The 288,358-nt window shown below is 48.5% G+C and overlaps 3 protein-coding genes and 1 non-coding gene across 14 annotated transcripts; 1 reads left to right on the top strand and 3 right to left on the bottom strand.

Annotated features, from left to right (window-relative positions):
- Positions 1 to 6,249: 6,249 nt before the first annotated feature.
- Positions 6,250 to 40,614, bottom strand: LOC144175087 (uncharacterized). 7 transcript variants are annotated; one of them, XM_077704145.1, is made up of 4 exons: positions 40,484 to 40,614; positions 38,612 to 38,670; positions 36,676 to 36,969; positions 6,250 to 11,561 (listed from the first exon to the last, which is right to left on the bottom strand). In XM_077704145.1, exon 4 carries the CDS (start codon positions 11,522 to 11,524, stop codon positions 10,118 to 10,120), a length of 1,407 nt encoding a protein of 468 aa, XP_077560271.1. In that variant the 5' UTR covers positions 11,525 to 11,561; positions 36,676 to 36,969; positions 38,612 to 38,670; positions 40,484 to 40,614; the 3' UTR covers positions 6,250 to 10,117. The 7 variants fall into 7 exon arrangements, with proteins under 7 accessions (XP_077560271.1, XP_077560268.1, XP_077560273.1 ...); XM_077704142.1 differs by having other exon boundaries at positions 36,676 to 36,876; XM_077704147.1 differs by lacking the exon at positions 40,484 to 40,614 and adding an exon at positions 39,382 to 40,376.
- Positions 40,615 to 61,155: 20,541 nt separating this feature from the next.
- On the bottom strand, positions 61,156 to 61,228 carry Trnar-ucu (transfer RNA arginine (anticodon UCU)). The gene has a single exon. It is a non-coding gene; the product is annotated as a tRNA-Arg (tRNA).
- A 27,068-nt stretch (positions 61,229 to 88,296) lies between these two features.
- LOC144175084 (uncharacterized) lies at positions 88,297 to 235,991 on the top strand. Of its 5 annotated transcripts, none has more exons than XM_077704135.1 (21): positions 88,297 to 88,889; positions 164,661 to 164,782; positions 167,402 to 167,475; positions 205,447 to 205,555; positions 205,644 to 205,668; positions 206,295 to 206,364; positions 206,512 to 206,600; positions 207,474 to 207,618; positions 209,367 to 209,548; positions 210,085 to 210,324; positions 210,901 to 211,340; positions 211,961 to 212,017; positions 215,562 to 215,710; positions 216,467 to 216,733; positions 217,797 to 217,943; positions 221,047 to 221,333; positions 226,665 to 226,820; positions 227,404 to 227,434; positions 229,655 to 229,702; positions 230,853 to 231,065; positions 235,517 to 235,991. In XM_077704135.1, the coding sequence occupies exons 1-21, from the start codon at positions 88,870 to 88,872 to the stop codon at positions 235,550 to 235,552; spliced, it is 2,907 nt and encodes a 968-aa protein (XP_077560261.1). In that variant the 5' UTR covers positions 88,297 to 88,869; the 3' UTR covers positions 235,553 to 235,991. The 5 variants fall into 5 exon arrangements, with proteins under 5 accessions (XP_077560261.1, XP_077560264.1, XP_077560263.1 ...); XM_077704136.1 differs by having other exon boundaries at positions 88,306 to 88,889; positions 210,121 to 210,324; XM_077704138.1 differs by lacking the exon at positions 216,467 to 216,733 and having other exon boundaries at positions 88,305 to 88,889.
- Positions 235,864 to 281,588, bottom strand: Bcat (Branched chain amino acid transaminase). Its single transcript, XM_077704140.1, has 11 exons — positions 281,339 to 281,588; positions 280,416 to 280,487; positions 278,512 to 278,718; positions 276,870 to 276,980; positions 271,381 to 271,500; positions 265,951 to 266,111; positions 257,770 to 257,912; positions 257,165 to 257,250; positions 251,714 to 251,782; positions 240,880 to 241,026; positions 235,864 to 238,646 (listed from the first exon to the last, which is right to left on the bottom strand). The coding sequence occupies exons 1-11, from the start codon at positions 281,372 to 281,374 to the stop codon at positions 238,605 to 238,607; spliced, it is 1,194 nt and encodes a 397-aa protein (XP_077560266.1). The 5' UTR covers positions 281,375 to 281,588; the 3' UTR covers positions 235,864 to 238,604.
- Between the last annotated feature and the right edge of the window lie 6,770 nt (positions 281,589 to 288,358).

The following is a 288,358-nucleotide window of genomic DNA, read 5'->3' as shown; positions in this document are numbered from 1 at the left end:
GTGCTACGGCAGCTCTGCTCGGTGGTATCCGTCCGACAGTCACGTGGGCAGTTTCGTTTATACCAAATCCAGCCTTTCGCGGCACCCGCTGAAACCGAAACTGCGACTAGCCACATTAAAAACGCATTTAATTAAAGAACCGTCACGCGCTGCAGCAAATGAGGTTTCTACAAGTGATGAATAAGTCATTAGCTACTCATCCCAACAAAAAAATGACTCCAATCCGTGCTGTGAAGGTGATTGGAAAGCAAAGCTTTAAACGACACACAGCAATTGCCCATGCGACGTCACTTGAATTCACATACGTGGCTCTAGAAAGGCTGAAACCAGAGCTTCTGCCAGCCGTTACCTGGAATTCGCGGGGGCGGCGTCCCGAACGCAGCAGCGTCGGAGTGGTGGACGCCGCCGCTGTAGCCCGGCCGTGCGTCGGCAGAAAGAAAACGGAGGGGAGCGTCTTTTGAAGAGTGAGACAGCGGAACCTAGCCAGCCAGATATGCTAGCTCGGGGCTACACCACCGTGCGACACAAGCGCAGACACCGAAATAATTCGGCATGTGAGCTCAGTGATTCCCATTTATGCCGATTAAAAGTAGTTAGTTTGGTAAGTTTGAGAATTGCGAGAAATCTGAGGGAACTTTTATAATCGCTATTTATCATGACCAGTTGCTCCTTTCGCTTCTTGTAATACCTCTTAAAACACAACTGAATTGGTATTCACCAATTTAGAAAACGGAGTCCCATTCGTGGCAAGCAGTGCGCAAAAGGTAGCGTTCCTCTAGCGACCAGATGTCTGTATGCGGTCTCTGCATTTTTGTTTTCCCGCACTGCAAACCAATCCTTAACGTATCTTTGCCGTAAGGGCACCTAATTCCGTCGGGTGCGGGTTACCCTGGAGGCATGGGCGTCCGGAAGGGGGGGGGCAACTGCCCCTCCTTGGAGATTCGGATATTTTTATGCACTACAAAAAAGCTGCACAGCTTGGTTGGCCCATAATTAAAATAACTTTGCCCTGAAGGGCGGAAGAGAAGAGAGAATGACGCCGACGTTCTCTCCTTTGTCCCGCCCTTTAGCGCAAAGTTTTTTTAATTATGCACGTGTACCAACTTGCCCAGCAATCCATGCTACTAAAATCATTAGTACACTTAGGTCCTGCGTATCCGCATGGAACACCCTTCAGGACTGCGGTCAACATTGCACTTTAGACAATGGAACTCTTCGATTTACAGTCTCGAACTCGCCACCGACTCCCCGAGAAGCAGTCCGGCATTAGATTTTCCTATGCATACCTATGGCTTCGGGGAATCCTCGGACTACCCGCGGACTCTCCACGGTGAGTCCGAGACTGTAAATCTAAGAGCCCCACTGACTGACATGGCGGGTCATGTGACGGCAGTGAAACAGACTGCCTGTGCTGGCTATTTAAGATAGCGAACAATTCTGAAAGGCTTGACGTTTTTTTTTTTTTTTTTTTCTCTTAGCTCTAGATTTATGCACTCTTACCGCAAGAACATCAGTTTTCGGACAAATTTGCAGCTGTATCTAGCTTAAAATCTTCACCGCTACAGGGAGAGTGTAACATCCTCTCGGGCCACGGAGGAGAACCTTTTCTTTCCTCCGTGTCCCGTCCCGTCCCATCACCTTGTACACCCTTTCCTTCGAAATTGCGAAATGTCGGCACAACCCAAGCCCCGAAACAAAACCTATAAATCAGCCCATAAAAACGCTTGTACGCCTTTATTGCATTGAAAGTGAGGGAGGCCAGTAGTATCTTTATTGTGTGAGCCAGTTCAACAGACTTCATCACACATGCCATCCCGCAATTTGCCAAGAAAAACTCGATGGGTCTGCAGCTGCTATTCAAGGAACATTGACGGAGTGCAGTTGTATGTATGTGAACGTATTTTGCTGTGTGCTGGCGATCAGTTGACGTAAGTCAAGAACCCTCACGCTGCGAGGCTGGCCACTCTTCTTTACGAAGTGACAGTAACTTTTCGCATTTTCTTTATTAACTTTATTTCTTTGTTCGGTAATAAAATCCAATGTATTTTCTCCAAGTCTGGTTCTAATTCGCTGTTTGTAATTTTTGTAACCACAAATAGCGCCTTTTTGGGGCTATCCAATCGTACACCCCCTCCCCCCCCCCCCCCCCCCCCTGCTAACCGCTAATGGATGCCCCCCCCCCCCTTGCAAAAAGTTCTGCGGACGCCCTTGCCTGGAGGTGCTGTCGAACATGTTAATCAAGCCGTGCGAAGGCAACGCGCAATGGACGGGAAGCTGCGCCAACAGGCCCAAAACAACCGTCGCTAAAGCAGACAACAAAGCACCGCCGACGCGCCCGCCCGAGGCACTCTACGCCCGCCGGCGAGCAAGCGCCTCCGCGCGGGGAACGCGATAATGATGATGATGATGATGGTGGTGATGATGATGCTTAGTGGCTTCCCCTTTGCAACGGAGTGGCGTTGCACAGCGGCCTTAGTCACAACGCCACTGTACAATCACCTCGCCAAAAAAATACAAACAAAATAAATAAAAAAATATAATGTCAAATTAAAAAGAAAATACTTTTACGAAATTTTTGTGCTAGTCTGACTTCTTTGTTCGCATGTCTTCCCAGATTGTTCTCCGCTCTTTTACCACCAACATTCTAACCTTCTTTTACTGACCTCTACTGCTGTCCAATTCACCTTTCCGCTAACCTTAAAGCCAAGGGCTTCCGGAAGCTGGATGGCTCCATCACTGAGGACTGGACGGATACTTTTGCGCCCCGATCTAATAAATGCGCGAAGGCTGCAGCAGTCTCACCGATTTCGTGGCCCAGTGGTATAGCGCCCGCCTCGGAAGCGGAAGGTTGGTGGTTCGACACCCGCCGCCGGACACCCACTGGAAACAATCGGGTACAGGCCGAGCCCTCTGGCGCCGGGCCGTTTCCTCTGGAGACGAATGCCTGCCTGGGAAAGGATAATTCCCGTCGCCACAGCTGTTTGGGCAAAGGCTCTCGAGTCTTCCTCAGACAGAACAAGCCGTGCTCATGCCGCCACCCTCGGGAACACGCTGTGATGGAAGTTACTCAGTGTTCTCAAGGGTACTTGCGTGCAGCTGACGTGTAACGACGGGTGACACGTTGGTAACACCTTTCTTTTGATCTTTTTTTTTTTTCGTATGCCTTCTTAGGTTCCGGTCTTATTTTTTTCTTGGTTCATGAAGAATGCATACATTCAGGTTGCATATTCTACCCGAGCCTGTTTACTCCCACCCAGGAGCTCAATGCCTGTTCCTTTAGATCAAGGCATTGAAGCATGTATTGCTTTGATGAACCTGGTTCTGATGGTACGCGATCGGTCACGCAACCTCGAGTATCAACAATACACAAATGTGACAGCCAACTTACACTATGTATTTCTGATATAGCGTGCGTGTGTGCGCATGCGTGTGTGTGCGTGTGTTTTACTTTCAACAGTGTCGAACCGAAAAAAAATACCAATTCGGTAACGGTCCGGGTTCGGATGAATTCATTCCGTTCCGGTAAAGTTCCGGTTCCACTAAGTCACCATAGTGTACTAGAATTTCCAATTCTAGTACACTATAAAGTCACGTACCGAACCCGTTCGTGAACCGGTTCGGAAGCTTTTATCAGGTTTGCAGATCGGTTCGGTGAGTTAAATTGTCACCGAAGTGGGAAAAAAAAATATTCAGTAGTTGAATGTGGCCATAAAAACAAACAAAAAAAAAAACAAATTTTAAAATACTGCTTTTTCTAATTCGGTAGCGGTCTGGGTTCGGATGAATTCATTCCGTTCCGGTAAAGTTCTGGTTCGACTAAGTCATGTACCGAACCAGTTAGTGAACCGGAAAGACAATTTTAAACAATTGGGCTAGATGCTAGGGAAAGTAATTACGATTCACCAACTACTGCAACAAGGTGGCACGTTTGGTGTCGGGGCTCTCGCCGTTGCGAAGTGCAGCAATCATGCGGCCTGATTGCTCCCATTCAGTCGCAGTGAGGGAAGGGGAAAGTCGATTGTTGCACCTCGCCTGCAGCTAGGATAACGAAAGTGCGTCTTGCTCAGCCTTGCACTCTGCATGCGCGGTCAGCAGTAACCATGTGCACGGAAATGTTGATTTGCATACATTTCCCCGTATTACGCCGACGATTCTGTATTCATTGCCCTGAACAGGGAAAAGTACGTGAGCTAGGTTACAAATTTGATCTTGCGCGAAATAATAAATCCCCAAATGATATCCACTGAGAGTTATCAACAAAGGATGGTCGAACCGTTTCGCCGTGAACCGGTAACCCTTATTTGAGGCGTTTCTTTTTTTTTTTTTTTTTTTTCAAAATCAGCCAGATCTAGAAACCGAAACTAAGTCAGATAAAACTGCACTGACAAGAAAGACTCATGTAGCGTATCCCTGCACTGAAGCAACGAACTCATCTCATCAATGCGCGTGCACATTTTGAAAGGAGATTTTGCTTGTTACGATACTTTGTGTGCTTTTCTCAGCTAATTTGTTGTTGCTGAAGTAATTTATAAGCAGCATAAGCCAAAAAATACCATGGAAACACCTTGCGTCACGTTCAAAATGCTTGCAGCGACACACTTTGCACCGCAATGAGACGCAGGGGAAACTTGCGCCGTCGTTCTCAAGTTGTACCCGAGTACAGCTGTCGCTGGTCTACAGGATGCGAGCTGGTGCGCACAGCCTCCCACAGCTCAGTAGGGTTGAGGATCTTTGAAGCTGCTCGTATGTTTGGCGAGCATACGCGATGAAGTACAAGGAGGCATACTCATTGCATAGGGGCCATTTGTTGAGTACAATGCGGGGTGTATGGTGTATAGTAAGAATAAGTGTGGGTATAAAATTCATGTTACTTCCCTTCACATAAGTCTTATCTGGCAGAAGGTATGTTTAACGGCCGATTTGGCGGTGTCGCAAGATGGCACTGTACTGTAGAAGCACTGTATCGAATGGTGGCCCCCCATTTGCAACTGCTCAGGCTACAGCAAGCCGACTTCTGCAGAGGGACTTTCGGCTTGCTGCCCACGCAATTTGCAATAGAGGATGCCCTGCCTCTGCTATAGCTGCAGCAGGCTGTTTGAGTCCGCGAAGATGTACTATGTGAATCCTTGAGTTGGGATGTGGACAGAAAGAAGTCAGTTGTGGAACTATCTCAATGTTGTAGAGCACCAGCACCTAGCCTAAACGCAGACAGAAAGAAAATCAAGGCTGCCCAAACACAACAGTGCGTACCAAAGGCTAGCACTACCCCAGCAAGCGCCCCAGTGCCACGACAGCAAATACACACATCCTTGCTGACCTCCATTCCAGACAAATACTGCATCCGAGCACAATTTCTTTCCTCCCGAGATTGACGGGAAACCATTCTTGCAATGTCTGCTTATATAAGGTACTGCGCAAGATCAATGCAGTCTGGAAACATTTGACCCCAGCAGCGGTACTGCTGGGGTTCAGAGACATTGTAATTGCGGAGTAGCAACCCAAATCTTCATTTTTAAATGCAAGAGCCTTTTGTATAAAAGTATCCTACCCCCTCCGGCAACAGGTCATAATCTCGTAGGAGTCTTCTTTCACAAACTGTCAGCTGTCGTGCAAGTTACACATTTACTATACCTGCAACTAACTACACCCTACTAGTGTCACTAAATTTATTTAGTGACATTATTTAGTGACCTTATTAAGTGACACTACACCCTATACCGATAAGCCCCTGTAGCCTATGGGGATATGCAGAGGAAAGACGATACAAAAAGGGAGGGGAAATGCGGCCCTTTTCCCTTCTCTTCAAATCACGAGGAGCATACATCTCATATTGCGTACTTGCAGGCAGTAGTTAGTGACTCGTCATCCTATCTACGTTCCTGTTGCACGTGGAAACTTGCTGTGAAACAGCAATGACTGTTGCCATCGCATTTGAAATAAGCTGCTACAGAAGAATTCCGAAAACCAAAACTTGCTAAAAATTGCCAAATATTTAACTGATCACCTAATATGTACACTTATAATGGCTGCCTGTAACTAGAACCCTGCAGTACACAAACCAATTTGAACTCCATACACCTCAAACTATTGGTAGCTTTAAACAACACTGCGCTAAATGCATATATAAACAAGAAGAGGCAACTGTGCGACACTTGGAGAAAAAAATTTGTTAATTTCTCTTTAGCAGGTATTAGCAAGCACCCAGAATATGCAGCTCTGCATAAAACTAAAGGAAAAGACAGCACAGGATACAAATGAAGACTTTATATTTCAAAACACCGGTTACACGTTCTTGTTGACAAACAAAAAACAAAAAAAGATGAAATGCAGTTATTTTTCCAAGTTGTGCAGTTCCAGAGAAACAGTTTTAGCAGGAACCTATTCCATTCACAAAGCCCTCATTTTAGGCGATTGCATTTTGATGAAAAGAGTACAGAGGGCGCTTGAAAAAAGTATGTTGGGTGACAACACACCAGTTCTGTGAAGGCACTTCAGTGGAGGCAATAGCATGCAACAAAAAGGTGCAACTCTCGAAGGGGGTGTCTGCAAGAGACCCCCCCACCGACACAGTGTAAGGCACTGACATCACAAGCATCATATAAAGCCATTTCGGGGACTTCAAAACCAAAGTTCACAGTTAAACAAAGCCAGAACAAGAAATCGGACACTGGGCAAGGCTAGGAGGTGTCTACAGACCCCTCTCACCAAAACCAGCAGACCAAAACTCGCAACGAACATAAAAGCTACGGGCAAACAAAGAAACATGCTGCACAAAAGAAAAACAAACAAACACGCAGAAGGAATCCCAACACCGCATTATTGCACACACAGCTTTTGAGGAAAACAGAGGACTGCTATGGAACAAAACATGCTCAAACTCAAACACACACACACGCTATTATATTGCATTCTCCAAGCCACGTTCCGTGGCTTGGTCCACCGGTATAAAAGCAGGGATTACAAGGCCCCTCGGAGCAATGATCACCGCAAACACAAAAAGCAAGAGCAGTTTGTTCAACACAACATACAAATGCGAAGCTACAACTGTGTGAGTTTATTTGGGAGGGGAAAATGTGGAGGACCACAGCTTGCAGAGCCAGGCTGCGGCAAAGGCACTGTTGGTAGCAGTTCAGCTCCGAAACCCGTCAAAAACACGGGCCAAATTATGAATGTGTCCGATGAAAAACTTACACGTTGAAATTGCCACTCAATGAGGAATGTATCAACACTAGCCTGATACGGCTTGAGCCAACAACTGGTAGAGAGGCTTTGATGGCCGACTGTTGCGGCCACCGATACAAAGTCACGAGTCTGAGGATCGATGCGAACAGTTGCTCACTTAATTGACTGAAACTGTGTTCGATGAGATGCATTTAATAGATTTCACTAACATTTCGGTATAAGGTAACGAAAATGATCAACATATTCCCTCAATTCTAAGCATCCTCCCTCATTTTAGCAAAGACGAAGTTTAAAAAAAATTGAATATTTTCAGGTGGCTGTGCTTTTGAGTTGAAGCACACCCTCCATACTTTAGGCATTTATGGGCTCGATAAAAAAAAAAAAAAAAAAAAAAAAAAAACGGGTCTTTAGAATTGAGAAATTTAATACCACGCACATACGCCAAAAAGCACACCCTGTACAAACACACAGACACACACGGTACATAAAGCTTGAATTCACCTCCCTGAAGCTGATATGCAATCTCACAAAATACAACTTTGATATTAGATGTGCAACCACCTATTATTGTTGACACATTATAAAATCTAAATGCAATGCCACTCACAACAAATGCAAAACCTGCCCAAACAAATGAATAACAGGGTTCCTCAGAAGGTTTTGATAAAGTAAATAGAAAAAAACAAAAACCAAGGATAATCGAAAACTGGGAATTCCCGTCTTGCAAGCTCCACCACGAAGAAGCTTCTTCGTTTCGCACTAAAGCTTCCAAGGCGGAAAGGAAAGACCCTTGTGACCGAGAATTCTGTGAACATCCACAATTTGGAGAGTCCATTCCCTAAAACGTTTGTCACTAAACATTTTTGAGTCCCTTCTGGGACGGCTTGTACCGCCAATATGCAAACTAACCGCTGTAGATTTCACAGTGGATATAATTACGGCATGTGCAGTCAATGTGAAAATTTTCCAGCCCAATGGAATTTTTTTTTGCATGATAGAATGCAGACATTTGCTGCCACAGGAATCAACAGAGTAAAATCCCATTCCACCAAAATAACTGTTTAAAATTCTCGTTTTCCTACAGTCCCAGCTACTGTACATGCAGTCAAGAGTACTCCTGCATTAAATGAAATACCACTAGTAATGAAGTCCACTCCTTGTCACGACGACTTTATATAACGAGGGTTTACAGCTTTTTCCAGGAGGCTAAATAATTTTTCTTAATTACTAGCACGGTTTTTGACAATTAACAGGGGGTATGAAAAATACTTATATAATTCTGCTTTCATCTTGTCGGGCACTTGAGCTGGAAAATTGACACAAAGATTGCATGCACCAACCAGCAAACTAACAAGGTGCAAAATGCCCTCGGGTTAGTATCTCACTTCAAAACAGTAATCTAATGCAGCTTCAAACATCCCATTTCGGCTCAACAAGTATATAAGGCAAAAAACGTTCAATGCTTTCTTTATGCAACAGACCGCACCATCTTAGGCATTCTCCTATGGTAAGTGTTTCTCATAAACAAAAGAAAAAAAGGAAAGCATCAACAAAACAAGCGAAATTTGAGTAGCACCAGTTATTACTGCACGGCAAAAGTGAAGCGCAGGACAAACAAATCACAATAAGCTCTACAATGATAGAACAGGATAGCTCATGTGCACGGCTTCAACCGACGACATTGCACCTCATGACGGCAGGTCGATTCTGCCGTCAGATACCATTCAACAAATCCCAAGCGGGAAACCACCACCAAAGGCTGCTGCTGCTAAAAAGGAGCTATTTTTCAAACGCAAGCACACTGCACGGTGCCCACAGCCGCGTTCAAATGGCTACAGTGCTCATTAAGCCTGACATTCCCAAACAACTTGCTACTTTACATGATTGGGCCTTGCTTTCTTTATATTTACTGCAGTAAATTTAATCCTCCACCAATCGATGTGCCAGAATTTCAAATAGCTAATCTCTGTAACAATGACCCCCCTGCAATTTAAAAGCGGCGTCAGGCCGTTGTTTGTTTCAGTGCTGACACATCACCATACTGCTCAAAACAGGAGCACAGTAAATGTCACCCAAAACAGCGACACTTCGATATCAGTATCGCTGTCCCGAAGAAGTGTATATGATGCATAGTATATATTTGGGAAGGAGTAAATATACATGGTCCTGTGGCCATCAAAAGAAGGTGTTAACACTGAGATTCGCCCCAACGCAGGGAGAACAAAGTTTACCGTCGAGAATGCGACGAGGCACTTTGGTGGTGCGAACGAGAAAATGGTGCATGATTAGTTGGCATATATGACTGCTCTCCTGAACTCCCAACAACATTATGCTCTGACGGACAGTAGGCTAAGCCTAGACACGGAGAGTAAGATGAGTGTGAGTACTACAAAGGAGCCGGTCGGCTCTTGTAAACATGCGATAAAAACACGCGATTATGCTCTCTCGATAGAAATAAAGGCACACACAGAAGGCACAACTGTTCGGGGAATCCGTAAGGCAGCTTCCACACATTTTGGTTACGTTAACAACACTTCCTCAACACACACACAAAAAAAACTGTTTACTGCTTATATTTCTCATGCAGCAGCGACAGCTTGCAATGTAACCACAAACACAAAAGGATAATTACAGTCTGGTCGGTTGTAGGGAGGTTATTATGCGCTAGATAATCATCACCGGTTGATCGCTGTTTCCAGACTTATATCTCACGCCAGTAGCCATGTCACGTGCCACAAGAAGGCGCCCCTTCGGTTACAAAAATTACGGCCAATAAACACGACAGCGGGTGTCGCGGTCGCAACATCCCCCGCAAGCCGACAGGCCGAAAAAAAGAAGAAAAAAAAAGAAGACGGGTGTTTCACTGTCTCACGGGCACGTCACACGTCGTCTTCAGTGCTGTCACGCCACAGAGACGACCAACCGGCGCGCGTTGTCAGATGTGTGGGTGAGCGACGAGGTGGCTGGCAAAGTCGTAGCGGTGCTTGCACTGGTGGCCGCACAGGTTGCACCGCCACGGCTTGCGGAACGAGTGGGCCCCGCGGTGCAGCAGGTACAGGGTGCGGTCATAGAACACCACGTCGCAGTACTGGCAGGCCAGGGGGCTCGGGTAGCGCATGTCGACGCCACTGTCCCCGTCCGCCGTCGACGTTTCGGGCGTGCTGCGCATCTGCTTCTCCTCGCCCTTGTCGGCGACCGTGGCCGATCCGTACGCTCCGGTCGGGGGCGGAGAGATCACGATGCCGAGATCGTGGTTGCCGTGCACGGATGTGGCGCTCCACTGGCCGCCAGCTCCCAACGAGCTGTGCTCTTGCGACGAAGAAGATGACGGCATGGTCCAGTTGCCAGTGTCGGACGTGATAAAACCATGGTCCTCTGTGGCCGACTGGGTGCCTCGAGGAGAGTCCCTGGTGTCGTCGACTCGCACTACTCCCGTGCTGGTGGAAGTTGTGTTGCTGCTGTTGTTGTTGTTGTTGCTGGTGCTTGTGTTATTGTTGCTGTCGCCATTGTCCGCGACGAGCAAGTCAGAAACAGAGTCGTGCAGCTCCGACTTGATCACCACGAGGCCCTCGTCGTCATCATCCTCGCCCGTCTTGTTGGCAGAGTCACGCTGCGATGTCACGCTCGTGATGCGCGGTGAAATCTCCGAGTAGTCACCCTCGATGTGGTGGACCTCGATGCCGTTGACGCCGTCGTCGGAGGACTCGTTGCGGTAGATGTCCATCGCGCCCATGGAGTTGCCCCCGAGGGTGCAGACGTCGCTGTTTGCATTCTGGTACGTCGACGAGAGCAGCGAGGCCAGGCCCGGGGACGACTCGGAGGTCGGGGAGGACGAGCGCAGCGCCCGCCGGACGTGGTATGTCATGTAGTGGATCTTGGCGCCGCCGGGCGAGGTGGCGACGAAGCCGCAGATGTTGCAGATGTTGCTGCGGGGGCTGTAGCCAGAGGAGTGGGCGTTGGACAGGTGGCACTTGAGCATGGGCACCGAGGGGAAGGTCTTGGCGCAGAAAGGGCAGCGCAGGGGCCGCTGCTTCGAGTGCTTCCGCACAGTGTGCTCCACCAGGTGGTCCTTGCGGAAGAAGCGGCGCAGGCACAGCCGGCACTCGAAGGGCCGGATGCCCGAGTGGCTCAGCTTGTGCCGCCGCATGTTGGCGAACTGGGTAAAGCGCATGAAGCACACATCGCACTCGTATGAGCGGTTGTCGCGCGCCGGCGGCTGCTGGTCACCATCGCGGCCGCTGCCCTTGTTGCTGCCCGCTACGGCGACCGGCTTGCTGATCTCCACGACTGCCACGGGCAGGCTCTCGCTGCGGGCCGTCGTCACCTCCGCCTCGACTTCCATCTTGCAGTTGCGTCACACGTTCACGTTACCTGGAAATCTGAGCAAAACACAAACGTGTCACATGTGCAGAATCAAGCAAAGCATGGTATTTCTAAATGGGACGCTTTAAGATATGACAGTGGATGGAGGAAAAGATTGTCAAAACACACTAACCTTTGGGTAAATTTTATCTATGGGCCAAAGCTCTATCAGAGACACTGTAATGGAGGGCTGTCAAACCCTTCTTTTTAAATGCGGAGCATTTCTTAGTCGCACGATGTCCCGCTTCGGCGTCAGCGCCGTCCACACGCTCACTGCACATGCGCGTCGCGTCGAGGCGCAGGTGCGCGTCTCTCCCCCGTACCCTCCTCCTCGCTCTCAACAACAGGTGCGGCGGTGCGGGAGGAGCGCGTGTACCCCGTGCGCTCCGTCGCTCTCAACAACAGCTGCAGCGGTGCGGGGGGAGCGCGTCTGTGCGCGCATGCGTCGTAGCTACCCGTGCGCTGCGTCGCGCTCAACAGTAACGGCGGCAGGGCGTGTACACGTGATAACGTCGTGGTAAAGCGGCGGAGCGCGCGTTCGCAATTCGGTCAAGGGCGTCTTTGCTTGGCTTTCGCTTGACTTGACGCTTTGCTTGGCTCGAGTAGATGCGATGGAAGCAACGTCTTCACCAGCTACGCAATCGCACGACCGCTCCTCAAAGACCCCTTGACAGTGCACTTTAGCGACCACAAAGCAGTCATCCTCTCCGTCCAATACAACGACAGCACCAAGCAATAAAGACAGACTTTAACCTTACACTCCTTGCCTTCGCTTCTCCTTCATTCAATAAATAAGAATAATAAAGACGAAATAACAATTAAGCATTCCCAAACCATACCCAATTACGCAACATTCACGCGATACCCCCACCACTCTGCGACGCATTTACTCGAGTTCCCCCCGTGGGAAGGTGCGGGCGGGTTTTTATTCTGTGACCTTTCCTCAAATTCATGTACTCCCTGGATCACAAAGCAGTCAATTTCCCCGAAGTGACCACCGCGAACCATGCTGGAAATCAGAAGCAACATCCTAAGCTGTACCCATTGCTGGAGGCATGCAGTCACCTCGCCGAAATGGGAAAAAGCTTGCTTTTTTCTTTGCTTGACTGATCATGAGTTTTAACGTGTCGACGCTACAAAGGCGATGAGGTGTGCTGTCATGGAGGGCTCCGGGTTAATTTTGACCACCTGGAGATCTTTAATGTGCGCCGAAATCTCGAACACAATGCTGTTCTCACTTTTCGCCTCCATCAGAAAAGCGGCCGCCATGGCTGGGAATCGAACCCATGCCCATGGTCAGCAGTACATACCTCGGACCCTGAGCCGCCACGGCAGGTGCTTTTTTGTCTGCTACCCATGAATTGGGCAACATATGCATGCTTCTTAAAGGACCCCTGCAACGCTTTTCTTACAGGTACTTTTCGGGCCCGTCTGTTCTTCGTGTACTTCACACACAGATGCAAAATTAATTACCAGATAATAAAGTTTTTCAATTTTTATGTCCATGAATACAAGCACATGTGGCCCTGACTATGTCACAACCAAAGCCTCTGGATATGACGACACAATGCGGGGAGACCCACACACCCTACGATAGGCTGAGCTTGCAATATTTTGTCTATGTCATTTAATTGACTGAACGAGCCTAAATAATGCTTTAGGCCGTATTTTTCCCTTAAAGAAAGCATAAAAACATAACTGCAGATAGTAACAGAGGGCAGACACTGCTGCCCACTTCGGGCCGCTTGTGTACCCTTTCAAGCCGTGTTACGATGAACCACTCTCGGCATTGCCCGGCGCCTGCGCGATTCGCTAAAATGTATGCCAAATTGTCCATCTGCGTTCCATATAATGATGTCTACCCTCGACAGATACTAGCATTGATACCAGAAGTGGTGTAGTAAGCAAGCATCGCAAAGCGGACGGCCGCTTAAGGAAAAGTCCATCTTGAGTGTTTCGCCGTTTGGGGACGTGCTTTCACAATCGGCTGCCATGAGACTAATTCAACAACGCTATATTTGTTGGAAAGCTGTTACTGAAGACAACTGTAATCTAGTAAGTGTTTCTTTCATGACTAACTTGGCGTGCGTCAGGGAAATCGCGACTGTACAATAGTTTTTTTTTTTTTTTATGAGTTATACGAGGGAGCTCTGGCCAAATTTCTTGTAGCATTAGCATGACGGGTCTAATCTGCAAGATCAGCACATGATAAACCAATGTTATCACTACCAGAATTTCTGAAAAACAACAAAAGCTACACACACACAGATATTCGTTGATGCCCAGGCATTGTATGTCGAATTCTTGCCCTTCGCCACGTTGCTGGAATGGCCAAATGGTTAACACAAGACTTCTTTTTGAAGGTCGGCAGTTTGACCCTGCGGAGGCTTTCTTTTTTTTTTTTTTTTTTTTTTGTGAGCATCACACAAGTTTTTTTTTTTTTAAACCAGAATATACGACTGTTTCTCGCATTTCTGTGAACCCACAAGTGGAGTTGCCTCAGTAGCAAGGCAGCGCACACTTCACATTAGGACTAAAGAAGCACTCAGGGCATAACTTAAAGGTAGGTCTTCTTATGAACAGCCACCCTGTTAAACGAAAGCAGCATAATGATTATGGTAGAATTCAGAAAAATAAGCCTAGCAACACACATCAACACAGCGATGGGCAGGTAACTTCAGCGGTCTCTGCCTTCTCCCACTTGCAGGCGCTGTATTGGTGTGGTTGGCGTGGCGCCGTTGAACGACGCCCCCCAGAAGCACAGAAAGGAGTTTCCCACATCAGAAAACTGTGGGGTTAGAACTTCCAGAATTCAGCATTTTTCGGTGCCCTCCTTGGTCCCGCGATGCGACTTCATCGGGGAGAGTGGGAAGTGAGCAGCAGTCCTTCAGTTCTTGGGGAGAGAGCAGCGTTCAATTTGCTTGTATTTATAAATTTAAAAATTGAATAACTCTTTCATTTCTGGATGGATCATTGTTAATTCCTTTTGCATCTATCGCTGCACGACACAAAGAACAGACATAAAGCCCAAAAAGTACTTGAAAGAAAAGTGCTGCAGAGGTCCTTTAAAGGAGCACTGACACCAATTTTCGGCGTTAATATTATTGCACAGTTCGCTTCCTTCACTCAACAGAATACCCTGGCTGAAATATGAGCGGCCTGCGACGTGAAGAACATAGTTTAATTGGATCTCGTTTATCGCGCCGACGGAGCAGCGCGCGGAGCGGCACTCAGCAAATGGACATCAGCGTGACATCATCCAGTGAAAGCCAAAAGAAGTGACGCAACAGCGCTCGTCAAAAACTCGTGACGTCACTTCATGCGCGCAGCCCCACGAGCGGCGAGCGGGCGCAACACCCTCTCAAGCGGGTGCCGGTGACGTCCGCACAAAGTGGTGAGGTCAGTCAGTCAGGGATTCTGTCATATGCGCCGTTCGGGATGAAAGCGAGGGAATTTGAAACAAACGATTTTCAGGCCGTTCAGTGTAATTAACTATCGCGCACTGAAGTATTTGAAGTGCTGTTTCAGGTTCGCCAGGCGATTAAGCATCGATAAAAGCAATAGAAGTGTAACATAAAATTTTCGTGTCAGTGCTCCTTTAAGTTATGAACAGGGCACTATACCTTATGGCCTCATGGCCCGAGGAAGGTTGATGGCTGAACATTGCGATGGGCAAATTGCTTCAGGTCTTCCCCAAAAATTGAAAGGACTCTCAAAAATGACAAGTTTCAGAGAATGAAAAAAAAAAAAAAAAAACGCAGGCACCAGACTACTATCCCGCCATGTTAACTGCACAAGTGCGCTACTACTTTGCCATATGCCATTCAAATCAACAGACACTTACACAATGTGCAGAAAGCACCCAAACAAGTCATGACGTAGTTAAGGCATCCAAGATTGCTGGACGAAGTGCTTGTTGTGTGAGTGCAGCATTGTTCCCGGAGGAAAAAAAGAACCTGCATTTCGTAACACACGCAGCTGCTCCCTAAAACAATCCCGCACTTTGTCCTTTTCACCTTGTCCAGTCATTCTGCCCATTACAAAAAGCTAAATACAGTCGAACACGGATATATCGAACTCCGAAGGGATCGCGAAATGGTTCGATATATGAAAAATTCGATATAAAAAATATGGGCTCTGAGACCTCACCTGTGGCGGGACGACCACTTACCGATCGGCGCATTCAAGAATGACAACTAATTCCACACTAACGACGCAACAGGATGCTTTATTTGCGTGAAAATAAATCGCTGATCTTGGCCTGCTTCTTCGTCCTGTACATGGAATTAAAGACGCTGGTCTCGATATTCTCGAGGTTATCCAGGTGTGACAGCCCAGTTCTTCCCATGTCGCCGCAACTGCGTAGAATCAAGCGGAACGCAGCCGCCAGTTAACCGGCGGAGTACGATCGTGTAGCCGCGTCCTCGTCCGGACGATCTTCGCCACTCGAGCTATAAGCCTGGGTTCCTGCAACCGCAGCTACGATATCCTCGTCACCGACGCTCGCAACAGCCTAAACATTGCCGTCAGCGTTCACGAAGTCGCCGGCAGACAGTCCGGCTGGAACAGCAGCCGGGAAAAGGGACGACAGCTCGCGAAACGTGTCGTCCATGCCCTATTCGTCGTCGTCGCCGTCTTCGCAAGCTTCCGAATGTTCGGCCGTTACGAAGCCTGCCTTCCGGAAGCAGTTGGCCACGCTCTGCTTTACGCTTTTCCAGGCACCCGTAATCATGTGTATGGCCCCCAGCTGCTCAACTTTAAGCTCGGTGCCCACGCGGAGGTTCATCAAAAGCCTATCGAGGAGTCGCCTCCTGTACCCAACCTTGAACGACTTAGTCGAGCGGTCGAGCGGCTGCAGCCTGGCTGTTCTGTTCGGAGGCAGGAACTTGAGCTCGATGTTGTCGAGCTTGCAGGTGGTTTGGTTGGCCGAGCAGTTATCCATGAGAAGGCAAGCGTGACGCTCCGACACCCCGGCTTCTGTCCCTGTTGGGTTTCGGCGAAGGCACTAAGCGACCGCGGAAATCGGGGGTGCAGCGACCGCCGAAGAGCACCTTCCAGCTCGGGCGGTGTTCGATATACCAAATGTCGGGAAAAATACCGTTCGATATAAACGTACGAATTCCTATACTTTTACACAGAATTTTCAAGGGGATAATTCATGAGTTCGATATAGACAATAATTCGATATACCCGTGTTCGATATATCCGTGTTCGACTGTAGCTACGCTTTGTCTTGTCTTTGCTGTCACAGTTGTTTACAGCAATGTCTTCTTGAAGGGTCATTGACACACTCTTTGAACATCTGAAACTACTGTTGAAATGTGGTAAACAAAATACTTTTGTCCCGAGTCAGCTAGTACGGCCCTAACGCCATCAGATAACGCCGAAACTGGCCCAAAAGCATCGCTCCCCCTTCCCCGCGCTTTAGAGGCGAAAGGAACGCAAACTGGCCGCAGCAAATCGCCGGCACATGCTCACACACAAGCAGGTCCCAGCATTCAAAGAGACGAGAGCCCAGCAACCACCCGTCAACATATGCACTGGCTTCAGCAGCCACACATACACTGGCGGTTGTTCTGCCCCCTGTTTGAACACCCCACGCCAGGAGGCAAACTAGCAGAAACAACAAGAAGAGCTTTTCTCCTGCTTCAAGCATTAAGACATGAGCACAACAGGACAGGGATGTAAAGAAGGTATGTCCTGATAAGTCAGGGTTCATATCCTCTTATGCTCAATACCAACTAGCTAGCCCAACTTTCTGCACTGTTCTACTCTTTTTTTTTTTCAGCAGCAATAAAATACCACACGCACCCAGACATGTCCCTGGTGCACACTGAAGAATTGTTGCCAGTCCATCAGGGTACAAAGTAAAGACATGCCTCCCCTCTCTTCCAAGCTGTTGTGGCAGCGATTGTGTTGGCATTCGCGCAACTGCTGTCTGGCTGCACATGCCTAACTGGTCATTTTTTATTACGATCGCATTTGAAGATGCCAGTGTGTGCCTTTAGAAATAAAAGGTTGGTAGCCACATTCTGAATGGCCTCCTGATGCTACCCAAGCCAGGTGCGCCACTACGTCCAGTAAAGGGCCACTCTACCCAGTAAAGCTTTGTGTGTTGCAAAGCAGAAGCCCACTTAAACATCAGTAAGTGTACCGTGATGACATCTTGACATGTCGACCGCACAAGGTAGCAAGTTTTAGCCCAGACAGCCGGCAATGGTACATGTTTCAACACGCTTAGCATACCTGCCAACCTGGTGACTTGGAAATTCGTAAAACCCACAGACCAGGGGGAGGGTGGGCAGCACAATTATTTTTTTTTATGTCAAAAGGATTAACATTCTGTGTTCAACTAAAAAAATTGGCTGGCGATTACGATACTCTCTAATGCAATATTTGGGTGCAGCAGCAGTGCACTGAAGCAGCACTTACTCTTGAGTTCTCTCGACGGCAGCTATGGTGAGCCTGTGCGTCGGCGACGCAAAGTGCATCTCAGGAAGGGACTACACACTGCGTCTTAGGAAGCGAACGCACATCATAGTGATGCGCACACCCCCTCATGTATTTTCCAAGCGTTGCGCTGTCAAGCGCCTCGTGAAGGCACAGCATACTGCCCCCTCCCCACCCCCACCGCACACTTTCGGAGAGCGCTGTCTCGCGCCGCCATGGCGAACCGCCCTCACCTCTGAATTTCGCAACACTCTCCTCCTTTGCTTTCTTTTATTCATTGGTCTCCCCATCGTTCGCTTTCTTTCACTCAGTGGTCTTCGCATCGTTCGCTCGGTCAGGACGACACCCACGCGGCTGAGCCCAGGGACGAATGCCAAAGGGCTGCGCCCTAAAACGCTGTGCACGAATCTCACTGAAGTCGCTATCGCTGCGCACAAAACCTGTCAGGCTTGACTGGTTGCCTGCGGCTCGCACGTATCCCTGGTGCTTTTTCAAAGGGATGTGGACCTTGATGTCAGACTTTCCACCAAGAGAAAGGTTCACATCACAGGTGCACGTGGTGCAAAATCCAAACTTCTCTCCTTTCTTCGACAGCACGAAGCATGGCAATTCTGACGTGTACGATTTCAAAGACACTTGGTAGTACTGTCGCAGCTTCGAGCCCACCGTTGCACTATGAACGCAAACACGGAGTCCTAACTGGCCCACGAACAACATGCTATGGATGCATAGCCCACCCCGAGAAGATGACAGAAGTCGCAGTTCCTGCCAGTGATGATAACAAGGGTAAGGTACTAGTGCGTTTTATTAGATGCCCCCCCCCCCCCCCCTTTTTTTCAGGCAAGACTCGTAAAATCGTAAAATGGGTGGAAATTCATACATTTTACGGATAATTCGGGAAGAGTTGGCAGGTATGTGCTTAGACACAAGAACCAAGAAACCTTTACTGCCGTTATATAAAGACCCATGCGTTTCCCAGGTATCATCATTCCGTCCGTACATTGCCTGTTCCGTCGCTTTGTTGTTCCTCTCACCAGGTATTAAACACTTCGGGGACACCAAAGCAAGCTTTACTCAATGTATATACAGTGGAACCCCAGTTATGGGTCCCCGGGTTATACGACGAACTTGCTGAGTCCTGGCAGAGTCCCATAGAAGCTATGCATTGAAAGCCTCGGTTATCCAACGCAATTTCATGCCCGACCCACGTTATCCTACGACCCATGCGATGACCGACCAGCGGAAGAAATGAAAGTGATGCAGGCCTGTTCCACAGACCGTAAGCCTGCTCAATCACTTCTCTCCAGCATAGCTTTCTCCTCCATCTCATCTTTTGTTTCTTTCCCCTGCAGCAGCGGCCTGCTCCTTTGCACAATCGCTTTCCCCCTCTCCTCGCTGGCATTTCCTCCTGTTCTGAAGTGGTCGCGAGGACAGTGCGCAGGTGTTCATTCCTCCCACTTAGCAGTGATTAGCCAACGAGGTTACGTTGACAGGCTTAGGCTTCCATATGTGTTTGTCGTGACAGTGTGTGCCATGATTCGCACTGGCTGGCAGGAATCACAACAGTGGACTGTGGTACAATGTTTTAATACAGCGTGATAGGCTCCTGCAATGCATTATTCTTTTAAAATTTACTTTTTTTTGTGTGTGATTTGGATTTCTGAACCCTGCAAGCATTAGTTTGTAGTCTACACTGAAGTTTCTTGCAAATCTGTCACGTGATACTGTATTTATAAGCGTAATTGTTGTTCAGATTTTACGGCACCCGCATTTTACGACGATTTTTCACGGTCCAGAGAAAGTCGTAAATTGGGGTTCTACTGCAATTACTTCACCACATTAGTAAAGCCCAGAACCTGCAAGCCATGTTCATAGTTTTCTCAGCCCATTTGTTACTCAGACTTAATGAGGAAAGCGTGTCCCAAGGTGTAGTTTCCCTCGCAACATCCTCACCGCCACTTTGTGGACGTAGGATATGTAACCCATTGGCAAGTCTGCGGGGCTAAATTTTGTGCACTGCTAGCACGTTTTACCTGGACAACCCGTGCGTGAGCAAACATCAACTTGTTTATAACCATGAAGTGGGCAAAAATCACAATCTTGAAGGCTGAGGCAGCACAAAAAAATGCCTTGAAAACCAGTGTAACACAGTAAACAACGTGGCAGGTGCAAACAGTACAAAGTGTCTCTTGTGGCACCCACTACAGATAAAACTAAGGCACTAGACTTCAAATAGTCAAATCAATAGTTACTGTACAATGCAGCCAAAAAATAATGCAAATGCGATTCAGTGTCTTTTAAGTTCGCCTCTGGCTCTTCACTGTTTGTCGGGGCAACCGTACGCTGAATGCAGCACTACCTCCCAGATGGCTTCGCAAGTGGCCTTCCCAGCAGGACATTACGAACTGTGTGGAAAGATGATGCAGGGACCCCGTGATTGCACGTTGCATAAGCACAACTATGGAAACAGTGACATAGCATTGCAAAGTGCCTATGAACTCCATCACAGCGCATGTTTTTGTAGCATTGAAAGCACAACTGGTGGTAGACAAGCCACCGTAGGGGTGCATGTCTTCTAGTTGCATCCACGCACCATTTGAAGGGGAAATGTACGACAATTACATCAGATGTTGATTCTGAAGTGTCACTATAGTGAGCCTTGCTGTGTGGACAGTGGGGAAAGCGACCTGGGGGAAAAGGAGTGCTAAAAACGAAACACAACTAGCAACAGGAAGACATACAGTGCAGCGTGCGCCAGTTTCTTCCCTCCACCTTGTTTAGTGCTGTAAACTTAGCGTTTATGACCTGAAAAGCAGGAGATCCCTAACGAACATATCAGAGGCCTTCCACTACAAAGCGATTCTAGGTTCACAGGTCCTAGGTCGCACTGCTGAATGAAGCACAACGGTTTTGCCAGTTCCAACAGCTCTGATCAGCGACTTTAACAGATGAGAGTGCAAATGATGGACTAGGATCTGAAATAAATAGTAGTAGCAGCACGCCTCATCCGTCATAGCGGAGGTGGAGAGGGTAGAGCCAGGCGCAGCATCAAGGCGAATGCTTGACTCGGCAGCGGGAAGTGTCGCCGATGCTGACCGCGGCATTTTCGTGGTGCAGAAGTCACTGCAAGCAGGAGGTGGTGAACGGGAAAACCACGATGGATCCAGCTCCTTCGCCTCGGGCACTCACAGTGTCGGAGCAGGCAGATAACGTGGAATTCTTGCTGCCAGGCCAGCGCAGATGACCACCTTCGTAGCCAGCGCTTGCGAACTCGACGGCGGTGTCCAGGTTTCAGTAGGTCGTACGGGATGGTAGCAGCTCGTTGGAGGACAGGCTCTCATCGTGATTGGGAATGAGTGACAAAATGTGCGTACCGTGGGTGTAATGCGGCAACTGCAGTGGAGCTGAAGAGGACGCGCCTGGCACATCATACATGATCGAAATGCGGGTCGTAGCTGTGTCTTCGACACGTGTCTCCGGGTGTTGAAAAAGAACTCCATCTGGCAAAGCCATACCTCGGGGTTCTTGGGGTAGAACGGCAGGAGGGGTGGCAAGGCCGCTGTAATAAGTGGAGTAATGGAATACCCAGGAATCGAGTGACTGGGTGCAGCTAGCTTGGAGTGGGCGAAGGTAGGATAACTTTCAGCGAAGCAGGGTGGTGGTGCAACGTTGCTAAGCTCTCGCATCGGAAATTCGTAAGGGCACGAGGGATGCTGCAAGCTGGTGCTGTGCCACAGCGCCCAGCCCAAATTCGCCACACCAGGCAACGTGCCGACAGCGGGGCTGATTCGCGCCTCAGCCAAACCGCCCGCGGCAGACATGCCCGAACTTGCAGGATCCGGAGAGTCGCCTCTCCTTTTCTCTTCTCAATGGCTGGGCCTTATACTGCCTCGGACGAAGGGCCCACGGCGGACACAGCTATATGCCTGGAGGTGGCGGCTTCAGCTGACACAATCGCTTCGCCTCCATTCGTCGGATTCAAACTTTGACCACCGAGAGCCCTGATTGGAGCAATTCCAACCACTCACGGCTGCAATGGACCCCCGGGGGTATAAAACCAGCCGGGAAGCACAGCAAGAGCTTCGAAGGCACCAAGTGGCAAGGTGCTGTCGCCTTTGTGCAAGCCATGTAACGCTTTTGTTACCCTTGTACATGCTGCATATAAATGTTGCTTCAACTCTTTGTCAGCTCGAGAACTTCATCACTCTGCTCTGTGCCGCGTCGTTAGCGGATGGAGCGGGGCAGCGTCACTACACCGGTGACTGCACTCGGATGGCCAGTCGCAACAGTGGGTGGCTGTGGTGAGACAACCAAGTCCCAACAAAGGATTATGCAGTTCCATCTCCATCGTGCGTTGTGGCGGGCGAGGAATCACTGGTAGGGGGCAATGATGTGTCATTGTGTCGGAAAGGAGTCGTGCTGAGGTGCACCATCACGTAGGCCTGCAGGGTGTTGTAGGGCCGCTCACCGCGTCTTAGGAGCTCACAGCGTAGGTCAGCAGGAAGCAGGGCGGTGGTGATGCTGTAGCGCTCGGTCTGTCAGTCGATGGAGCGTATGATGAAGTGCACATCCATTTTGAGGAATCAGGCTCAGGGGTAGCGTCGCTCGAAGGATGGGAAGTGGGCAGTGGGTAGGTGAAACTGGTCTCCATGCTGCCGACGTCTGGGTGCCCAATTAATGTAGGCGCCACTGTGTTTGTGCGGGAGGGCGTACATAACTTCACAAATGAGGAGACTCAGTGGCAGCAGGAACCCACAACTCAAGGAGCACCCGCAGATTGTGGCTGGGCAGTGCAGAAAGAAGCCTGGGTGTTCTCTCCTAGCGTGTGGCTTGGCCTGCGTGCCGAAGCCACGCACTGATGCCAATTGGAGGCAGTGGCTAATGATGATGATGGTAGGTGTTTGCGGTTGACGAAGTGGCCGCTACAAAACAATGTTTGCACTGCGCTTTTCTACGGAATGTCTTTTGTCAGCTCTTTTTCCTTATTCAAAGGGCCAAATTATGGTACGGCTTACATTGTAGATGATAATACACCCCCGTCACCTTTGACGGAGAGTTTGTATGGAGCATATCACGTTAACTGCCACCCATCACGCAGCAATCTTCACTAGCTTAATCTCGGGCAAAATAATAAAACGACGGTGCCACAAAAACAGTGGCCAGCACACATCTGACGGGCAATGAGTGATGGTCCAGACTTTTCCCTGCGCTGGCCTCATGGTGCACAGACGGATGCTCAAGAACAAAATTGATTCGTCACAATGCTTGCGCCTGTTGCTTGAACAAGAGCAGCACAATAAACAACAACCAGATGAAACACGAGGCTTGGAGTGCGACCAGTGGAATGAACTTCCATCTGTCCCTGCATGCCCAAAGCATAAGGCAACTAGTTTCTACACAAGGAAAGAACAGGAGGTAAGCTATGTCCCAGTGTGACATGTCATACAGGAGACAATAGTAGCCAGATAGCACTGCTTGGCCAAGCATTTGGCCAAATATCCCCTTTTCCAACTACCTGATTTTCATCATAGATAACCTTCCTACCGGTGCAGCTTGCACCATGGTTAGTGAGACATTTTCCTCTGAAAGGCCAAGAGTCCCACCTCTGAGGCCGAACGACATCTACCTCCACACCTGGTCAGGTCAGCAAAGCGAAGTCGCCGAAACAGCAACAGTAACAGTCTGTCACAGGAACTCAACTAGCCAACTACCACTTCTCGTTGGCCGGGACAGACACCGGACAAAGCTTGCTCAGACGCAGTTAGTTTGACAAGCTGGGCATCAAGCTTTGCAACGTTCACGAGACAACAAAGGTGGCCGGCCACGCACAGCTGGTACGGAAGCAGGAAGATATTTTGTGAGGACACTACGCAACACACAGGCCCACCAGTAAACCTGGAATTAAAGCATATGGTAAGCCCACAGTGTTTCAAGACACGACCCCTTCGCCTTACACGCATCATTGGAGGCACCGACTTCTGGGAAGAGGGACAGGTTTTCATCAAAACATTCTAATGCGGATTGCTGCAGTACAGTGAATGTGTCACAGCCAGGCTGGACTCCGAAGGGTGAGCAAGTTACAAAAAATCCCAGACCACCTCACTAACGGGAAACCTGGGGAGGGGTGAAGCATGCAGTGTGTAAGTGCATTCTTGGTACCTGGGAATTTTTGCCCACGGAGATGAAACCTGGGGAGGGACAAAGTATGCAGTGTATAAGTGTATTCTTGGTGCCTTGGCGTTTTTGCCCACGGAGATGATACCGTTGGGGGGTAGAGGTATACAGCTTTGCTGTAAAAGTCTCTTGTCTTTGAAGCACGAAGCATTCTAGCCCGAGGTGTTGGAAAACGGGTGTCTTGGTGTTTTAAGTGTCGTGGCTACATGCTGCTACGACGACATGAGACACCGACAGACCGGGCCCTTAAGGGGCTTCGCCCCTGAAAATTGAACCCAAGGAACATCTGGCATCAGGTCTCCGGTGGCTGGCTCTGGCAAACCTTCGACGGTGCAAATCCAGGTGTCAGTTCGGTGTGGCCAACTATTTTTCTGGGCCACAAGACTGACCCAACAGGTATGCAAACATCCGAGGACAACAGACAAGCCATCGTGAAGTATCCAGCACGATGAGTAAGCAGACAAATAGTCTTTTTCTTTGGGCACGCTAGCCTTATACGACCACTTTCTGGAATGCCATGATACAGTGGCATCAACCCTGCCTTAACTTTTGCAGAAGTACAATACTTAAAAATGGGAGCAACAGCATCAAAAGGCTGTGCTTGACGAAAGTTGCCCCGTGACACTACAATAAAAGCAAGCCCGCAATTCATTTCAAGTGATGCTTCACCTAACGATGTAGGTGCCATGCTCACACAGCAGGACGGTCAAGGCAGGAAGGTACCAACTGCATTTGCATCCCAGACATTGCGTGCCGTTGAGTGTAATTACACGCAACTCAAACGTGAAGGATTCACTGTAGTTTTTGCTACCACCCACCTTCACAAGTACATTGTGGGCCGAGATGAGTGTTCTCGGACAATGGAAGCATTTACCTTAGAAACACTTTTGCCCTGGATGAAAAGGTGGTATTAAACTCACAGCGTACTGCTACGACCTACAGTAATGCACTCGTAGTCGCCATCAGAATGTGGATACGCTTAGCAGACAGCAGGAATGCACAGAAGAACCTCCCCAACGTGGAAGCATTCCCACATTTGAATTCTTGCGACCACAGTTGACAGCTGAAATTGCAGTTACACCCACACAAGAAGGCCCAATGCCCACGGAGGTCTTCTAGGTGGCACAGAATGGCACCGTGCCGTGAATGCAGGGAGACAGTTTCCCACAATACTGCAGGTGGGCGCCACTGAACTTGCTATCCATCAAAGGATACATCAGCTGAGGCTCAAGGGTCATCATACCTGCAGCCACACGAGAACAGGATATAACTGGGTAGAACAGAGCCACAAGCAAGGAAAAATTGTTGCCATGAAGGCTTGCTAGTGTGGCCTGGACACCAAGACAGAAACAACTGTCAAGTCATGCAGGCGGTGTGAGATAACTCAGGATGATCTGCAGAAGGCTGCAGTTCCAACTTGGACACAGCCAATGTTGTGGTCCTTATCAACGCTTTCCCCAAGTAGTTGGAAATGTGACCAACGAAGAGCTTCACATCGACAGTGGTCATCAGTGTGCGGCGCTCTCTGCTGGCTATGTTTGGTGTACCATACAAGACCGTACAAGAGAACAGGGCCATATTTGTGTCACCCCAAAATTCAGTACTTCCACTAAAAAATTCTCACTTGAGACATATTGCAACCTCCATATACCCCTTTGCCATGAATGGACAAGCAAAATGATGTCGGCAAACTGAAGAGGGCGCTGGCCAGGGAGCCGTCAGGTTCTCACAGTGTTCGTTTGTTGCGTTTTCTGTATGGCAGAATAAACACTGCACATCAGTTGACAGGAATAACACCACCTAAAGCCAAGCTTGGAACAGAGCTTCCAGGACAGCTGGACGTAACGCATCTGAAGGGCTGGTGACGACAGAAGGTGGGTGGCCTATGAAGGCGTCGTTAACTAATCAAGAAATTCATCGTGCCAGAGAACATCACACACGACAAAGCTATAGGAAGAATAAAACCTACACTAGCAGCTCAACTCGTTTTGTGCCAAAAGAAACTAGAAAACACTCATATACGCCCATGGAATGAAAAAAGGATGCGATACATAAATGGAGAAACATACGTTCATTCAAACAAAACATTGTGTTCTTCACACTTGCCCTTATTCCACTCCGCAAGCGAAAACACAAGCACAGTGAGGGCCTGCATCACAGGACATTCCCTTTGGAGATTTGTACTCGGCAACCGGCAACCATGTGCATCAGCAACCCCCTCTTCAAAAGGTTGCTTTCTTTTGCTGAAAGCGGCTAAGACGGTGTGCTGACACAACTTCCCCTTCCCTGTTTACCATGAGGCCCCAAAGACCTCCCTATCTGTGTGATTATGATTATAATGTTTAACGCGCCGCAGAAGCTAAACCTGGGCTATGAGGCACGCCCTAGTGGAGGGCTCAGGATTAATTTTGACCAAATGGTGGTCCCAATGTCATGACTGTCTTTTTGTGCCATCCTTTACGCATGCACTACTGCTGGGCAAAAGTGTTGTGCATGCAAAAAAATGGCTGATGATTACCATAATCCCTAATGTGAAGTTTGTGTGCAGCGCGAACTGCTGTCCTTTTTCACGGTGCATAGCTGCTCAGAAAGTGATCACGTGATTTGCGAACGCACGGCAGTGTGCGCTACCCTGACGTTACCTCACAGCGCGCTGACGCCGCAAAGCATGCGTTAAAATCATGTTTGAACCACCCGCGCAAATGTCACGTGGTTCGGATGAGCCATGCAACAAGGAGAATGCCTCACGGCCTCCCCTTGTGGGAAGCGCCTTGGCACGATACCTTCTGGGCTAGAGGGTGTTGCTCGGAGCCCCTCGCCTTGAGCTCCCTTCCCTCGCCCTCCTCGCCTGCCGTGCGGCCACCGGGCCGCAAGACTTGGAGACGTTGGCGCCCGAGGGATGGCACTGGTGGACACGGAGAGCGGTGCGGGGTGATGCCGTGCGGAGGCATGCGCGCGGGACTCGGGTTCTGGACTGCAGGGAGTTTTGGTGTGTGTGTGCGTGCTTGTGTATGTCCGGACCGAGCGACAACGAGGTGGACGATGTGAGTAAAGAGTTTGCTTACACACAACCGCAGTGTGCCTCATTCCTAGGCATGCCGTAGAGAGCAGGCTCACATCTGGCGCCCGAATGTGGGGCTGATGTCAAGCCCACCCGTGGACATTTGCTCTTTGCGGCTGCCGGAAAGGGGCCCACTGCGGTTTGGGACGGCATTCCTTTGTTCCGAGAAGGAAGTGCTATTTTGGCAGCAGGATACCCGGGGCTTTGAGCCATATAGATGCATGTTTTGTAAATTAGTTTTGAGGCCGGTATATTAGTTTGCTTATGTTTACGATGGCTGTGGAAGCCTGAAGTTTTTCTTTAGTTTTTTTTTTTTTCTGTTGATTCGGCAACGGTTTAAGTGTTAACATTGCGAGTGTATGTAACGTTTGTAGGGATATTTGTCGCTTGTGTATTTTGACGTGCCCCTACTGCAGTTTTTTTTGTATTTTAATGTGGCTGTAGTTCAGCCCCATTGGTCGTATGTATTGTCTTAACGTTCCTTTTTTTGCTTCCATTGTAGATTTGCGTGTGGGGGTTTGTCGCGTTCTGTATGTAGTTAGCGCGGTTTGCTGTGTAGCAGCGCGTGTACAGTTTGGCGTGGTTGAGCCAGCTTTTTGTTGGCTGGTTCGCTGGGAATGGCTCCTACCACACAGAGAGAGACAGGAGAGAAAGAGGAGCCACAGGGCTCGGGGGGAGTCAGTGGCGGACGCCGTTGCGCAGGAGGCTGCTGATCAGTTGCAGCCCGCAGATCTCGCCTCAATGACGAGGCAGATGACCGTGATGTTCGCGGAGATGACCCGAATGCTCTGTTCGGTGCCAGCGGCCCCCACCACGGGTCCTGTAGTGCCATCCTCGAAGCCGCGTTTGAATATTGAGGTTCCCTCCTATTCCGGCTACGGAGACGTGAAATCCGTTTACAAATACCTGCAGCAACTGGATTCGTACCAGACTGCGGTAGGCGCATCGGATGATGACGTGCTGAGGCAGGTCCTGCCCGTGGCACTAGTTGGAAGCGCTGCGCGTTGGAGGCGCTGCCAACCGGCTTTCGAGTCGATGGCAGCTTTTAAGGATCGCTTCCGCGCTGAATTCCTGCCACCTTTTTAAGAACACCGTATGAGGGACGAGCTTGCCCTTCGCACGCAGCACCCTGAGGAGAGCCTCCTCGAGTATGTGCGTGCGATGCAGGAGCTGTACGAACGGGCTGACCCCGAGGCAGCCGACGCGGTCAAGGTAGCGCGCGTGTGCAGACAATGCCACCCACGTTTCAGACCGTACTTGCGGGGCCAGAGTGTCCGCAACCTTGAGGCCCTCGCACAAGAAGCACACGTAATTCAGGCGGATTTACTCGCCGAGCTTCCCTACAGGTTGCCGCCGAGACCCGAGGAATCGCTTGAACTGGGTTGCGCCTGGTCGGGAGGGGGAGAGGATAACGGCCCCACAAACTCCTCGATCGAAAGCAACGCAAACGACGGAAGAGGGAGGCAGGACGAAACGACCCGTTTGTGCTGGTTTTGTCGCAAGCCTGGCCACTTTTCCCGTCAATGCCCCGAGAAAATGCGCAGTACGCAGGGAAACGCGGATCGCCGGCAGCCGGCAGAAAGCGAGAAGGGGGGCCCACTCGGAGGGGGTGCGGGGGAGCCGCCACACAACCCCGACGCTCGCACCGGCGGGCAGCTGGCCCCCTCCGCATGTAGGGCACACAGGGACCCATCCTCGTTGGCCCCGTTCATGCGAGTGCAACTGGTCGATCGCGAACTTTTTGCACTGGTCGACACAGGCTCGACGAAGTCTCTAATAGGAGACGAAATGTTTGAGGCCTGCTGGAGAAGGAGAATCCGGGTTAGGCCCACCGAGACACCCTTGAGCTTAGCAGCGGGTTCGGCAAATGCAGAGGGAGCTGTGAGACTCACGCTCGTTTTTAAAGGCAGAAAGCGCAGACAGCGTTTTGTTTGCTTGCCTGGTTTGTCTGTTCCAATCATACTGGGGAGAGATTTCCTTTCGAGGGAGGGTGTTGTGCTCGACATGGGGAGGAACGGCTATCAGTACGGGCCGCAACCCCCTTTCTTTCCTTTCGCGAACGCGCCGATGCACGGTTTACAACCGCGCGGGGCACATAAACTCTACTGCACTGCAGAAGGCCAGGGAGAGGCGTCAGGAAAGACGAGCACTGATGTAGAAGCGATCGTCCCATCTTTTTTCAAGATACGATGATCAGCGCCGAATGTTGGCGGAAAGTTTGCTTCCCTTATCAGAAGGGGGTGGCGAAAGTGCGCACGCTGAGTTTAGCGGTTAAATTGGCGGCGCGTGACGCCCCGAGAGGGGGAGGAAAGGGCCGGACAGAGAAGTTGGGGCCGGCCGCAAAGAGAGAGAGAAGCGGCATATCAAAGCGGCGATTTCTCGCCCCCCGAGAACAGAGGCAGAAAGGAATCTGTCTTGGAGGGAGGTAGTGAGTTAGGAAGAGCTCATTGAGGCCCAGAAAGCAGACGGTCTGTGCCAGCGGGTGCTGAAAAGGCTAGCAAGCGGCGTAGCTTGCACAGGTAACACTGAGGGGTTTGACGCGTATCTGAGGGGTTTGACGCGTATCGCGACGATGGCTTATTACTTCGCTACATTCCCCAACTGGACAACGAAGAGGCGGTTTCATCCCCCTTTCGAGTCGCTGTCCCAAAGAGGTTGCGGAAACGGTTCATGCGGTACTTTCATGACTCAGCGCTGGCAGGACATGGCAGCAGCAGTAAGACTTGCGACAAGTTATGCCGTGTCGCGAACTGGCCAGGCATGAGGAGAGATGTGTCGAGCTATTCCCGAACTTGCCCTCTTTGTCAGGTAGCGAAGTTGCGTGCTGGGAAACCTGTGGGTTTCATTAAGCCGGTGGAAAGCAGCTACCCGTGGCAGATTGTAGCGTGTGACATAATGGGACCCCTCCCAAGATCCGTGCAAGGAAACCAGTTCATTCTGGTTATAGCGGACCACTTTTCCAAGTGGGTGGAGTTGTTTCCCCTTAGAGAGCAAGCGTCGGAGCGGATCGTAGAGAAGCTGTTGGAGACATTCACTCGTTTCGGCTTACCCTCCGACCTGATCATTGACAATGCTTCGTATTTCACAAGCAAAGTCTTTTCAGACTGTTGTCGAGCGTTGCACATTCGGCACAGGAAAACAAGTCCCTATCATGCTCTAAACAACATCACTGAAAGGGTGAACTGGAACCTGAAGTGCATGCTGGTTGCGACAAGCAAGGTGCATAAGGACTGGGACGCGCATTTGCCTGAGCTGGCTTTCGCGACTAGGACTACCATAAATAGGGGAACGGGTTTGACACCAGGTTACCTAAACTTCGGTAAAGAGATCGCTCTCCCAATGGAAAATGCACTGCTATATGCGGCGGCGGGTAACGCCCCTTCTCTGTCGCAGTACACAGCTAGGCTCCGGGAACACCTTTGGGCAGCGCAACGCACAGCTCGGGAGAACCTCGACGTGGCGCGCATGGAGCAAGCCGAGCAGTACAACAAAGGCCGTTGTCACTTTGTGTACAACATCGGTGACCTAGTGCTCAGGAGAATGCACCCACTTAGCAATGCTGCGCGCGGATTCACCACAGCACTTGCACACAAATGGCAAGGGCCATACCAAATAATGGCGCAGACAACTCTGCTCACGTATGAGTAGCAGTCGCTTGAAAGCGACGAGCTGGTGGGTCCTGTGCATGTTAGCGATCTCCCTATCACATTCGCACAGCCGAGGATGAACAGGCGATAGTGGAACCAGAAGGTGGGAGTCCCGCTTCTAATGACAGAACGGCCGGCGATAGGGTTCGCACCCATCACTACGACCTGAGGGTGCGGTAGTGTCTACTCCCCACGGGTACGGGTTTAACGTGGTTCCGCCACGGAGCAACCTGCAGCTCTGCGCAGTCATCGCTTCCGAGTTTCATCGAGCCACCGGCCTGGTGGTGCGAGGCGTGGTTTCGTGCCTGGGCGTTGCGAGTTCGGCCAAGGCCTGCCGAGCAGCGGGCCTTTCTGGTTCGATTCGGGAGCTGTTGCCACGGTCCGGCAGTCCTGTTGCCCTTTGGAGATGCGAGGCGGCTGCGGTTCGCCTCCTTGTCGACGGCGGAGTCCTGTTCATGGGTTGGAGGCCTGTTCAGCTCCTCGCAGAGCTGTAACCCTGGCGTGGAGGCGCCGGTGGGCGCAGAGCCTACAGCTCGCTCTCGGGCTTCGAGCCTCTACGAGCGCGCGTCAACCGGGTTTACCCCGGGCTCATCACGGAGTCTCCGGTTCCGGCGCCGAGCAGCGGAGATCCGGGACCGGGGCGATATCGAGAGAAACCTGGCTGTCCCGGGGAATCCTGCACCGGGCCGCCGAGAAGGTGCTCCTGCAGACGCCTACGTGGTGGCAATCGCAACAGAGCAGCATGCTGCCACACTTTGGCGGGTGCCGTCCAACCCACAGCCGCACAGGGTGGCCCCGGGTGCCGACCAGCGGTTCCACGTGCACTAGGACCCCGAGGACAATCTTCATTGATGGACCCGTACCCCGTGTTTGAGGGGGGGGAGAGATGTGGGAAGTGCCTTGGCACGATACCTTCTGGGCTAGAGGGCGTTGCTTGGAGCCCCTCGCCTTGAGCTCCCTTCCCTCGCCCTCCTTGCCTGCCGTGCGGCCACCGGGCCGCAAGACTTAGAGACGTCGGCGCCCAAGGGATCGCTGGTGGACACGGAGAGCGGTGGGGGGTGATGCCGTGCGGAGGCACGCGCACGGGACTCGGGTTCTGGACTGCAGGGAGTTTTGGTGTGTGTGTGTGTATGTCCGGACGGGCAACAACGAGGTGGACGATGTGAGTAAAGAGTTTGCTTGTACACAACCGCAGTGTGCCTCATTCCTTGGCATGCCGTAGAGAGCAGGCCCACACCCTTCACACTTTTGCCAAGGGTTGCCGCCGACAGGCATCCCGTGCGGGCTCAGCAAACTGCCCTCCCCCTCACGCTCCCACCCGACTTCCCTCCGCTGTTTTCTTTCTGTCTTCGTTCGCTCAGTTATGACGCCGTCACCAAACCACAGTAGCGGCCATCACAGTGCTGCCACTAAAAAGAAACGTGCCAGGCTCTTTGCGAAATGTTGCACCAGAGTGGTGCACGAGATCCCACTGTCTAGCAGGATGGCCTACATTGGTCAGGCTGCATAAACAACTAAAATCAGGATTATGAATTGTCACCAGGCAATAGAAAAACTGTATGGCCTGCTATTGTGACACATGGCTGAGAGAGGTTTACAATTCAGGGTAGAAGCCACGATGCAAATGCACGCAAGTTATATTGCATCCCCCTGGGAGAGATTTCTTACTTTTTTTATGGCGGTAGCCATGAGATTAGAAGCGTATTGCACCGAGAAATGTAGCAGTGGTTATGTTATACGCCTCGAGCTTCGCGATCGCTGCGCCGCCTGCCGCCGCTTCTCCGCGGCGTTGACGGGATTTGCGCTGCGTGGCTGATAGGGCCGCGTGCAGTGTTTAGGTTCTGTTTCCCTTCTTTTCACCTTTCCGCGCCCTGTAAAAAACTTGTTATGGTGACGTCTATAGGCAAAGAGTACGTTTAGGTCACTTATAAAGCAGCCGCGTCTTCGTAGAGTACGCGATCGCCTGCAAGAGCTACCCGGGGACGCGGTTCTGCGTGCTTCGTCGCCGCTCTTCCGGGCGTCGGCGACGGTAGCAGCATATCACCCCTGTCACCTCCAAAACATCAGGCACAAATGAATTTTACTGTCGCCTCGTTTAGACCTGATACTGGCACAATGAGAGGTTGGCTTCATTTTGCAGCATCGACAATGAATGCGGCTTCGTTTCGAATATATACGTCGCAGAAAAATACGGTATGTTTCGGGGATGTGATTACCAAATCCCGGACAATAACTTATGCCTGTTATAAGCATATAAACCATGCGAAAATGTTAAGTATATTCCAAGCCTAGCTATGCGTCGTTAAATATGCGCCCACAAACCAAGGCAAGTTAATGAAACCACGGAAAAATAAATGCTGTGCAAGTGCGGAATTAAGAAACATAATTCTCTAACGGAAATAAAGAAAACAGTGCAGCTTCTGACATGCTAAAGACGTTCGTCGAAACTTAAGCCAGGTAGGGTTCACTAGACGAACTATACGCGAAATGCACTGCTATTTCGCAAGACATCGTTGATCATTGGGGGGGGGGAGGGAGGAGGGGGACGCTGTGTACAAATGCGGAGCGGAATCAGGCAATGAACGTTTTAGTAATCACACACACACACACACACACACACAAATATCGCGTTTACTTTCCTTTTCTTTTTCTACTTCAACGAACAGCTGATCATACGGCGGCCGCATTTTTGGAAGTATACAGGGTAGGCTGTTCAACAAGCGATGAAAGGTGTCGTTGGAAGAGAGTGGTTGTGATAAGGCCCTCTGATTTCAGTTTCTGCTTTATTCTGCTGGCTCCCTGTGCCATGTGACGATATTTCGAAGAAGCATTAGTCGCGGACGCGGATGATATTCTAAGCCCGTCTCCGCGCTGCTCGCAGAGGAGCAGATGAATGTTTGCGGGCGCTCACCTTACGACAAGAAGACTTTGTCATGTGCTGATCCCCGAGTATAATTACGTATGCATTGTCCGCCGTACTTTTGTTGAATATTCCCGAAATTAACACAGACTGGCTCGTAAATGGTGGTGATCAATATCAAAGTTATAATATTGGCAAACGTAACTGGCGTGCTGTCAGGTATAAGAGCCCCGCTGATTATGTAAGCGCACAAAACCAATTTAAATCGTAGTGTATAGCCGTAGAATGAACATCTGAGGAACCGGTGGTTACGGAGACACTGCTAGTAAATTCAGGTCAGTGTAACTACAATCGGCTCCATCACACGCCGGTTCCGCGACGCTGGCCTGTGACACACACCTGGCGCTTATACAGATCGAATATACAACACTAAGATCGCGTCAGAAATATTTACACTCTCGAAAACACACCTCATTTGCGAACAGAAAGACTGCTCCACATAAACATGGATTTCAAACGCCCGCACACGGTAAATCTCAGTCGTGGACGTGACGCAAAAGCAGCGGCGGCACTGGGGAGCGGGACGCCGACTCCCGCGCCTGCTTTCGAAACGGGCCGCTAGGGGGATTTCAGTGGCGCCCCTACAGGCCGCGCTCGAGGCGTATACATCAGTGGCCCCCTTTTTGTCACAGTTCAAATTTTTGTCAAGGTTGATGTAGGGCAAACGTCGTCATTAAGCTAGTAGTATATATTCAGCACATATATCGCATGCTCAGCTTGTTCATATTTATTCAGTGCGGCTCTGAAGTAAAATCAGGTCACATCCGTCTCCATTGGTGTGTACTGTCTGTCAGGTGGAAGCTTGCTGTGTACAACTCAAAGCATTCAGTTTGTAAGAATTAAAATAATATAGCTGCTCTCAAATTACTCAATTTGCCCCTTTAAGCCCATAAAACTTTGGTCCTTAAAAGGCTTGAGAAGGAAGACGCAGTAAGCTCCCTAAACAATATATGATCACTAGTTACATGCTAATGCATGATCAGTGGTTGAAGTTAGACAAGTGGTAGCTCAGGGAAGACATGTATTAATGGTGACGAGGCAGCGATGACACCACTTTACTTTGCTAGCAATGCTTTCTCCGTTCCTCCAGCTTAACAGCAGCACCCCTCAGCTTTTCTTGAAGATGCTACCCATACGCTTGGCAAACCTTTTTATGCAACATGCGAGGTCATCGTACAGCTGGCATTTGAAGTGCTTGGTCTTGCATATGTGCATATTTCCTTTGATGTTGCTCAACCATGGCCTTACTTTGCTTGATTTGAGCTTGCTACTTTTACTGGACAGAAAAGGCTGATTGGCCGTTCCAAGTACAGGCTACACCTGAAAGCTCAGCCATCTGTTGGCTTCCTTGACGATGCTTCACGGAGTACTTATCAATAGCTGCATCCCCATTCGCAGTAATGGCGCACAATGTTTTAACGGCACCGATCAGGAGTGGATATCAACGTGGATATCCTCATTCTCACAAGCTTCAGTGGCAGTGCCCTCACATAGATCAATTCACTAGCCTCGCAGGTCATTAATTTTAGATTCAATCTTGGTTGTTGCAAGAAGAATCAGACTCGTGTAACTTTGTCCTTTAAAGGTTGTATACCAATTCCCTATCTGCGACTAACCTCTAAATATCTTAGCCATTCGCACATACGAATTTTTTTTTTACGAAGGAATGAGAGAGTACTCCTAATTTAATAGATGGCGAAGAACTTTTTCCAGGAAATTAACGCGGCAGACTACGTACTTGATGCTTTTCCTGATGGTGTACTGTCAAATTGAAAGCAAAAAGAAATAATCGGTATGGTACCACTTGGTTTCCAGTTTCTCCATGTCCTGCCCTCAGATGGGAAACGTGCAGTCGTAGGGATGGGCTCTTGCTGCGGAAGTCTTGTGGCGCGTGGAAATCTCCATGTCCGACATCACACGTGCGGTTTGGTTGCCTCTTGGTGTTTGGATGATTGTCATGGTAAACGTCTCCTCAGCTCTTCCAGGAAAATAAAATCAGTAGGAGCTGTGTCTGAGCTTAACAGCCTTTAAGTCGGAGCGCTGCCTGGCATGGAGCTCTAAATCTTGTGTCGGTGACGCCCCAGTCAAGAGAGCCTTACAAAAAAAAAAAAAAAAAAGAAAGAAAAACAGCAGCATCAACTGCTCTCTTGCATTCACTAGTCATCCTTTTCTGGTCTAACCTCACCAGAAAATGTTCCAGAAGGAATCTTGCAGGACTGCTTGTCCACGGCTCACAACGAAGGAGCAGTCACTTCACGTTTTCCACTTTGCCCGCGGAGCTCCTGGTAATGGTCGGTGGCAATGCTTCGTCTGCATTGTTTTATGTTGAGATGCCCATCTTAACAGCTCTTGCAGTGTTGCATCGTCCTCCCGTCATCAGTTGATTAAATAGTAATTTAAGTATCCATCTTTTAGTTTCTTTAGGCTAGCAGTTACGCAGCAATAATCGCACGCCGATGTAGTTTCGTCTCTTGGTATCATAGCCTCCTAAAATTTAAGTTTTAGAAGATTCTCTGTACAGGTGTGTTGCCATCAGTGAAGGTGTTTTCGACAATTCATGAGCACAAATACGCCCTTGGCTTCTCGAGGATTACAGCTAATTCGGCAAAAGACCCGGCACCAATTGCACATTGCTTTTTCTTAGGGTGTGGCAGCTGGTGGTTCCACAATCACTCTGCGCGAAAAAGCAGTGGGTGTACACGTCTCCTCCCTCAACCTCTATATCTTCCTTGATCAGGTCTATAATGATGGAGTCCAATTCGATTAGCACCTTCTCCCTTTGTAGAGGATGTGGGAAAGCTTTCAGTTAGGAATGTATGGAGGTGGCGAGGTTACAGTTTGATCTCTCTCGGAAAAACACTCTTGAATTCTGCTCTTACCTCGTTCCACAATGTGCACAGCGCGTCCAGCTTATCAGCGTGGCTGTCAGGAGTGGTACGGTCAGCGCCAAGCACAGAGAACTGGGCACGGAGTCGCACGTTTGCGTCGTGGTGTGGGTTGCAGTCAGTTGGCGAGGCCGAGGTGGCACCGGTGACGGCAGCAACGCATGGTGTCACTAATGTCAGGGTGGGCAGGCAATCCTGGAGGTAGTCAGTAAAGACGACGGTGATGGTGTCAGGAACATCGGATCAGTCTGTCGTCGAGTTGTGGCCAGCTAGGTCAGGGCAAGGCCGCTGTAAACAGTAGCGGGTTCCACAAGCCTGCAGCCACCGTCATAGTTGCTGGTCTCCTGTTCAGTTCCATGGTCAACCTTCACTGGTTTCGGCACCAGAAAATATTGCACACGGAGATGCAACAGACTCGCGTTCACAACTGCATGCTACGAGGATACCATCTTCAATGAAATGGCCCATATATTTACGTGCAACGATGATTGCTGTACTGGCTGCTTCTCTACTTTCCCCCATATTTATGACACTCTACTAAGGCTCTCATCCTTCTGGATCCACTCCTGAGAAAATAGTTACAACCAAGCGATTACCAGTTGACGAGTGAAGTATTTAACTGTTGCATGTTTTTATACGTGTCTGTGTTGCTGTCTTTGACAGCAGTTGCAAGTCTGCATAGGCATTGTGTGTATGTTGCTCCTTGACTCTAGCACTTTTCTAGGAGATGTTTCGAACAGCAGTAAACATTACATAAAGCGAAAGGGTTGGTTGCTCAAATCCTCAAGCATGAATGTCCCAAGGCCTGGCCGCAAAAAAGCACTAGCTGCGTCACCCATTGTGGCATCCTCTTCGAGGAAAGCTGGACAGCACAAATCTCTCAGTGAGCACCGACACTGCAAAGAACCCTTTCCAGCAGAAATACAATTTCAATTTATATGAGAATTTTTGTACACGAGAATTCACAGAAAAAAATCTGCAGCTAAATGCAACTTTTTCCAGACTTCACTAACGTCACAGACCATTCGTTTCCCATCATCGAGAAGATTGCATCTACCATGGTGTATCAGGACTGGGATGCACCTGCTTTTATGGAGGAAAGCCGAACAGTGTTGGACACCCATCGGTCCCTGAACAGTATCAACCACAACCCAAAAACTATGAAGAGTGCATCATCAGAAGCAGTTGTGCAGTGCATTCAACGGGCAAGGGTTAATTTCCCCGTAGAACGCTCTTCATTACATGTTTGAAGTGGGAGGGTACGCACTGCATGAAGTATGAGAGGCTACGATGTTCGTCCCACTGCAAGAGGAGTTTGTTAATATGAAAGAGACCGGTCAGATCGCAACCACCAATGCCTTCTGTGGCTGGACACAGCTTTGGCTGCCAGATCCTAAAGCTAAACAGGTGCATGTAAGTATTACCTGTATCAGACTACCTCATTGACCGCTCACTATTTTTGTGGCTGGTCGTGGAGCTTTAATTCAATCCCACGAGCACTTATAAAACCGAAACAGTTGAGGCGCTTGCAACCGCACACAACTCGGCCGCGCTTTCCAATACTTGGCCGCCCCACCCTTATAGCTACCTGTGCTTTATAACCCCACCTTTATAGCCACACTCTTTTCATTACCAAAGCATCGTGAATGAGGCAAGGATCAAACCAAATGAAGCACCTCGTATTGTTTAGCTCAATAAACAACCCTTTTGCATTATGGCATAACAATAAACATGCACATTTGCACGTAAAATTCACACTCAATATAAAATCCGTGAATGCCTTCCGCTTAACTAATAACCGCTTTAGATGTCCACTAAAAATGAATTACAACTTGCTAAAACAGACATCTGTAGACACAATGGCATTTGACTACAGCATCTCCCAATAAGACACCATTCCATTCATCAACTCCAAATCTGGTAAACTTACAGTTGCTTGCATTTGTTCACTTGGCCACAGGGGGGGAAGGGTCGTCATCCAAAGTGGCCCTGCACAAGCATCAACGGTTTGCATGCACACAGCAAATTATTAATCTGCAACAAAGTAGGGGAGATAAAACCATTGAAGGTCTCAGCTTTTCAATACAACTTGAGACCACAACCCCGACATCATCATCAGCCGATTTATGTTCAAAGCAGGACGAGAAGCCTCGTCCCTAAAACTAATACCCCCCATCTATCCTTTGCTATCGAGTCCATTTTTTGTAATTTTCTCTAATTCCTCACTGCAGTTCTAGTGCCATCTGTTGGTAGCCGTTCTGTCACTCAGATGGTCCAGCTATTGGCTGTCAGCTTTAGACACCCGGCCCAACTCTCCATGAGTCTATTAAGTTGAACCACGATGCTTCCTCCCCGATTCATGTTATGGTAAAGCAAACAAGCTACAGGCGCAACAAGTGAAGCATTCAGTGTTTCCACTGCGCCAGAACGTTTCAGATTCTGGCTCGAGGGCTATGAAAATTATTGTTATCGGGTGAATTCAAGTTCACTGCACTGCAAAAAATAGCCAAAACGGCCAGAACGGATTAACAACTGTTAAGACAAAAGGTAACACAAATACACTGGAAAACATGAAAAAGCGAAAATGACTGCACGTGGGAACTGCACCCCTTTTAGAGCTCCCTACTACGAGACTGCGAATACTGCAGCATCATAAGAAATAATAAAACGGCAGAATGACTGGCGCTCGCCTGAACTTACCGCGATATGCAAAGCAGGCCGGCAGCACAAGCAAAAAGACAGTGCGCGCAAATTTCCTACACAATTATGCACAAGGGGTCTCAAACTAGCAGAAAGGTCAGCTCCGGGCTGCAGTATGTCGGTTTTTTCTTCCTTCGCAGCCACCACGTGACGCGAACCCAGCAACCAAAAAGGACACGCTATCCCGTCAAGAGCGATAAAAACCGGCGAAGGGGGCTAACTAGGCGGGCGACAATCGTCTCAAAAGCAGACTACAAACTCCTCGAGGCCGAACGGAGCGCTTATCTGCGACCACGCGCCACCACGACAAAGGGAACTTCCCATGTGATAGGGACTCGCGTGGAAGGAAGCCTAGCACCTGTCGCCTCACGTTCGGAAAAGCGGGCGAAATAAAAACGAGCGAAAGGAAAAAAAAGAAAATACCGCAACCGTTTCCCCGCGCACAAAAGGAAAAAACAAAAAGGCGGTTTTCAAAAGCAACAACCCCGCCCTCTCCCTTCCGCGACAGTCCACAGAACCGGCTCGGGACAACAATAGGTCTACGTTCCACGTCCCAAGAACGAGAAGGCGTCGTCCAGCGAACGGGATTTAGGTCACGCTGCGAAAAAACTGAAACACCGGATTAAAAACTGCTACAACTGACTCGATTCGCCGTGCCTGTTGCGAACATATCCGTTAATTTCAATACACGTCGAAGAAAGGAGCCATTTCGCCCACGAAGCGTTCGAAAACGAGTCTTCTTCCCACTTTCCCGTGCGAAGCGCAGACATGCATTCCTCCATGATTGGTGGGAGCCGAAGCGGGATCGGCCGCACACGCAGCGATAACAAAGCCGCGACGTGCAGCGCACTGTTTCAATCGATTCCTTCGCGCCTAGCTAGATCGGTCATAAAACTAGCTTTTCGAAACGCGGGGAGCAACGCGTGCGAGCACGAAGTTAGCAATCAGGTTGCAATGAGTCCCCCCTCCTGTTCGGGGATGTCACTCGGTGTCACTGGCCGTACACAAAGCACCTGCCATCGCGGGACACTTTCGCAGCTCGCTGCGCTTAGCTTCAGATACTAGGTGGTACGCGTGAAGTCAGAAATAAACGTGGACTTACCAGCAAGTTGGTAAAATGCCTCATTAGTCTTCCCTCAGCTACCTCAGCGTCCCGAACAGTTTACATTTCCTTGTTTACGTTTTAATTGAGCCAGTTTCGTACCTTAAGGATATTGTCAATAATGTTGACAACCTCGCAAAAAAATACAACTTTCAAGTTGAATTATTTAATTTTGGAGTTAAATTTTTATATTCGTGTATATAATCAACTGATATTTGTTAAACTAGTTGTAAAAGGGGCATAAATTTAATGCGAAAGTGAGCGTAAAACGTGAAGGCTCAATTTACTGGATGTGCTTTTCCTTTTTGACGCAAGGTGCCGTTAGTAGTCTCGCGGTTTGTGAAGAGTCGCTCGTGGCGGAACGAAATTTGAAACTTCATCAGACCAATTTGATCATACTAATCGCTCAGGATATTGGGGACCACAATAAAGGCATCGATACCTGTACTTTCGTGTTACCATGCGTGTTACTAAGCAAGCTTTATTTTTGGATGACGTTTTTATTTGCTGTGATTGGTTTCTCGGGGACGGGACGGAGGCTGAAAGTTCTTTTCGTCTGCGTCAGAGCTCCAATTAACTTTTCGCTTAAAATTTCGCGAGTAGTTATGACCAACGTTACTAGCTTATTCTAGTAACGTTGGTTTTGACGGCAGGTCTTGCTGTGTGAACCATACATTGTTATTGTAAGTATTGTATTGTTATACATGGCGAGAATATTGCCAAGCTATTCACGGGATTATGAACAAATCCGAAATACGCATACGCTGTCTTCAACCATAATAAAAAATTCAAAGGTTTACCCGCCATGTTAAAAAAAACGTTGCCCCAAATTGTTTTTAACAGCTGTGTAAGCTTTTAGTTCCGCCGTATAGCGCTACCCAAAAAAAAAGAAAAAAAAAAAAAAGACCGCGAGCACACGCGAGCGTGCGCCTCGTAAGGAGCGCCCAGCGTCGGCCAGCTCGACCTTCGGGAACCCTCTGCCCAGCGTTCGTGGCGTGATATCGCGTGCTCTTCTACTCGCCTGTTCACGTGCGTTCGCGCTTGAAGTGGGGAGCATAGACGCCGAGTTCACGCTACAGCGCTGAGTTCGCAAACCCGGTTGGCGCGGGTTCTAGCGCGTGCTAACGCAATCCACTTTAGGAAAGATGTGAAATCCAGCGGACAAAACGCTCCGGACCTGCCAGTCATGGGTAACTTTTTTAGCGGCAAGTTCGAATGAGGTGCAACAGCCGCGTCTCCAACGAAGGGAGAGGGGCCGCCAGCTCTGCTGTTTCTCCAGCCTTGCACCACTGTGCAAGCTGCTGCAATATTTTTGCTTTAATAAAAATAAAAACGGAACAAAAGAGATGGAGAAATGGTGAAAATTGCTACGTGGATCCTGTGGCAGCTTCGAAAAGCGAGAGAGCCTTCTTTTCAATTTTTTTGTATGCTTCCCAAAAAATCTGGTGTGGTTTCCCGCGTAAAAGCTACTAGCAGCTTGGCAGATCTGCGGGAATAACAAGTAGTTAACAGTGAGCCAGTGGCATTTAGTGGCAGTTAAGTAATTTGTTCTAGTTCACTTAGTTTCGGAGAGAAGAAAATAAAGCGGATCCAAGTTTTAAAAGAAATTTTTAATAATCTGAACAAATTTTAAAACTCAAGCGCCTTCGGCATGTTTAGCGCCTGTACACACACAAATTCTTCCGATTGTTCTCTTAATTTTAATTTTTCTGCGGATACTGGTGGCGTGTCGCAGTGGCGAAGCCACGGTTAAAGTACCGCGTATTTTTAAAAAATGCTCACCAGTTGTTTCCGTTCAATGACAGGTGGTCGCTACAATTTTTTGCGAACCAGGAAGGAGGGGGTACAGCATTGACGGAGTCGTTGACGCTTCCAATTCCGCCTTCCCCCTACAACTGCAATTTTGTTTGTTTGTTTCTTTGTTTTTGTGAAGGAAGGGGGGGGGGGGGGAGTTGAAAATTAAAACGACTACCTCTGCCTATACCCTCGCACAACCCCCGGCGTATGACAGTACAGTGAGCGTTATAAGGCTCGAATAAAATATTCAGTTAACGAAGTTAATACAATATAATTAATTCACAAAGAAGTATTAAACGTAAGGTGTAGTAATTTCCAAAATGTACGACAAAAATATCGCATGAATTCTGTGGTACACATAAAATTAAAAAAATGATAATATTTTCAGGCATTCACGAAGGAATGCGCATCATATTATTCTGCGAAAGCTTAGCGAGGGCCTCGGTTCTGGCAGCCTTGATGCCAAGGTAGCATAAGTGGGTTTCGCGCCAGTTACCCGCTTATGACAGGCTGTAGACGTTCGAGTCACGCCCCGGGGGTTGTAAAGAAGGTCCCCTTCTCCCCGTGTAGTGTGAGTGGCGTGGCTACCACCCTCAAGCGTCAGATACACTTCTAGTAAATAGAAATAGCCCAGAAAGTGAAGGAGAACACAGTCGCCCAGATAGCCGAATTGGTAAGGCATTCGAGATCAAATCGAAAGGCGTGGCTTCGGTCCCCACTCTGGACGCGTGTTTTCCTTGCGTTCTTTCTTTCTCTTTTTCTTTCTCACTTGCCTGCGCAAGTTTGCGCATCTTTTCTGTAACTTTGAATCTATATGCTCACTCCTGTAATAATCCCCCTTGGGGATTGACATTATTGTGTAAATAAAAAAATAAAAATAAATTGCAAAAAGAATGTAACTTCACTAACGGTAAAAAAAGCCTAACCATTCCCTTATGCCTCCTTTGGCGTTGTAGACTGCCGGAATTTCTCATCATAACGATACCGTTTATAACAATATATCAACAGCTATGGCACCGTCAACTCTTGTATTCTTTCTATGGTAAAATAAACCGCTTATAATGCTCCAGTGCCACGATATCGGATATAACGATTGAATCCAGTTATATTGTGCACCAAAAGTGCAACACTGATGACTCTAACGACGCGATTGCGCAGCCTACTCAGGTAGTGTCTTCGTAGGAGTCCCAGGGCATGACACAGTCCCTCGGGGACTTTGTTTCCGCCAGGGACATTTACCTCAGCTAGGTGAAGCACCTATAGATGCTCTTGGAAAAGATTTGCGCTAGCTTCACACGCGGCAAACAAAGGTGACCGACTGTGGCTTCTTTTCCGCAAATTAGTAGTAGTACGACCTTGGTATATGGCATGCGAATAAAATGCTTTGAGCTCTGTTTGTTCCGTATTTTTATTTCGCTACCCACTTATAACAATTATTGGTTATAACGATGGGATTTCCTTGGCACTTGGATATTGTTATAAGTGGACTATATATATATATGTAGCGAATCAGAAAATGGGAAATGAGGGGCTCGGTGAAAATAAGACAGAAAATAAGGTTTGGCAGTCAAGAAAACCTCGGAAAGCAAAGGGGAGGCTGTGGTGGGTCATAGAAACAGATGAATAATTTTTTGAGAAAGAAAGTAAGTGGTGAAAAAATGCCCGCCGGGTGGGATCCGAACCCATGACCTCCAGAATACCGGTCTGGTGCGATAACCACTGCGCTACCGGCGGGGCTATTTCCCCACCACTTTCTCGGGTATTTATTTTAAGGTATTTTTGTTTCCTGCATTTTTCTTTCCTGCATTTCCTATTTTTGTTTCCTGCATTTAAATATAATGTACATACAATCTAAGATAGAATTGAAGCATATACAACTTGCAAAAAAATGAAGGGAGCTCACACTAACGCGTAAGACTTCAAGGTATAGCGAAGCTGTACTCAACCTTCACGACCATAACGACGGTTTAAGCCCACGATTGCAGCCGATTTGTTTCTTCTTCTCTGGCCCACTAGCCTCCAGTTTCTTCGCCTGTATTGTTAATGCGAGTCAGTGGAGGCAAAGGAGGCAAGCATTAGCCACAACACGAAACCCGTCTTAGTGTCGATTTTGACATTTAGGAAACACTGCTATGGAACTCGCTTTTCGTTTGCATAGCTTAGCATAGTGTGGGTTCGGGCTAATTGGTGTGTCGGTAAACCATAGTCGGTGACACCAACTAAACCCACCCAATTAATTACCGACACACTGCTGATCTATATTTTGGTTTACATTCGCCTTCTTTGGCGGAGGAGGGGGGGGGGTGAGGGGGGGGGGGTATGTACCATCATGTGCGTCTACACAAGGGAGTTGTGTCGTGGAAATGCTCTGGCTCGGTGTTGCACGTAGTCACCGTGTTTACCGGGACGCGTCTGGGCATTTCTGCATTCGTCGCGGTAGGGTGGATTAGTTTCGCGGGCCGGCCCCCGCCATGTCCGTGCATTCGTCACGGTGGGGTGAGCCTCCTCGCCCTTCCCGCGCGCGCAGGCGCAGTCGGGTCCAGGTCAACACGGTAACTACGTACAACCAGGAGCGTACGGAGTGCTAAAGCTTTTAGCAGTCCGTCTGTTCCGTCGTTTACGTAGTTACCGTGATTACCGGGACCCGACCGCGCCTGCGCGCGCAGAGGGGCGAGGAGGAAAGGCGAGGAGGCGCACCCCACCGTGACGAATGCACGAGCATGGCGAGGTCCTGTCCGCGGAACAAATCCCCCTGCCGCGTCGAATGCGCAAGTGCCCACACGGGTCCCGGTCACGTTGTCAACACGGTAACAACGTAAACACGGAACATACGGACTGCTAAAACTCTCTATTATGAGATCGCTTGCAGTGATGTATCATTTACAGGGCATTTTGACATCGAACGACAGATGTAGCAAAACAGTGGTAGCAACTTTCGCCGCAAATAATGATAACGAAAAGGACACCACTTGTGCACAAAATCTCGCGCAGAGGTGTTCATTATAGCCGAGGGTGTCGCTTCGGGGCTTTAAACAAAACTCTTTAGTTCGAATTTCACTTTGAATGCGTATAAACAGCGCGGTGTGTGTCAGTACTGGCAGGACCGTTTATTTTTGGCTCCGCGCGGTACATTACTTTCCTGCTTCAGTGTGGCCCGGCGTTCACTTATGCGCACTGCTGAAGCGTTGACGGAAGACGCGCGCGCTGCTTAATTTGCCTCAGATCATGGCCCGTTTCGCTCCGGGTGCCCTCCCTGACTTTCCTCGATAAACTTTATTTTTGCCGGATGGCGCTGCAAACACTGCGCGCACTTCGCTGGCGGCAATAAGTGGCATATAAATGCATACATATGAAACGCACGTATTTGCGTGCGGAGCGCGCATCAACCTGCAGGGGCATTCGCGTATGACGTGGACGAGTATATCCACTCGGAATGGCGGGATATTTAGGCCTAAAAAGGCATCCATGCCCAGTCACTTTGACAGGCTGCTGCTGCGGTAGTGTACGAAATAGTTCCTGGAGCGAATGAACTCGGCAGATGCTTTTTCCTCGCCTTCTCTTCCGACTCAGCCACTTTACGTTTGCGTGACAGCTGTCCCGCAAACGTAAAGGTTGTTAAATCAGAAAAAAAAAAGCATCGACAGCAGTGCGAAACCACGGTGCGCGCTTCCATTTTTAAATGCTAGAAGTATGTTGTATGCGTACCCGCGTTCTTCAGCTTCTTGCGTTATTTGGAATCATGAAAGGAGGGACGTTGATACCAAGCTTCATGCGTCGTCACGATGGATATGAGCGAGATTAGACGCCAATGTTTTTTTTTTTTTTTTTTTTTTACTTTTAAAGGACATCTCTAATTCCTTTCCATGCACCGTTTTAACGCTCCCGCAGTTGCTAGTCTTTTTGCTTTGAGAGATGCGAAGGCCCGCCGCTGTTTGTACGTATGTCTATAGTAAGTAAGTAAGTAAGTAAGTATTGTTGAATAAGGCGGACTTAGCCTTGCATAGCTGCCGGCAATTGCTCCGCCTAATCGTCCCCAATACCATATCAAAACTCTCAAAGTCATCACACTTCACTTAGTCCTAAAATAACAGACACACAATGTCACCACACCTCACTTAGTCCTGTGGACTGCAAGAATCCGAGTAGGAGTTGATCTTCTACAAGGACGGTGCAAACGCGGTGCGATTTCCAACGCATACAGAAACAGACCGTTCGCGAGCACTTTAGGCAGCTGTGACGACCAGTACATCAACCAGTCGTGACGAAAGGCCTGAAAAGAGCCGAAGTCTGCCTGCTCCACCGAGTAAGAACAGACTCAGCCCGTACACTAGCTTGGCTACATAAAATCAACATTGTTTCATCACCTTTGTGCCCCTCGTGCAGTGTGGCTGGTGACATTGATCACTTCATTATGAACTGCTCCAAAACCAACCCTGAGCGTACGAACTTTTTTCGTGGTCTCCAGAAGTTAGGAGTGCCCCATGCTACATCGGAGGACATTATTTTTCCTAGGGACCACTGGATTGTGCGAAGAGAGGTGTGTCTATAGTGTCGGCAACACATCCCTTTTAGTCTGCAATGCTAAGGCGTTGCGCTACGGAACGCGAAGTCGCGGGTTCCAGTACCGGCTTCGGCAGCTGTTTGTCTCATGGAGAGAGAGAGAGAGAGAGAGAGAGAGAGAGAGAGAGAGAGAGAGAGAGAGAGAGAGAGAGAGAGAGAGAGAGAGAGAGAGAGAGAGAGAGAGAGAGAGAGAGAGAGAGCACTTTATTTAACCAAGGGTTAGCGCAGCTTGGTGGCCGAAGACCGTAGAGCTTCGGCGACTGTGGCTGCCCGACCCGTGAGTGACTTCTGGATGTCCAGGCTTGAGCATCCCAGCGCTGCTTCCCACTGGTCGAGGGAGGTGATGAGAGGGAAGGGGTCAGATTTGCAGATCCACGTATGGTAATGTAATGTGGCCCGTTCTCTGCAGTGCTGGCGGGGTGTTGTGGGAAACAGTAGATTGAAAGAGAAAGCATCCACGTGTCCAAGATCTCGGCGGGGAAATTACCCTCCCCCTACGTCGAAGATTTATCTTCCCTCTCCCAGCTGTGTGGTCTAACTTCGCCGATTCCCGCGAGCAGAGGGCAGAGGGAGAGTGAGCAGGGGGAAAAGGCGATGTCCAGCTCCGGTCTCGATTCCCAGCTTGGGCTGGTGGAAAGGGCCGTGACAGCAAGGGTCTACATTGGAATCCTGGACTGAGGTCCCCACACCCCATTAGGATGCTCTTAATAAAGTTCTCTCTCTCTCTCTCTCTCTCTCTCTCTCTCTCTCTCTCTCTCTCTCTCTCTCTCTCTCTCTCTCTCTCTCTCTCTCTCTCTCTCTCTCTCTCTCTCTCTCTCTCTCTCTCTCTCTCGCTCTCTCGCTCTCTCGCTTTTGCCGAATCCCAGGATGGACACATGGGCTTCCATGTAAAAATGAAAGGGGCTGCCATGCGTTTCTCGTACACAGGATTCGCGCAGCTGCAGCCTTCGCTTGGGCCACGGCACAACCGCCGATGATAACCGCGGTGCACCATTCGGCGGTTTCCGTCACCACAGGCCCGGTCGAGTCAGCCCGGCTATAGCTGTTCTCTCCTTGCCTGTGCGTTTTGTTCACTTCGTTGTGCTGCTGAGCCCAAGGACGCGCACTCGATCCTGTCCCCGGTGGCAGCATTCCAGGTGCATGCGAAATGAGAAAACGCCCGTGCGTCCGGATTTCGGCGTGCGTTAAAGATCCCCAGGTTGTCGAAGTTCATCTAGCCGAAGACCTCCACTACGGCGTGTGTGCCTCATAGCTTTGGCACGCTGAGCCCCAACTTTTTTTTCTCCCTCTGAGGGTGACTTGAAGCTAGTGGGAATAAACTTTTACTCATCACATCATACAAACTATCTTTACCGAACGAGACAAACGGCTACCCATGGCGGTTATCTCTACTTAATCGAGTAAATGTGTGCCTCATGCATCTCCCAGCCTTTTGAGGCGCCTTTTACAATTTTAGGCTGTGACCATGCAACCTCTTGAAATTTTTGCGCGTGCGTCAGTGGGCGGGAAAAATAAAAATGAAGGTGTCAGCACTGGGGATCGAACCCCAAAACCCAGTGCTTCAATGTGAAAATCATAAGCACATGGCCACCATTTCCCCCTTCATTATGCACTCGCCCACGTATGTGACTACTTTACCGTTATGTGGGTACGACTGCGGTTCATTCGGTGTGAAGAAAATATACCTTATCCAGGACCATAGCCGCATATCGCGCATACACGTTCAGAGGGTTCGCCAAGAATGTAAATGGCAATCGACTGCTAAACATATCCAGGGGGTCGTACGGTGTCAAAGGGAAAAGAAACTCCGCCAAGTTCTCATATCAACGTAACAACGCGAAGCAACCCCCCCGCCCCTCCCACGCGTAAAGATTGACCGAGTATGAATTAAAGCTGGACACACATGTCGCGGTTGTCCACACGCTTAGCTGGAACATCAGATTTGAATTTAGCGCAGAATATCTCCAATTTTTTTTCGAAACAACTATTCATACGAATGTGAGGACTTAGGTGTCCCTTAAACGTCGGAGAAACGCAGCTGTTGTGACTAAACTATCTCACGCCAAGGCAGATGGAGACGCCTGGGTAAAACGTTGCTCCTATGCTTGCAGTGCTGCCTTTTTTCTTTTTTTTCTTTCTTGCTTGCTGACCTGGTCGGCCATAAGGTTCATTTTTGCAATTCATGAACTCGACGACGACATTCTTGGGGAAAGGTCGGTCGCTGCCATTTTTACAAGCAGTTGCCTCAACCTAGATGCAGAGGATCCGTTTTTTTTCTTCTCGCTCTACAAGCCATGCACGCGTCTTCCTGAGGTGCCCGGCGTGATTATTTCGCTCGGCGATGATCCCTTTCTCGCGCCCTCGTGGAAAGGCTGTTTCCATTGGCCGCGCGCCGCTATAGGCGAACGGAATTCAGCGCGCGTATAGACACCGTGCGTGACTGAGACGCCTACCCAGTTCACGCGCTGCGCGTTGCTTGCGGATGCGCGAAAATGCGAGCGCTGCTGCCTATTCCCCCCTTTGCATTCTTCCTGCCCGTCCTTTTGAATGCTGCGGACCTGGCGCGTTTCGCCTCGCGATTATGTGGGATAATTGGCGGTGAAACCCTCTCCCGGTGCGTGCGAAATATCGAGGTGCGAATGGCGCATGCGCGACCCCTGGAAACTACGAGCTGATACTTGGAAACCCTGAACGCAGGCCGTCATTCTGGTGCCTTTTTGCTGATATCGGTCAGTATCCTGTTTTAACTAAACAAGTCGAATAGTTCAAAGATTGAACTGGTTGGTAAGACATCGCAACAGACAGGGACGACACTATTCAGAAAGAACACGGCGCTAAATTCACTCCACTAGAAACAGAGTGATGAGCGCCGGCGACAAGATAGCGGTATACAAACGGCTGTGTCACACTCCGGCAAAAATAACCAAGAAGTAGTTCTAAAAATTCTCGCGACATTGTATCCCACAAACTTTCTTAAAATGACTCTGTCATAAGAAGGCCGGGTAGACATGGCTCAAACTGGAGCCACGGAGGATCCAATTCGTACGCCTTTCTTTTCTGCCTCGCGCCCTCCGGCGACCAGTGTCGTGGTAGAGTGTACTAGAACACTCTAGTCGTGGTGTCGTTCGTTCCCGCGGCGCTGATAACAGCAACTTGGTGGTCGGCCTAGGGCGTTTCTAGCCAATTACTTGCAGGTTGTAGGGCAGTAAAGACCAGTCAGATCACCTTCTCGTCCATTTGGCGGTTGCGTGGAGGATATCTCGTTTCTCCGAAGCTTTAGTGGACCTTATACACAGTGACAACTCCCGCTCTTATTGGCGTCTCCTGTCGTCGTAGTAATCATCGTCTCATGTTGTGATGGCACTAAAACAGCGGGAAACTCGTTTAAACCTCGCGCTAGAATGTAACACGTACTAAAAAAACACCGGGGCACTGGTTTAAGCCTCGCAAGCTCTTCGTAACACGTACTTTATAAAAAACACCGGGTCCCTCGGTCATGCCTCGCGCAAAAGCGCTTCGTGCTTAGAAGACACGAGACTTGCATGCAAAGCTGTATACCTCTATCCCCAGTGGTTTCATCTCCGTGGGCGAAAACGCCAAGGCGCCAAGAATTCACTTATACACTGCATGCTTCGCCCCTCCCCAGGTTTCACGTTAGTGGAGATGGCCCGGGATTTTTTCTCTTGGGCTCTTAAAAAAAAAGGAAACACTGTCTTGCGCGATGATGCAGGCCGACATCTGCCAACTCCCTGGGTCACCGTCTCAGTGTGACGAATCGATATTCAATTGAGGGCTGTGTTTTGTTGTCGAATCATCTTGGTCTAGTTAGAATTTTTCACGGCTTTCTCTGATCGCAAAATAGACGGTTGACGGCCCTTTTTACACCAACCCCATCCTATTACACAAATGTAGCTACACTGTGTGAAACGCCATTTTATATATACGTTACAGAACGAACCTCACTGCAGACATCCATAAATCTTCTGGACTTCTATCCTTCACACTTACCTAACTTTGAGGTTAAATTCCGTTGTTGGAGAGGGCGTGCCAAGGCTTTAGCTAAGAGGATGTCTTGCGTCCACGATCAACTCCTTAGACACTGTTTTCAGACCAGTTCGGGCTAGTTTGTCTCTGCATATTATGCAAGCACATTTAGTTGGCCTCCAATTAAACGTATCCCACCCAAACAAAAATGGGTCCCGTGTTTTTTTTTTTTTGCTTGTTTTATTTCTGATTTAGGCGTCCCAACCTGAACGTGTTTAGTAATTTCTTCTAGAGAGAGAGATAAACAACTCCAGGTGAGGTGGGAGGTGTATTTGCGGCCGGGAAAATCTTGAAGGTTTATTGAGGTTCTTGAAGTGAGACTGGTGTGGCCCTCGGGAAGGCGGGATGTATAGAAGGTATGTGATATAGAAAGCGTGTCATATTTGGCTCGCGGAAATTTAATGTTAGTATGCGATGCAAGCCACACGCCCAACTAGCGCTGTGCTATTCGGTAGAACTCGTGGTGACTCTTTCACTCCGATTGTCCTCCTGCCACGTTTATTCGCAGAAACCAACGAAGATGGGACAATTTTAAACGGCGCCATCAATTCGCGCGGTGCGTGCAGGTGTGTTGCCGATTCCCGCCCACACGCACGAGGAAGAACGCGATGTTGCGCTCGTCCGTCGTGCCTATATGTATGCAGAAGAGCGGGCGTTTCTGCGACGCGTGGCGTACGAATACGTACGTGCGCCCATATATTTCGTACGCCCCCGATCACGCCTTTCCGTCTCGGGCAAACTTATCTCTCTCCTCCGCGATGCACTGCCCTGGGCCCCACTCGGCCGGTGACGACAGCGAAAAGAAATTCTGGCTGAATCACCCGCACTGCCTCTTCTCCGTTGAACATAGGGTTTCCTGTATAGTTAGTACTACTGCCGTATTGGCGGGTTAAAAGTCCCCAGCAATGCCAGAAGTACCCGGGCCACAAATAATTGAAGCAGAGGCTTAACTCTACAGTGCAATCAGAATATTTTTGCTGTAATAATAACGAATACCGCCTTCGCCGCCCTTATGATGTAACACACTTTGTTTGATTTAGATAGTTAAGTTCCTGCTTTGAATGATATGCGGCCCGAAAACTTCTGAAATAGCCTGCAGACTTTTGGCAAACAGTGTACTACATAGCACGACCATGAAGCGAAGGGAAGGTATAGGCTCTCCAGGCTTGAGAGCACTATTGCAATGAAACCCGTTTTTACGAACTCAATTGGACCACCATCTTACAAACGGGGATGAGAGTTCTCAAATCTGTTGCCATCAATTAAGCTGCACTCTCGTTTTGTAGGCAGCATTTTTTTTTTCTTTTGCTTCTTCCAGGAGCATTCTATAAACTTATACGACACGAACTGGGGAAAAAAGAATGTGGGAAGAGATGCTTCCGAGGGTTGCGCAGTGAATGAGAAGTTCAAATTTCTAACTCGATCGCGAAAAGACACTAGCGGCAACGGATCGTTTGTCTGGCTTAAGAAATTAGAAGCCATTTCACTCCGTGAAGGTGGATGACCAGCGAAGCTTTTTAGCACAGAGGCGACGCAGAAACCAAGCGAAAGGTATGAGAAAATTTTATTTCTCCTGATACGATGCGTACCTGCAGCCATAGCCATAAATCCTGCCGTGGTTGAATGCGGTTAAACTAAGTTTGTCGAGCGAAATCTTGTTTTTTGGAGCACGCCTTTAGTGACCGCGCACACAATTGCACGTCAAGAAGAAACACAGACGCTACTCGGCCCAGGTACTACTGTCGGAGCTATAGCGTGCAGCAAACTTTGATGCAGCATGCACCCCCTAGTAACATTTTCTGCTGGCACGCGGCCTTAAAGGGACCCTTCAAAACTTTGTTCAGCTTTTTTTTTTTTTTGAAATCTTAAATGCTTGCAGAACGTAATCACCCAACACACCCAGCACTTAGATTAGGGGGTCGCAAAGTACCTCAACCAAAAATTATATATGCCCATCAGATAACTTGTAAACTCGCTCGAAAGATTTTTCTCTCTTTCCCGGTCTTAGCGTTCCTCGACTGCTCGAATTACGTCACTAAGGCCATGTAGCGGCTGTTGGCCGGTTTTCCTTGAGTTGCAGCAATGAACACTTTTCGATAGCAACTTTTAAAATAACGCCACAAAAACAAAGCAGAAACGGAAGGCGTATCTGGTGCAACGATCAAATCACGCATTTCCGCCCCGTGCTGGCGATAACTGTAGCTTTCGCAGTGGTTTTAGTGTTGCAGAGTCCCTTTAATTTTTCCCGCTATCCCCCTCTCCACGCCCCTCCCCTCAAAACGAACAAACGATTAGACACTTGCACTCCGGAAACGCAAGAAGCGCTGGCTTGACCTTGGCTGGGCTTGCCCGTACTATTTCCCCGACCCCGTCTCCGCACCCCTCGCTTGGAACGAACGAGCCATTCCAATACATCATCAAAGCTTCCAGCATAAAAGAAGAACCGCGTTATATTTTCCGGACACAGTTACGGAACAGCATAAATGGCGAAAAGGCGTTTTTGACTCGCTAAACTTGTAACGGTCTTTTTTTTTTTTTTTTTTGCCACCGTAAATTTCAAAGGTCTCTTCGCGGTAACAGTGAGTGACATTTAGCGAGCGTAATGAAATGTAATGTAGACGTGCCTAAATCTCTCCTCGTTGTTATATTTCCGTTCCTGCGCAATTAAATCTCGCGAGCTCCGCTGCCGGCTTATTCTGAGGCGCTCACTCGAAACGTCCGGCAGCTGCCAACTGGGTGAGATTGATATACGTATACACACAATTCTCAAAATGAGGTCGTTGACTGTAATGGTACAGGCGGGTGCTATTTTGCGGAACTATCGGGAAGCAAGCTGTGATGTTAGATGAAGCCTGGATGGGAGCAAGCGGGTGAAGTTGGAGGAAATCCGAAACACAACGTGGGGGAAATCGCCCGCCACGATGACCAATGAAAAGTCCTGCGACTATTCAAATCCTGCCGAAGCCACACCTGGTCTGCGAGGTGCACCGTAGTGGAGGGCTCCGTATTAATTTTGACCATCTGGGGAACTTTAACGTACGCTTAGATCTCGACAAACGGGCGTTTATGGTTTCCGCTTTTTCCATCTCAAAAGCGGCCGCCGCGGCCGGAAATCGAACCCGCGTCTCTTGAACTAACGAAAAGTTTCGCAACTCCTCAACAATATCGTTATTACCGTTGAGTTAAGGTGTCACCTGGCCGATAGTGCACCGATCGTGCTTGCGAACTGAGTAAGGGGCTAAGTCGGCGCGACACATAACGCGACCAGGATCTGAACATGCGCGCATGCACATGCCAGATGCAAACTGGCGCTTGCTAATCGCGGTTGCCGAGCTGTCGCGTGCGGGAAACCCAGTGGTGGAAAGTTGGAACAAGCGTAAGCGTATCCACGGCGTATACATCTGGGTGTACACACAGGCGTTCTATGTTTACGCCTCTTTTCTTTATTTCTCTGCGTCTTGCTTTGGTTTCTCTCCCCGACCTTTTTTCGGCTTGAAGTATACATTATACGGCTTCGCAACGCGTTACGTATACATGCGTGCCCCGTTCGACCTTTCACGCCGTTCCCGTTCTCTGCATGCGGAGGTGTGCGGAAACAGCGAAACGCGCTTCGGAGCGCATATCTTAGCGCTTCGTGGTATCTTTGTTTTGGTGTTCTGTATGGTTTTTTTTACTAGTTCGCATACGCCGAACCAAATTCGGCGCATGCACCACGCGGTTACCTGCCCGTCCTATGACTTCAAAAACGGGACAGGATGCGGAAGGTGCACGAGAGGCAGCTTTCTCGCTCTTTTCCTTGGCGGTTCGGTAAGTGCTCTACGATGTGGGTGTGGTACACTGCGGAACAGGAACAACGAGGGCCCGCTGCAAGCGCAGTGAGCTCGGGGCCATATCCGCCATCAATCTGGAAGAACGCTCTTTTCGTCGGCAGCACGGCACGGTGTGACCCGGGTACGCGCGACCTGGTGACTTAGTACGTTCACTACTTTGCGCTCCCTGGAAGCTGAGAAAGCCACCGGAGGTTTGAGAGCAACACCCGACTGTTGGTATTTAGCGGCGAAAAGGTTTTGTAGGAAACTAGATGCTTAGGACGCTCGTCTCTCTCTCTCTCTCTCTCTCTCTCTCTCTCTCTCTCTCTCTCTCTCTCTCTCTCTCTCTCTCTCTCTCTCTCTCTCTCTCTCTCTCTCTCTCTCTCGAAGATCAATCAATCGCTTGCTCATGGTGGTTGTGAAAACATGTATTGCACTCACAAAGTGGTAGAAGAGCAGCTTCTATGAGTAGGGTCTTCAGTCCAGGACTCGATGGCATGGCGGACGCTATCCGGCGGGCCCTCTCAATCAGCCGTTGCTGGTCTTGTGGGGCTGTGCTGGACAGAGCAGCTTCCAAAGAGCAGAGGGTGGAGATGTGTATAGAGGTGAGCCCGTCTGGTGGTCGTGGGCACTACCATACAGAATGGTAGAGGGTGGGAGTGGGGCTATAATCCGGGCCGAACAGGCAGCGCAAAAGGACGGGGCAAAACAAGCGCCGTGTCGTCGTTAATTCTTCTTTTGTCCCGTCCTTTTGCGCTGCCTGTTATTCGATATGGTCACTACGAGCCAACCAGCCCAACTTGCCATCCGTTGCTAGGATATTGGGTGGGAAAGAAGATGTGCTTGTGGTGTAAGTTTGGAAAATTGTGTGTCTGGAGCTGCCGCCATGACGTGGCGTTGGCACGGGATAAAAAGTGGTGGGCCAGAGGTAGTGTTTTTCTTTGTGTGCTGTAGTAGGCGAGTGGGAGTGTATAGCTGAGAGCTTCGTAGGATGAGATGATAAAAGCTGGTGTTTGGGGTCACCCTGGGTCTGTCCCTCCACTTCTGCTGACGCCAGTGGGTCATTTCTCAGGCGAGCGCGTGTGCGCGCTCATTACCAGGAAAGGAGGCATGGTCACGAGTCAAGACGATACGAATGAGGGGAGGCGTGGATGGCTCGCAGTGTCGGAGAACGTTGTATAGCTCGGACGGAGAGGAGTTCTCAGAAGGGTATGCACGGCACGTGGCTTGTGTGTCCATTATGATTGTCTAGGTGTCGCCGTGGTCAGCTTCCGCGGACAGGGCGGGGGTGATGTTGGATGAAATTGAACAGCGCAAGGACAGGACTAAGAGTAGAGGCTACAAACACGGGCGCTGCGACAAACATGCGATAAACAGCGCCCGTGTTTGTCGCCTCTACTCTTAGTCCCGTCCCTGCGCTGTTCAATTTCATGCAATGAACCAACTAGCCCAGTTGCAAACCCCCCTACAGTGATGTTGGACACAACCAAGGCTATGTCCGTTGCTGGAGTCTGTGCGTACAGGGCACGTTGTGTGCGCAGTTCCAGCCGCTGTAGTAGCCACTGCCACTTTGGCGTGGGGTTGGCTGGGCTAGTGGCAGCGTCTGTGTAGAGCACACCTGGGCCATGGAGGAGTTATTTTAATGTTGGTGTTGCTGTCGTCGTCATTTTTGTTGTCGTTGTGGTTGTCGTTTTGTTGTTGTTTTTGTTTGGCCGATAAGTCCGAACCCCATCAATAATGACCGATGCTGTGGTGTCGGAAAGGGACAAAAGAAAATAATAACTGCCAGAAGGGTGCGTTGAGGCTGTGGAACAAGCAACACCGAAGACAAGAAAATGAGCCTTTCCCGAGCTCATTTTCCCGCTTTGACGACCCTGTTTCAGCGTTTGCTGCTCTGCATACCACCGAGTGAGGCAAATGCACCACACCACACCGAAACCCGGCAGTTCCTACATCGGGGCAGTTCCGGGTGCGATTGGTCTCGCCTCGTCTGGGTGAATACAGTTCCCGCCTTTGTATACGCGGACTATGGAAGACCCCCTCCTGGTGTTCGACGCCTCCAGCCGCGATTGTCGGGGGGATGCAGATCGAGACCGGCGACGCTCGCGATGATTGTGGCGCGGGATGCGCGTGGCCCTCCAGCGTGATCTCAACCGTCCGACAGTTCCCGCCGAGGCTACTTAAGCGACGCCCCCCACAGCCACCACTCCACACGCTCTGCGTTGCACGACGTCATTACCCGCTGCGGAAGCTTCCGTCCTGCAGCGTTCAAACACGTTCCCCTCATCCGCACCATTCCGATTCTCCGGTGTACGCGATGCGGCGTAGGAGGCGGCAGAATTAGGTCGCGCCGTCGTGATTCCAACGCCACTGCGTGGAAAGGAGGCCTTATCTTCATCAGGACACTTCTGGTGTCATTAAGCGAATTTTTAAAAATGGTTTGGCAAAAATATTTGGCTTGTCTTTGTCTACGGCAGGGTGCCTGCAGCGTCGGCTATAGTTGGCCTCCTTCAACGAGTCGGTGGTGCCTTCGGCCTGTCTTCGAAGGGCTGGTATGACGTCCTGCTTGAGTATGCCGCGTTTCACTTTGTTTGGTTGCCCAAGATGACGAGTGTGGATGCGCTTTGGAACATGCATTAGCCGCGGCGATTGTTTTTTGTCGGCGATAGAGCACTTTGTTAATCGGTAGGCGTACCACCGCACGACGCAACCGCAGTGCATCGGGGGCGAATTTGGCACTAATGAGTAGTCGTGAGCACCATTATAATCGAGCGCTTCCGGAACGTAACTTTGATTTATGACGGCGCTGTGATTTGTTTTTCTTCTTCTGCTATAGGGGGGCTTTCTTATGTGTTAGTAAATAGTTTGTTCCGGCGCTGAAGCGCGGTTAACGCCTGGCGTTCCAGTAGCGAGCTACGTGGGTGGCCTAAGCTACAAGATTTCTTCTGTGGTTTTTTTTTTTTCTTCGAGCTCGTGCCGATACTAACTTGCAATTTAGTTTTAATATAAATAAACGCACCGAAGAAAAAGAAAAAAAAAAGGTGGCAGCGTTTTGAGCCTGCATAGAAAGGAAAGTACAGTGGGGAATACCTATGGGCGTGGAAAACATGCATGGGCGTGGCGGGGGCAAATGTAAGCGCCAAGCTATTAATATTGCAGAAGCACTTCCAAGTCAAGGGCTTTAAGAGGGTTTTACGCTGCCAAAGTGAAAGAAAAAATAGAAATGAAGTCGCGTAGTTACTCGGAATTTGATACTTTCTATTTTGTAAGCGAAGCTTCGTGCGACTAGGCGAAAGAAAATCTGGAGGTCTCGTGTACGCAAGAAGTTCCTCCGGCGCAACCTTATGCGCATGCGCAAAAAAAAAAAAAAAAAGAAGATCAGGTTGAAGAGAAGACAGAAGCAAGAGGGGAGAGATTGGATGGGTTTGTAGATGACGTAGCTACACTTTCGCATCTATCGAAGTAGGAGCGGCGCATCGGAGGGAGCAAAAAAGACTCTCGCAGTAGAGCGCGCACGCAACGAGCTACTGCGTGTACCACAGTTCAGGCGTCAAGGGTGGGTAGGAATGGTGGCAGTTCGGGTGGCGCCGCACGTCACAGCTCCGCTGCATGGTTGATCACCTGTACGGAGTGCATGGTAGTTACTCGTCCCGAGACCTCGCTTTTACATCTGCGCTTCGGCGCAAGTTCGCTTGCTGAATTTAGAGGAACAAGTGGTCCAAGTGGACGTAGGGCCATGCATATGCATAGACGATTACTTTCGCGCTCGGCACCGGGAAAAACGTTCGAAAATCAAAGCTTGCATCTCAGCACCATACAAATATCACCAATCAATCAAACTTTATTCCAGTTTCACAAGGGTAAACTCAGGGCAGCAAAAAAAAAAAAAAAGGGGGGGGGGGGCGACGTTTACCAACCCTCCCCCCCCCCCCCCCCTTACCCTGCCTCTACCCCACCCCACTTCCCTCCCACACACACCCCGCATGTCGGAAGCAGTAACACAAATTGATTGGTCTAAATGCAACGTAGGTCTTCGTTAGTCAATACACAATACGCAAGTGGCAATGCAAATAGATTGGCACATCATTCAGTACGCGATCATGTCAGTTATATAAATGCTACAACTTACATGTGCATTCCACCACATTAGTAACGAAGCGAAAGCAAAAATACAGTGGGCAGCCTAAAAAAACAAAAGATCCGCTGTTCCTTTCTTTGTTGAGGTTATTATAAGACTTCGTGCTTTAAAATATGAAGCGGTGTATTTTAGGTTACAGTATAAGGCCGACATTTGTCCTGAATAGAGAAAACATAAGCTTATCCCTTTTTCAGTATTAACTTGTCCCTTTTTGTACGGCGCCCTATAATGTGTAAGGATTACAAAGCCGGATAAAAAGTTCTGCCCATTACTTTTTTATATAAAAGCGTACAAATTTGTAGCAAAAATTGTTTAAGGGAACGCTATTTAATTCAGTGTAGTTTAGTCTACGTGGAGAATCGTGGCGATACATAAACAGCAGCACATTTCTTCGTAAAGTTGGTAATTTTTAAATATTTGGCACCGTGAGCTCAGTTCACCAGCAGACCTGCCCCGCAAACGGAACACTGCTAATCGCATTACATGTATTCATCGGAGATGGGTATACCGCCTAATGCGCATTATAGCCACATCTGGCTGCTGCGCCAATAAAATTCAAATTTATTCATTTATGCCACCAAATATTGTCTATATTTCCCATTTAACTACGTCCTTTTATATTTTCTGTTTGTTCTAGCGGTATCACTGTCATCAAATTTTTCATTTTATGTTTTCTTTCCCGCGTGGAATCGGTTTCATCGCACGCTCGGTGAGGACAAGCAGTGACCAAGCAGCTGGCACAAAAACATTCATCAGCTATTTTTCACGTCAGCAGCGTGATTGATGCGGACCTTGTTGTCGGCTCTGCGTACGGAAAACGAAATGGGACGGCTTTCGCGACGCCGCTCGGAGAATCTTACGTACGGCAGAGTGAAAGCTTTTTAAGAGACCTTGTTTACTTCTCTTTTCATTTTTATTTCCGTTTCTTTCCATTCCTTTCCATTTCCTTTTTTTTTCTTTTCTACGGTTTTCTTTTCTTTCGGCTGCAACAAACGTTACTCAACAACAACAAATCTAGCACTCTGTTCATTTCCTCCCTGTTTCCCCTTTATTTAAGGCCTTTGTTCACTCGCACCTGCTCTATATCCCGCATGTCGTTCGTGTCGTTCGTGTCGCAATTTTCGAATACCTCACGTTTCGTTGCCCTTTGACCCGTTACTCAAGCACCTACAGCAAGAATAGCTTCTCCTACACTATATTTTTGGTTTAATATCCACACAACCAAGAGAGCTAGTTCACGTAAAATTCATTTCTTGGTAAATAGGGAGCGCGGAATAGCAATGAAAAAATTGCTCTTTAAAAATAGCTGTTGGGCTTTAGTCATGCTTCCTAGCATATTTGTGCTATAAAAGAACTTACTGCCGACAAACCACATCCCCATTTCACTGTAGCACCGCATTTGACGAGGTTTTTGAGGCTAGTCTATGCACGGGATGGTGTTTCTTTTTGTACCAGATTTGAAAACGTTTTTGTTACCTAATTAGGTGAAACTGGGACTGGTGGGTGGACCTAACAGCCCGCTGCTTCTGTCGCGTTCTATCTTTTATTTATTTATTTTTTGTTTTGTTTTGCATTTCGCAGCATCTTGAATCAATATGAAATCCAGTTGTTATGTTCATGTCATCTGTTCTTCGAATTCTAAAAATGTCCGACCAGTTTGATTCTGAATCACGAGACGATCACGGCAATCAGTAAATGATCTCTTTCTTTTTTTTCTCGATCAACGGCTTGCTCGAAGTGCTTCATAAAGCTCGCGAATTTCCGATCAACGCATTCCAGCCGCCGCTATTTTAGTCTTACGCAAGCCCGCTCACGAAAAAAAAAAAAAAAAAAAAAAAAAAAAAAAGCTCATATCGCGGATTTAGTCGCAATCGCAGAAAGCAAAAAGCCCGTCAGAAAAATCATGCAGTGGGGCACAAGTAATCTACCCGTCATCAGGGACTCCGATTACGACTGTACGCAGCAGTGAACTGTTAACAATAAGCATACTTGACGCGTCAGTAAGCTAAGTCATACGAGCAGTTGCTCCCGTTACGTGCTCTTCGTACTTCTCACTAAATGATTTTGCTATCAGTAACAACGTAAAGTGCGCCTAAATTACAGCTGCCAATTTCGTTTAAAGAAAAGAGGATTAGAGGCGCTGGGGCGCCCTTGAAATTGCGAAAAGCTTGGTCGGTCGCAAGCGATGAGAGCGACATGTTGCACTGGTGGTTCATTTGCTCTGTAACAAGCAAAAAAAACCGACGAGCGTTTGGAGAATCGCTTGCGTGTCGGAGGGCCTCCCTAGCATAAGAGAAAAAAAAAAAATTCACCACAGCGGAATGCATCCCTGCCGGGATTCGAACCCGGGACCTTTGGATTAGAAGTCCAACGCGCTATCCACTGCGCTACAGGGACGGGGCCGGAGGGGGCGGTCGTATGAGAACATACCATTCACGGACCCCCTTTTTAACGGGTAAATGCTGCCCGCGCTTTGTTCTGAACGGCGCGGCGCAGCTTTCTTCGGCGCATTTTTTTGCCTCTCCGCTCTCGAATGCTGCCGCCGCAAGCGCGTCGCCATCGCCTTGCCGGCGTAATGGCCGCGTTGCCTGAGGTACGGGTCGCGGCGTTCGCTCGATACGGCGTAGTTTCTGCGCGCACGCCATGGTGTTTCTGTCGTAGTGCCTGCAATGAAGCCGTATTCGCTCCGTTACGCTGCTCAAGGACACCGCTGGTTGCCCGGTGCGGTCGGAAAAAACGCGGGCGCCGAGCATCGCGTACGGCGCTCCGGGCGTCTCGCGCTCGGCTATGGTATGGGGGTCGCCCGATAAGCCTCGGTTTGCCTTCACCGCGGCCAGGCCGATCTTTGCGTGCTGGGTTCCGTACGGCGTTCTCATTTCCCTTGGCTCTGCCCGGCGGAAGGCTTCTGGTTTATTTTGTTCGCTCTCTCATTTTCGTTTGCCTTTCGACGTGGCGGGCGCGTGACTGACTGAAAAGCATTTATTTGCAGAAGTTTGTACACGGAGGGTTGCTGCCCCGAATTAAACGTTTTGCGCTTGTCGGAATCTCCGCTCAAATTTGATTTTAAGATTTAAGGGGGCAGGGAGCTGTGCTTGGTGAGTTATTTGGTTTCAGTTATTATTATAATAATAATCTATTTAGTTTTACTCATAATTCACCAGGTTGTATCATTTGTATGTGAAAATGAATGTCCGACAATATTTGTGTTTGAGCTGTGCAAGTCGGTACCTATTGCTGTCGTATTGTAGTGCCTGATACTATTTTTGTTTTTGAAGTATCCCGACACCACTTCATTTTTTTTCTACCACAACGTTCATTCACGGGTTTTCATTGCTTGCTTATAAAATATGTTTTTTTTTAACGCTTTGGGACATTTCTTTTTTTTCCATTTTTTCTATTCAGGACCGATTGCGCGACCCTGAAGAAGCAAGCCTGTTCCTATCAGCGTGGGTGAAAATAAACTTCTATTTCGAATACCGTAGGCACGTGGGGGATCTCGTTAAGGCCAAATATTACGCCTCGACGACACCCAAGCGCACACTGCAGAAGCCAGCCAGCCGAGTCTACTGCCATTTCGGGATGCGTCGGAGCGTAAAGCCGAGAAAACATTGCCTTTTTCTCGAGTCCGCATCGGTTTAATCCACGCTTGCCGACTAGCAAATTTCGGATTATGCTTCCACGCGACGGCCTTAGGTACAGAGATAAAGGGAGGTTCAGGCGCGCCCTCCGCGGCCCAAAATCAATGAAATCGTAAACCGCTTCGTCTCTCCTGTAATGATTTAAGCGCCTGTTTACTATTGTTCATACCACAAGCTAGGTGCAGCACTGTGGAGGCTACATTGTTGCCAACAGTGCGCCCACTGAGGGCGCCTAACTCGCCGTGAAGGGGGTCCTGAAAGGACATTCCCTTCTCCCCTCTCGGCAAGTGGCACCGCAAGGCCCCGGCGCCTTTTGTCGTTTCCTTTCCGGTGAGGCGCCCTGAGGGGGCGGGCTGTTGACAACACTGTAGCCTCCACAGTGCTGCACCTAGCTTGTGGAATGCACTATAGAAGAAGTGGGGCGATATCATCGTCATCAAGATTAAGCCAACAGTGAGGCGTGTTCTGTCGTCCAAATGACGATGGGCGCCATGGTCAGAATGATGGACATTCCAATGTGAATATATAAAGTTGACCTAACTGGATGCATAAGGGGTACATTCCCCGTCTTAGTTGACGACCCTCTCTCAATGCTCCTCCATGCTACAACGTTTTGGGCACCCTGCACATTCTTTCAGGTGTGAACCAGAGTCGTTGAAAAGGTTATCCGTAAACCATTTCACGCAGTCCATGGCTCGTCCGCAATCAGATCAGATCATAGAAACTTTATTGTTGCCTAGGGTGGGACTTTTCAGGTCGATTTCAGTGTGCTTCGGGCGACGGAGGAATTCATTTAGGTTCCCTCTGCGTCTTCGGCCACCTGGGCTAGTGAGGCCTGGGTCAAAGGGCCTGTGCTGAGCAGCGCGGCCTTTCACTGCTCCATTCGTAAGATTGAATAAAATGGGGCGCTTTTTAAAGGGGCCCTGAAAGGCATTTTGAGCACACTAAATGAAGTAGCGCAATCGTTAGATTGGGTCGTCAAGGTCATCTGGGCCAAGTATTACTCTTTTACGCGCAGCGGAAAGCTCACACTTTTGTTGCAAAGTTTGTCGCTTTTTTCTCACCCTTTCCTTCGTGTTTTTGGACGCCGCCATCTTCACATGTCTACATCATCGATTCCCAGATGTTCGTCATGAGCTAGACACCCTGCTATTGGGCGGCTTTTTCACGCACTTCCGGCAAAGAGATGAGTCGTCTGCTCAGCGTCGACTCGCCGGCTGATCTGCCAGGGGAGTGTCGGAGTGCTTGAACATTTTACGACAAACGAAACAAGTGTAAACAAACGCTTAACCGTTCCTATTGAATGCAACACGGCCATAACACGACATGGATATTCTCTTACCGGAGTACGTTCCATAAAGAAAGCGTTGAAGCCCCGTGGCACTTCTTTCGTGCAATCGCAGAGAACGCCCTGAGCCGAATGCCCGGGTTTGACGGATACGTTTTTTTCCACTTCAAAACAATCCAGAGATGCGTTTCGAACGAACACAACGTCATAACATGCGTTGCAAGTCTGAACCGCGATTGACAGACGATGGGTTGCCTCCTCCTGCCCGTCGTAAATTCGGCACTCACCTCGCGCGCGGTTTGCGGGGACGAACAGCAAGTCACTTAACTCTGGCGCGCAAGCCGAGATGGCTTTTAGCCACGCACACTGCACATACCCCATGCGAGGTTGAGTCGTACGTCGCTCGAGAAAGATAATCCAGACCATGGGAAGCACTATCCACCCGCAGAAGCACAACGTCGCATTTCATCGCGAAACAAAGGCGTCCACAACACACACACCATCGCCTCCTGTAATGCCAAACGCATCTCACACTTCCTAATGAGAGTGAGTGGTACACCTGCAGTGCCCACATGTCGCGAGGTGGGGCCCCGAGCTGAACCGGGATCACGCAACCGTAACTGATTTCTGGGGCGGTTTGTGCCTTGTTGCCAAGGCAACCGATGTTTGAGATCGTCAAAGAAAGGCGCTCGCTCCAGCGCTAGAAAGCTCAGAGCCTTGCCGGAGCATGTTTTGCCAACGTTGCCGCTCTCCACCACGCGTCGCCCCAAGCTGAACTGGTCACATGATTGAAGCGTTTTGTGCACGGGTTCTGTATCGGTTTAAAATGTCTTTTTCGCATGGCGCCGGCAGGAATTACCACCACCGCAAAATAAGACCCGGCACCAGCGGGGCCACATCTGATACGGCGCTTTTTGGATAAACAGTGCGCGGTGCATGAAAGGGACCGAGCGCAAGATCCTCCCCAGCGGCTGCGAGTTCGCCGCCGATTAAAAGTCACGTGCTGCACTGCAGCAACGCAGACCGCGAAAGGGCAAGGCCAGGCCACCGCACACATGCGGCCAGATTTTTCGTTCGCTTATCCATCCTTGAGCGGAGTGCGGAATTCATGGTGTCAACAAAACTTGCCCGTAGCAGACGGCAGTCGGAGGAGCGTAATGCGGAAGTACGTCACCGCTGACTAGCGCAGCATCATGGGAGGGAGTGCTCGCGCGCCGTCAACAGTTGAAAAGAGGAGGAAACGCGGCGCGACGATAATGCGCGGTTTTTGATTTACGATTTCTCAGCTAATACTCATCGCTTTAACAAAATTCTTGCGGGAGGAGATTGCTTATACATTGTCTTATTTGGTTACATGTACATCCATGCATCGGCGGAAGGTATTTCAGGACCCCTTTAACAGTTTGCATGGGCTTCTCCTCTCAAGACCAAATGGCATGTGGTAGGTCTGCGTACTGATGACATAGAGGACATTAGTCAGAGTGCAGTTAAGGGAACTTAAGTGATAGGATGAAACATTTTGCCGGAGATGGGAGCTATTGCGGATGATTGAAGAATATCGTTTGCCTAAAGATGTTGAATGCACCGCCGAATTAATAAGCTAGCCATTCACACTATACGTTGCAAGGTGCAAGCTTGAGACAAGGACCGCTTAAAGTGTCAGGGTGACACCAGGATGCCATTTAATGAGAACAAAGTCCCTTCATCGGCTTTGTCGATGAAGGGAATTTAAGTGTGTGTGTGCGTGTGTGTGTGTGCGTGTGTGTGCGTGTGTGTGTGTGTGTGTGCGTGTGCGTGTGCGTGTGCGTGTGTGTGTGTGTGCGTGTGTGTGTGTGTGTGAGAGAGAGAGAGAGAGAGAGAGAGAGAGAGAGGGGGGGGGGGAGGGAGAGGGGGGGTCTTTAAGGTTAACTGGAGAGGTAAGCCCTGCTACACTCTTAATCTGGTTCCATATAAGTTCCAGTTAAAAAGGGTGATCCACATATTTTATGTGGATCCGAACGAAAGACTAACTGGAACGAGGCATATAAGTGGATCTTATCTGGAACCGTCAGCTTGTTTTCTTTATGTTCGTGGTTTTTATCTGGAACCGAAGAAATGGGGTCATGCGATGTCGGCGGTTCCGGTTACTGTTCCACTTATGTCCCAGTAAACGGTTGGGGAGAGTGCGTTTGTATATTTTTTGCTCGTGTCTTGTTCCACATAACTCGTGCACGGCAGTCAAGTATGCACTCTTTCATGCATCAACTGGAACAATGAACCGCATATATATTAGGTGCTTCTTGACCCAAGATGCACGTGCGCGTTTAATATACACGCGCACACCACACATAAAATTTAATGAACTTCGCCGACATCTATGAAACTGCCTTGCAGCAGTTAACTTTCTAATACGGCTAAGCTGTAGTTTTAGTGATGCCCTTTGACAGAAAACGAAATCCCACTTTTTTGTCAACGCCGTACAAAGCATTACAAATGTCGAGAGGAGGATATTTTAGGCAAAAGAAGAAATTGCAGGAACCCATTTCCAGGTGTTCTGCGGCACCCAAACCGCTTTCGTGAACATCGTATTTTTCTAATTTGAGGCGTCAAGTACAAAATCACCAGTGACTTCAATTTGAGAAGGACTAAACGTCTTCCCTTTCCCCATATGCCGTTCGGGCAAAGCCATAGCTGCTATAGCGCTGAAGAATTCGTGGTGCTTTTGTGAACATCTTCATTACGAAATACTTGTTGAGGCCATTACATTTTATGCATTTGGCTTACAAAGCTTCGCAGAAATGGCAGTTTTTGTTCAACACTCGGTCATCATCTCGCTGTGGTGTAGTACGCGCTCAATGGTACTTAGTCCACGTTACTTATGTTGTGATGGGGTACATACATAATGGTAACCGACTGCGTCACATTTTACACCACACACATCATGCTACGCATGTAGTTATATGCATAGAAGTCAGTTTTTGTATTTTGTCTCGTCCCGGTTAGTAATTTTCACAAGCAAAAACGAAAGACTCTTTGCAGGAGGAGAATGACACAAAACCCGGAGAACTAAATCTGCCCCGCAGCATCTGCCTTACATTCTATATATTTATACTGAAATGGCATTCTTATTTCAAATTATGCATTGCAGTATCGCGAAAATTCGCAGTGTTATCCTAATGTTGTTACTTGCCGTAGTAATTCAAGTTCACCGAATGACCTGCCTTCTCCTGCTGGTCCCCCCGTTGCTGTTTTCCTGCACTAATTGGTGGTGTTCATGAAGAAAAACTGCTGGAAAAAGGGCAGATGTATTATTACTCACTAATTAGCGAGTAATCACACTGGATTCACTATGCAGAAGTAGTTTTCTATAACGTGGGTACCAAAGAGCGTCGCAGTATATATTATTGGTATTGGAAAGACTTGTCAAGAGAAGGCAGTCAATAAAGAAGCGTCGTTTTGTTTTCACTGCAAAGAACGAAATAAAGCTGTCATTAAAGTTTATGCACACATACCGCACGCGCTCACGGACCGCGGAGAGAAACAACTTTAGCCCAACTAACGTGTTAAATTGGCTAATATCTGAGCTCATTGTTCCAGCGTCAGAGCCGCGTAGACGTCCGCTTAGAGGCCTACTCCAATTTTCCGAAGCAAATATAAGCGATCAAGGGTGCCGAGCTTGTGATCTCTTCCGCGGACTGGTCACTGGCCACGGCGTGCATCGCCAAAGGCACGGAGGAAGAAAACGTTGGCCGAAACGATTACGAAACTACCGCAGTGCGGCATGGCGTGCGCATGCGTTGACAGCATGGAGGAGAGAATACAAGGCAGCGCCGCTTGCGTTGATGCATAGTATAGTGGGACGGCAACGGGTACAACGACGATGAGGGAAAAACGGGACTGCGTGAACACTTTTAACGACAGCAGCGCCCCTACGTCTCAACGTTTACGGAAGCTAGTTTTTGTTCGTCCGCATGCAGCGCCACCAGTGGCCTTCTATAGCGGTTTTTCTCGATTGCTCGCGTTATGCGCCTGATGTACTAAATGAACTGTCGGTCAGACTGGCGGGAACGGTTACCATTTTGGTTGTGGCGTGAAACTGCGGATTTCTTCATGTCCTGGGGCTGTATTTACTGTTCGACGAAGTGAAGTTTTGCCGGGAGGCGCAAGAAAGGTCAGTGCTGCCTATTTATGTTCTGGTAACGGTTGTTGTCCTTTGACTTGTTCATCACTGCGTCCGATAAACGTGCCGCTCCGCTGCCTGTTCGATGCGAGAAACGTTTGCGTCCGTTATTCACTTAAGCTTGTGTGTTTGTGGGTCGGAGTCGGCTTGGCATTTCTGACTGCGTACGTTAGCTAGTGCTATTTAGAAAGTGGCTGGTGCGCGCATTTCTCGAGTCTGCATGTCCCCTTATGGTGTGGTGTTGCTTAGTTGTATATTGACGGTTGCTGTACCTGTCAGCGGTACTGAATCTTCTCGGGTTAGTCGCACGCTATTGTCTCACGCGCACACACTGCACAACATGTTTGTCGGAGCGTCTTTCGTGTTAATTGCGTTGTGTTGGTCTTCTGAGAGCCATAAATTTACTGTGCTAATCACGCTATTCCGCGTAATGTTGATGTGCGTTCAAGGAGTTGGCGGCAGCACTGCTTACGTTTATCTGTGCTGTGTGTGTAGTTGTTCCTTGTTTCTTCCAATGCCTTCGATGAATTCAGATGGTCTATTTACAGTAGTCAACGTTAGTAGGCTCCCTGACGTGTAGTGAAATGCAAGGGAAAGTGGTTGTCTGAGCAGTAGCGTAGTAACAAAACGTTCCTTTTGTGGAGGGGAAGGCAGGTGGAAACACGCAGAAAGTGTGGTGCCGTTTCTATGCTATCAATGTCAGTGGTAACCTGAGACCTCAGAATAATTACCCATAAAACTCACGTGTGGACTATTAGAAGTTTTAACGTCACAAAGTAAGTTTAAAAATAATCCATTCCTGCCATTTTATGCTATCAATGTCAGTGGCAGCTCGAGAGTTAGAATAATCTTCAAAACGCTCGGGTGCAAAGTTGTTGCATCATGATGTGTACCAAACATTAATCCATTTCTATTCTCCTTTGAACGTAGAAATTATACTGCAAAAGCAGATTGCTACATTCTGTATTCATACTCTATCACCTGTTCAGAAAGAGTATATGGCTGACTGTGGAGACATTTGGCCCTCCAGTGATAGGTTGTGACAAATGTTTTTGTTCCGCTGCAAAAAAAAAATGAAAACAAATTATTTCCTTTCTTTACATGCTCCTGCGAAGTCATGCCTGTGGCATTCACTGGCTGAAGGCATCTTTGGCATGCTGAAGGGTCGTCGGGGAGAGTGTGGCGGATTATGAATGCCCTGTGGAGCTCATAAGCCACAAAAGAGTACTTTTTGAGTTGTGCATATTGTGAAGATATTCACCAGTTCGCATAGACCAAGGATAGGTGAGCTGAAAGTATGTTCAAATATTTTCATATCTCGAATTGTTTAGCAAGAAAAGATTACCAGGGCTTCCGCTGTAAAAAAAGACATTATACTTTCGTGGAACGAATCAGACATTGTTCAATATTTTCTCGTGCTCCCTGGTTGAAGCAAGGCATAAATTTATTCTCTGATATTTTTGTACTGTTTATTTTCTAGGCAATAGGGCGAAGATAGACCTAAAACAGTGGTACAAGGAATGCATATGGCCATTTTAATTGTATTGGGACCCCTTCTTGGAAGTGTATCATCAGAAGGCAACACATTAAAGCTCTTGCACGGGATGAAATCATCGCATTCTACAAGTAAGTACGCACTGCCATTTTTGGGTCTTTCATGGCGCGTTTTTAGGTAGTTTCTTTATAACAAATGGTTTGAAACTTCTTTTCAGTGACAGCTTGGCCTGTGGCTCAAGGTGACAGTAGGAGCTTTTCGGAACACGTTAGCGAAACTTTCCTGGAAGTGCACTTTGAGACGGCCCTGGCAGAAACACTTGGGTCTTAATTTTGGTTGGGTAAGCTGGCATTTTGTTTTTGCGAGACTCAATTTCTGGGTCTGTTCGTCCTAATAAAATCGCAGAGTTAAGAAGTTATCGTGAATGCCAATATTGGCAATATGTGATGGCGGTACGTCGTGTTCACATTACGCCTATTACGGATGCTCCAACAGTGGCAAAAAAAAACACTATTTTGTATTTTAGTTTTGTAAATATTTAGCTTTTACACCTTGAGAGTTGTTGTCGTGATTTGCCAGCACCACGGACACGCCCAACGTGATTGCTGCTACAACAATACGGTGGCAACTGACGATTTAAATTTCCCGCTTTTAATACGCCCGTAGCACCAATAATACTCCCAAATACAGGCGTAGCATGAGTAATGCTTGCATTGGATTTTGACAGGTGGTTAAATAAGGGGTAATTTTTTAAAGGGAATTGTTTAGACCACAGAAAGTGACGTCTGCAAGAAAATGTGCTATAGTTGCGATTTATAAGAAAATTGTGCAACAGCCTAGTTCAGCATTAGTCAGCTCAACTTCTGCCTCTTACCACTACAAACCATGGAGGTAATACATATCGAGAGGGAAATATTTCAGGTGGAACTAATTCCACAAAAAAATTTTACCACAGTGCGACATTTATGATTTCCTATGACTGGCCGTTTATTTCTTTGTGGTAGAAACATCGTTTAGCTGTAAGTTATAATAAGCCAGTTATCTACAGCATTCTAGGGAGCACATTATACAGTACAGAGAACATTTTTCGCAGAGAGAAGGTGTGTAAAATATAATGCCGAAAGGTGATTATAGTAATTATTATTTGATTAATAAACGAAACCTCTCAGGGATAAAAAAAACCTTATATTCAGAATACCGAGGCAGCAAAGTTGGATACTTTCCAGAATCAGGGCAGTTTCATTGATTGATTGTGGTGATATTGTTTAGCGCACTTTCACCTGTAGCAGCACTCCCAGAAAAAACCCAAGAAATTACTGATTTTAAATCAATTACTGTGTTATGAAAGGGACTAAGCAACTCACTCATTTAAAAAAAACCATGTAACAAAATTTTCTTGTTTCCTTGAAGGTACATGAGGTGAGCAGTAAGTCTTCTCGAGGCCCGGTTATTCTGAGAGAAGGTACTGGCGGCATCAATATTGCCCGCAAGAAACACATCACGGATTCGCCGCTGGCATTGTCACTTCAGGATGTGGTCAGCCTCCTCGCCGCATATGTCATCTTTTTCATCGTGTCATCATGTTCATATGGTTGTGTGCCTTTGGAGAGTTCTTGGGACTTTTGCAGGGAGTTCTTGGAAAGCATGAGAAGTTTTACAGTGGCCTGGTGTCATTTAAGTTGGAGTCTCTGTTGAAATACTTGAAGTGTTCAGCTCTACTTGGGATTTTAAATTATTGGTAGAGGTTAAAGTATCTCTTGAAAGGCATGAAGTAGTTCAGATGAAAGGCATGAAGGGGGTGAAATCAGATGAAGAGGTTTAAGTTACTGGCACATGCAAGTTTCATGTCAACTGAACACTGAAGTCGTGCCTTATTTTTCATCATTGGCACAATATGCAGGCTGCCTTTGAATCTATAGTGGGTGTTATTGTAGTTCATGACACCGCATTGTAACGTCCTTATTGTTCAAGTGTAGCTCATGAGATTTTTTTTCATGGCAGTGCTGCTGCTGATGCAAAAGTAACTGATTATTTACGCAGATGGCTTCCGCCTTCATTGATAAATTTTAGTACCGGATGTGAGCTGACACCCATGACCTAGAAGAATTGAAAATGTGCGTATTTGGCTTGAACAAGTTTTCTTTGAACAAAGCTGCATTTCTTGTTTGGCAGAAGCAGGGCTTTGGTCACAATTACACTGATAGCAAGACGGGAGGGTTTTTATCGCACGAAACTGTTAATTTCACCTAAAGTAAAATGTTGAGGCTGGAAAAAGTGCTTTCAAGTCTGCTTTGTAAAACTGGTCACCTGTATGATTCAATGCTGGCTTGTTTGCTTCTTAAGGATGTCTGACTTGTTCCCGCTTGAATTGATGACGTATATAATTAGTCTGCTTGTTAAATTTTAATACGTGTAACATGCTTCCAGCTACCTGGTTTGCAAAATTATATAAGATTCACGCTGGCGTTTGTGAGATTTCTCGGAATGAATTATTTTAAACAACTACAAATTGTTTGGGCAAGTAACGTGCCTTAAGTCAGGCCTTTTCAGGACGCTCATAAAGTCTATTTTGCCTATAAATAGCTTGATGTTACACTTACGTCTGGTGTGAGGAAACTACTATCGTTAATAATCATGTTTTAATGGTGGCATACTGCCACATGTGACCTCGTGTCAAAATGTTTTATCGTAATCTTGGCTGTAGCGTTGTTTTCCTAAACTCTTGCACTGCACTGTTGTAGGTTTGTGATAATACAACCGTGTATGGCTTGTTTTTAGGCCTTTCCCTACAATTTAATAGCAAACTGCATTTTCCCAAACAGTTATGCGTAAACATAGTATGACAAGCGCAATGAGTCGTTACGCCTTTGAATTACCTTGGTTTATCTGATAAGACAACATATTTGATGCTCACTGTTGTATAATGTCTGTGTCAGTGCCGCGTAGACGCACACGTCTATTTATTTGTGAAGCAGTTGCCCCTAATACCGTCTTTATTAACCATGTTTTTGAGTAAAGGTGAATATGTGAAAATGCCACTTGAAGCCTAGTGTTTTCGTTATGGTATTTATTCCTTGTACGTTGGTCATTTTCTGTGCAATTTAATATAGGCAGCTATTCAAATCTGAAATGAATCATACTAACACCCAATAAAGTTGTATAGTATGTTGAAAAGCAGTGTCTGAGTCATAATAGTTGGTTTCGTGCGCATTTTAATGCAAGTATATTGTTTCTTTTACATGCAGCTGGAACCCAGAACAGGATTCTGCGGGTGACGCCAAAGACTGTGTGCCGCTCTAGGTGCCTCAGACCAACTTTTATATAGAACTGTGCTCCGATAGGCAACTGTTGGGAACTGTCAGGGACCACACTGCTGCGGTGGTTTCTGCTTTCCAATTGTTGGTATCAGTGCGGGTCATATACGCCTCGAGCTTCGCGATCGCTGCGCCGCCTGCCGCCGCTTCTCCGCGGCGTTGACGGGATTTGCGCTGCGTGACTGATAGGGGCTCGTGCAGTGTTTTGGTCTCCGTGGTTTTGGTTCTATTTCGCTTCTTTTCGCCTTTCCGCGCCCTAAAAAAAACTTGTTATGGTGACGACTACAGGAAAAGAGTACGTTTAGGTCACTTAAGTAGCAGCTGCGTCTTCGTAGAGTACGCGATCGCCTGCAAGAGCTACCCGGGGACGCGGTTCTGCGCGCTTCGTCGCCGCTCTTCCGGGCGTCGGGGACGGCAGCAACATATCACCCATGTCACCTCCAAAACATCAGGCACAAATGAATTCTACTGATGCCTCGTTTAGACCTGATACTGGCACAATGAGAGGTTGGCTTCATTTTGCAGCGTGGACAGCTAGCGAATGCGGCTTCGCTTCGCATATATACGCCGCAGAAAAATATGTTTCGGGGATGTGATTACCCAATCCCGGACAATAACTTATGCCTTTTATAAGAATATAAACCATGCGAAAATGTAAAGTATATTCCAAGCCTGTGCGTCGTTAAAGATGTGCCCACACACACCATATAGCAAGAACCAAGGAAATGAAACCACAGAAAAATAAATGCTGTGCCAATGCGGAATTTAGAAACAAATAGCTCTAACGGAAATGAAAAAAAAAAAAAAAACAGTGCAGCTTCTGGCATGCTAAAGACGTTCGTCTAAACTTAGGTAGGTTTCACTAGACCAACTATACGCGAAATGCACTGCTATTTCGGGAGAAATCGGGGGGGGGGGGGGGCGGGGAGGGGGACGCCGTGTACAAATGGGGAGCGGAATCAAGCAATGAACGTTATAGTAATCAGACACATAAATCTCGCGTTCACTTTCCTTTTGTTTTTCGCCTCTCAGAGATATTGTAGTTAAGGCCCGTCCGGCTGAACTTTAACACATACACCGTATCGGTATAGGCATCTTCTATACATAGCCCTTCATTTATTTCTCCGCCATCTTCATCTCTCTCGTCCTCTATCCACACTCTTTCCTCCACTTCCCCTTCCCACACACAGAATAGCTGGCCAGATATACTACCGTCAGGCCGACCTTTCTGTGTTTATTTCATTTCAATAAAATTCCTCTCTCTCTCTACTTCAACGAACAGCTGATCGTACGGCGGACGCATTTTTGGAAGTATACAGGGTAGGCTGTTCAACAAGCGATGAAATGTGTCGTTGGAAGAGTGTGGTATGTGATAAGGCCCTCTGATTTCAGTTTCTGGTTTATTCTGCAGGCTCCCTGTGCCATATGACGATATTTGGAAGCATTTAGTCGCGGACGCGGATTATATTGTAAGCCCGTCTCCGCGCTGCTCGCAGAGGATATATGTAGCAAATGAAGGTCTGCGGGCGCGCACCTCACGACAAGACGACTCTGTCGTGTGCTGATCCCCGAGTATAACTATGCATTGTCCATCGTACTTTCGTTGAATATTCCCGCAATTAACACAGACTGGCTTGTAAATGGTGGTGATCAATATCTGAGGTATATTATTGACAAAAGTAAATGGCGTGCTGTCAGGTATGAGTGTTCCGCTGAATATGTAAGCGTACAAAACTGATTTATATCGCAGTGTATACCCGTAGCGTGAACATCTCAGGAACCGGTGGTTACGGAGGCACTGCTAAAATTTCAGGGCATTGTAACTATAATCAGGTCCATGCATACGCCGGTTCCGCGATGCTGGCCTGTGACACACACCTGGCGCTTATACAGACCGAAAATACCACACTAAGATCGCGTCGGAAACATTTACACTCTCGTAAACACACCCCATTTGCGAACAGAGTGACTGCTCCACACAAACATGAATTTCAAACGCCCACAAACGGTAAATCTCAGTCGTGAACGTGCCGCAAAAGCAGCGGCGGCACTGGGGAGCGGGGCGCGGACTCCCGCGCCTGCTTTCGAAACGGGCCGCTAGGGGGATTTCAGTGGCGCCCCTACAGGCCGCGCTCGAGGCGTATAGCAAGGCTGTGTTAAAATGGTGCTTGCGGTTTCCTGCTGATACCAATGCATCCGCCAGCCTGGCATATGACCTCGGTGTATACCGACAGGAAAGCAGAAATATTGGAAAAGTGGAGTCCCATAGACAGCTTCCCAATGTCTATAGGAACACCGTTTTATATAAACAGCTGGTCTGAATGTACCTGGAACGGCGCACCGGATAAATTCCATAACCATTTTACATGGATCACTGTTCCAGTAACTTAAACTACCCTTTTATTTGGAACAGTGTTCCGCATACTTTTATTTGGAACGCCGATCCACATAATTTAGCTGCAAAAATATGTGGGGCACTGTTCCACTTAATTTTCAGGATATGTGGAACACGGTTCCAAATATATAACTGGAACTTTTTTGCAAAAAAGTTCCAGTTACTAAGTGGATCTTACGTGGAACCAGATTAAGAGTGTAGTGACAGTGCTTGCTACGCCAGATGGGGATGATTTGTTCAGTGAAGTGGGTTGAATGTGGGATATAGTGGAGACAACAATCAGACAGAAAGCAAGACTAAAATATATAAACGACACGCAATAAAATGCAGCAAAACTCTAACGAGAAAGATGAATAAAAACTCGGAGTAAACGGGGCAGGGGAAGCAAAGCACGGCGAACCAACACTGCTCTCAACACTGCTCACAACACTGCTCAATTGCCCTAACAATTCAGATTGCATTATTTGCGCTGAAAATACGACGATATTTGCTGACAACAACGACGCGACTTAACAAGAACCCTAGCATTGCGTCTTGGTCTGCTGCACATGAACGTTTCTAAGACATGCTTCGTGGTTTTAAGCCCTCGAAGAGCTGCGCAAGCCCTTCACCGATCATCAAACAGTGCACCGAATCCAACATATGACCGCCATTCTGGCGCGTAATGGGATCACTACCCGTTTGGCATGGGTGCCGGGTCACACGGATACGGATGGGGACAACCAGGCTGCACATGATGCAGCACGGGAGCGTCTTGATAGTACATCTCCCCTGGTTGACAAGGCGTCGCCTTCCTCCCCCTGCCCTCGCCTTCAACTTGATCACGCACGCCAGGCACGGAAGTGCCGTCTTTCTTCTGTTACCCCTCCTGGCTACCTGGCTCTGGCTCCCCCGATGCCTCGCTCTGCGGAAGTATTCGTTAACAAAGCTAGGGCCAACGCAGCTCTCACACCCCACTTCACTAGAAAATGAATTTACCCAACGGGGTCTCCACCTCCTTACTATCCCCACTGCCGGATGACCGTATTCGCCACCCTTGACCACCTAATCTGGCGTTGCTCCGCGTTTTCACTGTACCGACCTATCCTCACCAATGCTATGCCTCCCGATGCCTCAGAAGATGACCCTCCATTTGAAGATCCAAATTTTATCAGAGCCCTTGGGCTGTTCGGCGTAGAGAGTGGTCTGTCAAGATTAGTGTAGACCGGGGCCTACTCCGGTCGTGAAAATCCCATAATGATAGATCTTAACCTTAGCCTGGCCTCCGCGGTCTGAAGGCAAACCCTGTGCGGTCTTCATGGACGCATCTCTTTAACTGGGCTACTCCTCCCTTCCCCTCCTTCCCCTACCCCTACTTTGGCCGCATGGCCTTCCCTCCATCAATAAAGGACTACAACAACAACAATACGCATCGTAAGCAAACGTTTTCAGTTCCGATAATTAATCTAGATAACCACATTATTTATCCATCAACTACAGTCACAATTCTAGGCGGTATGTTTGACTCTCATTTGAAATCTAACAAACGTGCTATTTCCTTTGTTAAAAGAATGGTTTTGGTTTGCGTGTATTGACCAAATCTCGTCATTACTTTCAGCAGCATGTTTTACTGTCAGTGTATTACTCCTTCATAAACAGTCACTTGGCATATTTTATTGTTTTATTATTTATTTAGTTTATTTTTTAGCTTCTGCAGTTGATTTACGAGAACGGGATATATAAACTATTATCCGAAAGTGTAAGCGAATACAATATCTGGAAACCAAAACGAAGGGCGTTACCCATAAGGACGAGTTACGGCCAGCAAAGCATTAATTTTCAATCAAATAAAGTGCTAAATACGCAAGAACTAAGTGTCAATTTTCATGACGTTCCATCCCCTCTTAAAAAAGGTGTAGGACGCTTTTAGTGATTGCAGTTATTTCTTTCATAATTCGGTAACCTGTGTCTTTATACAATGTACTGCGGGTGTTTTGTGGACTCGGAAAAAAAAAGCATAAAACAAGTTTGAAATGCTTTGATATTTTCATAAACGCATCGATAGAATGCACATGAGTACAAATTCTATCTTTGTGGTTGTGTATGTGTGTAGTGTTCTTTTTTTCTGCTTTTGCGTTTAGCTATGTGTAAATAGGTGTAAACTGATAAATGCTCGTGTTCATGTTTTTATCTTCATTTTCAGAAATTTTCTGTGTTCTACCTTGTTTAAGCTGATAAGTGCTCATGTACACATTCAATGTTTACCTTCAGAAACATACTATGATTTACTGTGATCGAAGTCTTGAAGGTGTTGATGTATGTACGTGTGAAGGGGGCCGGGACCCCACATGCGATTTTTCGTCTTTGGCCTTGGTCTCCACTTAGACATGTACACTGCCTAGGAGATAAATGAATAAATATTGCTTACGTTCCTGGGGAAACACGCACGAAACGCACATGTGATACCTTCAACACATGCAAAACCATGTAGTACGCCCGATTACATTCACTACTGAGTCACCAGACATCTGCCCTTTCAATGTACCAGAATCTAAGAATCCTTCCGTTGACATATTCATCACAGCTAAAGCTTGGTCTTCTCATTTATCGCTCCCGAAATAAGATACTGTCATTAATATCTGCCTTCCAATTACTGAATACTAATAATACAAGATTCTCGGAACAAAGTAATATGTTGTTATCTAAAGAACGCAAAAATTACGGCAAACGGACAGCACTCTTTTCAGTAATAGTGCTCTGGAATTCGTTGCCCACAAACATATAATACATCCATTAGGAACACTTATTTCATAAATCATTAAGAATCACTTGTGGTCAACTGTCTGTCAGCAAGGGTTTATCCAGAATATCAACTTTTTTTTGGGGGGTGGGGGGGGGGAGGTGTTGAAATTCTCCTGGGGGGGGGGATTTGTTGGGGGGATGTTGGGGGTGGGTGTATAAATCCCTGGGTGGGGTGCTCGTTGTTGTGGAATCCTTTTTTTTGGGGGGGGGGGGATGTCGATATCCTCCTGAGGGGGTTTTGGAAGGTTGTTACGGGGGTGTATAAATCCCTGTCTATCATTAATCAATCAATTACGTGCATTTACTATTAACCTTGCTTTGCCTTTGACATCGTTTATTATGCATCACCGCAAATGCCTAACTCGTTCTGTACATATATCTCTGTTGATTTATGTTCTAGTGATAATGTGTATTTTGGTTGTTTCATTTATATTTGACATTATTGCTTCACTGGGCTGTAACGCTGCTGCCTGCCTCTGTGTATTGTTTTTGTGCTTAGCACAGGAGGTCACCTCGGCTGTGTAAACTCTGGGTCCTCCTTCTGTACTAATAATTACTGTATCACTTTATTGCATACAAATATCCTTCAATAAAAACTTGAAACCTAAAACCTGAATTTACATTCAGCTGCATACCGTGTCGGGAAAAAGAAATGCATTCTTACAGGGCGTACGAAAAGGCCTACTTGAAATCATCTTAGTGCAACTAACTTCTCGTCTTTTGCCAAGTGATGTGTGAGAGCGTGGTAGTGTCTTACTTGTAGTCCCGTTATGCTGGGCAATTTCTTGGTAAGGAAAGGTGGAGGGACTGCCGGAAACTCAGTGACTGTGTGTGTGAGGGGGGGGGGGGGAGGCAGATGTCGAGCCTGTTACCCTTCAATGAGGAGTAAGCATGGGTCCAGGCGAAGTTGACTTGGTGTCTGGCTTATATCTATGGCGCTCCCGAAACGTCGTGTACTACATATCCCGACAGGAAACTCGGATAACCTGCTTGGAAGTCTACGATTACAGCCTTTGTAGAGCATCTGGTCATCAGTGCCAGGCCAAGGCGATGGCCAGCGCAATGGCCAGTTCTGCGTCCCTAGAGGAGGACGTCCGGAGTGACGCGAGTGAGGATCAGGGTATTTTTGTAAGTTGCCCAGCCACCGGGGACTGGTTGTTCATTCATGGGCTCGGCTTCGCCTTTCCACCTTGTTAAAGGTTCCGAATGCATGCTTTTCGGAAGAGGCCGAATTGAAATTTGCTGGCACCAGGCATTGGGTATTAACAATAGGTGGTTCTGTTCTGTGCACGGCCACTTTATGTGGTGGAGCACTGTACGTGCAGCTTGCATTTATGCTAGGCGAAGTCGTTTACCCGAGAGGTGTCTTTTGTCCAAAATATAAATAAAAAGGAGTGGGAAAAACGCTGCTCGCAGGAAGTGACACAAGGACAACCAATGTACCTACAACAGTTGTTAATTTGATGAACTCCCTTAAATGGTCTCCACCTCAAAGCGAGGTATGCGCGCAGATGGGACTCCCCCTTCCCCCTCTTACTCTCAGCACAGACGCCGCAGAAGCATCCGTGCGTAAGAGCACCAGCCATTCTTCTTCTTCTATATTGAGCGGAAGAAAGGAGAGGTTTTTCGCTGGCTTTTTAATATTTTCGACAGCTGTGAACCATCTAGCCCAGCTCTCCACTTTAGAATTAGTCTTGTTGGGCCGAGTGCCTGCTTGATGGGTTTGCGTATGAGACGCTGTCGTGGCTAAGACGATGTAGGGGGCGACGTATACGTCAGTCGGGATGCAACGAACGCTTGAACTAGGCGTACCGTATTCTTCTCTTTCATGCCTCGATTCCTATTGGTGATGCGACGAATCATCTGTGTTTCGTGATCTGTGGCTTTGCGGAGGTTGCGGATTGTAATGAGCTTGAATGGTCAGTCCGAGAATTTAGAGTGGAGAGCTGTGGTGAATCGTGTATCACCCAGGATTACCGAAAGGCCTTCTTTCTCTTCATTTGATTTTCCTTTCTGGCTACCAAGAGTTCGAACTTCTGGGAAGAGCCGCATGCTTGGGCACACTAGGCGAATGTTTCTGCCGCGATCTGCAGTGTCTCTTGGATACCCCTACTGAGTTTGTGCCTGTCCATGTCATCTGGGTATAGGACATGTCGCAGGTTGGGTATCACCTTACCTTTTCTGGCAGACCCAAGAAGGCGATGTTCAATAAAACAGGGGATAATACCGAACCTTTAGGCGTACCCCGGCTGCCAAGTCTACTTGGTTTTGATTTGAGGTCGCCGAGTTTGAAGGATTGCCTGTTGGCCCATGAGAAAGTCAGCGACGTAGACGTATGCCCATTTCACAGAGCCAGTCTGGTTGAGGTTTCTGGGATTCACTGCATGCGCCAAGTTCCCAAAGGCCCCTTCGAGGTCAAGCGCGAGAATGGCTCGTGGGGCGTGCCAGGTGGGAGGTTCAGTAAGCTCCTCCTTTATTTGTGGGAGGACGACTGTATGTTCATGTTTTCGCGAGAGCCGAACTTGTGTCTGGCATTTGGTGGGTATCTTCTAGGTGTTGCTGCAGCTTTTCGAGTATGGTTCATTTTATTATCTGAAACCCGACTAGAGGCTAACAGCCACTTTGTAAAACGATCAGAGCACATCGAACGCCAACGCCAGCAGCTTTTTCGAACTTGCAGTGCAGAACCCAACTACTAGCTAGTCAGAACAGTCAACTAGCGTCCCGTTTAGACGAACTAGAAGGCTGTTCTCGCCGCAGTAACTTGACGTTTTCCGGCAAGCCAGATACAAAGAAAACGGGACAGGAAGCAGAAAACAATACTATCATAGTTTTGTTTTCGTTTAACAAAATTGAATAGGCACACAGATTGGACACTCCTTCAGATAACAAAACCAGGCCAATCATTGTTAAATTTACCAACTTCACAACAAAAGACGAAGTTCTTGCCTCACGAAGCAAACTCAAAGAAAAGACCCCACCGTAAAGAAGGCTACTTACTCCCTACCACCCTAGTACACACACACACACACACACACACACACACACACACACACACACACACACACACACACACACACACACACACACACACACACACACACACACACACACACACGCACATTCACGCACGCACATAAACCTGAAGTCAGAAAATGAAAACCTGGGCCACCAAAAGCTAGCTACTGTATATGCTAGATTTACGATCCGTTCTCCAATTCGGTCCGGGAACGCACACTCAGCAAGTTATGTCCTCTATCGGTCAGTCAACTCCAGCCCATAACATAGGAAAGCGAGAGGGGTAGTGGCGGGTCACTATCACGTACGTGTTAATTTGTTGTATCCGTTCTATTAGGTAATGTTAGAAGCACACTTAACAAGCGCCATAGAAAACTGCAGCGCACAATTATCGTCTTGACCGAAACTTGACTATCAGCAAACATCTACAACTCTGAAGTCTTTTGGACTACATCTAACTGTTCCATTCATTAATGCACAAAAAGACAACACTGGCCGAGGTAGTGGCGTAATGTTAGCGGTAGTAGAAGATCTCCATCAGCACGCGTACGTATTAACAGCAACCTTGAGTTAGTAGGGGCTCCGCTCTTTCTCCACTCGTAAAAAGGAAATAATTGGTGTCTGCTACAGGCGCCTTTCTACACCGCCTACTTAATGACCTACCTGACGTAATTATCATCGTTCGAAAGCGTTTTCCCTCATGTTGTTGTTGTTGCTGTAGAAACATTTATCGAAGCCGGTAAAAAATCAATTGAAAGAAAGGTGGGTGGCCCCTTTTATTCGTGTCCCTGTTTTTTATTCTGGGATTTTAGTTTTCCTAACACATTTGGCCCACATAACGGACTCACTTAACCTCGTTTTCGCAAGATTCCGGCGACTTCCTTGACGTGTATTAAGTGTTCTCCTTAACACAATTATTCTCCAACCCTCTATAATAATGCCGAACTGGGCACATGTTTTTGACCTAATTTTTAATTAAGCGCCCTGAGATTCTCATGTCACGTACTTGCCTGAAATAAGCGACCATTACCTGCTCGCGCTCGATATTCCCTCGCCGATTCCGAAAATAAAACGAGTTTGAAAAGTTGTACGCAATTTTAACAGAGCTGGTTTCATTGCCATCTACAACGCCGTCGCTATCCATTTAGATCTTGTTTCAAATTTTATGACGATCGTTCTGTAGACTATAACTGGGAGATATTTTTTGCGTAAAATTTAACTAAAAATGCATTGCAAATCGTACCCTGCTCACCAGCACGCATGCGCTTCGGTACAGTGAAGAAAATTACAAGGAATGATCGCCACTTTGAGAGAGAGAGAGAGAGAGAGAGAGAGAGAGAGAGAGAGAGAGAGAGAGAGAGAGAGAGAGAGAGAGAGAGAGAGAGAGAGAGAGAGAGAGAGAGAGAGACTTCATTGTGCAAAAATAAAAAGAGCACGTGGCCGGACTTATAGGGATTGAAGGCGAAAGTCTAGTTGGACTTCTGTTGAATTGTTGTTGAACGTTCTTTTGACCTTTGCGGCCGCGACCGCCACCATTTGCAGCCCCCGGTCAGGCCCCTTTCCCAGCGCTCGCCCCGGCTCGCGCTCTTATTTTTGAGGCGAGAAGAGAGAAAACGCATTTTATTGAGCATTTGGCCGCAGGCATGAGCCGAGGGGCGACGTCGGTAACTCGAGTGACCAGGGTGGTTGGCGAAGATCTTCGATCTTTGTGTTTCATGGAACGCGTTGTGGGGTATAGAGAATCATGAGGTACAGAGCGTCTTCATCGCATGCACTGCTGAACACAATACAACTTGCATGCGCTTGTCCACCTACACAAATGCGTACAAAGCTTATAATGCTGCTCTAAAATTTTCACGTTATAGTAGATGCGACCTGCATCTCATTCACTCGCCTTGTCCCTCCATACGGCGTTGTCCGTCCACACCCCTCCCCCTACACTATAAAAAAAATAATAGTTAGCGGCGCCCGGTTTCGATCGCACGACCGTGTGGGCGGAACGCGAGGTACATGGTGCTCTTCCCACTGCGCCACAAAACCGAGACAGAATGAAATGCTACGAACGCGCCTTATATCCTGGACTCATTCAGACTACGTCAAGAAGCTACTGATACAACGCATGATGGGGCAATTATTAACACTTGCAACAAAAGAAAAGAAGCTCCCACTTACAGCAACAATGATGGAGTAAAGGTCGTTGCGACAGCGAAGCCCCAAGCATACCACTTGGAGAGATTGACCAAGATTGGCCAATAAAACATAATAATAATAATTAAACGGCGCGTTCACGACACGTTTCACGGATTTCAGAATCAATCCAATGGAAACACCAAATGAACCCCACGATGCGTCGCATCTACACAGGGTTCCCCTCGCGGTGAGGTGGGCGCAATTTTTTTCTAACACGCTACCAGCCATAATTACACATAATCCTAGTCAATTCTGGAGAGTGAGTAATCAACTTATTTTGAAATACTATACCTTGGTAGACTCGTCAAGGAACACACTGCATAAAAAATAAGAGAGCTGCAGTTCTTCAAGAAGCATTTGTGCACGTTTTTTTTTTCTGGTGCCACACAAAACGATCTATCGTTGATAAATTACTATGCACTGTCGTGCCTCAAACGGGTTTCGACTCAGCTGGTGTCATAAAAGTAATCAATGGTTTTTAAATGCAGAGCATTTCTTTAACTCACGATGTTATGCGTCCGTAACTCGGCGTCCGCACCACGGCAGCTGCGCCCTCTCCCCCACTCCTCCTCGCTCTCAACAACAGGTGCGGGCGCGCATGCGCGTGCTCCGGCGCTGAAAGAGGCGTTGCAGCAGCAGGTGCTACCTCCTCTCCCTCTACTGTGCGCGCTACGAATATACTCGTTGCCCGAGCGAAGGATCCGCGGCCCGACGTTGACGTTTGGCCGCGGCTTCTCGTGCACGAAGTTCGGCGTCGGCAGCGCGCTTCAGACGCTTGCGTTCGGCGTCGGCAGCGCGCCGTCTCGCCGCCTTGTCTTCTGCCGCCGTCGATGAAGAGGATGGCACGATGTCTTGAACTGGTACTGCAACGCTGACGTTGGCTCGCGTCGCGGTACTGGTTGAAGGTGTTGCTTCCATCGCTTATGAACTTCCACGATGGCGCACTGCCCTCCCGAGAGGGATAATAAGAAAGAAAAGAAAAGAAAGAAAAGAATAATAATAAAGATACAACCGATTGCCCCGCAGAGAGGGTGGGGTACGTGCAAACGATGGCAATAAATAACACGTTACGTACTTACGTCTCTCGTCTCTCTCTCTCTCTCTCTCTCTCTCTCTCTCTCTCTCTCTCTCTCTCTCTCTCTCTCTCTCTCTCTCGTCTCGCAATCCAACTACCCAACCCCTACGACAACAACAACTACAACTACAACCGCCAACTACCACAACCTACGCCACGCGACCACCCCCAATGCTCTGCATTTACTCGTGTCCCTCGCGCGGGGGCATGCGACGGAGGATTTTCTATTCATGGTTACCCTGGTTACGACAACCAGAGCAAGTAACTCTGACGACAACATCACGGCGTTCACTTATACAGCCATATACTACAGGAGGAAACAAAAGTTTCATCGAGCAAAAAAAGAAAAAAAAGTGGCGAGCGTTCTCAGTTCAGCAGGTAGCCGCGCGCTTTGCAGCCCGGGTGTCCCGGTTGATCAGACGTCGCTCCTCCGGGTGTGAGCTCAGGGATACGGAGGAGGTAGGATGGGGATGTGGCGGGCAGAACCATACAGGAAGTGCTGTTGCGTCGGGGAGATTACAGGAGTGGCAGAGGGAGGAGAAGGTGGTGGGATAGATGCTCCGAGAGTATCATCGTCATCTTCATCATCATCAACAACAGCTTACTAGGTCCACTGCAGGACGAAGGCCTCTCCAGGACGAAGGAGCGGTTGGACCTGCAACCGCTCCTGTCAGCTGCTCCGCTCGAGTCCATATACACCTCCGAATTTCCTTATTTCTTTCGTCCGTCGAGTTGTCGGCCTTCCCTTAATTCCAGACCCATCCCTCGGTATCCACTCTGTTACCCTTATGGTCCACTGGTTGTCATTTCGTCTACTACGAGGCCAGCCCAATTCTCTTTTTTTATTAGTTTTTGAAGCTGAAATACTCCCAGGTGTGTAATCTGCGTCGCGTTAGGGCCTCTGTAGTAGTACGCGACGGGTGGGGAAGGTGGTAGTGGGAGTAAATGCGGCTGTAGTGGACAAAGAGGTCAATATCTGAGCGGATGCGGGTGGAGGGGCGCTGCGGATACAACAAGCAAACATTTATCATCGATCGCTTGATATGTACGTTCCTCAATTAAAAGAAGGTCCCAATTCACAATTCTGGTAAGAAAACTGTCCGGCTATAACTGTCGCCCCATTTCAATTACCACCCTTACTTAGGTTTAACTAGAACGCGCTATACATATCGAATGTAGTAAAATTCCTCGGATCGAAGTCTTTTTCATCGCGGGTGCAGCATAGATTCCGAAAATCGTACTCTAGCGAAGATGGGGTTTCCCTATTCTATTCTAGATTGCTCATCCCCCGCAGTCTATGTTTTTCTCAATTTTTCTGAGGCATTATAGATAAGTTGTCACATAGCCCCCTACTTCATAAGCTCGAACAATTAAACACAGACCGTAATGTCCTCAGGTGGATCGAGTATATTACCGGCTTCCTTCGATGGTGATGTTACAAACTAATCGGACACAGTTCGTTTCAGCTAACGCTCACGCTCTCCATTAGGTAATGTTGACCTTGGTGTGCCGCAAGATCCGTCCTTACGCCCCTTATAGAGCCACTAGACGAGCCACGCTTTTATTTATTCACAGAGCCTTTTTGCGGTTCCAATCTACTTTTATTTCTCATCTATATTAAGGACCCTTAACGCTATAATCTGATACTTGAACCTCTTCGCCAATGGCTGCGTTATCTTTCATGAAAATCGCTTCAAACGGGCATTTCCGCCGTCTCTAGCTGGTGTAATCCGTGGCTAACGGGTATACCGAGTGTTTGGTTATCAAACATGGATTTAATAAAATAACGAATGTAAAGTTACGCATGTTTCCACGATCAACGTCACTAGATGTTCCTATAGCATATCTAAATAAGATATGCTTATAATATGTAGCTTCCTGCTAATATGTAGGTGTCCATTTTGCTTTTAGCTCATCTTGTGCTGCTCATGTAGAATACGGTATTAAGGATGCCAACTGAACACTAGGATACTGACGTCGAAATTTCTGTACCGCCCCATCTTCATTAGAAATACTACTCCACAAAACGGTGCGTTCCAAATTAGAGTATGGCTCGTCAATGCGGGACCCGAGTCATGCTATACTCATTTATCCCCTTGAAGCTGTTCAGAGAAACTCAGTTCGTTGTACCACAATTGTACAACAAGCATAACCACCAAGGATTCGAACCCTGAATTATTACCGCCTCGTCGTAACGCGTGTCACAGTGTCTAACCTTATTTCACAAAGTGTACCATTACGATGTATTACGTGATTAATTGATTTCTTGACATCGAATTGATCACGTTCAAAAAGTAGGTTTTGAAACAGGTCACACTAAAACGGTTGCTTATTATTTTTATTTCATTTAATTTCATTTATTTTTCTCACAGGGCCGTTCTGGCGTTACAGAGAGAAGTGGGGTAAGAAAAAAAAGTACACAGCAGACAATGGAGGGGGTCAATAACAATGATTGGCGAGTTCAGACTTGAATTGTTCGAGTTCATTTGTAGAAACCATGGCGGCAAGAAAGCTGTTCCAGTCCACACTGGTTTACGGACAGCACATCTCGACACCACCCGCGCATCCCGTGATTGGAATCACCTTCCTGCCGAAATTGTATCAATGAACGAAACCCGCCCTTTTTAGAGTGCTTTATGTAACATAACAAGGCGAATTTATGTTGTTTGCGTAGCCTGCTTTACTGTGTTTATATTTTGCGATTTGTAAATCTCTTCCACTCGGTAACGCAAGTTGGCCCTGAGAGTAAATAAAATATCAATGAATAAATTTTAATTAACGCGTGAGTTACGGCCCTCTTCCGCAACCATTTGCAGGCATATTGCGGGAAGCCATGAAAAGGACAAAACGAAATGAGCGTCGTTTTTGAGCGGATATTAAAGGCGTCTCCAACTTAAGAGAATCAATGAAACATCACGTACTTACCGATTTAACAATGCCCAAACGTTGTGCTGCTTATTTTAGGTTATCTGTAATTGAACAAAAAAATTACAGCCACGCTTACACTACATGTCACGCGAACACACGAAATGGACAAGCTTAATTCAGCTTCAAAAATGCGACGCCAAGAAAACAAGCGCCGCAGACCCGGGTTCGCCCAAAAGGTATACGCTTCGCACATCATAACAAAGTAGACTCTCGTTAAGACGAACTCACTCCATGGGACCATAAAAATTTGTTTGTATTATCAGAAATTCGTTTTAGGCGGAGGTTTTTTTTTTCTTTTTTGCATTGTGGACGTTGCTAGCGAGCAAGAATGTTGTTCGTTTTAACTGAGTTCGTCTTAACGGGAGTCAACTGAATTGGATACACCCCGATCAGCGGCTCTTTAAATGTAATGAATCATGGTTTACGTGTATCGCATGCAGTTCCTCTCGAAGCTGACTGAGGCGACTTATCGCTCTCGGTGTATCACCGCCTTACGCGGCCAGATCTACGTGACATAGAAGCGCTAGGAAGTTGATGCGATCCAATACTGATGCATTCATGTAAACCCCACTTGTGTCGTTGAGGCCTACTTTCTCCTAACTGGGCCTGCCACATTAATGCGATCTGCTTCCCTGTCGGGCTGCCCCCGTTTACCTAAAATGCGATGCGCTACTGCCGCGTTCTTGTGTATCGGAAGCCTCCTCGGCACAAAGGCTCTTCACCATCAGTCTAGCATCTTTTGTGGACACCACCCGAGAGCCATCGCCGGGTCAGTCGGATTGAGGTGCGCCTGCAGTACCTCCGGGCATGCGATGTGTATCAACCTGCTCGAACGACAGCAGCCTGATGCTCTTCCGTGCTGCCAGCTGCTCTGGCTGCAGAGCTTTCGGGTCAGCCATGTGCGCACACTTGTGCCTGAGCAAACACGGCGCGGCTTTTCGCTCTATGCTGTTTCCTTTCCGTTTCTTCCCCGACGGAGGGCTCGTGGCCCCCTGCGGGGCGACGCTCGAAGCTATGCATGCACCGTATGCATGCAGGTAGACAGCGTTCGCTTTTTCGCATCCACGCCCATACTCGTTCCGTGGCGGCGGCGGCGGCGCCAGGACCCCTCGCTCCTTCCCCTCACTCCCCTCGGCAGCATCGGCGGAAGTCATGTGATCTCGCCGGTCTTCTGCGGCCCCCTCTCAGCCTGCCAGCCAGCCAACCTACCTACTCGCCTTCTGGCCGCTGTGTTGGCCGGTTGCTCTCGCCGTTCCACGACGCGCAGGTGAGGGAAAGCCGGCTGCTGGCTGACCGTTCGGTCGGTCGTCCATCTCTACTCTCCGAGTGATCGTCCGTGGCACATAGCCACGCGTGTCTTCCAGATCTGCGGAGTGTGCTACCCTTGCTCGCCTTCTCTGCCAGGGATCCTCCATCTGGGCCGGCGATTCCTGGTGGGAGACAGCGATAAAGAGGCGTTGCATTCTTTCCCGGAGAACGACGCGCCGTCGGACGTGCATATCCTCCGCTGTGTCTGCGAATGCGTGCTGCTGCGTTGCCCCGTGGAGTGGAACATGTGATACTCGCGACGACGACGACTGCGCGGTCAGTGGCGCCGACCGAGTTCTGTCCGAGCAGTACCCCCGTGGGCCCCTCTTTGTCGGTTGTGGTGGACGCGACGCACGGATAACCGCCGTCATCGACCGGAATATCGCTTTGTGCCGGGTCGCGTCACCGTCACGGCTCTTCCGCGCTCAACGGGAGACGCCGCCGCCAACATGAAGCCCGGTCGGACCAGGTACGTCACGCACGGGATTTCGGGGGGAACTGTCGTTGGGGTTATTCCCCGCAAAAACGACTGCTGCTGGCAAGCTTCGAACGTTATCGTCATTCTGATAAATATGGGCGGTTTCAGTTATTATCCCCTTTATTACCCGCATTGGTCCTACCAGACAACTTTTGGATGACCCTCTGCCCAGTGGTAGTAATTCCTTACTCTGGTACATTCAAAGGTGTCAGTTGTTTATACTCCCCCAAAACATAAAACAAACAAATTTCTCATACAGGAGGAGCCCAGCATCCGATATGCGAGTAGGAAACGAAAGTACAACGGGCACTCTTGATTTAAGTCAGCTAATTATTTGGTTCGCCGAAGCGGACGTACACTGGTTCTAAGACCATTTTCTCTTCGACAGCGCTTGATCACTCTTGCTTGCCCTTACCCTAGGTAAGGGTGGGGTGGGGGGTGTCACAAGGTAACACGAAATGTTATAATACCAGCAAGCAAGCCTGGCTTAAACAAAACCACCATAAAGCTCAACAAATAAAGTTGCGAGTGATGGTTTATGGGGAAACGCGTAGAACTGCAACAGTAACGGAGAAGAAGCTAACAGTGTAGAAGTTTAGCAAGTCCGTGTTTGCAAGAACATTACTGGACGTTCAGCATCGAAAATTCAGCATTAGCATAAAGCAGCTTTGACGCAGCAGCAAATAAAACAGACGGGTGGGTGAGAAGCCTCTCTTCAAGCACCTGTACTACTATAGCGAGCCTGCAGTGCGTCGACACCCATCTTGGCCATGATCCAAAATATCTGCTCCCTGCTCCGCCTCCTAACGCCCCCCCCCCCCCCCCCCCCCTTTCCGCACAGTAAGATAACACTCTGAATTCAGCTCTTCACGGGCTCAATCAAATTATAATTAATTTGCTAATTATTTAGCCGGGTGTTAGTTTCGCGTCGGACTCTGGGAGAGCTACGGACCGGCCATCTCCCACTGAAGAGGCTGCGGCACGACGGCACGGACTACAGCTGCCTAAACAATAACGTTTCCCTCTCTCTTGCCCTCTCTTGGAAAGACCGAAGCTGCAACAACTGGCAGCAATTCGCTCTACGTTACCACCGGACACATTAAAAGTGAACCACAGATCACGGCGATTCCTCGAAGAAGATGAAAACCCATTTCTTATGGAATATGAGAATGGGTAGTTAGGGTACATCTGGATCACAATAACTACTTTATCTTTTAGAAGGACTGAGACCTGTTCGATGACTAAGTATAATAATAAAAAAAACAAGAACCGAAACAGCACAAAATCTAATCGGGACACATAACTCATATTAACACCGCATGTACGGTGGTGTCTGTTGGTGTTTGTTACCCGTCCCGTTTAGGTTTTTCGCAGTCTTTTTTACTGTAGTTTTATTACTCATGCATAGATTCTTCATTGTAGTTAATGGAGTCGACAGGATGCATATAGGGCCAGCAACAGGAGTGCGCACGGCTCTCTTGACAGCTTGCTTGGATAATGACGTCGCAAACGTCAATAGTCAATGACGTCAATAGATTTTTACTTGAACTGTCATAGAGAAGAAAATTTATGCAGACTACAGGTGAAAAAGTTTCGGATACCAACACAAAAGAGGATGACGTTTAATACGAAACAAAGAAACGGTGAAAACCGGCGTCATCATCATCATCATCCCACCTGTGTCCATGCCAGGACGAAGCTATCTCCTATAACTTCCAACCGCTCCTGTCCTTCGCTATTAGAATCCATCCTTTGCGCCCGAATTTTCTTATCTTATTCCCCCATTGCGTTACCCGACTGCCCCTACATCTATGTCCGTATAATTATAGTTATGTCCCTCTGCAGCCATTTTGTTAATCGGATAGGCCACTGGTTGTCGGACCCCCTCGTTACATACATGCCCGCCCTGACTTCACTTCTTTCTCGCAATTTGAGTCTTCTTCCCGCGCTGTCCGGATTTTTCCCGCAATCCATGACGCTCCTTCCATGTCCCGAATTCCAACTCCCATCGCACTTCCTTTCAAGACTCGTTTGGATGACCCAAGTTTTCTTTCAGATTGTGAAGTGAGTCCCCAAGTTAATGGCCGATAAGCCGTCACTGAATTTCGCGAATAATATTTCGAGCTTTCCTTTAGCTCAAGACATCCTCCACCCTTTCTATAGGACAACCGTTATTTCGTTGTCTTTTGCGGTTTTCTCTCCTTTCATTGCCTCCCGCGCTTTTTTTCAGCTCGCCTTTAGTTACTGCTGGAACCTCGCGAACCAATCCAGTCCTTTGAGCATACTGTTTACTGGTCTAATATTGCTGGCGTATACAAATTTACAAAGAACCTTTCAGCTGGCTGTTTTCATTTTCCCATCAACGTTCATCGTGCCTTCTGTCTTTGAGTGCACGCACAATACCACGGCTGAAAGCGAGCTTTTTAGTTGCCCTTCAACTTCCTTTTCTTTCAACTTTAAAAAAAAATTTAGCCATGTTCTAAGCCCGAATGTCACCTTTATTTATAAATCAATTATGAAAATCGGCTAATTCTTTTTGCTCCCTCGTTCTTCACTCTTTCGAATTCCAGCGTCTCTGAATGAAGACCACCGTTTCCTGAGATAGTCCACCGGTATCTTTTCTATATTCCGTTCCTCTTACAGAGCTACTTCTTGTTCTGTGACTATCGTAGTTAGCTTGCCATTCACTACGTGTACTCTATCTTTATCTACGCCAGCGAAGACCACGAATTTGTTTCGAAGCGTTATTTTGAACTCTTGGAGCTCGCCTCTTAATGAGTGCAAGTTTGGTTTTCTTCTTTTCTTTTAATTGCATCGTTTTTCTTCCCACATCTAGCTCAATTCGACTCCCTACAACCATGCGATCATTATATACATGACCTCGGCTAATACCTCAACATCCTGGGCAATACCCGGATTGAAACTTTAAAAGAAGTCGACTTCATTCTTAGTTTGACCGTTCGTGCTTTTCAATTATTTGCTTTTCTATTCTCTTGTTTGCGGAAGAATGTATTTATTACCCTGAAATTATCTGTATCCGCAACCGTTACCTGTGTCCTTATCGTTATCATCAGCACGTCCCTGATGTTCAGACTATTATCAGAAAATTCCCTGCTGCACGTTCTCGTATTTGCTTGTTTTCTATTTTTTCGTTAGCCCCCATCACGATTCCAGTACCGCGCTTTAACCTTATTCATTACCGATTCGACGTCCTTGTTGGAACTGCGTATATAATCACCCATGTTTACGGCACAAGCAGGTAGCAAATTGACGACTGACAATATCCCCTTCTGAATTTTAAAGAATATGTTGTGATTTCCAACTGCGCATAAATTTCACGGGACCTTATTTCTTGTTGTGCAACCGGTGTACTCGTTGCGACTCCCAAATGCATGTTGGCTGTCGGCCAGTGTTTAATTCATAGCAAGCAGACGACTAGAGAAGGAACTATTAAACTGATAGGCCCTCTTTGTCGCCGGTGGCAGAGAAACGACGTCGCTCTTTGGCAAGGAGCGTTGTTTACCAACGTGCGCGATGTCTTAACGCTTGGCCGAAAGTAAAGTGGTCAGCGTTTTCATTCCCACGTCGGTAATGTACGCTTCGCAAACGCGAGTGAAATAATGCGACAATAAAAAATAACCCTTCCTTCTTGAAGGACACGCGCACTCACAGTTGGCAGATAGAGAGAGTGGCGGTTTTGCCATGTGCGTCACACCGCTTTCCGGTGAAATGCCGTGACGCATCCCAAAAGAGGTTGTTTCAACGCACCTTAGTAGCGTGGAGTTGCTAGCTGAACAAAGGCGTATGCGGCTAGACATTTTCCCCTCTCGCTTTAAAAGCCTCTGCGTGAATGGAGCGAAAAACGGCTCGTAAAGCGCCCGCGGAATCTTGTTCTACACCGCCAGCCAGTCTTGGTATCTATGAAAGAACGTCCGCTGTCCCTTTCTACGCCTTTGCGAGCACATCTGCGATACGCGTGACACAGATTCCTCCTTCGATAGCTGTGCGCGACGTCCGCGCAGGGGGGCCGTGGAGACAAAGGAAGGCACGCGGCCTTATACACTGCGCCCGGCGTGTGCGCGATGACATTTTATCCGCGTGCGTGCATTGTATAAGTGATCCGCCTTATTAATACATATCAGGACTGGCCCCTTGGGGGACGCTATGGACCTGAAAAAAAAAAGTAGATTTGTTGTATTAATGTGTAGCCGATATAGGGGGCAAGGGGATGGTTGATTTCGAAGCAGAGTTGGGCGTGGACGAAGTGCTGGCTGTTTCGAAATGGGAGGCGAGCTGCGGATTTTTGACGAATAGTTTATTACGAGTTTTAATAAAATCACAGCGCAATGTCATAAATTTTTATTCCAGTATTCACGTTTGGGCTGTTCTTTGTTGTGTTTCTCGTAGATTAAATGTATCGAACGCTGCTTTCAATTCGATCAAGTATATATACGTATAGACGAGCCATGGCTTTGATTTCGTCTCTTTAAAATATATTTATATGGATAATAAATCTGTCTACAGCCTAATTCATAGCTACTGACCATCACTCCAGTTTTTTTCCTTAAAGGGACTCTTGCAACACTTCCTATAAACGCTTTCACTCGTTCCTCCGCGCCTGGAAGCGCTGCGAAAGCTGTAGGTACCGTCAGCACGGAGCAGCGCTACGTGATTTGCTCGAAGAAGCAGGTACGCCTTCCGTTTCTGCTTTGCTTTTGTGGCTTTCTTTTTAAAGTGGCTATCGAATGCATCAATTGCTGGAACCGAAGGTAGGCCAGCCAATAGCCGCTACACAGCTGTAATGACGTCACTGGAGCGCTCAAAGGGCGCCAAGACCGGGAAAGAGAGAAAAATCTTTTGAGCAAGTTTCTACGTTGTCTGATGGGCGTAAAGCAGTAATTTTCGCCTGAAATACCTTGCGACCTCCTAATCTAAGTACTGGATGTGTTGGTTGACTACGTTCTACAAGTGTTTAAGATGTCGGGAAGAAAGTGTTGCGGGGTCCCTTTAATCGATGCACGGGCGAGCATCGTAACCGCGCTCACTGAGGGGGTAATTCGTGATATGCACATTGCGATTTCACGCATCGGGGTGATTGCAGGCGTTGCCGCTGGAGATGTGTGGTTTCTGATCCGAACGTTAAGCGTTAAAAGGGGGAAGAAAGGTCCCTAAGCGGGAGTGGTGGGTAAATGATCCACAATTCATATTCGTATCCTTTCACAACACAGCGAGCAGCGCGGCCGACGAATTTTTCGGGGCATTTATGTTCCCGTTTTGACTTATTCCTCACGTAGAGAGAGAGAGAGAGAGAGAGAGAGACACACACACACACACACACACACACACACACACACACACACACACACACACACACACACACACACACACACACACACACACACACACACACACACACACACACACACACACACACACAAAAGCTGTGCGTACCCATGTGGCTGTCTTTTCTCTCTACATTTTTGAAACTGCGTTTTCGGGTTCATCACTCTGCAACTCTAACAGGAGCAAGATTCGTTGACCGCGGTGACCTTACACGAAACACGACGAGTAAATGGACGCCAGCCTTCTGCATTTCTTCTGGTTTTTTTCTCTTTCTTTCGTCTCTGCTTGGTGGACCACTTTCTCTTTCACTGTCCAAAGCGCGATTCAAGAACTAAACGGGGACACACCGCGAAGGCTTTCTTCCCCGTTCGCTTCATTTCTTTTGTGCTGTGTGCGTCGCGGCGCGCGATCCGAGAGGTGAAAAGAAAAGGCGGCAGAAACCGCAAAAGGGGCACGGATTTTCTCAACTACGAAGTTTCCTCGAGGCGCGAGTCTAGCGTCCTTCGAGAAAGAGCTCCGCGCGAGAGCGACTCGAGTCAATGCGACGACGACGACGCAACGCGCGCGCTTTCTCTCCTAGCAGTCGTGGGCGCACGCTGTGTGTATGGATGTGGAGCGGTCGTCAACCGCGGTCACTTTCTTTTTCGTTGCTCTTCTTACTACCCCCCCCCCCCCCCCCCCACTCCTTTCCCTTCTGGTTGTTGCCCGTATAACGACGAGTGTTGGTGCCTTACGCGTGCGTTGTAACCCATGTTTCTTCTTATGGTGTCACTCGGCTGACGACGTGCACTGGCACTTACAAGGTTTCCGACCACGCGAAAAATGGAGAGGCGAGTGTACGCTACCTAAGGGAAACGACCCCTGCTCTGGGTCAGCGATAAGGCTGTGATTTTCTATTTGCGTTTTTGTTTAACAAGGTAAAAAAAAAAGTCACTGACGATTACTATACTCCCTTATGCTAAATTTGTGCGTAGCGCGAACTGCAGTCTTCTCATAGCTGCTGCGTCACGGCGCATAGCTGCTGCGTCCCAGGAAGTGATCGCGGTATCAGCGAACGCCCGGTGTCGCGCGCAACTCTGCCGTTATCTCGCAGCGCGTCGCCGCCGCCGAGCATGTTGTTGTGAATCGTGTTTGAACCTCCCGCGCAAATGTCACGTGGTTCGGATGAGCCACGCAACGAGGAGGAGAGAGAGAATTGCTTTAATGAAAGAGAAAGGCGCAGCGAGGAGGACTCCGAAGGACGAGGAGGACGTGCATCACGCAGCGCGTGATAGGATTCCGTGGCGCCGCCTCGGCATACCCCCCCCCCCCCCCCCACCTCACACTTTCTTCCTCCGTTTTCCTTCGGTCTTCGGTGTGTGTTCCCTTCGTTCGCTCGGTTAGGAGGCCGACAAAGCCGCCAATCAACAGTAGCGGTCTCTCAAGGGCTGCGCACTAAAATAAGCTATTTAGTGACGCCAGCTCCTCTAATGTGCAATACAGAAGCAAACAAGAACGGGCTGATCTTGGGGCCGGGTTTGGAAATAAGATTTGGTGGTTTTTTATCACATCTTGCTTGTATGCGTGGTGTCGTGTGAAAGTTGTATAACATTGTAAGAAAATTTGGATAGACAGCATCTGTGTGCAGCATCCTGGAAGAAATGTGCCGCCACATGTGTGCGTTTTATTTATTTCTATTTCACTCATGCTCTCCGTATGCAATGGCGCGTCTTAGAACCACCCCCTGAAAAAAAAAAGAAAAAAACAATAATTCCACGGTTCTTCCACGGTGCACCTGAAGGACCAATCGTTGTACCCAGCAGAGCCAATTAGTCGAACAATGGGACCCGACCAGTGATCTTACCCAATAATTTTGATCCGCAATGAAAAACGTTTCACGTTTACATAGCGATGTGCCACAACTGGAACCACGTTTTGCGAACCAAATTGTCTGCTGTACCTCGCCGTTTGCTTTCTTTGTCCTTGGTACTGCTGCATTGTCGCTTGGAACCGCGGTTTCGTTGTGGTCACTACTGGTTACGCGTGCCATGAGCGCCACGCAACGTCTGGCACTGTCCGCCGAATTCTCTGCTTCTTCACTCCCATTTGCATCGGCTCCCGCTTTGGCGCTTTGCGCCACATCCGTATGACAATAGCGGCTCTCGCAAGGTCATTAGTATTCCAGCGATGGCAAACACTTAAGGAACAACCTCTTACGCCTCGGTAATTCCCTCTCCCTCATCATTATTTCGCTTATTGTGTCTGCCACAAAGGAACCTGCTCGTGAGGGGGCGTGTCCACTTGGACAATTAAAAGACAGGCCCGGTCGCGACAGCGAGGAGGAGGAGGAAAAGAGACGGGCTGCATGAATGGAAGGTGCGTTGACTTCCTCGGCTGCCTTTCCATCCAGCCTTTCAAAGCCGCGCGAGGGCGCACCGAACTCGGGTCCTCCCGCCACGAAAACAGAAGGTTTACATGCGTGGTGTAGGTCGCTTGCCACTGTTTACGAAAGTACGTGGGCAAAGAGCGGGCAGAACCTTGTCCTTCGGTTGAGCAAGGCGTGTCCCGCTTAGCGGTTGGAGCGACGTCGAGTTCGTTAGCGGCGGTATCGTCGAACACAACTCGTCATGCGCGGAGAGATCTCGCGCCGCGCTGTTTTGCCGGCTGTGTGGCCTCCGCAAGCGGTGACGAGGCGTGCGCGGGCGTCATTCACGTTGGCGCCGTCACTGAGCTGCTCTTGACGCCAACAACGCTGTGCGGCGGTTCGTTACACAAATCAACGCCCACGGCGGTGTGTGAGCGTGCCTGTCTGTATATACGCCGTCGACACAGGAGTAAACTACGAGCTATGCCAAGCGCGTGTAACAACAGACACAGCCTTTTAGACTGACGACCGGCGACGTAAAAGGTGACCGGCATTCTCGAGGACTTTGTGGGGTAGCTAACATGCGGTATGGAAGCGTATACGCAAGCTACAAAGGAAATATTAACCTAGTGGTAAATGTCCTTAACATTCGTCATGTTTTACTGCGACATCTTCATTTGCTGCAGTGAGTATCCGACTTACGCTTGCAAATGGTATACCCGTTCCGGCCCGGGCGCGTGTTTTATTATCGTTTGTAGCTGTAAATGATACACCGGCGCTTCTTATCCCCGATTAGACATATTTTCTCTTCGTTGCGGAGAAATAATAAGTAAAAGACGTGTTTACTTATTTTTTTTTCTTTCATTTGGCTGAACTAGCGCTATCTGGCAAAACACGGGATTCAGTTGTTTCTTATTAGGAAGCTTGGCACAGATTTAAGAGCTTTAACAATGTTACTAACCACCGTCAGTATCCAGCAGGCTTAGAGGAAACAAAAGTTTCGCTCGTGCTGCGTGCAACCAGATTCAGCGTCGTGTCGTCGTTATTTTAAGAGTGCATATGACTGGCCCCTTAACTGTTTTTAGGCAAACTGTGTTTTGCGACGCGCTAATTGCGTAAGCATTTTACTTTTGGTAGTGCTGCTCTAGTCGACCAATTCTGGTAGTTCGTTGATAGAACGCGATAAAAGAAATGGTATAAATCAACAAATTTCGTTTCCAAGCCCAGCTTACCGTATTCGATAGAGCCTTTAACGCTAGAGATTGTTAGTATGGCTTTTCGTACGTCTGTTTGGTACGCTTTAGGACCCGCATGCAGAACTTCCACTGGCCGTTTTCCAGTCACCGCTATTTCACGATGGTTAAAATAAATAAATAAAAGCCCATTCCTCTCATGAAATAATTGGAAAGAACAGAACGCAGGTCTAATCGCACTCACACTCACACTCACACTCCACTCCACTGTCCCTCGCAAAGTTGCAGGATCGCACATCCGTCTGTCGTCCTTTCCGAGCGCAAGGACTCGGTATGGCTGCTTTTGTGAGCATTATCTTGGTCCCGCACATCATTCGGCCTTTTCACGTTGGAGAGGAGTAGTGGTTTATTACCTCCTGTCAGTGAGGCAATGGTCATGATGATCATGACCATGATGCGTCTTGGCGTACGTATGCATACGGATATCTTTTTCTTAGAACCCCAGGCATAGCACTTCGTGTCATCATCACCATCAACAACAACAACAGCCCATCCGTGTCCCTTGCAGGACGAAGTCTTCTCCCAGAGATTTCGATCGTGCGTACGTAAAGGACCAATCGTTTCTCATTGGACCCAAAACGTACATTCTGCGATAACGAAAAAAGAAAAGAGCGATAGAGCTCTGTGAGAAGCCATAATCGATGATGAAGTCGCCTTCGCCACGCTACAGTGTGGCACACGGTAACGACTCCGTGTACGCCTCGGATAGAGCCGTTCTCAGGCTTTCTTCTTCCGCAAGACGCGACGCTCACGTTTCCTGGAGCGAGGTGCCCCGCTCTCGACTGGCTATGCAGGCCAGCAGCATCGGGCAGATGTCCGACGGGTTTGTGTGCATACGCCCGCAGCGAGGAAGGAAGGAAGGAAGAGCGGGTCACGGCAGATCAGCGGCCTGCAGGCGCGCGCTGGATTGCGTCGTGGCTGCCCGCGGCGGAATCGCAGCCTCGCCGACGCTATCGAGGCGAGGAAACCTGTTTCCCGTTGCCACTTTGCGCGGATAGCCGAGCTCGAACAGGAATTCAAGCGTTCCCCTTCTTCGTCCGCCAACCAAATAAAATGCCTCGATAAATTAAATAATTACTCTTCTTCTGTTCTCGCCAACTGATTGAACACCTCGAACACACCTTCGCTGCCACCTTTTTTGTTTAACTATCGGCCTCCTCAACGTACCGGTAGTGTGGTCGATGTCATCACAGCGATGTAGTTTACGCCCCGCAGCCTTTCTCGTCTCGGCGGTGTTCACGAGAGTCGATAAGCGCGGTTCCGCATCGGCCTTACCTATGGCAAGGTGGTTGGGAGAAACGCTGCGGGGCAACGGAGCTATCGCGGAAGCCGCAGCGTGTCAAAGTTGACGTGCATCCTTGGCTCCTATCGACAGCGGGAACGGCTAATGCGAGAGATTGAGCCGCCACGCGTAGCTGGCAGCGTAACGGCGGCTTAACGCTGTAGGAGAACGCCGCTTCCTTGCGGCAGCGTGGCCCGTTACTCGAGTGACGCAGCAGTGATGGAGCGCGCGTGAGTAACACCTATTTGTTTGTTCGCAGCGTCTGTTCTTTTCATCGTTGTGTCCTTGCGGGCTTCTTTGTATGTGCGCAGACGCTCGTTGTAATGCAATGGCTATAAAAAATATTGTTTTTGTTTTTGGATTGCTAAACATCGTGGCGAATTTTCCCTTTCATGGGTAACCGGGAGAGTTTACCCCTCCGCCTTACCCTCTTACGTCTTTCTCGCCATCCGCATGTTGCGCTTCGGCAAACACACTAGCGATCTTTTTTACACATGAAACATCGCATGCGTCCAATTGTTCGTCCGTCCGTCTGTCTGTCTGTCTGTTTAGAGGATGAGGAGAGATGGACACATCCACAAACATAAAGCGTTTTAAAGACAATAGTCTGTCTTTGCCTACTAAAACGCAGAAATTCTGGTCTGTCTGTCTGTCTGTCTGTGACTCAATTCAGCCATCCGGCCAAAGTGAAATATCATGCGCGCAATAGTCTTGTATACTCACAGCCAAATCTAAACGTCTAAGTCCGGTGTCAGTGTTCATGCTTGTCAACATTGTTGAACAAGAACAAAACAGTACGCAAATATAAGGCATAAAATCAATACATAAGTGATATTTGCAGTGTTCCTTTATTAAAAAATCCATGGATGCTTGTTTTTAGCGATAGCAAATGAAATAATACATCAACGGCAGAAAACCGTCGCCTGCTGTTGCCAGCGCTACCTCCTGGCGGCATTTAAGAAATCAAAAGGCAATTGCAAGGAAACGTTCCACTACATGGGATCCACGTTCCGCTTCGTGGCATCGAGGTAGGGTACCTCAATTCACGCGCGTCTCCGCCGTACGGCAGCGCTGGCACCGAGACACCCGACTTGGAGCAGTAGAACGCGGTAAATTTAAATTGACTTGAGCAAACCTCTAGCATGTTATCGTGGGAGGAACGAGACGGGAAAGGAACAGCATGCGAATTCAGCGGGAAAGGGGATGGAGGCCTTTACTTGGCAGGGGCGCTGCAGTCGAGTATCGTTTTTTGGCGACATTTTTTATGTTCAGCCAATACACATGGTTAAGATATTTAACGGCATTTTTCACCATCGAAAATATCGGCACGCATAGCGGCGTGCGCCTTCCATTGCCTTTCCATTGTTGAGCCCTTGCGGGGTGGGGCTACACTAACGCAAAGTGAACCGCAGCAACGAAGCTTGAGACAGCAGCTGCTGCTGGTAACAAAGGCAACTCGCGCGGTACCGCGCAATATGGCTACCCTCTGGACGTGAGGGCGGGGTAGTTGTGACTTTCTTTTCCTCCTAGAGGCCGGTGCGAAGAAACGCTTGTGTAACGCGCATATGCCCGGCGCCCGCAGCTGCTCCTCGCCGTCCTGCAGTATACGTTCCCGCGCACGGCTCAATGCGCAATTACGGCTGCTTGCGGTTCGTACACGCCAAGAACGAGAAGCCGTCTGCTTCGCTAAGCCTAAACTGTACGTCATTTCTCCACAACAGCAAAATTGAAGGAGCACGATCTCTGCCAGGGGTAAACAGGGACGGGCGTGCGACGACGGGGAGGGGTCACGTGAGGAGGCGGACGAGCAGTGCGTGAGCGACCGCTAGGCTGCTCCTCCTTTTCTGCTCCGACGTTTGAGAGCGGGCAAAAGAACAACAAGAAGAAAGCGCGACGGCCAAGTTGTATCGCTGGCCGGCTGAAGGGTGCCTGCCCCTTGCTCACAATGACCACCGCCACGGCCGGAGAGAAAACGCGGGCACGGCGGACTGGCGTTGCCGGCTCCGAGGAACCTAATGGCCGACTTCTTGCGGCTGAAGGCTCCCGTCCATTGTCGTCGTCGTCGTCGTCGCCACTGCCGAGCCAGTGAGCGCACGCACGGGGGGTCGGACCGCTGTCCGCTCTCCTCCTGGACGCCACACAAACGCGGCAGGCAAGCTCGCTCGAGCAAAGGCCACGCGTGTCCTGCTCTGCTGACCGCGCGCGGCTGTCGCAAGCGGGCCGGACGCCAGGCCAGGGGTCTTGCCGTCAGGGCCTGGGCTTATGGTCATTGTGTGGGCGCAAGTCTCGCGATTGATGGCTCGTCGTCGATACGATTGTTGACTCCGCGAGATGTTCGCGCTGCGTTTGTTATTGTCGCGCGACGGCCGCTTCCTTCGGTGCAGCGTTCGTTAGCTACGGCAGTGTGGCGGACCTTCTTACTGATGGGTGACAAGATTAGCCTTGCCGAACTACCGCCCTGTTGGCCCTCTTCGCTTTTTAAGTGTACGCCAGGAGCTAATGGATTAAGAGAATGAAGTGATCAATGTAACGTTGACAGTCGTGGCAATGCTATAATGCCCGCCTGCCGAAGTTCGTTGCTGATGCGGTACCGCGCTGGGTTTTGAACCAGGAACACATCCATGAGCCCGTATGAGGCTGGAAAGCGCCCACTATATCCAATACTGCGTCTTAAAACTTTGTTTTCGGCGTGCGAATTCCTGACCTGAGCGGTGACAGTCAGGTGTTGCGGGGCCCAAAATACGCATGCACAGCCCTTACCAGAAGTCCTGGTTTCTTTGGTGAGAGCACTACGTCATTTTGCACATGAAGTGAGTTCCCCACAAAAGACTTGCCGATTAATGTAATTTTAATATTTGGGGCTATAAAGCTGCAAAATTTGTACGTGGTCCGCTTTTTGGAGGTTAGAGTGGATTGCAAGTTAGTCAATGTTTTTTTTTTTTTTTCTATTAACATGCTAAAACAACCTTGTTGACCTTCAGTAATCACTAGCAAGAGATGAAGGCGAAGATAAGATTATTTGTATGAGTTTTCCAGTTTATTTGCAAAACATCTATCTACCCGATTTGTGGTCGAAATTGTATACCTTGGAAACACTTCCAAGATATCAGCCCGAGGCTAAATACTGATCCCGATTCTCTTTTTCCTTTCCGAATCGGCAACGGTGTGCTAGTTCATTGTATGCATCTGTCAAACTCGCAAGGACCTCGAGGCTATGTACGCTTGCGTGCAACCTGACAGCTTCAACGGTGACCGCTTTTCGTCAACCGTACCAGTTACGCTCGTCCGGCATATAAACCGGTTCACACAAGAACGAAAACCGATTGGAGGAGGAGGGGTAATGTCCGCGAAAGACTCGCCCAACCAGTCCGCCGCCAGTCGGGCCTCAAAACTGCCCCAATCGCCGCAAATCGGAACGTAATTGTTCGGCGCCGTTGCATAATCGTAACACGATTACGCTGGAAGCAGCGAGTCGTAGGGATCGAGGTTATTTGGGTGGTATGCGCACTGGCCAGTGACCGCGAGCATTCGGTAGCGCTCGGTGATCACCTAGGTAGTCGCATAGCCGCACGGCCCCCGTTGCGGGCAGTTGCATAGGCGTGCCGCGCACAAGGAGCCGGCCCTGTGCGGGCGTTCACCGCATCTCTCGCGCAACCACCGTCCTTGAGAAGCCGTCGCGCGGAGCTTTGCAGTGGCAGCGGCAGGGTTTACGACTTGCACTGTCTGGCGGCGCCTCTCTCGCGGAATGAGTTATTTCTCCATTGATGCCCCGCGTGTGCTGTGCTGCGCCGTCCCGACCGTATGGTCGGGGGAAAATGTGAGAGGATGGGGAGGGGAGAGATGGTGGATGGTGCAAGAGCACCGGGCGTTTCCTGCCGCGGCATTTCGAATTGAAACAAAGGAAGCGGGGGTGCAGGTGAATACCTGCACTCGGCGGGGCGTCGATTCGCGCTTCCGTTCGAACGAAGGTTCCTTTTCGCACGCTCAGTTGGTTGGCGCTGCGCTAAGCGGTTCGGGGATTGATAATGCTGCTGCGCTGCCCGGCTTGCGAAACAGACGAGTCTGACAACCATACTTTCGAAGCCTTGCTACAGGATGCATATCAGATTATTGGAAAAACGAGGTTATTGCGAGTGTTTGGGAATTCTTCTCGATTTGGTTAGAACGAATTAAATTTCTATTCAAGTCGTTGTGATCATATTGATTGCAATAACACGTGTTGTACGGAAAAAAATTGTGGTTGATTCCTCTGTCATAGGAATCGGTAAAACACGAAAATGAAATGTGCATCGACATTTGCAGCTGAGCGTGATTTGCGGGTCGGCGGCTGTCTTGTGGGTGTGCTTGGCAAGTGACGTTCTGCTGGCGGGTCACATCGGCAAAGGTGTTATTTCGGTCACGGATATGACGTCAGTGAAATCTTTGGGTATTGCGGCATAAAACACTTTCGTGGTAAAATATAAAACCTGAAAACGAACAACCCTAAGTATGACGTACTCTTTAGTACTAAGGGTTGCTTTCCCGGCAAGAAGACTCTGTGTGCAGGGGTGCACCCTTTACAGGCCGCTTGCTTCGTTGTACTGGCGTCACTTCTGTGACGGATATGACGACAGCGAAATCTTCGTGTATCCGGGAACAAAACACTTTCGTGTGAAAAAAAATTAGAAGACGCATGCTTGCGCGAATTACATATTACCCTAATAAGCATCGCTTTACGAAGCCGCCTGCTATTTTCGCGAAAATCTTTAAACATACCTAATTAGTTTTGCCGGAACATGAAAGTGTGTGAACAATGTGAACACGAACTTGTTAAATGCCCTGGCGCATTGGATGTAATGACGCGTTGGATGTATTGACGCGTTGGATGTAATGACTCAGATGGTTGCCTTCACTCGTTGATCGTTGTGACTCGGGCATCGCGCGACCTAGTATGTCCCGACTCTTTCGATGTAGTAGTGACCATATAAGCAGGAGTGAGGGCGGCGGCCCTGTCCTCAACCGGGCCGCAACAGAGTGCCCGCATCTTTTGAGGGTGTAACAAAACCCATTACGGCTCATCGCACCCGACGTATCACGGCGACTCATAACTCACCGTTTGTCTCGCATATTTACCGCCATGAACAGAGGATACTGCCAGCAACGACTTGCCAAGAGAGACGCATCGCAATAAAGGAGCGTCGTGTCAGTGGCCTCCCTGAATGAGCTATGCTTTGCTTGCTTTCTTCCGGTTGGTTAGGCTGGCGAAGGCGCCATTGTAGTCATGCCAAGAAAAATTACCGCCTTAACAAGCCAGGAGGCGGCGGAGGCGCCTTCTTCATCGACACAACGCTGGCACCGGGCTGCATTGCCATTACTTTTTTGTATTCTTATTATCATCGTTTTGTAGCAAACTGTGAGAACAGCGAGACAGGGGTTGCGAGAGGGAGCATACGACCGGTGAGAGGGGAGAGATGGGTGAGTGAGGAGTAGCTGCGTCAGCCCGTTGAATCTTCTCACCACCCTTTGCATCCGAGAGACGAGAGCCGCAAATTCTCTCGGCTTAGATGCACGCAACATCCGAGATGCAAACGCGGCGTGGCCTGCACAGACTGTAGCACGCACTCGTGCGAGGAAAGGGTCTCGTTTGGGCCGTCTGTGCGCCTGTGGCGGGCCGCCGCTCCTTCTTGATGTAGACAGTGAACGGCCAGGGCGCGAGGGAGGAGCAGGTTCAACCTCAAGGTCGCAGTACCCCGTCTGCCGACCGACAGGAGAGCACGGGCTTCCAGCAGCCCCGATTTCGCCACGGTCGTCTGCGTACTTGTTTGGCTGCTCGTCCCGGTCTGAGGCTTCTTCCTGTGCCGCCGCGGGCAGACTTCCTGCATTCGCTCCAGCTGGCACGACGCCGGGCTCTGGAACAAAAGACGTGTCCGCTTTATTACTGCTTCGATAGGTAGCGCGCTCCGGTCGTCCCGTAGAGCGCTATGTGAGCGCGTTCGTGCATTTCTGATTCGTCTCAAAACGTAGAAACAAAAAAGGTAAACAAATTGCTGATACTAGGGGAGGAACAATCATTTGTTAGACAGCAAAGGGCTGGTGCGCGGATTTCTCAGTACAGGACACTTTGGAGTGTACCGGCCTTCTTCACTCTCTCCACCAACGTTTGGTAGTCGGAGAGGTCAGGGCTGGTCAGCAGCTCCATCCACGGCTGAAAGGAGGGTTGGGGTTTGGTGTAAGTTCATTAAATCGAGTTCCATTAAGTAAGTACTGTTTCACTGAGGTGAATGCGAGCGGTAGTGCGCGAGTAGGGGAGCGCTGCTTGGTTGTTCTTAGTTATATTGTTTATTTTTTAGTTAGTTTATCCACTACTACGGGCTGAACGGACGCACGTTGAGCTTGGCGTCGTTTACGCTGTTGACAGCTCGATGAGCGCGACGCGCTGAGCATCGATGTCGGTCGGAGTACTGGCCTGTCTGTTGTCTGAAACTATTGCGAGGCGATGAAGGCAACTGCGGCGACACGATGCAAGAACGTGAAGACACAAAGCCACGTAAGCCAGAATCCGACGGTACTGTCTCTTTTGTGACAATCAGTAACGATCACGACATCGCGATCAAACGACGCGATCAGAAGCCATGCATTGATGGAAACCTAAACAAACCGGCCAGTAAAATGTTGTGGGTTGTACAACCGGGGCTATATTCGCAAAGGTACCTCGGTAAGATCTTAGGAAACGTACTCCAATGCGCAGCAGCACACGCTAAGGTGTATGAATGGTAACCTCTTCGTGAGAAAAACAACAAACAAGGAGCACGACAGCAGGGCGAGTTGCGTGCGGTATCTTTAAAGTTTAAACGAAATTCAGAGTCGTAGCGGTGTCTGGCTGTGACGCACCCTATCCCGCACACACCTGCGACTCTCGCAGTGGCGCCTTCAGCGACCTGCTTTGTCCACAGCGCACCTTTCCAAGCCCGCGTGTTGGGACTACCAAAGCGTGAAAGTACGGCAGCGGAGAACCTGCCCCGCCGTCTTATCCAGGCGGTGGCTTTGTCCGCCTCCTCCTCCCCGTCATCGACGGAGCGGGGATTCGGAGCAGCAGCCCAGCTGTCACCGTGGCGTGGTGGTGGGCCCGGATTTCTCACGGGATGCGGCCTGCGTGACCCCCGTGGTCCTCCCGCTCCTTACTTCCTTCCAGAGCCGCCGTCTCCTTCACCTGTCGTTCCTTTCTTCGCGGATGTGGCCGTGTTTCCTCTATGGGAAATTTCGCTTCCCTTGTGCTACAGCCTCTTTCGATTACTCCTCCTCCTCCTCCTCCTCCTCCTCCTCCTCCTCCCCCCCGTTTGAGATGTTGATGTGCGCAGATCGGGACGAACAACCTACTTCGACACTTTAGCGGAGCCCAGCTCCAATTTCCGCTTCATGGAAAATACCGTATTTTCGCCCGCATAACCCGCACCAAAAATGCGAAAATTTAAGTGGCAAAGTAGGGTGCGGATAATACGTGGGGTTTTTTCCTTTAGTGCAGCTTCTTGGCAACGCGCGTTGTAACTTGTGCTGTGAAGCTCCTACGCAGTAGCACTGAATTTTATCAACCTCCTTGGCACTGACTAAGCCTTCCATGGCAGCGATTGCACAAAACATACGAGGACATGGAAGAAAAAATAAGAACGAGAACACCCTAACAAGTGAATTTTATTAGGGAGCCGTGACTTTCCCCCTGCAGTCAGTGTATTCTATTTGCTTAATGCACGCTTTTTCTGCCTACATAGTACGTGATGTGTTGCTTGAGCGGTAGCTTTGGTGGAGCCTTTCCTGTATCAAATGTTCGGGCAATACACCAGGGTTTTTTTTTTTCCGGTGGGCTGAAAGTGGGGGTGCGGATTATGTGCAGGGGCGGGTTATACGCTCGAAGATACGACAAACCCGACCCGGCGCACTTTTTACCCTTACCTTCTTCTCCTACCCGATGCCTGAGCTCCCCATGCATACTGTGGGGTACCATGTGCTGCTGCACAGCGCTTTTTTTTATGTACTGTATATTTCAGCTGGCTTCAACGTGTAGTCACAATGGATAGTATGTTTACTATTCCGGTGAGAACAGGTGTGCTGTCTCGTCTTAACCTTCTGCTTCACTATTTGTTCCGTTTGCGAGGCATGCCCGATTTGAACTATTTGTATGCCGCGCTCTATCAATGCGCCCTTGACGCCGAAGAATAGTCGATAAACCGTTGAGCTGTAGACGTATTGCTGCCTTCGGCTAGCGATGACTACCCCCACTCACGCTCCTAAACACCACACGAAATGGTTAGGTAATGCGTTGGAGTTTACTTTGCAGGCGTCTTGTCTTATTAGATGCGACGCATCTCTTGCTCTCGGGCTTGTCCCTCCTGCGTCGTCGTCGCGCCGTCCGCCCGCATCCCTCCTCCGTTCTTCTCTCCCACAGCTGTGTGCAACACTCTCACTCCGCCTTATTAGCATACCACAGCTGGCGCGCTTGTTTGGCGCGCGCTTCGCTGCGTTAACAACTGCTCCGGTGCGCGCAAGTGCGCGCATGCGCGACTCTCCTCCGTTGTCTCCTCTCCTTCAATCGCTGTGAATATAAAGCGGGTATCGCGCTGCGGCGGTTCAGTCAGCGCTCGCTCTCGCACTGACGTGACCTTGCTTTGACTACTTCGTTGAACCCCCCGATGCGTCGCATCACACCAGGGTTCCCTCGCGGGAAGATGGGCGTAATTTTTTTTTATATTTTGGACTGTGTTGCAAGCTTATTCTTGTTTAACACCGTGTATTTATATTTTGGGGAGAGGCGGAGGGGGGGGGGCAACACTATAATTACAACTACAGATACGTGTCGATTTTCTTTGGGTAGTAAAGTCTTCGACCGCACACTCAACTATTTCTTTTCACTCACTCACTCACTCACTCATCCTGTTGCTCGATACCTAGTTCTGTTCACGTGTGCTGTCATACCCCTGTCACACGGCAAATATAATGTCATTAAAAGTGAAAGACATTAGCATTCGGTTCGACCGCGCGGGTCAACACGGCAAAACAAATGTCATTTGATTGTGAAAGCGGTGACGATAAGCGAGCTCACAAAACCGCAAAATTATATTTCAAGCGCATCTAGAATGTTTTCCCACATATTTTTTTTAAAGGTTACGAAAGAATATTTTTTAAAATAAAAACAAGAAAATTACCGGTTTAGGTGACATCAGTAGACATCACAAGCCGAGACAAGTCCGCAAAAAGTCCGTATTAGGGTAGCGCTAGAGTGTACTAGAAGTTTTAGAGTGTACTAGAAGTGTACTAGAAGAAAACTTCTAGTACACTCTATAGCGCGCGCACTGGGGACGAGATTTTCTTTTTTGTTAGTACTTGTTTGTCTTTTTTTATTTGAACAACAACACGAAGACGAAAATATAAGTTTACTGACGGTTTTTAGAAACAGCATTCTTTGGTTTATTACTGAATTTTCTTGCCTGGTGACCCGCCATTGCTGTCGAGGCTACTCATTTGGCCGCTGAGATCCGGGACCTCAATGGGCCGCTAAATGCCATTCGCCTCAAATGGCATTCGGTATTCTCGATTAGCGCCGAATTAATGACATTTAGAGCGAATGACATTTGCTCTAAATGTCATTAGATATGCCGTGTGGCAGGGGTATTAATTTTGCCAGAAAAAACAAGACCTTTAGCTGTTTGCTAAACAGAAATAAAATGCAACAGCGTGAACTTCTCGAGAGCAACCGCTCGATTGACAGTGGCACCACTCTTGACCCTTCCGACGTATTCCCGGAAATCCGAGAAAACGCTTCACGAAACGTAACCCCGCTCTGCAATACCATTCAAAGCACGAATATGCCCGAGGCACGGGCAGCGCCTCTAACAGCTTAAATAGCCTTTGTGTCCAGCGCTTCTTCTTTTTTTACGTACGTATTCCTCTCAGAGCCCAGCGGGGGGCGTCTATTCTCTGGCCTCAATTTGGCCAAAAAGCCGCCATTGTGCGCCCACGCCGAGCATTGTCTCGCGCGCGCTCTGCGCGTTCGCCGGCATCCCGCACACGGTGTCTCGCAACGTCCCAGCCACGCCACGTGGACAGCAAGCGAGGGCGAACCCGTAGTTAGTGCCCGGGAAGAGAGGAGGCAAGGCGCGACCGGTGTAGACAAAAAGAAGGCACCTCTAAATGCGAAGAACGTGACTCCTCTGTCTCCGCTGCCGAGCCTTCCGCGGACGCGCGCCGAGCGACGCGAACAACGGCAATTTCGGGTTCATCCAGACGTCAGGGTTCTCACACCGATCTCGGAACGCAGTCTTAAAGATGCTGCCCGCGGCGTGGCTTGTTCCTTTGGTACCGCGGTGTCCAGTGCCTCGTCGATCGCAAGCTCAGATCGTGATGCAGTCGATGTCTGTTTCTCGATCGAACAGCGACCCGCATGCGCTATTGGCGGGGCCGACAGGTTCGTCGGGAGCTGCGCGTAGGAGACATGCATATGCGACTGGACCCGCAGACCGACCGGCTTGTTCGCCGTCGACCTGTCCACGTCCTCCGCGGCCCGTTCTTATGCCGCGCGCGCGCTCCGCAGTCATTCACCCTCAATCAGCCGCGCGTTCACCTCCGCACATCTTCTTGCAGGACCTCCTGGAACAAGAGCTGTCCGGCCGGCGGCGATTGGGCGGAACGTCCCTAATTGCGCTTTCCGCAGTTATCGCTCATGTGGTGTTGCCCTTTCTCTTCGTCGTCTCCTCTCCCCCACCGCTTTGTCTTTCGCCCGCATGCGTGGCCCTTTCTTCCTTGCACGCTCGCTTAGCTCGTCGCTGCGTTGACGCGCGGCGCCGAAGCAGTCATCTTCGCATGTACCGTGCTGTGTCCCTGCTGCGTGCGGAGCGCGTAGTTAGCGCGGAACGATCTCCGCGGTCACCGACCTGCCCGCCCGCTTTGCGGATGTCGTCTGATCCGGCTGGCGCGCCGCTCCGTTTACCGTTCGCATTTTTCAGACAAGCCCGCGCAAACGTTTGCTCCCACGTCGGTTTCTCACCGCCATCTGCAATCAGTACCATGCCATTCCTGTGCAAGGCGTCTGTAGAGAGAAACTTGTGGAAGTTGTTTTTCGATTTGTCGTTGCATTTGCGTTTATTTCATAGCCTCAAGGCTTAGATTTGTTAAACGAAGCGTTGCTTACAGTTAAGCATAAAAAACATCCGGGCGCAATTGCTCTATGAATATTCTTCGACTGAAATGAGTACTGAATGTTGTGTTTCTGCGCCCGAGCTGGCGGGCTGTATTCGAAGCCGCATTTCTTTGAAGAGGCGAAATGCTGCAGAAAAACCGGCGCAGCTGGCACTAGTCCGGATGTATCCCAGGTGTGGCTCCAGCGCTGCGTCCGACCCTTTATTCGAATGACGTCTGTAGCGACGCTTGTTTTCGAATTCAAAGCCAAGTTATTCTATTGGCAGATCACTTCCCATCGCTGGTTTTTACGCTTGCGTTAAAAGTCGATAGACGTCCCCAAATCACAGCGCAGCAGCTAGAGGCATGATTCAATAAATAAGTGATGTTAATGGCTTATACATTACTGTATATACGAAAGGAAGACTGATAGGAGCAACGCTTAGAGATAGGGAACGAGGATTGTGGATATGGGAACACATTCGGGAGCTCGAATTAACACAAAGTGGAGTTAGGCTGGACACGTAATGGGGAGCATTGAAGACCGGTGGACCACCAGCTAGGTGACACAGTGGCAGCCGAGATGCGCGACTAGAATACCGGAAACTTGGTAGAAGGATGTGAAGACGAAATTTGTAGCAATTTGACATCGCAGGAGAGGAACCGTTAAAAACTGTGGGAGAGGTCATCGTCCTGCCGTGGACATAAGGCGGGGTGGTGATTATGATGCTGATGAGGATGATAAGATGACGACGACGAAGACGACGATGATGAAAAGGTGAAGGGATCGTGGGCCCACATTTCCAAAGCACGAAGACGACGAGGAGGTTGTTTTCGTGTGATGGAGAGGCTGGCCCGCACCCGCACCATTTGCGTACCGCGCCGGGCGGAAAGTCAGTGGTGATGCCTTGCGCCGGCACTGCGCGCTTATCAGCGCCGAAATCTCAAGGCTGCGCTTACAACACCGCTGCAACGCACAGCGCAAGTGGACGTGTATATCAATCAGTTGCGAGGGCACTTGATTTTAATGTACGCCTCGAGTCGAAGCTTCGTTCCTGGAAACAATGAACAACAGAAAAAAAAAGAAGGAAAGGAATCCTCCTCATCTTCTTGCATTTTTCACCTGGGTTCATCTGCCCGCACGTATTCAATGACACACGAAGTAACTTTGGACGGGGGATTCCCATGTTTCTTTCTGGAATGCAGTACAGACGTGTTTAACTGGGTTCCGCTGTTGGGCTGCTTGGAATGTCAATTAGGAACTTGCTGGTCTTGAAGACTGTTCCATCATTAACTGTCGAAAATGGCTGCCCGAGTAATGACCCTTGACGGCTTTCGTCTCTGCGAAACTCAGTAGAACGATATCATAAGCGGTGCAGGCATAAAGAAGATTGTACCTTCAATAAAAACTTCGGACAACTTCGCAGAATACTTGCGAACGTTGATTCTTGAGCAAGTAGGTTCACGGTGCAAAGGAGGGGAACAGCGCAAAGTACGACGAAACAAGAGACGAGGAAGCCGACAAACATAGTGCCGCATTTGTCGTCTTCCTCGTCTCTCGTCTCGTCGCACTTTGCGCTGTTTTCCTCCTTCACAATATACCCAACAACGTCCGAGGAGTTAGTCGTGGAAGCCCCGAGAGATTGTGATCGTAACCACCTGTCTCGCTTTTATTTTCGACGTGTCGACAAATGAGAGAAAAAAAAACTGGGCCATTTCGCCCGACCTTGCGTGCTTACAGCGCGCGAGCTTTTCTACGCGCTTCGTCCGCCGCTCTCTCTCCTATTTCTTCCCGCGACGCTCGGCGGCTCTCTTCGACATCGCGAGAGCACTCGGCCCGCTTTATCCGTGCGCCTGCCATTCACCTGTCTCCCATTAGCTTTAAGCGCTCACCCACTGACGGCTACCGCGCTTTCTAGCATGCAGGTCACGCGAGTCGTTCACTGACGTGACAGCTGCTCTGCTGTGTATACACTTTGCGCTTCGACTTCGCATGCATGCGCGAACGTGTCGTGCGTGCGTTGTCTTCGTGGCGTGCGCGGGCCTTCACTCTGGAATGCGTCGTTGACGTACTCCCACGGTCAACTGTGCTAACCGAGCGCACGTTTAATACGTGCACGATGCATTGGCCGCGGTTTGTTGCAAAGAAAGGGCTCGGTGATTGGAGTTGCGGCCGTTCCTGGCTTCAAACGTGACGAAAGATTGGGAGCGTCTCTTTTTCGACCGTCCGCGATTGCCTTTTATGTGGGCGTCACGATCCGCTGAGTTTTTCCTATGAATACTGAAAGTACCGAATGAATGAATGAATGAATTCGTAATAATTGGTGCGTCCTCGCGAAAGAAAATGAAAGTCCCCAGTTAGGACTGGTTCCACTTTACATGAATTTATCTCACCTCACCTCACCTAACCTCTGAAGGGACACTAAAGGAAATGAACAAGTTGCTTAGTGACGTGCATATCGAGACTGCGAACGCGCCGCAGTAAACTATAAAAATAATGGCTATATCTCCACACAACCTGCGGCCGCTATAGCTGACGTCCCTGCTGTGTGCGATTTGTGCATGTCATGAATCGCGATTGTGGATCCGCGGAGCTCGTTGAGGGCCGCTTATAGACAACAGTCATATGCGTGCTTGCAAATGAACTAACGATGTGTGTCCCGCAACCTTGGCCACGCATAGCTTCGACGAATGCTGCTAAGGATCAGCTCTGTGCCTGACTTCTTATTTGGGCCGTATGTTATACATATACGTCACAGACAGGCGCACACGTATACACGCGCACGCCACAGTCCCGTTATATACCCAGCGAGCGAGCGAGCGAGCGAGAGAGAGACAGAGAGAGAGAGAGAGAGAGAGAGAGAGAGAGAGAGAGAGAGAGAGAGAGATCACTTTAATGAACTCAAGAGTGAGAGTGGAACCAGAGTCCTTCAAAGCATTGAAGGACTCTGGTGGAACCCTAGTCCGGGTATCCATGTGTTGCCCTAGCCGCCTCCACCCGGGTCACGTGACCACGCCGGTGGGCGGAGCAATGAACGTCTCGAGTTGCTCCTTGGCGTCTTGTTTCTTGCTCTAATCTGGGGTTTGAACCTACTGGGGTATCCGACCACGTGACTGAAACCACACCGGGTGATGCCATCTTCTAAGACGATAGGGATGAAAAGCGTACTGTAAGCTTCCTGTATATATAGCATCACTTGGTCTCTGCGGCGCTGAATTTACAAGACAGGCGGTCAGTACCTACTTTTTCGTAATTTTCCGCGCCCTTTTGGTCCAAGGTGGGTGTCTAGCACGTGAAATTCAGGTGCGGACCGGCATTAGCATTGTCCGGACGATTACGACCTGGTAAGATCTTGTGCCTGAAACGAGTGATGGCAGCAGATAAGGTTATACGTATTTTGGACTGAGGACACCTCTCACCGGAGGAATGCCCCAAGATGGCGCTTGCTGTTCCTCAAAGTTTATTCACTCGCTCACCTGGAAAAGGACAAATTTGCTCAAAGGGGACGAGTAATTTGGGCGCCACGCAAAGAAGAAGCGTAAACACTTTTCGTCGGGTGAGCACGGGCTGTCCCGTATACCAACGGCTCGTGTTTGCCGCGTTGCTTCGGCGGCCGCCGGATCGGTTCCACCCCAGTTCCACGAAGAAGAGGGCCGCGGACATTTTTCGCCGGCACGCAGAAGCAGTTCCGCCGCTTCCGGGTGAAACTTCCGTTTGCGATTTATACACAAGAGGTTTCTTCTCACTGACGGCTATACCCTGCGAGCCATTTCCGGGTTGCCCGCTCCTCGCGACCTTCGCTATAGGAGGAAAACAATGATGGCGTTTCATGCATCTTTTGTCCCTTCATGCGGTGCTGCTGCAACGACTTTTGTCTGTCTTTGTGCTTCTTTGCCCATCTTTCATTGTTCAGGCCCTTCGTATGAGTGCGCCTATATAGTCGATCGACACGCCCGTCAACGGCACGTAGGTTCTTATATGGATGGAGAAATGGTCGCTTTGTGGGGTTTATTATAGACATCAGCGCGCTGACGTTATAGGAGCGTATTTCGAACAATGCCTATATGCGGAAGATCGGCCTAAGCACGCAACCTCTTTAGTTTCGTTTTGTGTATTGAAATTGTTCTCAAATTCAGCGATAAATGTTCGAGGAAGCGCTGCTTCTGCAGTGTTCGTATTCGCGACGTTAAGAATTCCCATGAGGCGTTTATGAATGCTCGAGAGCTGCAGATACTGCCATGGCGACTCAGTGATAAGGCGTTCTCTTGCTGAGTACAACTATGTCACTGGGTTGGGTTCTCGGCAGCGGTGGCTCTTTACCTTGTAGTAACAGCGCGAGGCGAGCACTTGGGCTGTTGTCCTCGCGCAAATTCTTTTTTTTGTTATAAAAACGTATGCTGGGATCCGTCATTCGCCGAATTCGCACATTCGGCCACGCTGATTTGTCTCTCACCGGCGTTATATATGGTGAAGCCGATTTGTGGCTATTTGTTAGAGCAGCGCGGTTCTCACCCTTGAGTGGGCCGGGGACCCCTTTTGAGCCTGCGCATGCAGCTAAAGTCGTCCACACATATTCAATGTCCGCCTTTTGAGGCTGTCTTTTATGCTGATGCCTGTCATAATATTTTCTCTTGCAGCTAAAAGTCGTACAAAATTCTATATGATGCCTTCTCTGTGTCTGGCTCTTTTGCATAACTGGCGTGCTGTGCAAAAAGCCGACTAAAAGATGTGCGATGCGGAGAAAAAGTAGTCGGACATGTCATGCAGCGAAGCCTCGACCACTGTCAGTTCTGTTGCTTCGGAAGAGCACTCTAGCCCTATTTCTGTGGGCTAGCTGCTCTTGTATACGACATCGTGCACGTGTGGCCTGGTTTTAGGGGTGAAGTCCCTTAGGGGCTCGGGCTCTCGGCGTCTCATGTCGTCATCGTCTCATGTCGTCGCAGTATCATGTAGTCCCGGTACTAAACCAGCGGGACACTCGTTTACCAACGCCTCGCGTATGAACGCGTCGTGCTTCGCAGACGATACTTTTACAGCAAAGCTGTATACGGTGGCTTCATCTCCGTGGGAAAAAGCGCCAAGGCGCCAAGAATACATTTATACACTGCATGCTTCGCCCCTCCACAGGTTTCACGTTAGTGGAGATGGCCCGGGATTTTTTTTTCTTTATTATTCTAAGAGGTTTGTGTCGTCCGCATGGAAGGAGAATTTCATTTCTGTGAGTGAGCCATGAGGTTGCGAACACGGCCAGGCCGACTGGAAGCACCAATCCTTGGGGTACTGGGGTATTGAGGATGGTTGTGGTTGAGTGGTCGTCAATGCTGATATGGTGATTTGCCCGTCTCGGCGGTGGTTTCTCAAGCAGCTGTATGTCCTTAGAAGTGTGCGAAGGACATACAGCTCGAAACATGCAGTTGGTGTGGCAAGCTTGCGGCCTCTGTTTGATCAACCGCTGCGAGCGCATTTCTTGCGCTCATCTCTCCAATACCCTTCGAAAGGCGCGCAGTCGGTATTTTCCACGTCGTGTATACGTCGTGTTCCCTTGTTGTTCGGTTGTTTGTTCGGTTGGTTGATTTATTGACACTCCCCTCTTCGATTTCCTCCCGGCGAACTACTTCGAAATCGCGTCCCTCACCCCGACTTTCGTTCGCTCTCATGTAATACAGATGTCTCGGCTCGATAAGAACCGCAGCGCGCGTAAATACCGATCCAGATACCTAGCAAAGCGTTCCTCATTAGCCGCGATCGCCGGGCCTTATACGCGGGTGACCCGGTTCGAATGGCGGCAAACGGCCGATCATATACATGTATACACGCCACCACGAGGTACGCACAACACGGCGCGCGCGCGCGTGTATGTGTATACATATATGCCCGAGGACGTGCGTGTGCATGCCTGGCGTGGCCGGTGGCACCGAAAGGCAGCGTAGCGATGAAGGGCGTTCAAGGACGCCTTCCAGAGAGGCCCCGGCGGAACACACTTCGCTCGAGCGGCGCGCGTTGGTTTACGTGGGCGTGACTGCATTCCAACTCGCCCGACGCCGCCGCAGCGATCTCGAGGTTGCTCGCGAACATCCTTCCTCGACGCTGAGACCGAGGAAGTTTTAGATATTTTGGTCAATCTGGGGCTACTTAAACCCGAAAAGTTTGGCCTGTCTATCCGTCCTCGATTCAGCCACCCGGCCAAAAGATAACAGAATGCTTATACGAAAAGATTATATATAGGCAAGCCCTTTACAAGCTACTCAATCTACTACCATACTTCATAATTGTCGACGTTGTTGAGCGAAACGAAAACATATTTGCACCAACCATCTATTAAGTTTGTTTGTTTATGCTTTGTTTTTACCGCTAGGCCGCGCCAGGCTTTGTTATCTGTGTGCCCAGTGAGGGCTTGTTCCATTCTTTACTTTTATGCCGCACGGGTTATGTCATTCGATAGGGAAAGTGTTTCGCCCTAACATCACTAGCCTAGAGTAATACTCTTTGATCTGCAGCGTTGTCGATGTAATTGGATGGTTCAAGAAACACCCGCGACGAAGGATAAATGCCCGCAGAGCTAACGCGCGGCATTTACCGACACTCGCCTGCGCACGTCACTTAGTTGACTGCTGCTTCGCCGCCTGTGTATTTTTTTAGTTGTTAGAGGGGAGCACAAGTTCACTTCAATAAACTTGTTTTTTTTTTTTTCAAGCCAACTGCTAAATTGATTGATTGACTATAGGGTTTAACGCGCTGACGCAACGCAGGCGATGAGGCGCGCCGTAGTGGAGGGCTGCGGGTTAATTTTGACCACCAAGGGGATCTTTGACGTGTGCCGATGCGTCATCTTTAGCTTCGTGACAATATTGGAGGCAAAACATCATTACATACCTTGTATTAGGCAGTGTTCTTTTACTTGAAAATATATGTGCGCTAGGTGTATGCGACCTCAAATAAAAGAAAACGCACTGGAAGCAATATTTCGACCTAAAATGCAAAAACAACTCGCGCCCGAGCGTATACCTCGTGGCGGCGGCATTTCGAGACGAAGAGTAGCAAAATGTTCCAATAGATGGCGTGCGAGCTGTACGAGCGCTGGGAAAATAAATCCACTTGAGCAAGCCTCCACCGTGTTTATCCTGGAAGGAGCTAGGCGGGAGGAGAAGAGCCTAAGAGGTGGGCGGGGAGAGAAAAGAGTCATCTACGTGGCAGGGGCAGCGGAAGGCTACCGTCTTTCGGCGACATTTACAGCGAAATGAGCAGAGATGCGGCTAATTTCTTTGTAGTATTTTTTCACCCGTGCGGCGAAAGCGCGAGGTCGTACCGCGCATGTACACTGTGTAGGAGTATAACGCGCGGGCTGCACGGTGGCGAGTATACGGCGCCTGTACATATCCGTCGTTGCTTCTGGCTCTTTCGAAACAACGCTGCCGGCGCAACGGCGACCGCTGGGAAAGGAACGGTGGGGACGACCAGAGGCTGGGTCTCAGTGTATCCGCCGTGGTTGTGGGCATCGCACGTTTCGTGAGAAAAAGGGCGACGACGCAGTCTGGCGTGTCGAGACGAGCGACGGGGGTTTGTCTCGAGATGCGTGGAACACGTCTTCGAAACCGTGACGGCGCTGTGGGGAAGGAACAGAAGGAGAAGAGATAGAAAATATGAGGAAAACGAAAGAGTTGTGAAATCGAAAGTTGGGCCTCTCTTTTCCCGCGAGAAACGCGATACGCTGAAAAGAAAAGTGCGGGGATGATTTTCCTCACCGAGAGATCACGGAGCACGGCTTGATCAAATATTTGAAAAACATACGTCATCCGATGAAAAACGCGGCGCGTCCGAAAGGTTACCAGATTCTTAGGAATTTTATTTCGTGGAGAAAAAAACAAACAAACCCTTTGTCGCGTTATAACGGCAGGGTTCGTTTCCCGGATCGAATTCCGCCTCACGGGACGTGCGCTGTAGGCGATAGTAACGGTACACTCGTCATGAACCCGTACCTTCGAACGCACCACGCGGGAGTGTGCTAGAAACCTATATGGTATGTTTGACGTGGAGTGTAGTTGCGCAAGCACTGCCGATAGATATATAGGCGTATGCACAGCCGCAGCTGATCTCATCTCTCCATATAGGACCCGCCGCGCGCCGTACCCGTTTCCGCCGACGCCCGGCAACTGTGCGCATTTCTTGCCACATGTGTCCCCCTTTCTCCACAATCCGCTTACTTTCCCGTCGTCCCTTTCAACCGCCATCGCGGGGTTCCGTAACTCATTACGCGGACGTCCGTAATTGTGTCACGCGGAAACTGCCGCCGCCGCCGCCTGTACATACATATGAATCGGCGTACACGCGTACGGCACCGCGCCGTCCCATCAAACGTGCGAGGGGAATCTTTCCGTTCGCTTTCCCGGCGACGCGCATCGGTGTGCCTCTCGTTGCTTAATTACCGGCACTCTCTGTCGTCGGTAGGGGTATACGCACACGCCTCGGGCGCTTCTTTAGCCTTTACCAATTCTAAGATCCCATCGCCTTCGCCAGCGTACATTCCACACGCCCCATCCGCATGTATGAAGGCAACTTGCTTCTTCTGACCTCGCGAGTCCTTTCGAGGATTTTGATGGCGACGTTTCGCCTCATTGCTTATGGTGACCCCCGCCCCCCGCTTCCCATCCTTCATCCCTTCCGTTTTCGGGCTGTTGAATGATGGATGAGGTCCTTGTGAATCGGGGGAAATGAGCTGTAAAACGTCCTCCTTCAAGCCTTGCGCAGTCCTTTTTGTTTTGGTTTAGCCGGATTTCCTTCTGTCATTACCTTCTCCCTCAGAAGGCGGTTCTTGGGGGTTGTATGTGCTTGAGTAAGGTGCCCATTAACCGCAAGGAAGACAGAACAGGAAAACGGATGGTCGAAATTAGCGTGTGCCCCTTAAAGCTGAGCAAAGTCGTGCAGCGGCTATCACATGTCCGCAGGTGATTATAAAAACGAACGTAACAAAAAACAAAAACTGTTATCACGTAGAAGATCTGCGTGCCGCGATAATTAAAAGGGAACGTTTCTCGGCGCTGCATTCTTGTTGTGCAAAATTCATCGCTTACCACGTGTATTTGCACTGGCTAGATTATTAAAGCGAAGCTTTAGTGTTCTCACTGATGGTGTCCGTAACGCGAAAACGCCGCAATGAAAAAAAACAAAAAAAAAAAACGATTCCGGTGGCCGGAATCGAACCTGGGTCCCTCGCGTTGTGACGCCGGCTTTTAACCAATTGTTCCATTCCTACATTTTTTTTTTTTTCTCTTTAATACATGGAAATTTTAGAGAGAAGTCAGCCAAGACAATTGACACACAATATAAACACTAACAGACAGCAAAGGGTAAGCACGTCAGTCTAACAAAGGTCGGCAGCAATTCAAAACTCAGGCAAGCAAACGCACGCGTCCAAAAGATGCAGTCACTCTGGTGGATCACTCTGCGCAACGTAAACGCTCCGTACCAATGCCGCCTGTTCCCGAAAAATGGCCTTGGTCGGCCTAGGGGGTTCAGCATGCCGATCAGTCATGCGGCACTTCCACAAGCTAAACAAACCTAGACCGTGTCAAGCGTATGTGCGTGCCGCCAAATGTCAAGAGAGAGAGAGAGAAATCGACTTTATTGGATCAAAAATCCTACGGAGGCTGCAGGCGGACCACGCAGGATCGCCCACAGCCCGACTATTCTAGGCCTGTCGTCAAGGCGCGGTGTCCCCCCGACCTCCACTTAAGCTTCATTCGCAAACGCTTCCAGTGAAAACATGGCTGCGAGACAAAGGAATGTCGATCCCTTGGTCAGACAATTGCCGCTTGTGCAACCAACCAGAAACTATTGACCACTGTTTTGTGCTGTGCCGTGACGCGGTGTTTTTCTGGGACGTTTTGCAACGGACACTAAAAAAGGACATTGACATCACCCCATACACCATTCGCTTCTTGCCATTTGAGGACGTTAATCGGGTGCCGTATGACGTTTTTGTGCTCCTTGCTCCATTCCTACGTGGTCGAAGCGGTTTGGAAAACTTGGACGACAACCGAAGATCCGTCACGACAAAGCTTCGCGTTCAACCATCGACGTCGTTTGACGGAGTCGCGGAAACGTTTGAATAAGCTGAGCGCATGTTAGGAACACGGGCTCAGCACATGCCTCAAGGCTGCGCACATCGTGACCTCGAATGGTTTGGGAGAATATAAAACTCCTTCAGCACACCGAACGAAACGATAATTATACAAATCACCGAAGAAGCGACGAGCCGGAGAGGGTGGTGTTGCACGAAGCCCCATCGCTGTTATCGCTGTTGTCGTTATTGTTGTTCAATACGCCTGGTATAAACGCTGTCAGATTTGAATCAGCAGTTCGCATTTTGTTCGATTGTCATCAGGGGAGGCCAGCTGCCCGCATTCCTGCAGGCAGCCCCATAAGTGAACCATGTTTGTTCTATCTTTTTCGCGCGCTGTCATCTTTGAGCCTCCTCGGCGCGCCTTATCGAAATGGTAGCAACTCAGTCACGACGTCCGCCCTGAATGTCTTTCTGAGCACGCCGGTCGGCCAACGTGATCGCTCAGGAGGCCGACGAAGCCTCTACGCTCGTGTGCGAGAACAGCGGGCAGCTGTCTTCGCTTGCAGCGGTCGAGCTAACGGCTTCGTGAGCCGCCGCGCGCATCGGTGTGAGACAACCTTGCCGGCCACGCCTCATATCCGTTGAAGCTGCTGACGCATGGTGGTGGCGGCGACCGCATGTGGCCACTGTCACGATGCTGTAACGGCGTTCTGGAAAGAAAAAAAAAAAAAAAAAACAGCCGAGGTCTGGGGCGGCTGCCTAAGCTGTCAATAATACCAGGACAGATGTCGTCAAGCAGGATTGGTCACCAGCGTGTTGGTAGCAATGAAGCGTTTGGCTTGAAGAGGTGGCAAACAGCGTCATAATGGCGGTCGATAAAGAAGCACCGGTTGTTTTTTAACTCTGGAGATGGTGGTGTGTTTTACGAAAGGTATAAGGTCAACATTACGAAGCGTCTGTTGTATAACCTGTGGATAAAGAAGAAGAACAGAGTGATCTGTAGAGTCTGTGCATGTCTCGCAGCATGGAAGAGATGGGATGGGAATAAATATTTGACGCCAAATTCATGTCATGCAGTTTCTTATTGTTTCCGCTGATGTCGCGAAGAAGTACACAGTGTTCGCAGAGGTTGAAGTTGCTATGCGTCGATCCCCGCTTCGACTCGGCGGCTGTTCTTCAGGAAGAGGCGTCGGTTATCTTTCCAGTGAGCTCAATAGCAAAAAAAATACAGCTGCATGCCCAGAAAAAGTTTTGCTGTGCAATACTAACATTAGTGATTGGTCCAATCTCAACACCAATACCAACCGTAAGCGCGCGAAATGCAGCATTGTTTAGGGCGAAATGCTTGCACGCTCTGTGGCGTGTCGATAAAAGTGGACAAAACTCTGGCACTCCAACGTGATATGATCCACTAGTGTCAGTCGTGATGGTGCGTCCCAAAACGATCGCCTGTTGACTTAGGGCGTATGGAATCGTGTTATTTCAGCAAGCTTGTGTGGCCGTTTTCTGCTAATTCAATTTGCGCACTTATATATAACTTGTCTCTATCTTTTGTTACAAGTCCTATTTCAAGAAGCCGCTAAAAAGCGATAATAAGAGGATAAGTTCACGAGCAGGCCATACACGCCGTGTGAGCACGGCCGCATTCTGGGCAAGCAAGTTCACTGCGAAAAGGCGGTAAAGACTGTGCTCGGCCTCTACATACCTTACAATGCAAAAAGAAAACACAGAAGAGAATGCACGATTCTCACGCCGCTATAATACGATATATACAATCGAGAAAGAAGTTTTCTTCCACTCACTGTCGTGTGGGAAAATCCTGCGTGCTATTTTCCTCCGAGTGAAGCTTACCCGCGGCAACATTGAACGCTGCGTACGCGATCTTCGTGCACGACGTGCACGTTGAGTATGCAGTGTGTGCATTGCCGCAGCCGCGACGGATCGGCGCATCGCTAAATGGCCCAAGTGTTGCGCCAGTCTTTATAACGTTGCGGGATGTGTACTCCCGGCAGCGGAGGCTGTGAGTTTGGCGGAGGCCGCGAACGCGACGGCGCTTGTTTTGTCCAGCTGGTGTAACTTCATCCGCAGCCTTCAATATCACGCCTCACTGCCCGGGTCCGCCGCGTAAAATTTCCCATTTGGACGTTAATTGCACTAAATGAGGATATTGTTTCTTTTTGCCTCCTCCGACACGCAGAGAGAGAGAGAGAGAGAGAGAGAGAGAGAGAGAGAGAGAGAGAGAGAGAGAGAGAGAGAGAGAGAGAGAGCTACATCTCATTCCCTCACGCATGCATGCCTGTTGTCGAGCTGCCCATCTCAGTTGATTTTCCTACATGCACACCATTCGACACTCCAGTGCAACAATGCGTGCAATGCGTGTTCTCATAAGTGTATGCTAGGAGGTGTGCTAATTGTATGGTAGAAAGGCGGCAATCTTCTGGCCAAGTTTTGGTTGAGACAGCGGGACAGAACCCCCCACACGGGTTTTGAGGCGTCAGCGCGTGCCTGCTTTTTGTCCCGGGCGAGTTCTCCAAGTGAGCGAACCACGGAGCTTGATTTAGGCAACCGGGCGTTTCGTAGCGAACAGTTAAAACAGAGGCTTGGGCTTGTTGGTTACCTGATAATGTCGACATCGTTCTAGCGTGAACGGACGGGACACGGGTGAGGAGTACACAGGACAAACGATAAACATCAACTGTTATCGATTGTCTGGCATTTGTCCTGTTAGCATGACGAGGTCTCGATAGCCCCTTCGTGGCTGACTGCCTTAAAAAAAAAAAAAAAAAAAAAACCTGTCCTGGCTTACACAGGCGGCAATCAATGCGAAACTTCACCTGCGGGCGCGTTCCCACACCGATGACTCGACACACACGCGCGAACTCGTACCCGAGGGACCACAGTCGAGCTGCACCGGTGCACTCATTACAGGCGGGAATCGCGGCTGCGATGACAATCGACGTCTAAATTGCCCTTGGCGAGGCGGAAATGAGACGTATTAGGTCGTCGCGGAGACTCCGCCGGGACATTCGCTGATGAAATCTCGGAAGGGTCAGTGGGCGGAAGGATGGGAGGCAGGCAACTCGACCGGCGCACGCCTGTAGTCAGGAAGAAGGTCCAGGCAACGTGTTATCAACGACGCACATGAAGGACCAGCCGCACTTTACACTCCGACAGAAATCAAGATCGTCCCCTACTAGAGAGATGATGGATCAGAAGCCAAGGAAAAAAAAACTGGGTCGTGCAGTGGTAAGGAGGCACTCTCACCTAGGGGGTGTGTAGTGGAGCCTGTGCCGCGTAGACGTCATAAGAGACGTGCATTGGGCGACAACAAAGCGTGGGTGCCGCTTGTCGAGGTCAGCCGACTCTTCTCTATCCGACCGCGCTCGAGAGGAGTAATAAAAACGAATGACGGTGCCCCAGCCGTGACACTGAAAGTTGAATACAGCGCCCTCTTGCGTTGGGCGGATCAAGGGAGCGATTCACGCGGGCGGGTCTTGATGGCTTTGCGGAAGTGATGGGCGCCATTGAACTTGGTCAACTAAACGGAGATGCGATGTGATAAGCTACGTCCGTCCTTCGTCTTTATTGCCTCGTTATCTTCCTGCGTCCAGCGTTATTTTCTACGGGTTGCATCTTAACTATACGGTGCGCTAACGACGTTTAACATACAACGCATGAGCACTCACGATGCACTAATGACGTTTTTTTTTCTTTTTTTTTAACTTGAAACACACTTCTTAGTGGATAGCAGGCTCGAACTTCGACAAAAAACAAAAGACAAGGATTACAAGGCACGCCGCTGCGTTTTTTAAGCTCCGTCTTTTGTTCTTCTTCTTTGTCACAGTTCGAGCTGCTTTCCACCAAGAAACGTACTAGATGGCGTAGATTAGAGTAATTGAAACGCGCATTTGTAATGGGTTGTGAAAATTCACTGCATATGTGAGCTCACCCATCAGCAGGATTTTACGCAACCGCAGCCGGTGGTGGGAGATTGAGCTTGATTCGTTATGGCGTTTAACGCCGCGAAACTACACAGGTTATGAAGCCCGCCGCAGTGGAGGGCTCCGAATCAATTCTGACCACCTGGGAATCTTTAACGCGCGCACATCTAACACACGGGTGTTTTGTTTTTTCTTTTAGCCTCCATCCGAAAATCGGCAGCCGTGGCCTGGAATCGAACCCGCGTCCTTGGGCTGAGTAGCACAATGCCTTAGCCACTGATCCAGCGCGTAGGGTTCAAATACACGTTTTCTCGTATGCTATTAATGAACTTCGCCTAATGAACCGTATAAGGGTACACACACTCTTCAAAAGCTCTCCGTAATTGCGCCTTAGTGTGGCCCTTTCCTCAACATCGTCGTCTCGCACCCCACTCGTGCACCAAAGAACCAGCGCGGCGTATGTACAGCCGCGGGAGGGAGCCGCAACAGGGTGCATGCAACAGAGCTACCGCGAAGGCGCCGACGGTGTGTCACACGCGAGGGGTCCGCCGAATCGGGGTGAAACGGCGTTGTATCCCGCGCGTGACGTGCCCCAGCGTTTTCCCATGCACGCGGCGGCATGGAGGACTGGTGCAGCTGCCTTTGTCGCTCGGCGGCGGCGGGATGCTCTGCGGAGCGTGACAGCGTGGCCGTTGTTTTTCTCCCGAGAGGAACCACGTTTCCTGTCCTTCACCAGCCGAGCGTTGGCCTCGCGTCTGACGGCATCGACACGACCGGCCGCGTGCGCTGACAGTGACAGCCTTCTTCTCTTCTCCGCGCACCTCGACGGCCGGCCCCGTTTGCCTGCAAGCAAAGGGCAGCGGGTGTGTTATATAAACGCAGGCTTCATTTGTCATTTGCCAAGTGGTTTTTTTTTTTCATCGTACAGTATGCTATTTCCTTTGAGGGCGCTGCAGACATGCTTTGTGATCCGGCCAAGATGTGGCGGGAAAGGGGGTATGTATACGCTTTATGCGTTATCGGGTGCCAGTGATGTTTTGTATACTGCGAAGAAAAATACCCATTTCTAGAAGGAGGAATTTCCTCTTTTGAGCATTTTCCCCCGCGGGTTTCTCCAGAAAATATCTCTGTGCGTATCCCAGGCTGTTTTTGTAGCTGAATGATCTTTTGAAGTCGATTCCGGTTCGGTTTCGGGCGTTAGTCAGAGCCATTTATGTCTACTTTACGTAGCCTTACGGACGCAGACGCCGTTTGGAGTTTTAGCGTGTACGAAATACCACTACGCGCTCAGCAGCATTTTACAGATTCTTACAGGGCACTGATACGATAATATGCATCTCACGTTATGTACAAAAGCATGTTTACATCGCATGCTGATGCCCTAAGTTAAGTGCCCTTATTACAAGGTCAAGATATTTTGGGGTCATTCAGGCTTTGTATTCCTAACTTTATTCATAACGCGTCATGTTATGAATTATTGATGCGAGGTTCGGTGTACTGACCCGTATCATTTTTTACTTGACGACTCTTGAAGTTCTCTGCATCTATCAAAGATTCAAATCCCTTTTGATAAAAAAAAGCCCAAAATTCCCCCAAAACGGAAAAATTCCCTGACCCCAGCATCACTGCCGGGCGCTGGTTCCACCGAAATTATAGCGCTCATGTGCGTTCCTCGAAGGCATTGTGATGCGGGGAGAGAGAAATAAGTTTATTTCTGACGAGGCTCAGTCCTAGCGAGTGTCCCTCAGGTGAGGGAGGCGCGCCAGGTAATCCTGAGCCCTAGTGGCGGTCAGGAGCTGTAGCTCGGGCGAGGAGCTCCCGGTCACCTCCAGCCAGGTAGTGGGAGGGTTAAAGACGCAAAGAGAAAAGGACGATGACGGCGACGACAGTGTCAGGGAGCAATGCCCTTGCAACCATTAAAATAAAAAACGCAGAAGGAAAATAATGAGGGTGATAATATTGAGATGACACATTAGGAAGTTCAACACTAATGTTTTCGCATTCTCTACATCGTAAGGAGCGTTCAGGTGTCGTCGTAATTTTTTTAAAATTTCACGCAAATCAGAAGTACAACCTGTGTGACGACGAGCCCAGCCCGTATTATAGCCACTAAGCCACTATGGCGGGCGCAGGAGCGCGCTCGTAATAACCTGAAGGCAACGGGTACTGATGCGAAGGTTGTTAAACCACAACCGTGACTACGAAATTGCAGGTTGCAAAACACAAGTTTCTAGCAAATCGTATTTGGTACGCGGCATAAAACATCTAAAGGTTAGATGGGCGCGAAAACAATTACGCCCTTTTGTTTCCTCAAGAAATGGCTTCGATAGAACAAAAGCCAGAGACGCACCTTTGGCTTAAAGGTAGGCAACTGAAATGTTCTCCCTCACCACCCCTAAGCGACTTGCGTTCTCTACGTCATCACGCCTCGAAATGTGTACAGCAGAACTGCCACGTTTACTTCAAGGTCGCCGGTATGTGAACGGCTTTTTCACGTCATTGTACACATAGTCCATATATCGCCGTAAGGATGGCAGAGGTGAACTGATCAAAATTCATGGCCAGTATACGCCTCGAGCTTCGCGATCGCTGCGCCGCCTGCCGCCACTTCTGCGCGGCGTTGACGGGATTTGCGCTGCGTAACTGATAGTGGCTCGTGCAGTGTTTTGGTTCTATTTCGCTTCGTTTCGCCTTTCCGCGCCTAAAAAAACTTGTTATGGTGACAACTATAGGCAAAGAGAACGTTTAGGTCACTTAAAAAGCAGCTGCGTCTTCGTAGAGTACGCGATCGCCTGCAAGAGCTACCCGGGGACGCGGTTCGGCGCGCTTCGTCGCCGCTCTTCCGGGCGTCGGCGACGGCAGCAGCATATCACCCATGTCACCTCCAAAACATCAGGCACAAATGAATTCTACTGACGCCTCGTTTAGACCTGATACTGGCAGAATGAGGGTTGGCTTCATTTTGCAGCGTGGACAACGAATGCGGCTTCGTTTCGCATATATACGCCACAGAAAATATGTTTCGGGGATGTGATTACCCAATCCCGGACAATAACTTATGCCTTTTATAAGAATATAAACCATGCGAAAATCTAAAGTATATTCCAAGCCTATGCGTCGCTAAATATGTGCCCACACACCCCATATAGCAAGAACCAAGGAAATAAAACCACAGAAAAATAAATGCTGTGCCAATGCGGAATTTAGAAACATAATAGCTCTAACGGAAATAAAAAAAAAACAGTGCTGCTTCTGGCATGCTAAAGACGTTCGTCTAAACTTAAGCCAGGTAGGTTTCACTAGACCAAGTATACGCGAAATGCACTGTATTTCGCGAGAAATCGGGAAGGGGGGGGGGGGTCAGGGAGGGGGACGCCGTGTACAAATGCGGAGCGGAATCAAGCAATGAACGTTTTAGTAATCCCACACATAAATCTCGCGTTCACTTTCCTTTTGTTTTTCTACTTCAACGAAGAGCTGATCGTACGGCGGACGCATTTTTGGAAGTATACAGGGTAGGCTGTTCAACAAGCGATGAAATGTGTAGTTGGAAGAGTGTGGTACAGTCGAACCCGTTTATAGCGAACTGCAATATGCACCGCGATTTGTTCGATATAGCCGAACCCGCGAATAACGAGCTTATTTTTACGAGTTCGCATTGCGCGGTAGCCCCCCCCCCCCCCCCCCCCCCCGCCAACCTGCTCAACTCCACCATCCCCGCATAGAGAAACGAACACAGTAGAGTAGCTATTAACCATACCCAAAATAATCCATTTATTGCAGTTATTAAAGCTTCTTTCTGCCCTAACTGCCTACTTTGCAACAAAAAAAAAAAAGCGGTGATTTTTGTTTTCACTTTGGTTTTGGCGGCTACAACTAGCATAGCCTTCTCTACACGAAACATTATTTGCTAAGTCGAAGAAGCATTGGCGGAGCACATCGATAACCGAAATCGCTTTGCTCTAAGCATCGGACGGCTTTCACTCGCGACAGCATCGGCAACGTTGGCGAACTCTTCCCACAGTTCACCGATGCTGCTGTCTTAGTCTGGACTCGCTGACTGGGCGGGTTCCGTCGTAAGTCCCACGCGTCGGAAATAGTTACGGAAAGTGTCGGCCGTCACGTCGGTCCGGGCAAGGCGCAATGTCCCAGTCCCGGCTCTTGCTCCGTGGTCGCGGCCAATCCACATTTGAATGAATGAATGAAACTTTATTAACGATACGGGGGGCTTAGTAGCCTAGTTGGGGTAGAGGGGAAAAATCCACATCTCAATCGCCGCTCCGAGACCATGCATTTCGGCGACCATTCTATAGGCGCGGAGTTCGATATATCGGATGTGAACTTCGTTATAAGGAATCAGTTTCCCATGTATATCCGTAACTGAATTATTTTTGTTCGATATATTGCATAATTCGCTCTATCCGGGTTTTTTATAGCCGCGTTTGACTGTATGTGATAAGGCCCTCTGCTTTCAGTTTCTGGTTTATTCTGCAGGCTCCCTGTGCCATATGACGATATTTCAAAGACGCATTTAGTCGCGGACGCGGATTATATTGTAAGCCCGTCTCCGCGCTGCTCGCAGAGGATATATGTAGCAGATGAAAGTCTGCGGGCGCGCACCTCACGACAAGACGACTCTGTCGTGTGCTGATCCCCGAGTATAATTATGTATTGTCCATCGTACTTTTGTTGAATATTCCCGAAATTAACACAGACTGGCTTGTAAATGGTGGTGAACAATAATATTGGCAAACGTAACTGGCGTGCTGTCAGGTATCAGTGCTCCACTGATTATGTAAGCGCACAAAACCGATTTAAAACGTAGTGTATAGCCGTAGCATGAACATCTGAGGAACCGGCGGTTACGGAGACACGGCTAGTAAATTCAGGTCAGTGTAACTACAATCGGCTCCATCATACGCCGGTTCCGCGACGCTGGCCTGTGGCACACACCTGGCACTTATACAGACCGAATATACCACACTAAGCTCGCGTCGGAAACATTTACACTCTCGGAAACACACCCCATTTGCGAACAGAGTGACTGCTCCACATAAACATGGATTTCGAACGCCCGGAAACGGCAAATCTCAGTCGTGAACGTGCCGCAAAAGGAGCGGCGGCACTGGTATGGTCCCTAGAAATATGTGCTAGTCTGCCGTCCGCCGGCCGCGAAGGGGGCTCCTCCGTGATGCATGCAGCGGCGGCGCTGCAGTCAATCGGAGCGCGGTGGCCGGCCGGCGCGACGGGCAGCGGCGGACGGCGCTCTGCCGTGCCGCTGCTGCTTTCGTAGTCCTGCCCTATTTCTGGGCGGGTTCAGCCCATTTTAACTTCCCCTTTTCGAACCCTATCCGTTTCTGTCGACAAACCAGATTAGCCAAATAAGTTGGTTCTTACCAGTACGAAGAGTTTTAACCGAAGCGTGAAGTGACAGGAGTACGTTTTCGCGTATTATGAAGGATCGAGCCTTGTAAAAACCGCTGAATCGTGTCGCTACGCTAGCCCCCGAGTATGTGTCGAACCGATTTCGACACGTTCTCGGGGGCTTCGGGAACACTGCCGGCACGGCATCGTTTTCCAGCTTGGAAACATCATGCGGGACTTCAGCTAGCAAACAACCGTTCTTTGTGAATACCCCCGCCGTTATCTGATGGATTAGTCAGCGCGTGAAAATGTGTGCGTGGTGTGTCGGCGCTCCGCTTTTTTGTAAGGCTCTTTGGAACCGTATTTCTTTGCAAGTTTCCCGAGATGCTGTACTTGTATGTAAATAAAGCAGCTCGAACCGGTGCCTTCTGACCTTTCGCATCGTTGATCTGGAGGCCCTTAAGCACACGTCTTCGCGGCCCCCTCAGTTACGTCCATTCAACTGGGAATCTGTTAAATGTAAATGCCGAATAAAAAAAACAAGACGTGTGCACATGCATACGAAGTTGTATCACCTTCAGTCATCAGATACAGTGATTTCTCTATAACTCTAACTCGGATATCTCGAAATATCGGTTAATTCGAAACCTTATTTTGCCGTGCATATACCTGCCATAGGCGACATTTTCCACCTTTTGTCTCGAAACGTCTTTTCGGGGATCACGGATATCTCGAAATGTTGACAAAGAGGACGCAATGCAACATCCGCTGCAGGCAGCTGATGACCTCTCGGTTAAAGCTTAGCTCCCATTACTCGCCGAACACCGTCGCGAAAGGCAAATTTGCGCGGGGTACGCACTGTGCGCGGCCGATGTCCCGTTAGCGGCCGACGCCTACGTCGCTGATATAGCTGGGGAAGACGCTTCTAATCATGTGGACGACGACGTGTCTCAAGAAGTGCCAAAAACGGCAGGAACAAGAAAAACATATGCTTTTCCTGCTTCACAGCAAGATAGAATATAGCGTTGGCGACCAAGAGCTGATGCGGCATTGAGAAGCTCGACAACACTTTTTTGGGACCAGATGCGAAGGCGAAACGGGCGAGCATCACGCAGTTCTTTTTCCGCAATACCTAAAAAAAAATTTTTTTTCTGCAAATTATTTTGCCTGTATTTCGGAAGCGTCCCTGTGCATTGGAGCGTTTAATTCTTACCAGCACTAGCTCTTATTCCAGTGATCTGGCCATACATTTTTCGCATTTAGCTTAACCCAACACCTCTCTTACCTCCAAATTTTCAAAAATTTGGGTACTATCAAACCTTTTTTGCGTGCCTGTAATTTTCGTGAATACCACGATTTGAAACATTCGCCAGCATTGGGTACGTGAAACTGATTTTTAATAACACCCGGCTGCAAATCAGTAACTCTGCTTGCATTCCTCATTGCACAGGTTCTTTTTGATCACCCACACACACGGAGTGAATTGCGAGACGCACGCGGGGAAAGCAAAACGGGAGAATATTTGTGTTATGGCCAATCATTATAATCGCGGCTGTTTGAAACCAAGGAGTAAAAATATTGAGGTTTATTTATACTGTCATGACCATATATACCTTGCTTTATCCCCCCTCCCCCCGCACTCTGCCCAAAGTATATAGGAACAAGTTTTTGCTGGCACAACATTTTACTCAACCTTTCGCTTTTCTTCTTGTCGGCCTACCAGCCGGCTGCGTGCTTGTCACCGTCAATGACGTTCGGGAATGACCCGGAAGTTTCGATGTGGAACAAACGCAGCTTCTAGTGCCGGGAGCTCTTTTTGAACGGGATCTCACTGTCTGAATATTGATGGTTGAACGCGAAGCGTTCTTGTGAGCGATTCCTTGTCGTCTGAGTTTTGACTTTGACTCATTGAGCTTTCGCTTTGACTCGCACGCATTTTGGACTTATGATCGCGCCGGATTTGACATCGACCCTTTGCCGCTTGACTTCACGCGAAGAAAGCTTCGCGTTCAACCATCATTGCGGAGTGGAGGAGTGGATAATGTTTCTGACTAATTACATGTGCACGTCCATGCACTGCTCTCCAAATCCAAGCTGCTTCGACCATGTTGGAATTGCGCATTGAGATAGACGTCGGCTTCAAAACCCGATGGAGCCAGCTTCCATTCTGGCCACGGGAACCGTTTTTTTCCCTCTCACTTTACTCATAAACATTACCGTCGTCAGAGACAGTTGGCTTTTTTGCAGTGCTTTTTTGAGACGACATAGGCCATCAGTGAGACATAGAAAGCTTCACTTTAATAATGGTTCAAGCGGTGGTAGTGAAACGGCTAAGCTGGTTGCTGCGGTTTCATCCTTCTGTCTCACTCGCGAAATTCAGCGGCCGCAAAGAGGCTCCGTAGCCCAATTCGCGAAAAACTCGGGGCGTGAAACTAAAAGGTCTTATAGTACTATCGTGCTTTCAAGTGTGAGCTGATGTACCTCGTACCATTCGATTTCACCGCTCTAAGTGGCCGACAATTACCCCGATGCGCGCTCGCGCTCCTTGGCAGTAGCGCGCGGCACAGGCCGACCTGCGGCCGCTCTCGCTCCGGCCGCTCGGGCGCTCCGATTGCTCGCAGCGCCCTCTGCGCAGCGCTGTGCGTGCATCAGCGGCGCGGACACGCCTTCCCATAGAGAAAGCGCGCGGACGGCAGACTAGCACAATTTCTAGGGACCCTAGCACTGGGGAGCGGGGCGCGGACTCCCGCGGCTGCTTTCGAAACGACCCGCTAGGGGGATTTCAGTGGCGCCCCTACAGGCCGCGCTCGAGGCGTATACTAACGCCCGAATAAGCGGAATATGGAGAGTGTGCATCGTGCTTCTCTTCGCCACACAAAGTATAGGTCAGTGCACGTGGAATAGAGAGAGAGAGAGAGAAGCATTTTTTGGAGAGGTTAGATCCAAACAAAACAGAAGCTGGCTACTCCTGACTTTGGAATAAGGGAACGGTGCCTACGTTGAACGGTGCAGTGGCTTTCTAAAGACTAAGCGAGGTATTAAAAACTACATAGAAAGGATAACTCCTGGAACATTTTCGCGCTCAGCGAGCTATACGCTGTGTACTGCATGTGCACTAGCATATATAAACAGTATACCATAAGGATGTTTGCACCTATACATAGCAAGGATATGCACGTTTTCTTACAACGTCGGTATGCAATGTATAGTAATTCTATGCACATCAGTATAAAAACAATACAATACAATACAATACAATACAATACAATACAATACAATACAATACAACACAACAAAACACAATACAATACAATACAATACAATACAATACAATACAATACAATACAAAATAAACCCAACACCGGTGTGTGTTGCCACACGTGTCTAGGGCAACGTTCATGCTTTTTTTTTTTTTAATAAATGTTGCCTTAGCTGCGGATGCACAGTGAATGACCGCGAGTCAACCAGGGGATCGAGGCCTGGTCGGGACTGCTGCGTATGGCGGTCCGCGTCTCCGGGCGGGCAGCCGGTTTTCGAGTGCCCCGAGCCGTGTCGGTGCGTTCGGTGGCGCGCAGTCGTACGAGCCAACGGACGCGTGCAGCCGTCCGACCGCTTCCACGGCGGGGGGTCTCCTGTTTGCCGATGGTTAGGAGGAGCTGCGTGTTGCGTGTGCGGCTGCGCTGTGCGGTCGCACCCCGGCGGCTTTGTCTCAGCCGTTCTTTGCATAGCTCGCTCGAAGACGTCCACCCCGCCCGTCGTGCGCTGGATCAGTGCGCACGCAGGGCGTTACGTCGGAGTGCCGCGTTCGTTAAATACCGGGGCCGGGATCAGTCGCCTTTTGATAGGCAAGACGCGTTGCCCAGAGCTGATAGAAAGGGAGAGGAGGGTACCGGACTTACCCGAATGCCTGCAAGTTCGAGCCGGGAGGACATCGCACACCGGCAGGCCTGGAGTGTAATGGCTTCTTTTGTTTGGGCCTAAATTTGTCGATCGAACAATTTCCTTGCAGGCTGTGAGTGTAGTCAGAACGCCCTTCCTTCGGCAAGACCAACGACGTCCCTTATCCTTCACGTTCACAATTCCGCTTGTGCTAAAAAATTTAGACAGCGAGTGTCATTGCTGCGGCGACAGTAATACCCCTGTCACACGGGCACTTTCAATCGCGATTGAAGTGAATCGCGATCGAGTTTTCGAGCGCGCTCGGCGTACAGCCGCTGCTACACGGCACGTTTCAATCGCGATTGAGAAGTTGCACGGGTTGCGCTCGTGTTCGCCAGATGGCGCTAACCATGTACTTGCGGCCGGCGTCTGGTAACTTCGCGCGGTCGTAGGTATACGTAACTATGTAAATATTACCTCACGCTTATTTGGGTCAAGTTATTTGACACAATTTGTGGCGTTAGTTGAAGTTGTCACATTCGGTGCAATTACTGAGCGGGGACGAGAGTATCGCCGGTTTCGTTCGATCGCGCTTGGAAGCCTCGATCGCGCTTGAGAAACCAGGATTGAGTTCGAGCGGGATCGAGCTCGATCGCGATTGAAACTGCCGTGTAGCAGGTGGCCGATCCGGATTGAGCTCGATCCGGATCGACTCAATCGCGATTGAAAGTGCCCGTGTGACAGGGGTATAAGCGACATTGACCTCAAGCGGCTCAACAGAATTTGAGCGTTTACCCGCCGCGGTGGCTCATTGGCTAAGGCGTTGCGCTGCTGAGCACAAGGTCGCGGGTTCGGTTCCCGGCCGCGGCGGCCGCTTTTCTGATGGAGGCGAAAAGCAAACACGCCCGTGTATACGAGATTTCGACGCACGTTAAAGATCCCCAGGTGGTCAAAATTAATCCGGAGCCCTCCACTACGGCGCGCCTCATAGCCTGCGTTGCGTCGGCGCGTTAAGCCCTACAATCAATCAATCAAGAATTTGAGCGTTCCTGCCAGGGATATGGACTTTGGAGGGACACTTCAGCGGCTGGTAGACTGCAGGGAGGTGAAATAATAACCTGAAAGCAAAGTAGCAATGGATCGGAAGTACGGGTAGCCGATATTAAACACTTTGTGCAGACACTGTTTCTACTGCACCCGCTGATGGCTTGCCAGTGGGGGAGCTCGGACAACAAACTCTCCGATTCTCGCGAATCGCACGCTATCGTGATCGGCACGGCTTATGACCGAGTGTGAGGAGCGGTCAACTGCACTTTTGTACTGTTTCCCTTGCGGTGATTGTTTTGCTCACACCTTTCCTTCGTGAATTATATTTTGTCGACTATTGAATTCTTCATTACAAACCAATGAAGTGCGTTATTCATGTGTAGATTTAGTCGAAGCAGGGGCGGATCAAGGAAGAAAACGGGATTCGCTGAGAGTACTCCTGTAACTCCCATCGAAGAAGCAAGAAGCTCCGCGATGTATGAGTCCTTGCTGCTCCCTCCACAGTTCCTCCGGCTTTCCTCTGTCCTCGTGCGATGGCCAGTTCCACGTTTCGTTTGCAGCCAACATATTGCTTGCAGACGCGTTACCTGTTGCAGTGGTCATTTAGCACAGTGACAACCGCGCTTTGAGTCTTCTACGTCGAAAAAAAAAATAGCAGTGGCTTAGCTCGGCTATGCCAGGATATATGTAGCGTGAGCTAAGGTCCAGCAATCCAATCCAGTTCAGTCCAGTCCAATCCAATCCAATCCAATCCAATCCAATCCAATCCAATCCATTCCATTCCATTCCATTCCATTCCATTCCAATGCTCCTCGCGCTTGCGCAGCACGGCCCTTTCAGGGTCCACGCGCGAAACTGCTCTTCCTCGGCAAGTGTAGCTTACGCTGCAAAAAACTCAAAAGGAAATGGTTTGTGTGATACGCTGTAAAGCCTGGCGGGCTGGGCGCGGTAATGGGCAGGGAACATAACGAAAGGAAAGTCGCAGCGCGCCGAACCTGCGGCGTCAGTTGCGGTATTTGGAACTGCTGCCGCGCCCTCTCACTGGCCCTCTTCAGGGCACTGTTTCCCGAGTGCGTAGCACTTCGTTAACTCGGCCGTGCCACCCACGTGCGCGTGTAGGCAAACGCACAAACACACACGTACGCGCACGCACGCTCCTTCCACAGCGCGTGTTGACACTGGCGCCGACCAGTGAACGAGGTTGTAGCCCCCGCTGTGTCCGAAAGAGCCGCTCGTCCTTGGCGTTTCGTGAGATCCGAGGCTCGGTTGCGCGCAGTCCTCTTCTCACGCGGCCTGCGCGCTCCTCGGCCGTCGTGCGCGTATGTATACGCTCAGTGCCCGAAGACCTCGTCCGAAGGATCACGATGCGCGTTTGCTTTCGCGTTTGGGCAATCGACGTGACCCGCTTGCTCGCCGCCTCTCAGCGCCTTTCTGTCTCGTCCTTCGGCACGAGCGGCTCTCCGCCCTACGTGCCTCGAAACGCGGCTACTTAGGGGACCGCTGATTGACTTGTCGTGCGGGCAGAGCCTACGACGGCACTTGTGCGAGGTGGCGGCCAGTGGGGATTAAGCTGTTCTGCGCCCCTTGGAAGTGATGCCGACTCGCGTCGATAGATGGTGCCGACATGGGAATATGTATGCTTATACCAATATAATACGTGACAACGTTGGGTACCTCACCAAGGTTTATACTAGGCGCGTGATAAGCATGTATAAGATACATCTCATTGCGTAGGTGAACTTTCGCGTGAGAGTCAGGCATCACTTGAGTCAGTATGTGTTGGAAATGTCGCCGAGGTTTTATCCTGCGTCATCTCGTTACAGAAATGACGTTAGCCGTTGCCATTGTTATTACAGCCGTCCCGTTTAGGAAGGCTAAAGAAGCACAGGAGGTAAGCAACGAGATTACTGCTACCCGGCCTGTAGCCGCAACTGCTAGCTACATCCACATGGGAGATATGCATGGTGGTGTAACAGCGGCAAATAAGAAGTGGACATGGTTACAGCGAAATGTTCGCGACGCTGGGTGAGCTTCTGCAGTAATTAACGGCACGGAAAGCCGCCAGCTGATTGTTTTACTGGACAGATGATTCTCCGTAAAATTGTGACCTTTCTATGTGTAGCCGTGTGCGCGGTGACTGTTGCTTTTTTTTTTTTTTTTTCGAACGCACGAAGCCTCTATTTCAATCAATCTGCGACTCGATAGGAGAACTCATGAAAGAGCTCGGGAACATGGCCCAATGACTTCGAAATTACACCGCCCTTGTAATGCACAGTGCGATACCTGCCCCATCTCCTTCACATTCATTTTTGCCTCAGCGCCGTAAGGATCCGCGACACGCAAGGAAGGAAGGAAGGAAGGAAGATGGAACAGTACAAAAAGGGCAGGGAGGTTAACCAGGATGCTGTCTGGTTGGCTACCCTACTCAGGGGGGGAGGGGATACGGGAAATGAAAGGGAAAGAAAGGACAGCGGTACATATTAAAAGAGAAAATGAGTGGAGTGTCATTTTTTTCTGTGTCCACGTATCGAGTGCGCAAAAGTTACCGTTAAGATGTCAAACGAACTAGCCCGCCTTTCCGTGTTATTAGAGAGGAAGAAAATTAGGAAAAACACAAGGCAGTACAAAGGACGTACACAAAACCAGAAAATGCACGAAACTAAGGCGGTACACTGATAAAACTGGCGAGCTAAGGGCACTGCACAGTAGTAATGTCGCCACAATCGTTCAGACAGGCCCGTGTCCTTCAAAAAGCGAAGTAAGGCTTTTGTAGCCTTTTCGGCCTGTGACGGACAACGCCTGTGACACAAAATTGTCTGCGCTGTAAAGGCGTCGTCGTCGAGTCGGTGAAGTGTGGTGGAGAACACGCAAGGGATACCCGAGCCAGTTCATTCAAACCGCCGTGACGCCGTGCTCGAAGGGACGTACGTCACGCCCCCACTGTCCTCGACCTGTCGTGCATCTATGGGACGCACACACAACCTCGCCCCACGTGCACGCGCACGAAACGCGTGCTGCTGGAACCGACACAATGCCCTGTCCTCTAAGAAATAGCGCGAGGGTGACTAAGTGTCGATCAATGTCGGCCGTACGGCTATAATGGCTCGCCCCAGATATACTCCTATCACCTGTCTCTCCTCTCAAACGTGGAGGTGTAACGCGCGTGCGCGGTGTACATTCAAAACGTGCACTGCAGGCTGGCGCCTCAGTGGCGTTATGCGGATATGTACGGCCCGGGCCCTTCACCTTGCGTCGGGCAATGAGCTCTCAGGGTCTAGCGTTTTTTTCGCGCCGTTCGTGCCATTTCGAGGCCACGTTGAGCTGCTTATGTATAGCTGCCTGCAGGTGGGAGGATTTTCGTATTCTTTCTTGTTCTCCTCACGACCGCGCATTATCTCCGTGAGCGCCCTTCTGGGTTCAGGAAGCCAAACTGCGGGCAGGCACGATTTTGGCTCAGTTTTGGCCTTGAAGAAACGAGTTCGCGAGAACGCGGACATGTTTTCGCGCGGTGCAGGAAGAGGGGGAAAGGTGACTCGGGTACAGCAACCGGCCTGTGATTATGTACTTTGTTTCGAGCAACGGTAACAGTGTTGGCGCCTTACGCGCTCCCGTCATAGTGTGCACCTCACACGGCCTGTGCAGGGTTCTCTACGAATTGGGTCATGAGGAATTGAGACGCTGGGAACGAAGTACTTATGTGCACAAAAAAAAAAAAAAGAAAGATGCAGAACCGTTTCTACATCTTATGGGGCCTTGACACTCAAGAAATACCGATAATTTTCGCGAACTGGCTAGTTTTTTGTGTAGTCTGAAAGAAGCGCAGATGCATAAAAGCATTTTACGAAAACAAGAACTACGTGCATGGGCTATTGCAGATTAGGGTACATTAAAAAAAAACAAGCATTGTTTTGCTAGTTCGGTGGTTTAATAAATGTATTTCTACTTTCTAGCACTACCCGACCCATTTGTTACATTGAAAGAAATGGTTCGCAGCTTCCGTGAACTTCTTCAGATTATGGCATTCCATCTGGCACAAATGAAGAAATGAAGCTGACTTCAAGTATTTATACGCACACGTTTGCACGCGTTGTATCTATGAAGTATTTGTGGAAAGAACGTTGGTAAATATCTAAATACCCAGAGCCAGCGCAGTACACAGCGTGGGAAGGGTATAGGGGGTCTCTTAATATGGAAGCTGAAAAAAAAAAAAACACTTTCTTCGGCATTTGTTCTTTGCCGCGCCCATGCTAGCATGGGCGTGGAATCTACGCTATTTTATAACATGTGTTCTTTTATCCCCTTCGTGCACTGTTTTGAACTATGAATCCCCAAGGGCCATTCGTGACACACCACCGCGATTTCGTGTACGTGCTAACGATGATGAGGAACCTATTGTTACCTTAATCGTGGGAAGCCGCGTACACCCAAGGACGTGCATTTCGTGCTCCAAACGTGAAGTTTTCTCCGAAAGTACAAACTCCAGGTGGGCAATAAATGCGCTCTCTAAACGCGGCCACTGACGCGCGCAGTGAAAGCCGCGACTTCCCCCATTTTCTCCCACCATGGGCCAATTCGCTCAGAGCTCAACCAAAGAACAAGTCTTTATCGCCACGCGATAACTCACACAAAGCACGTACCGCTCTGTATACGTTTCGCGGTTGCATGAGCGGCTCACCAGGGCATTGTTCTCTCAATTCAACTCGTGTGTAAGAGGGCAATGCGCGCAAGATGAAAGGGGCATACGAAGGTGGGGCCAGGCTCGAAGAACGTTCCTGCTGCGCATAGGCCGCTCCTGTCTTCGAGTTCAGGCATACACTGCGTTCGGCCGAGGCGAAGCCAGTTGTTGCGCAGCAGCCGGTGATCTAGATAGCGAGGTGCGTTGGCCTTGCGGAAGGCAGGGTGTGCACGAAGAAGAGGGGCCCGTCGTGCAAGTTCAATTAGGAAACGCCGCGTGGCATCCAGGCTGCTGCTGCTGCCTCTCTGTTTGCCTTCGAACCTGCAGCGAGCAGCAGAAGAGAGACAGTGCGTCAGTGTATACATACACGCAGAGAGGAGAGAGGAATCGGAGGAACTAAACGAGGCGCTGGAAACGGTAACGCTATCTGCTCGAACTTGTAACCAAACCTTTCGGGGCCGCGCGCACTTTGGGCGCGAGCAGAATTGTCTGGCCGGCCATGCCGCTTGGCTTATTGGGAATATGCGTCGAAGCGCATCTTGGAGTGCCTCTGTGATGCGGCACCGATTAACGATGTTATGATTGAACGATAAAGAATGGTCGGCCAGCCCACCGTGGGAGCGGTAGGCCGAATAAGGTTGAGCGAGAAGGGGAAAAAGGGGGCACGGAAAACTGCGAACTGCAACGGGCCAATCAGCGAGTTTCGCCCACGTGCGGCAAAATGGCCTTGCGAACAAAGACAAGCAAAGACGTGGCGCTTGTTAGTAAGTAGCGGAGCTTCACTGAGCCCCGATACTACGCCACCTCGGGATCAAAGAACAGATTGATTGATTGTAGGATTTTACGCGCCGACGCAACGCAGGCGATGAGGCGAGCCGTAGTGGAGGGCTCCGGATTAATTTTGGCCACCTGGGGATCTTTACCGGCCGTACGCCGAAATCTCGTACTCACGGGATTTTTTGCTTTTCGCCTCCATCAGAAAAGCGGCCCCCGCGGCCGGGAATCGAACCCGCGTCCTCGTGCTCACCAGCACAACGCCTTAGCCACTGAGCCACCGGGGCGGGTCAAAGACCAGATTCACAACTCTATTTACTTGAGCGTACGGCTCGTGATTGTCAATGGCTTGATCGGAGTCGCTAGAGGGCCATTCACGGAACGGAAACTTTGCGTCAGTCGAGACGCCCGCTAGTCGCAATGGTCCGTACATATAAATTTTGCACAGTGAGGTCTCAGAATTATGATGAATGTAGAACCATGGGATTAACTTAAACTTTGCGGTGGGGATATAGGAATGAGCAATACGTGTTCTGACAAATTTTTGTTTTTTACATGGTTTTGTGCGTAACCATCCCAGTTCTGATTAACAAACCAGTTAGACCCGGGGGCTGTCCTTGTGTTCCTTCACTCTGTCTTCGTTTCTCTCGCGCTAGTTCCGCGCATGATGGTCGTTCCAACATTCCCAGCTCGCAACGTTTCTACGTACCGTTGACAGTCGGGCTTGAGAGTTTCAGCTTAAAACACTTTAAATCCCAACGGCGCATACCCTGCCGCAACGAGGGGACGTTGCTTCTCAATTCCAGCGTTGCCGTTGCGAGAATAAGCCTTTTGCTCATATAAAGCACGCAGGATCTGCTATGGTACAAGGGCTCGTTTTTGTACGCCGGCTAAACACTCCGCTTTTGCAATAAAGAACCCCCTCTTTATCTATCGCTATCTCTCTGTCGTACGTTGTAAGCTACATATATATTACACGTTTATCTGCGCAAGACCTGAGCTAATTTGTGATAGCATGCACAAGCACTTCAGTGATATTATGCAAGCTGTACTTTCTACAGTATTCACTTTGTGTCGTATTCAGTTAGGCACTTCCTCGGCCGTGTCATGATCTGTATCAGCATGCTATTTTACGACCCTGAGGCAGCCGCACGTGTGGGGGCCTGCGTTCTGTCGTGCACCGCCAATTAGACGCCGCGAAGGTTGCGTGCCGATGCTCGGGGGCAGCGCTGCTTCCTACTCCGGGCACGATTTACCTGCCTCTGGTCTGATCCGGCTGACGGCAAAGTGCGCGCTCCGAGATAAGCAGGACCGCCGCCAATTCGGAGGAGCGCGCCGAAGCTGTACCGACAGAACCTTCTCCGAATCGCTTGCCCGCCAAATCGAGGTCGCTCTGTAAACACTCAACGTTGGCTCCGTATTCGGAATTCTTTAATTAAGGAGATTGCCCGCGTTTGCAAAAGGTATGTTTGGAAGATTAGCGGGTTATTGCGTGATCTTTTTCTAGCTGACGCTTTAGCAGGCTCCGGATGTGTTCCAAGTTCGCTGTTTGATGTGAAGTTTTGCTGCGGCTGCTTTCAGGACTGGTACGTGATGGCCAGTGGGAAAATCGAATGGGAAGAACCAGACTAAATATAACTCGTGCTCCGCCGTTTCTAGTCGACATGCGGCGGGAATTCAGTCCAGCAAAATAGTTTTGGTCGAAAGTACATCTGCAATGTTATATCTTTTTCGTTGTCAACCTGGTACTTGCGAGGTCATTTGCTTTGACCGTGAGAGAACAAAATGGCGGACGACTATTCCAACCCATCAAGCGAAAACACAGCGCAGCGTTGCTGATGCTGCGACGATATTTCGTCACTAAGACATTGTGGTGGTGCTTCGATATTAACTTAATGAGGTCACGTCACCGGCACGGTCAGTGCCTACCCCCTTTATTACGTACGCCACACGACGACGTATATGCATAAACCACATCCCCCTGCGCGTGGTTGTAAAATCCCCCATGGGGTTTTACAAAAAAAATGCGAAAGCTTGTTACACACGCGAAGTGTGCTAAGACCTGCTTCTGGAAACGATGCCTCTAACAAATGCGCAGGCACTTGACAAATCTTTTGCCCCGGAATCACATACAGAACACTAATTTAAGTAAATACGGGCACATTTAAGGAAAAATCAGCCGTGGTGGCTGAGTGGCTATGGCGTTGTTCTGCTCAGCCCGAGGACCCCAGGGCAGGAATTAGATCCCGGCCGCGGTAAACTGCTTTTCTGATGGAAGGGAAAAGCGAAAACGTACGTGTGTGGATACTCCAGCGCATGATAAAGAACCCCAGGTGGCCACTATTAATCCGGAGCACTCCACTATATATGCATACGGCGCGCTTCATAACGGAAGCCGTCTGGGCCTCTCCCACCCCTCTTCCCTGAACCAAAGGTCGAAATAAAGTTTACTCTCCCTCTCATAGCACACGTGCATCTTCGGCGCGTTAACCCCCAAAATTTGAACATTTAAGGAAAGTAATAGGCTTCTTTCGTTAAACATTCGTACGCGAGTACAAATTCCATCGATTCGTACACCTAACTTTTTGCTAATTATGCATGAGCATGTTTTCGCACTTTAACAGCATCCTACACGAAGGGCTTGGCCGTCCACCTTCTGTTTACACTGCAACGAAAGTAATTGTGTAGCCTGCGCGTCGACGCAAACTGTGTTGGTTGCTGAAGCGCCTATTCAGATCAATAAGCCCCGGCGCGTTTGCATAATTCTTGAGGGTCGTGAGTTTCGGCAACATGTATGCCCAGAAAACTGGTGTGCGCATTGGCTTTTGTGTGTCCCCAGCCAGGGATGGACGACCTGCTTTTGAAATTTGACTCGCCGTGACAGGAATGTGAAGACGCAACTGCGAGCTCGTGCCAGGCCAGCGAAGACCCTCACGAGGCTGTCTTCCTCGTTCAAACACACCCGCATTTCCGACGCGATGTTGCCATCTTGCCCGAGCTTTTATTTCATTTCGATGCATAAACGGGAACCTAACTGCTGCGTTGTGCTCTCGACGCGCTGAGCTAACAAGTTACAACTCCAGTGAAGTGAAAAGTGTGGCCACTTTTGAAGTTCTTTTTGTTGAATGCGCGCGTACGTCACTTGCATCGGGCAAACAAAACATTGTACATGGAGGGGGTGGCTCTTCAATCATCGTACGAAATGTGGGCCGCTTAGGAAAATAGTTGATGTCTGGTTCGCTGTAGTTGACCTGATTACGCATGTCTTTGAATTACAAACAGGCAACTTTTTGACTCGCCCACGCCTTTACGAAATGTATGCTTTATAACAACGTGAACATGTTCATACGCTTTTGAGAAATGGATGGCTTTGATAAGAGGCAAATGACGTCTTGAGGGTAAACACTTATCTTGCAGCCCGCCGGGGAACATTGCGTCATGGCGCGGGTAGAAAAAAAATTTCTATCATTCCTTCTTAAAGAAAGTTTAAAGAAGCGCGAAAGCTTTCTGAAATCAAAACTGCGTCGAATGTGCGTATACAAACTTGGCTGAAAATGCGTCCAGCCGATCGTCAAACTTGCAAAGACCCAAATCGCAACCGAAGAACGAACTAATGCGAGCATCTTTCGCTCACTAAGTAAACGCATCTATGAATGATCTAAATGTATACAGATAAGTCGTTTATGAGATAAAGATATACCATTGCACTCATTCTTCACGATCGATGCGTTCATTATTTTCTTATCTAGGACCGTTCCTTTTTTGTTATTTTCAAGCAACCAATTCTGACACACTGGAAGCCCGCTTTCACGCTCGCGCTGCGTGTCCAGAGATCTTATCAGAGCTTTTCGGTCGACCAACGGGTCTAAGGGGAACCATTAGTTTTTTGACAGGACGTCATTGGTCCCACTAAGAAAGCTTTCGCTTTAAAAGAACGTGACGCCAATGTGAGTCCAATGCTGCCTACAGTCGGACTACGAAAAAAGGGTGGGAGGCTGAGGTAAAAAGCGAAGGTGCCACTAAAAGCTTTCAAAAAAAAAAAAAAAAAAGGTGAGGCTTAAGGGTGGAGATAGCAACGGGACATCGAATCAACGCAACATTCAACTATGACCCGCCTCGGTGGCTCAGTGGCTAAGACGTTGCGCTGCTGAGCACGAGGTCGCGGGCTCGATCCCTGGCCGCGGCGGCCGCTTTTCTGATGGAGGCGAAAAGCAAAAACGCGTACGAGATTTCGGCGCACGGCCGGTAAAGATCCCCAGGGGGTCAAAATTAATCCGGAGCCCTCCACTACGGCGCGCCTCATCGCCTGCGCTGCGTCGGCGCGTTAAAACCCTTCAATAAATCAATCAATCAACTATAAGTCCGAAGGATGCACGTAGCCAGGTCGAAACAAAAACTTTTACGACAGCTTTCTCGATGCTTCCTAGTTTGTGGGGCACTAGTTTTGAAAGCTGGTCTGCGCTTTGTGTATTAGAGTGGGAGGTGGAGGATTCACGCGTTTGTAAGCATTCGTCTACGCAGCTCTGCGCTTACTCACAAACAGGAAATAATACGCCGGAATGCATTCCAGGCGACACGTGCTTGCGCGGAGTCGCTTGCTGCCGCTCAAAGCGTTAACATTCCGTTCGCACAAAGCGCCATGTCACGGTTGAGCGGCGATTAAAGTGTGCGCAGGGTGCACCTTCGTCAAATGCGGCCGGCGACCTTGGCTTCCGGTGGGAATGCGAGCTCTATCCAAGTGTTACACATGCATAAATACACTCGCAGGCGCCGATTGGTACGCCATGGTCAGCCGAGCGACATTAATGCTGCCGTACCACTTGTAGAGCAGGTGGCCTAACCGGCGTTCACTTGCAGAAGGTCGCTCTGTACGCTGTGATTATTACGCCCCGTGTCCAGAGCCGCTTATTTACAATTCAGGCGCGCGACGTACTTTCTCTCCGTCCTGTTTTAGTCCACTATCTTTTATATTGTTATTTAAAATTTCTGAGTTGCAGCGCTGAAGGACGACTTTCACCGGCACGTTGTAATTTAAGGCCTCATACGCTGTCATGGAACACGTTTGCCGCGTTAGCATATTGCTGTTTTGAAAGCGGGGGAGTTGCTTCCTGGTTTATCGGTGCATGCCGTCACTGCAGTCGCGGCCTCGTCGGGTTGACTTGCAGTATTCGTGAGGACTACATCGAACGTGTGCTGTGTGTGTGTCTTCTCTTCGCTACACACCTCACCACCTGAAGATGAATTTGCGTTTGCGTGCTGATACGCCTAAAACTTAGCCATGTCACCGGACCGTGGCACTCTACTGCAGCTGCTACACGGGCTGGCTACACGGGCTTCGTTGTCAGGGCTGCGCTTCATTACCTCAGCGGACACCATGCCCAGCAATGGTTAATATTCCTCCATTCGCGTAGCGCCTTACGAGCCCTCCGAAAGCTGTCCAACAACCGCAGTTAGCTTGTATGCGAAATCGCCAAAATTCACACAATGGCAGGGCGCGCTGGTCACCACACCATTCTTCAGTTCGCTCGCGCAGACAAGACAATATTAGATCCGACGCAGCCGCCAGCGCAGGCCACTTGGTGAGCAACACGACACAGCTTCCTTCCTCCCGAGACGACATCAACGCCCTTATCTTCCTCACAAGTGGATGGACTGCTCAAATGTTGGAGTGGCAGGACCCTCATCGCAGGTATCCACCTCTGCAGACTATATTGATCCGCACTGTGACTGCCACTTTCCACGCGGCCTCAACAAGTGGTGTGAAGGAGTGTGGCAGCGACTGCGCCTGAACGTAGCGTTTACTCGGAGTTTTAAGTTCAAGATAGGCCGGGACGCTTCACCCCTGTGCCCGGACTTGCGCCGTGCATCAAACTGCAGAACTTGTTGGGCATCGGCCCTCGGTTCGCTGCTGCGCGAAAAACTGCAGCGAGATCGTTCCTTGTCTTGTGTATGTCATGGAGGCAGGCTCGAGCTTTGTCATTTTCTTGGGCCCTGGGCCCGTAGTGCTGATAGTACCATGGGAACAAAAGTTCTGCTTCGGTTCCAACGAGACTCTGAACTCGCAAAACCTCTTTAGGCCGCAATCAGTGCACGCATATCGAAATATGTACTCTTTTGCGCTCTGGGACCGTTTGCCGGAACGCATAAGTTCCTGATTAAGTTCTCGCTAACGAATAAGACGCCGAAAAGTCGAAGTCGGCCACAGAAAATAAGCCGGTTGCCAGAAAACCCGACGGAAACGCTACCTTAACCGAGCGTTTCTATCAGTTTCGGGCCAACGACTTATTACGCACACAGCGTTAAAGTACTAGTTGACAACTTATTCCCACACTTATCGCGTTCGAGCAAACGGGCCCTGGTGTTTTCCTATTTCTTTTACTTGGGTTGGTGTCCTACCCCCTCCCCCCCCCCCTCTTTTTTTTGTTTAGCACCGTCTACATGTATTTTGATTTAGAGTTTACATGAACGATTTCCTTTTCAAAGATATTATGTGTGAACTTTTCTAGCAGCATTTTCCTTGCATCTCGTTTCTAACGTTTCTTCTTTGCCATCTTGCTGTTGTACGCGTAATGTGCAAAGATCATCCCGACCTTTTCAAGCTAATTCGTCTTGGTAACAGCTGTTTTGTCATTGGGCTGCGCTTTATAGCCCAGTCTACCGGACGACCTTACTGCGCATGCGCCGCACAGTCCAGGACACGCCAACATGCATCGATGTTTAGAGAATCCATAGGAACATTGATCACGTGTTGGCGTGACATAGACTGTGCCGCGCATGTGCAGTAATGTCGCCCGGCCTGTCGACTGCGCCAATTAAATGGTAACTACGGCCCAACGACAAAATGGCTGCTACCAAGACGAATAGCTTGAAAAGCTTCGCTGCAAAAAAGTTAGATTAGTCGCAGTGGCTAAAGTGAGCGAGCTGTCCTCCCGAATTGTCCAACATTTCCTTTTTGAATCAGCCTTGCGCTCTCGAAACGGGCGTGGTGGCCGCGGGCCGCAACGAGAGCGCATCGGCGGCGTCACACACCCCGTTGCCGCGTGCTTGGTTGTTATCGACGGCAACGCGTACTACGTGCACGGGGCCACCGCCACTGCTGGGGAGGCCGTCCTCGTTAAAGCGCGAAACTCGGCCGCGCATTATGGGGCGAGAGTGGCCGTACACTCCATGCGGGTGAGCGATCTCCCCTGACGGCATACCACTCCCCGGTCTTCTCCGTGCGCCGCATATTATCCCTCTTCTCCCACGCGCCTGCAGGCTGCAGTGATTCGTTATCGTCAACGTCCAATCAGAGATTGGCCCTAATTGCGCGTTTATGCTTTATCAGCCACGCGCCCTCTTGTTCTGCTGCTGAGGTCCGCACTACTGCAGCCTTATGGGTGATCTGATTTTTTTTTGTTAGTGTTATTACAATAATAGCGATCGAAAGCCGAGACGCGCTTTTCATCTGTGCCTTGCCGGTTTGTGGGAGAGTGAAATAAATACACGTACCGAGTGTGGGAAAAAGTGCTATGGCAGGCAAGTGGTCAGGGCACCGCCCTGCGACAATAAGAAAACGTTATAGTCTGGACAACACTATACCACATTCGCTGAAGTTTTTGCGAGGTGCGTTTTGTATAGGAATAGGACAGTGGTAGCCAAGAGCTCCAATCAACTAAGTATTCCTCCATACGAGTAATTGAAGGTTTGGAGACGCCTCCTTTCCAAGCGCGCGTAGTTTGAGTTATTCTCTCTCTCTCTCTCTCTCTCTCTCTCTCTCTCTCTCTCTCTCTCTCTCTTTTGACGGCAAGCAGACTTAAGCTTGACGTGGTGTGAAAAAGCGTGGCGTGGTCTGCCCTTCTTCGTATTGTTTATGTTGGAATGGTAATGCAAAACAGTAATATTGGCACTGCTGCATGCACGCTGCCGACAACACGCGTTCTCTGAATATGCGGATGTGGTCGATACAGTGGAATTGAAGACAGCAGTGTTACAGTGGCAGCAAATCCGGCGTACTTAATGAACACCTACTAGATGGGCAGGAAGCATTCTTGCAGTCATCACTGGGAGGCCTATGATGCTGATGGGATTGGTTGTGATCAAGAGAGAGAGAGAGAGAGAGAGAGAGAGAGAGAGAGAGAGAGATGATCAGACATTATGATAGTGGGCGTGAGCTGTGAGGTATTCTTATCAATAGGATGTTGATTATTGCCGCACTAACCCATCCGTGACCGCCATCCCCTCCAGCGCTTTTGTCCTGTAGATGCAACGAGATGAAATATCTACTGAAATTGGTCAATACGATCGGTCACGGGATTTGTGAGACGAAATGTCTAACAAGACGAGAGATCCAATCGAGACTGAATATCCTACGAGACAATAAATCCATGGAGACAAGAAGTACATTGTCGAAGCTTTCATCTCGTTGGATAGTTCGTCTCGTCGGTCCTTCATGCAAGTAATCGTGCTCCAGTTTCGTTGAACTATAGTGCGAGAACCTGTCGATCGCTACTCTCAAAAGTGAATATTTCTGCGAGCCTTACAATCGTGCAGTTTCCGCTAATAACTCTGAACATGCAACGCCGTGGAATTCTGGGCGCTATTTCTCGTTTTGCCGGTAACGGCTCAAGTCCACTAGGATCGTCGAGACTTCATGAACTTTGAGGCTTGTCACCTAAATATTCCAAATCTCATGCACGCGTACAATGCCAGTGCAAAGTAACCAGCGCGCCTTCTCACGTTCCACGTCTGGAATTTCGCGGCGATAGCATCCGGGAGGAGAAGCTAGGCGTGCGCGCTCGCCTTTCTCGGCTTCTCTTACACAATGGACGGCCAGCGGACGCGTGTCGATCAAATTACCGGATAAAGGGCAGGCAAGACGAGGAGTGAACAGGCGCCTTTGTACCAACGGGATCCTGATAGCACGCCCTGTCGGCTACCCGCAGTTCCTTCATTTCTCTAGCCCCCTCAGCGACCTTCGGTCTCCCCGATGGTGGCGGAAACCAATGAGAAGAGCGGAGAACGATGATCGCGTCGCTAATGATTGTGTAGCTTCGGAGTTGTTTTCCTAGAGTTGCTAGTCTGAGGACTAATGCTGCCGGAGAGGATACGTATATGATGAGTTTGGAAGTAATTAACTGTGTGCGTGCGTGTGCGTACGCACGCACGTGCGCGCGCGCACACACACACACGCACACGCGCACACGCACACCCGCGCACACGCACACCCACGCACACACACACGCGCACGTACACCCACGCATACACACACACACACACACACACGCATACACACACACACACACACACACACACACACACACACACACACACACACACACACACACACACACACACACACACACACACACACACACACACACACACACACACACACACACACACACACACACACACTGTGTCATCTACATGTCTGTGTCGTCTTCGCTATAATCAACTCTTACAATATATGTGGATGGACGAAAAGAGAAAGACAGACGGAGGGCGAGAGGGGTAGGTGGGAGCTTTGTTGAAGTAGTGTGTGGGCGCGTCTTCAAACGCAGCCGACCACGCGTGCTTGCCTGGCGGAGCAGGCAGCGCTGCGAAGCCTGATTGCAGGCGGATCTCCGCGTTCCCCCGCGGGTCACGACGGGCCGTTGCGGATGAATTTAGTAGTCCCTCGTGGTCCCTGCCCGCGTAGTGAGCTGTCTATAACGGGACGGCCACGCTGTTCGGGGTGGGAAAAAAAACAACTTTCCTCCCGACTCCAGTGCAAAGGTTAATTGTGCGAACCCGCTGCACGCGCACCGCGCTAGCTTGCTTTCGAGGCTGAGCCTATAGAAACCCTTCTCTCTCTCCCTCGACTGGGCCTGTTATTCGCCTTACCGACGTTGCTTTCGAGCTTTGCTCAGCGCCCAGCGACGCGGTGATAGAATCTACTCCGTTGTTTGTCTTTGTGTCTTCGGAAACGCCTACGGCAGGCAACGCTGAAAGTGCGAAAAGTCAATCTCAATTTGCCTTGACCTGTCCTTATTTGTACGCTGAGTCTTCTGTTTCTGATTTCTTTTTTTTTTCGTTTCGTTTCGGGCTGTGGGGTGGGAGGGAGCGTTAACGAACACTGAAGAGGTTAGCTGCACTAACGGCAGGGCTTGCTACTTCAAATGGACGGGTTGAGGCTTGACGTGACGAACTCTGCGTCTTTCGCCTTTCCTCCCCTTAAACAAGAACAAAGAAAATAACACCTACCCAGTGGCGCACAATTCTGGTAGGCTTCATTGCAAAGTCGCTCTTAAACAATGACACGATTTATTTTTCATTCCCTCAGTAATCCCCCGCCCTGCCTCGTGTGGTCTAGGAGCGTCGCGTGAGTGAAGCGTTGGTTCATCCGCTGCTGGATGAGAGGTTAATTTCGTTTACTAGGTTAGGGCCAGTTGGCAACAATCACGAAAGATTATACGGCTGCCTAATTGCTGTCTCAGCCGTTTCCTTCAAGTCGCTTCAAAATCGACGTCACAGGCGCTGCGACGAGCGGCGTGGTCACGCTAACTTCTCCTGTGTTAGTTAGTCGGTCGACTCCACGACTCCCCAAGGTCACGGAGGTGACACGGCTTCCTTGAGATGCAGGATGGCTGCGAGACCTCTTTCCCGACCTGACGAAGGGGAAATGAGCACTTCGTGCGGTATAACTTTATGCGGGCCTCGTGTAGTGCATAAGGACGCGTGTGCGTGTGTGCGCGTGTCATTGAACTCATTCTCGCGTAGGATTAATCCCTGGAGGAAATGTAATCGCTCGCCGCATTGCATTATTCCTGGCCGTCCGCGCAGGCGACGGGAGAGTTGCGGAGTTACTTGGCAATCGATGTCAAGTACCGGCACGGCACGTCTTTCTGGCGCCGGTTCGGCAAAATATGCGGCCGCGATAAAACAGCGGGGGCAGGGAAAGGAGGCGGGGAGGGAAAAAAAATTACCGAGTGACCGGAAAACTTGTTTACGCGTCCCAAGGTTGTGTTGCTCGATCGCCTGGTGCATGTAATATCGAAAGCTCGACTGGCTCGCCCGAAGCTTCTTCCATTTACTTCAGCGCGGTCTTTATGAGAGCGCTCGGCTCATACATCACGTCGCCTGTTCGAAAACATGACGCGAAGCATTAAGGCTACCTTGAAGTTAGATCAGGATTTATGGATCGCATCTTCGTTTATTTTTATTTTCGTTCGTCTTTTTGCTGTCTTCGAAGGAAAAACTTGTTATAACTGGAGGGACTGATTAACTTATAATATGTGCAGGAAGAAAGGGGTACAGATTGACAAAACAAATAGTTTGGATTGGTGCTGAGTGAACAAAGCATTATTAACAACGTAAGGTGGGAACGAAAAATTATCTGAGTAAAGAAGTGATACGCCTATTGCCACGTGATACACCTAGTGAGACACCTAGTTATTATCACATGGATATGTAGAGGAAAATATTTGATTACATTTAAATGTGTAGATCAGAAATGAGATTATATATACCCAGGGCGAACAGGCTTGTGGGAAATGAGGTGGGCTACCCATACTTTTGATGAGTCAAATTACTTTCAGAGTTCTCTCATTCGGTCACACCGATATGTCAACAATTTATTTCATATCTCGATCGCTGCTTAACTCCTTCCGCTTTTTGTGCGGTATTAAAGACAATCCTCCCAAGTGGAATCCTCGCACTGATTCGAAATCGCCTTTGCACACATTGTAAGAATTGGGCTGCTTTCTAGAATGGGAGCGTATACCCACGGATGCAATTAATGAAGATCACGTTCTGAGACTTAGTCTCCTTATTTTTCTGCACAAAACACATTTTTTTTGGAATGATCTGCTAGTTTTATTGCTTACTATTGCTTACCGTTCACTTTAGCTACAATAAATTAGCCTGTTAAACGCACAGGCAATGGCGAACAGTCCGAAGGCACAGATATGTGATTCTGCAACCACTCTTCAGCGATTAGGAAAATGAGCTCCGATTGCATGACCGCGACTGCCATTCTAAGAAACAACCCTCCTCCTCCTCCTCCTCCTCCTCCTCCTCCTCCTCCTCCTCCTAATATTTCATTTTTCTGTATTACAGACAGGTTTAGGCCTTTCTAACTTCTTTGTCCTGGTGGCACCCATTTTAACCCTGGGCTGTGCCAGCGGCACTATATGCGGTAGGTGCATCATTCGACAGTATGCAACTGCGCATGCGCAATACAGCCCAGAACGTGTCCTGATCGCATCAAAGATTACAGGATGAAGACGTCCATCGCAGCAGTGATTACGCTCATCTATACTGCGGCGTCTGCAACGCGTTCTCTTCGTTTTTCTCCTCATATGCATTGCACTTGTCTACAGACGCGCCGTTGAGACAAGCGGGTTCCTAGTCCAAACTCTCCGACCTCGAAGTCTGCACCGAAGAGCAGAAAGAGCGCCGGTTACACTGCACACAGTGAAAGCGAATCGGTATGCCCCGAGGGCTTATGTCTCCGAAGCGGTGGCACTGCCGCGAAGATGACATCTCGGTTTTTCCGTCCCAAGGCGACTTTAAAGGGACCGGTTATGCGGCACCGCTGTAATAGATGTTTTCTGAGCTGCCGCAGACAGTTGCAACCATGTCCGGACGTTGGTGCGTAAGCCTTTCTTTATGCATGCCTCTTGCGGCGTGATAAATGAGATGTTTAGGTTTAAGATCAGATGAAGAGGCAACTGTTTTCTTCTTGGAAATCTAGATTAGCCAGATTGCTTTGATGCAACCGCCATCACGACGATGCATGCAGCCATGCCAAGGGCGATTACAGTCGCCAGTGTGAGGGAGGAAAAAATTGGCAAAGGAAAATTGAGAACTGTCGGTGAAAACGAGAGGTAAAAAGATTAGTGCCTTTTTACTCTGTGAAGAAAGATGACCTGTCAAGCTCGACGCAGTCCACGGAGTGCACGAAACAAGACACGTTTGTTTGTAATTTGCGATGGGGCATACTTCCTAGCCAATTATTAGCTGAATAAACCTTCGAAGGACCCTAGCTTTGTTAAACATGGAGCTGCCTGGGTCCTTCCCGCGTTGTAAGCATCTTACTGTTTGTGTAACACGCCAACCCAATCCGCTCTACCACTAAGGACACTGGACAGGTCTCATTGGGTCGTTTGACGTTCGCGTTTAAACCTCGCAACAGCACAACGAACATGTCATCCATCAGTACGGGCGTGGAGCCTATAGCTGCGCATGCACGCCGCCCTCCTCCTCACACTATTCTCCACTACAAACCTGTGCACGCATAAAGCGGCAACCGATATGTGCGCGTGCTTAGAAGGGACAGACGCGGTCGAAAATGTCCCTCTTAAAGCCCCCAATCTGAAGAAGTGATATTTTGGCTCACGCGGGCAAGTTGCTGTTCATTCGGGAGGGATTCGCCGCTACTCGACGTGCTGGAACTTGAGGCGGTGACGGCGGTGGCAGTAGCTTTCGCGCTTCTCTTCGGGTCGACGCTTTTTCAGTTCCCGCCGTTCTCTCTCCAAGAGAACGACACGCGTCCGTCCCATAACTATTTAAAACCTGGAAGCCCTTACGCTCTATTCTCGCGTACAAACATGTGGCTGTCCGTTTCCTCTCCCCTTCATATATCTTACTGTCTGTGTAACACATCAACCCACAGAAGTAGTAGTAGTAGTAGTAGTAGTAGTAGTAGTAGTAGTAGCAGCAGCAGCAGCAAACTGCGGGACTTCTGAAAAGCCTAAGAAGAGTTATTTCGACGTCCGACGTGTAAAACTACGCTGTGATACAAGAGGTGCGCAGGAGGTATGGTTGCGCCTTGGCCCTTATAGCGCCGAGGCACCGACTGAGCAGGAGACGAGTGTTCGAATCCCCTGTAGGCGTGCCAAGGCAACACCGACGAGGCCGGTTGTAGACTGATGGGCTGATTGGCATTTCGACATACTCGAAACGCAGCGCGGGCTTCAAGTGGGAACGGAGGAAGACAAACGCTGCGTCTGTGCCAAGAACCTATAGACCGGTTTGCTCGTAAGGCCGTCGAGTCAGCCTACATCGCTCAAGCTCGATGATCACGTTAAAGGGACCCTGAAACACTTTTTTACGCTTTTTTTATATCATAAATGCTCTCAGAACGTAGTGAACAAACACACTCTGTACTTGGAATATTGGGTCACGAAGTACTTCAGCCCTGCTCTATGCCCATCAGATAACTTAGAAACTTGCTCAACAAATTTTTCTCTTTTTCCCGGTCTTGGCGTTCTTCGAGCTCTCGAATTACGTCATTACAGTGATGTAGCGGCTAATGGCCGGCTTTATTTCAATTGCTGCAATAAACGCATTTGATGGCCACTTTTAAAAAAATGTCGCAAGAGCAAAACAGACACGTGAGGCGCATCTGCTGCGACGAGTAAATCACGGAGTGCCGCTCCGGGCTGCCAATAACTACAGCTTTCGCACTGCTTCCAGACGCGGAGGACAGAGTGAAAGCGTTTAGCTCAAGTGTTGCAGAGACTCTTCAGCGCCGGGCATAGATCGTACAGGCAAATCAACCGTCGACAGGGAGTCACGCTGTGCCCGAGGTGTTATGCGACCAAGAAGTTCTTTGATATCGTGTACGCAGATGTCCGAACTGCGCTACGCCTGCGTGGGAAATTGGGCCACCGCGCCCAGGGACAAAGCCCATGAACTCGTGCTACAGGTATACCAGAACTCTTGAGAACGGAGAAAGCAAGGTTCAGTAGCACCGATTTCAGCGCAGTTTGGTGGTTGCAAATCACATGATGTCACCATTTTCCCACACGGGCTAGTAAATCGCCATGGAACAAGTGAACACAATTATGTGTAAAGGAAACCCAAAACAGGTCATTGCCCGTGCACTTATATTAAAAGAACCAAACAACAGACGAGACACAGCTCACCTGCCGCGCGTCATGCGTGATAGGAGGTAGCCTGCTCTATTTTTCAGCTGATACTAGGAGGTGACACTCCTTGTGTTATCACATGCAGGAAAGGAGCCGACGCGCCCAGTTTACTCAGTCGGTTTGGCTACTAAATGGCTCGGTTGAGCCGCTCGCTCTGCCAAGCTATAGGCCGTGGTTCGAATCAGTTCATCTGTTAGGCGGGTTGTGTATACGCATCTACTGTGTCTCCGATCCCTCCGGCCGAACAGTTATTTTTGTGCACTTTACGAGCTCGTTAGAAGATTCGCTGAATAACAGTTAAGACGGCTGCTGCTATTTTACTGTCAGCAGCTGCAGGAGAGCGAGATAGCGAAAGCCTCCCGTGTCTTTGGAGGTGCGCGCCCATTCCCCGGCTCTGCTTGGAAGACTCGCGGACCCGCGCACCGACTGTACCGGCGCACGCTTCCTTTTCCAGTAATTGGTCCTTGCAGCCTCGGTCCACGCTGGCCAGTGGGCGAGGCGGCGCCTATCTCAGACGCAGGTCAGCAGCGGAACGATTGGCGACGCTGCGCTAACAACGCGCACACCCTAGCGCGGTTGTGGGACGAGCACCCCCGTGCCGTCTCGTTCCTCGCTCGCACAGTGACAAAAAGCCTCGGCTAAGGCGGCGGGACCCTCGGCCGGCAATGGCCACGCTCTGGAATGCGCGCCGATGGTCGGCCTCGTTTCGCCTCGCCCGTCGCCGTCGTCGCCGCCGCCGCCATTGTTCGCTGCCTCGGGCCGGCTAGCTTTCGCGCCTGACGATGCTGTTGATTCCGCTCGTTGAGCACCGGCAGTGTCGAGCAGTGGGCCATTCGTTGTTTGTGACCTTCTCGGAACGAGAGGGGGGCGTTAATGACGCATCGAAGGGGATGTGCTTTAGTATTTGCCCATCGTTCTCACTGACCTTGTTCTCGAAGTTACGCAAGGATCATAACAAACGAACAAGAAACCGGAGGGAGAAAGGCGAAAAAATGAAGAGCAAAACGAAACAGACGAAAAAAATTGAGGGAAGTAGGGCTTCATTCACTGCGAACGACGTCGAAAAGAAGCGAGAGGATGTGCAGCACGTTCTTGCGCCTGCAGCCGTATCTTCCGCTTGACGCCGTCACGTTACTCTGCAAACACCGCACCTCTCTGCGACCCTCTGCACCGTTAAGTGTAAACAACGAACTAGGTGGAATCAAACAAACAAACAAATAAACAAACAGACAGACAGACAGACAGACAGACTGAAGCGATCAAACTGATGGGAATGATGGTGCGAGGGGAAACGGAACGCCTTAACTCACTTTTATTGTTGAATAATTAGTGTAAATCGGCTGGAAAAGTTCAAGACATGGCCTATGCGTCCTAAAATTTAGTCTGGTAAAATAATTCCACGGTGTTTGCAACTCACTTCAGGGGCCTTTGGATGATCCGCAATAAATTGTTTTTGCAAAGAGAGTTTGTATACACGTTTTCGAAATGAATTTAATGTCTCTGTACAACCGAAGGCATCGCTCGCAGTGTCAATTTTTGCGGCACTGAGAAGTGGTTTAAAGTTGATCACTCACATTGAGCTTTTTTGTCGGCCAATCAGTATGCGCCATCGACGTGCACTGTTTACCAAACAAAACCCGGACGAGTTTATGTGCTGAAGTGTTTAACATACCTTGCTTTTGTTTTTAATTCAGCCCCATAGAATTTCTCTACATGAAGTTGGCTTCCCCTAAGTATTCAGTCACTTGCAGTGAAGCAGTCTTTGCGCGGTTATCGTTTGGGGCACGGACTTGCTGTAGACGTGACGTGCCTTCCATTCACAGCTCTCTCTGCGAAAAAAAAAAAAGGGGAAGACAGAGAAAAAGAGAGACAAAGAAAAGTGTCTACATAAAAGGAGAGTAGGCCTGTCAACATATATTATCAAATGAGGTCGCTTCGACACTTTTTTTCCCACTTAAACCTATACTGTGCGCGCGCCCTGAGATATTGAGGCACGATAACGAGCGCTGTGACTGGGCTCATGTCGGTGGAATCCTGGACGCGCGCCCAGTATGGCATACACGCACTGTGTACATACATAATATACCCGCATATAAACGGGCGTTTTCCGTTCTTCGTTACGCGTATATAGTGCGCGCAGTGGCGTATAAATGCGAGCCGCGTTTCCTCCTTGGCTCCGACTCCGTATTGTCCCGCTTCTCGAGGCGTGTTTAACAAGAACGGAGAACGTGCATGAAATTCTCGGCCACTTTGAGCCACCGCGGGGCGTGTGAAAATGGAGTGAGATCACATGTAGTAGCGCCCGCTGCGCTGAGAAAGCTCGGTGCTGGGGGCAGCCTTGAGAAGGTGTTGCCGCTTGAAGCGGTAGTTGGCCGGCGTTCTTTTTTGCATAATAAGATCTTCAGGCCGCTCTGATGAGAAAGAGAACGTAACGTGACACGACAAGCCCGCAGTATTGTTCATGCCGTCCATTGCGCCGTCATCCTGTACTGGAAGGCAGCGTCTGGTCTTGGTGGACTCAATACTAAATTTGGGTGACTTAAAACATGTTTACGTGTTATACCTGTTCGGTGCAGTTAAGGTTAAAAAGCGCGGAAATATAAATAGTATATTTTTTCAAAAATTTGTCTGCTCTTTAAGGACCCGCCCCGTTTTACGCCCAAGTATAACTTCTAAAAAGCAGTTATTGCTAACACTTCAACAAACGTATCATTACGTATTCGTTAGTTGATACACGCATTCGGTAAAGCACAGTAATTCTTTTACTCTTTCTATACAAAGAGCATCGTTATCTTTGGTGTTTTATAAAAGTTGGCGGGGCATGATGTACAGTCGCCCAAAAATGAAAGGCGATCACGCGAGGGTGTGGCCTTCAATACAGGGTGCGCCATCTAACGCCGCCCATTGAAAGCGCCGGACATGCGCAATCCGGGGTCGCAAGGTCACATGTCTTACTAATATGAATTTGAGCATGCACCGTTCGCTTTTGCGCACTGAACTGAAGGCCCACCTTTCGTTTTTGGGCGACTGTGCATTGCTGTTGTTTAGGTAACGCAAGTGTGGGCTTGTAACGCTAATAGATTGGTTCATGAACGTTGACAACTTCTTCTAAGTAAAGCGGAACTTTTATGATGCACTTTTCTGCCACAATTCATTTTGTCTCTCTCGTGTCGCATAGCGCCTCTCTTGGACACATTTATTCTAATCGCACCTCTAGCCCGCCTATGCGTGACGAGATTTCTGTGAACAGTGCGCTCTCAGAAAGAATATTCAAACTAAGATCGCTGTGGCAGTGGATGACCTCCGGTGCCGTTACTGGATCTCGTTCATGTTTCCGTGCTTGGCAATAGTTTTCATTTGTGTAAAGGCAACGTTAACGCGAGTTATGTGCTAGGAAAGCGAGTAGATGCACTCAAGCAGAAGCCACACTTAAATTTTTTGGTGAAGCGCCAGTGAGGCTCAAGTGCTTACACTAAAATTCCCTTTACCGACAGTTCGTTCGCCGCAAATCATCTCCACTCGCTCAAGTCGTTACGTTCACGCTTATACGAGGAGGCGTATTTGCACTCGGCAAAACCCATTGTCTTTTGTTCTCGTGAATGTCGATACCGCAGCCTGACTGAATCTTCCTTTTCACGAAGGGCACATCTTGTGGCGCGCGCCGCCCGATTCGCAATACGCGTGGTAAACCTTCTTGCACGCGGCTTCCGATAGCATCGGTGTTTTGCCATCGCCGGCGCCGCGCCAGTCTGCGAGCGCTCGTCGGCGCTTGACCAAGATCGCCTCTCAGTCACGTGCACGCGCTTCGGAGAAGAGCTTGTTTTTCCATATGCACGCGTTGCATCACGTGGAAGTGAATAATTTAAAAATAGAATAAACCAAATGAGTGACCGTGAGCGATAGGAGCATGCCCGTTCGGTCTAATGTTTTTCTTTTCTTTCTACGCGAAGGTTTTTAATGAATTTCAAAAGGGGCATTCGAAAGTGTGTTTTGAAGCAGTATAAGATAAATACGATTGCTAAACCGTTCTTGGAGACTTTGTGCACTCAAACACGCAGCCTGAGTGCTTCAGAAACGAGCGTGGAAAGTGAATTCATAATTGCTTATTGTTCGCGCGACGCTTGGTACCCTGCCAACTGTGCGACGGTGGCGGGTGAACGTTATTCTTCGGCGGATCCCATTCTTACGATCGATATTTATTACCTGGGCACGCTCTGAAATAAGTCTTAGTGCACGTCACACGACGTGTGGCCCGCGGGCGTGTCTGGTGGAAGTGCCGGCCGCAAACGCAGTCGTTGGGACGCTATGGTATCGCGCTCGACTTGGGTGGCCCGGTCAAGGCTTGTCCTTGCAACGTTGCCTAATGTGGGTGAGTTTTAAGTACGCCGAAGGACACTATCCCTAAGCTCGTTATGGACCTGTAGATCGCAACGCTGCGCTATAGCTTTGTTTCAAGGGCGTGTACCTGCATTGATGGTCCGTTTTACGCCTGATAAAAGGGGACCTTTAAATGCCCCGCCGTAGAGTATGCGTTGAAGGGGCGCACTGACGATAACATTCCACTTGGAGCTAATAACGGCGCGTACAGTATGCGACGGCTGAGACACTTAGATCCGCATGCCCACAAGCATGTGGCAGAGTACGATACAGCGACCGCTCATATCTATTCTGCTGAACAAACAAACAAAAATTTACCGTACCTTTCTAAAGAAAGTTGGCAGAAGTGCGAAAGCTAAAAGTGTGTCCGGCCAACCATCGCTGAAAGTGCGTCCAATCGACCGTCAAATGTTCAAAGACTCCAATCGTAAACGAAGAACGAGCCCGTGCGACGATTTTCCGCGCACTAAGTAAACGCATTTACAAGCGATCTAAATGTATACCGATACGCGGTTTATGAGATAAAGGTATATACTATTGTTATATTCCTTCTTCATGATCAATGCGGGTGTTGTCTTACCTACAGCCGATCCTTTTTCGCTTTCAGCTAACCGTTTTGACACAATGGAATCCCGGTTTCACGCATGCGCGGTGTGTCCAGGGATCTTATCGGAATTTTTCGGTCGACCAACCGGCCTATGGGGAAATGCATTATTTTTTGACAGGACGCCATTGGCCCCACTAAGAAATCTTTCACTTTAAAAAAAGATTCCCACGGGTACATAAAAAGTCAACAACCCGCCGCGGTGACTCAGTGGCTAAGGCGTTGCGCTGCTGAGCACAAGGTCGCGGGTTCGATTCCCGGCCGCGGCGGCCGCTTTTCTGATGGAGGCGAAAAGCAAAAACGCCTGTGTATACGAGATTTCGGCGCACGTTAAAAATCCCCAGGTGGTCAAAATTAATCCGGAGCCCTCCACTACGGTGTGCCTCACCACCTGCGTTGCGTCGGCGCTTTAAAAACACACAAAAAAATAAAAAATAAAATGCCAACAAGCTAGTTGTGCCATATGAAATGTGTGAGGAGCTACGAGCAGATTTGAAGGTTTGAAATTGAATTTAGGCATGGAAAATTACACCAACAAACACAAAACAAACTAAAGTAATAAAAGCAGAAGTACGTAAGTGCTGCACGGAAAAACAAGATAGATCCACTCAAGTATTCGTGTGCAGGCTGCGAATGAACCACACTAGTACTGCGCATTAGTGTATGTTTATTCACGTTCACGTGACTAATTTAAGCAATCTTTTTAAAATATGAACGTGTTTAAAAGGCTTGTTAAATCATTACACGGCGGTCAAGCCACTCAAAATAACTCATTTAGTCACACACAAACAAAAAACTCGGAAATTATTCATGGCAGGGGGCTATAGCTGGAAGCCTATAACCTGTAATTACAGGAACCGAAATAATTTTACGGAGGCATTTACTTTCGTTACCTCCCCGCAGTGCCTTTCTGATATCCTCCAACGCATTTTATTTTATTTTTTTTTAATTAAGAAGTGTGAAATATTTCGTTGTGATAAATACTTAATGGCAGTAATGATAATCATTTTACTGCCATAAAGTGCATCCCTACTCTACGCGCGAGTTTTATAATTCAGCTTCATCACAGTCCATCGATGGGCAGCGCTGGGGCTATTCGTGTAACTCTGGCCTTGATGCCGCCGCTCCACCTGCCCTGGTGGTCTACGGGAAATAATAATAATGGATCCGACCTTGGTCGAATATCCTCCGGCCGGCCCTTTGCATACCTTCCTCGTCTCGCTTTACATTTTCCCTTAAACTGGCACGCAAGCTGCGGTATGAGGCGTGGGTTGCCCCAAGCCAGAGCTCGATTCGGGCCACTGATTCCCGCGCTCTGCCCTCCCCTCTTCCCCCTCGTTACCTCTTTCAGCTTTGGAAACGCTTGAGAAGATATGACCGCTCGCATTGCGTCTCCGGGGCGTAAATGTACACCTTGAGAGACGTCTCCTCTGCGTACCTGTGACGCCTCGATTTCTCGCGCGTGAAGAAATGATTGGCACGGAAGAAATCTTCCGACTGTTTCTTTATCTTTTGTCCGTTTCTTTGTCGGTTTTTTTTTTCAGTAGAGAGAGGGGGTAATGTTGAATTTTTAAGCTTTATTTGCAGTGAGGTAATTTTTTTTGTGTGTGCTTTGCCGTGGACTCTCTGAGTGTGAGTCGCAATGACCGGTTTCGGACGCCGCGTCACGCAAGTGTGATGCTATAACTGCCGAACGCCGCGCAGTATTTGATCCGCCAGGAACGGGAGGAAGCGAATCGGTTTTGTGGTAGGCTCCGATTGGCTCGCGCACGCGAGCGTGTGTTATGGGCTGCTGTAATCACGGGGAATTGTTCTGGACGAATGTTTTCTAAGAGGTCATGCTTGCGTCCCAATAACACGACACCAAAAGAAGCGCAGGGAGGTGAAACAATGAACAAGCGCTCATTGACACCTGCATGGCAGGCCTTTTTCAGGAACGTAAAACACACTCTTCAGGTTCGGTTAGTTTTATTCAGGTGTATACCCAACGGCCGTTAAAGGGACTCTGCAACACTTTCTTCAACTTTTTTTTGAAATCTTAAATGCTTGCAGAAGGTAGTCACCCAACACACCCAGTACTTAGATTAGGGGGTCGCAAAGTACCTCAGCCAAAAATTACTGCTCTATGCCCATCAGACAACTTGGAAACTCGCTCAAAAGATTTTTCTCTCTTTACCGGTCTTGACGTACTTCGACGGCCCGAATTACGTCACTGAGGTTATGTAGCGGCTGTTGGTCGGTTTTTCTTCAGTTGCAGCAATGAACGCTTTTCGATAGCAACTTTTAAAAGCAAGCCACAAAAGCAAGCAGAAACGGAAGGCGTATCTGCTGCGACGAACAAATCACGCAGTGCCGCTCCGTTCTGGCGATAGCTGTAGCTTTCGCACTGATTCCAGGCGAGAAGGAAAGAGTGAAAGCGTTTATCGAAAGTGTTGCAGGGTCCCTTTAACGTCGTGTTCAAAGAGCGTTTCAATTTTTTGTTTTGCGCGTGAACACAAACCTGCGTTTTGAAACTCGGCTGCATTGTACATTGATTTTAAATGCCCAACTAACAGTTAAAACGTAACTTGAAACGTATGTCTTACCATTTTGTCTGTCTATTATCTAGCTAAATTCGTTTCCTACGCAACATAAGCACGACGCATCTTGAGCGGGAAGAGTACCTCACGCGTGGAAAAATTCTTCCTCAGCCGAGCCCCGTTACAAGTGCAAACAACACAGGGTGCACCCTCCATTTTGCGTGTTACTTCAACGTGTTGCACGCCGAGACAACTTCCTCGAAGCTGCGCACCGTGTTTCCCCAAGACGAGCGAGGAGTTTTTTTTTTCTTTCTTCTTGCCCTACCACGACGGAAAAACAAAGTCAGCATCCGAATACGGTGCTACTTAACGGCGTTATTCTCAGAAACGTTCCCACGCTTACTGAGACCAGAGCGACGCGAGAACAAACACGTTGGCGCCTGGCCCGCCTTCTTGCTGCTTGGTCGACCTGCGTGTTTCACGAAAACCAGTAGGCGCCCACTTGAATCACAGCCTCACGTGCGAATGCAAATGCTCCTTTATTTAGAGGAATCAGCGGGAGGTGATTCCGAATCAAAACGCAACATGTCTGGCGCGCTATTCCGTGACTTGGATCGGCGAGCCGCTCCAAAACTGTTTTCACTGCGTATCTGTGGCCTATTTGATTCGGCAACGAGGAATTAAGGCTACTTCGTCTTTAGCTAAAATAAAATTAGGCTCAACAAACCGATAACCCTTTATTCGTATACTCCTGTGCCGGTTACATTCTAATGGCATCGGCTTTTGATAAATATTTGTCTCATTTCGCACGCTGGGAGCGTGGGAATTTTTATCAAACATGGAGGCAACAACAGAGGCAAAGCCGACAAACGCAGCGCGAAGCTTGCGCCGTGTTCGACACGATTAGAGGTTGCGAATATCTCTCGCGCCGAACGGATTCCCCCAAGCACTTGATCGTGCGCGCGTGAGTTGGGCTTGGCTTTTTCATTGCTTGTTTAACTGAAAATTAAGCTTTTGTTTGCGTATACGCCAATTAATATCTACCGTATTTTATTTCGTCTGTTGGCCTATATGCGCTAGAAAACTTTTCGCTCAACATGTGTTGTATTTGTCTCGTTTTGCACCCGCCCACTTCTTTTCTTTTTACTATGGTTCAGTTTGTGTTTGCAATCAGCCATAAAATACTAGCGTTAAAGTCGGTGCTACTATAGCCAGCGTGTAGGCACTACAACCAAGCGCGACTATCCAGCAACTTAGTGAGCAGGCTTGAATCGTTGAAGCAAATTAATGTTTTTGATTGAGCGAGGAGTAAGAGAAAGGTACGAAATTAACGGAGTAAACATGTAACGTAGATACTGAGACGCATTCACTCACACGTCCTGAGCTTCAAGGAGTCAAAAATTCTACTGTATATCTGTGCCTTAGTATATGTTCTCGAATAATGATCCCGCTAATGTTCCAATAAATTGATATCGCTTATTTTTATTTAATTTTTTAATCAACAATGCCATGTTGTAAACATTCTTGCAATGTAATCTCAATACAATTTTTTTTTTGCGTGACCGGTTCGTTATGTCTGTAGTCATGCTATTTACTTCGCGCCTTACCCCCAACCGGTACCTCTGAGTGACACCATATTGGTGGAATTTCTATGCCTGCTTGTCACTGCATAGTCGTTATGTTTTCCGCGGTTCCGTGGTCTTTTTCCAGCGATGGGCTGACCAGGGAAACTAGCTTAGTGTGCGCAGTTTTTAAGAGAGAGAGAGAGAGAGAGAGAGAGAGAGAGAGAGAGAGAGAGAGAGAGAGAGAGAGAGAGAGAGAGAGAGAGAGAGAGAGAGAGAGAGAGAGAGAGAGAGAGAGAGAGAGAGAGAGAGAGAGAGAGAGAGACTCTTTAATGTGGGCTGGAGAGGTCAGCTCTGCTAGTGGCAATGCTTGCTACGCCAGATGGGGATGATTACAATGCAGTGAAGTGAATGTGAGAGATTTGAGAGGAAACAATTCGAGAGAAAACAAAAGTTAAATAAAAAATGGCACGCAGTGAAATGCAAGAAACAGAACTCTAAATAAAGTTGAATAAAAAAGTTGAGCAAAGGGTGCCGAGGAAGCACAGAGCGCGTAACAAGAAAAAGGAGGAAAAAAAGAAACATGCATGACGACGCGAATGCATACAGATGTAGCCATGCGCAGTTTTGAAGCTTTTAGAAAAAGTTTTCCCACTGCTTTGTCTAAGTTGCATCTTCTTGCTCTTGCCCTGTTGCAGCCCCCAGCTGATCCGAGCAGGCAGCGAGGAACCGCCCGAACAGGGATACCTGCCCAACAAGATCCGCATGGTGCAGCTCAAGCGGCGTGGCGCCGCTCCTCTGGGTTTCTCCATCCGAGGAGGTGGGCCTCTTCAAATCCCGTCTTTCTTACTTTCTCTCCTTCCTTTTAATTCTGTTTTTCTCCTCTTGACACCGCGAGAGTCTACAGCACGTTCCCCAGACGCAAACGAAATGACTCGACTCATGCGTACGTCGTATGAGGGGGGAAAACCTGTTGGCAATGCGTCCTTGCATGGAAACTCGGCAACTGCAATGCACACGCTCGACCACTGCATACACTTCGTGTTTTCAGCTGAGGAGAGAGGGAGACCTGCTGGAAGGAAAAAAAAACGAGATGGAAGTGGGAAGAGGTATACAGAAAGGGGGTCGGTGTGCTATAGGAGCATGCTAGCCGTAGTTTGCTGCTGTCTCACAGCCAATAATTTGGACTAAAATATAGACCTATAGATATAATATAGATATATCTATATCTATAGATATCTATAGATATAAATATAGATATATAGGGACCCGTCAGTGAACAGCCATGTAGGTCAAGCAAGAAGCGTCATACCATCATAAATTTTGCACACCCACACAGTTGTCCCATGCCCTGGAATGCCAGGTTCTTTTTCTTTCTTTCCATCTTTTTCCCCCTTCGATTGTTGGGTTAACATGCTTCAAATTTATCGACGAAGTAGCAGTTATTTCGGAAGCATACCCCCGCAGAACATGATTTTTTTGTTTATCTGAGAGGGTATTTTTTTACTCGAGTTACTTCGCCATGACTGTTTCTTGCTTTTTATTGTTTCTGTGGCTCGTCCGGCGTCCTCTTATAGCTTCTATATCGTATTTACTTTCGACCGTCGTAAGCTGGCAAGCTAAGAACAAATGCGCGCGATTAGTACGTATGTTATTTGCTTGGCGCACTTGCCGGGATGCACGATACCGACCTTGAAAATTATTCCTAACGAATCTCCTTAGTCCAGCGGACGTCGCACCACAGCTTTAATTACGGTCGCCACACACTTAGAGAGCCTCCGGATGTCTTCACATATGGCATTAAAGTTCCCCCGCAACACTTTTTTCAACTTCTTTTTTTCATAATCTGAACTGCTTTAAAAACGCTGTCAGCAAGCGCGTCCAGTACTTGAATCAGGTGGCCATGGAGTACTCCAAGCTAAATAATACTGCTCGAAGCTCTTCAGACAACTAAGAAACTGGCTGCAAAGATTTATTTCTTCTTGTCATTCTGTCCATGGCTTGCGGGCTTGAGCGACATCCCTTACTCCATATCCCGACTATTGGCCATGTCGCAACTCCTTTTCAGTTACAGCAGTAAACGCATTCGAAGCCACTTTGGAGGAAATCACAACTAAAGCAAATCAGCAGCTAGATGAGCAAATCACACGCTGCTGCTGTGTGGTCCCAATAACGTTAGATTTCCAAGTGCTTCTAAGGCGCGAAGGAAAGAGGGAAGAAGGCGCTTGTCGGCTTGCAGGGCACATTTAAAGGGACCCTGCAACACTTTCGGTAAACGCTTTCACTTTCCTTCGCGTCTGCCAGACGCGAAGGAAAGTGGCCACGTACCGGCCAACAGCCGGTACGTGGCCTCAGTGACGTAATTCGGGCCGTCGAAGAGCGTCAAGACCGGGAAAGAAAGAAAAATCTTTCGAGCGAGTTTCGAAGTTATGTGATGGGCATAGAGCATTAATTTTTTTGGCTGAGGTACTTTGTGACCCGCTAATCTAAGTACTGGGTGTGTTGGGTGACTACGATCTGCAAGCATTTAAGATTTCAAAAAAAGTTGAAAAAAAAATGTTTAGAAAGCCCGGTAGCCACATCCCTTCACCTGCACAGATGCTTTCCCCAGTATCCGCGCCACAGGAATATCAACACCACATCGCACTGGAGTACTGGAGGCAGACAGGGTCCAGGGACATATCGGACATCCTTCTCTGCATCCTCAAGAAGCCTTCTTTTCCGCTTGGGCTGGCGAGCTGAACTACGGCGACGGCATGCGACACGAAAACAGAAAGGACTAGAAACGATCGAAACCGCAAAAAAGCGACGTCTTTGAAGGAAGCCCAGCGGTAGCTAGGGCGTGAGGTCACGACGAACAGCTCCCGAGTGCGACCTCCTCCTCGAGGCCAGGATGCCCTGCGGCAGCATCTACAGCACACGAGAAACACGGCAGTGCTCGGCGCTGCCGACTCGTTCTCAAAATAAAAGTATTTTGAGAACGAGTTCGGCTCGGCCTCCGATTTTGCTTTCTCGCGGCGTCCGCACCAGGAGAGGAGTGGTCGAAGCCCAGCCGAGGGCTCTCTCCCCGATGTTCGCTGAGATAGCGGGGCACCCTCCTTTGTCTCCCGCCGTGCCGCCTCAGAAACGGTGGCGAGCGCCAGGCTCCGTGCTACCACGTGCCACGGTTTCTCCAGGCCCATCCCTGTTTCGCTTTTCGACGCCCGATATTCCTCCTGGATGGATGCCCCGATAACCGCTCCAGTGCTCACCATTGCACTGTGCCCCGCGTGCGCCTGTTTTTAGACTGCCGCGATCGTGGTCGCGTTAGGTCGCGGCAGTGCGGCAATGTACGCCGTGGGTGCGGTCGGTCGGGTCTGCGCAGCGCTGCGGCCAGACGCCGCTTGTGGCGGGACAGCCATGCAAGTGTGGGGACTGAAGGAACACCCGCGGCTTGCAGGTCGCGAGCATGGCACCGGAGTGTTCGTGTCCCAAGTGTCCGGAGGCTCGGAGGCGCACCACAAGGGACTACGGGTGAGTGCCGGTCTTTTCCACATTTGATCACTACTCGTTCTAGACGTGTGCTCTCAGGCGGCTGTTGTTGGCGTTGCGAGTACTTTCGAAGATATCGCACTGGAAATTGTTGCTAAGACGTTTGAACATCCTGTGGATATATAGACGAAGGGAGGAAGAGGGTGGGCCGGAAGTGGGTGATCCAATTTCTTCAGACTTTTTTAAAGAATAAAACGTTACTGGGGCTACTTTATGGAGTTTCATTCAATTTCCTCCGTCTCTGCTCATCACCCACTTTCTCAACAACTGGCGCCGTTGAACAGGAAAATACAAAATAGCTTAATGCCGCCTTGATAACATCGTCGAAATTTCGTTCGCTAAAGACGTGAGACGAGCTTGGACACTTCCACGGGTATAATGCTGAAGCGATCCTGGGCGAGCTGTTAACGGATGCCGCAATTATTTGTAGCCAGTCGCTTCGGGTATCTGAAGTGGTATCTGAAGTTCTGGAAAGTTCTCGTCCCCTAAAGGCTGAATCGTGTCCGGCCTCCGTATACATGGTATGCTTTATGGCAAAGCCATCTTTTTCACGAATGCTGTGTAGCTCTCAATATAACGTAGATACCTTTAAAAAACTCACACCGCTAGGAAGACTCAATTATTACACCTAGTTTTATTTACTTGCCACAATTGTTTAGTTCAGCGTGGAGCTGTACACAATTAAGAATTCCCTTCTGCTGTTCGTTGACGGGCTTCTACGGGAGAAGCGTGGTTACAGAAAACGGCTATTACTAGAGTTTTATAGGAACTATAGCGAAAAAAAAACTACATGACGTTCGATTGCTTAAGAACTGTCGGAAGTTTTGTCTGGGTAGGTATCGTGGAGAACTATCAGTCGCAGTTTTAATACACATGCGATGAAGCTGCCGCTCCGAAGCCATTCGAGCCGCATGGTGAAGTTTCCTTGCAGTGGCAGCCCCGTGTTCGTCTTCCGGAATAAAACTGTAGTTTTTGCAAGTTTTATTGGGGTAATTTAATAAGAAATGCGAAATTTCAAATAAATAACAATCGTTTTTTTGTTTCTTGCGCTGTCGTAGACGGCACCCCGCCCAGTCGTATTTTGTGCCGTGCACCCATTTGGCTTCGTTGCCCAACCGCACTCACAACGCGGATTGGGGTCTTCTTTTGTTTTTTTTATTCCCCCCCCCCCCCTCTCTCTCTCTCTCTCTCTCTCTCTCTCTCTCTCTCTCTCTCTCTCTCTCTCTCTCTCTCTCTCTTGCCGCGAGATTAAATGTGTTGTGAGCCACGCGGGCAGAAAAGAAAAAAAGCAAGCAAAACCACATTGAGCAGTTCACCGAACCCTTTACAGAGCATGGTCCCGAAGCTATATAAGACAAAGAAACACGAATGAGCTTTGCGTCCGGTAGGACTACCGTATCGGAAACGACCGTTCCGAGTTCGTACACTGCTGAAGGTGCGATCTTTAGAACCAGTGAGCCATTTCGGCACGCACACGCCCTGCAGAAGACACGGAAAAAACGCCAAAGGGAAAAAAGAAAGCCGAATACGTTCGTGCCTGCCCACTTTTTACAAAAAGCCGACGGAATCTGGGAGCTCGTGGTAGTGTACAGCAAGTTGCGCGGCTGGCTTTTTCCCGGGACGACTGGCGGGCTTTTTGTTTCGGAAGTCGGCAATTTGCTCGCCGTGCGAACGTGCCGAACCGAATCGGCCAGCCGGCGAAGACATTCCGGCCGCGCTAGAGGGACTCTCAGCCGGGCCGGTTGAGAGATTATCCGCTGCGGCTGTGAGCGCCAGCGGCGCGCAGGCCTTCGGTTAATGACCGGTCGGTTTTGTACGCCCCCTTCTCACCCTCCGAGTGGCTTTCTGGCCGGATTTGCATGCACCTGTTTCTACCGTTGGGTTGTGTGTGACTGTGCACGTGCCGAGGAAACGTTACGGGGAACTCTCTTCCGGGTGTCATTCAGCGCCGCCGCTCAGTCGGATATACATGGCCGCACTTGCAGCCTCTTCTCTGGGTGACTAGCGTTGCCGATGGTTGAACTCTTCCTGAGCGAATCGTCAGCTGACCGAAGCGTGCAGCGCGAAGATCATACGTGCCCACACACGTGATCATACGTGATCACACGGCGTAGGAAACGTTTTTTAGACGTACCGGTTAGAAGTTGATGCGAGTGAGGCGAGCTGTCCCTTATGTGAGCATTGATTAGCTCAAGCAGCGAAGCGTACTCACTATTTACGGTCACTCTAGTGCACTTTGGTAATTGTAATTCAGACTATATATGTTTCCGAGGCGGCCCTAAACCATCCAGCACGCAACACTTTTCCAAACCTTCAAGGGGGCAGTTTCTTTCTTTTTTTTTTTTTTCATCGCGGATGCTGCCGTTTACACCAGCGCATAATTTTTGTACTTTTTTTTAAATTAGGGATGGTGCCGTTTACACCAGCGTGTAATTTTTTGAACCTTATGCCACGTACTCGCAGTGGTGGCTCAATGGCTTAGAGGTTACGCTACTGAGCCCTGGGCGGGGGGTTCCCGGCCGTAGTGGCTGTTTTACTGGTGGAAGCAAACAATGAACACAAACAAGATTTTGTTAATTCAGTTTGGTGCCCGTTGTGAGATTCGTGCGCCTCATAGCCGAGTTGTCACTTCGACGCCCATAGCGTGAATCTTATGCTTCGTGGCGAATACTTGCAGATATGAAAAAAAAAAAGTTTCTTTAACTACGCTTTTCTGATGGAGGCGAAAAGCAAAAATACCCGTGTGTTTGGGATTTCCGGGCACGTTAAAGATCCCCAGGTGGTCGAAATTAATCCGGAGCCCCCCACTACGGCGCGCCTCATCGCCTGCGTTGCGTCGGCGCGTTAAACCAATAAATCAATAAATACAGTGACACTGAACAAGCGGCGTTGCGATGGTGGTGAACAAAATGCTGAATTAAAATGTATTTGCTCGTTTTGTTCCTGCATACTAGCGCGTGCTTGAGTGGTGTGAGTTGCTTGCCAAAGCTCACGCATTTATTTCTGCACATAAGAAATAAGACGGAGGAGCATATAAGGTCTCCTCGTTTAACCTCAAGTCTTGTTAAGATATGTAGTGTACTCACTAACATTCTTCTTTTTTTTTTTTCGTCCACAGTTCGATGCGTCGCGGAATTCGGTTCCACATGGCTGCTATGCATTAATTGCTGGCGGGACTTGATTACTAATAGCTACAGGGGCATACATGCAAGTAATTTTTAATTGGAAATGAACAACCTGAGTTTGTGTCAAACTATAGATTAAAAAAAAAAAACGTTTGTGTCGCTCGTACACCGTAGCCTTAAAACACCCGAGGATCTGCTTCACCACAATGCATTTGAATGTCCCAAAAAGGTGACGAGTCCAAGCACCCGCTTTCGCTCCAAAAAAATGTGTCTTGCGCTGTCCTGGTACGACGTCTTGAGCTGCTTGTTCTTATAGCGGAGAACACATTTTAAATGCGTAAGCATTTCTATGCGGACTCAACGAGGAACCCCGCCGGTCCTTCTGCGACGCTTTAAGTGTCACACTTTGGCTGCGTACGAGAATGGTATTAGAAAACATCGTAGGGACTTCGTATTTTCATATAAAACCTTCTATAATTATTCTTAAAATGCCTTCCCCGCAATGTATATGTGTGTGGTAGTGAAGCCGACTTTAGGGCAGCATGGTGCATAGCTATTTGTAGGGGTACATGGGGTCATAAGCAGTTATTTAATACAAGGCTCTAGGGCCTCCCCGCTTCTGGCTACGTGTATTGCCCCTATAAATGTCTTCTAACCAATGCTTTAATGTATAAAAGTGAAGCTGACTTTCGAGGTGCTTGGTCGTCTATAGCAGAATGCTTTACTCATTTTGACATTTTTTCGACATTCATTGGGCATTTTTTCCGACATTTCCTTCGACATTTATTGAACCAAAGAGTTTCTGCAAACCTTTTTTAGCGAAACAGAAGGCCAGGCTTCGTGTTTCGACGGATTTCCTCCGATGGATGCGGCGATTGGTCGTTCAAGTGCACTGCGGTGAAGCAGATCCCTAGAGTGCTTTTCAGGGTGTATACGAAATCTCCGCCAAAATGCAATTTCAGAGAAGCGTAGTCAACGTCGCGTGTATTCGCGTACGCGTTTTCTATTCCTTTAATTGCCTGATTTGTTGAGGTGTCGCGCCCAGGACATGAAACTCGTCCCAACTCATGCCAAAAGACATCAACTATACATCAACGAAGAAGTCATTACTGCATAAAATACGAGTTTTTCTGTAATTCGTTTCGTTTCATTTCATTTCACTTATTTTCTCCTGAAAGGCCCGAAAGCATCACATAATTGAGGGGGGGGGGGGCGCTTGCGCCAAGGTATAAGAATACATATTGTGAGAACAGCAACAACGACAAAAACACAATAGAAATCAACATCAGTTAGGAGTAGCGAAACTTGCAAACATGACGAAATGGGGAAAATAAAAAAAAAACACAACGGAATTTGCAGAATCGTTTTGGAAGGAGTATCACGTGAAGGCTGAAAGGTTCGTTGTTTCAAGTGTTTTGCGAAATATTTTGCGGTAAGGGTACGAAGCTATGTCATTGGGTAGGAAATTCCAAATCGCTATTGGCGGTGAGCGCGAACACAGGCGGCGCTGCGAAGCGCGCCTCCGTGACGTCAGCTTAGGGATTCTCGCATTTGTCGTCTGCTTCACTCAGGATCGCTCTCCCTGCTGTTTCTTTGCGCTCGGTCAACGTCTGATGCTTGTCCGCACCAGAATTGGCGTGTGGGTAACTTTTTATCATAACAATAGGCTTAAAATCGCGTACACTAGCTCATGGTGTCAATTAAAGTATAGTTTTGGATACCGCTACGGGAGAAACATTGCCGGCGCCACCCCATTCCTTGCGAAGCCGGTCCTGTGCGGAGCGCGAAGAGTCGGAGCTAGGCGTCAGCTTCTCATGTAAGCATTCGAACAAAAGGAACAGTCAGCTGCTAATAACCGACAACAGCGAAAATGGAAGACCAAAACAAATTCTAGACCTTCAGGGCTGTCGGCTTTGGCAGAAGGCATCACGATTCCCGGTAATGATATGTAAGGTAAAACAGTTTTTGCAACCTTGGCGAACGCTCGAACGCGTTTTGTCACGTCACTTTACGTTGTCAAGGCATGAAAGTTTGCCGACATGCACTATAGACTGCAAAAACCGTAGGTTGAGTTCCAAGTAACCCAGTGTGTATATACGCGCGTGCTGATTCTATACCAGGCATTTAACCAGTATGGAGGTTTATTGAGAAAAACGAGTCACGTCTTTGTTAAATTTATAGTAACACATATATGTTTGTTAAGACCTGGAGGGATATTTCGGAACATTTTGCACAGCTATATCTTCCCGATATTCGGATATGCGTTATAGGAACACTGCACTCAAGAGGAGGAGGAGGAGTAAGAGGAGGAGGGGAAAACTTTGTTTAACAATTAAATTGATTTGGTTAGTGGGCCGGGTCCTCAGTCCAGGACAAGAGAGTAAAAGTAATTTTCTTCAAATCATAGAACGCCATCCCGAGTAGGATAGGATTTGTTCTTCGCGCCTGGAAGGGTTGAAAAGCAATAAAGAGCTACTTGGAATTCTTCTTCGGTTTGGAGTCTTGTAATATATGCAGGTATACTATTTATTACGTTAGTTAGCGAGTATATTATGCCTTCAACACCGTAATCATGTCATCATTGTTCGAGTTGAGAGTCAGTTCGTTATGATAACGACATAATTACGATAGAAATTCGGAGCACAAAAGCCGCCTTCGAGTACAGTGGACCACGTTGTTTAGGGCGTGATCGCGGTGGCGTAGCACAAACCTTCTCATTGTATTTGCATGTGAATAAACAAAGCACGCTGCGGATATGCACGGCACCTTCTTGCACGCAGCCGTAATGAAAGCCAATTTGTGAAGAAGGGAATGTATGCCATACAAAATGAAGGAAATATCCACACGACCTTTGTAAAGCTCCCAAACATCCCGAAACCTCCTAATAAGAAGTTGGTGACGGCGCAGAAAAATTAATGCGTTGGGCAGAAAAAAAAGCAAGAAACATTAATCCGATACAAGACAACAACGAAAGAAACAGAAGAAAGCCGCTTTATTTCTGCTGTACGATGAGCGTGTAGAGGCCGCTGCTTGGTACGTAGTATTAGACTGTTGAGTCTTCATAGGAGCATCTCAAAAATACTGCAGGGAAGCCTACGCATTTTGAATACTTATCGAGAAGCTCTGATCGCTGATCCTCGCGAATAAGCAAGAAAGGACGAGTTACACACGATCTTCTGACCGATACTCTGAAGAAAGTTGTTCTCTATCTCTTCGTGTGTTGCAAACTTGTGGGGGATACAGCTTCAAATTATTCAGATGCGTCAGAAGCTGGCAAAATAAGTGAGTCGCTAGAAATACGCTTTTTAACGCACTACAGCAACGAAGCGGGCGATTTCTAGCCCAGGCACTGTTGCCCCTCACAAGCGGAGTGTAGCAGACGACAGCGGCGCGAATCCCTAAGCCGACGTCAGAGCCAGGGGGCGCCACTCAAAGATCTCACCGCCAATTGCGTGAGGAAAGGAAGAATTAGTCATTGATAATGTACGGCACTTGATTCTAGAGATGGGGGGACTGTGGTTCAGATGGGCAGAAGCTCGACGAGCAGAATCAAGATTGAAGTGGCTTGGGTGGTCCGGCTGGGGCCGGCTTCACCTCGTGCAGAACAAACTAACCTTCCCCAGAACACACTGATGTTACCGCCTTACTTCCTCTTCCCACATCGGTCACTGACCTTCCGCTCAAATAAAGGTCGGCTACCAGCCTACTACCGTGAGGCTGCCGCTCCCCCTTGAAGTATTAAGCCCCACCAACTGTCGTTCAGGCTCCCAACCTCCTGATACTCGGCGGAAGGAGCTTCATCGGGTGTGCACGAAATTTCAGGCCTAAACGGCGCCGCGACAGTGCGCACGAAAATGTCCCGGAGGCGCGCGCCGCCACCGTCGCGGTCGCCGAGCGACCGAGATCGTCCTTAAAAAGATCGCCGGTCGCTGGCGCGCGTGTCTGTCGCTTCCCGGTTCGCGACAGTGCTCTGTGCGTGTGCGACCGTTCGCTTCCCGTCTCCACGGGGGTCACGTCCATCCCGCATGGTCACTGTGGTTTCGCCGAATAGAGCGCGTTCGCGTATATCTCTATACGGCGCCTCTATATACGTGTACGGGAAATTCTTTGACGGCTGCTGCCCCTATCTGTGCTGTTTTATACCGCCTTCCTTCTCTTTCATTCAGGCCAAAGCGCGTCCGAGCCGCTTTCTGTTTTTTTGAAACCCCCTCACCCTCCATTTTTTCTCGCCCTATTATATATAGCAAGGCCCTCTATCCATGGTAGACCTCGCTTTTGTCGTTTCTCTCAATAAGATAAAAATTCGCCACTCGAAAAGAAAACACGACATTTTTATTTTGCTCATGTGTACGCGCTTTTACTGTTAATCTTTGTGCGTGCGTGCGTGCGTGCGTGCGTGCGTGCGGGCGGGCGGGCGGGCGGGCGTGCGTGCGTGCGTGCGTGCGACCGAAGAGGTTGGTGGGCCGGACGGGTGGGCTGGATTGCCGTTGGGAGTAGATTCGGAGTTATTGACTGCTCGTGCAGTACCGTTATCTATAGAGAATTTTGCAAACAGTGTAATGGCTGGGACGTCCGTATCAGGGCCTAAGATCTACAATATATGAAATATTCTTTTCTCTGGAGTTCCGCGTATAGAGAGCTAAGGTATACGACCTGGCTGGTCTACAAGACTAACCATCTCAGGAGCTGCAAGGTTTAAGCGGGAGTTGCGTTTGAGGATTGTTTGTTGAACGACTCGAATCGATTCAAATTTAACCCGTCTACTACAACTACCGTATTTTCGCACGTATAACCCGCCCCTGCATATAATCCGCACACCCACTTTCAGACCGCCGAAAAAGAAAAAAAAATCCTCGTGTCTTTCCCGCACATTTATTTGATACAGGAAAGGCTGCACCAAAGCTACTGCTGAAGCAACACATCACATACTATGTACGCAGAAAAAACGTATATTTAGCGAGTAGTATACACTGACTGCAGGGCGAAAGCCACAATTCACTAATAAAATTCAGTTGTTAGAGTGCGCTGGTCCTTGTTTTTTGTTAATTGTCCTTGTATGTTCTGCGAAATCGCTGTCCTAGAAGGCTTGGTCAGTGTTACTGCGTAGGAGCTTCACGGCACAACGCGCGTTGCCGTGAAGCTGCACTAAAGGAATAATCCCGCGTATCCCCGCACCCCTACTTTGCCACTAAAATTTTCGCATTTTTGGTGCGGGATATACGCGCGAAAATACGGTAATTTCAAGCTGTGTACACAGGAAACAAGTGCCGCAGAGAAAGAGGGCTTACAACTCACCTGTGAACAATTTCTAAGGGAAATACTAAACATGTGACGCACGCAACGAGTAAAAAAAAAAAAAAAAAAGGAAAAGACGTAACGTTGAAATGAGGAGGCTGACAGGTTACTGTGCATACAGAGAGACAGAGAGGGGGGGGGGGGGTCACAGATTCACACACAGGCAAAGCAAGCGCACGGAAGTCGGTCGTTGCGTTTTGTTGGAACACAGACGAAAGCGACACATGAGAAGCAGTGGCGCTTGCAGCAACGTGTTTCCTGTGTGCCACCGTTACAGCTGACCCTCGCGGGGCGCGCCGCTGGTCACCAGGAAATATGCTCCCTGTAGAACCGACCCATTCTGTGTCCCCCTACTGTTTCGTTATATTTAGTTCTTTTTTTTCTCCTCGACTTCTTTCTCCCGCAGTCTTGTGTCCCTGCATGTCGTGTCAGAATTTTGCGGTACGTTCGCAACGCTTGCGCGCTTAGGCTAAGCGACGCGGGCGACGGAAAATAGAAAGTGCCGCCAGTCCGGGTATAAGCGTCGTGTGTGTCCGGCTCGTAATGACTGCAGACAGAAAGCAGACAACGTCGCGGACACGGGCGCTTGCATGAAAACGCGGCGTTGTTACTGTTTCTTTTTGCACTCTACGATTGCTCGTTTCCTTCCTTGTCTAGCTTCAGCGGCGTTGGCTGAAGAATACACAGTAGTCATCAAGATCTAGTGAGAAGCCGCGAAGAGAAGAGACAGTGTTCGATGGGTAACCCTGTGCTGAGTAAAAAGCTAGCATTGAATCCTGGGCGCAGAAAAAAATAACGCCGAAGAGTGCGCGATCGCAAGGTCGACAAGCTGCCGTCAGCGCCTCTTAATCATGCGTCCTGAACGGGAAAGTGTGCAGACAAGGGCAGTGGCGCGACGTCTTCCGTCGAGCTTCCTCGATCCTAATTTTCCTTGCGTGGCTTCAGCGGGAAACCCAAGACAGCGCACTGAGACGGTCGCCCCGTCTGCGGTCGGATGAGCTCGTGGAGCTTTGAACCTGTCATTGTGCGCTTTAGGCAAGGTTACGGCGATTAGAAGCGCGTTAGTCAACAACTATATATATCCTGATTTGCCGCGCCCCTCCCCGTCATCTAGAGTTTGCTGCCTCTCGGTTGGCAAGCATGTGAAGAACTTCTTGCTGGGCTAGTCGGTGAATAGTTGCCATTGTTTGAAGCGCAACGAAAAAACAGGGAAGGTGAATACAGAGTAGACATGACAAGCGCTAGACAAGACAGGCGCTAAGTTAGCGCCTGTATTGTCCGTGTTTTTTCTTTCTTGAAATCATGGCAAGCGTGCGCAGTAGTACACTATACTGCTCCGTCCCTAGTGTGTTGCGCGCTGTGAGGTGCGCTGTAATGGACAGTTACGGATTAGATTAGTCCACCTGAGAATTTTTAACGTGCGCCGAAATCTTGACACACGGGCGTATTCGCTTTTCGCCTCCATAACAAAACCTTTGTCTTGGCCGAAACCTAACTCCCGTTCCTTTTCTCGTAACACGCACAGTTATCTTAACTGTTGGGATTAATTTCGCACGTATAAGCGCAACTGAACCGTTAGGCGGATAAAATTTTACTGTTCGCGGCTGCAAGCAGCTAATGTAGTGTATATATACGCGCGTTCTCTGCGGGCATCATATATGTTTGCAAGTAACGGGTTTAGCAAGCCCCTTCGCGGCTCTCATGTTTATGAAGTTTCATTTCCGCGTAGGCTTATTTTGCCAGAAAACCAGCAAACACGTCAAAGCGCTGTAGTGGCCCTACTCCGGTATCGAAACGACCGCCTATTGAATTTCCTTCCTCGTGACAATAAGAAACTAGATAAACAGAACCGCATTTTCCCGGAAAGCGCAACCTTGAATCCTGCAGCTTCCGTGTTTAAAAGCTCTTGTTTTAAAGGGACCCGTAACACTTTCCTTAACTTCTTTATAAATCCTAAATGCTTTCAGAACGTACTAAAACAAATCCATCTATTAGAATCGGGGGTCACAATCACCTCAGCCAAAAATTACTGCGCTATGCCTATCAGGTAACTTATAAACTTGCTCAAAATATTTTCTCTCTTCCCTGCTCCTGGCGTTTTTCGAGCGCTCAAATGACGTCATTACAGCAATGCAGGAGCTATTGGCTGACTTCCTTTCATTTGCAGCAATAAACGCTTTCGATAACCACTTTAAACATAATTAGCAGCGGCTTAGCTCGGCTATGCCAGGACAAAAGTAGCGTGAGCTAAGGTTCAGCTGGTTATTCTTAGCTTTCCTGGTAGTCTACGATTAGCTAGATTATCAGGCTTACTGCTGCTTCAGTGACACACACACGGTATGCGCATTATGTGACACATGTATACTTATCAAGCGGCTCCGGCGCAGCGTCACCAATCGCCCCACGGCTAAGCTGGTTCCATAGCGCACGCGCGGAACGGAGGTCGGCGAAGACGCTGGGCGCGTGGGGTGCGTGCGAGAAACACCGGGCAGCGAGCAACATTCTGTGCGCCGTGTGGCGTCACTGCTCCTCGCGCATGCGCAGCACGGCTCTCCAGGAGCCACACGAAACTGCTCAACCTCAGCCAGTGTAGCTCACGTTGCAAAACACACACACACACACACACACACACACACACACACACGCGCGCGCGCGCGCGCGCACGCACGCACGCACGCACGCACGCACGCACGCACGCACGCACGCACGCACGCGCGCACGCACGCACGCAAAAATCAAGGCAGAAACGGAAGGCGATAGTTCTGCTGCGACCAACAAATCACGCGGTGCCGCTCCGTGACGACAATAACTATAGCTTTCACAATGCTTTCAGACGCTTATGAAAGAATGAAAACACTTATCGGATGTGTTGCAGAGCCCCTTTAACTTCGCTCACGAAGTCAACACCTGAGAACTCACGCAGCGCCGAATCAGCCCTAGTTCTTTCTTTTTGTCTACTTGTTTGATCTAGAAGCGGGCGGACGAGAGCCACGTACGCATGCAAACTTGCACGTGCGTCAGCTCACGGGCAGGCGCCATTTGATACCGTGGGAAGGGCTCGCCAGTCTGCGGACGCGTCCCACTGCGCGCGAATAAACTATATAGCCGTGTTGTGCGAGCAACTACCATCTATCTCTTTCTTAGCGAGGGTTCGTTGACACCAGATAGGTAATATGGAACGACACGGGAGGATAAAGGGAAACAGAAGCCAATAACATTTGAGAAGATCGAAAAAGGAGCAATAAAAATAGGCAACCAGGGTGGCTTTAGCAGCGTTCAAGCATGCAAGAAGGGCAGTTTTAGAGGAAGTTATTTGCAACGGAGCAGCTAACCGCCACGTAAGTCTGAAAGAAAGAAAACTAAGGAAAGAAACGCATGTGGCTGTTTCGCCCGAGCGACCCCCTGCCGTACCGCGACTTCTTCAGCGCCTTCTGTGTTAACAAAAGCGCACAGCAACCTATCGCCCATACAAATGACGGTTTTGTTTCGCTCTGCAGGCGCGAATACTGACTTGCTGCTTCGGCTGGCACAGAAGAGACAATATTCTCATTCTGCGTCTCCCCCTCCCCCCCGTTTTTTTTTTTTTTTTTGCGCGACTCAGCTATCAATATGTGCAAATGGAGGTTATACTCTGATATAATAAAATAGCCGTCGCTGTTCAATACAATTACGCTTTTACTTAAAGCAATGGAGCAAAAAGCAGTGCCAGGCGCTTCAAGGCGGTCGCGCTTACAGCCGCTACAGCCACAGCGCACAGCTACGCGACGGGGAGGAGGAATTTGTTCAGCTCTATAATAGGAGCAGCGGGGTGCCTACACGTGGTACAAAATAGATTTTGTTAATATGGATAAAAAACACGAAACAAAAGAGCAAGAAGCAACTGTTTTCGTACATTGAGGAAAGGACCACAAAAGATTGAAAGGCCAAGTTGCGATTTCAACGTGTGTACGCACGAAATAGCACATAGCGTATACGTACGCACACACCTGCAGAATCGGTGGTATCATAACTATGATAGGAGGACCTGCTTCCGAGCGCCTATACGGCATCAGACAGCGCGTCTAATCACGCGACCCCATTGGCCACGCTCTGTCGCCCTGTCCGCAGACTCGGATCGTGCTAACCGACTCAACCGGCCTGCCACTCCGATCTCTGCTTTATTTATCGGCTATTTCTTTTTTAGGGGAACCTGGCAACCCCTGTACTGCGTATAACTTCCTCATTGCTGTCACCATTCTCTCTCCTTTCGTTTCTTTGCATCGTCCGGACCGCTATCTCAGGCGGACAGCTCCTGGCGTACGACGAATCACCGTTTTTCTCCTTGCGTATACGCCGCCTTCTCTTTCGCGGATCTTCAGAGGGTCTTGCTTTCTAACCTTGCCATACTTTATGCAGCATCCGGTTCTTTTCTCCTTTTAGGGGGTCGGGGAACGGTGCCAACGCATGACAGAACCTTAGACGCAACAGGTTTCTCCGTGGACAAGTGCTCCGTTCTTGTGATTTGTCTCGGAAAATGGATAATTTTTAGTACCAGTGCACAAGGAATTTTCTTTACATCGTGCTACCTTACCGGGAATGTTTCTGGTCCACCGTCAGCGTATGCAAGAAAACTTGTCGACGGAGACGATGGTGACTATTATGGCGGTTCACATATAATCCTTCGGCCAATCTCTCGCGTCGGCGAATATCGATGACAGCATCGATGAATATCGATGACAATAAAACGCATTAGCTCTTTCTTAACTGTTCGTTTCTCTGCCCCCTGACCCAGCCGTAAAATAAAGAGGTTCTCTCCCCTCTCCTCTCCCATCTCTCTCCCTCTCTCTCTCTCTCTCGTGCGCAGACGAAGACGACGATGACAATGACTGTAATTGTTTTGTGCGTGCCGACGAGTGGGCGACCGAATGAACTGCGATCAGAGTGACAACGTTTAGCTTTCTGCCCAATCTCCTGCGTAGAGTAAGATGACGATAATCGTTTCGGCTGTTGACTGTCCACGCGTCGACGAAAATGACAGCAGCCTTTATGGTGGTTTGCACTCACTTGCACTGCCATCCTCCTGCCACGAGGAAGGCTACGAAAACAATGACGATAATCATGCCGTGTGGTCTGCTACGTGGTGCCGCACGGTAGGGGTTATAACCAATGACGTGGTCCTTTCGGTTGTACACATATGTTGCCTCTGATCGTCTGAGGATTTCTTTGCACTGAATAATGTGGACGTGTAAGAGCCGTGGCAGCAGTTCAATTGCACCGAGTCAAACAGACACGTGGTCAATATTTCAGGCCAGGAGGCAATGTATACAGTCAAAACTCAATCTAGCGAGACCCGATCTTACGAATTTTCCGATATAACGAACAAATTCGCCTTCGCCCGCAGGTGCTTACAGGGCTCAATGCTTTTACGAACTCGGATTAGCGAAATAGATTAAGCGCCACCACAAGATTTAGCGAAGTATTTCGAGAAGCAGACACATTTAAAAACGGAGCAATTTCGAATGTGTTTCGTCAGAACAGCACAAAGAATATTGAACACTCCACGAAGAGGAACACCCCACGTCAGCAAAACAAACAAAGAAACGAACAAACGAGGTATCTAGTTTCATTTTTCCGGAGCTCTACGAGATAGCCTCAGCAGTCCCGTGGCCGCAGACCATGGCGTTCCGGCCAACACGATTTCCACAATCTCGAAGGGAGGACGCTACCATTCATGCCACTTCGTGTGTAATTGCGTCGATGAAAAATAACCTCAAGACCCGCACGAGAAGTTGGAGAAAGCCTGTTTACGTGGTTCAATATAAAGCCAATAGCGTTCCGCTCGTCGGGGAAGCGGTACAGCAAAAAGCGCGGTTATTCGCGCGTCTGCTGGGTGCGACGACTTCAGGGCAAGCCCCGGCTGGCTTATTATTTTCGCCGCGGACTTCTACCGCCTTGCTAAATTATCGGCCGGCGAGCAACGCGGCCGCCGTATTACAATGTCACGGTATCTGCTGGGATGCGCCTCTCTTTAGACATCGAATTAATGGAATCAACTGCTTGTAAAATGACAGTCGCGATTTTACGAAGTTCCCGATTTAACGAAATAATTCGCGGTTCCCGATGACTTCGTTAAACCGGGTTTTAACTGTTGTTGAATCTAGTGACGGCAGACCGAAATCATCGCCTTTAGGTAGCCCCGAAAAGACTATCCTCTTTAAAAGTACGCGTTCTTGGCTCCGATTCAAAACGCGCGCGCACGTTCGTTAACCGGTGAGACCGCAAACTCCGCGGTAGCTCTGCAGCCTCCAACCCCGACGAGAAAGAACGTGGACAATCTAGCTTCCGGTCTTCGCTGCACTGGTTCCGTGCCACTTGAGTCGTCGGCGGTGTCGAGGTGAATCCACTCGGCTGGCGGGCCTGAATAGAGGCCCCGGTCGGATTGTTACGAAGATAACGACGGCTCTCTACCGCATTGACGCTTTCGCGCGTAGCGGTTTTCGCGCCAGAGAAAGGCAGCCGTTGCGGAGAGGCTGCTCGGTTTCTCGACGATTGAGTCCAGCGCTGCGCGGAGATGGAGATCAGGTTCGACCGGATTCCGGTTCACTCTCGCCACCCGGCCGCCCCGCGAGGAAATGCCCCGCGCTCATCAGGAAGAGCTGCTCTGCGGGGAGCGTATATCGAGTGCTGCTGCGTATACAACGAAAACATCGCTCGAGCCTTCGCATCACTTGTACACCAGGCATCCTGCGGTTGTGACTGTCTCGAGTTTAATTGGGCCGGCACGCGGGTGGGCGGCGAGGGCAGCGGTATACGATAGGACACCGGAAAGAAAGATAAGTGTGATGTTCCGGCAGCACATGTTTGTGTTTAAAAAGAACGCAAGGGCGCTAAGCATGGCGCTAAGTATGTAACCTGTGGTGCAGCTGATTTCGGGGTCACGTATTTAATTCCCGGTCGGCGGAAGCCACGATCTAAATCTAAAGCGAGATGGAATAGAAAGCCGAGTGTGCCGAGATTTCCGGGCGCCTCGATGAGTTCCTGCTGTGTCAGGTTACCCGGGATGATGTTTTGTCGACGTGCTATTGTTGCAATATTTGCCGGCCGCAACTATAGGATCCTGTGCTACAAGTGCGCACAGCGTGCTTCAAGGTGAAAAGTATTGCTTACAGCTTGCCTTACGTTATCGATTCGATTCGATTTGATTGATTGATTGATTGATTGATTGATTGATTGATTGATTGATTGATTGATTGATTGATTGATTGATTGATTGATTGATTGATTGATTGATTGATTGATTGATTGATTGATTGATTTAGTGAAGTAGGGAGGGAGGAAGGGAGGGAATCATGGAAAAAAGCTCGAGGGAACGGTAGGCACTGTTCTTTTATTTCGCCAAAGTTTGCCGTGCACTTGCATAGAAGGATACACACAGGACCCCTTCAGGTTTCCGATGGAACCAGAGCACGGGACCCATGATACAAAGTTTGGCGGACGGCCGGGGCGCGGGCCTCAGGATACGAGGGGACGGATGTGTTGCAGGGCAGCTCTACACTATGTGTTCTGCTGTGTAGCCTGCACGACAGGAGCTGGGCAGGAAGGAAAGAGCGTGCCCGTTAATAGCCGTGCTCACTGCTTTCTGCTACAGGCAATAAAATCGACGAAAGAGATTCGCAATAAACACAGGCAGGCAGGCTGAAACAATGTTCGGCTGCCCCTATCATTTTCGGGATTAAAATCTTGCACAAAGTAATATTACGTTGCTATAGTTTTAGAAATCTACTATAGGTAAAACGCTAGTACGTGGCACTCTTCAGCACGCATTCTACCCATATATCCCACCGCAGTATTACAAGAAGTGCTCGTCAATACGTACTGGTCGAAACGTACGCGCAGCGCACCCAGGCTTAATTCCTTCCGCCCAGTCCGTTGAGAACGTGCGGCCAGCAACTATTCAAGAGCCGAGTTTTTCTCGTTTCCAGGGAATATCTATTTATTTTAACAGAAACAGACAGCCCCGAATGCTGTCGGGAGGCTTATTACATCGATCAGATTATACACGAGTGTGTGTATCTAGATTTGCGTGTTCGAAAACGAAACTTTGCAAAGAAAACGGGAAATAATAGAATGCCATTCCAGTTGGAACTTCACAAATGCTCCATTGTGTTGCGCTGTTTCATTCAACTTTGGAGCGACCGGTGCATGCTGTGCGGGTGGTTCTTATTGGTTACTTTCTTCTAACGGTTCTGGCCTTCTTTCTCCGTGGTTCTGGCATTACCCGACGCGGTGGCTCAGTGGCTAAGGCGTTGCGCTGCTGAGCACGAGGTCGCGGGTTTGATTCCAGGCCATGGCGGCCGCTTTTCTGATGGAGGCGAAAAGCGAAAACGCCCGTGTGTACGAGATTTCGGCGCACGTTAAAGATCCCCAGGTGGTCAAAATTAACCCGGAGCCCTCCACTACGGCGCGCCTCATCGCCTGCGTTGCGTCGGTGTGTTGAATCCCACAAACAAACCACAACGGTACTGGCATTCTGGCTCGCATCAGCACGCCTCGCGGACGGGTTCGTGGTCCACATTTTTCTTACCCTTTACAACAAGCTATGCAATTTCTTTTCGCAGATCTGTTCCGACGTGACACAGGAGGAAGTGGGGGTGGGCTCGCCTGTTACAGAGCATTAAAGCCAGCTGTGCAGTGCCGGCGAAAGATGGAAGTGATCGATAGGCCCGGCCGCGTGATCTTTGACAGCAGCCGCTCGCCTTTCGGGACGGCGTGGTCACGATCGACCACACACACGCACGTGTGAACGCCGCCGTGCGCCGTTCCCTATGCGCCGATCGCCGTCAATGGATATTTACTGCAGACCGGAAAACCTGGTCACGGTGGCACCTTTACGGTTCATTTGGTGCGCAACGCAGCCGATTACAAAGCCTTTTTTTCTTTGTCGGAATTCGTCTCACTTACACTAGTATAGCATGTTTTGAAATGTAGCTGACTTCATTTGCTGAGAAAATTTAGAAAGGTTTTGGTGAAGAAAGGTACATTTCCTACACGCCGCTGAAACAGAGCAATGACGCGTCTTTAAGTTCTTAAACGCCTTTTGCGATTCAAGGAAATGACATTAAATTGCACCACGCGTGCCCTACTGTGTAGAGCGCAGTAATTGTACTAGCGCGTCCCGGGGTCCGGCGCACTGGTGCCCGATCGGAGCCACTGCGCTTGCGCAGTAGGGCATTGAGCCGTATACATGTGCAGGCGCGCCGACTGTGCATTGATTGAGTGCTGCATACCACAGCTGGAGTCCAGCCTCGTTAGTTCGAACTCCCAAAAGACTAAAAAATGTGTTCGAATAAACGGGAGTTCGAAGTAATGAGCCTGTGTTCAATTAGCGTTCTATCACGCACACCATTATTGTAATAAAGCACAGGGGGCTCTCCTCACGAAGGACAGTGATGCACCATCCCCTTTTACTGATGCCGCTTCTGCTAAATCACTTTCAAGCACATGGCACTCAAGGATCGTTAGCTCTAAAGGTCCGTGCGTCGCTTTCTCGTCAAAACTTGGGGCCTAGCTTGGCAACCCGTTACAATGAATCGGGAAGATAGCGCATTCCGGGGTGACGCATAGTTCGTTTCCGGCTGCCAGTGGCTCTATAGCTGAAGTGGAAGGGAGGCGGAGGACGCGGAAGTGTGCGCGTAGCCTAGCTGGAGCGCGCATACCTCGTTCTGCGGCAACCTCGTTATGTTGTTCGCTCTCGCACGTCACGCGGCGCCTCATCAAATACCGGGTTCCGAGAAATGAAAGCAAGGGCTTAATTCCTCTCCCTTCTCCTTTCGCTTCGTTCCATCGCGCAACGTTATAACGCGTCGTCAGAGCAACAATCACGGACGCCTCAACAACGGCATCTATACGAAGTAAAGCGGAGAGAAAAAAATAAAAAAACCACGAACGAGGGAGAGTGTGTGCGTGTATGCGAATGTCGTAAATATAATAGGGCTACCACAAAAGACGGCGTCTTCGATGATGGCTGGTGGATTGAGCGTCCGGGAAGGAAACTCTGTTCGTCACGCCTCCCTCGGCTGCAGCGTGGTAGCGCGGCGATCGCCGCTGGCGCCTGAAGATGGGCGGACCCGCGGGAGCGACGACTTTATTACTGCGCGGAAGTGGATGATGATGCGCGGCGCTACTTTATAGCGGCGATCACTGTCCTGCCCGCGTGCCCGTGTACGCTTCTTGAGCGCGTACGCGCACGACGTGCATGCACGTACGGGCACGGCGTCTCAAGGCAGAGTACAGGTTCGCGCGGCAGGTCGCTGACACGACCGAAGTGGCCTCCGAGGTGCGTCCCAGAGGCAGGCGCGTTCGCCCCCGAGGACAGCGGCAGGCTTCGAGTTCTCACGGCTTCGGAGGATCATTTGTTAGCGAGAACATATATCTAAGGCCCTGACTCACGGAAATGTGCGAGCCTTGTATAGTATGCTCGGTGAAAACTCTGCGTGGCGGCGTAGCCAACTTCGGCAAGTTCAAGGTGCTCGTACATCCTCAACCCAATGTTTTTAAAATGCGCAGCACTTTAGAGGTCCGGCTTGTCGCCGTAGCTCGTCTGGGGCAATGGCGTGACGCACCCAAACAGAGGCTTCGAAAAGAAAACGGCTTATGTCTATCCCTTTGCTAATGTCTTTCCCATTGCGCCGCAGAGGCCTACGTTACTCATATGCAAAGTATTGGGGGTGATATTTGCGCTGCGCCGTTTTCACGGACGCTGACGTTGCTAGGCCGCAAGTAAGTACACAATAATATAAAATAATAAAACAACACGAATTAACGCATTAATTACCACAAATTAATGACAACTCAATCCAGTGTCCTTTATAGGCCTTTTCAGGGGCTACAGCGCACTCTCTTGACTACTTTTGGTATCAACGCCACGCTGATATTGAAACTAGTCAAGGGAGGCGCCACTGCCCCTCTAGAAGGTAGAGTAGGAGCAACGCCGCCTGTGTCAGGCAATGTTATATAGGCGGCCTCGCAAAAGAACAACTTAAACACAATGTACTATCAAGAATAACCCAACGGAAGCACTGGCGAATCACCGCCCTGCACTTCCGATAGCTTTCACGTTGAGTCAAACTGTTGTAATGTTTTCACTGCTTACCTCCCGCATGACTTGAAATAGGAGCGCACTGAACGTACGCATATGCACAACTGAAAATACGAGCGAGCGAGCGAGCGAGCGAGCGAGAGAGAGAGAGAGAGAGAGAGAGAGAGAGAGAGAGAGAGAGAGAGAGAGAGAGAGAGAGAGAGAGAGAGAGAGAGAGAGAGAGAGAGAGAGAGAGAGAGAGAGAGAGAGAGAGAGAGAGAGAGAGAGAGAGATCTTTAATGAAACAGGCGATGCTAGCAGAGCTAATATGCGTGGCTTGCTACTACGCCAGATGAATGCGGTGACAATGATGGGGTGCACATATAATGATTATCAGGTGCGCATATGCTTTTAATTATTTACAGGGTCTGATCAAGTCTTGTGCCTTTTAAGTACGCCATTAAAGCTTTTGTAGCACGCGAGTTACATTTGGAACAACTTCAAAGACTTGACACGTCCCTCAGTTATAGTCAAGGAGGTTAAAAAAATTGCAATTTTTTTGACCTCCTTGGTTATAGTCCTACGGAGAGCGGCCGAACCAGAGACACTGCGAGGGACGTTCTTTGTACGTCGCGCAGAAGCGTGTTACAAACCTTCGCGTACGTCGCACTTTAGGCACAGTGGCGAAGTGGATTGATTGAGCTTGAAGCGGAAGTATACATATAGTGCAGGCGAAAATGTGAGTCGGATCATGATGAGTATGAGAACCCAGTCATCCACTTATGAGCTTATGAGAACGGGCTTATGACTAATGACTTACGACCTGTGCTCATTCAACATCACAGTATCATGCTTACATCATTAGCATCCGCTTTTGGCCGCTCAGCATCACCTGATTGTCAAGGTACAGAGAGAGAGAGAGAGAGAGAGAGAGAGAGAGAGAGAGAGAGAGAGAGAGAGAGAGAGAGAGAGAGAACATTTTAATGAGCTCCAAAGTGAGAGTGAAACCCAAGTCATCATCACTCTGACAATGAAGTGATGCTGAGTGACCAAAAGCGGAGGCAGATGATGTGAGTATGATGCTGCGATGTTGAGCCTCACCCTTCTTTCGTTTACTTAATGCGGAATGTCTCTCCCACAATGGCAGCTCCTCCGCAACAGCTACAGCTCGTTCAGGTTAGGACAGGAGCAGTTCTTTCCTTGTTTTGCCTCCCTATTCAAATCCTCGGGTGTGCCATCGTGCCCACGCATATGCTAGCTCACGTAGAACTAGTTCCCACAATCAGTGGAAGAGGCTGACAGACGAAGTAAGTTACTGCTGCACGTGGGCCGGGCATTACCAGCTGCTCGTCCCGCCAATTATTTTAGCTATACACGGGACAACGCCCGGCCAGCTACGAGCTGGACACCTAAATGGCTTGATCTGTTTAGACTAGAGGCCTCCGTAACTTACTCGCTTCTATGCTACTCCCACTTCGTCTTGTATTCGCCATCTTGGGTTCATGGGCCTGGCGCTCCGGTTTAACTTGATTTGCTCCCTCGGTACACGTCTACACCCCCTCTACCCGCTTCTTCAATGCACGAAACACACACACACACACACACACACACACACACACACACACACACACACACACACACACACACACACACACACACACACACACACACACACACACACACACACACACACACACACACACACACACACACGCACGCACGCACGCACGCACGCACGCACGCACGCACGCACGCACGCACGCACGCGCGCGCGCGCGCGCACAGACGCAACACCACGCTGCGTTGTTAGAAATCGAACTTCAAACACCATGTCCCGAAAGTCACGAGCGCTCAGTTTTACTCCAAGTAGCGTGTTCCATCAAAGCCGTTACATCGCCTCCGCTCCTTCGCGTCGCCTCGCCGTCCAGGTAACCATTACTCACCAACCATTACTCCACCACCCTGAGGTCCCTGCTGCGTATGCACACTCGTAAAGTGACTCCGTTACTCTTCATGCTCCTTCTTCACGCCTTGTCCTCACTCGCCTTTGAGTGAGAAAAAAAAAAAAAAAAAACGGCCTCCTCTCGCGACGGATTTCCTCATGCTACCCGGGCTCGTTTGGCGTTATTTTTCCTGCCATCAAACAAGCGCCACCTCCGCCGCCGCCGCCGAAGGGCCAGGAAGTGACCGACGGAATGATCGAAAGACGAGGGGGAGGTGGCGGCGCTCTACGGCGTCCGAGACTTGCGCTTTAACGGCCCGCACCGGCGGCGCCCCGGGGAAATGCGTGCCCAAGTTCCTGGGCGCTCACCGCTCGTGCTGCTGCTGCTGCTGATGCTCCGCTGAGCGGGCGTTAAAGGCGGCCCTTGGTTCCACGGGCGACGTCGACGATGACGACGCTTTGCAACGCGGAAATGGCTGCTTACGGCCGCGGGTCCGGTGCTCACTCTCGGTCGTGAGAACAGCGCCGGTAGAATATTGAGGATGGAATTCGCGGGAGGGAGGAGGCATCGGCGCAGTTTACCTCAACCGTATGAGGCGTCCGGTGAACCCGCGCGGGCAGTCGTGTACGGGCGGAGTCGACACCAACGTAGTAAGGGTGTGTGTGGTACGAGCGCGGTTACGAGTGTGAGAATAGTTGTAATGGCTTACTTTGGCTGGTACATGAACGCGTAGTCCGAAGGTCATGGGATCGGTCCCCAACCCTGGAAGCCGGTTGTTTTTCACTGTCTTTCCTCAAATTAGAAACAAATATTGTGATTCAAGAAACACTCAAACTACTTTCTTCATGCTCTCCCTGGCGTGCTAGACTAGACGGCTGGATTCCTGTCCAAGCCCCTTTTCTAATTATGTATATATATATATATATATATATATATATATATATATATATATATAATGTATGTGTGTGTGTGTGTGTGTTTAAGGAGCACTCGGTTTTTTTTTTTTTTCGTTGAAAATTCTTTTATATGGTGACTACACGCCTAGCGTCAGAGTGACTGTTAAAGCTAATGCACATCGTGGTTGCTAAAATAGCTTCTTAAATATAGCACGAACTCGTTTATTACCCTCTAAACCTTGGGGCTGTGAAATAAAGGCAAGCACAACAAAAACGATACAGGTGAGGAGTGGCCAGAAAGTCGCTGTATTGTAAACGTTGTACGTATAGGTGGCGCATGAGACGACCGGCTCTCTAAAGCCCGTACTACATGGAGCGATTTCGCCTGCGAATTCGCTGATGCGGCGCCGCTCGTGCGGCAAAACCACCTTTTTTCGTTGCTGCGGCAAAGTGCCAAACATTTTAAGCGGTCGAGCAAACGCCGCTCGTGCGGCGTGTGCGGCGTAGAGGGGCCGGACCTGCAGCCAATAGGAGCACAGCTCGGCACCACTTGCACGCTTGGAAACCAGATGGCGTTGCTTGTATGAGCGCGACAAAAGCGCGGGCACAACAAAACGTTTGTCTTCTCTGCTGTGTGTGCGTATATTGATAAAGAATTGGCGATTCTTATATAAAACCGCAAATAAACTTATATTTACCGCAAACCAGGCAGAAACAATTTGCCAAGAAAGTAAAATAAAACCACCCTTGTTAGAATCACAGTCTTCGCTGGTGGCAAACTTAATTCAGTCTGCTAACAAGGCGCATCTGAAATGCGAAAATCGCGGCGTTCGCAGGCCCCATGTAGACGACAATTCCAGGCATTGCGAACTTCGCAAGTGCGAATGTTCGTTCCAGCGGATTCGCAGGCGAAATTCGCTCCATGTAGAACGGGCATAAGGCGTCCGCAACAACACCTTGTGCGCAGCTAAGAGCGGGGATGAGAGGCAGTTGACGGCAAACGCTACAACAATCGCCGCGCTATCCATCAAGAGATGGTGCTGTACGCGAGGAGCGACATTATATGCCATCGTGGGCAGCGAACAAAGCGGACCTTTGAGTCGAAGCGCTCGCTGGTATTTCGTTACCGGTTCAGTTATACGCGCGGCTCCTCTGTTCTGATGGGAGGCGTCGATTGGGTCACGACGCCGTCGTTGGAATTCCTCTTAGGCGGAGGCTGACGCGTGAGATGAAGCAAGGCCTTGGACACGGAGAGCATGACAAGACGGGACGTATCGTTTTTCAAGGATGCGCGACGCTCTCGTTCGCTTATTTCAAGCGCGCGGGAGCGCCTGCAGATAGAGCGGCTTGCGTGCAGCTAGCAAGCGGCACGAGGCAGGGCCTGGGATCGAGCCACCGATGGTAGTGGGTGTCTTGCCGCAAACCCAGGCCTGCCACCATCGCATGTTTTCTTCGAATGTACTGGGTCCCAGCGTATGTCTTATCGCATGCGACCATTTTGAAACACAGGGCACACACGACCTTTCCCTGCTCTTGTAATGTTTGCGCTACTGGCCATACCGATGAGGAAGGAGTAGGTTCTCGTAAAGGCCACTCCCAACCACAGTCTACAAAGTAAAGTATAGACCGTGATCGAGGCAGCCCACACGGAAGACGGAGCTGGAGTAGAGGGTCCTGGTTGTGGAGGCGCGGATGCACAAAGTCCGGTATTCCATTGAGTAATGGAGGTCCTGCGCGCAAACTGACGAAACACCGTACTCGGAAAGACGCGTTTTGGCCACCGAGCTAAGCCGATTGGACAATCAACCGCTCAGACTAGAGATTATTCTAGGACATCGATTCCTGCCATCAACTTCGCAGAAGGCAACAAAAGGCCTTCTGCGCTTCATGAAGGACACACGCTTGGATGAAAGACTATAGTGCCCGCAAAGGGACTAAATTGTCTGCGCGGCCCTGCTCCTTTCCCCTCTTTTTTGCCTGCTCTCTTTTTCATCCCCTGCACACACAAGCCTGGATAACCCCTTGCTGGCTGTATACCACATACTCCCCTGACCTTGTACAAATGAAATGCGATCACGAAAATATGGACCAGGACACACAAGTAACGCGATTTCTATCTATGCTGGTCAGATTGACGTGTTGCCTCATTACAGCAATAAGTTGGGATATCTGACCTTTCAAATATACCAGTGACCTCCACAAACCAATAGTTCGTGGAGGTCATTGGACCTCCACGGGCAGTATTTTTTAACTATGCGTGTTCTGGTTCATATTTACATGTTCGCGTTTTTTTCGTCCATGACTGTACGTTATTAGGCAAAGGCACCTTCGCAAGGTTCGCACAGGTCCTTGAAAACCTTGAAAACCCTTGAATTTAGAAGTGTAAATTTCAAGGCCTGGAAAGTCCTGGAATTTTTAAAGGGTACGTCCTTGAAAACCCTTGATTTTTCTGGAGATAACCAATGGCCCTATCTTTTCACAAGAATTTAAAGTGTTTGTCGTGAACTTTAGGTGTCAAAAATGTAAAGAAACATTGTAACAATCAAGATTCAGTGTATTGCGTGAAATTACGAGTTGTGGATTCTCATTATCACGAGGCAACACTGGGAGCAGCACTCCTCAATAGAATTCATGTCACGATACAATCCCGTGAATGCCGGCTTCTGTTCTCTATCTTGCATGTTCCATCTAGTCTGTGGACGGCCTTTCATTGCATGTTTGCTGTGCCTCATACGCTCCATCTGCGTTTGCTTTTATGTACAAATGGTGGACGTGTACATAATTCATCCTGCCTTGCTGCAACACTTGCCGAGTTAATTTCAGCTGATACTCTTGCTGACAAAGCAGGAGATGCAGGCAACATTAACTAAGTTTTGAAATCAAACAGCCTCAGCAAAACACCAAGAAAAAAAGAAAAACTTCTAAATATAAACTATGAAAAAAAAAAAAGCTGGGGGAGCATTCATGAACCCATAGCGCCTATCTAAATGTGCATTAATGTTCTTAGGTATTACGCAATATCAAAATTCTGCATTTTGTTAAAAAAGTTATAAATAATCACAGATAAAACATAAGATGGGGACCTTGAAAATGTGTTTTCTGGTCCTTGAAAACCCTTGAATTTTTGCTTTTGAAGCCCGTACGAACCCTGCTTCGAGAGTGGAAAATTTCGTTTTCAAGTCCTGCATTGGTGATGTAGGCCGCAAGCGTCGTGGTCTCAATTCAATATGCTGCGAGTGAACCCCTGTATACAAGCCTTTTATCTCAGCGGCTTCTCAATAGACGTGCGATCCTTGCGCGTATATTTATAATCGAGGGTGCGATGTGCGTTGGGCCTGTGTTGTCGATTCGCTTGACTGGGCTGCAGATGCGTACGGTGTGCGAAAGCAGAAACAATTTCACGCCCTGATTTCGCACTGCCGACGAAGCCAACGACGGCTCGCGGTTTTCGTGACGGATGGTCTTTTGTTCTGCGCGGCGCGCGTTCGTTTGCTGACCGCGCCGGCCATGGAAGCTCGAACGCGAGTAGAGCGGTCACTTTTAAAAACAAACAACAAAAATCAAATAGGAGAAGCCGAATGCAAATAGCAACAGAGAAGATACAAAAAAATTGGGTTAATTCTTCTTTGGAACTAATTGGCGAGAACAGATAATGTGATGGTTATCTCGATGGAGGGATGAAATCAGAAAATTCGAAGGCAAAGAATAGACTCATTGTCAGACAGGAAAGGTTGAATGACCTTGAGAAAGGCCTTTGTCCTGCAGCGGGCACGGAAATAATGATGTTCATTCCAAAATGCTCATCTTCAAGAACGCTTATGCTAACGGCTGAAGGCCGTTCTACATGGGGCGAATCTCGCTTGCGAATTCGCAGCTGGGGCGCCGATTGTGCACCAAAACATTCTATTCTCGTTGCTTGGCGAATTTCCAAATGTTTGGAAGAGTGGAACTTCTGTTGTGAACGCCGCTTAGCATTCGGCAATATGTGGCAGCAGTGAAAATAGGAAAATAAATCGTTTTGCCGCACGGGCGGCGCCGCAACTGCGAATTCGCAGGCGAAATTCGCCCCATGTAGAACGGGCTTAAGCAGGCTGCGACATTTACGAGTAACTTTTGCCGCAGCATAAGGTGTAAACACTGGTGCGCATGCTTAGCCACTATACGCTGCCTCGGTGAGTATACAGGGCACGGATAATCTTCCCGGCGTAGCCATACGTACATGCATCACACTCTGTGATGGAAACAAACAAATGTGTTTAGTTATTACAGCGGTGCTGTTATAGGCTAACTCCCCCGTTTTTTTTTTCTTTGTGTGCCTAGACAGAGAAAAGCCGCTCCACTCCTTCTCACTTCAGCACACCTTCTCCCTTCGGCCACCTGTTCGCCTCCGGCGCTTCATAATTTGATATAAGATGGCGTATATTGCCCCCGGAAAAATGTATTTCCAGCAATGCCGCTTCATATTTTGATATTAAATGGCGTATGTTGACAATGGAAAGAATGTCTTCCTAGCAATGCCTTAATTTGTGTTTAGAAGGGAAGCCAATTTTAAGGAGATCGGTGTAAGCTAGGTGTTTGTGAGCTGGCTTTTTCGCATAACGTGTCGCACAGTGAAGCCTACTGATGGGCAAGAACCTGACAGAAGGAGACCACCGACGACGATCGGGCCGCGTAGTAAGCCCGATGCCCGTCGAGATTCCGAGGCGGAAAATGCGAGAGAGTTGATTGGCACTGATTCTTTTTTCTTTGAGAGTTGGGTGTGTGGTTAAGCCACCAGCCTGTCGCCAAAAAGCGAGCAGTTTCAGACGGGGGAGCGGGAGCCGGAACGTGACCGCAGGAGCGCGAACCCCAGCGTGAGGTGCAGCGTCAGGAGTTGAGGAGTACGCGGGAGAGGGGATAATTGCAGGAAGTGAATAGCCGCATATTGTGAACTGGAATCTCTGTGAACGGAAATCGTTCCGCTTAAACCAAGCACTGGCTGTGTCGGGATTGTTCGGTTCTAGGTTTGGGCAATGCAAAAAGTAGTCCTGTTAATTAAAACGGAACAAAAGTTTATGCAGCCTGGATGAACGAAACAGCGGATTTGGTGGTGAGCGCTCGACAGGGGGACTGGGCGTTTCCAACGCTTAATTGTTCCGAACTAGAGTAGATTCAGAATTTTTTATGTGCTATCTAGCGTTCATGGTGGACATTAGAAAGGAAAATACAGTTGCAAAAAGCTCCAACAATGAAATCGACTCTTTTTTTCCCAGTTCAATGATTGGTGGTGGATTATGTTCGTACATCTGCTATTGTGTACAAAAGCAGTTGTTCTGTGTCTTTTTTTCATTCATGCCTTAAAAATCTTTATGTGCCCAAACGACGCTGGAGCAGTATCTGTGGCCGCATTCAACACTCAATGTAAGGACATTTTTCAAGAGCATTTTCTGCACTCAAGTGCATTCTTTCCGCGAACGGAACTTCTTATAAACGAGACAGATGTCGCCGGGCCTGCTAGTTTTGTTTATCGTGATTACACTGCATAGGTGAAAGTTAAACACCCAAGTCTATAAGCGCACTGTATACTCACGCCGAAAAAGACGCAAAATGTAGATGTTACAAAAATAACTTCACGGCGTTTAAATGGGCACGCCATTTTTGTGCGGCTGGTATAGGCTTCGTGGAACGGTATATCTGTTTACAAGCTGGGCGCAGAAAGTGTGAAAGACAGGATAGAAACGTCACTCGGGTTGTTTCGGTCGCATTAGCGCTTGAGAGCGGCGCTGTACATTTTATAGCTCATACTACAGCCGTCGCTTCCGACTGGAACATCACGGACCCTACGGGGCGCAAATAATAAAAATCACCAGTTCTTGAAGTTCGGAATTTCTCATTTTGAACTAACCAACGTTCGAACTCCGCCGTACAGCTAAGAAAAATAAGTGCAAAATGGCCTGTGAAAAAAAGAGAGAGCAAAATGCGGCGTCTCCTATGCAGGCGACACGGCGAGTTGACTTTCCTCGGCGTCGTTTTCGAAATAACCATAGAGGAAACACTCCGGACGTCAGGCGCATGTGATCATAGCGTGGTGTATACGAAACGGTCGCCGGCCTGTCCCACTCCAATCCCGGCAGCGATCATGCAAAGGAAGTATTCGCTCCCACCTGTGGACGCGGCGGAGTTGACAGCCCCCGCCACGCTTCGGTGCACTCCATTCCGCCTGAGCGTCCAACCAGCCCCGGCGGCAAGCCTCGGCTGAGCTGGCCACGGTGCTCGCCTCCGGTCATTCGGCTGCCATCCGGCGGAACAACCCCCACCCCTGTTTCTTCTTTTTTTAAATTTCCCGCCACCGTTGCGTCTTTGTTTCACCGGTCCCCCCATCGAAACTGGGCCGTTCGCCCCTGCTCATTCAGGCCCGTGCCCACGCTCGAATCATTGTCGCTAAGCCGTGCTTCCTCTGAATTCTTGTTTTTCCTCTGCTTCCTCTAAACTATGAGTGCGGCTGTGGAAGCAGCAAGACCTATCGTACTTCTTATTTTTTGCAGCGACGCTTTCCCGCCGTGGTCTCTGCAGCGTCGTGGTCTCTGCATTAAGATATTTCGACTTACAGTTTACTGGAACAGTCCGCGTGATGGAATGGCTGCACCTGATAGGACGAATTCTTAAAATATTCCCAGCACGCAGCGTACATCGCAGCGTATGGCATGCAACGTTAACATTCCAATGTTCGAACCGTTATGTCCATGGGGCTGTCCATACATCAGTGACAGAAGTCACTGATGTCGTTATGGCGTGAGATAAGGAAGATAAGTGAGGTGGTGTGGCGTCGGTAGCGAACGCGAACGAACCCGAAAATGTCTCCGTTATGCGAATGTCATGTCTGTGAGAAATGTGATGTCGCGAAGGCCAACTGCAAAAAAAAAAAAAAGAAGTACCAGTAAACGAAAGACGGAGAATTTGAGCTATAGCGAGGTTACCTGGAAAGAAAAAAATAAGAGCTGAGGTCTTTTCCTCGGTAGAGCTCTTTACTGCATGTAGAGGTCGTCATTGTTGTAGAGGAGTACTCTTCCAAGTGCCTGAATTGTGCAATTGGTGCTCGTTGCTGTAACTCAGCTCGAATGCATGCTTCTTTGTGAGGTAATCTTCATGTATATATCTTACTCATCGGTCACTCCATACCCGTCATGCCGGACACACATGCAGCCCGTCGTTTGCAACTGCAGGTCACGCCATAACATTCATGAGGAACTTTTACCTGCAGTTTGGCCTGCTGCGTGACAAAGTATACAGTCTGGGAAATAGTCGATTTTTTTTTTTAAATTGTTTGCGGTTTTTTCCGGTTTAGTTTTTTCTCCCCTTGAAGGGGCTTAGACTGAAGACTGACCTGCGATGAACGCCGCAAAACCGCTTACGCCGGCCTCATAAATGCTATCGCTATCAACAGCAAGCCATCGATAAGACCTTAGACACCAGCGCTGTTCGGTTCAGTACAAAGCCAGTTTCTCCAGTTTAGAAAGCGAAGAGGCAAACGTCGCTACACACGCATTCAATAAACCATTCACTGCACGTAACTCCCAGTGGTCAGACACACACGTCACAGCAATGAGCAGCGCCATCGTCAGCTACAAAAGCCTTTCGGAACTCGGCACTCGCAGTCGCAGCCGTTTCCGAAAAAGAAAAAAAAAAGGCAATTTTTTTATGCGCAGTGGTTTCTGCGGAGGGGAACCCGTCCGCTTGTCGAGGAGCCCGGTGCTTTATTGCGTCCGAAGCGACGGGCCGTCGCAGGGGAAGCCACATGCGACTACCATATGCGTTCGGAAGCATACGACAGCGAAATGCTCCGCCTTTTAAAAAGTATACAAAGTAGCTACTTTTTTTTTTCATTGCCTACTGTTATTGTCCTTTTCTATTATTGTATCGTACACAATATCTCATTCTTCTTTACGTTCATGGGAGACTGACCGCCGCTTCTGCGTTGTGTGTTGCGTCTCGCGTAGAGGTCAAGCGCAGTATTAGCGTATCCAATTATTCGCCAAGGGAAAACAAGATTAACCAAGACACACCTGCGTCCCATGCTGACTCGTAAGATAGCTTTGAGTGTACAGCCCCCTCCCACCTCTCCCCGCCACTTCGCGAAAGAGGGGGTTCAGCGCTGTATATAACTTTTCGAATGTCGAGGCATGTGCGTATTGTTTGAGAGCAATCAATCAGTTACAGTGAGCGTTCTAGCGAACACAAAGAAAACTTCTCAGGGCAGGGAAGTTCAGTCTATTTAAGATTGGGTAAGCATATATAGTAACGCTCGGCTGCAAGAGAGAGAGAGAGAGAGAGAGAGAGAGAGAGAGAGAGAGAGAGAGAGAGAGAGAGAGAGAGAGAGAAGAAAAAATGGAGGCGGGAGGGGAGTAGTAATTGATGAAATAACTAAGGTTTATGCAATAAAATTTTACAATATTTTTTTTTGTTGTGATTAAGAGCTCATTTTCTGAAAATTGAAAGCATGCGTGTGACTCGAGGCATAGGCATTTATCGCCAGGTATTGCTGTTAGATATATCCACCGACATCACCCTGATATATTGCTTTCTTGGCGCACTTGGCCGAAACTTGAGATGAAAATCGAGCGCCAAACTTGGTGTCCATTTAAGAAATAAACTACCCCTCAGTAGAAACGACAACGATGGGGGAACTGGAAGCGCTCCAAAATCGAGTCCAACACTTAACGAACCAACCCAGAAGTAAGTAGTCCCTATTTATTTATTGTGATTAACATTGTGCTCGCCGTCGTTAGACGGAGGGGTGCATTTTCTAATTTTGCACGTCCATGCGCCGCTCTCCAAGTCTAAAATGCTTCGACCATGTCGATCGAAATGGCGCAATCAGATAGTCGCTTCATAACGCGAGTGACTTAGGTTCGATTCCGACCACGGGAGGTGTTTTAATTTTTCTTCACTTCACACATGTGCACGGTCATTATCATTGTCAGAGAAAGTTGGCTTCCCTGCAGTGTGTTTTGGGTGGACTACCGACGAATTCTGTAAGAGGCTGAAGGCTTCGCTTTAATATCTGCTAACCTCTGAGAACGTTTTGCAATGCAGAATATCTGCAAATCACATCTGCATCAATTTTACAAATTACAGTGAGTGGCCTGTTTTGCGACGTCCTTCACCACTAACGTGTACGCTGTCCTCTGAGCTTTTGTTTCGAATGCTGGCTGTCCAACATCCCACCCCTCCACTCCCCCACGTACTGCCTCAGTTTCAGATATTTCCAATACCCGTGCAACAATGACTAGGTTATAATAGTACGCTTATCTAAGCTCCTCACTTCTTTGGCAGTACGCGGCAGCTAGTTAATTAATGGTTACCTGACGGCAAGGTTCCTCAGCTTGTCGGATGGAAAGACATCGTGCTGATAACTTTCGCTGCCCCAAATTCGTCAGGCTGGTCACGGCTGTCTGCACCGATCCCATAATGCAATTAGTGTTTTGAACGTTCTTAGCCTTACGATCTTTTTTGTTGCTCAATGCTGCTGTAGCATATCCTTGCGGCGCCGTTGCGGGCTGGGCTCAGAGTACGAAGAGAGAAAACAAGAAGCAGGAGGAAGCTAAAGAGCAAAGATCACAGGGGTCTCGATTACGAGAATGATGTATGGCGGCCTGAATTACCCGCCAACGAGCGGCCAACGCCGACCGGCGTCGACCGCGCATACAAGTTCTGGCGGGCTGATCAGAAATCCGGGTCACCGATGCCGACGAGCAGGAAAAACAAAACGCGGCTCTTTTCCCGCGCTGTCGAGACGAAGTCAATGGCAACACGTAATGACGCGTGCTGTTTCGCTGTTGTCACATCTCAGGTGTGTACACTGTTGTTCTCGGCGCTGAGACATCGTGTTCACACACTCGAAAGGCCGCGTTCTGCAATAATGACAGCCCTCCGTTTGAGAGGAGTGGGGCGAAGCACATAATGTGAGGCAGGGGTGTCTTAGTGGTATAAGTGTAAGTACAGCTCTAGTTAATGATTTCGGGTGCCTGTTCTGTGATAAGAAGTGTATCAGTTACTCTCTTGGTGGGGTCATAAGCTGCGGACGGATCACGACTCTTACTTCGGCTGAACACAGTCTACAACTGCGTGAACGTACTCCGTGGGATACAGACGTAAACGCTTGACGCGGACAAAATGGATACACTTTCCTTTCTCAACCGGTGACGTTGCTGTTCGAGTCGTATGTTCCTCACAAAGATGGACAGAGTTGCACTTTTTCTTCAACGTTGCTTATATGAAGTTAAGGGTAAGGCAGCTTCACTGTCCTTAAATTTGCTCGCAATTCTCTTGCGTGCCCAGTAATAAGCCCGTGAGGCAGGCAGCCAACCAACGTTTGTTGGGTAAACAATACGAAGGTAATAGCAGTGCTTACAGTTATTCACAAAACACAAATAACAACTAAAATCCGAGGGAACACTGATTGATCGTGGTCATGTCACGAGACAGTTATTTGCTCCTGTTGGAGTGGGATTATATTTATGACTAAATTGTTTACGAGGAATTATACTTTAGAGAAATTGATTTCGGAGGATTTTGAGCCACATGTGTCTATACACAGTCTCGCCGTTTGGACAGAGAAGGGGGAGACATTTTTAAAAACTAGCCAACAGCCTAAGGAGAACAGGGCTGCGCGTGAAGCTTGTCACTTGTCAGTATAAACCAAACCCAAACCAAACCCCTGACCCAAACCAAATCAAACTCCCAACCACAGGCTGAGCTTGACCCGATCTAAAAAGAACCCCGACCCCCCCCCCCCCACACACACACACACGCACACACGCACACGTGCATGCACGCACGCACACACACACGCAGACACACGCAGACATACACACACACACACACACACACACACACACACACACACACACGCACACCAGATAAAGGGCAGAAAAGTTGAAAACTGGGATAGTTGGTATACATTCATTATGATTAAACAGCGCAAATTAAACGGGGCGAGAGAGAAGTGCACAACACGAGCGCTAGTACTACTTGAAGAATTATTGAAAATCTGGAAAAACATATAAAGAGTTGATAAAGAATCCCTACTAAGGAATCACACCAGATAAAGAACCACCCCTTATCACATAAAGCATCACCTAATTACATGCAGATTCACTTCCGCTGTCGTATCTTCTGTCACGCTGTAGCTCTCGTCGAATTTCAAATCGCAATCGGATAGACATCGACTTCATAACGCGAGGGACACAGGTTCGATGCGACCACGGGAAGCGTGTTTTTCTTGGGGCGCTTGGTTTTTCTGGAACACAATCACGATCTTCCACGACACAAGTCAGTCAATACAAGATTCGCTTGAAAACGAGCATTAGGTGCTAGATGGTAGGGGCACCATCCCTGTGGGGCGCGTTCTTAGACTGGGATGTCGTGGTCCTGGCTGAAGACATGGCTCCGTAGCGGATTTTTTTCGCTAAAGTGTTCCGAGCTAGCTGGTCAGCCGGTCCACCCACTGCTCGTAGGTAGGGCCGGTAATAGGTGATAAAGGCGGGAATTTCTGGCACTCCGATACCATGTGGTGTATGGTGCCAGGGGATGGGCAGTGGGCACAGGTCGTGTGGTATTGGGTAGGACAGATTTTGTTGAGGAAGGTACGCATGGGGTATGAGGTTATTTGCAGCCGTAGGAGGGTCGTGGCCTCGTGCCGAGTGAGGTGAAAGTGAGTGAGGGTGATGATATTTGGATAGAGCCATTCAGCCGACCATGACGAGAATAGGGTGGGTCGCGCAAAAAAAAAAGCTTCGCGTTAAAACAAAAGTGGAGCCGATTTGGCTCGCATCTCAATATAGAAACAATAATTTCGGTTGTCAAATGTGCGCGACATTCCAGAACGAACCGCGCCATTCCTCAGTCCATTTACCGCGCTCGTTTAATCTTTGTTGTGCATCATTCCGTTATAAGCACTCTACACCATCCACAGCGCAATGGCGTGCACACGGAACAGCAGTGTGCCGGCGGCGGTGGTCGTTACAGCGGCCGCTTCGCGCGCGCCGTTCTAGTCTGCAGCCGTGTGGCGGGCGTCACGTTTCTCGCTTTTGGCGCGCTCTTCCGCCTCCCAGGTTCGGACAACACGCTCGGCCCCCTTGTCGCCGCGTTATTATTGGTCGAGGCATGCGCTGCGCGCGTGCACAACGACCCACTCGCGGGGTATTATGGCCCCCAGAAAAATGCAGCCGACCATCGAGGTGTAACGGGATATTACGAGGAAGCGGAGGCTCTCTCTCGGCCCTAAGCATGCAACTAACGACTGTCGCGGCGGTCAGCGAACAACACGTGCTCAAGGAGGCGGATGTTTCTTTTTGTTTCCTCTTGTCGGTCCACTTGCGGTGGTAGCGGCGTTGTTGTTGCCCGTGCGTCCTAAAGCGGCAAGCGCAAACCAGCATCCGTGGGCGTAACGCCTCTAAGGAACACGGCCCCATTTTTTTGTCTTGTTTGGTCTTGTGATCGTGCCTCGCTCGCTCGCTCTATCTCTCTCCCGTTTCTGCGTCCGCGCAAACGACACCACTGGGGCAACGCTTACGAGTGGCACGCTTGCGTGGTGGTCCATTGTGGTCGGTCGGCCGGGCTTCCGTCTTTGGCTCTGGCTCGCTCTGGCTCTTAATAATCCGCCTCCCTTTTGCTTCTTTACTCTTCTCACCCCGTGGCCCACTCCTAGCGGCTGCTCCCGACCCCGCGCTCACCCGGCTGCCTGCCTTGCACTCGGTCCTTGTCGACCCAAAACGGGCGCTTCGGGCCACGGATCGCGTTGCGCAGCACACCATGGTCCGCTAAGCATCACCCCCTCGTGTTGTGCTCGTCCACTTTTCTTCCCCGTCATCTGTCTTTCCGTGGTCCGTGAGCGGCGCGTGCGTTGTTCGCGCCTCGCGTGGAAGGACTCGCGTGCAGCTTCAAGCGCCTTTATCGCGTTGACGCGCCCAGGAGGTCTCAGCGCGTTCAACTGCCTCCTTCTTCTCGATACCTCGGTTTTATATTCATTTTTTTTTTCCTCCTCAAGCCGTGTTCACGTGTTCGGCACGCGTGGAGAGCGACGGCGATGAGGAAGACATTTGAGAGCAAAAAATACAAACGTCTCAGATCGCATTCTGCTTGGCTGGTGCCTCTCAAAACTACCTCGGGATGAAGATCCTCCCCCAAGACGCGTGCGATATTTCATTAAGAATTTTCAGGTTCCTGCTCGTTTCGCTCCGTTTAGGGTTGCGTGTCTGCGAGGTTCGCGATGCCTAAGGCGCCATGCTCGGGCGCTCTTGGTACCTGGGGAGTCCAGCGAGGTTCGGGAACCGGTCGTGCCAGCGTGTATCGATGAAGGCGATGGGGAGGCGGTGGTGCGAAAGAAGAGAACAACTGCGTTGCTGTGGGTGTGACGTCAAAGTCATTGATGTATACTGCCCGTGCGTCTGAAGCAATAAATGGGTGGCATAACAGAAGAGAATCCCACAATAGTTTTGTGTACACATTTATTGAGGTGTTCGCTTTTTTTCCCGTTTTCTTAGCGCCTCAACCTGTCTGCAGTATCATACATTGTAATGCAATAAAATAATTCGGTGGCAAATTCTCCCGATACCTCGTTAGAGGCGAAGGAGAAAGCCCCGTAGGGGTTCAGCCACATCCATAAAACGACGACAATGACTAAAACTAATCAATTGTTGACGTCAACAAATTGATCACAAATATAAATTCTCACGGAGAGACGTGACACCCAAGAGCTTTGGATTTGTGGATGCACGCACCTCCGAGAGGACCTCTGTAATCCACTGCAACCGCGCGACTTGATTTTTTGCCGCTCATTTTTAAGTACCACGGTGATACACAAGAGGATGTAGACGCTCTCAGCTCCTTTACCGCCTTCCCCTTCCCTGACGAGTAAATAATTATAAAAATAATAAATTTAAAACATACATTACGCGCAAACAAGAGCAAATAAATAAGCTCTGGCTACGAGACTATAATTCCCCCTAACCCCTGCAAGGGCGAGATGGAGCGCGGAAAAAGGGATAAAAGCCGGAAGAAGCGGAGGCGCGATTCACGCGGGCACCCTCGCGCGAGTTGCGCTGCCCGCGCTTTCTTCGAGCGCGCGCGAGCAACGTGGGAAAGCGCATCGCGTGGCGCTTTAATGCGCCGCAGACCCGCGGTGCCATCAATTGACTCGCGGCCGGCATGACCCGGGCTGCGCGAGGCGGTGCGAGAGAGAGAGAGCACGACGCCGGCGTTGTTCACGTTCGTGGTCCTGATTCTCCGGCGTGATGAATAGATGATCCGGCGAGGCGGACGCATCGCTTCCTCGGCCCGGAGTTCTCGCACGAAGGCAGGACGGCGGCGGAAAAGCGGGGGCAGAAGACCTGCCGTCGGCTATTTCCGCGTTTTGCTTTGTTTTCTCGGTTACTCCTTTATTTTTTTCAGAAGCAATGCTAGTGGCCTGAAATGAAAGCGTGTACGAACGGTTAATTTACTTCTTTGATGTTGTAGGGGCCATGAAGACAAAATACAACTTTCATCAACACGAAAGAACGAGTGTTTGGTAAACTACGCAGATCCATACTAACCGCGAAGGGCGCTTTCAAATCGAAAAAACGCAAGAAATATTGAAAAACTCAAATTTCGCGCCACAGTGACGTAATGTGGGCTGGAGTGACGTAATATGGACCAGTACTAGTTATTATAGTGTGTTAACTGCATGCTAAAATTCCAGTTACCATCGAACGGAACTACTACAATCCCTCAGCTATTTTTCTTGGTGGTGGCTTAGGTCGCCGCCAACAACATTCTGTGGCAACGTTCTGTGACGTCAGCAACATCCTGTGACGTCATAGACACATACCTGGAAAATGGCTGTGGAGACGCCACTGCTTACTCTGTTTTCTTTAATATTCGTATTATTCCTTTGAAGTTTGCGGCAAAATTGATATCATTGTTATCGGGACAGAGTAGCCTCTTTAAATGAATTGAACTCGCATTTTGTCTTCGGGGCCCCTTTAAGGTATATGACTTCTGTTTTTCATCAGTTCGCACGGGTATTTTCGCCGAGTCAGGTTTGTAATAGACTGAAGGGAAGCACTGGCGGACTAGGATGTAATATTGCGGAGGAATTCTTCAACGCAGGAAACGCGCAGGGGAAACGACGAAGGGAGGGGTGGAGGATCGCCTTTTTGTGAGCCAAAGTTGCACGCATAAATGCATACAGCCATAGCAATACCCTTCCCTCTGTCAAAGTGGCAGCGCGAAGTCTATATGCGCTCTTGTTAATGCGCACGTTTGGTCAGAGTCCTGTCCCTTCGCCTCATAGAAACAATATTCAAATTGGGGGTTGTTATTATTCACCAGACTGAAACAACTTTTTGCTCACCTAAAGTTTGCTTAGAACGCATGGTAAATGCCTTATTGTGTGTTCGTATCAAAAGCACACACGCACGCACACACAGGCTTACTTGACACTGCGTGTTTTTAAAAAAAGTAGTTAATGATCTCGCATGACGAATTGCGAACAACAATGGCGTAAAACGATTTCATGCTCCCGAGAATATTTAGTAGCTTACGGCGGAGCTCTTTAGCCCACGAAGTATCTAAACCTGAGTTTTTTTTTTTTTTTTCTGTCATCTAACCATTCGCAGGTCGGAGACCAGATTATACGCATCAACGGCTACCCCATCGACCATTTCATTCACGAAGAGGTCCTGGCGCTGCTCAAGGCGAAGCCTAACATTGTGCTCAAAGTCAAGAGTGAGTAATTGGTCCGGTCATCTCTGGGCAACTACGAGAGTTTCGTGACACCGTGCTATAATTGTGACCGCTGTTTCCATTGTTTCAGGTGTTGGGATGATTCCTATTAAAGAGTAAGTACACAACTTCTTCCGCCAGAACGCGCCCGTTTTGTTCCGTTTGCTCTAGGAACGCAGCTAGTGCAAACGTTGCTTATTTCTGCTTCTTTTTTCTTCTCTCTATAAACGTCATTGTCTCCCTTTTTTATAATGATACATACGACATATATTTATACCGATAAGCCAATCACAGTGGTTACGATGTTCCAGGGCTCATCACGCTGGACGGATTATATTTCTTTCCACTATCGTTGATGGCTGCAAAGCGCATGCAAAAGGAGCGTGGAGATAAACTTAATATGCTCGAGAGTTCATCTTCAGTTGTCTTAATGCGAATGCATGGCCTGTGTTTCATTCTTTTGAACCAAGCGGAAATGTTTTGTGTCCCCTTCGGATTCTCCATATAAACGCAATCGCAGAAATGAATGGGCCGTGTGGTGTTTTTGTTTGTGTGTGTGTTTTTATCTTGCTTAGCCGTTTACTTTGTAGACTGCGTCAAAGGAAACAGGTCGTGTCTGTGCACGCGTTGTTCTCTATGCGTCCTACTCCACAAAGCACCAAGCGTGGATGATGCTGTTTTGTGTACGTGTACGTCAACTAAACTAACCTCAGTCCGTTCAACCCATCCCCGCCTCTGGCAGCAACAAGCGTGACCCAATAACTTGGAAACTAGTGGAGCCCGATCCCTGCAGCAGCGGCTCTGACGGCACGGTACGTTGCGTCGGCCTTTCCTCGCTCCATCGTCGATCACTATAACTGTTCCCCTCGCGTCTCGCGCTTGAATGATCACGAGTGAGCGATCGCGATTGTGTTACGGGTAAAGGAGTTTGATACTTATACGCCCTTCTCCCCTGACAGCATTCCGTAAGCAGCGGTTCTAGCCTCGAAGAATTCATCGAGACGAAAGTCTTTATCTCTGGCATCGGTGGCTCCAGTCTGGGCTGCAGGTGAGAAAGACGGCGCTTCTTTTTCCCCCCGCGGGTGGCCTGGCAACCGCAAGCTGATTATTCATAATCTTGGATCCTGCGGGAGCTAATGCGACGTTACGTGACACACATGTTTCGCTAAACCTGAAGCTTTCACACCTTGACGTACAGAATGGCGATGTACTGGCCATACTTGAAGGTAGCACGAAGGCGATAAAAAATTGTTTTATTTGAAACTAGCGTTTGATAACTCTCTCAACTCTACTGCGGCCCCAAAGGACGTTGTTTACACGCGCATAAAAAAGATTACAAAGTAGATCATGTGCAGGTGGTGACAGGTGGCTGTTTACAGGTTGTTTACGTACAGGTAGTGATCGAGCAAATAAATCGAGTGAAGATCACCATGAAAGAGAGTGATGAGTCAGGTGTCTGCACGCAACCTGAATGTGTTTGACTCGTACTTATTCAGTGGCCACATTTGGAGCATGTGATAAGATGTCAAGTTGGAGCATTTGTCAAGTTGGCTTTTCTGCGCGGCGCCCCGTGCAACACTGGTGCGCTTAGCATGCTCAAAAGAGCTCTGACACGCAGAACGTGCGTTCTTGGAGCGTTGAACAATGTGCTCGCCGCGCATTATAGGTCTCAAAGTTTGTTACCGCCGCGAAAGGGGATCTGTTCGTCGCCGCTTCGAAGGGAGAGCACGGTGGGAAAGCCAGCGGCATTTGCAAGGGGTCGCCATTTGCGAGGAACTCAATCAAAATGGCGGGTTCACACGCCGCTATGCGGGATTGCGGGATAACAGCGCAGAAATTAGGATGAAGCTTTTTGTTTCCAGAGGGGCACAACTTCATCATAATCTTCCCGTTGCGTGCGTGCGTGTCTCACTCGTTTCAGCGTCGTGAAGGGGCCGCCGGAGTTCCCGGGCATCTTTGTACAAACCGTGAAGCCCCATGGTCTCGCCGAGATTGCTGGTCTCGAAATCGGCGACCAGATCACCGAGGTCAACGGCCAGGGCTTCGTGAACGTCGAGTTCTCCGAGGTGATCCATCCTGCTTGCGCGCACCCGTGCCGTCGCTAGCCAGAAAATTTACGGCCCTTTCGTCACCATGAACCGGATAGAGGCCCTTGTTCGCTGAAAAACCAATTGTCTCCCCACCTTGTTCGCTGAAAACCAATCGTGGTTCCTGCATGGTCGCGCTCGCGCACGAAGTAGAATATTTTCATTGCGCCATTCTGCCACAGGGCATCAAAAACTTGATAAAGCTATGTACACACAATTGAAACAGACAAGAAGCAGAAAGAAAGAAAAGAGAGAGAAAAAAAAACGACGTGATGCGGGCGGCTTTATGTACTACAGAAGACTATAGAGGCCACTTTCGGAAAGAAAGACCAGCAGTCTCTTGTAAAGGGGGCCATGTTTCCGCCGGTGAATATCGGAAGTCCGTCCCATGGGCGATGTCCTAGGGTTGGTTGGAGCCCTGAACACGTGGATAGGAGGTATCCCAATGTCGTTCCTGCAACAGGGGCAGGACAGTATAGGGCAGGTCGACAAAGTAGACATATATCCCTATGTTAAGTGCGCTCAACCGTACCCTCAGTGCAAGCGCGTTCGATATTTCATTCGAAAGTTTTTTTCCTTAGGATTTCGGCTATCGGCGATTTTTTTAGTCGAAAACTCCATACAATCAGTGAATTCTCGGATTGTGGTGCTGCGCTCGGTTCGAAGCCGTGTTTATTATTAAGTGCAGAGCGCTTTAGGGTCCCGCATTGTCGTCGTAGCTCTTTCGCTGTCACGATGTCTCCACCGCCGCAATCAGGCGAAGTAGCGACTTAACGGACCCAAACAGAGCCCCACAGCGTAACGGCGTTACACAGCAGCTTCGAAAAACAATGGGCTTATTAGTCATAGCCGTTAGAAACTTCTGAACCGCTGGCACTTGTCGTACACCTCCCCTTGTTTAGCGCAAAGAAAACTGCAGATACATATGGGACAAAATCTGTGTAATTAACCGGCAGCCCCAGCGTTCATTTAGTTAGAAACGCTCGTTGGGTTGGTTTTTACGATAGTAAGCAAAAAAAAAAAAATGGTCACGGAAGACACGCGTTCGAAACTGCGCACTAAGGCTCCGGCACGTGTGAGATGAAAGCAAGCACAAAAACAACAGAACTCCTGCTTGCGCTGTTCCAGGCAGAGGGCACGCTAGCACTTCGAAGGCGGGAAATTTGAATTGCGTCGGACAAACCTCTGTTCAGTTCATCGACAGAGGAGTGAGACAGGGAGCGGAAGATCGTGAGCGGTGGTAGCGATGAGCGGATAACGGCGCTACAGCCTCTCTGGCGAATCACTGCTCTGCACTTCCGACAGCTTTCAAGTTGTGGAACTGCTTTAATTTTTTATTATTATTACCAAGTTACTGCTGTTGCTTCTACGTTGAAATATACGGTCGACCTTCATTACAACGAAATCGGTCTACTTGCAGTGCAGAGAGAGCTGATATATAATCCCCGCTTTTAAAAAAGTACCGCTTACAACGAAGTCAGCGTTCTCTTCCCGAGTACTTCGTTATACATAACGAGAGTTTTCTGCATACATCTACAATTCTGCTACCTTTTGAGCCTGATTTACCCGAAGCGTAAGAAGCGATGCTTAGTACTAGTAGCGACTATGAACAACGGCTTCTTTATGCCTGAAGTGAAATGAACGCGGATGCGCAATTTCTCTCGAGCATGTCTGCGCTCATACCACGAAGCAAAATAAATGTCCGTGACGATGTCTCTGTCCCATAGGCAATCGCAATGCTCAAGTCCTTCAAGGAAATGGCACTGACGGTCAAGAAAGGCGCCGGTCTCGAACTCTTTCCCGAAGAAAGGCTTCGGAGAAGAAACGTGCGACTCTGCAGTCGAACCACGAAGGGGCGCAACGGACACCACACACGCACGCTGAACGGGAACAACACACTTCGCAACAGGTACTATACGATGGCTGTACACCGTCTATCATGTCAGCGTATAGCTTTCCGTCTAGGCTTGGACTAGTCACCCGGTTCCAATTTCAGGACAAATGTTGAGCATACAGGGACATGGTAACGCTGTGAAAGTCTTTCTGCTCGTATTGCTCTACTCGAGTAAAAAAAAAGTTGGGGAAAAGAAGAATAATAACAAAGCTCCTAGATGAGATTGGTGAAAAAAGTGATCGGGCCTCACTCAAAAATATCGAGCTCTGTAGGGGATACTGATCAACACGGCAGTCCCCTCTCTTGCCCCCACTGTCGCCTTACGGTTGTTGCATAATGTGTCATTAGGTGTTGCGATCAATATTTCTTTCGCGTCTGCGTGGCCGTTAACCACTTCCGTCTTTCGCTCCCGCTGCGTCAGAATTTTCAATTTTGGCTTCTCTATGCAAAAGCTAATTCTGCTTTCAGCGGTTATAGTTTAGGGTATGCCGAAAGTACTTACTGATGGTGTCCGGCGCGTTGTCTGGCGCGAAATTTCCGCGGCAATGTAGGCGGATTCGGTTCTCGTTCTTCCCGGAATGCAACAGGACGCTGCAGTACACAAACGGCACCAACGGCAAGCGTTCGTCGCCGGACTCGTTCCACTCGCTGCACGACACGCTCACCAACGGCTCCCTGTCCGAGATGTCCGACCGGAGCACGTCGCTCTCCAGCTCCCAGTCCACTAGTCCCGTCACCAACGGCCATGCGGCGCCGCACAGCAACGGCGTCGACTTCTGCCAGAAGCTCAGGTACGCATGCGTGCGCGTATTCTACACACCTGGCCTGCAGGGGTCGCCTTCGTGCGCTCTATAACTGTGACGTGTGCGTGAAGGTACCTGGTGTACAGCTTGGGAACCAAGACATGGAAGCACTGTTGCTCCAGGTGTCTCCGGTTTGTCTTCAGCTGTCGGGTTGGTTCAAACAGTGCTGCAGTCGCCAGCTGGACCTTTGGTGCAAGCCAGTGCAGTCCAAAGCCACGGCATTGCGTGCACTTGCAGTACAGCTGCCGTGCATGGCCTCGCTAATATTGCGCGAAGCTTGGGGTGCGCACAGAACTGATGGAACCTGGTCTACAGAATGCAGACCAGATGTGAAATATCGAATATGTACTAACGGAAAGTAGTACTTACCATTATAAACCAGAACAAGCAGCGCGTTTTAGTGTCCTCTGACCGAGAAAAAAACGTGCAGTTGATCTTGAAGGTTTGAATAAAAGGTTCTTTGTACCAGAGTCATAATTTCAGATTGAAAACAACCGGGGTCACTTCACCTCCCTGCGGGCTCCCGCGGTTCTCTGACATGGCGCTTCTTTCACACGCCCGCAGGTCTCCGGAGAACGGCGCGCACCACTACGGCAGCACCAACGGCCACCACCACCAGCAGGTGCAGCACCAGCATGTGCTGCTGGTGCCCAAGCTGAGCCTGGTGGGCGCCGAGGAGAGGCAACGGCTCGAGGAAGAGAAGCGACGTCTGCACGAGAAAGAGCAGCTGCTTCAGCTCGAGGCCGAGAAGCTCGCCGAAGAGCGCAGGCAGCTCGAGGCACAGAAGCAGCTGCAGCAGCTGCAGGCGCCACTGATGCTGCAGCAACAGCAGCAACAGCCCAGGCCCGCCACCATGCCCGCGGCACCCCCCGCGCCCCCGCAGATGCACGTGTTCGCAGAGCTCCACAGCGTCGCGCAGCAGCGGAGGCTGTTGCGGGAGAAAGGGGGCGCTGCTGCGCTGCAAAACGGAGAAGACGCGAGGAAGGCGTCCTCTGCCAGGGCGGGTGCGTGTACGGTCCATTTTCGCGGAAAGGAAGAGTGGCAATGAAGTCGCAGTCATATCTGACGACGATCTTCCTAAACCGCACGTGGATTGCGAGGCGTGCCGTATAGTGACGAAGGGACACTGATTAATTTGCACGGGCTCGGTTTCCTCATTTCGCATAGCTGCATTGCAAACACCCCAGCCAGGGGTCGAACCAGTGACCACGCGCAGCAGCAGTGTGCTGCAAAAATGATACAGATAATAGGAGGATAATGATGATGACGGTGAGGATGACGTGTACCATTTAGGTCGTTTCGTTGTGAAGGGTGGCATTTCCACCGAGAATGTTACGTCCCGCAGATCTCGTCATTTTGGCTCGGGGGTTTTCATTTTGATCTTATTTACTGCTTGGCCGAAACGTGGAAACCTTGATGAACATAAGTGGCTGTGTCCCTGCTAGCGGGGGGGAGGCCGAAGAAAACGACGCGTTCCACCAGTGCGCGCGCGTGGGGCCGCACAGGGTCACAGCGTTCGCTGGCCTTCCGCGGCCAGCAGCGGCCAAAATTGCTGCGCGGGCGACCGGCGCTCTCAAAATTGACTGACCCCCGCCTCTCTCCGTTTCTCGCCTCGTTTCGCCAGGACACAGGCCGGACGCCAAGTCCTCGCCAGACGTGCTCATCAAGCAGAAGCAGCATGGTACGTACGCCTTCACCCGCGACCCTCTCCTCTTCCAGCACTGCTCCCATTCGGTGCCGCTGTCCTCAAGGACATCGCGATCTCCCTTGGTTGAGGCCGCTTGTAACAGCGCCGTCGTGTGCGCTTGATCGCAGATCCTCAGGCGGTGGATACTTGTTTCTGTCCGCGCTGCGTGCACGTACTGAGATGATTGCGGGCAGCAGCACTTGGCTGCAGACTCGTGGACCCCCACATACCATAGCTCGATCTTAATAAGTTGGCGCCAGTGCCCGTTTTCGGTGGGCTCGTAAAATGGGGCAGCCTGATAGCGTGTCGGACATGCATATGCATGTAACGGGCAGCCTGGACGGTGATGTGTGTATCCGATGTGATGGCATCGCGGAGGTTCGGGGATACACAGCTTGGAAGTTGTCTCGAACGGCTCCCGCCATCATCTTATGCCGAGAGCGATGTTACCTGCACCTCATGGCGCAGGAGTTAAGCTGCTTAGGCGCAGAGGCTGTAGATGCTGATTGTAGAGTATGGTTAAGTGTGCGAGGAATAATAATTCGTTGTCGGTGACGCGATCGGGACTAGGTGTCCTATGGCCGTTGCGGCCTTATGGCGGTGAACCGCGCTGAGCGTGTAGTGCGTGGCACGGACTTTTACTTTACTTTATTGATAAATCTGACACAGGAGCCAGTTGTTAAATGTGTAAACTATACTCGCAAGCTGGTTGCAGCATATGGTAAAAGCCACAGAGCGTGCAGCAGCGGCGCCTCTACGCACGCCACACAGGGCTCGCAGTGTACGGTCTGGTTTGGTTCCACCACTAAATTAGTCATTGTTGTGAATACTGATGTAATTTAAGACACAGCAGCATGTCTTGATGTTGATTGTTTTAAGCTCTTTGCATTTAGAATCGTAATTGAGTACATATTACTATGCGCACGATATGCTGTACCCTGCCAGCAATGACTATACGCACGACCACACTGTAATGAATGGTCCCAGGATTGGCGTGAAAATCACGAGTCAATGAACAGCATGTGTGCGCGTAATGATTGCTTAATGCATGATTGGAAAGGAGGAACGGGAGATAGCGGCAACAGGCAAGAACACGAGACTACAGATAGAAGCGTTAAAAGAGGCAACAGGCTAACGATAGAGGAAATGTTCACGATAGAGGAAAAGGAAACGTCCTGCGGAAGTTTGCCCACAGTCCCACGGGGTGTCATCACGACGCGTGCGGGGTCGACGGTGATGTCACGGCGCAACTGGCTCGATGAAAGGCTGTACGCCACGTCGGGTTCAGGCACGGGGCTTTGGGCAGGCATCGGAGACCTTACACACGGGTGGCGTACCAGCGGGCATGAGCCGAGAGTTCCACCTCCAGATGAACACAGGCCCACTCTCTCTCGACCAATGCGTCACCCGCTCCAGGCACGAGGCAGCCGACGAGTTGTCGGGATCAGCGTCGGACGGCTCTCTGTAACAGCAACGGTTGCGATCCTGGTTTTTATCGAAGATCTATCACAGGGCCGCGCCCTCTAGCACAGCGCGTCCCGGGCGTCCACTGATCGGCCTCTCGATTCAATTTTCCTACACGCTCTAGCTGCAGCTGCGCGTTCCGGTGTCCTTTTCGTCGTCCACCGGCACCATCATCACACGCACGCACTCTTCAGCATCGGTTACGAAGTGGTGTCCGCTTGCCGTCATGGCGTCAAGGTATTGCCTCTGACATCGATCTGTAGGGAGGTTATGGGTTCGAATCTAACTCATCTGGGCTTTGTTCTGTTTACACAGGCTAGCTTCCACACAGACACCACGCTAGGACAAGGAAGCTATTTAGTTATTTATTTACACTGCTTGAATAATGTAACGTCAAACAGATGGTATCGCTTTCTGTTTGTACCGAAATCTAAAAATGTCGTCTTTACTTCCGCTTGTGGCTGTTCGCAAATGTAGACTAAATAGAGGCTAGGCTGCGGTTTCTCTCTCATTCGGAGCAGTAAGAGAAAGGCGCTTGAAGAAGCAGCGGAACTGGAATCCGTCGAGCAGTGCCTCCTCTCTGGTAGCGGCGGCGCGGCGCTGCCTTTTCGGATTCACCTCTCGCGGCATTTGCATCACAACTCGCGTTGGCGGTCGCCGGCACGAAAAAAAAATGCGCGCACGCGCGGGCAGCGCTTCCGGCCTTCGAGGGTCTTTGTTCCCGCCGGCCTCATGGCGCGGATTCTGTTTGCGGGGCGCCAAACGAAAGCCCTTCCGGCCCGTCTGCTGTTCGCGAGCCGCCATTAAAAAAGCAGCGGCCGCGCGTCCCTCCGACTGAACGGCCTTCGGAACGCCCGCTTTTCAGTGCTGCTAGAGTTCACTGTAGTTCTGCTTTGAGAGAAGCAAAACTAGGCCTAACGCGTTTTATTGCTCCATAGCAAGCTTTCCCGCTCAAAAAGTTGACCGCTCAGGGAGCTAGTAAAAACCAGAGCAGAAAAGTGATATTTCGTGCAGACCAAGCAGTCAACTTGGATGTAAACACTATGAAAATGTTTTGTGGAACTACTACTAGTTTTGTAATTCGTTGTCCAATGCCACTGCCCATACATTTAAATGGGATGGGTTCCATGGCTCTGCAACATGGTAAATCTGAGTTCTCTATATAAACTGGAAACCATGCAGACGGCAGACTTGCACCCTTAATACTAGCTGTGCGAAAATTCATTGCAACACGCTGAACAACTCCGAGTAATCAAAGAACTGCGATGAGCCGGAAAGATGCACCTGTGACGTAACATTTACTGCTACCGACCTCGCGAATGTGCAGGCCAAAGGTCACCCACGTACTGCGTGTTTAAAACCAGGCCTAACCAGAGTGCTGAAGGGAGTCTTCCGAACAATCAATGGGGCACTTCGATTATCAGTCCCGAACTTGTCACAGGCTCTCTGAGAAGCACGCCGAGATTTGTTTTTCACGCATTTTCTCGAGGAAGGCCCTCGAAGTACCGGCGTACTATCCGCGATGAGTCCGAGACTACATCGGGGTATTATGTTAAGAAAGGAAAGTTTAGAGAGAAGCTGGGTTCAGCGTCCATTATGCGTAAATGTTTGGCATATAGCGAAACTGGGGATGTCCCATCTTTGGGTACACAGCCAGGAACTGTTCAATGTGCTTGCATGAGGGAAAACGCAAATTCCAGGATGTCTTCTGGGGATTGGCCATCTCGGGGGGTATTTAGGGCTAGATCAACACATCCTCGAGGAGTTGATTGATGCGTTGGCTCGTTTTGCATATTTTCCGGGTCAGCCGCAGATGCAGTTGAATGTTGCACTGCCGGATTCGCTGTACATGTGTGACCCGCTTTGATTATCAGTTCTGGATCGTCATCGGGCTAGCCGGGACGCGACCTGGTGCTTGATTTTCCCGTGTATTCCCACGGTACTTCCAGACTCTGAAAGCTATCCTCGGGCTGCCCCGGACTGTCCAGGACTGGTAAATCGAAGATGCCCCACGTGTGCACGCTCTAACGTGTTCGTTTGCCTGTGTATGTGTCTCGCTCTCGGGTTCTTTCAGAGCAATTGATGGTAGAGTTCCGAGAGGTGCACAAGAAGATGTTCGGTGCCATAACCACGACAGTGGCATCGACAGAACGCTCCGGGTCCCAGGTTCCGCACGTCGAAGCTGAACTCCGCAAAGCGGCAGCCATCAGCAACGCCCAGGAGGTAATACGGTTTTCAAAAACCGCGACAGCTTTGCTTTTTCGCGCACGCGGATGCATGGACTTGCGTATGTCCGCATGCACGGAAAGGGTCTGACGATTAACACCTGCAACGGCTTGAGAGCGGAACGATTGTCGTAATATATAAACTTGTAAAGAGACCGTTTGATGCATCCAGCTCAAATTTTCGGGTACTGTTAAGGTTAACAGCTTTACCGCAGCTTAAATTTTTATTCGGAAGTTGTTAAGGCGTCGACGGATCCCTCTATAGCTTGACCTTTTCGTCGGCTTGCTTGATTTTCTTCTAAAGTACGCACAAAACCTCTGCCATGCAATGAACGTGGATCGACTTTTATAAGTGACTTCCCTTGGTGCATCGATTACCACAGCCGAACCTGACAGCGGTCCGTCGAAATAGCTGCAGACGGTACACCACGGAGGTATCATTCAGTCTTCAGGGTTAAACTTGGCATGCATCTGAGCGTGACCGTGTGCTCTAGTTTCAGCAACTCCGCGCAGTGCACGATGCACGCCGCTAAGTGTGGAAAGGCAGTGACAACAATGCGCAGACGAACGTAGTCCCGTAGCGCGTCGTCTGATTAATGCAGTAGCCGCGGAGGCACACATTGTTCTCGGTGCATGTCCTACCCTCATTGGCTGATGTCCCTGTTTGCTGATGCCCTCTGTAACAGAGTGGGACTGCTCTGTCTGCGTAATCCAATAAACGGCCGTGGCTCCCCCCAACCCAAAACCCGCGCAGGCTCAGCAAGAGGCGCTACAGGCGAAGGCCGCGCCGCCCCCAATGGAGCACGCTCAGGCAGAGCAGGCTAAGGACTATAAGGCTGCGCCTGAAGCAGCAGCAGCAGCAGTGCTAGCTGGAAAAAAGGGCGATGCAGCTCAGGGCGAGTCTAATCTGGAGGCCACACTGCTGAACAGCATGGAACGGCCGGCCCTGGAATTCCACTCGAATATGTCGGCTGCGCCCATGGAACGTCGCTTCGAAGACGCAGCACTCACTCAACTAAGCGTAAGCACACCTGTACTCTCGGCACGTCCTCGGCAGATAGACGATGAAACGAGAGAGAGGGAGAGAAGGAAATTGTGTTGTGTGGGCGATCTAAACAGTAGAAATCAGTTCATTACATGCATGGTTAATGTAAATATATGGCAATGGAAATACCAACATAAAAAAAACGCTCTTTCGCTGTTGCGATCCGAGCTCGAAGCATTACTGTAGGCTGCCAGCAGAACGGAACGTGACAACATTTCTGGAGGACGGACAGGTTAAACCGTATGGATACTGGATAAGCAAAGGTTAATTTATTGACCCGAAGTCGGCTATATGCGGTAGAAATAATATCGTATAGTTAGTTCACGGAAAATGGCTGCTATTTCCAGTAGATATGCAGTTTCACAGCAGCCAGTTAACAAATTTTAATTATTCAGACTCCAACTTCTTTATTTTTTTTAGAACTATAGTCATCGCCTGTTCGGAATGGCAGGACCGATCTTTTCGATAACCTTCGGTTTATGCCTACATCCGAAAACGCCCAACTGCGTGGTCCACTCGTAACTGTCATATTTCTCAGAACTTCCAGAGCAGCAACTTATAGGCCTCACAGTTTGGATTTGGATTATTCGTGGAAAGTAATAAAAAAAAACAATGTTCAATTTTTTGTTCATAAGGCTGCTGAAAAAGAATGAGGGCCAGTTCAGCTCGTAATCCTGCATATATGCCTATTTAATTTGGTTTTTTCAGCTAAACATCGAATTCTATTGGTTGAATTTTCGGACCACATACACCTGATTGTAGTACTTCGTAATAAGCTTACAAACATAATGTCTCGCATATTTTTGTTTAATGCATTTCTTTCAGATGCGGTGGTGGTTTAAGCGTTTTACCTCGCAGTTGCCCTATGGCTTTCGCCGTAGCGTGGTCAGCTGCCTTAATCCCATGTGTCTGCGCCTATAACGCTGTGGTCTAGGAGGATGCATGCTTGTTCCTATTGGGCGTTGTGCCACGGCGCTTGCATCGGGGTGGCCAGGGTGTTACTAACGACCAGCGTGTGCGGCGGTGTTGTCTTTGCCAGGACACGACGTCGTCGGCCATCGAAGCGTCCAGCGAGGTCGGCGCCGACGGTCGCAAGCGCCAGTGGCCGGCCTACGTGCCTCCCACGCACCCTAACCCGCACATGTTTATTCAGCCCTCGGCTGCGGACACGGGCCCTAACGGCTTGGTAATTGATGCCTCTGCTTGCCACCTTGTTCTTTCTCATTAACCGCACCTACTGCTGCCCGCTTACTCACTGTTGACAGCCGGGGCTTCCTCCGCTTTGCGCCGGCCAGTGTATACGCGCTGACTTTTTTTAAAAGCCCGATGTAGGTGTGCTTCAGCTATGTTCCTTTTGGTTCACCACCCGGGTTACGGATCCAAGGCACGGCATTTCTTCATCCTTCTGTACAAAGCCCGCGCTCGCCCTGGTGAGCAGGTACAGCTCAACCGCAGCCGCTGGATGAGAAGCGGTTTGCCGTCTCGCGCAGCATCACGTGAGAAATCGCAGCTATCAGTGCACTGTCACCACCACTTCCCTGCGATAAGTCGCCGCGATGAAGGCTGCAGACTTGAGGCGGAATCGCGATATTGAGCAGGGTTCAGGCCATATCCTGGGCCTCTCCATCTAGCGACTGTAGCTCAACGTTACAGCGTTTGTTTAGTCCGAAGATTTTCATCTGAGTGATAAAAATTATTTAAGCAGCACTCAACGAAGTTGCGCCCCTTGAGACGGTGACACCGTTTACACCACAGTGGTCTGGGCCCAGCCATCTTTGATTACAGGATGCCATGCTCTGTAAGCAAGATGTTCTTCACCGCCGCCTTCACTGGCCCCAGCACGTGTCAGCAAACACTAGCGCCGCCTGCTTTGAGTCTTACGATTTCTTAAAGGGTGATGGTCTTCCTACGATAGGTAAACAGGAGAATTTTGGTCCGTCTGTCTAGATCTACTCATTGGTCACAGATCCCTTTACCTATGAGTGGTAAACAGTCAGTGACCCATCGGTGGGTCACTGGTAGGGTAGTAGAGCAAGTTTGAGGGGGGAGTGGCATTGGGAGGGGAAGGGAATATGCGGAGGATGCAGGAGAAGGAAAGGTGCAGCGCGAGATGGGCGTTACCAGGAGGAGTCTTACGACATCTGCTGCAAAGCAAGATAATTTTTAGTCTTTCTTGAGCTAGGTATAAATGCGAAAACGTTGGTGTCTGTCTGTCTAGCTGTCACCCGAAAAGCACGACTGGTAAGACTTCTCGCTGCGGGCCACTGACCGGCTGGCAATTTGACACTGGTTTCTCGCCAGCAGTGACCAATGGTGGCTACTGCGTGGGTCAAGAAGGTTTGGTCAGCTGACCCATTGGTGGGCCATGTGACCCCAGTATGAATTACATGGCCTAGGAAAGGCAAGGGAGCTGATTGGAAGAGGGGAGAGAACAGTATTAGAGGGAGATGGCGAAGGGGAAGGGAAGAAGGGTGTCGTGAGAGCCTAGGACTCTGAGAATGGCGAGGCGCAGGAAGGAATGAGGGTAGGGAATGATGCGAGGGCAAGAATTAAAGAAGGAGAATGGAAGATTATTGGGAGAAAGGAGAGGGAATACTGGAGGATGGAAGGGGATGACTGGGGGAACAGAGGGAGAGGTGATGAAATGGGAGGTAGGGGAACAAATGAGACAGAGGGAAAAGGGAGCAGGTGGGAGGGTGGGAAGAGCGTTTATGACAATGAGGCAGAACTACGCCGTTTTTTGATGATGCTTGCATTGAGGCAAGCAGATAAGCAGCCCTCGTTCTTTTTTTCCCGGTTTCGCCTTGAATGGGGTATTAAAAGAAGACGAGATACGTTATGCGTCAAATTTCACATATCATTGCCAGGAAAAAAATTTCAGGTTTCACTATAAACGAGATTTTAACATACAAGAAATTATGGGGCAAACTTCATAGATTACTGAAGTAGTCTCGATAAAATACACACATAGCATGTTTTGATTGGTATCTCGTAAGATTTTTCTGTCAATGCATTCCTTCCAATATGATGCAGTCTGATGGGCTTGCTTCACAATGTCTGAATCGTCACGTACAGCAGCAAAGCTTAAACGTTGTAATATCGTGCAGTCGATTCTGCACCTATTGGTGGTATTCTAAGGCTTACTCTGAGAGCTTTTGTTTCCAGTGCACACTAAACGTTTGGCTGTGGTCACAAGAATTTATGGATTTTCAAAGTGTACCAAATCGTGTACGTTTATTCCTGACCACTTTCACATGCTTTAACCTGTGACCAGAAAGCTGGGGTGCTCGTTATTGTCAGATAACTGTCAACTGTTGTGTACAGCCTTGTATTCTGCGCTACCTGTTGTTGCCAGTTTGATAAGTGCAACTTTGCAAATATGAAAACATGCATGTTGGAACTGCCATATGCTGCATCGTACGAAAAAAATTGCATGCGCGTGCTAGTACTCATTGAAGGAGCTTAAAAAACTGCTTTTTATCAATGTAAAAGCAATCAAAATGAGCTGAGACAAATATGTTGCATACAGCTAATTGACCAGATATAAGTATGTTGGTATTAACCCACACTGACCAACAGCATGGAAGACTTCTTACCGTGCACTACAAAGATGCACTGCAGATGTGCAACAATCGTTTGAGCCTCCCAAAAATGGGACGACATAAATTTGCTTTGCAGCATTTATTTGGCAAGGTTACTAGCTCAGGCAAAAAGAAAAAGTATGCGAGGGAAACTTAAGCTCTATTTTATACTCCTTGTGCAACGCAGTCGCACTCACACCTGTTTGCTTGTCCTTGTAAAGCACTATCCCTCGTAAAATAAAGTATGTAAACCCAAGACAAAACGTCATACCAACTAGCCCAATCCCACCCCTAGCTTACGTGAAAAATGCTGGAACACAGACAATATATTGATGGGGTTCCCCCTATTACCTTCTATACCTCTCCTCAAGCTCCCATTTCTAGTCTCCCCCCACCCCCCCAAAAAAGTTCTGGGTGTTTAACGCGCTGAAGCTTTACTTGGGTTATGCGGCGGGCCGTAGTGGAGGGCTATGGATTAATTGTGACCACCTGGGGAACTTTAACGTGTGCCAAAATCTTGACACGAGCGTTTTTTGCTTTTTGCCTTCATCTAAAAAGAAGCCACCCCGGCAGGTTTCCTAGTTTTCCAGGGAAGCCTTTCCTGAAGCCAGGTTCAGATCGCAGTCTTTTGTTCAATGATGGCTGTGTGCTTAACACACTCTAAGGCTGCAGTTCAGCAAAGCAAGGCTCGCTGCGGTGCCTTGGCAGCCTGTGCAGGCTACAAAGAAGGACCGGGCAGCCCCGCGACCCAGTTCCGCAGCCAAGGGTCCTGCGCCAAAGCCACCTGGCCCTCCTGGAAGCCCGCCTCCCAAGGACACTGCCATCAAGGACACGCCCATCACCGACAGCCGGGGACCTGAGACCAGGCCCCCGAAGACCTTCTTCGCCGCCAAGCCGCTCGTCACCATCGGCAGCTACCCGGACGGAAGCAACCCGAGGCCCAACCGATTCGCCAAGCCTGCAAACGTCGAGATCATCGACGCTGATAGCAAGGGGCAAGTGCTTTTCTTTGAAGCTGCAAGGCCCTAGGGGTCTTGTGCTGCGGTGGCATTTTTAAAGACGATGGTCTCTTTTAGGGCTATGCAAACCTGAAAATATTGGTCTGTAAGTCTGTCTACATGTCCTCGATTCAGCCAACTGGCCTAAAGATCGGAGTTCTGAAACAAAACCTTTCCAAACTAAAATCTGGTACCACACTTCATTCTTCTCAACATTTTTGAGCTAAAAGAAAACATTAGGCATATTAGATATGAACACATGGTTCTAGGCAGTGTTCTTTTAATTGAAAATAGGTGTCTGCTTGAATGTTGCAACAGCAAAAGAAAAAAACGTGTTGAAAACAATATCTGGACCCCAAAATACAAAAAAGACTTGTGGCAGTGTTTGAATTCCCACAGTAACAAAAGGTTCCAATACATATGGCATGCAAGAAGTGCATTGCAAAAAAATTGAATTGACTTGAGCAAGCCTTTATTAGTTTACAATGGGAGGAGCGATGGGAGGGAAAGACCGTGGAAGAGACACGGAAAGCAAGTGTGACGGACAAATAACGTGGGAAAGCGGTAACAGACAGTCCAGCATAGACTACAGTTTAGTATCCGAGACAGTATACGGAAGGCTGCGGGAAATGAGGATAGATGAAAATGGAACAGACAGCTTAGGAAGCGGCCACAAGCGGTTTAGCTTGCACTTTGGAGGCGCAACCCGGACAAATGCAGAAATAGGTACAATAGGAGGAAATAATTTGAATAATGAGCAGTTAAAGATCATCGCTGATAGATTGGAAGATGAAATCAATAAATACCCAGGAAAAAATTGGAATTACGATGAAATGATTGCGTTCATAAAGAGTAAGATGAATGAAGCAAAGGAACGAAACCGATGGAAAGGGAAGAGAAAGCCGAGGAGCTGGTGGAATAAGGAAATAAAAGAGGCTATTGACCAGCGAAGAAAGGCGTCGAGAGAACATAGAGAAGCAAAAAGAACTGGTATGGAACCGGAGGTAGTGAAGGAGAAGTGGGATATCTACCGTGGGAAAAAACTAGAAGTGCAGGAAATGGTGCAAGCAAAGATCAAGCAGAAAAGCGAACAATGGATGGCAGAAATTCGGAAGAAGGACAAAAGCGCATCCGAGAAGTTTTGGAACCATGTAAAATCACTAAGCTCAAAAAACGATAACCATCAAAAATTCCTGATTGATGAGGAGGGGGAACATTTAGAAGGAGAGCACGCGTTGGCGCATATTCATCGAGTGATTAGTGAGAAGTTTAGGACAATAGTGGTAGGGAAACCGGCACCGATAACATCAGCGCCACAAAAGACTGCGGAAAGGGAAATAAGTTTGAGCAACCTTGATTGGAAAAAAGCAGAGCAAAAGGTTTTCCCCCAGACAGCAGTGGGCCCGGACGGAATACCAATGCAACTGATAAACGTACTTGGACCTAAAAGTAAGGAATCGTTTATGAGGGCAATAGATAAGGTGATAGAAACCAAACAAATACCAGAGGACTGGTTAGAAAGTAGGATGAATTTAATATATAAAGACAGAGGAGACAAAGCCAGTATGGATTCATACAGACCACTCACAGTAACGTCAGTGGTGTATAGATTCGTAATGCAGGCGATAAAATCAGAAATTCAAGCATGGATGGAAGAAAATGAAATACTTGGGGAACTGCAGAATGGATTTAGACAAGACAGGCGACTGGATGACAATCTGTTCGTGATAACGCAATGCATTGAAATTGCGAAAGCACAGAATAGACCACTATGGATTACGTTCTTGGACATTAAAGGGGCATATGACAACGTAAACAGAGAACGGCTGTGGAGAATGCTGAAACTCCAGGGATTAGATGACGAGTTAGTACAGTTCCTTATAGCAATCTATAAAGACAATAGAGTGCACCTTACTTGGGAAGGACAGAAATGCGCCCAGCAGGTCAACATCCATCGGGGACTGAAACAGGGATGCCCTTTGAGCCCAATACTGTTCATGCTTTACATGGCAGGGTTAGAAAAGAAACTGGAAGAAAGTCAAGTAGGGTTTAGCCTAACCCATATGCTGCAAGGCGAAGTGGTACAACAGCATATTCCTATACGCAGACGACATTGTTCTTTTAGCTGATAACTACAAAGATATGCAGCGGCTAATAAATATTAGCGGCCAGGAAGCCACTGACCTCGGGTTAAATTTCAGTGCAGAAAAATCAGGAATAATGGTTTTCAATGACGTTACCACCGACGTTACCACCGAAAGGCGAATTACCTAGAGTGAAGGAATATAAATATTTGGGAGTGTGGATAAACGAAGGGGATAACTACTTAAGTACTCACGGGGAGCAACTTAAGGTTAAGGGAAAGCGAAACGCAGCTATAATGAAGCATAGAGCTTTATGGGGGTATAACAAATATGAAGTAGTAAGAGGCATGTGGAAAGGAGTAATGGTTCCGGGTCTCACGTTTGCGAATGCTGTACTCTGCTTAAAATCAGACGTTCTATCAGGCCTTGAAGTAAACCAGAGAACGGTAGGACGTTTGGCCTTAGGCGCGCATGGAAAAACAACTAACGAAGCAGTTCAGGGAGATATGGGCTGGGCGTCGTTTGAAGTTAGAGAAGCTCAGAGTAAAATATGCTTTGAGATGAGGTTGAGGGCAATGGATCAACGAAGGTGGGCAGCTAAGGTTTTTAGGTACCTATTCTTGAAAAGCGTGGACACGCAGTGGTTAAGAAAGACTAGAAGGCTAACGATGAAATACGGAAAGAACAGTGGAGAATCCAAAACAGCCAAGGTAACCAAAAAAGAGGCAAGGCAGATTGAAACGAATAAATGGAGGGAAAAAATGGAAGCTAAAATGTCGTTAGAGATGTACAGGGCTGAGAAAATGAACATCAGAAAGGAAAATTTCTACGATAATTCCCAGGGCAGTGCTTTGCTTTTTGAGGCTAGAGCAGGTTGCCTGCGAACGAAGAGTTTTGTGGGGAAGTATTCACAAAATGATGGGGTATGCGTGGTCTGCGGAAAAGAACCAGAAACTATGCGGCACATAGTGTTAGAATGTGAGGGTATCCATCCAAATCTACATGAAGGGAATGTTGGGCTTCCAGAAGCCCTAGGATTTAAGGGTATCAGAGAGGAAGTTAACTTCAAGGCTGTCGAGGGGACGAAAAGAAGATTAGCATGCTGGTGGACGAAAAGCAGAGAGGGGAATATTGCCTAGGACAGTTACCACCTGTAACAGGGAAAAGAAAGTATTTCGGGCCTAATAAGCTTTAGTGCCTGCCCTAAGCAGCGCTAGTATTAAACCAAGAGTGTAAAACATGGTTATATTAGTCCTTTTTGGTAAGATGACATGTCATCACCCCGCTTCAAAGGGGAAACCAATAGCAATCATCATCATCATCAGAGGTGGGTGGGGGAGAGCAGAGGCAGTTACGTGGCAGGGGCGGCAGAAGGCTATCGTCTTTTGCCAATATTTTCAGCAAAGTGAACAGCTATGTGGCAAATTTTTATGGTGAAAGCATTACGAGAGTGCCTGTGGCTCGAGAGGTTGAGGAGGAGGAGGAAAAACTTTATTTTGAGCCTGGTGATGTGGGAGTGGCTCCTCAGTCCAGGAGACCATGGGACGACCTTGCTGTCTCAGCCCTGGACACCAGGAGTTGCTGTGCATCTAAGCCAGCGCTGGTCGTCAGGTTCTCCCACAGCTCAGGGAGGGGAAGGGAAGTGGGTAAAGGTGGGAGGGCTGGGTTGTGTGCGCACCCCAAGATCATGTGTATGAGGGTACATGGGTTAGGACAGAATTTACATGTGGCAGGGTATTGAGTGGGGTACATCCGATGAAGCCAAGTTGGGTGAGGAAAGGTGTTTGTTTGAAGCCTCCGGAGTATTACTTCTTCTGTTTTAGTAAGCTGCGGGTGAGGAGGGGGGAAATGTTGTCTTGATGTGCGGTAATGTTGGGTGATGTCTTGAAATGTGAGCAGGGGAATGAGACTTGGTGTTTCTTCAGAGGCCTGGGAGGAGAGTTCGCAGGCTTGTCTGTGGGCAAAATTATTGCCCGTTAGTGAGGAGTGCCCCGGGGTCCACACAATGTCGAGTTTCCTGTTGGGGGCATGTTGAGCCAGGAGGTTCCACGTAGTTGAGGCCACGTAACCCGACAAAAAGCTGCGACAGACGGCTTGACAGTCCGTAATTATAATCGTTGCGGGTGTTTGAGTAATGGCGAGGGCCACAGCAAATTCTTCCGCGGCCCAGATAGATGTGGTCTTGATTGAGGCGCAGGTGAGGATCTTGTCTTTAGTGGTTGCTATGGCTAAGTGAGAGGTTGAACTGTGCACATGCCTCAGCATTTTTTGTCATGAGAGAATAGAGTGCCAGCCTTACAAAAACCTGTGTAATGCTTCTGAAATTTCGAAAGTCAAGCGCTATAGTTGGTTGCCAGATAAGCCTACCCGAAGGGCACTGTGCAGTCATGAGTGAAAGTTTACAGACGATGACAGTGCCAATTTCAGAGAGTTCAACTTCCCCGCGGGGATCGTGCGACTGCTTTTTTGCCTCAACGATTCTTCACTTCACGAATGAAGTGATATAAGCATGCATTAGCTGCTCTATTTGTCCTTAACTTTTTGCTAATCACTCTACATGTATGCGGGCACACGGATATGCATTGCTCAAAAACTTTTTAGAGGGTCTGCATTATTCCTAAAATTATACACTGTTTTTTCAATAAACATGCGAGAATTGTTACAGTGCAGTGAACTGCACAAATAAGAAACAGATCGATTTGAACGTGGTTTGTAAAGATCCACCTATTGGCTTATGAAAGGCGATGGGTGCATGATATTCCATTCTGAGATAGATACAATTGGAATTTCTGGTGCAATGCAGTAGGTTACATGTGCTATGCCGCGCCCCGCCCTAAACCGGCCTAAAATGTACCAAAACCCCTTTAAGAAAAGAATGCATAGAACTGAGCCTGAAGAGCATTGTGCAGTAAAAAAAATCACAAGTCTTTTGAAATTTCCGGCATTGCTGGGGCTCGAACCCAGGTCCTTCAAACCAAGACCTGTGATTGTACCCCTAGGCTACTGAATCTGAAAGGGGGGTGGGGGGTGGGGGGGCTCTTTTAGCATGGCTACACTTGTGCAAAACAACCAGGAATCTAGGAAGAAACACATGGAAGAAACACATGGTAGATGGCACTGGGTGCCATCTACTGCCCCCACCATTTCAGAACAGGAAATGGCGGGGCCTTGCACCCACAAGGGAACTGAGTTTTAATTAAGCTTTACGCCGTCCTTAATTAGCTGTAACGGCTGCTTGTTTCAGGACCACGACGCTAGACTCGTCGGGCAAGCCCCTGGGTGTGCGCAGCCCGTCGCCGGGCGGGAGGACGCCTTCGCCGGATGGCCACAAGATGACTGTCAGCATCAACTGCAAGGCCCCCAACCGACCCTCCCTCAGCACGCGCTTCAGCACCCATGTGTATGTCGACCCATGCTGGCCAACCATATTGCGCCATCTAGCCTCTTAGGCAGCTACATTGTTTTTTCACAGATTTAAAACATCAGGCAGTCATGAGAGCTAACACCATTATTGGTGGGAACAACTGCATGCTGGACTCTTTTCACGCCCAAGGCATGCTAGTTAGGACAATCCTCAAGTCTGCAAGCCAGAGGGATGCAATGCTCACAGATTCTCAATGATGTTCCGTTAATTTATGTGCCCGTCATACTTTAAATCTGGAGCTTGTTAAAGTGCCTCTAATAGTTCTAACATGCAAATATGTAAAAGATGCAGTGGCTACCTTGGCAAAGTTGCTTTTACAGCTGTGCTGTTTGAGGTCACTGCACACTTCCTCGCAAATAACGATGTCACAACAAATAATGGGGAAGTAATTGGACAGAAATTGCTATTTATTTGTTCATTTCAAACCAAAGTGCCTTTTATTTCCAGGCATGCCTATGTATAGAAGGCCTCAACTTTGTGGTGAAAAAGTGGCATGTTTTCTATGGTGTGGCACTGCATGATGGTTATGTTTTGCTTTTCTTTCATTCATTTCTTCCAGCCCGACTCAAGCTGCTCTGGCATGTCTTGGGGTACGTACCACTTGTGCTTAGAAAAAAAGCGATGTTCTTACTGCGATTCAAAACCTAATTTTGTACAGCGCTTTGGTAGGAAAAATGATACTTTCATAGTATTATGAGCAAAAATAATGCAGTAAATGAGAATTGTGCATGGCGCAAAAGCATGACAAAAATGTGACCAGGATTTGATTGTCCTTACTGCCTGCTTGGCAGAACAAACTGAATAATATTTAATACTCGCAAGCAAGGACAAATGTTACGTTTTCACGGTTTTATTGCACAAGCAAATTGACAAAGTTTCAAAACGTACCAAGAATTTTGTGAATCTGACCACTAAATCCCAAGATACTGTGTTGACTAAAGCACTGTTACTGAATATCATGCCATACATCAGCAAGAACACTGTGTGAGTGTTGTGCTATAATTAGCTGATGCAGAGCTCTCTTGCTTTGTACTGGGATAGCTGCTCTTATACCACCAGGAATTCACTGGAAATAGAAGTTGTCTTTGGCTGGTGACGGACATTAAAACAAACTTTTTCTAAGCTGGTGAATATCTTAATTGGTGATAACGTTCGGCCCCTTCACATGAGGAAACTTGCACATGCCTATGCCTTCACCTCTGATCCTCTAGCCATTGTGAATGCATCAAGTTTAGGCTTGAAGCCCCCACAATGAGGCCAGAACACTTAGGTTGGCCTGCTGCAAAAGATAATCTGCAAATTAACCCTTTTAGACAGATAAGCACGAATCACAGCTGGGTTATGGCATCATCATTATCATTATCTTTAAATGCATTGCAAATACATAACCACCATGTTGGGGCATTTGAATTTGTGTTTCTGTGCATTCTGACTCATCATAAAGGTTTTGAAAGTTTGGTTTTAAATGTTCTGTTCGAAATATAGTTTATCCACTGAAATACATAGATACATGCAGAAGGAGGTCCCAAAGTTAGAACTCTGGGGGACCTCCTACTAAAAGGGGCTTACTAGTATTATTCTACCATCACAGTTTCCAAAAAACTGTGGCACGTACAGTCTTCATCAAAATTTTCTAGGCCATGTAAAAGGTTTCCAGGCCACAAATAATTCAGTGTACGCTTAACGTTTAACTGTTGCCAAAATATTTCATGATGGTAAGACAGAAAGGTGTTTTTTCTAGCTTTCTGGTATAAAACATTTCATCCTCACTCGAGAGGAAAAACTGTACTTTGAAACTTCTGCGGCCTAAGTACTCTCGCCATGGACTAGAAAATTTTGACAAAGGCTGTACCATGTTGTTTAAGAGCAATCTTCCTTTTTTTTTTTTTTTTTTCAGGGATTGTAACCGAATCGTGAAATTAGTGAAATTTGGTTACTTGAAATTACATTACACAATAGTTTTGTGGCTTGAGGAGAAGCACTAGTCCTGATGTTATGATCGTCATTTTTTTAACTGTATGCACTCAAGATTTTTGCGTTTATTGTGTTTTAACACGCTAAGCACAAATACACAATCAGTTAATGCCTATGCAGCTTAGGTTCGTGGGTATGCAACATGTTAGGTCTTTCGTTTGTGGTCAAATTATTGTGTGCACACTAAATACAAGCATATGTGACATGCATCGGTATGTGATCCCCATAGAAGGACCAGTGACTGCAACTATAGCACAGCAGTAATTGTGCCATTGTCACTGTAAAAGCTATAGGTAGCCAACCATCTATTAGGTTGGATACTAATATTTCTGTAAAATAGTCTATGCAATTGTTTACACTTGCTGGAACAAATGTTAAATATTCATAGTTTCACTGTACTAGCCAATTGAAATGCTTTTGAATGTGAGATGACAGGCATATCCCAATATATGGTGGGCTAATGTTGATCTCATAGTAAAATTAGGCCTGAAAAAACGACACCAGCTACTATAAATATGTGCGCGAAAATGGTCATTTAAAGGACATTGAAGAGAAAATTTTTATTAAGATATAACTGTAACAGTTCCCCGGTATCTCCTTTCAAACTTCTCGATTTGAAATAAAAGCGTTACAGGAAATTTATATTTTGGCCCATTTTCAGTTGATGAGAATCATTCCTTAAGCATTTGAGGACTTGTTTGAGTGGTCTGCTTTCAAATTCCTCTAAGGCATCGCGAGGCCACATACATAGTTCAAAACTTGACATTACATGTGCACATTCTAGGAGTTAGAGAATCATTCACGGAAGGTGTTAATTTTGTTCTCTTTGCTTTCAGAATGATGTGACTGATGGAGCTGTTGTGAAGACCCTCACATTCAAAAAGGTACTCTATCAAACTCCTGTGTTTCTTTTTTTTTTTTTTTTTGTACAGCACCAACGTTGAAGTAAGCTCTGAAAAACAACAGATTGAGTAAGCCTGTAATGGACAAATGATCAGCACACAGTCATCGGGACTTGGCCTTTCTGATTGTCGTGGAGCGCAATCTTATTTCTGTATGCGTAGTCCCACATGGTAGTGTTGTAGGATATTAATCATAAATTCCTTATTTACTGGTTTCATAAAGTGTGTTTCAGTGCACATTACACCTTGAATTAAGTGGGGAGAGCTCCCACAGAAAATCCACTAGTATGTACTAGTTTTTTGATTGTATTTGTAAACTGCTCCTTCGAGGACATGGGTGGAAGTGGTAAAAGGGAGGGAAGGAGAGGGAAAGGGGGACGTACTAAAACATGAATGTTGCACAGGTGGAGGATACTCAATTTTTCCATTCATAATGCATGGCAGGTTTGGCATGCCGCTGCTTAGTGTATGGAAGATGTGGCCAAGGTAGGCGACCAGCTGCTGAAAGCATGGCAAAGCCTCTGCCCCTAACTTACAAACAAGGTATAGCAATGCGTGAAAGGTGTTCTGCACCTGACGTGTAGAACAGCTGTCATGATAAGGCGAGCATATGGCAACATGAGGAAGTTCTAAAAACTGTGTTTGCTTGGAAGAAATTCCTGAACATAATAACGTGTGATTCGAATCAATCTGCAGGTGTGCATAACACAAACTACAAATACCTCTTCACTATGAACAGACACAGCCTGCGTGTTTGGCAAACACTGAATGCAGATGGTTGAGGCCACATCATGATTAGAGAAGTTTTTACCGAGTCTGGTTGATTGATTATGAGGTTTAACACGCCAACGCTACACAGGCAAATGAGGTGCGCCATACTCCGGATTGATTTTGACCACCTGTGGATCTTTAACGTGCGCCGAAATCTCGAAAACACGGGTGTTTTCGCTTTTCGCCTCTATCAGAAAAACGGCCGCCGTGATCAGGAACCGAACTTGCGTCCTTGGGCTCAGCAGCACAGTGCCTTAGCCACTGAGCCACCGCTGCGGGTTAGCGAGTCTGGTCGAACTTAAGTATTCACGACAGTGGACGGAGTTGTGAAGTGGTGTGCCCTTTCCTTGTGGCCACCCAGGACGGCCCCCTGAACCTGATCCTGGACGGTGGTCTGAACTCGACGCACGATGGTCGCATCGTGGTGAGCGAGGTGCTCGAGGGGGGCATGATCCCCGTGGGCGGGGAGATCAGCAAGGGCGACCAAATCCTCATGGTGGACAACACGCGCCTGGTCAACACTACCCTCACTGCCGCCCGGGTGGCCATCCAGAATGCCATGGCCAGTGACACGGTACGTGCGCCACCAAAGTTTTCTTACAACTACTAAAGTATGTAGGCTATCATCATAGCAACCACAATCCTGCTAAGGTCCACTGCAGTACAATGAATAGGCCTTACCGGTTCCTATCCTGAATAACCACAATCACGTACCTTCCCCTGACTTTTCTCACCTCATCCTTCTACCGCGTTACGTATGTATCTTCACTGCTCGCCTTTTCCTAGGCGAGCAGTAAAGGTCATCAAAATAGCAGTAGGGAATGGCAATCCCTACGGTCATTCCAATGCCCTGAGCCATTCCATTACTTTGGCTCTACCCAACAAATCGAGCCCAACCTCCACATTTCTTTCTAGTGGCGTTCTAACCTAAATTACGATAAAACTGAGGCTGTACAAATGTGCGGTTGGTAGAATCAGGTGGGCTTGTAACGAAACGGGGTACTGAAAAATGCAGCGGGCAGAGGCGGAGCTAGGTGCAGAATATAATGTCGTCATATGGCTGCAAAGAAATGCACCCTCCTCTTTCTTGCTGGCTTGGTGTTCTTGGTGTACTCATCCTGCTACATGTACTCATATGCAGCGCCGCACATTTGGTGCTCCAAAACTGTTCTTCCCAAACGAAACTGCTAGTTCCTCTACACCGACGTTTACCAATGCCAGTGCCTTTAAATGCTCCCGTCACACCACTCTGCTCTATCAGAACATGGCACCTTTACCAACTACGTGCGCCTACATTATGACACAGCCATTCACGCAGGCAGAGCTCCTCACAGCGCAAGACACACTGCTGCACAGAGTTTCATTATCCCCAGCCCTAATTCAGTGGAGCGTCTATGCTGATTCATAAACTGCTACAGTCAAACCCAATTCTAACGAACCCGGATAGAGCGAATTATGCTATATATCAAGCAAAAACAAATCAGTTACGAAAATACACACGAAACATATTCCTTATAATGAAATTCACATCTGATATATGAACTCAGCGCGCGCCTAGAATTGGCCCGAAATGCATGGTCTCAAATTGGCGATTGAGATGTTCACCCTCGCATGGAGCGACGTAACCCCCATCACTTTCTGTAACTGCTTCCGATGCGCGGGACTCACGACGGAACCTTTCAGTTAGTGAGTGTGGATTAAGATGGCAGCATCAGCGAACTGTGGGAAGAGCTCGCCAACATTTCCATCGCTATGCCGAGAGGGGTGTCCTTCGAGGATTTCCTGAGTGTCGATGACGATGTTGATCACTTTGAGCCCCTCGGGCGCAGACACCGTCGCCGATGTCATGGCAGCTGGTGCCGCTGAAAGCACCAAATAGGTGGAAGGTGTCACGAGTGAAAGCCGTCTGACGCTTATTGAAGCACTTCTGGCAGCCAATGTGCTCCACCAACATTGCTTCGATATTGAAGGACACGGACTTGAACTGGTGCAAACGATCGCTTGAGGAGAGAATGCTTGCCTAATTGACGCCGTTGAAACAAAAGTGATAAAAAAAATCACTGCTTATTTGTGAAGTAGGCAGTTAAGACAGAAAGAAGCATTATTGCTTGCAATAAATGGGTTGCTTAATCTATGGTAACGGCATATCTTATTGTGTTAGCTTCTGCATGCAGGAATGGTTGGGGGGGGGAGGGGGGATCCCACATATTGTGAATAGATAGGTTCGGCTATATCGAACAGATGGGCATATCAAACAAATCGCGGCACATATTACCGTTCGCTATAACCGGGTTTGACTGTGCTGGATGGTTTTAATGAATTCGTCCACGTCGGTGAAACAGTGCAAGGATGGGGACAAGAAAGGGCACTGCAAGCTCTGTCCCCGTTCCTACGCTGTTTCATTGACATTGTCATGTAACCAGGTAGCCCAAATTGAAGCTTTTGTTTTGCTTCAATTCATTTGCCTTAGAAATTTGAGATTTTCTGGACACCTGCCCCTGCCGTCTTCAGTCATGCTCATACGGCTTTAACCTGGGGTGGCCCCCGTGCTAGCTGTGACGAGGACCTAGCCACCTCATTATCACTCCCTGCTTGCTAAACTTTACCCTTTGTGCTCTGCTCCAATCGAGCAGGCTGCAGTAAAACACTGAGCTGCCTCGCTCCTTGAGGTCTGCACACTGGCCGTTCACCAAATTAGATATTGTTATTAGAGCCCACACCATTACCTTTGCTTGTGTTCCTTCAGGTAATCCAGGGTGCATCGGAGTTTGTAGTGCGGTGTATGTCCAGAGGGAAAATTGATTGATTGATTGTACGGTTTAACGCGCCGACGCAACGCAGGCAATGAGGCGCGCCACAGTGGAGGGCTCAGGATTAATTTTGACCACCTGGGGATCTCTAACGTGCGCCAAAATCTCGCACACACGCACGTTTTTGCTTTTTGCCTCCATCAGGAAAGCGGCCGCCGCGGCCGGGAATCGAACCCGCGTCCTCGTGCTCAGCAGCACAACGCCTTAGCCACTGAGCCACCGCGGCAGGTTTGAGAAGCAAAATTTCACACACATATGAAAAAAAAAAAAAAAATGAAAACTGGTTGCTTTAGCTGCCAAGGAAAGATGATAACCATCATCGCTTTGACTGAGCTTCTTGGCCAAACTACACGGAGTTCCAAAAGATGTCAACAACATATACAATTCCTTCGCCTGCTCACTGGCCATGTGTTGAAGTAGAAGGCAGCAATTTCACCAATCTCCCACATTCAGGGAGACTAGAGCAGTGGCAATGACTATTGAATGCGCTTCACTATACAACACGTTTGGCCTTGGCTAAAAGAGCTTATGTGCTCACGTGCTAGCTGCCATGAAGGTGCATTTTTTCCCCTTGATGTAGCCTCTTTATTCTGTCCCAAAGCATCATATAATGTATCCTGGCCTTACAAGAGATTGAGTGGATTGTGTTCGTGTGCAGTCACAAAGCATCATATATTTGACCATTGGTGCCTCAAATATATAGTACAGTAATGTCTTGTTACCTCAAAGTACTAAAAACCAAAAAAATATTTCGAGATAAAGGATTTTCAAGATAAGCAAAGTTGCGCAAATTGCCATGAAATATCGAGTTCTTTGCAAAAAAGGCGCTACTAGAGCCAGTAGATGCTCTAGGCGCTACTACTTACGGCTCTTCAACAGCAGCTTCCAATCTTGCTTTTCATAAATGTTTGAAAGAAACAAAAAAAACATACAAGAGACATTCGCCAGCTGGGTTTTGTGGCACTGCAATTTTACTTAGCAGAAAAGAACTGCGTAATGCTAGTCTTAGCTTTGCAGTCACAACCTCGGGCCTAGCAAGGAGTCCTCTAGCTGCTTGACGCATTGCATGAGCCGATCTTCCCTGCCACTGCTCTCCATTGGGTTTTCCCCTACACGACACACCTTTATCTTCTAGTACACTACCTCTGCGCATGTCTCTACCATCACATGACATGCCAGATGGTTGCTCGATGAAGTCGATATGCCTCTGGGCTCGGACTTCATGTTCGGGGAAATCATCGGCTTTGTGGTAGGTGCGGCTAAACAGTAAAAAAAAACAATCGAGGGACTTAGGCACAGCAGCATCGCGCAAATCTTGTGAAACGGTCCGCGGTGGTGAAATTTTCGTTCCACCGTCAGTCAAGAATTCGAGATATCCACAGTTTGGCCAAAAAATGCTGCGAAATAAAGGGCAACAAATACACGGGACGTATAGGAAATGGTTCGGTGCCATGGAAAATTTCAACTTAGCCGATTTTTCGAGATGCGCAAGTTCGAATTAGTGAGGTATTACTGTAGTTATCTTAGCCAAAAAAGAAAAAAAGAAAGAAAAGAACAAGTGGGTGCATAATAATAGTTACGCATGTCTCTAGTTATTATGGGGCTTGTAGCTTTCTGCTGGTTCGTAGTTTATATCAAGAGTAGCCAGCGGCCACGATACGTACAGCGCCACGCAAAACTGAAGTTTTAGTTTGGGCTGTAAAAAAATAGTGACAATTTGAAAAGGAAAAAACAGTGCCTATTCTGTGGACCAGTGGATGATGATCATGAACACCGAATAATGTGCAGCGTTATTCTGTGAACCACATCGCAGTGCAATTGTTCAGGTTTACTCTGTGAAACATACCACAGTAGTTGATCCTTATTCATCTTAAGCAACCTAGAAGATTCCAATCCACCCTTATTTACATAAATAGTGGGTAGAATTCTGCTTGGACTAGAACCCAGGCTGTTAGTGCCAAAACTTAATACTCTACCTCTGCACCATGGAAGCTGACCAGCACAGCCCTTTTAGCAGTAGTTCAAAATGGAACAAACCCCGGGGTCTGAACCAGAGAATAAAGCTGAGCATTATTCTGCGGTCTGGTCCACAGAATAGGCAGTGCGAAAATGGGCAACAGGTGCTGACCACATAAGGGAGCCAGCCATGTGTGATGCGAGTACCGTGATGCCTCTGCATTTTAAATGAAATAAAACATTTTTGATCTTCTTTCAGGGTGACCTTCGGCTGACCATAGCGAAGATGCCATGACCTACGCAACCACCATCTCAAAAAGCCATAGAACAAAGTTCACAGCCGCTTCACGTAACCCGATAAGAAAACAAAATCTTGACTCTTTGCAAGCCGTGCTGACCATACACAAAGCCAAAATGTCTTCAAGGCTTCTGGCATGCTTGGAAAAAAAGAAAACCGTCGAGCAGCACTTGTCAAAGAATACTCCCCGAGCAACAACTTCAAATTGCTGTACATACACTTAACCCGAGTGCTCCGAAAGTTGCTTGACATTGTACCATAAAGCAGGCCAGTGTCGTCCCGCAGTATGTAAATAAAAGGACGAGTGCTACTGTGTCTCCTCTTCCTTTATTTTCCTCCTTCTAAACAGTTGTGCTGGCTTACAGTAGATCAGCTGTGTCCTGTGAAATAACCTGTCTGCATCTGTGTCAATAAACGTGTCCTCTGAAGTCCACAATGCTACGAGTGTGCTGTGTGGTGAATGAACACTAGAATCCGAACTTGATGTTCATCGCACATCTTTGCACGCTGAGAAAGTGACAGTTGTGGTGCACGCACTAGATAACCCCTTTTAAGTGCTTCCGTAGTTTCGATGACTTAGTGAAAAACATCAGCTTTGTTTTATAATGTTAAGCAGAAAAAATTGGCCTAACCATTTGTAGAGTCCCAACAAAGGCACATCGAAGTTGCAGATCAATTCACTAACGTTAACGTTCAGGTTTAATGGCCATGTCATTTGAAACATCCCACTGGCTTGCATGAGAGTTTTAAGTGCTTCCGTAGTTTCGATGACTTAGTGAAAAACATCAGCTTTGTTTTATAATGTTAAGCAGAAAAAATTGGCCTAACCATTTGTTGAGTCCCAACAAAGGCACATCGAAGTTGCAGATCAATTCACTAACGTTAAGGTTCAGGTTTAATGGCCATGTCATTTGAAACATCCCACTGGCTTGCATGAGAGTTGAAACCATTTCATACAATAAATTCTGGCTGTGGAAAGCATAAAGCTAGCCAGATGTATAAACAACGTTACACGGAAGCAACAAAGTGTAAAGGTAACCCTCTAAGGACTGCAGTATCAAAAGCACAAAGGAATATTTCGATAAGCAAGCATCGCTCTGGAAAACTTAGTAGTGCCATTAACAACCAGCTCCTTGTAGGAAATGCAATACCAAAAGCACAGAGGAATGCTTCCGCAAGCAACACCCTTTCAGATAATCCTGAAGTGCCATTAACAAACTGCTAAGCTGTCACTGCTGAATAGGGGCAATTGCATTGTGTGTGCTTTCGGCCCTCTTTTTAAACATGATATGTAAGAGCTCTAAGCAAGCTTGAAATAAATCACTGTCATCTAAAGCAGTGGGTTCTCTCCCGGCGCAAACTAAATTAGCTAAGTTGGAATTATCTACACCTATCCACATCAACTTTAGTTGGAATTATCTACACCTATCCACATCAACTTTAGAGAGAAAGCAGCAATTGTACTTCAATAAATTTTTGCAAGTACTCAAATAGGGCACCCATTTCGGTGGCCCACATGGGCTTCCAACATAGAGTACAGAATGAAGATAGTACAGCTCAATAGAATAGGCAGGCATCCGTGAGAGGACTTAATTTTCGTACAACCGTTTACTGACTAGACCATGTCGTGTTTCCAGACGCAGAAACATTATCACAGGAATGTCAGTAACAACAAAAAAACACATTCTGGGCAGGAATACTAGCAAGGGAAAGAATTGGCCTCCCACAGCGACGGACACAATCATTACAAAACAAAGATGGCACGAGTGTATTGATGAAACCTGTAAGCTTAAAGCACATGGCTAAATAAGACCCTGCTTTAAGTCAGGATTACATCCACTGATGCAACACTACTGAAAGGTAAAACATTATTATCAAGCATTGGCTTAATATAAAATAACTACTAAGATGAAGCAAGCAACTTGGTTTAGCACAGCACATAATCATTTTCACATTTACACGTTATGTCTGAAGAGTTACTGCGTTGAGGATGTGTTATTAATTTTGCCACCAGAAAATGAAATACAACGGTTATTGCTATGAATTCAACACATGCAAACACAGAATATAAATTACGGGTAAATATTTAGAAATTTATCTAGAGCAGTGCTTCAATTCAAGAACAGCTCAATTCAAGAAACACTGCATGAATTACAGTCTTTTATTAAGGAAGAAAATCATCACTATGGTGTTAAAGATGCCAAGAAATGGGGTCTGCAATGCTTCACTAGCCAGAAATTATGTAAAGGTGCGCATTACAAAATATCAATTCACTTCAAAAGACTTCAACTTGGGACAAAATATGACACTCGGTCCACCCTGTAAATGAATCAGTTACTCTTGTCGGTGACCATTAAGACATAAGCTTGAAAACTGTCGCAAAAACACAACCTTGGCACTCCGACTTGGACCTTTGCATGAGAACTCCATACTTTCGCATTATAGGCGCTCAATAAGTCTCTACACGCCTCCGTATCGCAGCGCATTGAAAATGAAAAATGAGTTTTTTAAATTAAAACAGAAAATTCGATTCAGCAAAGCGATACAGCATAGTTGTGACATGAACGGCCATTTGCCAAGAGGCCAGCAGCAGTCTGAAAAGAAAACACACGTTTTGGGACAGTACTGCAATCCTTTGAAAAGGGTGCAACTAGTGTTCCAAACATACTTTTGAGAAGCCAATGCCGTTCCGTCTTTTATTTCACGCAGTGTAATCAGATACCCGAAGGTTTTCTGGCAAACGTGCACCAGTTCACTGCCCTCCTCAGCTGACATACACTGCAACTGAGAATCCAGCAAGATCATTTCAATAACAACAATACAAAATCAGAAATGCATGGGGTGGCGCCAACGTCAGCGAAGAGGTCAGAAATCGGCTCCTTTCGTTCCAGCTCTCTTCCACTGCCTTTCGCCTGCGCTGTTGGCGCCAACGCCACCACAGTTTGCCGGTGGTGGGAGCGCATGTATGTGTCCACACTGATGTATCCAAGACCACTGGGTGGTGGTCACTACTGTCCATGGTGGTATCAAGATCCGTGAGCCTCGTGGATCACTCCACTTCAATAGCCCAGCTGTGGGGAACCACTCCGTACTGCAAGGCAAGCATAGACGCGAGAATGTTTCGTACAACATCTCCAGACTACTATTATAAGTCATAATAAGACAGTGTTTTCTTAGCAAGTCTTCAAGTAAGTCTTTATTAAGTAAGCCTTTAAGTAAGTCTTAGTAAGTCAAAGTAGCACACGATAGTACCAGCATGTGTGGGGGGTGCAAATGCTTGATTGATTGTTGATTGATTGTGGGGGTTTAACGCGCCGACGCAACGCAGGCAATGAGGCGCGCCGTAGTGGAGGGCTCCGGGGATCTTTAACGTGGGGATCTTTAACGTGCGCCGAAATCTCGTACACGCGGACGTTTTTGCTTTTCGCCTCCATCAGAAAAGCAGCCGCCACGGCCGGGAATCGAACCCACGACCTCGTGCTCAGCAGCGCAACGCCTTAGCCACTGAGCCACCGCGGCGGGTGGGTGCAAATGCAAATAACCAATCAAAAACCATGCAGACTTGAAATGCTAAAACATGCACTAAAACAAAATACTCACAGAGGCTAGCTTTGAATAGTCAGGACCAGTGAATTAACCCCTTAAGTGCTTTGGACGAGCAGAGCTCGTCCTGCCCAAACTGTCACCAAACTGCTTTGGACGAGCAGAGCTCATCTTAGCGTAATAGGTACTGCCCTACACTGTTCAGGACGAGAAGCGCTCGTCTGCGGCTTAGATTGCGTGCCATCCACTAGATGGCAGCATTTACTCGACGAATTAGTTTTCTCCTGCGGCAAGGCGCGCTTTTTTTTATGAAAAGATGGCGTGCGGTGGCGCCGACCCATGCATAGCTGGCCCGTCAACTAGAAAAAGAAGCTTTTCATTTTCGTCATCTTCTTCAAGTGATGCTGATTCGGATACAGATGTTTATCTTGTCTCTGGAAGTGAAGACAGCGATGACGGTGAATTGAGCAGCTCCTCCGGTGATGACGAAAACAGCGGGGAAGCGAACATCGCGAGTGCTCGCTAGTGGATTCTGTTTTATGTGGACAATCCTCCTGTGAAGCCTCATCGCTTTCCATTCTTGGCCATTCCAGGCAAGACTTTCATATTGTCATCGCCGAGTGACATTATGGAATATATTCAGCACTTTCTGGACGATGAACTTATATCATTTGTGGTAGACGAAACCAATCGCAAAGCGGCTGAAAAGTTGAAATGCTTTCCTCCCAGTGATCACTCCCACCTCAAAAAATGGGTACCAGTGACAAAGGAAAATATGTGTGTATTCCTTGCACTCCTGCTATTGCAAAGGTGCTTAGCCTACACAAGTGAAGACAGATGTGGCATCTGCAACTGTTCTATTTATAAAGGTTTTAATTTTGTTAGCAGCAGGTAGCTTGTTTCCTATGTATTCTTCAGAAATAAACTTTATTGTGTTGATTTGACTAACTGTGGGGTACAAATATTTTTAAACATCGACTAGCTACTTTTTAGTACAATCAGATTCGAAATCAGCAATAAAAAAAATAGGCACTTTTGGTCGGGAAATTCCAAAAAAAATAACGCACTTAAGGGGTTAAGGTTCTTAAAATATCAGCACTTCTTGCTCCTACTGTACAATGGTGCTAAGCTGTTTGCTGGGTGGGTTTTGTCTTGCGAGTGGCTCACAAAGGCTTGGTACATTTCATGATAACAGCAAAGAAATACTGTTTGTGATGCACTTTTCTTTAAAACTGCCCCACTGTCACATTTCATATTTATTTGTTTAAAACTTTCGTAGCCCTGGGTGAGTGGAAGGATCTCCACAATAGCAGAGAAAGAAAAAAATTGAACAGATACAATACAATGAATGATACTGTTTTTAATTTTCTGCTGTGGCATGCTTGCTGTCCCAAGCCCCACATTGAAGTTTCCACTGATGTTGCAGGATTTTAATTACAATAACTTCCCTGCGATACATAATGTTGCGAATGTTACTGCAATGGAGCTGTTGATACAGTTTTTGTCACAAGTTTCTATGCCATGCCAAACAAGGTTTTCTCTCCAATGGGATCAGAATGTTCCACACCAGAAAGTTGGCAAAAAAGAACCTCTTTTCTTTACTGACACAAAAGAAACTGACTACACCTAAACGTTAAGCTTGTGCATTGAATTCTTTGCGTCCCGGAAACTCTTTTCATGGCCTAGAAAATTGTGGCAAAGGCTGCACCTGTCCACGCACTACACCGATTGAACAAAGCAGTTTCTTCCCCGGTGCACATTCAGCTGCACGAGCAACCCACCTGGATGTCCGTGATGGCCTTGAGAATCCTGGTGTGGAGAGAATTGCTCTGTTCCATGGTGGGGATGTGAAGGCTCTCCCCCCGATGCACTAGCCGCTCGATGGGGCAGATGACGCACGCTGTTCCGCAGCCAAACATCTCCAGCAACTGCAAAGGCACCAGGAATAGCATCGTGCTACGACCTTTTTCACCAGCACTTGTGCCAGAACTAACTTGCACACCCCAGTCCTTCACCCGAAATTGTCTTCTCAGTCTCACTGGCAACTGAGAAAAGAAAAAGGTTGGCAAGGAACATGTTGTAACACCAGTGATCATTTCTGGGTCCCTGTGTACATTGCAAATGTGTCTCTTTTTGGTTTATATAAACAAACTTCAAATCAAAATCAAATCAAATCAAACACATCCTCGACGAGCATTCTAGCAAACGTGACCCACATTTGGCATTTTCACAGTCTCTGGACATGAGCGACAAAAAGAGGGGAATTATTTCCAGTGAAAGCAGCTGCCATGGTCCTCATTGTTTAGGTTCTGCTCATTTGCACGTGTCTTAACCGCCACTGCCATACCTGTGGCACCACATTTGTAGGTCGTCTACACACCCCAATCAGCTGAAATAAGAACACATTAGTTCCCAGGTAAGAGCACACTTGCATTTAAAACCTACAGCTTGCTTTGGCCTTATTTAACAGTTTGGTATAACACTATGCTCAGTGTTATTGCATTACTACAAGTAATAGACTAGAAAGAGCACAGAGGAAGTTACCAGCAACTTTTTTTTTCTTTTTTACACTTATCACACAAAATGCACACCCTCACATAGATGTATACTGCATGAAGAATGCAGGATGTTCTACACATCAGTTTCAGTCAACACAGTTACTGTTTCCCCCAAGGTAACTGTAACTGCAACACTGCTACTTTCTACTGATAACAGGCCTATGACTGCTGCAGACACAATGAAATGTGATTGTCATTTACTTGAAAAAGACCACCTTCATGGAAGAGCATGCACCAGTGGTGCTGATCTGTTTTAGGGGCGAAGCCCCTTAGGGGCTGGGGCTGTTGGCGTCTCCTGTCGTCGCCGTAACCATCATTCATCTCATGTAGTCACGGTACTAAAACACCAGGAAACTCGTTTACGCCTCGTGCTAGAACGTAACTCGCACTACAAAAACGTTGGGACACTCATTTACGCCTTGTGCTGGAGCGCTTTGTAATTCGTACTAGAAAAACACTGGGGCAATCGTTTACGTCTCGCGCTAGAGAGCTTTGTGCTTCAAAGACAAGAGACTTTCACAGCAAAGCTGTATACCTGTACCCACCCAAGGTTTCATCTCCGTTGGCAAAAATGCCAGGACACCAAAAATACACTTATACACTGCATGCTTTGCCCCTCACAAAGTTTCGCGTAAGTGGAGATGACCTGGGATTTTTTTGCTTGAAAGGAGACGTCATGTGACCCAACCCCATGTGTGGCACTATATACACCCAGGGTGGGCACATGAAACGATTGTCAGAAGTCCTGCTGCGTCGAATGTAAAGAATCGGCGAACACCAAAATTTCCACCCTCTGGAACACTAATAAATATGCTGATCTTAAAGTGCAGCCAATGTAGATATGTGGAGTGCTGCGAAGCCTTCACTAAATAGTTGGTCATGTATATATATGTATATAACTATATATATATTTTTTTCAGTCTTGCCGGCATTCACATTAAAAGCCAGCAAACGCATAAAAGCCAGCAAAAGCCCCTGCATCGCAAAGCATCAGAACGTTTTCGTGAGTGTAAGAGGGGAGGGTCTGAGTGCCTCAACAAAAAGGGGTCCCCTAAGCATCCTCTCCTCCACACTAGCCCATAATGCTTTCACTGGACTGATGCCTTTTGAATGCCACATTTTTCGGTATGTTTGCAGCTGGTTCGAATTTTGGTTAGTCGAATTCTCAAGCTATTTGCGTTTTCCTGTCGCTTGTTCAACCCTGCGCCTATAGCCCGTATTCAATAGTGAGGCACGCATGCAGGCAGCCATGTGAATACGCCGTCACTGGTTATGTTGGGCTCCGCAGGATGGAGGTACTTGTCCGTGCTAAGTGCATGATATGGGTTGGACATTCCAAGCTCTAGCCCGCCGAACGCAAAGCAATGCCTCGACTCCAATGTGAGTGCGATTAATAACAACTCTGTTGACACCACTGTTGAGAATAGGGTCGAAACGGAGCAGACGACGCACGCCGGTGTTATTTTTTTTTTCTTCGGCTTGCGGCCGCAATGGCACAAGCTGCGCCATGACCGTGGCGCTTCGGCCATGTCCGTGGCCATTTTGAGTGTTGCCAAGCGAAGAAATTGACAGCTAAACTTTCCAATGAATACCACCTATACGCTGCTTCCTATCCTTTGAAGTTGTTGCGACTTCCTCGTCTTTATCCCTTGTAGCAGACGTTGCTGATCATCATTTTCATTCGCCTCGCCCCATTCTAGAACATTCCACTAAAAGCCTCATCCCAACTAGACGTGTCACTCTGCTCTTTGATCATCGCACCTCATTTGGAGGACCCAGAGGTCCAACACATAGTGCCAAAACCCGGGACTTCTAGACGATGCCAAGCCCATTGACACACAGAGCCGCCAAAGCTGAGAGAAAAGGTGTGGCGCCAGCAATCTTGGCAAGTTCCCAGCTGCATGCGACCGAATGGAACGACAGCTTTGATGACACTGCAGCCTAGGGGTGCAACTGGATGGCCTTTTAGCGGAAGTGGAAGACCACCTAAGGGGAAATCGAGAGGTGACGACAGCTGCAGTAAGTGTATTGCTCGAGCAAATCGGCGCATTTTATGGCCAGATTGAGAAAGTGCACGAGGAATCATTAAGGAGACGCCAGACGACTTGCTGGACAGCAAGACGCTAGACACCGGACAATACCGAGGTAGTCAGCACGACCACGAATCTACATCTCAAGCTGCAAGAATGCCGGTCTTTAATGCCACGGCCATGACTCTACATCTCAAGCTGCTAGAATGCCGGTCTTTAACGCCACGGCCATGAATCTACGTCTCAAGCTGCAAGAATGTTGGTCTCCACCACCACGGCCATGAATCTACATCTCAAGCTGCTAGAATGCCGGTCTTTAACGCCACGGCCATGAATCTACGTCTAAAGCTGCAAGAATGTTGGTCTCCAACACCACGCCCCGCGATTGTCCACTCACTACCAACCGGCAAGTGCAAGGTTCCCTAACTGGAGCTTCTCAAATTTGACGGGAACTGCAGATCATAGCAGCAATTCCGGATGCAGTTTTCAGCAGTCATTCCCAACAACGACGAGCTTAGCATGGCTGACAAGTTCAACTACTTGAGCAGCCTTGTGACCGGAGCAGCTGCATCGGCCAAATCAGGGCTGCAAGCTACCGATGACTGCTACAAGGACGCCCTCGAGATACTGAAAGCTTGCTTAGGATATAACCGCATCATCTTGCAAGATCATCTGTGAGGCCTCCTGGACTTGAAGCCAATGTCATCGTTATACAACGTCTGACAACTGAGGCGCCTTTATGACAAGGTCCAGATCCATATCCGCAGCCTCAAGGCCCTTGGCACGAGTTTGACAACCTGTTGCATCATGCTGATTTTTCTGAGATTGCACTTCATCGAACCCAGTCGAACGACTCCACCAGTCGAACGACCCCGCCAGAGCACAAGCTTCAATTGCTCTTGGATTTCTTCCACCACCACCTCAACGTGACAGGAGGCCATTGCTGAACAAGCCGCACAGAAAATTCATCACACCTCAGAAGACGGACGAAAACCCAGCTATCCGTGTGACGTTACCACAACGACCTCTGCTCTGCAAGGCTCAGTGAGTATGCCCCAGCAGCGCTTGTTTTGCAATTCTGAAAAGCACTCTACCGAAGCATGTACCGTACTTACCTGATTCTAACGCGCACCCAATTTTCCTGGCAAGAAAAGAGAAAAAAATTGCACCTCCGATTGTAACGCGCACAGAACTTTGTGACCCAGAAAAACAAATGCGAGAGAAAGGGGCGATTTATTCTCCGAAGTAATTTCGCTCACATTCTCCTCAGCGCTCTCCGAGAGCTCCTTGTCGCTTTCTGCTGACTACAACATCTTGTCCTCAGTGCTGTCGAGCGCGTTCACAATGCCACACTTCTGAAAGAACGTTCAACCATGGTGGATGGGATCGTGGCTCACGCATCACACGCCCATCCTGTGAGCTTCTCCAGAGGCACACGCTTCAGTCGACCGCTCGTTTTGAACGCGTGAGAGCCGCTTGTAAGCCACTCGTGGAAGCGACGCACCGTCGTTGCCGCTGCTGCCATTGCTATTAACAAGCGCGCAAGTGGAACAATTTGACGATTTGTGTGACTGCCGATAGAAAAGCCTAGGTGCCTAGGTTTCCTGCATCCGAAAAATCGTTGCTAAAAGCTTTGGCGCCATGTTGAGATGGCGATTACGATGGGTGAAACAAAATTTCTGCTGTTTCGGCAGTTTCGGTTTCATATCCGGTTTAACGCACATGCGATTTTTCGGCCTATTTTTCCTTAAAAAAAAGTGCGCGTTAGAATCATGCAAGTACGGTAACTTAAAAGAACGAAGCTTTTTGTGCAAAAAGGAAATGCTCGCCAAAACTGAACGATGCTTCCATTGCCTTAAGCAGTGCCGGCTGGAGGAAGATTGCAGAAGCCAGGTAAAATGTGGCAAGTGCACGAGGGGGCAGGCATTATCCGTGTGCCCCACAGACAGTACTAAAAACGATTGATTGATTGATTGTAGGGTTTTACACGCCAACGCAATGCAGGCGATGAGGCGCGCTGTAGTGGAAGGCTCTGGATTAATTTTGACCACCTGGGGATCTCGTACACATGGGCGTTTTTGCTTTTCGCCTCCATCAGAAAAGCGGCTGCCGCGGCTGGGAATCGAACTCGGGTCCTACAAAAACGAAATCAAGAGCGTGACACCTACACCGGTAAACCTGATCTCCAAAGAAGCAGGCTCCATCATGCTGCTGCAGACTCCGGAAAACTGCGACCCAGCAACAGCGCAGCTACCACAAGACTTCATGTGTACATACAATCCCCTCAATGGAGCTGAGCCCCTACCGAAGAAGCTATCGAGACGCACAAGAATGTGATCTCCCGAGAAGCTTCAATGAACACACGTAAATTGTCCAGCAACGACCCTGTTGTATCCGCTGCCTCGGAACAAGGAATGGCTATGCAAGAAAAATGCCTTTGCTCATCTTCTGGAACCTTAAAAAGTGGTAGGACTTCACTGCACCAAGCAGTCGGGCATCTTTTCGTTCAAGCCCCAGCTCATCCTGTACTTAGGGAGGAAGCGTCAAAGGGTACAGGACACCTTTGTGAGCCAACGTCTGTAAAACAGACCGAGTCAAAACGACACCAACGCAAAAACAGGGCACGAGCCAGGAGATGACATTCCGAGCACAAAGTGAGGCGTCAAGGGAAAATTGACCTGCTGTAGACACGGAACACAACAGAAGCCAAGATGCCAAGATGTCCATGGAGGAAAACACAGAGAAAAGGCAGAAAAAGCACGCCCTCACCAAAGGTCCGACACCTGCAAAAAAAGTTTTTTGTTTACAGCAACTTTCCCCAGTTTAGAAACTGTTCCCACTCCTACCTTCAGAAATTAACTCTGGCTTGCAACACACCGTGGACAAATAGTACTAAGAAGCAACAGGTTAGGCGGTGGAACGGGTGGAGAAAGCACTCTGTGGACAGTGGAGGACTGATGCAGAGGAATCTCACATCCAACCAAGCAAAAAAGATGCTTATTGAAGAAATACAGTGTTGTTTTGCTCGGCAAAGCGCAGCGTCCAAGACAACTGCAGACCTTGGCGCAAATATGTTGATCGGTGGATGGGACAGAGTTGTCAGAACCTGCTCTCTACACTTGCCCTGCGGCACTACAGTCAAGTGTCCCGCACAGCTATGTACCCTTTGCAAGCCACTTAGTGTCATTTGTCTGTGGGGAGGACTGTCATGACTCCTCATCTTCACTCCTTGTTGCAGACGACACTCCTCACCATCATTTCTATTCTGCTCCTCACGAGCTGTCGGATGCTTTCGTGGCTGCACCGGCTCAACCTGTTTTAGCACATTCCATTAGAAGCCTCATCTGAACAAGATGTGTTGCCCCGCTCTTTGATCACCGCCCCAGTTGGAGGACCCGCAGGTCCAACTAAAGTTATGGGTGGAATCACATGGCCTGAGCACTTCCAGGGCACGGACAAAGGTACATGGTAGAGCAGAAAAAAAGATGAAGAGCTATCAGTATTCGGAAGCCTGAAAAATTTTGAGATATTTGGGGTTTCTTGATCTATTTTAGTTTCTCTGAACCACCTGCGAGTCCAAAGTGCCAAGAACGGCAAAGAGTTCAGCCAATCGCTGCCTTCAATTTTAGGCCCTCATCCTTGCTGGTCGCCAAAACATGCTTGGTCTACCCAGCTTGCATTCCAACCCATTCATCTTAACTTGCTTTAAATCCAGCCCGAGCCCGCAGCCGGTGAATCATTACTATCGTCACCACCACCATCATCATCATCTTGTCTATGTTCACTGAAGACAAAGGCCACCCAAAAGATTCCCAGCCACTTCTGTTGCAAGTTTTTTGAGTCCACTGTCAAGCAGTCGGCGCAAGCGGGAAATTTTAGCTGATTTGCATGGAAGCTTTAATGAGGGCCAAAGTGGAAACAGCTTTAGCCATGTCGCTCAAGCTCAAATGCGCCGAAAAACAGGAAAGAAATGCAAACAAAGACAGCTTCTGTCAAACAAGATAACCGGAGACTGTGAAAGTGAAGCCTCATTTGCGGCGAAGTTGCATTAATAAAGGGCTACGAAAGCGGTTCTAAATTCTGGTAAAAATCTATTTTTTACAATTAATTGGTTAGTTTATGCTTGTAAAGCTTTTTCGGCATTTTTAGCTTGCAGAAAGTAGTATTTGCAACAAAGTTGACCAAACAACTTCCCACAGCTCACTCGAACACCGCCGGAAGAGTGAGAAACCAAGAGGTAGCGACCAGGGCCCGCTTGCTCGAAGCCCAATAAGATAGTCTTATTCGCAGTCTAATCTTATTGGCAGTCTTATTCGGGGTCTTATGTTACCTAGGCAATAAGACACTTTCCGGAAACTTATAACACCGCAAATGAGACTCTAAATAAGATTGGGATAAGACAGTGAATAAGGCTGCCCTGAACAGTCTTATTCACAGTCTTGTGTTGACGTGGTCGGTCATGTCATTACAGTCAAACTCCGCTACAACGAAATTCACGGGGATCGCGAAAAAGTTCGTTGTAGCGAGAATTTCGTTGTCGCGGAAAAATCAGTAAATAAAGAAAACAGGGCAGGCGTCTAACTGGCGTCGTGAAATCTCCCACCTACCTTTTCGCCCCAATGTTGCCAACTTGCTTGGAGCTCGCTCCGCCAAAAATAGCGCCCTTTTTATAGCACGGAGTTTATATCGTAATTTGCGGTCACAACGCGTCTCGCGGCGCTTAGACCAGCGTTGTAATATGCGCGTCGTACTCGTGGAGATCCGCGCAAAAGCAGGCGTCGTGAAAAACAGCGTGGAGTTTATATTTTAATTTGCGGTCACGGATATGCACAGGATATGCACGACACTCTGGGAGCATTTTATTTCCAAAACTTGAAAAAAATCGCAGATTTTTTACTGTTTGCGCTTTCGCACGAGCAACGGGAGAATGCGCTGCTCACAGTCTGCGAGAAGCTGCATGGCGACATCATCGTCATGGCCGCCAAGGAAACTACGTAAAACGTCCAAGGAGTCCATGACCTGCGACGCGGTCACTGACGTCGGGACCGTCGGAACACCATGCCCGACTTCTTCGTCGTCGGATGAATCGGCGGCGGCGGCGGAGGCGGCGCGAGCACTCCTGAGGATCTCGGCATCACTCAGCTCCTCGTAGACGATCACGTCCGCGTCGGCATTTACGTAGTCGCTCAATGCTACGTTCTCCGGAACAATGCCGGCTTCCTCGAGAGCTGCCCATGCTTCGGCCGTTTCCTCCTCCTCCGCCACCGCCGCCGCCGCCGCTTTTGAGCGCCGTCGGCGCCGGTAATCCGGACATCGAGAAGCGGCAGCTTCTCGATGTCCGGATGTTCGGAGAAAATGTTGCTACTAATAATTTACATTGTTATAACTTATCAAAATTAGTTAGAGTGGTTCAGTTCGTTGCAGATCGAGTGACTTGTGTCCCGGGAAAATTTCGTTGAACCGGGAGAACAATAAAAAAAGTGGTTCGTTGTGGAGGGAGTTTTAATACATTGGGGCCTATGGGATGCGGGCGGGGAATCGAAAAACCTTCGTTGAAGCGGGAATTTCGTTGTAGCGGAGTTCGTTGTAGCGGAGTTTGACTGTATAAAGATCGACCCCCATACCGTGAAAAACGAGTGCAGAAGCCTTAGAAGTGGCGAACAATGCCGCGCGGCGGCTGCTTGACTGTCTGCTTCGAACAAATAAATTCCTGTTCCGCGGCGATCGAGGCCGTTGGAAGCGCCGTCAGGAGAGAAGGTGGACATACCCAGACAACGCCGGCGAGGGAAGCCGCAAGGCCTACCTACTTTGATGTGACAGCGACGGCTGCAGCCGACCACCGTTTTCTACTTTCGCTGTGCGCTATGGGCGCGGATGAGTAGCGCGGTTTTTTTTTCTCTCCCTCACGTCAAACAAAAATGGACAGGAATATATCGCCTGCGGCCCGATATTTGTCCCAAGCAGACATTGGGCGGCCGAGCGCGCGGTGTGAATGTGTGATTGCCTGCTATGTCGGCTGTTGCCGCAGTAGCTACGAAAAGGCGGCGCGGAAATGACGGAACAAATATATTGCCTTACAAAATCATGCACATTAACTCAGAAACAATAGGCGTTCACAATAGAACTGCAATGTGACATCAACATAATACACAACAGCAAAACGCTAGCAGCCTGCAATACCTCGACCCGAGAGCGTTAAATAAAACCACGTTTTCAAAGAGAAGCTGTGCAGACTTCACTTCTTTCCATCAGTTTCTTCAAAAGTGGCGGTTATGAAGCTTGAATAATTCGGTTTGTACTTTGATTGCGCATTCTGCTTGAGAAATTGGGATCTTTTGCGCGTAAAAGCAGCACGTGTGGTATTAACATTCAGCTATATTCTACAGCGCGATTGTTTACAGCTGCCACCCTCGCTAAGTGAGCTGCCGGCTAGGCTGCGGGTTATTGCGATCGTGTCGCCGTTCCAGGCTGGGTGAGCCGCTGTAGTGCTCATTGCACCCGAATCTACGATGAACCCAAAGCCAATTCGCAAATTTCTAATTCACGGTGAGATGAAAAGCACGACTCGTGTTGCGACAACGTGAGACAGCGTCGCTGCTTTTCGCGTCCGCCCAGTGGGTTTCTCGGGCCCACGCATCGCAGCAGACGATCCTTGTTTATGCCTTCGTTTACGCAGCTGGGCGACCGAGGCCCGGCAGCGTGAGTTGGCCTACCAGGGATGGCGGATCATTGTAACGTATTTGTGACAAGGCCCAAATACGCCGCCTGATGGTCAGCATTTCTTGAATTTATCCAGTTACGGTTCGAAATAAATAATTGCCCAACGCCAGCGACGGCGACTAGCAGTTTTGCGGCGTATTCCCCGCTTTTTCCTAGGGGCCTCTTTGTGCTCGTCTAGGTACCGGCTGTCCCTGTAGTCTTCAATAAGACCGCTCTGTAGCCTGGCCTGAGTGCTTTCGAGCAAGAGCACTAGTCCGAATCTTATTCGCGGACTCATTGAAGTCTGTGAATAAGACTAGGCTGTGAATAAGACTGCCAATAAACATGTGTGTTCGTGCAAGCGGGCCCAGAAGTAATGTCATATTCGGAAGATGGCCACCATGTGTGCCACCACTTCACTGTTCTCCGCAAAAATGATATTTATACCGAAAAAAAAGTTCCACAGTGAGAAAGAGGGTGATAGTTAAGTGAAATATTGTGTTAGGGAATCTGATTCACTCTGCTAGAGAAAGCAGTGATGAAATATCTGTGCAACGCAAAGCCCAGCGTTCTCATGCTGACCAGCCGTGAAGCAAATCATCACCAGCACCTCCACCTGACGCGGTGACCGGCGGCTGCAATGTGGCTGCTTGCGCACATGAATCCACGCAAGCTGTAGCGGACAGCTTGTTGCCAACTGCCCGAATGTAAAAACAAAGTTATACGTGTGACTGTTACACACCGATGATGATGTGTTGAAAAACTGTGGCTAGCACAAGTAGTAAAAGCGGCGATCCAATATCTGTCTGCCCAAGTTCTCGTCATCAGAGAAACCGAAGCCGGCCGCGAGTCGTTGCAGGAAAGCCCCTTTCTAAAGCATAGGAGGAAGCACGCTGCATTTGTGTCTCCGTCAGGCTCCCCCTGTGTCTTGCATTAGACTTCTGGCCCGTATCTGAATGTTAATGAAGGCCAAGCGGTCAGCGCAGTGCCGGCACTTCCAAATATGACGCCATTGATTGCTGACCAATCGCAAAAGGCAGCCAGGGCTCTGCAAATTTAGCACCAATCCCGTCTTTGCCTCGTCCTTTGTCGTTTCTGTGCTACGTATACTGTGGTGAAAACTATGAACCAACACAGTCAAGCCTTTTTCGTTCACAAGGTTTGTATAGATAAAACTTTGGTCGCTTCCAGAGAACAGAGATAATGTCGCAGACCCATACCATGGTGGTCTTCTAACAATGCCCTCATTGGCTCACACAAGTTCACTTGGTGGCTTTTTCGCTTACGGCACATGAAAAACAGATGTGCCAGGAAGCACAAACCCTCACCCTGTTTTCCTTGAGTGCCTCCCTGACTTCAGCCATGGTGATCTTGCGCTCCGACACCTTGAACTCGTTCTGCAAAGGGCAGGAAAACAAACCACATCACACACACAGCTCTCCTGGAAAAGGCAGCCCGTTCAAGGAACCACTCAACTTCAGCATCGAAAGCTTTAAATGCTAACGTGCCCCTGGGATAGCGGGTTCTTGGTGCCTCCACTCCAAATAAGGCTTCTGTAATTCACTGAGCAGCACTTAAAGCCCAACTTCTCCCAAATCAGCAACCTCATTGATCAAAACCCTGTTACTACAAGCTCTCAGTATATTTGTATATAATGGGAAATGACGATATCACAGCACTGAAATTCGCGACAATAAGCTTTAAATGAGCCATGAAGAGAAAATACAACTTCGTTTAATTTGAAAAAACTAGGATTCAGTAGGTCACTCAGCTCCATCACAGCCACAAAAGACGTTTTTTTAACAAAAAAAAGCAAGTATTTAAAAACTTTCAAATTTTGCGCCACAGTGACATGTTATGAGCAAGAATGACGTCATACGGGCCAACAATAAAACATAATTTTCAGTGCGTTAACTGCACGTTAACATTCAAGTGATGCAGTCAAATGGAACTAGAGGCCCCATTACAGACGTCCACTCACGTGTCGTCGCGACAGGTCAGTTAGGCGGCCGCCAATCGCACAAACAAGGTTCCGTGACGTCATAGAAAAGTTGCGGGAAATTGGCTAGGGTGTCGCGACTGCTTCAAACGTTTTCTTTAATATCTCCGTTATTTGTTCGAAGATTGCGATGATATTGGTATCATTGTTATCGGGACTGAGCAGTCTTTCTAATAAACCCAACTTGTATTTTGTCTTCATGGCTCCTTAAAAAATTTTAAAGGGGCCCTAAACAGGGTTCCAAAGGTTGCAATTTTACGTGCGCAGTCGCTGGAGTACTATCTAAGGGACGTTCTGTTGCAAAAATGGTCTAAAAGCATTGAGTATTAGTCGAGTTATCATTCATTAAAAAAGGCCAGCAATAAGGCTTGAAGCTTTCACCCTTTCCTCGCGCCTCCAAAGCACTGTGGAAGCTGTGACGTCACCGACCAGGCACAAGACCACCTAGAGAAACAGGGCAAGGCCCTTGCTGGTTTGAGATGCATGCAGCCATTGGCTCCACTCTGTGGCACGTCACTTTTTTTTTTTTTTGCAGCCAACACTCATGCTTTGCCTACTACTGCCGCGCAGGGTTGGACGGCGGCCGTCGCATTGAACTGCCAAGCAGCCATGCTCTTCACATCGGCCGTGCTCACGTCGGCCCGCCAGTTCTAAAATAGGGGAAACGAGCGTTTGAAGGCCAGATAAGGGGGTCCCAAACACAACATGCTTGCTCACGAGAGTAACTGAAGAATCCCACTGACAACTAGCAGCCCGCTAGCATCTTTGCATGTGGCACAGTTGCAGCAAACAGGTTCCTGCGTTGCGCAGGAAAGCCTTAGCATTGCCGCAGTTATTCAGTCGCCGCTTTACGGAGCTGCGCTGATGACAATCACCACCTCAATATTTCACTGCATTATCACCCCTTTGATGCATTTATAAACCGATTTCCACCAATCCAGCAATAGGACGCCCTGGCGGGCAGTGACAAGTTTTAGTTGCTGCGGTGTACACCTATCGTGCATACACTGCTCTGATGCCACTTGTATTCTGTCAAAGTGAAATGTCCTGTTGTAACAATGGACAAAGTCCTGAGGTTTTGGTTGCATATGAATGTCCACCTGAAAAGCTGCGAATACCATCAGAATCTATGACAAGTGGACCTTGTAAGGCTTTGGCTCCTTGTCAACCGTGCAGGCAGATGCTTGCCGCGGCCGCATGTGTAGCGGTGCTTCCGTCTGCAGGGACGCTCCGCGTTTTTCAGCATTATTCATACCTTGTAAATGATGGGCCATACCTACAAACTCAGCTAAGCTCATGTGACGGATGGCGTCGATGGACATTCGTCCCTACTAAGACACACCATGCTGCTGGTGCAGGAGCGCCGCTTGCTGAAACGTGCACCCGCATTTCCTCCAGAGCCGGGAACACTGATTGGCTACAGCATTTAAAGGGGCCCACCAATAGCGGTGCCGTACTGTTTAGTGCTTCGTGCATCACAGAGGCTGCGCCAGAGTATTTTGCCACACGTCAGAGCAAGGCAGTACGGCGACGAGGGTCAGTAGGTAAACAAGGAAAGAAAGAAAGGATCTTTTTGCGTGTTTGTGCAGCCCCTGCTTTACGCAGAGGCGTAATATTTATTATACGTCGTCGTGAAGGGGTACTCTAGTGATTGCGCGATTGAAATGGCAACCTTCGGAAGCCTATTTAGGGCCTCTTTAAAACCATGGCCCAAAGGGAAGCCCTAAAAAAAGCTCCAAATCACTTCTTACAACAAAAACTTGTTAACCTAATTTACCCCAGGATGTGCTGCAGCCTTAAACTGCTAACAAACAGCCTTTGAGGCAGTTATAACGAAAGTACCATTTGTAATGACCGGATATGCACAAAGCAGAAATTGATTACCGTCACCACACGTGCCCCCAGTAAAGCCCATTAATCGTCCTCACCAGCGCCCAGATGTAGTCTTGGAAACACGAAACCATGGCTGCAGTGCTCAGAATCAGCTGTTTTTCAGGATCAATTTATGTGCAAGAGAATACTTTCCTTACTGCAGATTACATTTGGGCTGTGCCATAAATTAAGACTTCATAATGCCTTCAATTTTCTTTACAAAAATTTCTAATGTTTGTCAAGATTTAGTTACCTCAATTGAAACTGGCAGCTTTTGCATTTTTTATTTTTTGCAAAAAGAAAAAAAAAATCAATGCAATGTGCATCCTAATGTGAAGAGTTGCATTATAACCAAAAAATAGAGGCTATTTGTCAGAACATTATACAAACTACAGCAACCACTTGTGTTAGTCAAAATGAGTCAATGACATTTGTATTGACAAAAGCATTGATGGAACATGTACAAAAAGTTACACTACCATTCCCCCCTTTTTTTTCTTTGACTTGCTGGCTACTTATGATGTTAAAGTCTTACAGGTTCACTCGTCATGGATGTGGACATTCATATGCAACCAAAACCTCAAAACTTTGTCCATTGTTACAACAGGACATTTCACTTTGACAGAATACAGGTGGCACCAGAGCGATCAGAGAAGCATTAACTAAGAGCGAGCAATCTGCACTGCCCTACTTCCACCAAGAAGCGTTCTCTATGTAAAAGGCTCCTGTAATAGCAGCGTCCTGTTTGTGAACAAAGGATGTGCTGGTAGGCAAAAGGTGTAGGCACTCAGCATGTCCCATTTGTTGTCACGCATTTAAAATTGCCTCTGTATCTTATGAAAGGAATGCACATGCCCAACTAACAAGCGTTTTAGATGGCAGCCCATTTTGGACAGTTGTAATGCCGCTTTGCCAATAACGAAGCCAACAGCTGAGTGTGTTATGCTACCTTCCTTCAAGGGCAATCATCGCTGCTTACTTCACGTGATGGCCCCCACCAATGCCCCCTGCACACTTGTGTGCAAGGCAACAGCTTCCTCCTTTCTTTTAGAGCAAAAGTTTTCTTCGTGGGACCGACGGTGTCAGAAAGCTAATGCATTTCCCCATAGACTGGTTGGTCGACTAAAACCTCTGATATCTCTGGACACACGATGCACGCGTGAAACAGGGCTTCCATTCTGTTAAAAAAATTCCTTGAAAATAGCGAAAAATGAACTGTTCTAGATAAGAAAATACAGTAATTCCTCGTTATAACAAAGTCAGCGGGACGGCGAAAAATTGCGTTATAAGCGGTATTTCGATGTAAGCGACCGCTCGATAACAGCTGTAGTAGTTGAACTTTAATTGCGCCACAGCTGCGAGGAATCAAAATACAATGTATTCAATGAAGCAAAACTTTATTCAGGTGCAAAAAGGGCAACGAGCTTTGCTGTTTCAAGTTCCCGCCGGGCGCGAGCGACTCCTGCTCCAATTTGACCAAGCATTGCATAAGGCTGTGGTCGCCGCTAATGCATGCAACTTTATTTTGCAGCAGGCGTAGGTACTCCTGCGTCCAAAAGCACGCGTCGTCGGCGTCCAAGTGACCTTTGGAGGAGCAGCGACGTGACAAGGGGGCGCGGAGTTGACATGAAGGTGAGCGAGAGGAGTGACTCGCAAACTGGAGAGCGAATGAGGAGGAGAAGGCCACTTTTATAGGCGGAGGGGGTTGTGGGTGTCACGGAACGCTACGAGAGTTTCGCGCTGGACCAAAGCGCCGGAAATGCCGTGGCTCGAGTTTGAGGTTGTGTTTGTTGAGCTAAAAATTATTAACCGCTCATTGTGGGTACACAGCGCAATCATGAAAACTGACCGCTTTTGCACTACTGGCTTTGCACGGTCACTGGGCAATTTTTCCTGAGGTGTGCATCCGTACAGTTCGCAAAACAAGAGTTTTCCGGCGCCCCGTTGTCGACAACACTGCTAATTCTTCGGTTCGAGTTTCAGTGCTTGCGCACCATCCCGTCCACGCCATTGACCAATGTCTAGGAACAAAATTCAATGACCCTACCATGCATTTGGACCGTTTGTCTAAAATTGGATAGCGCGAATCGAGCATGACCGGCTTGAGAAAATCGCTGGGGAAACACCAGATTGTGTTGACCCGCCATGTTGACAGCCTCATTTGCCGCTGGGTCGCTGCCTCTCGGCGACGCCTCCACTCGCCACTTCGCTTTAAGCGGGTCAAGCTCTTTGTGCGCTTCGAGTAATGCGGCCTAAAATGCATGCGTTTGGGTTGAGACCAGAAGAAATTTCTAATAAAGCTATCTTTCTAACAAAGAGATGTCGTTATAATGGGTGATTACTGTACATGCATTGCCCATGAAGAAGGAGTACAACAGAAATGAACCATTTCAAATGAACCACATATCGGTGTACATTTAGATAGTTCGTAGATGTGCTTACTTAGTGCACAAAACATTGTCGCACCGGTTTGTTCTTCGTTAGCGATTTGGGTCTTTGAAGGTTTAACGATCTATTGGATGCACTTTCAGTGAAGGTTAGACACTAGGGAAGATTTTGACTTACTTTTGACGCAGTTTTGATGTCAGAAAGATTTCATGCTTCTCTCAACTTTATCTAGGAACGGATTGTAAAGTTTTTTGTTTCTGGCTCTTCTCAAGTCTTTCCTATCGATCAATATTCACTGCAATGTAGGCTAAATCATGTTAAGTATCGAAGAAAGTTGTGCATGCACCTTTTGACATGCAAGTGGTGCTCTCTTTAGCACACACCCAGTCCGTCACTAGCGATGGGGATTTCGTGGCATCTACACGACATCACATTTTGACATTTGCCTATACCCAGATTAAAAGGAGAAGAAGAAGAAGAAGTAGAAGTTGTGTGATCCCTGCTGCCGAAATGTACTTACCCATTCCCTCGTCAGGTCCAGCACACTCTGGCGGGTGACTCCGGGAAGAATGATTCCCGACAGCGGTGGTGTCACCAGCTCAGTCTCTGCAAGAAAAAGAGGGATAAGAAAGGTGGGACCTTCAGCAAGTTCATTCAGCCCTCAGACTTCCCCCTCAGACCGTCCCCCAAGGCAAGAAAAAAATTACTCCCACCTCCCCTCACGGGAACCCCTGTAGATGCGACGCATAGGGGGTTCCGTTGTTGTTTCCGTTAGGTTGATTCTCCCATGGCGTGAAACGTGCCATGAACCCCCTGCCGCGGCTATGACGCAACGTGGTGCGGCTATGACGCAACACAATCCAACACAATCCACTTTAATCCAATCCAAATCCAATCCAAGCCAATCCAATCCGATTGAATCCAATCCAATGACCCTCGCGAGAGAGTGCTCGCTATCGGAGAGGAGAGGGGAGAGCGGCGGAGAGCGCAGCTCGCGCGGCGAGGAGAATGGGGGAGGGGTGTGGACGGACAACAATGCCGTATGGAGGGACAAGGCGAGTGAATGAGATGCAGTCGCATCTAAAATGCAACACTCCGCAGAAGGAAAAAGCGTGCAGCCCTCACCTCCGTCCTTGTTCTTGAGAAACACCATGACGTTCATGGCCCCCACTTCGGTGACCTGCTCGTCCTCGCCAAAAAGCCACAGCACCTGCTGCAGTTTCTGGTCCTCGGCCTCATGCTGCACCATCAGGGTGGGCGCGTAGTTGCTGCAGCAATCAACAGCGGTGACAATGAGCTCCTCTCCGTCGTGCTTAGACGCTTTCATCCCATACGGATGATTCCAAGTTCTGCACATTCCTCAATGTTAAGACGGTCATTCCAGGAAATTTTTAAACTGCACTCACCTGATTGAAATGCGAGAAAATTTATAGCGAAGAGCGACATGCGCTGGAGTGAAAAACCACAACCATGAAACCAAAACCAAGCACTGCAGCAAGGCAGCATCATCCCCCGTTCTGACGTGCTGGCCTTTATGTCGTAGTAGCTTCTACGGCTAGGATCCAGGATTTTATGGAGTCTGTGCGTGCGCATAATGCAATGCGGCAATGCCAACTAGCAAAAACCAAGCTTATTGCCAAGGCAAATGCATATAGCCCCTCGTGTTGGAGCGGAAACTCTTCCCAAAACAGTGACAGTGAAAAGAGCTAACTAAAAAGCAAATGCTTATTGCCACTCACGTTGGTACCATGTGCCTCTGTGAATGCATTATGTAATTCGTGACATTGTGTGCGCGTCTGATAAGGTGACCAAGCGCATCTTTGTTAGGGCTGACCACCGTCAATGCCCAAGATAAATAAAATTTCCTTGAACCTTTTACCGAAATTCTGTTTCCTTCTACGTCGCATGTTAAAAAAGGTTTGCTGGTCATCAAATTCCATACGGCCGGAATGGCGAGTTAATTTTTTTTTCAGGAGCTGTTCTACACGACTTGCCTGTTCAGCCCTTTCTGGTCAGCTACGGATTACAACACTCCAGTCAGCATTCTTTAGGGCCTTCCAGCATCCCTTGTAGGATAGGGGGATCTTACATGAAAACTCAGTTATAAGCACATTTTTTTTTACTACAGGTAACAACCATTTCCATTAGATAAAACGCTCCTTCCGCAAATGAAATGGCAGGTGGAATGCCTTGGTGGGCCGTGCCCAACCACCGACCAGAAAAGATAAAGGATAGCAGGCTGCAAGGATGGTAATTTTCGGCGCTCTGGTTTGTTTTCTCGTGTGCAAGGTCACCCATGTGACTTGGAGAGTTCACACTAGTACTGTTGCAAAACCAATTTGCGTTGCCTGCCCAGTGAAGGACAACTTCGTCACCCACATGTATCAGTGGCTCCATGCTCTTGACCATGATCAATAGCACAAGAGGTCGGGTCTGCCGAGAATTACAAGAATAGGCACAATATCAAGTTTCAGCAATATTCTAGTTTGAACTTAGCTCGTTTCATGTATGGATTATGGATTCTCGGGTTAAACATGCCGAAGCTATAAGCGGGGTATGAGACACGCCGTAGCGGAGGGCTAGGGATTAATTTGGGCCACCTGGGGATCTTCAACATGCGCCGAAATCTCAACACACAGGCGTTTTCGCTTTTCACCTCCATTTGAAATGCAACTACCACGGTTGGGATCGAACCCGCATTCTTGGGCTCAGCCGCGCAACACCTTTGCCACTGAGTGGCTCACGTCTCACTTGCATTTCTTAGATGGAAAAGCGTTCGCAGATGTGTGGTCGTGCTGCTGACCGCTGTGCTTGTTCACCCAGCGCAAAAAGGTGCTTGCTGCTCCCTAGTTTTACACTGTACGGTAAAAGTTTCAGTTGATTTTATTTCCTTAGTACCTATATTGACTTCGCTGACTCTTCTCCTGCCTTCAAGTGGCCTTAGATTTTCTACTAGCGTACCAGTCAGCGAAGCGTCGCATGTACACTTGTGCAGCGCTTGTGTGGAGCAACCTGGACTTGGAGCTTGATACAGTGTACAAACAACAAACTAAAGAAACGCGCATTCTTCCATTCACAAGCCTGTCATGGCTTAGTTTAAACTGAACGAACGAATTGCGACGACCGGTCAGCGGCCAGCGGACTAATCGCTGGGCCGACTGATTCTGTCGGAAGGTCAACGAGCCGTGCAGTAGCGCAGTCGAGCCAAGTCATCTCCTCCTGACGTTAAACGAGAACGCCACAGAAAATGGGCGAGGATGCAGAGAGGAGGACAGCATTTTCGAATTGATTTTTCTACTTAATAAATTCGCGTAAATCCACTCAGAGTGGTCGAAACATGGCCTATGGACTCCGGACTACAATTTGCGCTAGTAATCCCGCAATGTTTACAAATCACTTCAGTGTCCCTTTAAGCCAGCGATGCCAGGGGCAGAAATTTAAAGTATGTAATGTATAGCCAGTTTACATTTTCATTTAGTTTCAGCATTTCAAGCAGCTTAGACGACCATTTCTTGTATAGCACTCGTGCAGTAAGCGTCCCCCAAATTCCCACAATATCTCATGTCTAGTGAATGCATTCCTTAGACGGAAAAGCTTTTGCAGATGTGTGGTTGTGCTTCTGACCGCTGTGCTAGTTCACCCAGTGTAAAGAGTGCTTCGCACACACTGATTTTACGCTATACGTTAAAATTTTCGGTTGATTTTATTCCTTTGTACCTACATTAACTTCGCTGACTCTTCTCGCGCCTTCCATGGGCCCTAGATTTTTCTACTAGCGTACCAGTCAGCGAAGCGTCACATGTGCGCTTGTATGGAGTGACTTGGACTGAAAGCTTGATACAGTCTACAAAAGTAACAAACTAAAGGCACATTCTTTGAGGCACAAACATGCCGTGAATTAGTTTCAACTGAGCGAACGAATTGCGACGACCCGCCGGCCGACTAAACGCTGGGCCGACTGATTCTGTCGGAGGATCGGTGAGACATGAAGTAGACGTCATATGAAAAGTGATAGGAAATCAGCAACGAGGATGTAGAGAGGAGGACAGCATTTTCAATTTGATTTTTCTACTGGATAAAGTGGTCGAAACACTGGCCTAAAGACTCCGAACTACAATTTGCGCTAGTAATCCCGCAATGTCTACAAATCCCTTCAGTATCCCTTTAACATGTTCACAGCATATATAAATATTGCATCTTGCACCAAATCACAGAACTGATAACTCGCATCTAACAAATCTTAAAGGGCATCCTTAGCAACAATCCTGTCAATTGTCATGCAAACCTTAAACTATTAAATCTAAATAGTATAGATAATAAGAGAAACAGACGAAGTAGTGGCGATTCAGCAGCCACTTGGCAAGAAAGCCACTTTCTTGCAATTGGCGACCACCGAACAAATCCACTATTAAGAAACATGACTGAACAATTGTAGTGGTACAACTACTTCCCTTTGATTGTACTACTTGGATGACAGCAGATAATGATAACTCTGCTTTTGGTATTTTCCTTATTACGTCACTGCTTTGAAGTTTTGAGAATTTTGAAAAATTTTGCAAGTTTTCAATATTTCTGGTCTTTTTGTTTTTGTCTTTCAGTGCTGGAATGGAGGAGGTTACAAAAGGCGGGTTCCTTCAAATAAAACAAAATTGCATGCTATCTTTGTGGTCCCTTTAAGACAATACAGTACAACATTGCTTTGTTTGAAAGACTGGGAAGTTTGCGTTAACTCCTTTAAAAAAGATGTTGCCGCCATCATCACTGAGGATTTTTAAATTAGTTGCTACCTTTAAGGGGGCACACGGGTCTTTGAGACCAAAAAATTGCCCAAAAAAGCATTTTTTCAAGGAATCACTTTTTCCTAAGTAAAGTTCGTACTTCAACAGTACCAGGTACTTATAAAAGCTGTACAGGCACAATTTTGATTGAAAAAATAGCATTTTTTTTCGCGATTTTCTCCTTTTTTGCCACGAGTGGTATTGCAACGTCAGGAAATTCTCGAGCTACGTCCCAGAATGTAGAGCAGCTAGAAAGATAATTTTTTTGCAGTGTAAAGCTGAACGTTCAAGCCACCCAATAGGGGAAGCAGATTTTGCATTTTGTGTTACAGTAGTACTTCAAACCTGGAAGTTAGAATTGATGTAAACTTGTATACAATTGCAAAAAAAAAAAAAAAAACTGCTTCCCGCTTTTCATTCTTCACAACTTCTGGCATCTATTTATGTCTTGCTGGCAATTTTTTGTTGATTAGTTTTTTTTGCGTTATTCTCAAGAACAATCAAGAAATATTTTTAATTATTTTGGAAAACAAATGCCTTACGTCAAAACTAATTGAATATTTGAAATCAGCTAAAAAAACTGAACAAGCCCATATAGTTTCATTAAGATTGGTTGGAAAGCAAAAAATAAAGTTTCTAAAACCAGTGCGCCCTTTTAATGATAACAATATGCGGGTGCCAAGAAAATTCCATCGTTATAACTGATAATTGTTATAAGCTGGTTGTAAAAAAAAAAAAAAAAGACGAAACAGACCAAAACATTTATTCGCATACAAGCAAGGTCGTACTACCGTATTTACACGATTGTAAGACGACCCTTTTTTTCAAATTTGACCGTCCAATGTTGGGGGGTCGTCTTAGAATCGAAATCGAACCATGTACCGCTTGCAACGACAAGAGAGACAAGAAATCAGGGGTGCTTTGAGGTGTGAACGGCTTTGCACGCTCATTTCCATGGTTACGGTAACCATTTCATACATTCTGGCGTCAATAAAAATGATGCACCTTTTGTAAGTTGGACCTAGAGCGACTAACCTCCCACTATCGCGTTCGGAAGAGTACTAAGCAACGTGATATGATAGTGGCTACGTTTGCACCGTGCATTGAATAAAGGGATTCGCTAATACTCATTTTGTTTATTAGAGACCACGACGATAAAGCCGGTCGTGTTAGAGACGAACAAAATGCTTCGTGAAAGCGAGTAACGTGCTCATGGAAATTGCGAGCGGCTGCTTCCGTCAGCCGCCATGTTGTTTTAATCACGATCGCGCGTGGCTGCTGCCGGTTGCTTCGATTGTCATCTCGAATAGTTTCCCGCTCAACCCAAAGCGCATAGTTTTCCGCGTGCTTATACAAAAGCTTTTCTTTTTTTAGCATCTACTGCGCGCATTACGAGTGCCTTTATGACGAGCGCACGGCTCTTGAGGGAGCACCGATAATCGATGGAAGAGCCGCCGTAGGGGGGTATTGGTAGTTGACGGAAGAGCTTCTCTTTGAGATACAATTTTCTAAGCGGGCGCGTCGCCGCGTGCTCCTGTCGCTTGTGTCCACGACCGGCTTTCTCGAGTCACTTCTGTCTGACATGAGTGCCGTAGGCTCGAAGAACACTCGGCGCTCGTTTACGGCAGCGTTTAAGCGGGCTGCTATTCTTCATGCTGAGGAAACAAACAACTGTGCAGCAGGACGGAAGTTCGGAATCGGTGAATGTGTGGTGCGGAAGTGGCGGCTTCAGCGCGAGGAAATTTTCTCATGCGACTCCAAGCGCCGTGGCTTTCGCGGGCCGAAGTCTGGCCGCTTTCCGGAACTAGAGACGAAGCTTGCGGCCTATGTGACTGACCTACGCGATCGATCGCTGTTGGTCACCTGCGAAATGGTCACGCAGCAAGCCCGTGTCTACGCTGTTCAGGCAGGGATACCAAGGTCTCAATTCAAAGCTAGTAGGGCCTGGGCGTCTAAATTTATGAAGAGGGCTGGTTTTTCTCTACGTCGCCGCACCAGCGTGTGCCAGAAGTTGCTGGCCGCATACGAGGAGAAAGTCCTCGCCTTCCATAGGCACTTCCTCAAACTCCGCGACACCCGACGGTACTGGCTTGGCCAAATCGGCAATGCCGACCAAACTCCCGTCTACTTTGACATGACGAGCAACACGACAGTGAGCGTGAAGGGTGCACGTGATGTAAACCTACTTACAACGGGCAACGAAAAGCTCCGTTTCACTGTAATGTTGTCGTGCTTGGCTGATGGCACCAAACTCCGCCCGTACATCGTTTTCAAACGGAAGACGATGCTTAAAGAGGCACTTCCCAAAGGCGTGGTGGTACGGGTGAATGAAAAGGGTTTCATGACGGACGACATGGTCGTGGAATGGTACCGTCTAGTGTGGCTCCTGAGGCCGGGGGCATCCCTCAAGAAAGACATCCCCAACATGCTAGTGTTGGACTCATTCAGAGGCCACCTTACTGCCAAGGTAAAAGCGGTGCTCCAGAAGGAGCATACCGACATGCTCGTCATCCCCGGTGGCTTGACGGGGCAGCTTCAGCCTCTCGACGTGGGGGTCAACAAGCCTTTTAAAGACCTCCTGCGCCGCGAATACAACGAGTGGATTTCGTCAGGAAGCCGCGAACTTACGCCAAGCGGGCGTGTGAGGAGAGCCTCCCTGGCTACTGTGTGCGGGTGGGTCCTCTCCGCATGGGCGGCCGTACCACGCGATGCCGTGGTGCGGTCGTTCGCGAAGTGTGGACTCACACTTGACGACGACGTGCTGTGGGACTGCAGCAGCAATGACGGCAGCAGCACCAGCGAGGACGACTCCAGCGACGATGAGTAATCCTCCGCAACCACGTGAATAAATTTCCCTTGTGTAAAATGCGCACGTTTTTTTTTTTTTTTTGAGATGCGATTTTGGGCGGGTTGTCTTACATTCGAGTCGTCTTACAATCGTGTAAATACGGTACAACTAATTTGCAAAAAAAGAAGCCATAGTCGGTAAGCTCTTGGTGAGCTCTGTTTGCTTCATGCGAAGCTGCCACACGTCTTTTTCAAGAGCATCATAGGTGCTTCACCTAGCTGAGTGAAGGGTCCTTGGCGGATACTAAGTCCCTGAGGACTGTATCATGCGTTGGGCCTCCTACGAGGGCCCTACCTGAATAGGCCGCTCAACCGCGTCGTCAGAGTATCAGTGTCAGCGCTGTCCGCCGCACCTATCAGCAGAACAATCGCCTTTTCAGTGAGGCACCTGTAGGTTTCCAAAACATGATGTCCCTTCCGCGGAAAAACGGAGGCAGTTGAAAAAGCACCCAGTTAAATTTAAAGCGGTGCGCATATGACACAACTGGCGAACATAGGCGAACATGCGAGCGAGCTGCGTCGGCACTTGTGGCGCGAGTTCGGGAGCGGGCATGAGGACGATGCCAAAGCGGCGCCTCCAGAAGGGGGGTTTGGAAGGAAAATTGCGCTCCTCCTCCACTAGATTTCTTGCAAGCGGCGCAGTCGATGTATTTTCTAAAGGGTGGAAGGGATGTGAGGCGCATCGTGGCTCGCAGCGCATGCCGTCGGCGCGGAGAACTGGTGGCAGCTCGAATTTTTGGTGCTAGCTGTAACCGGATCCAATCCTCACATCCAGCATTGTGGCACTGGAGCATTGCAATAGGCAGTTTATTTTACCATAGAACGTATACAAAAGTGGACGGTGCCATAGTTGTTCATCGTTATGTCCGATATATTGTTATAAACGGTATCGTTATGAGTAGACTCAACTGTAATATGACATAGCAAGGACACAGTGACGTACTTGTAAAGCAAGAAAAACAAGCGGTAAGTATGCCGACTCCATGCCAAAATATGTAGTCCGGCAGAAGCTAGATGTCTGGCCAGCCTCGACTGAGCACAGTGAAGCTTAGTAGGGCATTTCACTGGTGCCACAATGTGGCCAAGAATGCCGTCTTTCATTTATACACTAAAACTAAAATTACAAAAAAACTACAAAACTACAACTACACTAAAACTACAAAGCTACAATTGAACAACTTAAGACCCCAAGACCGGGGGTGCAATTTCGTGCCTAATTCTTGAAATTTCTTGTGCCTTTTTTATGCCATTACACTGTTATGAGAACCATTCAGAGACGGCACCATGTCCTCGGCCACTCATTGTTCGTTTCCTGCACCTTTGCGCGTCCTATTTTCTTATCACTTAGAAACTGCACACTTCAAATTCAACCTAGTACCTTGAACCAGTGCACAGAAATTTGTGGCTGCAGTGGTTGCAATTTTGGCCTCATCGCCATCGTAATGCGGCTCTCTTTTAAACAGTTAAAAAGAGCAAGCCTTATGTTGTCACCATGATCTTTTGAATGTAGTGAAGTACTGCTGTCGCCATGGCCCCTTAAACACTAACAATCCGTTGCTGCAGTTACTGCGGCTGGCCACTTGTTCCGCATAGCTCCCCCTCCCTCTCTCCTTGTTTCTTCCTTGCTTGGCCACAAGGGAACACTATGATTCAAGATGATGCTGTCGTCATCGTGCCTTACCAGCCGAGCTTCTTGTCGCCAGTGCCTCCAGGCCAGGCGCGGACATATTTGGGATCGGCCAGCAGGGAGACCGGCTTGATGCCCGTTGCGAAGTACGGCCCCACAGGGCCCACCAGGACAAAGAGCAGCGCCTCATTGGACTTGGCCACCCCCAGCGAGGGCTGCAAGAGTGAGGGGAGAAAAAGTTGTGAACCCTTTCTCTCTCCACTAGCACTGCACTGAATACAACGAGCTCCATGTGCTGATGCTGCTTTGGTCAGGAGTTGTGCCAAAAACCAAATGTCAGCGTGCCATTTGATGGGCATGTTCAACCCGTTTTCCCTACAAACATAACCTGGCTCAAACAAGGGGTAAAACAAGTTAATCATAGTGGCAGGATGCCACTGCTTCGTTTACCAATAATGAGATGAGGCTGAACTATATATCTATATTTAAATTTGCCTCCACAAGAAATAAGGCATTTAAAGGGGCCCTGAAAGGCATTTTGAGCACACTAAATGAAGTAGCGCAATCGTTAGATTGGGTCGTCAAGGTCATCTGGGCCAAGTATTACTCTTTTACGCGCAGCGGAAAGCTCACACTTTTGTTGCAAAGTTTGTCGCTTTTTTCTCACCCTTTCCTTCGTGTTTTTGGACGCCGCCATCTTCACATGTCTACATCATCGATTCCCCGATGTTCGTCATGAGCTAGACATCCTGCTATTGGGCGGCTTTTTCACGCACTTCCGGCAAAGAGATGAGTCGTCTGCTCAGCGTCGACTCGCCGGCTGATCTGCCAGCGTAGTGCCGGAGTGCTTGGACATTTTACGACAAACGAAACAAGTGTAAACAAACGCTTAACCGTTCGTATTGAATGCAACACGGCCATAACACGACATGGATATTCTCTTACCGGAGTACGTCCAATAAAGAAAGCGTTGAAGCCCCGTGGCACTTCTTTCGTGCAATCGCAGAGAACGCCCTGAGCCGAATGCCCAGGTTTGACGGATACATTTTTTTCCACTTCAAAACAATCCAGAGATGCGTTTCGAACGAACACAACGTCACAACATGCGTTGCAAGTCTGAACCGCGATTGACAGACGATGGGCTGCCTCCTCCTGCCCCTCGTAAATTCGGCACTCACCTCGCGCGCGGTTTGCGGGGACGAACAGCAAGTCACTTAACTCTGGCGCGCAAGCCGAGATGGCTTTTAGCCACGCACACTGCACATACCCCATGCGAGGTTGAGTCGTACGTCGCTCGAGAAAGATAATCCAGGCCATGGGAAGCACTATCCACCCGTAGAAGCACAACGTCGCATTTCATCGCGAAACAAAGGCGTCCACAACACACACACCATCGCCTCCTGTAATGCCAAACGCATCTCGCACTTCCAAATGAGAGTGAGTAGTATGCCTGCAGTGCCCATATGCCGCGAGATGGGGCCCCAAGCTGAACCGGGATCACGCAACCGTAACAGACCTCTGGGGTGGTTTGTGCCTTGTTGCCAAGGCAACCAATGTTTGAGATCGTCAAAGAAAGGCGCTCGCTCCAGCGCTAGAAAGCTCAGAGCCGCGCCGGAGCATGTTTAGCCAACTTTGCCGCTCTCCACCACGCGTCGCCCCAAGCTGAACTGGTCACATGATTGAAGCGTTTTGTGCACGGGTTCTGTATCGGCTTAAAATGTCTTTTTCACATGGCGCCGGCAGGAATTACCACCACCGCAAAATAAGACCCGGCACCAGCGGGGCCACATCTGATACGGCGCTTTTTGGATAAACAGTGCGCGGTGCACGAAAGGGACCGAGCGCAAGATCCTCCCCAGCGGCTGCGAGTTCGCCGCCGATTAAAAGTCACGTGCTGCACTGCAGCAACGCACACCGCGAAAGGGCAAGGCCAGGCCACCGCACACATGCGGCCAGATTTTTCGTTCGCTTATCCATCCTTCAGCGGAGTGCGGAATTCATGGTGTCAACAAAACTTGCCCGTAGCAGACGGCAGTCGGAGGAGCGTAATGCGGAAGTACGTCACCGCTGACTAGCGCAGCATCATGGGAGGCAGTGCTCCGCGCCGTCAACAGTTGAAAAGAGGAGGAAACGCGGCGCGACGATAATGCGCGGTTTTTGATTTACGATTTCTCAGCTAATACTCATCGCTTTAACAAAATTCTTGCGGGAGGAGATTGCTAATACATTGTCTTATTTGGTTACATGTAGATCCATGCATCGGCGGAAGGTATTTCAGGACCCCTTTAAGGGTCTGGATAGAGTGTGTCCTTTCTCTCAAACAAAGTCTGTAACTACGGCAGGGCAGCACATGCTAGTTTGCAACCAGGAAGAAAACTTTTTAGGCGGATGACCCATGTGTTTCCATAACATATAATTTAATTCATTTCCACTTAACCAAGAGCTAGAATAAGATAACTGAAACTGACAGCAAAGATCCCAACTGGTCAGTGTAAGATTTTGTTCCAGGACTTCTAACGTATAAATGCACTTTCACATCCATCCCTGATGGACTACTAGTAAATAGATGTAACCTTGAAAGGGACACTGAAGTGTGAGAACAAGTCAGCTTATGCCAATAAATATATATCCCAGTGCTGAAAGTACGACCACCTGCTGTAGCAGCAGCTGCTTAAAGGCCAACCGCACTCAAATTTCACCTCGACCACATTAACTTTGAACGTACAGTATGTACCACCAAACCAACTGGAACATGACTGGTAGCCCCGTGAAATGCGTGGTTAATTAGTTAGAAGTGTTTAAAATGGCTCCGTCACAGGCGACACTGCCCCTGCCATCGGATCGTACAAACAGCCATAAAGCAAAAGTGACCCTGCGGCCGACCCTGCGCTTTTTCCTATGGCCAGCCAGGAGAACCGGTTGAGCTCCGCTGGGTGGGCTTCTCCTAGGACTGCGCCAAGAGTGAAGCGTTGCACGCGGCTTCACTACGGCCGGCCGAGTGCGTGCGGCCGCTCGCTTGCCGGCCGGGCTGGCTGGAGCGTCACTTCAGCCTGGCCGTAATGGCCGCACTCTTCTCAACTTAGGCTTCAAAATCTCCGGTTTTTGATGGTCGTTTCTGCCCCTGATACGCACATTTCTGCAGTCATATTTTGTTAAAAATTTTGAGTGCAGTTGGCCTTTAACAATGTATCAAATTTTAAAAGCAGCATTGCAACACATGCTGCTTTAAATTTTAAAGAACAGTAAGGTAAGACCAAGCACACATAAAACGAATGTAAAACCATGTATATGTAAAATGCATAGCTGGCCAGCAATGAAAAGCAAACAGCAGCCTACGAGGATTTTCACTGTAGTGGCGCCCTTATGCGCTGCACTTGAAATCAGGGATACGGGGTTCTCAAACTTCTCTTGGGCAAAGCGCATGAGGAGAACAGCTGCGGACAGCCACAACACATGAGCGATAGAGGAGAATACTGCCGCTCCACTCTTCCTGTACTTTCCAGTTTATAAGTCATACAAAGATTCATGTGCAATAGCAGGGGAGGGCAATTCAGGTATGCGGAGGCCCGGCATTAGACCTAACACCATGCTTTGAGATTTAATGTCGTCAACTGATGGCTGCAGATCGACATACAATGACTGTTGCTTGGCGTGCCAGCCGGCTCAACTGAAAGGTTGCACAACGGTTGCCTAAAGGTTGCAGAAAGGTCGCCCAAACACAGAACATCAGGCTGGAGGTTCACCATGCAACCAATGAACTGATCAAGCACTACCAGGGTTGACCGCAAGAAATTGGTGCGTGTACTCTGAATCCTGTATGTGCACCCTGAGGAGTAGCAAAGCGTTACGCATACACACAGAAAGCAGCAAATACCCGCAATGGGGTATTGGACAACGTGTTATAAGCAGAGATGCATGCTGCTTCCGCAATATAATCCCATCAGGCTTGTTGAAAGCACAGCTTTTCGCACTTTTAGCTTTCTACTGCCTTGGTGCAAGGTCACCAAGGGCGGCGTTACATCAAGTCCCAAATTGCCGCTTTGCTCTCGAGCACTCCAGTGCTTACATTGGCATTTTCCAGACTTGGTCCACTAAAGTAGAATCTGCCGCTGTGGACAAGACTGACAAAGACTGCACCTTTCAAGATTTCCACTTTAACCACAGCCTGCTTCTCAACACTGCTAGGCAACATGGTTTCAGGCCAGCAAAACTGTTACAGGACGTTGCAGAAATGTTTCAAAGAAACTCAGCCAGCATTTGGGAAGACTCCTCCCTTTCAAGTGGCTAAGCATGCCAGAATTGTGCTGGCTGTCCTGTCGCGTTATGCAAGTGAACGGTGCCCCCTTCTCCACCTCTGTTACAGCCAATCGTACTAAGTCACCGCAGATAAGTAACGACACAACACATCTTCATGGGACCCAAAGATATGTGTGTGACCTGAATAATGCACTACAGAGTATCAACTATTTAAGTGTGTGGAGAAATACGCTCACTCGCCAACAAACATTTGCATGAATTGTGCTGCAATGGACTGAAACAAAACCAGGGCATCATTTTCTTTTTGATAGTTGAAACTCATTAGCGTACGCAGAGAATCGACAGGTAAAAAAGTTAGTTTTACATAATTTTGTTTTACTCAAAGCAATGATTCTTTCAAAAAATTTGCCCTGCTTAAGTGGTGTTTATCTCAGGCCCAGCTTTTCCTTGTCACAAAACAATTTTTTGACAGCGAAGCTGTTTAGTAAATCGTAATTTTTCGTGTCTGCAGTTAAAAACACCAAGAAATTGTCAAGCTTGCACATGTGAGCGCAGGCCTTGCAGTGACCGCTCGGCAGTTAACAAAACCAAGAAAATGCCCAGCACTCGGGTGTGCGCGCCTCACGACAACCTTGCCCAGCGTCCCCGTCACATGTTTGTCAAACACAGCATACCCAGATAGGGAGATTGGCCAAGATTGCGGCGACCGCCCAGCGTCCCCGGTGCATATTTGCAAGCCAAGAATACCCACCTAAAAGGACTGGCCAAGATTGGCAAAAAAAAAAAAAAAAAATCCCCAGCGTTCGCCGTAATCGTGGCAGTAATTGTTTGGAGGGGAAAGACACATCATAGCGTATGCCCCTCCAAGGTGACGTCCAATGATTATCACTTCCAAAAAAATGAAGGAAGCCCATACTTATAGCAACAATGATGGAGCAAACGTCGTTGCGGCAGCGAAGAAGAAGCAAATCGGCTGCAATTGTGGACTTAAACCTTCGTGATGGTCGGGAAAGTGGCATACAGCTTCGCTACCTTCAAGTCTTGCGCGTTAGTGTCAGCTTCCTTCATTTTTTCCCCAAACTGCGCGGCGACTTCCCTCAACATAAAGCGAATTTAATCAAACAAGCTCATCAGAGCAGTCCCGCCACATGGAAGCTATCTGTGTCAACCCGCTGACTCAACGGGAGCAACCATCTGACGACATGCGTCATGCCATGCAAGTCGTACCTCAGTGCCGATGAGGGTGGGCCGTATGTAAAGGGAGCTGTTTGGGTACTGGGGCACCCAATCCCTCTCAATGGACACCAGCTTGGTCAGGCACTGCAGAAACTCGTGGCCATCGAATTTCTGCAAGACAAGGGCACAGGTCGCGCTCAAGTGAAGTCGTCTAGATTTCATGATTATTAAGGTGTCACAGCAGACTTGGAACTGTCATGCGTCTAGAAGCTGCTTTCTAACAACAGAACAGCATACAATTCGGCAAAGTTCAAACGTCATCTCCAAAACATGGGCACGTCAAGAGTCAAACACGAAGACCAGAACGAAGCTCAAAACATGGGCACATCAAGAGTCAAACACGAAGACCAGAACGAAGCCCCAAGGTTAAAAAGAAAATATTAGGGCCCTAGGACAGCCTGTTAAAACTGCTTACCTGCACGCAGTCTAGTAAAAGAGAAAATGAAATGTTCTTTTTATCACATAGCGTAGTAATATAGGCCCAACAAATGAACAAACAAAACCACGAAAGGAGATACATCAAAAATACCAAATCAATCTTCCTTTGTATTCTTGTCTCCTCCTTGTACTAAAAGTACATGTTTACAATTACCACAAAACAACACATTTCTTTTTGTCTTTGTAGTCAAGAATTTGTGTGGGTGTGTTCACCAGCACTTTAAATATTTCAAATGCCATAGCTCATCTAATACTGTCCCAGTTTTCATGCAGTTTATTTGCTGTACCTTTTTGCCTGCTTTATAAGAGAAAGAAAACATGCATCTTTGCTCAGACCCTACTTTTATACAGGTCAGCTGAACACAATTCTTGTTCAGACTGAGGTACCGTATTTGCTTACATAATAATAGGAAACCCCAAATGGGTCATACAAAATTTAATACTTCTCCCCCTCACACAATGATCACACCCCAAGCTTGCCGTGATAATAGTCTGTGCATCTCAACTGACGATAATGATGGCTATAGGTTTCCCACACAAGTCAGGATGACGGCAAATGCCGTCTCACTTGCATAATTAGCTTTGCTGCCACGCTTAATTCCATTTTTTCTTCAGCTAATAGTGTTTACATTTTGATTAAGTGGTCAACCTAAGTACGGTTGTGATGATCCTGTAACTACCTCCTCCCTGCCTTTTTTTTTTTCTTTTCTTGGTATAACGTACTTGTTGAGTGCTATCTATCACTTGTTACTGACACTATGTTAAACATGCAATACGGCGGCCATTACCTGAACCAACAAAATGAACCACAGTGAAGAATGTAGCGCCCTGCTGTGACAGGATCGACAAAATTGCAAGGCAATCACGCAGTGTAGAGCAAAATTACAGCACACCTACAGTAGAGGCACTATCTTACCATTTAGAGTTAACAGTGATTTCACGGCACAAGATAAACCAAATCCATTTGCAAACACACAATGTGTAAACTGTTCTGGGGCGTCACTGTTTCGCATCACACACACGGAGATGTTTTCAAGCGAGGGCAGTTTTCTAATCAGCACCCACTGCACCATAGTGCCGTTCCTCCATGGCATATACAGCTAATCTGTGGCTGCAGAATTAGCACTTTTCCCGATTACAAACACGCTAATGTTCCCAGTAGGCCCTTTGATGCCTGAGGGTCCACTCTGGATGCCCCATTTCATTTGGACAAAAAACAGTGCAGTTATAACGGAGAGTCATGTAAGCAAGCACCTGTCCCCACTACAGCAAGCACGCTCCCACAAGAAGATTTCGTGTCAAGGCAGTCGATTGTTTTGAGTTGTACACTATGCAGGTGCTTCAAGCTAAAGGTCAAATTTTGAGGTTTTAACGCGCCGAAGCTACACCTGGACTATGAGGCGCGCCGTAGTTAAGGGACCCGAATTAATTTTGACCACCTGAGGATCTTAAACGCGCGCCAAAATCTCGACACACAGGCGTTTTCGCTTCTCGCCTGCATTGGAAAAGCAGCCACCGCGGACGGGATCAAACCCGCGCCTTTGGGCTCAACAGCACAACGCTTTAGTAAAGCCAAAAGTCATCAAGCATGCCCTCAAGCCCGGCAACCACACTTACAACCGACACATCAACAGAGATGGGATTCAGCTCAAGTACTGATAAGCTCAAACTACCAACAAAACGCGCCGAACTTCTGTGAACAGAAGACCGACATGTCTAGACGCGTCAAAAAGCGATAACAAGGTGACAAGTGTCAGCAAAGTGGATTCCACTGGGGAATAACTTCTGGTTGTTTTCCATCCAGAAAAGGGCTAGTTGCCACTTCGGCACCCAGAGAACGAGCACTTTTATTTACACGTGGGGGCAACGTGCGGAAATAACGTTTCAATTACATCTTTAGCAACCGCCATAAGGATCTCAACTAAGAACGTGTTTATATTCAGTTGTGAGGTCCACTAAAGTCTACTGAACATATTATCCCCCCACGTAATGGTCACATCCAATTTATATTAATTTTGAAGATGGGGGGAGGGGGTCTCAACATATGAGTACATTTATATTTGCAATTTATTTGTTAAATAATAAGCTTACAAAACACGTTTACAGCATTTTTCCTCTAATAGAGTCAACGAGGTTACAGCAATCCCCACAAAAATTGCAACTATAATAGGCAAGTTTCAGCTTCTGAAAGCATGTCTCTTGGCGAGATCCCAGCCTGCCATCATACTAGTGCCTTTCAAATATGCTCATGCTTCTATAAAGAAAAACCTGAAATTGTCTTGTTCTCATCGTCCACACTTGTCGCTGCCGTACAACAACTTATGAGCCGTCATGCAAGTGAAATAGCACAATGTCTCCTCTTACACGGAATTCTACACCGGGCTATTTTTATGGACAAAACTAAAGGGTTGGTGAAATGATATACACCTATCACACAGCAAATCTATTGACATTTAGAGCGAATGACATTAGCTGTGAATGCCCTTAGTTTTGGGCTACACAAGAATAAGAAATGACATTTGCACGAATAGCATTGAGCAATTGAATGAGTTTGGGGAACACATTTGCGTTAGCATCCAAACTGAACGAATAGTCTCGACAGCACTGGTCCGTCACTCAGTAAGGAACTTTATTAATAACTGGTATAGTACTATTTAAACTACCAGTAAATCAATATTTTTCCCTGCATGTTGTTTTATATATAAAAAATAAGCAACCCATTGCATAAGCTCTGCCACATTTGCTGCAACCAAGATATAGATTTGCTGCTTGCTTGTCTCTGCTTGCGATGTGAATGTCATCTAAAATAGAACATTTTTTAAAGACGATAGTCTTTCTTGGGCTACTTAAACCCAGAAATTTTGGTCTGTCTGTATGTCTGTCTGTCCGTCTGTCTGTCTGTGACTCGATTCAGCCACCCGGCCAAAGCAAAACAATGCCTGCGCAATAGTCTTATATAGTCACAGCTAAATCTACCCGCCTTGGTCCGGTGTAATGTTTATACTTGTCAACATTGTTGAAGAAGAACAAGACATTACGCAAATATGAGACAACAAATCAATACAGAAGTGATATTTCCAGTGTTCCTTTATAAAAATTCAAACATGCTTGACTTTTGCGAAATTAAATACTTCATCAACTGCAGAAAAAGAATTCACTCCGCCGTCGCCTGCTGTCGCCCGCGCCACTATAGCTTCTGGCGCCATTTTAAGAAATCAACCGGCAACAGTTACGCAAGGTTCCACTAGATAGTTTCCACGTTCTGCTTGCAACGCACGTGGAGTAGGGAAACGCGGTTCTATAAACGTTGAAGTAGGGTGCCTCGATTAACGCGCGTCTTCGCCGTACGGCAGCGTTCGCATCGAGACACCCGGTTTGGAGCAGTGGAACGCAGGAAATTTAAAATGATTTAAGCAAATATTTGGCGTCTTTACCTTGGGAGGAGCGCGACGCAAGAGGAACAACATGAGAGGTGAGCGGTAAAGCGAAGGGAGGCATTTACTTCGCAAAAGCCGATAAAGACTATCGTCTTTTGACGTCATTTGCAACGAAAGGAGCAGATACGCAGCCAATTTTTTCATTACAAAAGTAAGTTAGTTTTGCTTCCAGAAAAGTAAAAAGTGAGACATATGGACACATTTACATTATTATTTTACAATTCTGCAAGTTCCCCAGTCGTCACTGCTATTATTGTCAAATGACATTTTACTTCACCGTGCAGAACTGCATGGCCAAAGCAAATGTCGTTTACAGCTAATGACGGTTAGAGTGAATTACATTTGCTCTAAATGTCATTAATTCGGTGCTACACGAGAATTTTGAATGACATTTGAGGCGAATGACATTTAGCGGCTAATACCCCTGCTACACTGGGGTCTAAATGTCATTTGAACCAAATGTCATTTGGCTCAAATGCCAAGTTGTGCTGCTACACTAGGTTTTTAAATGCCATTTGGCTCAAATGACATTTGAGCCAAATGAGCACCGAGAGAGACATTTAAGACTTCAAATGCCATTTCCAGCACTCTCGGACGCAGCGTCTTCGATCCGCAATAAAAAATATAATACTTCCGTACATAAAACAAACAAAATATTGTTGTTTGTGAAACGAAATCAACATATTTAATTTTCATACTCTCAAAACCAGTGGGTCAGTTGCAAAAAACACAAACAAAAACAACGCAAGACAGCCATATTTACAGTCAAAACTGGTGTCTCTTCTAATTTGATATCATTTTACTGCCTCGGACTGCTCCTAAGTTTGATTGTTGTATTAGTGTACAAAAACGGAACGGGGCAACAACAGCGCCACTACAGCACAGCGAACAGTTGTGAAAGCTTTCAAATGCCATCGAAATTGTAGTGTAGCACGGCGGATTCTGAATGGCATTAGAAGCAACCCATTTGAGTCAAATGACATTTGGTTCAAATGGCATTTGGACCCCAGTGTAGCAGGGGTATAACTGAGGTTCGGGAGCTCATTCAACAGCCAAATGAGTAGCTTCAACAGCAGTGGAGTGTCACTAGAGAAGAAATTTCAGTAATAAACCAAAGAATACTGTTTCTAAAAACAGTTAGCAAACTTCTATTTTCCCCTTCACATTGTTTTTTCAAATAAAGAAAGACAAGTACAAACAAAAAGAAAATCTCGTCCCCAATGCGCACGCCACCCTAATACGGATTTTTTGCGAACTTCTCTCGGCTTGTGACGTCTACTGGTCACCTAAGCGGTGATTTTCTTATCTTTATTTCAAAATATTCCTTTGTTTATTAAAAAAAAATATTACGTATGAAAACATTCCAGATGCACTTGAAATTTAATTTTGTGTTTTTGCGAGCTCGCTAATCGTCATTACTATCACTATCAAATGACACTTGTTTCGCTGTGTAGACCTGCACGTCCAAAGCAAATGTCATTTATAGGTAATGCCATTTGCTTTGAATGACATTAGATTTGCCATGTGACAGGGGTATTACTCTAGTATCACTAATGCAGCGGGTTACTGCTGCGGTGCAGGGCTTAGGCAAAGCAAGTTACTCACGGGGAGCTCAATCCTTTGCGCCGAGTTCAGCAGCCGCCGGACGTTCATGTCTGGCCTGAACAATCGAACCTTGTCGTCGTGACCCCGGTAGGCCTTTAATCCTTCGAAAAGCTGCGCAAAGAAAGACAAAACACGTTGTAAGATACACGTCTACTCGCCATGTCCCGTATTAACATCCCAATAAGTACAGATTTGTCAATCAGAGCCCAAGAAGAAAGTGGGTCTGGAACAGCTTACATTTCAAAGTTTCAAAGTTTATTTCAAAAAATGCAATAATGTGCGATTACGTAATGTAAGTATACAAGAGGAGGTCCCAAGGTAAGAAACTGTGGGTGGGACCTCCTATGCTTCTACACCATAGAGAGCGAGCATATAAAAAGACGTAGTTGGAAGTCGGCAATCCATTAGCAAGTAACGGTAGAAAGAAAATTAGTGGCGATACAGGAACACCTCAAAAGCACACAATAGCAAAATATACATAGAATATGGCTCAGCTGTATATACTGCACAGACCAAATAAGAGCAAACCATTCAAGAAAAAGAAAAAAAATTGAAAAAAAATAAATAAAGTACAATACATTTTTATTTGAAATTTATACACGAGTACATGAGTGCATTGTAGCAACAATTACAGACGTAGAAACCTTGCATTTTCAAACCATCTCTCTTGTATGTTTGTTGCAAGGAAATGCCTGCAAGAGATGGGTTGGCAACAAGCTTGGCACGAGATTCGACTACACCACCACAGGCACGTGAAGTACTTTAGAGAGACGGCTAGAGGACAAAGTGAACTCGGGGAGGGGGCAGCGTTAGACACAAAACACAATGCGTAAAGGGGCAGTCAATGCTCTCGGCCACTCACCTTCGCTTGTTTTTACGACATGCAGTTGAGCCGGCAAATAACTATGTCATCTCCCAGCTGAATGACTGACAAAACCTGCCCCAGCTCTTTCCAAAAAATCCAGCTGTTTGAGGCCTGCCGTGCCCTTTGTACCTTTAACTGTGCCAACCCAAATAAGCAATACTGCAGCTTGGACACAGCACTAAGTGCAACTGTTTGTGCTGTTCAGTGCAGCCTGTCAATGGCCTGCTAGAGAAAATATTTGGCCACATGTGTGCTAACTTCGCTGCAAATGTCGCTTAAATATGATAGTCTTTTGCTGCCCCCACCGTGTAACCCCTTTCCTTCATCTCTCTCCTCCCTCAATAAATGCAGTCAATGTTCCATTGATTCAATTCAATTTTTTTGTCTTTGTACTTCTCGGGCACCATTTGGTGACCCCTTTTGTTATAGCATGTGCTTTTACCTTGAATCTCTCCAACACCGTTTTTAATGTACCGAATTTTTCATTTGCTATCGTAAAAAATAATCTGACATGTATTCCAAATGAAAAGAAGGCTGGTACTTTCATTGAACTATTTACATTGTGCCTCATATATACCTGAGGTTTCCTCAGCACTAATACGGACATGCAGTTTGGAACGGTCCTGCCTACCTATCTATACTTCATGTCCAAGCATTCTTTCAACCGATTTTTGGTTGGATGGTTGAATTACGTGACAGACAGCCGGACAGACACCAAAATTTTTCCATTTAGGTTACCCAAGGGAGACTATCGCCCCAAGAAAAAGGTCACCATACCTCCTGAGCGTAGTGCAGGACCTTTGCTGCGGGGTGGAGTTCCAGATTGCGAAGGGGCGAAATCTTTGGCTTGTGCCAGCCTTGGTCGGCGGTCCACTTCACCGTGAACATGTGGTCGCTCATCTCGCGGCCAAACAGCAGTTTCGATGGGTCTGGCTTCGGCTTCCTCTTAGCGGCTGGCACAAGCTCCACCTCGAGCTCATTGAACTGTGAAAAAGATAAAACGAAATGCTGTTTTTCTCATCGTTCATTTACATCAGCGACCTCCACTGATCGCGGGGTTTAACGCGCTGAAGCTACAACTGGTATGAGGCACGCCAGGCTCCAAATTAATTCTGACCACCTGGGGATCTTTAACGTGTGCCAAAATCTACACAGGAATTTTTGTTTTTCTTTCCATCTCAAAACCAGCCACTGCAGCCAGGATCAAACTCATGTCCTCGAGCTCAGCAGCGCAATGCCTCAGTCACTGAGCTACCGCGGCAGTTTACATCAACCTCAAAATCGCTGAACCACAAAAAAAAAAACAAAAAAAAAAACGCTTTTTTCACTGTTCAGTACCATCAGTGACCTCAAGATCACTGAACTGCAATACACACACACACACACACACACACACACACACAAATTTTTTTGTTATCTCCTCTTCATACAATATTTACAGTAAAGCATGGGACCCTGAGGAATGCTGTGCGGCTCACTTGAAAAAAAAGAAATGCTGCTTTTCTTACTCTGTTCAGTTACATCAGTGACCTCAAGATCACTGAACTGCCACACACACACAGACACACACGAAAAGAGTTCTATTTTTTTTGTTATGCTACATCAACGATGCCCCCTTCATGCAATAGTACAGCATGGTGGCCCTGAGGAGTGCTGCGCAGTTCACTTGTTGGTTTCTTGGCACTCTGCCCACCAAAGTTGCAAGGTTCACCCTGAGGTGAACCCACTGCAGTGGAAGGCTACGAATCAATTTCAAACCATGCGGGTAATTTTAACGTGCGCTGAAAGCACTCGTACACGCAGGCATTTTTGCTTTCACCTCAACAACAGCTGTTGCTGCCAAGAATTGCACTCTGGAAAAGTAACACATCCCTCGACATTTCTCGACCAGTGAAATAAAAGTGGGTGCAGCAAACTCCTGTGATTGCAGCCTGTTTGAGGTTTCGTTATGTAGGGACTTTTGAAGGTTATTTTTTACAATTATGTCTGCCCTCCCTCACTGCCATTCCCTGGGTGAGCAAATTTGTTTTTAACCACCAATCTCAATGTTGTGCCTTACTGCTGGTAATTCACTCCCTTCTGGTTACTCTTCATTCTTTCTGTTCTAAGTCTAACCAAGTTCTGCACTTCCTTCCTTTACGATCACCACATCCCCTGTTCAAATGTTCAAACCTTGAACACTCAGAATTTAGGAACAAACTCTGCCTTCACTCCCACGAGCCGAACACATGTAACGAAAGGATGCGGTTGCTGCAGTAAGTCGGCAAAGCTACATATGAGCTTAAAAAAAGATGACTGCAAGGCTGAAAGAATTTCGAAAATGTAACATCAATAGTCTCTTCATTACAGGAAGCCTGCCATGGACATTACACTTGGCGGAACAGGTGATAATATCAGATAGGACCAAGTCTGCCAGCTGTATGATCATCGTTGCGACATCACGTATTATTCACCTCGTAGAAGCAAGCAACAAGCACGGATAGTATGCGGAAACAAGGGAACACAACTGCTTGCTATTCCCGAGTAATGCGACTGGCCGCACAGAAACCAAATGCATCTTGTCTACTGGGCAAATACTAAATAAAACCGGACCGGCAAGCGAATAGTGTGCAGCGGCTGCATAGAGGGTCACTAAAAGTTAAGAAACACGAAAAAGGCAAGCAAGATGGCAGCACATTTACCAAAAATGTGGTCCTCGGCTTCTCGACATCCTTCTTGGGCTGGTCAGCAGCACCACTCCACGAGTAGCGGACCTAAAGGGGGGTGGGGGAGAACGTGCACTTTAATAACGCGACAGACTGCTCCTTCTCTCTCTTTTATGGCTGCCCGGCTTTTCTTTGTGGAAGGTGCAGCTATTAATAGTAATCTTTCTCCCAGCGGAGTACCTTTGCACCATAACAAACCATCTCGCCATTTTATCAGCGGTTCGGCGAACCGCGCCAAAACACCGTTATCGAGATTCCCTTTTACAGCACAGCGTATAATCAGTGCGGCACGTTGTCCAAGGTGAGATACCTGCCGGTAGCTTCAGTCTAGACAGTCCACCATGAATGCGTGATGATAACAATGTTGGGATAGAAAGAATCAATCGTACGAGCCGCGTGCGACCGGTACGACTGTCTCACGCGACGTCGAAGCAGATAGGACGCTTCTCAAGAGAATAAATTGTCGATCATTTACGTGCGGCTCCCTTAAAAATATCGAAGGCGAATATTTTCAGCCGTAGGACGTATTTTAGCAAGGCACGGCCCTACGAAGGAAACGTTCAACCACGCTGAGCTCGCGTTTCCCATAATGGCACGTCCACGTATCACCACAAAGAAACTGCCCTTGGAGTTCGAGAACGGGTTTCACCGAAGGCTGTCGCACTCACGGAAAAAACAACCGATCTACCGACCGAGGACGTCTGCCGCCTATGATATGTGCGCACACGTCGGCACACGGGCGACGTGTCTCCTTCACGGCACATGTCAAGCAAACCCCGTCTACTCGGCCGACACCGCATAAATTCGCCCCATACGCATGCCGCACACGCCGTCTGCGTGCCGGTCGGCACTGCTGTAGGAGCTGCTGCGCGTTTCGCCGAGAGTTTCCCATTACTTACGTTGTTCCTGCAGATTCGGAGGGTCCGTACGAGCATTTTCCCGGGGATAGTTTCCCTTTGAGATCACAACCGGTGCGCCAGCAGAGCACGCCAACTCAACCGCAAGCCGAGCCGACCGAGAGACCGCGGATGCCGTGGAACCCAGCTCGCAGAGCGCAAAATAAGACCACGCGATAGTTACGGCGTACAATCGATAGGAGGCGCTGGCGGCGTTTTCTGCGAGTTATGTGAATCCGCTTTGTGTCGCACAACCGCTTAGTATGTCGTATGCCGCCGAACGCGGATTGATCAGACCCGCCAATGCTGCGCTACTACTTGCGCTGCCGCTGGATGCTCCAGTCACGAGTCACAGCGAGGCATGCTACGAGGAAATGCGCGTCGGCACCCCAGCTGTCGCCTACGGAGGCTTGCCTTGACGTCGAAATGACGTATTCGGTCGAAAGGCGCCCGTCTGGCTGCAGGGAGAGACGTGGCCACCGTAAACAGTCGCTCAGCAGCACGGCGTGGCAGTGTGCCAGACCGTAGTTAAAAATTGACGCAGGATTGCTCAAATGCTTGCGTCGAGCAGCAATTGCTCACGAGCACGCGGTAGCAGGTTTACCTCCGCTAGATTGTTTTACTGTTTAATTTCAAGTAGCATTATTGGATAAACCATGGCTTAAAGCTGGGCGCTGGCGCCGTGGTATTATTTAGGGGCTATTTTCGAACCATTTCGTGGGAAAAAGTTTCCCCAGCTTCCGATTAATTCCCACCGTCAACGTGCGAGTACGGCAGCAAAAATTTAGTGCTTCCAATTGCTTTGGGCGCTCGATAGTCACATAAACTGTAGCGAACATGAATACATTTTATAAAGAAGTGCCGGTTAACAGTTTTGGACCCGAGCAATTATACATGCAGGTGTTGCAGCAATAAATGAGTCTAAAAATTATTTCGGCAAAACGGCTCACGTACCTCAAATTTTTGCAGCTCTCATTCTAGCTGTGATATATTTTTCCTCTATGAAACATGTTTCCTTCCGTAAGCGCAGAATAGGCCTTTTTGGGTTTTTCACGTGTATCGCGCAGGGAAATCATTTGTTTACCGTCATACTTTCGCTTTTAGCCTGTTTTAATCTATCGCTAAAAACCGTGCCACTAGTACACTCCGTGTTATTTTTATACAAAGTGGGGCCATATGTGACGCCTTCGTGCAATATTTCAGTGCGACGGATTCAGCGATTTATAAATGAAAATTGTTTGAAGACGTATTGCAACACCATGTGTTAAATAACCAAGCCAAGTAAGAAACGTTTTCGTTACTTGGCTGTCAGACTAAAGCGTACAAAAAAAAAAATCAGGATTGCCCTTCGTCCGACCGAGACACGCGTCCTCCGTGTTTCAACTTCGTGCTGTTAGTGCGTCGAGTGCACGCCGGAGCTCCACCGCCAACACATATTAGAGAGATCTCACGGGTGACGGGAGGTTATTGAAGCGTTGCACATAACCACGGGAGCGGAAGGGCGCATGAGCGCATCGCAAAGGCTTCCACCATTAAAAGCCATCTCGCACCCCGTCATATCCATGAGTCAAACTCACATCTATTGTTTCAAGCTATAGGTCTTTTGCATTAAAAAGTTGTCGCTGTCCGTGCGTCTACGCGTCGTGCCGACATAAATTCGTCCTTCATTTAATTTTTAGTTTCTCGCAAATTCTCTGCATTGTATGGGATAGTTTCATGGCTCTGGAACGTAGTCGCGCAACCCACGTGCAATTAAGACTTGAAACTGTGCACAAAGCAAGTTTTCACCCCCAATATTAGCTGCGCGAAAATATTTTACAGTTCGCTAAATAACTACAGAGTAATCACTGTTGCAAGGACTGCCATGAGCGGGAAAGCTGCACATGTTGAGTTCTTTGTGAGCGCCAAATACGTTGGGTCATTTCTTTCTTGTTATTTTGTGCCTCTTCACCAATTATGTACGTTCACATCATTAAAGCGATTAAGTACGTTAACTTTGCCAATTACGTATTTTTCCGCAGATGCAAGGCGTATGGTGCTCAGTTGGTCCCTTCTCGCTATTTTTAATTCTTCAAGCCGTTCTCTCCCGGGCTTTTTATTTTCGTCTTGGTTTTTGGGGGGAGGTGCATAAGATATAAATTATTCGAGAGTTGTAGCAGACTGTCCGTTCCGTCGCGTACGTAGCTAGCGTGTTGACCGGGACCCGTCTGGGCACTTGGGCATTCGTCACGGTAGAGGGATTAGTTCCGCTGGCCTGCCTTCGCCACGTCCGCGCCTCCTCGCCCTTCCCCGCGCGCAGGCGCAGACCGGTCCCGGTCAGCCCGGTAACAGCGTAACGAACGGAACAGACGGACTGCTAAAGCTCTATATTGACTTCATAGTCAAGTTGAGTTGTATATTGTAAAATTTCTTTTTGTATTTTTGTATTTTTGGTTTCGAGAATTCCGTTCGGCCAAGTATTTCCATTTACGGTTTTATAACGTATAAAGTCGTTAACTCAGACAATTATGTATTTTTGTACTCAAGTGCATGGTGCTGCACTGTTTGGGCTGTGGGGGTACTCGGCAAAGAAGTCTGCGCATTAAAACGATAAAGGCACGCCGACGTCACAATGTCGGCTTTGACGGTCACCCGCGCTCTCCCACAGCCTGCGTTCGTCGAGAAGCACGTGGCATTTCCTGGCGCGTGCTTTTTGCGCCAGAGAATGCCGCGTGCTGCCGGTATTCTTTGCCCTGCTATCGTGCGGGCTTTCCGGGTCATTGCCCTTCCATCCACCCACGCAAATAACGAGGTAAGGCGACTATTTTTAGGAAAGCATAAACTAGCTCGGTAGGTCGAAAATCCGACGTCCTCGTGGACAATGTATACTCGTAGCCCGAAACGAGAATTTAATAATAATCGATACAAAGACCCGCTCTACACGGGTCGACAGAAAATAACAATGGCGCCAAGGATTGAAACCGAAAGCCCACTACACAGGTTTCTCAAGCAGAAAACTATGCTCACTGCACGTTGTATCACTTAACAACTACATCGGGCCACTCACTACAGTTCTCCACAGTTCTCCACAGTTCACTAGTACACAGACTCACTACAACACTATTGTACCGACAGATCACTGTAAATCACAACAACAACAGTTCACGACAAAACATATAACCTTCAGGACAACAATCAATAGGGTAGAATGGGCGCACTTCTGGTTGCTTGTTTACCGCACGGATAAACCGAGTGACCACCGCTGAAGGAACTGCTCGTCCCCCAGCGCGGCGAGCTCAGCCTCAAGAAGATCGAATGGACGAGTCGTGGCCGCAAATGGCTGATGGCTCAAAGTATAAAGCAAAATATAAGAATGCTTGAACACAAATTTTACGCAGCCAAGACCGCTGCAAACTACTAAATACTGGCGCAGTTCATACATGTCAGCATTCTTCAGCGCGAAGGACTCCATAGGCATATGTTGAGGCAAAATGACAGTATATAATCGAGAATACCGAGAGAGAGGACAACTTTTATTACGAGCATTGTTCAGGAATCGGAAGATCATGTGGGAGTGGTTCCCTATTCACGGGGTTCCACGTGCCGCCTTGACCGCGGTTGCCCTTTCGACGAGGATGAGCTGGTCCGGAAGGGAGGGGCTACATCGCTATCCCACACTAAGTGGCGTGAATCCAGAAAACTTACAAGGGGAAACACACATCTTGCAATGTCGGCCATTTTGTTTTTATAAATATAGGTTGTAAGAAATATACCGCGCATTAGCGGGGGGAGGTGGGGGGGGGGGGGTCAGGACCCCCCATGATTCCGCCACTGCTCCCACTGCTCTTGAGGGGGAGGGGGGGGGGAAGGGAATAGTAGTGGTGGAAATCCCGAGGAAACTTCACATTCTCCAATAGTGTGCCTTAGCGCGGCTGTCAGTATTTGAATCCAGCTGAATATTGGCTTGGGGACATTAGGCTAAGCGCTTGAAATGAGGGTGTGTATTTGATTGAACAAGCCGGAGAGTCGTTTCTTGATGCTTTGTGAGTCTTGGATGTTGGAGTGGGAACGTTTTTCTATCGCTCTTTTAAATAATAATACACGTTGGATTGTTTTTTACAACAGCTAATAAAAAAATGGGGTTGAAGCGGAGTTGAAAAAAGGAGATATAAAAACAAACACACAAAAAAAAGATGCCGACTTTAGATAGAATTGAATGGATCGAACTTTATTACAAAAAGGATGTCTAACGGAGGATGAACAGGATAATAATAGGGCGTGTACGTGTGGAGGCAAGAAAAAGGCGCAAAATGACAAGAACGATAATGATGCGAAGAAAGTTCCTTAATTGGCCTCCAATGCTTCCGCATTCACTACACCATAAATGGAGTGCTGGTGTCCAGGTAATTTTTCTTACTCCTTCGGTTTACCCTGCGTTTACCCTGCACTCGTTTTTCCTTCTTGCCTCTCGCATCAAAGTTAGGGAAGAGTTATAAAGGTTCTGTCGTTGGGGTAGCTCATATGGCTTTCTGCACAGTAGGATTGTAGTTCTGTCATCTGCGGGAAATTTCAGAAATAAACGTGGTAGTTTTTCTACAGCTTATGTGGAAGGGCGCCAGAATTTCATATACGGGCCGAAACCGTATACTATATCTTGAAAACGATCGCCATTCAGTATATCGCACCTGTTCGGGCAGGCTTTCAGTGGCCGCTTGGGTCATAAATTTTATGCGCGTTTGTCGCGCCTTGGTTGAAACTAAATTGAGCAGATTGGAAGGTGTGGTTCCTCCTTTTCCCACTGTCTGCATCAGTATTCTAGTATTCTAGATCACTGTATTCTAGATCACTATTCTAGATCACTGTATTCTAGATCACAGTATTCTAGATCACTGTAGTATCAGGGCATGAAATACGACGCCAGGGAGTAGAGTCGACGTTTACTGAAAGAGTAAACGCGCGGTACGGTGTCCTTCTGGGGACCTTTTTCTTTTCTTTTAGGGCAATTCCAGCAGCGTATAGTTTCAGGGAATTGCTTCCGGAATTGTTGTTAGTTACGGGACATTCTTTTTTTCACAGTGGTCTTCATTTTCCGATCCAGCAAACACCCGCACTCACACTAGTAAAAAAAAAGTTCGCGAGTAGCTGGCTAACAAAATGAAACCTGACTCTATCTTAGCATGGTTTCACGCCCATCGAAAAAAAAATGGCCGCGTATTTGTTCGCTTCGCCGCAAATGTCGCCGAAAGACGATAGTCTTCTTCCTCCCCTGCCCCTTAACTCCCTCTACTCTCTACCCCGCCCACATCTCACGTTCTTCCCCTCCTGTCTCAGTCCTCCTATGATAACTTCAGTAGAGGTTTTCTGAAGACAATTCAAATTTGCCGCGTTCACACTGCTGGCGAGCAATCTGTCTGGACGTTTTGCTATCTTGCCTGGCGTTCGAGCCACGAGCTCCTGGCGTCATCACGAACGCTTTTTTGAATTTTTTTGTCAAAACATTGTTTTCAACGCGAATTCGTGTTTTCTATCATCGAGAAAACATTATTTTTCATTAAAATAACACTGAAAATACCACTTATGTATTTCTGTTTTGCCTCAAATTTGCCAAATTTTCGCTTTTGCTTAACTATGTTGACAAGTATACAAAGCGTGCTTCCTGATTTAGTGGTTTGGAAAAGTGTTTCCTATAGAGAATTCTCGTTCAAAATTCGTTTTAACTTTCCGCCTGGTGGGCTGATTCGAGGGACAGACAGACAGACAGACAGACAGACAGACAGACAGACAGACAGACAGACAGACAGACAGACAGACAGACAGACAGACAGACCAAAATTATCGTGTTTGGGTAGCCCAAAAAGACTATCAGATTTAACAGGAGAAAAGGAGAAGAGAGAATGTCGACACGTGAACGCCCGTGAAATGGTGAGCTCGATGCGTCCTATTAGCTGCTAAAATACGTAACCTAAAATAAACTTGTGGCTTCTAAGGCTGGCACTTTACGCCTTTTATTTAAAATGCTATCTCTGGTAGACACTTCCACGACAGCACTGAATATCCGCCGCGCGGCCCGATAGCGGTGACACACTCCTGCAGCAACAATAGCAGGAAGTGTCTAGGCGTGCTCAAGGGACGAGGGAATATGTTACTATCGACGAAGAGGGTCCTTTTACACTATCACGTCTACACCTGTGCTGTCTGTCACAGGCGGCGTGTGAATGGCTGCAAGAGACACACGGTTGCTCACGTAGCAACCTATGGCTTTTGAGAGGAGAGTAACTATACACCTGGGCTTCGACGCGCGTTGTAGTAGAGAGTTCCGGATTAATTTAGACCCAGGGACCTTTAACGTCATCAGAGGACTCGGCACACGTGTGACTTTTTTTGTTTGTTTTTGCCTGCATCAGAAAAACGGCCAGCGCATCGCAATATCGCTTTGGTGTTGCAAGCTAGGGGATACACTTCGTCTCTAAAGTGCGTGGTGAGGTTCCTCATCCGCGCACTTGTATGGCTAGCTGCACCCGTTTTATTGAGTGGGGGAATCAGACAAACAGAGGGGAAGACCCATGTCATGAGTGTGTGAACTAGCGGCCCTGCCCATTTCAAAAGCTCTTGGGCCCTTGGGCAAGCAAAGGGCACCACTGGAGAGCAGCCGACGAACGTCCAGTATAGACGACCATCGCGTCCTTCTATGCTAACTATTACTGTTCCGGTTCAACGTTATATTCCTAAGGTTTCTATTTACGCCTGTTTGAGATCGCACAGTGAATTGTGGAGGGGTGTTTGTTTTTGTAGTGTGTATTTTCGGTTTTGTTACGTGAGGTATGAGTTGCTTTGGCTGTTCTTAAATTAGTAATCCGAATTTTTCCCTGTTTTTCGTTGTAGTTCGGAATCGTCCCTGTGCTCCGCAAATAACACGCGGTAATTTAATATTTTCTTGCCTAAACGTGTGCACAATGGTTGTAGTCCACGTGCTCGTCACCAAGGACAGCACTGGGCTCGTTTATTTTTGTTTTCGTTTTTTATTCTGCCTGTCTGAAACAAAGC

Source organism: Haemaphysalis longicornis, unplaced genomic scaffold (genome assembly GCF_048455015.1).
Source record: "Haemaphysalis longicornis isolate Haplotype H1 unplaced genomic scaffold, Haemaphysalis longicornis Haplotype H1 scaffold_3, whole genome shotgun sequence".
Lineage (NCBI taxonomy): Eukaryota > Metazoa > Arthropoda > Arachnida > Ixodida > Ixodidae > Haemaphysalis > Haemaphysalis longicornis.
The sequence above is the reverse complement of the archived record's forward strand: the minus strand, read 5'-3'. Positions and strand labels throughout refer to the sequence as shown.

Coding starts and splice junctions, on each gene's coding strand:
- LOC144175087 (XM_077704145.1), bottom strand. CDS start 11,524: ATGGAAGTCGAGGCGGAGGTGACGACGGCCCGCAGCGAGAGCCTGCCC.
- LOC144175084 (XM_077704135.1), top strand. CDS start 88,870: ATGAAGCCCGGTCGGACCAG. Junction 206,365..206,511: donor GCAGCGGCTCTGACGGCACG/GTACGTTGCGTC, acceptor CTCCCCTGACAG/CATTCCGTAAGCAGCGGTTC. Junction 227,435..229,654: donor CTGCTCTGGCATGTCTTGGG/GTACGTACCACT, acceptor CTTTGCTTTCAG/AATGATGTGACTGATGGAGC.
- Bcat (XM_077704140.1), bottom strand. CDS start 281,374: ATGCTCGTACGGACCCTCCGAATCTGCAGGAACAAC. Junction 280,488..281,338: donor TCCGAATCTGCAGGAACAAC/GTAAGTAATGGG, acceptor ACCCCCCTTTAG/GTCCGCTACTCGTGGAGTGG. Junction 241,027..251,713: donor AGGCACTCAAGGAAAACAGG/GTGAGGGTTTGT, acceptor GTGCCTTTGCAG/TTGCTGGAGATGTTTGGCTG.